The 285,277-nt window shown below is 47.6% G+C and overlaps 5 protein-coding genes, 1 long non-coding RNA gene, 3 other non-coding genes and 1 pseudogene across 21 annotated transcripts in view; 3 read left to right on the plus strand and 7 right to left on the minus strand.

The window, feature by feature from the left end:
* The first annotated feature begins 9,202 nt into the window (after positions 1-9,202).
* Positions 9,203-159,382, plus strand: ARMC9 (armadillo repeat containing 9). 10 transcript variants are annotated; one of them, XM_042950475.1, is made up of 27 exons: positions 11,652-11,808; positions 11,924-12,017; positions 12,458-12,594; positions 16,116-16,206; positions 17,867-17,992; positions 23,139-23,309; positions 24,861-25,016; positions 31,132-31,224; positions 32,918-32,942; positions 40,296-40,453; positions 46,938-47,036; positions 59,746-59,780; positions 63,489-63,603; positions 66,480-66,572; positions 70,007-70,097; positions 71,352-71,475; positions 74,135-74,274; positions 75,810-75,886; positions 78,587-78,661; positions 82,444-82,534; positions 86,144-86,199; positions 126,114-126,218; positions 137,630-137,745; positions 142,172-142,296; positions 146,889-147,003; positions 155,682-155,854; positions 156,962-158,027. In XM_042950475.1, the coding sequence occupies exons 4-27, from the start codon at positions 16,156-16,158 to the stop codon at positions 157,087-157,089; spliced, it is 2,538 nt and encodes an 845-aa protein (XP_042806409.1). In that variant the 5' UTR covers positions 11,652-11,808; positions 11,924-12,017; positions 12,458-12,594; positions 16,116-16,155; the 3' UTR covers positions 157,090-158,027. The 10 variants fall into 10 exon arrangements, 9 of the variants coding, with proteins under 9 accessions (XP_042806408.1, XP_042806414.1, XP_042806413.1 ...); XR_006205754.1 differs by lacking the exons at positions 11,652-11,808; positions 11,924-12,017; positions 12,458-12,594 and adding exons at positions 9,203-9,270; positions 158,098-159,382 and having other exon boundaries at positions 156,962-157,351; XM_042950476.1 differs by lacking the exons at positions 11,652-11,808; positions 11,924-12,017 and adding an exon at positions 9,249-9,270.
* On the minus strand, positions 98,910-103,531 carry LOC122226764. Its single transcript, XR_006205755.1, has 3 exons — positions 102,920-103,531; positions 102,004-102,126; positions 98,910-99,068 (listed from the first exon to the last, which is right to left on the minus strand). It is a non-coding gene; the product is annotated as an uncharacterized LOC122226764 (long non-coding RNA).
* A 21,819-nt stretch (positions 159,383-181,201) lies between the features above and the next one.
* On the plus strand, positions 181,202-185,301 carry B3GNT7 (UDP-GlcNAc:betaGal beta-1,3-N-acetylglucosaminyltransferase 7). Its single transcript, XM_042953358.1, has 2 exons — positions 181,202-181,266; positions 183,349-185,301. Exons 1-2 carry the CDS (start codon positions 181,256-181,258, stop codon positions 184,541-184,543), a joined length of 1,206 nt encoding a protein of 401 aa, XP_042809292.1. The 5' UTR covers positions 181,202-181,255; the 3' UTR covers positions 184,544-185,301.
* A 21,298-nt stretch (positions 185,302-206,599) lies between these two features.
* On the plus strand, positions 206,600-209,816 carry LOC122226093 (annotated as a pseudogene).
* A 5,684-nt stretch (positions 209,817-215,500) lies between these two features.
* NCL (nucleolin) lies at positions 215,501-225,071 on the minus strand. The gene is given in 15 exon segments (XM_042950495.1): positions 215,501-215,981; positions 216,160-216,383; positions 216,752-216,878; positions 217,430-217,563; positions 217,741-217,864; positions 218,337-218,494; positions 219,240-219,363; positions 219,968-220,092; positions 220,800-220,941; positions 221,135-221,221; positions 221,343-221,549; positions 221,931-222,212; positions 222,215-222,413; positions 223,709-223,825; positions 224,877-225,071. Coding segments are annotated over 15 exon segments (2,145 nt in total). The 5' UTR covers positions 224,895-225,071; the 3' UTR covers positions 215,501-215,904.
* LOC122229030 lies at positions 216,565-216,699 on the minus strand. The gene has a single exon (XR_006206894.1). It is a non-coding gene; the product is annotated as a small nucleolar RNA SNORA75 (small nucleolar RNA).
* On the minus strand, positions 217,246-217,326 carry LOC122229050. Its single transcript, XR_006206912.1, has one exon. It is a non-coding gene; the product is annotated as a small nucleolar RNA SNORD20 (small nucleolar RNA).
* On the minus strand, positions 221,022-221,090 carry LOC122229042. The gene has a single exon (XR_006206904.1). It is a non-coding gene; the product is annotated as a small nucleolar RNA SNORD82 (small nucleolar RNA).
* A 25,418-nt stretch (positions 225,072-250,489) lies between the features above and the next one.
* Positions 250,490-272,781, minus strand: LOC122226770 (general transcription factor II-I repeat domain-containing protein 2-like). Of its 4 annotated transcripts, XM_042950496.1 has the most exons (7): positions 269,998-270,044; positions 267,141-267,366; positions 265,711-265,797; positions 262,619-262,743; positions 261,399-261,522; positions 253,995-254,152; positions 250,490-253,033 (listed from the first exon to the last, which is right to left on the minus strand). In XM_042950496.1, exons 5-7 carry the CDS (start codon positions 261,407-261,409, stop codon positions 251,286-251,288), a joined length of 1,917 nt encoding a protein of 638 aa, XP_042806430.1. In that variant the 5' UTR covers positions 261,410-261,522; positions 262,619-262,743; positions 265,711-265,797; positions 267,141-267,366; positions 269,998-270,044; the 3' UTR covers positions 250,490-251,285. The 4 variants fall into 4 exon arrangements, 2 of the variants coding, with proteins under 2 accessions (XP_042806430.1, XP_042806431.1); XR_006205756.1 differs by lacking the exons at positions 250,490-253,033; positions 261,399-261,522; positions 269,998-270,044 and adding an exon at positions 272,519-272,781 and having other exon boundaries at positions 254,073-254,152; XR_006205757.1 differs by lacking the exons at positions 250,490-253,033; positions 261,399-261,522; positions 262,619-262,743; positions 265,711-265,797; positions 269,998-270,044 and adding an exon at positions 272,519-272,781 and having other exon boundaries at positions 254,067-254,152.
* Positions 272,782-281,624: 8,843 nt separating this feature from the next.
* Positions 281,625-285,277, minus strand: part of NMUR1 (neuromedin U receptor 1) — a 3,871-nt gene continuing 218 nt past the window's right edge. The window contains 2 exon segments of the mRNA XM_042953362.1: positions 281,625-282,309; positions 284,546-285,277. The exon segment at positions 284,546-285,277 is cut by the window's right edge and continues 184 nt beyond it. Coding sequence (XP_042809296.1) covers positions 281,927-282,309; positions 284,546-285,277 — 1,115 coding nt within the window. The 3' untranslated portion in view covers positions 281,625-281,926.

The following is a 285,277-nucleotide window of genomic DNA, read 5'->3' on the forward strand; positions in this document are numbered from 1 at the left end:
ACAATATTGCTCATGCTACTCCCTCCATTAGATGTTTCTGGCCCCCAAACCCCCTGCTGACGGATCTAGCCCCACCGTGGTTTCCCAGAGTGGCACCCCACCGGCTCTCTCCCCCCCCAACCCCCCTCCCACCCCCAGCTCCAATCCCCTTCTTTGTCAGGGCACTTCAGGTCAGTGCCAGCTCCCCCTCGTCTGGCACAGCCCACAGCCACCTCAGCGCTCAGAGGCAAAGGCCCTGGGGCCAGCACCCGGACTCCTGGGAAGGCGGAACACTAAGACCCCGGACTCCCGTCTGCTCCTCACCCCACCCTCAGCCCGAAGGACTTAGCCAAGTATTTCTTCCAAACAAGTCCAGGGCGCAGCCTATCAGAATATCTGGAGAAAGAAATTTCCTGCATCTCCATACAAACGAGACTGTGTCATCTTTCCAGCCTGGCCGTGGTTGGTCGGAAGTCACCACTTCACGGCCCAGCAAGGGAAGCGTCCAGACTCAGAGCAGGCCCCCCCCCCCCCCCGCCCCACCCCATCACCAGCCAGTAGGCCGCGGGGAAGGAAGCAGCTGCGTCCAAGGGGCGCAGGCTTCCCCAGCCCAGCCGGGTGTTCAAAGGCGATGGATTGCAGGGTCCCTTGGCAGCAGGAGGTCCCCCCCCCCCCCCACCATGGACTTCTTTCACTCTCTGTGTGTTTTTCATGTGGTCCTGTTGACTCCAGAGCCCCTGTTCAGCAGTCCCAGAGAGCTCTGGGACTCTGCTTTAACAGCACCTGTCGGAGCTGGGGCCCACCGTATCCTGCAGCTGGTGGAACTGGAGGGCGGCCGCCAAGTGTCACAAAGCGGGGAGCACAGTCTTGACGTGTTAGTGTCGACGGCTGGGACGCCGAGGGGCCCAGAGAGCGGCCGTCCAGGCCTCAGGCTGTTGCAGTATTTGACGACGACGCCCCTTCTGTTTGCACCAGTGTCCCTGGAGCTTCCCCTGTTGGCTCTGCCCAGGCCCTCAGTTGGGCCATATTTGCCTGAGCCCGAAGGGATGGACACGGTTCCTATCACTTTTCCTGGACAGCTTTTTCGCCCCTAGAGGCTGCAAATACTCAGAGCAAGGGTGACTTAACTCTATTTGGCAGAAACCTCTGAGCCCAGACAAGATGCTGCTACCAAGCTCGTTACTCCAAATCTCTGCCGACTTTGGCACCTCCCCCCAGGATCTTGGCAGGCCCTCCCGGGACCTGGTCCAGCCTGGAGTCAGAGAACCGGGCCGCTGCCCTGACTTACAGTAAGAGGGGGGAGGGGGTCCCAGAGCTGGAGGCCGGGGCATGTGTCTGTGCCCCCCACCCCCACCTCTCCTCCTTGATGGGGAGTTCCAAGGCCCCGGGGTGGAGCCACCACTGCCCAGCCCGTGTGAGCCTGTGTGAGCCCGGAGTCGTCCTTGCAAGTCAAGCGATCAGCGTGAACACGCTCAGCAAAGGAGCCCTTACCCCATACACACAGAGATGTTTTAGAAAGCCAAGGGCCGCGCATAGCCACCCCGGAAGGACTGGAATCAGACACTCAGGGCCCCCAGACTCCAGGGAGAGCCCTGCCCTGGGGCTTAGCTCTGTGCAGGCCACCCATTTGGGGCCTAGCCATAGACAGAACTGACTTCCAGTCACTCCCACACAGAGCCAAAGGCAGAGCCCAGAGAAGAGCGTCAAGCGCAGAGCTAAAGGCGGGAGGGAGTCCTCCTTCCAGCTTTGAGGGAGGGGAACTCCTCCTCCGACTTGCCGCTGACGGGAGCCAGCAAAGATCCTTTGGCTTAAGCTGGGTTTATACATATATATATTTTTTTTCTTTTTTTTTTAAACTTATTTTTTAAAGTAAGGCCACCCAACATGGGGCTCAAACTCACGACCCCAAGAAGTGTCGCATTGCTCTACCAACTGCGCCAGCCTGGCGCCGCTGGCTTAAGCCGTTTTGAGAGGGGTTCCTGTCCCTGGACTTGAAGGAGTTGAGGCAGGAGGGAAAGCGAGGCGGTCCCGCCAAAGGGGGAGAGCTTGCAGCGAGCGGGGAGCCCGCATGGGGGCCCGGGGCCGGGGGCGGCGACGGGAGGGCGGCCCGGGCGACCGATGGGAGGAAAGCAGCGATGCCCGGGCGGCCCGGTCCCCACTCCAGAGCGCGTGCGATTTCTGGGAACCTCTGCGCGCCCGACCGCTGCGCTGGCACAGCCGGAGTCCGGGTTCCTGGAAGTGTCCGCCCGAGGGTGGGGCGGAGGGGGTGCGCCTGGGGCCTGGCAGGAGCCAGATTTCCGCCCCGCCCAGGCCCAGGTCCGGGTGGACGGCCGCTCCCCTGCTGCTCTACCCCAGGGCCCCGGCTGACCCCACCCTTCCCTGAGCTGACCGTCGGCTGGGGGTCTACCCCCCGCAGTCCGGGCTCCCGCACCCCCCCCCCCCCCCCCGCAGCCCGCTCTGTCCGCGGGGCCGGCCTCGCGCGCTCTCCCCGCTGCCCCTGCGCTCCAGCGCCGTCCCAGCCCCTTCGCGGCGCCCAGCGCCCGCAGCTCCGCAGTCAGCAGGTGTGGGTGGGGCCAGAGAAGGTGCACGTCCAACAGGTTCCCAGGTGACGCTGCCGAGGCCACTCTGGGGACCGCACTTCGAAAGCCAGCGGCCAGTCCATACACATTCTCCCCTCACCGCCCGTAGTTTCACTTTTGGCTTCGTATGTCTGTCAGCAGCGAAAGGCTTTTGGTCCCAGGGCCAGACAGAAGTTCTACCTCCTGCCCTTGACCTCAGGTTCAGCTGAGCTCATGGATCATTTGCTAATGATGAGGAGAAGGGTAAAAAGGGAGATTTAATGTGACTGTGTGCACTTTCCATCATCAGGAATTATTCCTTTTATGAAGATGAATCAACTATTTTATCTTGTGGCTCAGTTATCGCCGTCTCACACTCCTTTCTGGTCTGTATGGAGGTCTCACCAGGAGAGCAACGGTCACAAGGGAAAGCACTGGTGTTTAGGCTAAGGCAAGAGGAGGTCAGGGCGTGCTTAGTGGCTCACAAGAACTCCTTCTGCAGCATCCCACCCAAACGCCAGGGACAGCCACAAGACTAAAGACATTCCGTGTGCCTTGTCTTGCTGGTTCTCGAGATGTGTCAACAGCCGGGAAACCACCCAGATGCGGTCACTTTAGCATTTATACTCTGTGCTCACATCACATGCCGTGCAGTGTGCATTTTTAAGCTTGCTTAGAAGCTGGCGATACCCCTAAGCACCTTAAGCGTCTGTATCTATGAACACCAGCTGCTGTGAGTCCCACCAGTCTCTTGCAGATGTACACTTGCTTGGAAAAGATCTTGCTTCCATGGGGCACCTGACTGGCTCAGTTGGTAGAGCATATGACTCTTGATCTCGGGGTTGTGAGTTCAAGACCCGTGTTGGGTATAGAGTCTACTCAAAAAAAAAAAAAAAAAAAAAAAAAAAAAAAGATCTTGTCCCAGATTTGCTCTTCTGCAAGTCCATTAAAAAAAATTTTTTTTATGTTTATTTCTGAGAAAGAGAGACAGAGTGTGAGTGGGCAAGGGGTAGAGAGAGAGGGAGACATAGAATCCAAAGCAGGCCCCAGGCTCCAAGCCGTCAGCACAGAGCCCGATGCGGGGCTCGAACCCACGAACCATGACGTCGTGACCTGAGCCAAAGTGGGACGCTTCACCAACAGAGCCACCCAGATGCCCCTCTGGAAGTCCAAATAGCCCGCGTCTTTTTGCCAGCTTCATCAAGTCCACATGACAGTTGGGGACTATGATGTAAGTCACACCTCTGGGATAGGGCAAGGAAACCTGGCACTCGAAGCCAAGATGGACTCCAAGACTCCGGCCTCACCCACTGTCAGGACTCCCCTGCTTTCCTGCTCACTGATAACTCCCTTAGGGGATGGGGATGTGTATTCCCACTTGGGTATGCTCTCTTTCCACGAAATCAAGCGACCCTTGCGGACCAAAATCCAGTTCCGCCACCTCTGCATGGACTCTGAGCTGGGAAGACAGATGTATCCGAATCCCCCATACATCATGAGTTTTGGACAGTGACAAAACCCAACTTTCCTGGAAGGACTTTTTTTTTTTTTTTTTTTTTTTTGCCCAGGCAGTGGGTTGGCAGTAGTTCATCTTTTGATTTGCGCTCGGTATTTCAGTACGTTCCTCCTCCAACCTGCTGATTAGATCCAGGCCCTGTGCTTTCTCAGAAACATGCTCTTGGTCTGAACTCCCCCTGTTGGAGCTCCGAGATAAAGTCAATCCAGCTGATTGCCAGGTTTGTCTGAGTGGGTCAGCCTTAAGGGCTTAATTTAGGTGGCTTCACCCTCTCATCCGATTCATTCTCTTCGGGGGTTTTGACACAGTTCCTCTGTGTGTGGTTTCAGCTATTTGCCCTTCAGTAGAGAGAGAGGCCAGGCAGTTGCCTGCGACAGCTGCAAAGATGACTTCATTTTAGAGCTGTGTCACTTTTGGATCTGCTTTCTCAAGCAACGGCAACAAAAGAAAAAGAAAATAAACAAATGGGACTACATCAAGCTAAAAAGCTTTTGCACAGCAAAGGAAAATATTAATAAAACCAAAAAGCAACTTACTGAATGGGAGAAGATACTTACAAACTTGATAAGGGGTGGATATCCAAGATATGTAAAGGACTCAGACAACTGAATAACAAAAAGGCAAACCCTATTAAAAAATGGGCAGAGGACCTGAAGAGGCATTTTTCCAAAGACATACAAGATGGTCAACAGGCACAGGAAAAGATGCTCCACATCACTAACCATCAGGGAAATGCGAATCAAAACCGCAATGAGATACCACCTCACACCTGTCAGAATGGTTATTATCAAAGAGATAAGAACAAGTGTTGGCAAGGAAAAAAGAGAACCCAAGTGCACTGTTGGTGGGAATGTACATTCGTGCAGCCATCATGGAAAACCATATGTTGGAGGTTCCCGCAAAAATTGGAAACAGAACTATCATGTGATTCAGCAATTCTACGTCTGGGTATCTATCTGAAGAAATGAAAACACTAATTCAAAAAGATATATGTACCCGTATGTAATTGCCAAGATATGGGAGCAACCTAAGTGTTCACAGACAAATGAATGGATAAGATGTGGTATATATATATTCAATGGACTATTACTCAGCCATAAAAAGAAATGAAATCTTGACATTTGTGACAACATGGATGGACCTGGAGGGTATTCTGCAAAATAAAATAAGTCAGACAAAGGAAGACAAATACCACATGATTTCACTTATATGTGAAATCTAAAAAGCAAAAACAAATGAAGAAACAGAACAAAACAGAAACAAACTCAGAGATACAGAGAACAAACTGGTGGTTTCCAGAGGGGAGGGAAGTGGGGGGATGGGCCAAATAAATGAAGGGAATTAAGAGGTGCAAACTTCCAGTTATAAAATAACAGGGATGCAATGTACATCATAGAGAATATAACCAATAATATTGTAATAATTTGGCGGCTCTTGGCTGGTTCAGTTGGTAGAGCATGCAACTGTTTATCTCAGTGTCGTGAGTTCAAGCCCCATGTTGGATATAGAGAGTACTTAAAAAATTTTTTTTAAATAGTGTGATAACTTTGTATAATGACAGATGGTAACTAGACCTATTGTGATGAGCATTTTGTAATGTATAAAAATATCGAATCACTCTCTTGTACACTGAAACTAATATAATATTGTATGCCAATTATAATTCAATAAAAAATTAAAATGTTTGAAACTGGAAAAAAAAAGAACTGTGTAGCATGGCACAGAGATGTGTGGCCTCCCACCCCCAAGGTGTTCAAGGGCTAAGGTCCATAGAAGGGCTGCAGATGGCTCAGATTTGTCCCTCGAATGCAGAACTCAGCCAGTCCCTTTTATTTTCAGGGAAAGCTTGGTTAGCTCCCCTGAAGTATTGTGCATATTCCAAGAATTGAATTTGGGGTTGAGTTTTTCCCAGCAGCAACATTTTGATAATCCTACAATTGGAGTGATGGGTTTATACAGATTCATTTCATTTCATTTCATTTCATTTCATTTATTTTGAAAAAGAGCATGAGCAGGGGAGAGGCAGAGAGATAGGGAGAGAGAGAATCCCAAGCAGGCTCCACACTGTCAGCAGAGCCCAACGTAGGGCTCAGTCCTACGAACTGTGAGATCATAACTGGAGCCAAGATCAAGAGTCAGACACTTAGTCAACTGAGCCATCCAGGCACCAGAAAGTCATTGTGGGTGCACTGGCACTTTGGGAAAACTGGAGTTGTCAAGAAAAAAACCAGTGGGATGTTTTGGTAGGCCTAAGAACTGGGAAGGGGAGGCACTGGTTTACCGTACTGCTCTGAACTCATGGATATACAGAGCAGACTCAACATGGGCACTGCCCAGATGGCACTTCAGAGGGAAGCAGTTTGCCTTTGTGACAAAAATATTCTTTGTACTCATACCAGGACATATCACATTGACATTTTTTTTTCCAATTTAGTGCTTGTATCACACAAGTGTTCAAGGAATTGAAGAAATTCTTAAAGTATAAAGAATGATAGCAATTTATCTACTGTTTCAAGTCATATCTGCTTGTTCCAGTATCACCCACAATCACAAAGGTACAAGTCAGAAACCAACCTAGATCCTTGACAACTTGAGGTAATGGTAAGAAGCTACCTCTGGGTTTATTGTAAGAAAATTAGCCTGACATTTTTAATTAATAACAAATCCCCTTGTTGAAGGCACTTTGAGTTGATATGACATATACAGAAATTATGTCTACAACAGGATTCTTTGGGTTGCAAGTGACAGAAACCCAATTTGAATCCATCTGAATAGAAAACTATTTGGTTGATTGGAGGGCTGCTGGAGCTTCTGTAGGAACGAGAAGAGCTCTATGGAGCTCAGAGTCTGGACCCAGGGATTTGACGACCCTAGCATCTTCTCTTTGCATCTCTCTGGGTGACAGCTTCATTTTCTCAGGCTTTTTTATGTGACAAAGGACATGGTTATAAGGCTACCCTGGAATCTCATTTTACAATAACCTGAACACAATTCAACAGAAGAATGCCTCGGAAAGACTCTCATTGGCTTAGCTTGAATCACATGCCCATCCTGGGCCAATCACCATGGTCAGAGATGCAGGGTAAGATTAGTCCATTCCCAGCTGTGTGCCCAACCCCGTGGTCAGGTGTATTACCAGGAGGGACAGAGGTGATGGGCAGACAAAGATAATAGCCACCACAATGACCATAATCCTGGAAGTCAGGCAAACGCACCCAGAAGGCAAATGCAAAACAGGAGTGGTATTTATTGTAGCCTAGAGCCCAGGGTTCAAAGGCACGAGGACCTAGATTTGGTCCGGTTCCACCACTCCCCTGCTGTGCAAACTCTGAGTTCTTAACCTCTCTGTACCTCCTGTTATTTATCTTGTCAAAGACAAAACTTGGACAAAGAGACTGATATGATTTAGCTTACTGCAATAGAAAGCACCCCAGATCAGACATCAGCATGTACATTACCTCAGGTAAAGTACAACATTAATCTATACAATTCTGAAAATATTATCCATCTCATGGATGTGGTGTGAATTAAATAATTTATGTAATTCACTTAGCACAATGCTGGGCACACATGGGGTTGTCATATTTAGCAAATAAAAATACAGGCCAATATAATGTCCTGTATATACATTAAAATAAACCAATAGCTGGGATATACTTATATTAAAAACTTATCTGAAATCCAAATTTAAAATGTAAGTGTTCTAGGGGCACCTGGGTGGCTCGGTCGGTTGAGTGTCCAACTTTGGCTCAGGTCATGATCTCACAGTTCCTGAGTTCGAGCCCTGCGTCGGGCTCTGTTCTGACAGCTCAGAGCCTGGAGCCTGCCTCAGATTCTGTCTCCCTCTCTCTCTGCCCCTCCCCTGCTCATGCTCTGTCTCTCTCTGTCTCAAAAATTAAAATTAAAATTAAAAAAACGTTTAAAAAAATTTAAGTGTTCTATATTTTGTCTGACGACCTTTGGCACACAGTGAACTGACAAATGTTAACTTATTGTGAACGGGAGATTTATTTTTTTATTAAAAAAATTTTTTTTAATGTTTATTGAGAGAGAGACAGAGACAGAGCATAAGCAAGGGAGAGGCAGAGAGAGAGGGAGACAGAATCCAAAGCAAACTCCAGGCTCTGAGCTGTCAGCACAGCCCAACTCAGCTGGAACTTACAAACCGTGAGATCATGACCTGAGCTGATGTCAGAAGCTTAACCCACTGAGCCACCCAGGCATCCTGACATTTATTTTCAATACATATTACATGGACAGGATTGCTCTTCCTGCCAAATATAGCTTTTCTTTGAAGGCAATCTCAGGTCCCAGAAGGGCAGTGGCAGGGCTGGAGGCCAGGGAGATGGTGGCCACAGACCATCTTAGGGCTTCTTTAAAATAAAGTTCACCTACCTTCTCCATGACTCTTCCCTGACTCTGGCCTTGGCCGTCTTTTTGGAAGCATGAGGTGGAAACACGAAGACTCCCACTACAGAGCCTCAGTGCCTGGAAGGTCATGTCTCCAGCCACCTCCCCACCCTCCAGCTGAGCTGGAGACTGGCAGGTGCTCTTTCAGTGCTGTTTAACTTGAGCCCGGAAGCACCACGTGCAAGGAGAGGGAAGATTTGCGCTGTTCTATTTTTGAAAACCAAAATTTCACGTGGGGCGGGGGAAGTTTCTTAAAATTCCCAGAAAGTGCTGCAGCGGGGTGGAAGGGTGAAGCGTAGGCAGATTTGGGGCGACATTTTTGGTTCCAAGGTAACTCTGAGTCGCTCCTGCGAACGGGAGTAACACCTGTTTTTCCACGAACACCACTCTGTATTGTATTCTCTGGCCGGTTTTGTTTTTCCCGGGATACAACGAGCTCCTTGAAGTTAGGTATTGAGCCCAGTCGGCTCATCCCCAGAGCCGGGCAGAGCGCCAAGCACCGCGTGTGTGGAAATGAACGAACGGGAAGTCGTGGAGAGGAGGACAGGGGACGCCACCCCACAGCGAGCCTCACACAGCGGCCGCCGCGCCGCGAAATCCCGCTTCACTTCCGCCGCCGGGAGGCCTCGGAGCCCCAGTTCCCGAATCGCCCGCCTTTCCTCCCAGGATGCTCCGCGCCGGCTGCGTCCCGTGATTGGCTGCGCCGCCCCCACGTGACGTCGAACTGGCGGCGCCGGTTGCCTGGGCGACAGCTGGAGAAGAGGCGGCGGAGCGGGTTTGGCGCGGGCGCCCGCGGCCGTGCAGCAGGTAAGCGCCTCCTCCGATGCGATCGGGCCGCCCTGGAGCCTGCCATCCCCGGGCGGAAAGGAGCAGTGGTGGGGCCCGAGGGCCGAAGCTCTGCGGAGCCCTCGCCCCAGAGGAAAGTCAGCTTGGCAGCCGCTGCCGAACGCCCCCACTTCTGGTCGGCCGTCCTGGGCTCTTACTCTGGCGTGGGCCCGAGGCGGCCTCCTGGACAAACCGAGGACGGGCCCAGCCGCTTCCCGCAAGTAGTCTCTGATCTGTGCTGCAGTGGACCGAACTTGGAAGGGGCCGCCGGTCGTCCAGCTGGGTAGTGGCGGCACGAGCGGGTAGCCTGGGGCTTTTAGATCCATCCGCTCTGTTATCTGCATCAGCTAACCTCCTCTCCAGACTTCATCCAGTCTAAGCCAAACTAGGATGCTAACACTGCAATTTCGTCTTCCAGACAAATCCCATAGCCTTCCCCTTATTCGATCAGCTTGTAGGTCCTAGAGCCCTATTCTGTGGAAATTAAGAAGCAATCCTCAAGAATGGCTGAAGAAGTTTTGTCTAGTTTCTGCATAAAGTAGAGCAGTGGTTCTTAAACTTGAGTGTGCATAAAAGTCATCCGGGGAGTTTGTTTAAATCAGTTTCTGGGCATCGTGCTGCCATGGTGTCCAGTTAAGATCAGGGTGGCGCTAGGAATTTTCATTTGCAGAAGCATCCCAGGCGATCCTGATTGAGGTGGTCCCAGCGTTTTGGGTAGTACTTGTGTAGTGGTTAATATCGGTCTGGACTTAAATTCGTACTTTTGTCACTTACTGGCTGGATTGTTGGGAGCATCTCAACCTGTTTGAGCCTCAGTTACCTCATCTGTAAAATAATATAATATAAATTATATTCATCTCTCAGTTTTGTTGTGACAATTAAATGTGAAGCATCTTGCATGTTGCCTGGCATACAGTAAACCCTTAAAGTGAACTTTTTTAAAATTTTTTTTAACGTTTATTTATTTTTGAGACAGAGAGAGACAGAGCATGAACGAGGGAGGGTCAAAAAGAGGGAGACACAGAATCTGAAACAGGCTTCAGGCTCTGAGCTGTCAGCACAGAGCCCGACGCGGGGCTCGAACTCGATCTGTGAGATCATGACCTGAGCCGAAGTCGGCCACCCAACCGACTGAGCCACCCAGGCGCCCCTAAAGTGAACTTTTTATGATATAAAGGTTTAGATGAAATTCTCATTTCCAAGATGTCAGAGTAATAGAATACCCAACAGTGGCTCACATTCACTGAGAGATCATCACAGCAGAATCTCATTCAAATAGTGGTCTTGAAGAACTTCTCTGAGTAAGTGATGTTTATAAGCACAGGGATTAGCCAGGTGAAGAAAGAGGAGGAAAGTGTTGTAAGCAGCGAGAAGAGGATGTGCAAAGGCCCTGAGGTAGGAAGAGCTTGCGTTCTCAAAAACAACAACGTTCTCTTGTTCTCTGGTCTTCAAAATTCTGTTCTCTCTGCTTGGACATCATTTGTTTGTAAATATCTTGGGTGTCTGTGATGCCTACCGGGCTCCGTTAGGTTCTGGAGACATCAAATTTAAATCCACCTGCCTGCCTTTATAGACAGGGTGATAAGTATAGCAGTAGAGGTAAATGTAGAGTTCAGAGGAGAGAGTATTTCCTTGATAGGGAAGGAAGGGGAGGGGTTCATGGCCGACCTCCTGAAAGAGGTCATTTCTGGGTTAAGTTACCCTGATGAGCCAAGTTTGTGGTGGGGCGAGTGCATCAGACAGACGGTTTGGAGTTGTGGAAGAGCATGTGGTGTGGGGGATATCGGAGGTTTGCCGCTGGTGGGCCTGCTGTGGGGCAGAGGTGGCGGGGGTCCAGAGAAGGGCTGAGGAGGTGGTGGTCCTCAAACCGTAGCAGTCTTTCCTCAGGTCCCTGGCAGGCCTGCAGGTGCCAGGAAGGATAGGTGCACTCCCTGCTACATCCACGTCACTGTCTCCCTTCGTCAAAACCCCCAGCTCCTTTGAAGCACGTGCCCCGGCCTTTCCTCCCTGCCACCAACCTACTGGGGGCACAGCTTCCCCTCAAAGGCTGTAGCGCCTGGCTCACTGTCTGCCCCTCCACCTCCTCTCCTTCTGTTTTGGAGATTTCCCCATTCTGGCCACTCACTCCACTTTCTCCATCTTTTTTTTTCTTTTTAATGTTTATTTATTTGTTTTGAGAGAGAGAGAGAGAGAGAGAGAGAGAGACTCCCAAGCAGGCTCTGCACTGTCAGTGCAGAGCCCGACTCGGGCTCGATCTCACAGTGAGATCGTGACCTGAGCCGAATTCAAGAGTCAAATGCTTAACTGATTGAGCCAGCCAAGTGCCCCTCTGCTTTCTTCATCTTTCAGGCGTCTTCTTCCTCCATTCCTTCTCTCCACTCCCTGCTGTGGCCACGAATGTCCTAATATGGCATCGCCTCCCAGATCAAGCACCTGTTCATTCTGATCACACTTTTTCTCTTTCAAGCTCACGTGAATGTGTCTCTGCCACTGATCTCAGGCCCCGGGCCTCTTAAGCAGGTGTTTGACCCTGTTACTTTCTCACTGCTCTACGATCCCCTGTGCACCTCCCCCCTCCTCCAGCCTCAGTGCTCCATCACTGTTACACTGGCTTTCTCTTTTCCCTCTCTTCCAGAAAAAACCTCACCCTGGCTCACCTAACTCAGACGGCTGAAAGTGGCTGAAAAAACTGCAAAATTGTGCAGACTGGTTCCGGGTTTCGGATTCAAGTCCATGTGTCTTTTTTTTTTTTTTTTTAAATATTTATTTTTGAGAGAAAGAGCCCTTGTGCGTGAGAGTGTGAGTGGGGAGGGGAAGAGAGAGAGGGGGACAGAAGATCCGAAGCAGGCTCCGTGCTGACAGCAGAGAGCCTGACGTGGGGCTGGAACCCATGAACCTCGAGATCGTGACCTGAGCTAAAGTCAGACACTCAACTGACTGAGCCACCAGGCGCCCCTCGAGTCCATGTGTCTTAAGCAGATTCTCAGCACTGGAAATCCTGCCACGTTTCCATAGTCTGCTCGGTTCCCACCTTCTCTTCCAGCCGTCAATGAGTTTCTTTACCTCAAAACACCTCCCATCTCTTTGAGACACCACTCCCTCCCTCCTTGTTGTGACAGATCTCCCTGTCCCTCCTTTGTGACTTCTCTCTTTAACCCTTTCCTTTCAGGCACCTGTCCTCACTGTTCTTGTCCACATCGCTGTCAAACCCGTGTTGTCAAATCCAAGGATTGAGTCTTCTCCCCACGTGTTCCTCGACCGTGCAGAGTGGCAGTTGGCGTGGGGAACACCTTCCCTGGCTCCCAGGTGCCACAGTCTCCCGCTCGTGTCCCACCAACAAGTCACTGCTTTGGCCGCTTCTGTATCCCTGAGCCCCTGGTACCCGAGTGCTCCAGGGTTCAGGCACGGGCCCGAGCTCTTCTCCGCTACGCCTCCTCCCTAGGAGTCCCATCCGTGTAGGTGCCTTGTCTCCTGAGATGCCATCTTTATGCTGACAGTTTCCAGATGCTGATCTCCAGCTCCCACCTTCCCCTTTACTCGGGCTCCCACGCACCCACCTTCTCCACACCCTGCCGGGATGCCTCGTGGGCCTGCGAGACTATGGCCGGAACAGAGCTCTTGATGACCTGTCAGATGGCCCCTGTCCCCTTCCTCCCCACTTCAGCAGATGGCGTCTGCTCAGGCCCGCGTTACCCTCCTTACCCTCACCCCCGACCTCCAGTCCATCAGCAGGTTGTGCACCTCTCCCTTTCACGTCTGGAACCCGAACACTTCACGAGGTTCCCCTCGGCTCGTCCAGACTCCCCTCGTCACTAGCTCGGGCTCGGCCGTGACCCCCTTTCCGCCCACGGTCCGCTCAGCCTCTCCCCACGCAGCAGACGCTGCTGTTGGGAAACGTAAATCGGGGTTGGCAGTCCCTCCTCAGGGCCCTCTCGGGGCTTCCCACCACGCTCAGGCCGCTCGCCCACACAAGGCCTGTCTGACCTGACCCGCGCCTCCAGGCCTCCTGTGTCTGCCTCGCTTCTCCCCACCCCGGTCCTCAGCGCTCTGTGGCCTCCACGCTTGCAGACCCCTCTCCCCGGATCCGGGAGTGCTCACGTCCTCGCGTCTCCACCCAGACGTTCCCAGGGAGGCCTTCTCTGCCCACACTGTCTAAAAGAGCCCCACACCCCTCTTCTCCAGGCTCTGTCCCCTTCTTGCTGTCTTTTCCTCACATCTGAAATTACTTCCGTTCGTTGTTTTTGAGCAACTACAGTGTGCCAGGCACTGGCCTGGGCCCCGGACACGCCGGGGGATGCAGCTCCTGAATCCACAGCGAGCGGTACTTAAGCAGATGGGTGTTCGAGTCAGATGGTGGTTAGTGCTGTTGAGAAAAATAAAGCAGGACGGAAGACTTAGAAGTGATGGGGCTCACCCCTTAGAAAGGGTAGTCAGGGCAAGCTCTCTGAGGAGGTGACATTTAGAAGAGACCTGAATGAGATGGGAGTCCCTGGAGGGTGTCTGCAGGAAGTGCAGAGAGAAGGCAGGCGTGGGCTGTGGGCGTCCGGTGGGTGCGGCCACTCTGTGGCCCTTGTACCTCAAGTTCACAGAGCAAAGGAGAGTGTGGGAGGCCAAGCTGTGTAGCCTTTGAGAGGTGGGCGTAAGGAGCGTGGCCTTGGTCCGGAGGGTGGTGGTACCCGAGGAGGGTCCTAAGCAGGAGAGGAAAGATCACTTGTCAATAGGCTAGCAACTGAAGTAGGGAGAGAGGGAACGGGAGATTGCGTCCCCATACATTGGGAAAGATGGGGCCACAAGATGATGGTGAGACAGAGAATGAAAACGGGGCAAGTTACTAAATTTAATCTGCCCGACTTACGCTCAAATAATTCAAATCAAAGGCACTGTAATGGGCAGATGTAATGTTAACAGAATCGTGTGTTCTTAGTAATAGAAGAGATCTGGTCAATTCTCCACTTTATTTCACAGATGAAAGAGACTCCGAGTTTCGGTGATTGCCCCAGATCAGGTGCCAGTGAGTGGGTAGTTAGTATTAGCGCACAGGCTTTTTCATTCCCCTGGTTATGGGCACCCAGTGTGGGTGAAGAGCCTGGGGCTGCGGCTCAGGGAGTGGCTGCTTTGGGCACACCTGGGGACAGAAAAAGGAGAAAGCACTTCTTCAAAACGTTTGCAGCGTTTTGTTTATTTAAACATTTGGACATGTACATAGGCGTTGTGCATCCTTACATGTAACTAAAAGAAAACAAAAAACAAAGACAAACTGACCTAATAAATTCTCTAGCGCGTGAACCTTAACACTTGTGAAAATATGTATCACTTCCTCCTCCATTACTGTGAGGCTAAATGATTATGGTCTTCCAGAAACATTACGGATTTCTTTCTTTTTTTCTTTCTTTCTTTCTTTCTTTCTTTCTTTCTTTCTTTCTTTCTTTCTAAGAGAATGGGTGTGCATGTGCAGTGGTGGGGGCAGAGGGAGAGGGAGAGAAAAGGAGAGGGAGAATCTTGAGCAGGCTTCTTCAACCCAGCATGGAGCCCAATGCAAGGCTCGATCGATCTCACAACTGCGAGCTCATGACTTGAGCCGAAATCAAGAATTGGACACCTAGGGGCGCCTGGGTGGCTCAGTCGGTTGAGCGTCCGACTTCGGCTCAGGTCATGATCTCACAGTCTATGAGTTCGAGCCCCGCGTCAGGCTCTGTGCTGACAGCTCGGAGCCTGGAGCCTGCTTCGGATTCTGTGTCTCCCTCTCTTTCTCTGCCTCTCCCCTACTCATGCTCTGTCTCTCTGTCTCAAAAATAAATAAAAACATTAAAAAAAATTAAAAAAAAAAAAAAAGAATTGGACACCTAAACAACTGAGCCACCCAGGTGCCCCCGGTTACTATTTTTTACTTGGAGGCTGTGTGAGGAATTGGTGACTCTGTGTTTATTTATATCAGATTAATTTTAATGCATGTCCTTCTTAAGTGAATGAATCTTATCAAATTTTGTTTTGTTCTAAAATGTACTTTGTGGTCTTGATCGTTTGAATTACATATACCACACTATGGCACATTAGAAAAATAATCGTCCCCAATCCATTAGCAAGCCTTGATTCTCATTTACACCGCCTTCTAGCCCATGTTCACACTCATTTTAAGTAGTTGTCATAGAAGAAGGAATCACGTCAGACTTTAGCCTCTGTATTTCCTAGTGCTGCTGTAATAAGTTACCATAAAATTAGTGACCTGGAGGTCAGAAGCCCAAAATGGGTCTCCCTGGGCTAGAATCCAGGTGTTCGCAGGGCTTGTTCATTTTTTTTTTTTTAAATGTTTATTTTTGAGAGAGGGAGACAGAGGATCTGAAGCGGGTTCCGTGCTAACAGCACAGAGCCCGATGTGGGGCTTGAACTTGCAAACCGGGAGTTCGTGATCGGAGCCCAAGTCGGACGCTCGACTGACTGAGCCCCCTGGTGGCCCAGGGCTTGTTCATTTCTGAAGGCTCCGGAGGAGAGTCTGTTCCTTGCCTTTTCGAGCTTCTAGAGGCTGCCTGCACTCATTCCTTGGTGTGGGGTCCCTTCTCCATCTTCAGGGCCAGCAGTGCATCACTCTGACATTGACCCTCTTGTCTCCTTATAAGGATCATGGTGATTACACTGGGCCCACCAGGTAATCATAGATACTCTCCTTATTTTAAGGTCAGCTGATTAGCAACCTTAATTCCATGTGCAACTCGACATAGGGGCTCTGGGGGTTAGAATGGGGGGCCATTATTCTGCCCACCACAGCCATCTTTTTATGACTTCACAGATGATTGTAGTGAAAGCTTTTATCTTCTGCTTTTGCCTTGTAGAGGTTTTTGCTGCCGTGAGAATTAACAGTAACCGTTCAATATGGGGGACGTTCTGGCTCACGAATCAGAATTACTTGCACTAGTGAAAGAGGTATGTTTTGCCACACACAGGTCACAGAAAAAAAGATCTTGAAAACTCATGTTTTATAATGCAGCACATTTTATAGTGTCTTATAATAAATGTGTTTTCTATCCTTACATTAGAGTTCTCTGTTTTCCATTATATATGTATTTTTGGTTTTCATAACTAAATTGAAATCTTAAAGTCACTTGAAAAGATTTCTTTAAAGAAAATTATAATAGTAACATGTGCTCACGGTAAAGATGCAAACAATGTGGAAATGTAAAAAGTTCATTACCCTGTTCCACTCCTGCAGCGACCACTGGTAATGGGTTAGTGTATTTTTCCAGACTTTTTTTCAGAATATGCAAAATACATGTACATGTCTATAGTTTGCTTTACAAAATGGAATATGCTGTCGTACATGTTGTTCTGAAGCTTGGCTTTTCTGCACCCACAGTAGTATAGTGTGACTGCCTTCCTGTGATCTGCCTCATACTTTTTAATGCTGTCGAATATTTCAAATCTAGTGGCCGTGTCTACTTAACTTGTTACCTATGAATGGACATTTAGGTTTCCTACAATGAAAGCTTTTGAAGGACAGGACCCACACCCTGTGCTTTTATATATTCTCTACTGCTTTTAGCACGGGGCTAGCACGTCGATGGTGCTTAAGAAACCGCAGCTGCTGTTTTATTCTGTGATTAACCATCCAGTAGGCACCGCGAGCCACGGCAGTGGAACAAGGCATCTATCCCGGAAATGAAGCTTAGTCATTTTTTGGTGTGCTCGTGAATAAATTATTTTTTCAAAAAATTTTTTACTATTAAAAAAAATTTTTTTAACATTTATTTGTGAGACAGAGACCGAGTATGAGTGGGGGAAGGGGCAGAGAGAGAGGGAGACACAGGATCCGAAGCAGGCTCCAGGCTCTGAGCTGTCAGCACAGAGCCCGACGCGGGGCTCGAACCCATGAATCGTGAGATCATGACCTGAGCCGAAGTCGGACGCTCAACTGACTGAGCCATCCAGGAGCCCCATCTCATGAATAAATTCTTAAAGCCATCACAGCAATGGGTTGTGGACAGGGCCTGGGGAAGTAGCCTACCCCGAGGAGGTGGCAGGAGGCGACTGCCACAAACTGAGAAGGAGGGCAGAGGAGTGTGGAGGACGACGGTTGAGTACATGGTGGGGAAGGCAAAGGAGAGGGGCGTCTCGAGACAGGCAGTGAGCTTTAGTGCCGTGCTCCAAGGTCACTGCCGACATTGCCCATCTTTTATCTTCTGTTCTTAAGGGCAGGCATTTCTAGTGCCTGTTTCAAGTAGCAGATTCCCAGAGACCTACTGGACCCAAAGCCATCAGGCCTTCTGAAGATCACTTTTGCCTTTTTCAGACTGCTGCACACATCATTTTGTTTCTATTAATAATGGTAATGAATCGTGCAGCTCACTTTTTTTTTCCTGAAAACAAATTTATTTTCTGTAAATAAGCATGTTCTATGATACTGTCTTTCTAGGCTCTTGGCATGTGTGTCAACCAAGTAAATTGTAAGCTGGATCCCAAATTCTCCCAAAGATTAACCCCGTTATGAATTGGTGATAACACGGAGCTGGTATAGTTACTTCAAAGGCAGTTACTTTGTTGATGTTAAAATAGAGAAATGTATATACACTTATGTTCTTTTTTATAGTATTTAGATTTTGCTGAATTTGAAGACACCTTGAAAACATTTTCAAAAGAATGCAAAATAAAAGGAAAGCCGTTATCTAAAACAGCAGGTGGCTCTTTAAGGGATTCCAAATCATTGGTCATCCAGGTAACATTTTGCTTTTCTTTGATCTCTGTCAATAATCAAGATGCTCCCTACTTGTAAAACATGCCATTATTAGAGAATATTGGCATTGTTCTGGGAACTTGGTCTGAGTGACTTTTCGTTTATTTGTTGATTGATTGATTGATTGTTTGGAGTAAGCTCTATGCCCAACGTGGGGCTTGAATTCACAACTTGGAGATCAAGAGTTGCATGCTTTAGGGGTGCCTGGGTGGTTCAGTTGGTTAAGTGTCCAACTCTCGATTTTGGCTCGGATCATGATCTCATGTGTCATGGGATTGAGCCCTGTGTTGGACTCTGTGCTGATAGTGCAAAACCTGCTTGGGATTCTCTCTCTGTCTCTCTGTCTCTCTCTGTCTCTCTCTGTCTCTCTCTCTCTCTCTTTCTCTCCCCCCCCCCCCAATAAATAAAAATAAACTTTATTTTAAAAAAAGAGTTGCATGCTCTACTGACTGAGCCAGCCAGGTGCCCCCAAGCGACCCCAGAATGACTTTTAGATGCATAGGTGTTTTCATATGAATTAGTAATGTCATCTTTAAATCTGTATACCTTCTCTAGGAAGTGGGTTGTGATGTAATATCTTTCACATAAGTACATTTCTTGGGAAGAAGAGAAAGAAGAAACCATGCAATGCTTAGGAACAGAAACAAATGTGATCTCCATCCTGAGCAGCATAGGTTGTGAATTTTAGGCTCTGGGGACACGGTGGTGAACCAGACCAAAACAAACCTCAGCCCTCCAGGTGCTCTCATTCTCTCTTGGGGAGATTGGAGGGGGCAGGGAGCGAGAGTCATACTGAAAGGCAGTGTCCCGAAAGGAAGGCCGAGCAGTTCTGTGAATGCCAGGGGCTGCGGAGGACAGACGTTATACAGGCTTCAGCTCTCAGGATTAGAAGGGACCTTAAAGGTCCTGGTTCGATCTGTTATTCGATGCCTCCATCTCGTGTTTCAGCTTTGCATGATTTTATTATTTTAATAACTTTATTTGTTCTGATACGCCTACTTCCAGGAAAAAAATTGACACTTAATTTGAGAGTCCTATCGACGAGCTGGAAGTAAGGCTGCAGCCACGATCCCTTTGTTCCTGATCCCCAACTCCCTTGGATGGGGCACTGTTGAAGTGGCCCTTGGGGCTGTGCCCTCTGCCCAGTGTCCCTCCAGACCTCAGGCACCTGGACACTGAGCTGCCGCCATGTCAAACACAGACTCTTCTGTCGATGCTGCCACAGTGGGCAGCCTGGCGGGGCACCTCCCATCCCCAGAGCACATTTTTCAGAACATGAAACCAGAATCGAGCCATTGTTAGACTTGGACACAGAGGCTGTTCTTAACCAGAGTGGAGCTTCTTCCTCAGAATCTCAGCCTCAGTCCTGGGCGCTCAGCACCTAGTTTCCCCACGTTCCTTCAGAAGGAAGAAGGGCCACCCACCGTTACCCCGCAAGTTGGAAAACTATGTGCGCATCTCTTAATTGAAGGTACCGTTGAGAGGAATCTAACAAATCCTTGATAGCTAACTAGCAAAATGGTCAGAATCTTCTGTGAAACTCACACATAACCAGGATAAGCTCTGTGTCTGGAAACTTCTCTGTGTAGCTGGTATCTCCAGAAATGGCTGCCGTGCACTTTTTGCAACTGGTTTGACATCACACGCAGCGCCAGCCGCACACACTTCAGTGTTTCCGGGGCCTTTTTTTAAAATTGTGATTTAAAAAGCACATGACATAAATTTACCGTCTTACCTATTTTTAAGTATACAGTTCAGTAGTGTTAAATATATTTATGTTGTGATGAAACAGATGTCGAGAACTTTTTCATCTCGCAAATCTGAAACTCTGTCCGTTGAACAATACTACCCACATTCCCTCCCCCCAGCCCCTAATAACCATCATTCTACTTCTGTTTCTATGACTTTCACTACTTAAAGATACCTCATATAAGTAGAATCATACTGTATTTTTCTTTTTGCGGCTGGCTTATTTCACTTAACATAATGTCCTCAAGGTTCACCCATGTTGTAGCATGTGACAGTATTTCCTTCCTTTTTAAAGCCGAAGGATATTCTGTTACGTGTCTGTACCACATTTTGTGTACCCATTCATACGTCCACGGGCGCTTGAGTTGCTTCCTCCTCTTGGCTATTGTGAATAGCGCTGCTACGAGCATAGGTGTGCTTCCAGTTATTTTGGGTTTATACCCGAAGTAGGTTACTGATCATATGGTAGTTCGTTTTTTAATTTTTCGAGGAAACTTCATACTGTTTTGCATTGTAATTGCATCATACATTCCCATCAACAGTACATAGGGGTTATAATTTCTCCACATCCTCACCAACACCTGTTTTATTTTTTGTTTTGTTTTGTTTTTGATAGTAGTCATCCTGATGGATGTGAAGTGATACCTTGTGGTTTTGGTTTGTATCTCTCAGATGCATTCAGGTCCATTTTTCTGTAACTTGAAAAACCTTCAAACTTTCTGATTGCCACAAGCATATCTTTTCTGCTCCTCCAATAGACAGCCATACCCACCATGATGGCTATCCCAAACAAAAGTAAACAGCAAAGATATTGCACAATTTCAGTGACACTCAATAAATGGAGAATTTCCCTAAGCACTGTTCTTTAAGCAGTGTGCGCGTGTGCATGTGCGTGTGTGTGTGTGTGTGTGTGTGTGTGTTGTGTTTATAAGTTACTATTGCTGGTGTGTAAATATTCTGATCTTGGTGGTTCTGGCTGGGATCATGGTTTATATAAGAGAAGGTCATTAATATTTGTGACTCTATGAGTTATAACACTGGATTGCTTTGTATGTAGATATTATTTTAAATGCAGGGACTGTTTCCAGGTACAGATCTATAAATCTGGTCACAGGTCTACAAATGTAGAATTAAAAATTTTTTTTAATGTTTATTTTTAAGAGAGAGATAGAGTATGAGCAGGGGAGGGGCAGAGAGAGAAGGGGAGACACAGAATCCAAAGCAGTCTGCAGGCTCTGAGCGGTCAGCACAGAGCCCAACGTGGGGCTCGAACTCATGAACTGTGAGATCATGATCTGAGCCGAAGTCGGACGTTTAACTAACGGGCCCACCCAGGCGCCCCTACAAATGTAGAATTTAGAACAGACTATACATGGCCCGTTTGACATGTGGACTCTGCCAAGGCACCTGACAAAATACCTTGACTCAAAGCCTTAAAATACTCCCAAATCTACAGTAAACTCATTCACACGAAGAGCTCTCGGTCACTAGACCTGTCATGGGAGAATGCTTCCTCCAGAGCAGCTCGCAGGGATGGCAGCGTTTGCTTAGAGCTCAACAGAGGCGAGCCCGGCGTGGGGTCGGGCCCCAACAGCACTGCCACTTGGGGAGATCCCCTCCACCCCTGCGGCGGCCAGTAACGGGCTTCCTCGTTCTTTCAGAGGAGGCAGAGCTCAGCTGCTCACATTTTGTTGGGCACCGCTCTTCCTCTGGTTGCTGACAGGCTGTCCTTCGCTGTTACCAAGGCTGAGTAACAGCAAAAGGATGGTTCTGAGGAGGCAGACATTTCTTATAGGACTTACTTTGAAAAATTCTGAGTTTCATTCAAATATATGCCAAGACCTTCCAGAGTAAGGTAATATTCAGATGTTCTTTTTTTTTTAAACAGCATTTCTCTGATTTTTTTTTTTAAGTTTATTTTTGAGAGAGAGAGAGTGAGAAAGAGAGAGAGAGACAGTGCGAGCAAGGGAGGGGCAGAGAGCAAGAGGGAGACACAGAATCCCAAGCAGGCTCTGCTCTGTCAGCGCAGAGCTACTATGCGGGGCTGAAACCCACGAACCGTGAGATCATGATCTCAGCCAAAATCGAGAGTCAGACGCTAAACCGACTGAGCAACCCAGGCGCCCCAATATTCAGATGTTCTTGATCACATGACATAGAGAACATTTCTGTACCAATTGTAGTTGAAGATTCCTTACTAATGAATATCTTCAAGTATAACCAGACACTGCAACATTGTTCAGTCTATTTCCATTTTATGATATTAACAAGCTCATTTATAAACAACCTTAACCAAAGAGGCAGTTATAGAGGAATACTATAAAGCCATTTTTCAAAAGTGTAAAAGAAAAAACAAAGTGTAAAAATACAATGACCAAATAATAGTGATGAATAATGGTGTTGGGTGGGGGGACCTGGAGGTTCCACAGAAAATCCAATCCAAGAAAAACTTTTGTAAATGAGCGCAAAATGTAGGTCTGAGTATCTTGGGCATTTGATATCATAAGGAAAATAATATGAATCACATTGCTTTGGACTGTTAGGAAGTTCTTTCCATTCTGCCTTATACTTAAATCCACAAAATTATGCAGCAGGTATTTGCGATGGGACGCTTAACATTCTTCTAGTGAGGCAGGCGGCGTGATAATCGCCACCTCCTTTCTCCAGAATTCTCTATCTCAGCTATTGCACAGTAAGTCCAGAAACCGTCTGCCCTGCATAGTCAGACTCGCACAGCCCCGAGGTCGGAATGGTACCAGGCCTGTGCCCCCTCCTCTAGCTGTAGCCTGTGCTTCCCTGCTTCCGTAACCGGTGGACACTGTATGGATGTGTTGGGATCCGTAGTCACTTCCCGAGTGCCATCTCAGCGGGACATGCGTCAGCATCCCAGGCCTGGGATTGAACGGGTCAGCGTAGATGAGCTCCGGTTCATAGCTGTGCTGTTGGCAAGCTGCTTTGTGGGCGGGGTGAGCTCCGCTGAGGCCTGACTGGGCTCTGGGTCTGGCCTGGTTTTTATCGATTGCGCGCTGCGGGTCAGCGAGTCCACAGGGTATGTGTGTGCCTGTGAGTTTTCTGGCCTCGAGTCCTTGGCCTGGGAGTGGTTCCTCCCCCTTCAGGGACTTCACTGTTCCAACTGATCCTTTCAAAGCCCAGACTTGACATCGCAACCAGGGTTGGTTTGCAGAAATCTCAGCCTCAGATGCTTGAAGCCTTCTAGCTCTCTTTCTGTCCTTTATCTTGGAAAGGAGACTGAGTTTTATCACATTGAAACCCCGGAGCGTGTGAGTATCCGGGGTATTGGGTGGGTTGGGATAATCTGGGGTGTTGGGAGAATGGCCATCCCTTGTGACTGGGGTTCGGTCTCCTGTCTTCTCCACAGAAGGACCTCATTGCTGCATTTGACAGCGGAGACCAGAAGGTGTTCTTCGATCTGTGGGAGGAGCACGTTCCCAGTTCCATCCGTGATGGTGACCCCGTTGCCCAGAAGTTGGAATTCTATCTTCACATCCATTTTGCCATCTATCTTCTGAAACACTCCGTGGGGAGACCTGTAGGTTCCTCTTGTGACTTGCGTGGGTCTGAGTGCTGTGTTCAAGGAGGATGTGTGCTGTTTGTTTTGCAGTTGAGCATTAATTTAGTTGTTGTAGCCGTTTTATCGTATTGCTTCCAAGGAGTAGGTGTCTTGTGTCCTGTGAATGATTTTCTATCTGATTCCCAGCAGTTTATTTTCTAGTTTATGTGGAGAGTTAATAATTTCTGTCTTACAAGCTGCACGGTTTTCCCCAATGCCTCAAATTTTTGACAACTCAGCAAAATAAAGTTTCCTTATTTGGCAATTTGAAATATATACACATATGTCTAAGAAAACAGCTACTGAGACCACATATTAGACTGTCATAAGAGAAGTTTAAGTTTAAGCCGCGGAAAGATGCCAGTTGGCGAAGGTCCATTTGAGCACTGGCTGAATGGCCGCCGCAGGCCGTGCGCAGGTATGCGGAGGGCAGGGCCCGAGTGTCTCCGAGTGTAGAATGCGTGACACAAGGGAGCAGGGCCACGCTGACATTTGACCGCGTGCATTTCTTTAGTGGCTTCTCCTTGTATTAGCTACTGCCCCAGCACCTGTGTTCACTCATTAAAAAGTCAGGGGGGCCAGAGGAGGGGTGAGTGGTGGAGGGAGCAGCTCCACGGTACATCGTGGTAGCTTTAGAGTACATCAGGACAGTGCTCACGGGGGGTGAGATCATGGGAGATTTTCACTTTCTTTATACCTATTCCTGTTCTATAAAGAAAATCAATCAACGCTGCATCTTATTTTAAGCCCGGTGGCCAGAAGAGGGCTTACAGTGGAGCTGCTACACTTGATCTTAGCCAAAAGGCCGAGAAGCGATTCACGGTGTAGACGGAATGAGATGCATTGATTGGAAACAGACACGCACAGGGCACACGTAACTGGGGCGGCCAGGTGGTCAGGGAAGGAGAGCACCCCGTTCCAGGCTGAGCGGCTCAAAGAGGCGCAGGAGGAAATCGAAGCCTGAGGGGGACTGAGTTGCCTTGGATCGCACAGAACCGGCGAAGCCCTCAGGATCAGTCCTTAGCTTCAAAAGGAAAGGAGGAATGCTGTGGAAGCTTCTGTTTCAAAAAACTGTAAAGGTCCACCTGTTCACCTTTAGACGTCTCACCTGAGGGAATCCTGGGGATGCAGACAAATGTTTATGATAATCTGACGAGGGAAAACAGTGCAGATACCTAATAATGGGGGACTTGGTTAAGGAAGTTGTAATAGACCCACAAAGTGAGGTTTTGTCCTGCCAGTAGAAATGATGTCTAGAATTTTAAGGACATGAGAAAATAGCAATAATAAAGTAAAAGGGCCGCATATTGAACTAGATACCTAGTTCTCTTTAACCCCTGACAAAGTTTGATCAAGGAGTGAGATTGGGGGTGGTGTTAGAATGGCTGGAGAGAGCCCGCTTCCTGGGCCACGTGGGGAGGATGCCACCAACGTGGCTGGAACTGAAGGAGCCTCGGAGAGAGGGTGGGATGGACGGGGGGCTGGACGTCCAGCAGGAGACCCCGGGCGAGCATCTTCCCTTCTTTGCAGGACAAAGAGGACCTGGATGAGAGGATTTCTTATTTCAAAACCTACCTGGAGACCAAAGGGGCGGCGTTGAGCCAGACCACAGAGTTTCTCCCTTTCTACGCTCTGCCTTTTGTTCCCAACCCCATGGTACACCCCTCGTTTAAAGAGCTCTTCCAGGTGAGTGACAGCCTCTGAATCTCGAATCGGATCCCAGGCCACATTGTGGTTTCATCTTGTATGCGCTAGTGGTTTCTGAATGATGCTGTAAAAACACCCTAAAACTTGCTTGTTTTCAGATCATTTCTTTGACAAACTTTCCTTATGCCATAGAGTGTGCTTTTTGGTTGTACTGAGACTTGTTAACCCAGCCTGACATAAATATTCTTAAGTGTACGCACTTCCTAAATCATTCTGTGCATCCTTTTTTTGTATTGAAAGGATAGGTCTTCCAGTTACATTGAAAAATAGTAGCGTGAAAAGAACTAGGTTATTTTACATAACTGCCGGCCACGTATGTTTTAATTGGTATTCAGAGTCTCACTTGCTTGGCGTGTGTCCGATTACCTGGCTGTTACTATTATTTCCTTCCGACTACTTGCCTGTAGCTGTTTTAGTTGTTATATTTCACATTAGTTGACATTTCAGCATACTACTTACTATCAGTGTTTGTTTATCCATTGTAGTAATTTTTATTGACCTAATAAAATTAAGATGTCCCCTGAGAGGCTTATTAAAGTGTGTTTAAGAGACAGAAACAATAGTGATGCAGTTTGCTTTTTCTAAAGAAAGATCTCACAGTGTTTCCAAGAATCTCTTTGGAGAGTCCTCTGTGCCACTGAACAACAGATACGCTTCTCTTTCCAAAGCCAGCATATCTCCGTTTCCTATCCTGTTATAATTTAGTCGCACGACTTCCATCACTCCTAAAAAGTAGCTGCTAAATTTAGAAGGCCAGGTAGCTGACAGATTCCATCAAAGCCGGCTCGTTGTAGAGTAGCCGAAGTTGAATTCTGTGTTTGTGTTTCTTTGTCCAAATTTAGTTTTACCCCCTTCCTCTCCCAGGAGGTTGAAGATATAAAATGGTTAGGAAGGTGATGGAACTTGAAAAGAAATGTTAGATTTTCTCAGAGTGAAGGCTTCGGTTTATGAAAATGATGGCGCGGTAATGTGGCCCCAGCTTAGGTCCGGGCAGGGGTGCAGCTGGCAGTCAGGGACGGGTCCAGCTGAGGCTGCTGTGGGCACCTGGCCCGCTCTGGCCTGGCATTCTGAGGCAGAGTTCGGTATTCACGGGGAGTCATTTTATTCCATTGTTTTTACTTTTGTTACTCTCTACATGTTCTTTCAATGGCCATCCTACATGCTTTAGTATGTTTCTGTAATAAAATCTAAAGCTAATATCTGCGTCCTCTTCCTGCAAGGACCTTGGGATGCATTAACCTCATTCACCCCTTTCCCAGTTTACTTGCTCTTGTTGTCCAGTATTTGAGTTATATATTTTAACCCCACAAGTTACAGATATTACTATTTTATTCCATCTGTGTGTGTATAGATTTGCCCTTATATTTGCCAGCATTTGTTCCGTCTTGCATGAAGGACCTTCCATCAGAAATCATTTTCTCGTCTGCCTTATGTACATTCCTTTAGAATCAACTGTACTTAAAGATCTCTTTCAGTTCTCGTTTGTCTGAAATGTCTTGGTCGCTTTCTCAGATGGGGTGCAGACTGGTAGGTTTACAGCTGGTTTCCTTCATTACAGTGAGGGTATGATTGTCCCCTCTCCTCGCCCCATTGCTGCTGTTGGAAGTTGGCCATCAGTCTACTTGCTGCTCCTGTGTGGGCGATCTGTCTCGCTTCTCTGGCCGTTAAGATTGTGTAATTTCACTATGATTGTCTGGGGATAAATTTCTGTTTTTACTTGGGCTTTGTTGGGCTTCTTGGATGTGATGTTTTGTGTCTTTCAACAACTCTGGAAAATCGTTTTCTCTTCATACATTGCCTCTTCCCCGTTCTCTTTATGATCTTCTTCTGGGTATCTGATTAATCTACATTTAATCTACAGATCTGATGAAATCTGCATTGGACTTGCTCATTCTGTCTTCTGTGTCTATTTTTTCCTCATTAAAAAAATTGTGACAGAATACACATAAAATTTGTCATCTCTGCCATCGTGAAGTGTACAGTTCAGTAAGTGTCAAGTATGTTCACAATGTTTGCCCTCCTTGTCCCTTAACATCTCATATGTCCCATCTTGTGATCTCCGTCTGGGCTGTATTCTGGGTGATTTATTCACACCTATTTTCTCGTTCCCAGATTTACCCATCAAACTGTGTCCAATCTGTTCTTTAATCTCTTCATTGAATTTGTAATTTCAATTATTTTTAGAGTCTTTTATTCTTTGCTCATATTTTCAAGTCTCTCTCATTTCTTTACCATATTAAACATTTGTTTTATATTCTTTATCTGTTAATTTTAATATCAGGAGCCTTTGTAGATTTGATCCTGCTGTGTTTTGTGTCTTCTGCTTCTCATTCATGGTTCTTATTTCTTTAAAAAAAAAATTTTTTTTTAAGTTTATTTATTCTTAGTGAGAAAGAGAGCATGAGCAGGGGAGGGGCAGAGAGAGAGAGAGAGAGAGAGAGAGAGAATCCCAAGCAGGCCCTGCACTGTCAGCATGGAGCCCGATGTAGGACTTGATCTCAGGAACCACGAGATCATGACCCAACCAAAATCAAGAGTCGGGTGCTTAACCGACCAAACCACCCAGGTGCCCATCCTTGTTTAAAAAAAAAAAATCAGTTATTTTGAGTTTTGATAATGAGTTTATTTTATGTGGGACTGGTAGGGATTTTTTTTGAGGCCTGCGTGCAGTTTGATTCTTTCAGAGAAGATCTGTGTTTGCATCTCAATCATCTAGGGCATTACCAACCCAGGATCATTTTAAATTAAATTCTTTGTTCAAGGCTTTGGGAACCACCCAGACAGTGTCAGTTTAGGCTGCAATTTTTTTTTTTTTAATTTTTTTTTTTTCAACGTTTTTTATTTATTTTTGGGACAGAGAGAGACAGAGCATGAACGGGGGAGGGGCAGAGAGAGAGGGAGACACAGAATTGGAAACAGGCTCCAGGCTCCGAGCCATCAGCCCAGAGCCTGACGCGGGGCTCGAACTCACGGACCGCGAGATCGTGACCTGGCTGAAGTCGGACGCCTAACCGACTGCGCCACCCAGGCGCCCCTAGGCTGCAATTTTTAATGGGACTGGTTTGGGTTATGAACTTTCACATGAAGTTTTTCCTCCCTTCTACCTAATGTCAAGGTCAAGACAGGTAGACTTCCTTGCTGTCCCCTTCTAGGAAGTGGATTGATTCGTCCTTGAATTTTTCCTGATGGTATAGCCCTTTGGGATCCCAATTAAAAAAATGTTTTTAACATTTATTTATTTTTGAGAGACAGAGACAGAGCACAAGTGGGGGGGGGGGCAGAGAAAGAGAGACACACACACAGAATCCGAAGTAGGCTGCAGGCTCCGAGCTGTCAGCACAGAGCCCAACGCGGGGCTTGATCTCACGAACTGTAAGATCATGAACTGCGCTGAAGTTGGACGCTTAACCAGCTGAGCCATCCAGGTGCCCTGGGATCCCAATTTTATGCAAGGGTCTTCTTTTAGATTGTTTACTATGAGCATCTGAATCCTAGTGTCTTCCGTCTTGTGACAGCTCTTAGAACTCAAGTTGAAGGTCTTCAAGACTCTGGGTTATCCTTAGAGTGAAAACTCACTTTTAGCCTCTGCCTTTCCTTTCATGCCACTCAGGGATGCATTTTATAAGATGCTTTATTTATCCAACTTTTTTAGTTGTTTTCATTGCTTTTTCAGGTTATCATTTCTGCTGAGCTGCCAGAAAAGGAAATTCCTTTGTAGCGATTGTAGTGAGCTCTTTTCAGCAAACTCAGTTTGTCAGTGAGCATCTCCGTGCAGAAATACTTGGGTATTCCTCTAATGATTACTTCCAGAAAAACTTTTGGGCACTTATGTAGCAAGAGCCAAGTTAAGCGTAATTAGCGAAGACCAAAAGAAATGGAAGGAATTCTTGTGCGCCCTGCGAGGGGGAGAGAAGGCAGCGGGTAGGCAGTGAGCTCTGCCCCCTGCCCCCCAGGAATAGCCCCACTCTTACTCATTTCATATATTAGGGTTCTGGGCAAGATTTTGAGTGATCAGAGGGCTTTGCTGTTGGGAAAAAACAAGTCAGACAATCACTCTAGTGTAAAGTCCACATTCTACAAGTGAAGAAACTATGACACGAAGAGGGTGAGTGGCTTTGTGCAGGCGGTACAGCAGAACCAGCCCCGTGCTTCCCTCGTCCCATGGGAGCTGGGGAGGCAGGTGCCCATTGGACTTGAGAAACGTCCTTGTTCTCAAACAGAAGAATAAGAGCAGTCAAGAAAAAAAAAAAAAAAATAAGGGATTTATCGCCCAAAGAGGTTCTATCGCAATGTTATTTATCCCTGTCATTAGCAGAGCATCATAAGGTCAGTAGTTAAGTTGGAAAGACAGATTTGTTGGTTATGCAAAATAGTAGTCAGCAACAGAGCAATTTAGCTGCAAGTCTACATGTCCCAAAGGTTTTGTTTTGTTTTGTTTTTTAAGATGTCTTGATTTATGTTGACCAACATAGCAGTCCTTTCCCGCGATTCTCTCCTGTGCGTTGAACACAGAAGCCTCGAGCTGCGGCACGCTCTGTCAGCTTCCCGCGGCTGCCGTGACAAAGGGCCACTGAGTGGGGACTTAAATGGCAGAAACTTCCTGTCACAGGTCGGGAGGCCAGAGGTCTGAAATCACAGGGTCGCGTTCCCTGTGAAGCCTCTAGGGGGAGGCGCCTTCCTTGGCTCTTCTGGCTTCTGGTAGCTTCGAGTAGTTTCAGGTGTCCCTTGGCTCATGGCAGCATATACTCCAGTCCCCAGTCTTTGCAGGCCCATCTTCTCTCTGTGTCTGTGTCTAAATTTCCTTCTTGTAAGGACACTGGTTATGTTGGATGAAGGACCACCCTAGTCCAGTACAACTCATCTTAGCTAATTACATCTACAGCAGCCCTGTCAGTGACCTCACATTCTGAGGAGGTTGGGACTTCAGCGTATCTTTTTAAGGGGATGCAATTCAACCCATAACACACATTATAAATAAAGAGATCGTGCCATGTCAGGGATTTACACAACCTTAATTTTTAATTTTTATTTATTTATTTTTAATGTTTATTTGTTTTTGAGAGAGAGAGAGAGACAGAGCATAACAGGGGAGGGACAGAGAGAGAGGGAGACACAGAACTCGAAGTGGGCTCCACGCTCCGTGCTGTCAGCACAAAGCCTGATTCGGGGCTTGAACTCAAGAACTGTGATTATGACCTGAGCCGAAGTCAGATGCTCAACCTACTGAACCACCCAGGTGCCCCTACACAATCTTTTTAAAATATAAGAGTATTTTTTCAAAAAGCCAGATGATGCCCCGGGTAGAATGGGTGGGGTGGGGGGTGTGGATAAGGACGATGAGCTGGGGGTGGGGCAGGACCTAAGAGGTAAGTAGATACGAAGTTTTAAAGATATTGCTTCTTTTCTGTGGAGCTTCTTGGTTTGGGTGGTAGATATTCTTGCATAAAGGTTGTAAGGAAAATTGTCCTGAGAAAGATAATTGCTTGTCACACTTTTACTACTTAAGTCCTTTCCTTCTCAGTGAGCATTATTTGAGATAAATAATTATTAAGGGACAAGTCAAACTAAAAGTATGTCATAATTCTTGACGTGATGTGGTATTTAAGGCAGATAACAGCTTCTGTCTTTTTTTTTTTTTCTTATCTAGATGAAATTTATGGAAATGAGTCTTTTTCTTTGGGAAACTTTTAGTAACTTAGTGATAACTGGGTGTGCCTGCCAGCGCCTTATACACTTAAACTATACTGAATTCTTCTTGGCATTCAACCTAATAAGGTTATTTGTCATGCCTGTGTTTAAATCACATGAAATATTCAAATCATGTACAGGGTTCTTTTTTCCTTGTTTATGAAAGAACTCTGTTCTTTCTTCCTGCTGTGGGTATTTGAATCTTTTATAAAGAATTGGTCAGATGTCCTAAAACCTATTTTTTGCAGCATCACACAACAGCCAAGGCATCTGCTTTTGATTTCAGTAACTGTGTTGGATAGGGTTATTTAAACCAAAGGCCACACACAATTTGACAACGCTGTTGGCATTTAATGATGTAGTGCTTTATTATTTTTCTTTGTGTGTGTGTGTTTTTTTTCTTCAGGATTCTTGGACTCCAGAATTAAAGTTGAAGTTGGAAAAGTTTCTGGCTTTAATTTTTAAAGCCAGTAACACGCCAAAGCTTTTAACATTATACGTATCCTTTTGAAGCAGATGGAGACCCTTCCCCCCCACCCCCCACCCCCTACCCAGGGCCCTGGAGTAGCGCACTGGCTTAGGTTGCCTCATGAATAGGGATAATTGATACTGTTGCTTTCATATTTATGAGTTGTGTGAAGCATTAATGGGAGAGTGTGTCAAGGCACATAAAGGGAATTCCAGGTAGAGGGAACAGCACATGCAAAAGGACTGAGAGTATATTTGGGAAACGACACAGAATTCAGTATTGCTGGAACGGGAGAGAGAAAGACACTAGGCAGGGCCGGCACAGAGATTTGCGTGAGGTCTTGCAAGTAATGAGGAGCCTTTGAAGCATTTTAAGCAGGAGGATACCATGCTCATATTTACATTAAAAAAAAAAATCAATCCTTGTATTCCTGATTATAAAATTGACCATAATTTTTATAGAAAATTTGGAAAGCACAGAAATGCATTTGTATACATACATATACCCAGAAGTACGTAATGTTTAAGCATACATACCTGTCACGTGTGTATTCTTAAATATTTTTATCAAACGAAGAGAGCATTTCCGCATTTCATTAAATGTCCTTCGAAAACAGGTTGTTTCCTCAAAAGTTTAAACACAGAGTTACTGTATGACCCAGCAATTCCACTCCTAGCTGTGTACCCCGGGGAGCTGAAAACATGTCTACGCGGCACCTTGTATACTAATGTTCACAGCAGCGTTACTCAGAACAGCCAAGAAGTGAAGACAACCCAAGTGTCCATCAAGGGAGGAATGTATAAATAAGATGCATAGATAGTATTCAGGCTTGTAACAGAATAAAGTACTGACGCGCTGCAACGTGGACAGACCTCGTAAACATTCTGCTGAATGAGAGAAGCCACACATGACATGTTGCATGTTATATGATTCTATCTGTATGAAGGGTCCAGAAAGGGCAAAGCAATAGAGACAGCAGATGAGTGGTTGCCTGGGGCCAGGGAGGGTAGGTAAACTGGGGAGGACTCCTAATGGGTACAGGGTTTCTTTTGGGGGGTGATGAGAATTTTCTAGAATTGATTGCGGTGATGGTCGCACAACTCTATGAATAGACTGAAAACCGTTGAAATATATACTTGAAATGAGTGAGTTATACATGGATTATGTCTCAGTGAAGCTGTTACCAAAAAAATTAAGAAAACCCAAACCAAACAAATACTTTGCCCTCAGTCATGTGGCCGGGTGTGTGCGAGCTGAGATTTGAACTCAGGCAGTCTGGCTTCAGAATCTGTGATCTCAGCTACTGTGCTCCGTGGCTGTCTTCCCAGTCTCAGTGTCCTTAGGGTAAAGCTTTAGAATGAAGGGGCAGAGTTGAAGGGTACGAGTTCAGTTTCCTTTTTAGTAGAATGTTCAGTAGCAGTGGGGAACGTCTTTTGAAGGGGGTCAGGAGGCCGCTTAGGGGGCTACCGAACAGGGTAAGACTTGCATGCATGCAGCAGTAATTGAGCTAGAGAAAAGATGATTCACTTGAGAGTGAGCCTCCAAATATGAGAAGTTAGTACCTGTCTCAGCTATATATATAGCAACATTAGGAAACGGCCTTTACTCTCCTGAGAATTGCTTTTCACCTTGCTAAGGTTTTCTCAGCTTGGCCACACAACGTGAAATACCGTGAGTACTTTATCTTCATTGCCTGTTTTCCTCAACTTCTTTCTCATCCCAGAAGGAGAATGGACAGAGTAACAAAGGTAAATCATGTAGATTAACATTTTTTTAATATTAACATTTTTAATGTTTATTTTTAAGAGAAAGGCAGAGACAGCATGAGCTGGGCAGGGGCAGAGAGAGGGAGACACAGAATCCGAAGCAGGCTCCAGGCTCTGAGCTGTCAGCACAGAGCCCAACACAGGGCTCGAACTCACAGGCTGCAAGATCATGACCTGAGTCGAAGTCGGACGCTCAACCGACTGAGCCACCCAGGCGCCCCTAGATTAACATTTTTTAAAGAACAACTTGGCCAACTCAAGTTTTGAGCAGTAGGCTAGGGACAGAGATGGTGAGAATTTGTGCATTTGGCAAACATGGGCTTTAAAAGTCTACATTATTTTTTAATTTAAAAGATGAAAGTCTAAATATCTACGAGGTATTTTGTGATCAAGTTTGTGATTCCTTGAGGCCCACTTTGCAGGACGGCTGGCCTTAGCTACGTCTTGTGTATCAGGTGACTAAGACCCAGAGAGATGAAGAGAAGAGAACCCAAGCAATGTCCTGAAGGGATGGGGCTGCAGCCCAGCCAGAGACACAGAGCAGCATGGGTGCTGGAAGTATCATTTTAGGAACTTCCACTTTTACCTTGAACTAGTCTAGTGGGGTCTTATTTACGTAGCAATGGAACACCCATCTTAGAAGCATTTCCATTTTTTTGCATTCAGTTTAGGAATTCCAGCCTTAAGGTTTTAGCATAAAAAGATGGTTTTCCATTGTTAGTCTTTTTTTTTTTTTTTTTTTTTTTTTTTTTTTTGCTAGAACTATCCCATTTTTCAGTAAGGCAAGAAAAATTCAGTTAATATGAAGTCAGTGGCCACAATTGTGGTGCTTTGCCTAAGTTTTGTCTTTGATCCTACGTTACAAAAAGTGCTTAAATTAACATTGGAAAGGGTGGATGATGATGTGTTTCATGCCTTTGTGAGTTTTGGTGGCATAGTCCTCAGTCCCCAGCAGGTGGAGTGTTACCACAGGAAACAGCACATTTGCCCTTCTCACAGCAGGGCAATGTTAGAGAGGATCTCAGAACTTCCTGTCTTTGTTTTTCCACGGTCTTTTTTAGAGTTAAAGTTTTGTAAGACAAAAAAAGCTGGGGGGTGGGGTGGGGTGGGGTGTAGGGTTAGTGAATTATTTATCTCTTTGCTTTCCAACACAAGGAAGGCGGGTTCACCTTCAGATGAGGAAAGTCTGAGTGCTTCCTTTTGCCTTGTACAGCCTTGCCTCTCCCCCACCCAGCAGTCCTGCTCAGGTGAATGGTCCTGCCAGCTGCCCCCCCCCCCACTCCTCCCACCCCCCCGTAGCTCAGAGGGACAAGCCCCACGATCCTTCACTGGGAAGCATCAGTCCGTGCCTGAGCACAGAAGAGCTGGGCCACAGATGTGGCCTCATGGGGTCAACATGGAATCCTCTAAGGGTCACCAGGCTGTGGCCTTGGAGCTCGCTGAGGCTGCTCTGTCCCCAGTAAAGTTGTGCCTGAGTCTGAGTTCCAGCGGCTCTCTTCAGGCCCTCAGGCCTGCTCCCTGAAGAGTTAGTATGGTTCCCAGACCAGTTTTCTCATGTTCAGAACAGTGGGTATTCTTCTTTTTTTTTTTTTTTTTTAATGTTTATTTATTTTGAGAGGGAGCAGGGGAAGGGCCAAGAGAGAGAGAATCCCAAGCAGGGTCCACATGGAGCCCGACATTGGACTCTTTCCCATGAGCTGTGAGGTCATGACCTGAGCTGAAACCGAGAGTCAGACACTCGACCGACTGAGCCACTCAGGCAGGTGCCCCAGAACAGTGGGAATTCTTAAATTGTGCCAGGTGTTGGGTCCCGCCCTGCAACTCCTGGAAATGCACCCTTGCCCCCCCTATTTCTGTTTCTGTTGCGACCTAGCAAACCATCTCAGGCTTAGTGGCATAAAACAACAATGTCCACTTATTATCAGCATCACCTTGCCTGGCCTGGAACCGTGTGCTTAGGCATTTCTCCCTGGCTGTCTCGTGGGTTCAGGGAAGCCATCCCCAAGGCTTCCTCACCCATGTGCACCTGGTGGCCAGTGCTGAGGCGCCCGACTGGAACGCCTCTGTGACCTGGGCTTTCTTGTGGCATGGTGGCTGGGTTCCCAGGATGAATGTCCCCAGAGAGAGCCCGTGGAAGCTGTGTCACCTTTTCTAAACCAGCCTCTCGAGGAACTCTGTGTCATTTCTGCTGCAGTCTCTTCATCAGAAACAAATTCCTAAAGCCAACTCACATTCAAAGGAAGGAGAATGACGTTCCACCTCTTGATGGGAAGGAGTGTCAAAGATGTGGCCGTCATATTTTAAAACCACTACCCCACCGGCATCCTTTGAGTTTCAGAAAATCGCCCTAGTTCTCCAGTAATCCTCGTTCAGACTCGGTCTTTGGACCCCTAGGCACTGGCGGAGGGAAAGTGGTGGGAAAACCTCCCTCATTCCTGAGTCTCAGCCAGCCCTTGTCACCCCAACATACCCCGCAGCTTTTGAGGACAACTTTCTGCCAGGAACCAGTCCTGTCTCTCAGAAGTGGCCCAGTTTTATGGATAAAATAAACCTGGGAGGGAGGGGTAGTGTAAAGGGAAGAGCCTGTGTTTTTCTACAGATCTTCCCTTCGGATTTCAGCAAGGAGACCAGGGTGTGTGAGCCCTCTTTAGGTTTGATTTTAATTGAGTTTTCTGAGGCTAGCCAAGCAGAATGTCGGTGGAATTGAGCCTGGCAGGCGCAGCGTGTGTCCGTGGCTGAATAAGCCCCATGATGCAGTATTGCCATGGAGATCAGAGGTGAGCTCCACAGGGCACTGGTACCAGGGGCTCAGGCCCAGGCCCCATGTCGTGACAGCCCCTTGTCACCAGTTTGTCCCCTCCTCCCACAGTTACTGCTGCAGTGACCACAAGGCGCAGACATGCTCCCAGTTTTTTTGAATTCTAGACTTAGGTGTTGTTTTTTACATTGAATGGTTGGGCAATATCATTATTCTGCGTATCTTGAGAGGAAGGTTTCATGAGTAAGATTTCCACAAGCTTTTGAAGAAGGCAAGAAGAGTGCTTGGAGTGGAAAATTCTCTCAAAAGGAATTACATTTTAAAATGGTACTTAGAATAAAAACTCAGGTTGGAAATACAGCATATTGTCTTACTATTTTACCTAGCCATCCAAAAAAAGGTACAGAGGGGTGCCTGGGTGGCTCAGTCAGTTAAGCATCTGACTCCTGGTTTCAGCTCAGGTCGTGATCACCAGGTCCATGGGTTTGAGTCCCTCGGTGGGCTCTATGCTGATGGCACAGAGCCTGCTTGGGATTCTCTTTCCCTCTCTCTCTGCCCTTCCCCTGCTCGCATGCGCTCTCTCTCAAAAAATAAATAAATAAATAAATAAATAAATAAATAAATAAATAAATAAAATAAAAAAATAATAAAAAGGTATAGAAATGGTATCTTTTAGTATTTCTGCCATCCATTGATCTGACCTCTTCAGAAAATGAGCAACTGACTGTTTTTCTAGAGTTTAGAGCCCTAAATGGTATTTTTAAAATGATGATCTATATTCATACATCTACATCATAATTTTCTTTATTCGGTACTCATGGATTAGCAAAATAGCAAAGCTGATTTATATCTGAATACAAAGAAGAAAGAGTATGTCATATTATAAAGTTAGAGTGATTGGTTTCAGATTTTTAGATGTTAGAAAAATAGTTCCATGTATTTAAAATATATCATTTTGTCTTGAGCAACAAAGGGGTCTCTAAAGTTAAATCTCATCCACTCTTTAAAAGAAAAAAAAAAATGCAACATATTTAAAGTAGAAGTGTTGAGAGACAACTTGATGGCTTGGCCATGGAAGGAGAACTTCACTTTTGTTAGTGTTTCACTGGATGCTGGAATTACCGGAAAACTTTCTGTGACCTTAACTGACATTCTTTTAATTGTATATATCTCTTTGTTTAAAACTAGGGAAGTACTTCTTTGGACTTTTGTACAAATTATGTAAGTAGTTGTGAAATATGAAATAACTCAGTTTCATTAATATAACCTGGGATTTCTAGTAACACCTCTCCACTCAAAGTTGAGCTGTTGCACGGCAAGGGATCTTGGCTTAGTGGTCCTTGTCTCATGAAACTTTTGAGAAGGCAAAAAGAGTCAAAGTTCCTTTTACTCTCAGAAATAAAGTTGAGATTCGGCTTGGAGCTGGAGCCGAATCGCTTAACAGTAATGGCCAGGTCCTGTTTGTAGCCAGTTAAGGTGTCCTCTGGGTGACATCTTTGTACCACAGGCTGTTCTGTCCAATGGTGTATTTGAACTGGTCACAGATATTTCAGCCCAACTGCCCACTTCTCTCCTTTCTGTGGCTTCTGGCAGTTAGGTATTTTTCCTCAGGTGTGCCATACTTTGATACTGTCATAAATTCCAATTCTGAGTTCCTAAGGCAAAAGTGCCACAAGTAGTCCCTTACGTTTAGTTAATTGCACAGTGACTTTCTGAGAATTCCTTTGTGCAGTCCTCTTTCGAGGGGACAACTTTGGACACTTTTTTTTGTTCTTTCTTTTTCTTTTCCTTTCTTTCTTTCTCTCTCTCTTTCTTTCTCTCTCTCTTTCTTTCTTTCTTTCTTTCTTTCTTTCTTTCTTTCTTTCTTTCGAGAGCACAGCAGGGGAGAGTGGGAGGAGGCAGAAGGGGGAGAGACAGAATTTTGAGCAGGCTCCATGCTTAGTGCCGAGCCTGACGTGGGGCTCGATCCCACGACCCTGGGATCACAACCCAAGCCAAAATCAAGAGTTGGATGCCCAGCTGACTGCACCACCCAGGTGCCCCAATTTGGGGACTTTTATATTGATGATTTGTGAGGTTATTTGCCCCGGTTAATGGGTTTTGGGACTTCATCATCTGCTACTTGGCACATGTTAAGAAAGTTTGCACAGGTACTCTAATAGTCATTGCCATGAAGTAGAATTATGACTATCCTGTAGAATTTTTATAGTTGGATGTTCTGGTTTATGTAATTTGGAATTTTGTACATATGAAAAAGCCTTAATACTATTTAGCATAGGAAGGTGGTAGTGACTCCTTCCTTCTCCCTAATAATATTTAAGAAAAAACTTGACAAATGATTTCCATAGATGTTTTCCAAAGTTTCAAGTGCTAGATGTAAATTCATGCCAGATGACTTTTTTTTTTTTTTTTTTTTTTTTTGAGAGAGCAGACGGGGTGGGGGGGCCATGATTGGGTAAGGGGCAGAGTGAGAAGGAGACAGAGATTCCCACACAGGCTCCGTACTGTCAGCACGGAGCCCGAAGTGGGGTTCGAGCTCACCCAGTGTGGGGCTTGAACTCATGAACCAAAGTCAGATGCTTAACCAACTGAGCCACCTAGGCACCCCATGGCCTGAGAACTTTTTAAAGTTATCTTTTAATACTGAGATTTGAAGGATGCTAAATAATAATAGTAATATTAGTTCATTATTATGTGATATTTGAGGTTTTAATAGTTAAAATATTTGACTTCTACACATAATTGTAATTGAGATACAGTTCACGCGTGATCCTCATAGCTATTTAGAACACAAATTAAGAGGAATAGATAATTTAGGACAGTGGGGCTCAAACTTGTGATATGCATCAGAGCCATTTGGAGAGTTTGTTGACAATATAGTTTCTCAGTCCCCACCCCGTATCCATAAAATCAGTCTCTGAAGGTGAGGCTTGATTATCTTTACTTTTGGATGATTCTGACGTTTCAAATTTTGCATACTGCGCCTTTAGGGTTTAATCCCTGGTTTTTTCAAGTTGTCTACTTGTATGGAAATATATTTAGGAAATCTTTGACCCCTTTCCATAATAGCTATTACTTATTGATTGCCTCTTGTGGGCCAGAATTGTGCTAGGCACTTTGAGTATATCTGTTCATTTAATTCTCATACTAACTTGTTTTTTGTATGTGTGCTTTTTTTTTTTTTTTTTTTTTAGGTTGAAGTATAGTTGAAATACAGTGTTGTATTAGTTTCAGGTATACAACATAGTGATTCGACAGTTCTGTACATTACTCAGTGCTCGTCAGGATAAGTGTAGTCCCCATCTGTCACCATACAATGTTATTACAGTATTATTGATTGTTTCCCCTATGCTGTACAATCCTCACAATAACTCTTCAGGGTCATTATCATCATCCCCATTTTATAGGTTAAGAAATGAGATCAGAGAAGTTAGGCGTCTTGCCCAAGATTATCCAGCAGAAAGTGGTAGAGTAGCCGCTTGAGCCCAGGTCTTTAGGGTTTTCAAATCTCTCAGTGCATGGATGAAATGTGTTCTAAAATGATGACAGTGCCCAATTAGGGCAAGAGTAGTTAACTTGGGTTTGGGGGCATCGTCATTTCCTTCCGTCCAAACTTAGCGTTCTGGGAGGGGGAAAAGGAAGATGGGCCAAAGGAGTGCTGACACTGGATAAGATTCGCTATTCCGGCTGTGTCCAGGGTGGCTTGGCCATCAAGTGCTGTCCCTGGTGCAGCGTCCCAGAAGAGAACCCTGGAACCTTCCAAGGCTGCCTGCTCTAGGGCCCAGTGGGGTGGTTTGTGCTTTATCAAGCTGGCAGACCGAGCACCTTGAATCTTGCCTAATTCTGGATTCTAGCTTCCTCAGCATTAGGCAAGTAGCCTAACCTTTACCGAAAATGAAGAGCTGGCCTGCAGATACGGATTACCTCCAGACAACCTCACGGGGCAAACACAGAGGAAAAGCTGTAGGTTTGCTTCACCCAGTGTGTGAGCTGGAAGAAATACTGAGTTTGTGTCTTTTACACGGAGAGAGCAACTACAAGAAATTGCATGGGGCTCAGTCAAGGAAATAGCTTGTGTGAGGAAAACCAGTGACGATTCAGTTGAACTACCAGAGACCAGAAATTGAAAATCAGTGGTCACAAAGCACTTTGTAATTAAATGTGTCAGGAAATAGAAGTAAAGTGTTTTGTTTTTTTTTTTAATATTTATTTATTTTTGAAGGAGAGAGGGACAGAGAGTGAGCAGGAGAGGGGCAGAGAGAGAGGGAGACACAGAATCCGAAGCAGGCTCCAGGCTCTGAGCTGCCAGCACAGAGCCCGATGTGGGGCTCGAACTCACAGCCGTGAGATCATGACCTGGGCCGAAGTCAGATACCCAACTGATGGAGCCACCCAAGTGCCCCAGAAGTAAAGTGTTAAACACGAATAATATCAAGTTCATTGTGACTGCAGAACATTCTGAAAGCAGGCACAATACTGCCTTGAGAAGAGTATATTTTTTATCTTGTGGGGTTTTTTTTGTTTTGTTTTTACTGTTGTTTTGTTTTGTTTTGCTTTAATGTAAATCGTCTTCCTAGAAATGTCGCAGCAGCTCCACCAGCAGCTGATAGAAGCCGAGCGTAGGTCAATGACGTACCTGAAGCGGTACAATAAGATCCAGGCAGACTACCACAATCTCATCGGGGTCACGGCAGAGCTGGTGGATTCCCTGGAGGCCACGGTCAGTGGCAAGATGGTAAGGAAGATCCGCATCTGCTTGCGTGTCTGTTTGGAGCTAAAGCAGTGTTGAGGGCCTGGGCTGTGTTAATGGGATTCCTGGCCTCTCCCGGCCAGTGACACCTGCCCCCGTGCTTCACAAAGCCAGACGTACAAAGGAGACCACGCCAACGTTCCATGCCCATGATTGTGCTGCCCACAGTATTTTGTCCGTCTTTCCTGACATCTTTATTTCTCTACCTTACTCTTCACGTTGGCAAACGGTAAATTGTCTGGCAACAGAAAAAAATAATACGGAGTGGCATAAAAACGAGGGGGAAATATAGTGCTGCTATAAAAGAAAGTTACAGATTTTCACATATTGATTTTATATCTAGCCACCTTTCTGAACTCCGTTAATCTGATAGATTCTGTTGATTGATACCTCTGTATTCTAGACTGGCAGTCATATCATCTTCAGATACTGATTGTTTTGTTTTATATTATGTTTTCATTATTTGTAATGACTTTTTTTCCTTCGCATAGTGGCATTGTTGACTATGGGACATTATCGAATAATGGGCCTCCTTGTCTTATTCCTGACTTTAAGAGGAATGACTCTAGTGTTTCACTTACTAAAAAATTAGAAGTATAATAAAATCCCTTTGTAGAAGTGTACATTTTCTTTAAAAGTGGAATAATTAGCACATGCAATTTTAAGAAATAATGCAGAGAGGCTTGGCACGCTTTGCCCAGTTTCCCCCAAGAGTAACATTTTGCATAACTAGGTTGCAGTACCACAGCCGGAACATTGACATTGATCCAGTCTATTGATCTTATTCTGATTTCTCCAGTTTTGTGCTCTTGTGTGTATGTTAAGTTCTGTATAATTTTATTGCCGGTGTAAGGTCGTGTATTAAAAGGACACCTGGCTGGCTCAGTTGGTAGAGCATGTGACTCTCGATCTCAGGGTCATGAGTTCAAGCCCCAGGTTCAGTGTAGACATTACTAAAAAATAAAATAAAAATTTTTTAGTGACTTAAAACTATGACTATAAAATAATATGTATTATAGAAAATTTTAAAAATAGAGAACTGTGCAAAAATACGATTAAAATCACCTGCAATCGTGTCACTTAGTAACAACACTTGTTAACATTCCACATTTGTCGCAGTGCTTGGCTGCACTAGACGGACTCTGGTTCAGGCGAAGTTTTCTATTTTCCTTAATACCGCATCGTGCATTCTTGAAGACATGAGGTGTTCGACGAGCCTCACCGTTAGCGGCTCAAGTCCGTCGTGTAGCAGTGCTGCGCTTCGTATTAATGTCCAGGTTGGACATCGAGGTTGTTTCCAGCTTTTGACTTTCATAAATTATAAGTATAGTGGGAGGAGATGAGCCTCTGTTACGTTTTAAATTTTTAAATTTTTAAATTTTACTTATTTTTAAGATTTCATTTTAAGTAATCTCTACACCCAACATGGGGCTGAAACTCACAACTCCAGGATCAAGAGTCGTATGCTCCACTGACTGAGCCAGCCAGGTGCCCCTGTTACATTTTTTTAAAGTTGATTTTCGAGGTTGCAATCTGTGCTAAGGTGCTCCAGGAAGGTTTTGCTGGTCTGGTTCCACTGGGAGTCCTTATCTTTATATCCTTGCCAGTCCTGTCTTCATGTATTAAAAGGACACCTGTATTTGTTGCAACATTTGTATTTGTATTTGTAAATTTGATCATTGAGAAGTAGTCTCGGGATTGAAATGTACCTCACATTGTTTCCACATGACAGTGAACATTTTTTATATGCTTCTCATTCATTGAATGCAGATTTATTGCAAGCTTACTATGTGCCAGGCCTTCCCTGTTCTAGGCCTGTGGGATACATCAGACAACAAAACAAAGATCCCTGACCTCAGGGAGCATACATTCCAGTAGGGGCGAGAATAATAAATAGTAAATATAAGCAGTAGATAATAAATGACATCGTCGTGTGTTAGAAAATGACAAGCGTTGTGAGGAAAAAAAGGAACAGGGTGGAGGGGATCAGAGTACGTGTGTCTATGGGCAGGGGACAATTTTAACTAGGCAGGCAGGGGGAGCTTCACTGGAAGAGGTAAGGGAATTCGTTTCGCAGCCCTCTGGGATTCTCCCAGAATTCTAGGCCAAAGGAAGAGGATGCAAAGGACCAAAAGGAGAAGTGTGCCTCTCCCAGTGAAGGACAGAGAGCAGCACCCAGCAGGTCAGGGCCCCGAGGGCCATCGTTAGGATGTCTCTACTATGAGTAAACTGGGGAGCGGAATAGGGGGGTGGCGTGGTCTGGCATGCTGTGGAAGGATTACCTGCCTTTGTTTTACAACAGTCCTTGGAGGGCTGGAGGAACCAGGGAGACCGGCAGGAGGGGCTTGCGGTCACGAGGGAAGACCTGGTGGTGGTGGTGGTGATGGCAGCCAGAGCCAGGGAGGTGCCCCTCTGGGTGTGTTATGAGATAGAGCCGATAGTGTTTCGTGCTGGATTGGACCTGGGCAGGGGTTTGGGGGTCAAGCATGACGCCAGGTTTTTGGCCTAAGCTGTGGGAGGGCAGTGGTGCCTCCGGCCGCGATGGGGAAGGCCTGGGGTGGAGCAGGTTTGGGGGAAATCAGGACTACAGCTGTGGGCATCCCTGTTGAGACACAGGCCATTCAGAATTCATCTTTTGTAAATGTTTTCCTTAGTTTGATTTTTGGTTTTTAAATTAGTGTTTCTTAAGTTAGTAAAATTGACATGTTTATATAGTCAAATCATTTTATCAGTTTTTCCCTTCATTCATCCTGCCTTTTCAAAGTGTTAATAAAGGAGCTTTTCCCACTAAAGGAGCCGGAATATTCACATTAATTTTTTTCTGTTGGTCGTTTGGTTTTGTTTTGTTTTAATTTTACTTTTAAATCTTTAATCCACAAGGAATTTGTTTTGATAGATGATATAAGAAAGAAATTTATCCCCCCACCAGAAAAAAAGATAACCATTTGAGCCAGAACTATTTACTTCTTTCCTCACTAATTTGAATGGCTACCTTTATCATGTAGTGGGATTTTAATTTTTTCCATTGATCTGGCTATTCTTAAGCTACAAATGCATTGTGTTTTTTACTATAGTAGCTTTTTAATACGTTTTAGTATCCTGCACTGAAAACCTCTCTGTTCGTGTGAAATCATAGCCCGCACACTGCTGAAAGTTGCCTGGTACGGCCATTAGCTGGGGTGGTGGCCACATGCTGAAAGAGGATGCAGAGAGGATGGGCCAGTAAAGATCATGGGGAGGTTTATAGATCATGCTTAGGAGCCCCTGATTTGTCCTGTAGTTAGTGAGGGTCTTTTGAAATATATACCTTAAAAAATGGACTTTTTAAATTAACTGGGTTTTTTTTTCAGTTTTAATAATAGCATGCGTTGACTTTAATACAGAAAAGTATCAGAAAGAAAACAAACATGGCTTCTATAACCTCTGTTGACAAAGACATGCCCGTGATTAGGAGGTTCAAACAATACAGAAATAAATAAAAAGAAAAGTATTTGCCTTCCTGTGCCTTCTCTCCTTTTAAAACATAGCTACCAGAATCCTGGTGTGCCTCTTACAGCCAGAGTCGATGAGACATCAGGGGTGGCATGGTGACCAGAGATGGGCACATGAGCTCCTGCTGGAGTGCGCAAGAGGCCCACAGACCACCAGGCAGGGAGAGATGGGGCGGGGCAGCAGGGGCAGGGACTAGACTTGTAACTGGCTTGTTTTTGTTTGTTTGTTTTTAATGTTTATTTATTTTTGAGAGAGAAAAAGAGAGACAGAACGTGAGAAGGGGAGGGGCAGAGAGGGAGGGAGACACAGAATCGGAAGCAGGAAGCAGGCTCCAGGCTCCCAGCTGTCAGCACAGAGCCTGATGCGGGTCTCGAACCCATGAACCGCAAGATCATGACCTGAGCGGAAGTCAGATGCATAACCAACTGAGCCACCCAGGCGCCCCTGTAACTGGCTTGTTTTTAATGTAAAAAAAATACACGTTTGTGGTAACAAATTGGAACAAGTCAGAGTAGTCTATAGTAAGGAGCAAAAGCCCCCTCCCACACGGTTTCTTAGTGTCACTTCTTTATTGGTATTCAAGATTAACATTTGCTTGCGTCTTATTTTAGAACATTTCTAGGCATAGGCGTGTGTGTGTGCATGTCTGCACGCGGCCTACGTATACGTGGGATCATATGACCCATTATTCTTCTGAAACTCGCTATTTTACTTTCGGTATATATCTTGGAGATCTTTCCACATGGCCACATAGCCCTCATTCCTTTCTAGGCTTGTACATTATGCCATTGTAAGAGCGAATTATAATCCGTCAGATCTCTGATGGTGAACGTTTAGATTTTATGTTTGCTATAACAAAAAAATGTGCCAATGAACATTCTTCTATATACTGTATACCTTTGAAAACAGGTAAGGTAAGATCCTAAGTGTGGAATAGTTAGGTCAAAGGTTATGGGCATTAACATTTTGATACATGTTGCCAAATGATTTCTCCTGAGATTTCAGCGACGTCTACCCAAATCCCTGGGGGTTTATCTGTATCTGTGTTTATTTCTCCACACACTTGCCAACACTAGACACGATTATACTTTGAACTCTTTCCCAGTTTGGGAAGTAAAACTTGGTGTTCTGAATGTTTCAATTTACATTTCTTTAATTATGCATGAGGCTGAATATATTTTCATATATTTGTTGGCCATTTATACTTAGTCTACTGTCTATTTGTGTCCTTTCCTCATTCACCTGTTTTAAGCAAGAAAGTGACATAGTCAAATTTGCTTGTTAAAGAATTGGTTCTGGTAGCAGTTCCAGAAGTCAAAGGAGAAAACAGTTTCAGGAGTAAAGGGTTTATGCAAAGTCTCGGAAGCCACCGAATACTTTAGAAGACTAGAACTGAAAAGTGCCCAATGATTTTGACATAATAGAAGGTCAGCGGTGACGGCCTTTGCCACATAAGTTTCCACAGAATGATGCGTCTAGAAGCCTAATTGCAGCGTTTTGGGAGGTCCAGGGGAAGTGAGACAGGAAATGTGGGCTGTTCTCTCGAGCACCTTGGCTGTGAAGGAAGAATACTGGGAGGGTGGTTGATAGATGGAGACCTAAGGTGGAGGAAGGGGAAGGTACTTTTTAAATATGAAATATATTTGGATGTGTTTTTAGGCTGTAGATAATGAAAAGTCGTAAAAGGAAAGGTTAAAAATACAGGATGAAAAAGGAACCTTTACTTTTCGATACTGTGGACATTCAGAGGAAATGGACGCGGGCTGATGTGGGAAGTGCCCCCTGGAGATGGGGTGCTGCTTTGTCTGAGTCGCTTCACACAGAGCTGAGTGTCAAGGGATGAGCACAGACATCTGCCATGGATGGACAGGGCCTTTGATGTGTCTGAAGCAGACCAGAAGTTTCCAGTAGGTAGACGGAGTCCCCCAAGGAGAGGAGAGGATGCGGTCCACATTCCCGGTGCTTTCTAACCCATGAATGGGTGGAGGGGGCCTCACGTGGGGACAGCTGAGTAAGGGTGGGGTAGCGGCCAGTCACGTGACCGTGTGGGGGGTCACCACTCGGCATCAGGAGGCTGAGGAAAGGGAGGTTTCCCTCCCACTGTCAGGCATAGAAAAAAACCTGGAAGAGAGCAAAACGGTTAATAGTTACCTCCACAGATTGGTTTGTAGGGAAGGATGGGACTGGGGGGAGGTTGGGACACTTGCGCATTTGGAAGGTGCATTCTTTTTATAAAAAGAAAAGATGTAAAATGAAAAAGAACAAATCCTGAGATTACTACCTGAGAGGCTGTAAGCCAGTCCTGAGTCACAGTAGCTAGTGAGCCGGTGAGAGAAGCAGCCAGAAAGGCCAGAATAGAGTGGCATTGACGGGACGGCAGCAGACTCCCGCCCACAGGCACTCGATACAAATGCCTCCGTCATTCATTCAGTAAGCACGTACCCAGCCACCTGGCATGTGCCAGGCATACGTGTCATTCTCGTTCACCCTGTCACCATGACCCACAGAGGCAGACATAGTTCATTTCACTCGACAGGTCACAAGGCAAGGGGCGGAGCTGCTGGTTTTCCCAAGTCCGGGACTTGAGCCCAGATCTTTAGATTTGAAGGCTAGCATTCTTTCTACCACACTGTTGGCCCCCTGATTGACTTGATTGCTTGAATTCATACACGCCCGCACAAACGGTTTAAAGTCCGTTCCTTTTGCGTGACAGTGGGAGTACATCTACTGGAATTAGGTAATTTAAAATATGACAGGCCGTGATCATACCTGTAGCACATTAGCAGTTTTTTTCTGTCAGGCTCAGGGCTTTAGTGCCCAAGAACCCCTGGGTTAATGCAAAATTCCATCTCTGTACCTTCCAGAAAGCCCAGCAAGGGACAGCTCTGATCATTGCTGGGTCCCCTGCTGTCCCTGGGGGGGGCGGGGGGGGGGTGGTTCGTGCCTCTCACCAGCCGCCCTCCTGTCCTCTTTGCAGATCACGCCGGAGTACCTGCAGAGCGTATGCGTCCGCCTCTTCAGTAACCAGATGCGACAGAGCCTGGCCCACAGCGTGGACTTCACGCGGCCTGGGACGGTAAGGCTCTGTGCCCCGGGTCTGCGCCCCGAATTTAAAACTAGCCTAGGGGGGCGCCTGGGTGGCGCAGTCGGTTAAGCCTCCGACTTCAGCCAGGTCACGATCTCGCGGTCCGTGAGTTCGAGCCCCGCGTCAGGCTCTGGGCCGATGGCTCGGAGCCTGGAGCCTGTTTCAGATTCTGTGTCTCCCTCTCTCTCTGCCCCTCCCCCGTTCATGCTCTGTCTCTCTCTGTCCCAAAAATAAATAAAAAAACGTTGAAAAAAAAAATTAAAAAAAATAAATAAATAAAAATAAAACTAGCCTAGGCGCGCCTGGGTGGCTCAGTCATTGGGCATCCAACTTCAGCTCAGATCATGATCTAATAGACTTTAGCCTAACAAAAACAACAACAAAAAATGAAAGGGCGAGGGAAAATAACATTCAGGAATCTGCATTTCAGCTGGCTTCAGGGATCCGTAAACTCCCAGAAGGAAAAGAAGGCTGTGTTTGAAGAGGGAGCAGCTGGGAGCTGGCCTCCTAGGCGTGGTGGGAGAGAGGCACGGTCTGCTCTTCCATTTGGAGCCCTTTGGTGCCAAGGGCTGGTAACAGTTATCAAATCAATAGGAAAGGAAGGAAACTTCTTTCCTTTTTTAAGAAATTACTGCCATATTGGAAGCTATACAGTCGAAGCAGGCACTCTCTTCTTTTTCTCATTTAACTTTTTCCTTGGAATAACTACAAACTTAGAGAAAATCGCAAAAATAGCACAAAGGATGCTTGTATACCCTTTACCCAGATTCGGTGACTGTTGGCATTTTACCCATTTACTTTGTCTACACACACACGGACACACACAGGCGCACGCGCACACACACACACACACACACACACACACACACAGTCTGCTTTCTGAGCCATTTGAGAATAAATTACATATACCATGGCCTTTTACTCCTAAATACTTCAGTGTAGAGTTAATTTCTTACTAGAAGTATTCTCATGTACAAGGATCAACTTCAGTAAGTTTAATATTTTATGATACTCTTACCTAATCTGTGCATTTTCCAATTTTGTCAGTTTCCCTGTTTAAAAAAACAGGACATTTCTCTTTTTGTGTTTCATATTTTCTCACGATTCGATTCAGGGTTTGCATCCCAAGGCAAAATATTACATAGGTGATATCGTGTCCTTCTTAAGATATAGCTCATCTGGAGGCAGATGGTGTTGAGTTGGGGTTCTTAACCATGAGTATACCCATGTCTCCTCAGGATGTTTTCAAAGGTCTCGAACCCGTGTTCCTGGGGCTCACCCCAACCTATTGCCTGGGCCCCAGGCTGAATGGTAGAGCCAGATCTGTACAATTGGGAAGAAAGCACCAGGAGATCCCGAGCCGCACACCCCCCTCCCCCCGCCCCCCTGCCACCATGGGTCAGAGCCACAGCTTTTTTTTTTTTTTTTCCCCAATATATGAAATTTATTGTCAAATTGGTTTCCATACAACACCCAGTGCTCATCCCAAAAGGTGACCTCCTCAATACCCATCACCCACCCTCCCCGCCCTCCCACCCCCCATCAACCCTCAGTTCTCAGTTTTTAAGAGTCTCTTACGCTTTGGCTCTCTCCCACTCTAACCTCTTTTTTTTTTTTTTCCTTCCCCTCCCCCATGGGTTTCTGTTAAGTTTCTCAGGATCCACATAAGAGTGAAACCATATGGTATCTGTCTTTCTCTATATGGCTTATTTCACTTAGCATCACACTCTCCAGTTCCATCCACGTTGCTACAAAGGGCCATATTTCATTCTTCCTCATTGCCACGTAGTACTCCATTGTGTATATAAACCACAATTTCTTTATCCATTCATCAGTTGATGGACATTTAGGCTCTTTCCATAACTTGGCTATTGTTGAGAGTGCTGCTATAAACATTGGGGTACAAGTGCCCCTATGCATCAGTACTCCTGTATCCCTTGGGTAAATTCCTAGCAGTGCTATTGCTGGGTCATAGGGTAGGTCTATTTTTAATTTTCTGAGGAACCTCCACACTGCTTTCCAGAGTGGCTGCACCAATTTGCATTCCCACCAACAGTGCAAGAGGGTTCCCGTTTCTCCACATCCTCTCCAGCATCTATAGTCTCCTGATTTGTTCATTTTGGCCACTCTGACTGGCGTGAGGTGATATCTGAGTGTGGTTTTGATTTGTATTTCCCTGATAAGGAGCGACGTTGAACATCTTTTCATGTGCCTGTTGGCCATCCGGATGTCTTCTTTAGAGAAGTGTCTATTCATGTTTTCTGCCCATTTCTTCACTGGGTTTTTTGTTTTTCGGGTGTGGAGTTTGGTGAGCTCTTTATAGATTTTGGATACTAGCCCTTTGTCCGATATGTCATTTGCAAATATCTTTTCCCATTCCGTTGGTTGCCTTTTAGTTTTGTTGGTTGTTTCCTTTGCTGTGCAGAAGCTTGTTATCTTCACAAGGTCCCAGTAATTCATTTTTGCTTTTAATTCCCTTGCCTTTGGGGATGTGTCGAGTAAGAGATTGCTATGGCTGAGGTCAGAGAGGTCTTTTCCTGCTTTCTCCTCTAGGGTTTTGATGGTTTCCTGTCTCACATTCAGGTCCTTTATCCATTTTGAGTTTATTTTTGTGAATGGTGTGAGAAAGTGGTCTAGTTTCAACCTTCTGCATGTTGCTGTCCAGTTCTCCCAGCACCATTTGTTAAAGAGACTGTCTTTTTTTCCATTGGATGTTCTTTCCTGCTTTGTCAAAGATGAGTTGGCCATACGTTTGTGGGTCTAGTTCTGGGGTTTCTATTCTATTCCATTGGTCTGTGTGTCTGTTTTTGTGCCAAGAGCCACAGCTTTTAATTAAGGGGAAGAAGGGTCTGCACATTAATATTAGGGTCTTCATAAACAGAGACATTTTTTAGTATTAAGAAAAAATTTCTAAGCTACCTCATTCTCAAGTCGGTTTGAAGCAGCGTATTGAGAAAACACAAATAGGAGAAATTGGAAAGAAATAAATTGTGGTTAGAACTCACAGAAACAGAAAGTAAAGTAGTGGTTGCCAGGGGGTGGGGGAGGTGGGAGATGTTGGTCAAAGGGTGTAACTTTTGGTTATGAGATGAGTAAGTTCTGGGGATGTAATGGATAGCATGGTGGCTATAGTTAACAGTGTTATATACTAGAAAGTTACTAAGAAAGTAGATCTTAAACGTTCTCACCACACACAAAAAAGTATGTGAAATGATGGATGTGTTAACTAACCTTGTTGTGGAGATCATTTCACAATATATACATGTATCAATTCATCACTTTGTACACCTTAAAAGTACACAGTATTATATGTCAACTACATCTCAGTAATGCTGGGGTCGGGGTGGCAGGGAGGGGGCAGAAATTGTGGTTAAGAGAAAATGAGGGGGGCGCCTGGGTGGCTTGGTCGGTTGAGCGTCCGACTTCGGCTCAGGTCATGATCTCACGGCCCGTGAGTTCGAGCCCCGCGTCAGGCTCTGTGCTGACCGCTCAGAGCCCGGAGCCTGTTTCAGATTCTGTGTCTCCCTCTCTCTCTGACCCTCCCCCATTCATGCTCTGTCTCTCTCTGTCTCAAAAATAAGTAAAAACGTTAAAAATATATATATAAAAAAAAAAAGAGAGAGAAAATGAGGGTAGGACAACACAAGTAAGCCGTGGCTATGGCTAGTACAAAACAGAAGCTGCTGTATGGCCGCAGAAGCAGGCACACACCCAGCTCTGAGCTTCCTAGCGGCCCGTGCAACAGGGGCACGTGAGCAGTTACATGATATACTTAGCAGGAAAGAGAGATGCTTGTGTAATGTTTATTGCATATATTTGTGTATTTCACTGCATCTAAGACAACATACGGCCTGCACACACAACCTAGGAAGCCCAGCAGCGAAGTGAGTCCCCGCGAGTCACGTTCCCCAAACAGACCATTCCAGTGCCACTGATGCGCTCTCTGTGCCCTTTAGACTGTCAGCTTTGTTGTGGATCTTCACAGAAAGGACACAGTAACATGGTGGAGAGCAAGTGTCCTTGACCCCATCGCCCGGCTGCTCACAGAAGTCTCGTAGAGCCGTTGGTTGTGGTGGCTGCACCACACATGGGCACGTGGTTATGGAAGCTGCACAGTCTGTGCTTTAGGATGCGGCCCCGGGGATTGTAGCCTGCAGAGAACTTCGGGAACCAGCCATTTGTGCGTGGGGAATCCGCCATTTTTAAATGTCAGTAAAGCACGCAGAGACATCGGAGTTTCAGAAAATTAACTGCCCCGGGCGCCTGGGTGGCTCCGCTGGTTAAAGGTCCAACTTTAGCTCAGGTCATGATCTCACGGTTCATGAGTTCGAGCCCCGCGTAGAGCTGTCTGCTCTCGGCACAGAGCCCACTTCAGATCCTCTGTCCCCCCTCTCTCTCTACCCCTCCCCCACTCACACACACATACACACAGTCTCTCTCTCTCTCTCTCTCTCAAAAATAAATAACCATTTAAAAAATTTTACTTCCCTTAGGGCCCTCCAGGATGAGGAGCTTCAAGCCACATCCCTGAGGACTGGCTGAGTTGACCCTGTGTGTACCCTGTATGCTTAGCTGTAAGTCAGCTAAGAGCAGAGCTTACCAAAAATGATGGCTTTCTGGCAGTAATTAGCACAGCAGGATCTGTGTCTAATAGAGCCATTCCTTTCCTCCCTGCCTTACACTTATTAGTTCAGCAAATACTTTGTGTTTTTCAGGTCTGTGTTGTAAAATCCCATCCTATCTACACATACAGGTATCCTTATATTTTCATTTTCTGTTGTCAGAGTGATGCATCCGGCTTATTTAAAATGGATATCATGTTAATAAGGAGCAGTTTAAAAGAGGGAGGGAGGCACAACATAGCTGATACTTTGTCCCATGAGACATTAATTCTTTGTCAACAGACTACTGCTACCGTCCTTCCTGCTTATAGTTGTATTAAGGTAGAGGTTCCAGGCCTTAGAAACCAGGGGAGAGATCATGAGCTCTGCTTGTCTTACTTCCTAACCATTTTTGTCCTCTGAGTCACTGACTTAGGAACAGACAATAAAAGCTACAAACAGTCTTTTATTATTCCCATAGATTTCTCTAGACGATAAAGAGTGGATATGAGTCATTGCAAAAGGAGAACATTGTTGTAAAAGTATAACAGTGGTGGACTAAGATGTCTGCAGTCCATATATAATATCAGATTTATAAGGGATGGAGAGGAAATGAGGGTGCAGTTTAGAGGGGGTGCCTCGTGGTCGAACAGTAGGATTGAGAAGAGAAGCGTCGCTTTCTTACTTGCCAGGATATGCTAGGTCCGAACAGAATGACATCAGTTTCAAGATAAAGAGGCAGGCATGAATCAGCTTCCTTTTTAGCGTGATCCTCGATCGGCTCCTCCTCAGTGTCGGTCGACCTTGAGTGTTTGAATTCACTGTCCCCTGTAAAGGAGCTGGGCCGGGCCCATCAGAACACTGCTGGTATCCATAAAGTTTAGTACATTTGATACTGGTTTTTAAATCTGGCTGTTAAGAATCTGGCCTTCTGCAACCTCTCTCGCTGTTGAAAGTTCAGGACTCAGTAAATAACACTCTTCTGACCCCTGAGTTCTGAACCACTGGAAAAGTGGGACAAAAGAACAAAGGAAAGAGGAGCTGACAGTATTGCCGTCAACTCTGATGAAGCTTATACGGGAGAATGTGGATTTTATTTGTAGACAGATGGGCGTCCTGCGTTTAAATCCTGGAATTCAAGAAATGTGACTACCCAGTCACGTCCAGCTCTGGCCAAGCCCCTCTCCTCCACCAGCACCACAGGCGGCGGGGACCTGCAGGACTGACCTCTGCTCCCGGGGCGGGGGGTGGGGGAGGCTTATTCCCTCTGGGGAAGCAGGGAGCTGGGCGGTGCATGCCCAGTCCACTCCTAAACCCACCAATCCAGGAAGTCAGCCCTGCAGCAGGGGGATTATGCTGGTGCAGGACCCTGCAGAGGAGATGCCGAGAGTGGCCCTAGTTCATGCCCAGAGAACTGTGTCTGAACCTCCACTCACATTAGCGGAGCTGGCGGTCAAATCCAGATGTTCCCAGGACTGATAATGACGGGATTGATTTTTTGGAAAGAGAACTCTCCCAGGTGACCTCTTCTAGCTTGATTGCCTGGCGCCACCCCAACCCCAGGTGCGTCATTCTTCAGTCCTCACCAACTCACGCTCCAAACTATGGGGCTGAGTATCCGCCGGGATACAAGATAAATCTGATTCTGTATTCTCAGCCATCTGATAATCGCGAGAAGAGAAGCTTCTCCCTCAGGGCACAAGTGGTAGGGATTTTTTGTTTTCTTTTTTTCTTTTTTAGTGTATTTATTTTTTGAGAGAGAGAAAGAGAGCAGGGGAGGGGCAGAGAGAGAGAGAGAGAGAGAGAGAGAGAGCGAACCTCAAGCAGGCTCTGCACTGTTAGCACAGAGCCAACGCGGGGCTCGAACTCAAACCACGAGATCATGACCTGAGCTGAAATCAAGAGTCGGATGCTTAACCGACTTAGCCACCCAGGTGCCCCTGTTTTCTAAGACTGCACAACCGATACACAAATGTGTTCACTGGAAAATACATAACAATCTAATAGTAAAGTAAACATAAACCCCACGTCTGCCTCACACTCACCCCATCTCCTCTCCCTCCATAGGTAACCCTGTTGACTGCTTCCTCTTCTTCCTTCCAGACCTTTAAAAGTTCTGTAGAATTAAGGTGTTTATTATACAGTTCACTCTGCAACTGTCTCTTTGAACTTGGTACATTTTAAAGAATTTTCTGCGTCTTTCTGGGTTTACTCATCTTTTCCTTATCTTTTAGAGTTTTAACGATACATTTGACCGTTCCTCTACTAAACCTCAAAGGGGCTTTTCCGTTTTTCGCTGCTTCCAGTAGTGAGGCAGCACACACCTTTGTATGGCACAGAACAGCCTGGGAAAGCGCCGTGGTTTGTCTCTGTCCTTAACTCCTCTGTGTGTGCCGGGCAGGCACGAATGCAGAGACGCCCCAGGAAAGGAGCACCGGGCTGATGCGGGAGAGGCAGCGTCCAGCCCCGGGCAAGAGTGGGGCTGGGGATGAGCTGACCGTGATACAGAGTCCGGGGCGTAGCCCCGTGAGCGAATCCCAAGCCCCTCCTAGTGGTACCTGTGCGTTTTGGGGTTCGTTGGCTGGGGAGGTTTCCCTTTGAATGCGTCCTTATTTGGAAAAACGGCCCACTTGGGAATGAACCCTTTTTTCAAAACTCCCAAGGAAACCGCATTGGGAGAATAAGTTGAAATACCACCAGGTGTGATTGCATTCTATCTATTCAAGACCCCACACACGTGAATCTTAGAAAGCATTTACTTCAAAATCAGCCATCTTTCTTCGCACTAAAACCCTGCAAGGCGCCGGGACGTGGCGGCGACCCTTTCTCGGGGTGGCCTCGTGCAGTTGCTCAGGAAACGTTGCCGTGGCATGCTTCTGCTGAGGAGGGTACTTCCTACAGCTTCCTGTCGTGTGGACCATGGCTCTGGCTTGAAGTTTGGCACCTTCAGCCCTTACGTTCTCCATTCCATAGCTTTCTGAAGTCTTGGCCAGATGCCTGCCCTTTGTCGGCGTCGCCACTGCGTCTCGAGGCAGGCTTTCCGGGTCCAGTGCTCACTGTCTTGAGGAGGAGTTGCCGTCCTCGCTCACCTCTCCCTGCCACGCCTCGTGCCCAGTGCCCATCATGTACCTGAACTGACCCTGGATGTGAGGATGGACCACCTTTGATCTCAGCCACTTGCTGGGACCGTGATTGGCAGAGAATGTACCGTTAGCTCAGATTTTTCTTCTGACTTCCAGACCCGGACTCACGAGCCTTTTCTCTGTGAATGTGTGACCAGCACATCATTTCCGTGTCCAAAAGCAGGCTCGTCCTTTCCTCCAAACAGGTGGTCTCCCCTCCTGTGCTTCCTGTCTCGGTGAATGACACTCCAGAGAACACCTGGGAATCATCGAAACCTCTTCCCTCTCTTTTGCCCCATGTTCAGGCTGTCCTTGGGATCTGAGTGGCTTCCTCCCTCCTGCCCCACCTCTTTGTTGATTTGGGTTTGTTGAGGCTCTTCCTCTTTCTGTCCTGGCTAAAGCAACATTTCCTAACTGGTCTCAGTCTCTGAGCTCTCGCCTGGCTGATACTCCACACAAGTGCAGGGGTGACCTTTCTGGTTGTGTTTTATTTATTTATGCCCTCAAGTTTCAGGAAGGATTTAGGTACATCCAGTCATCGATCATGTTACTGTCTTGCTTAATACCTGTCATTGACCCAGGTCCCAAGTGCTCAGCGTGGGGTGCACAGCCTTCTGTGGCCTAAGGCCCATCCCTCTCCATGCTCAGCTCTGCTCACAGAAAGCCCAAGAGGCCCCAGCACCGTCCCCGGCACCTCCCCACGGGGGCATGTTGCCGTGCACCTTGCCTAGCCACCCCCCCCCCCCCCCATCTCAGATGCCCACAGGCCACAGGGTGCTGAGGCAGGGCCAAGTATGAGGCCCTCAGTGGCCCGGAGAGGCTCCTGCCCGAGAAGTTTTGGAGGACGTGACTGGCACTTTCAGGAACTGGGGCACTCCCACTCCACTTACATACCTAGCGCCATTCCCAAATGGGCACTGTGTTCCAGCTCAGCCTCCCCTCTTGCGTTTCCCCCTGCAGTCCCGTGTTGTGCAAGCACCCCTTCCTGTTCCACAGCTGGTTGTGGCGGCCTCCCGCCTCCTGTGGCCTCTTCTGTCCCGTGGCTAAGGCGTTTCCTCATGCCTCCCACTGTGGTTGTTTGACCTCTTCCAGGTCACCTCTCCCTGAGGCCGCTCGCCAGAGGGGCCCGCCTTCACCGTTCAGCTGTCCAGCTGTCCGGCTGTTGTCCCGGGGCCCGGGAGGGAGGCTGGGGGCAAGTGGGCCTGGCCTTAGGTTTCCAGCCCCGAACGGTGCCTTCCACGAAGTCAGGGCTCGGCGGCTGCTGTGGGCTTCAAGCCACGGCCCCTTCTCTCCCACCCTCCGGGGCTGCACGCGCCTGCCTGTGGAACAGCCTTTTCCAGAGCAAGTGCCTAGAAGCACTAATTCCACAGCCTTTCCCCGTCCCCAGAGCCAACCGCTGATGTATTAAGTTTGAGACGTGCTGTGTTCTGAGACGCTGAAGACCCTTGAAGAGTCCGGCCGGCACGTCTGCAGACGCTTTTGACCAAGGGACGCTTTGTCACGTTACACCTCATACCGCGTTCTCGAAACACTGTCTGACGTCACATGTCCTGGCAGAGCTCCTCATCCTGCTGTTGTACGTCCTCGCCCCCACCCCGTGACCCCTGGCTTCGAGAGCAGTCACAGCTGAGAGGCCCGGGCGCAGGTGCTTCACCTGCAGCGGAGCAGCGATGGAGGCATGATGCTGCCGTGTTATCTCTGCGTGGGCAGAAATTCCTTTCTCGCATATTCAGGGGGTCCCGAGAGCCTTGCCCTGAGCCTGGCACAATGTAGGTGCCCAGTGAAGAATTGACGGGTCAGGATATTCGTTCTGCGGGCTTACACCTGCACTTTGAAGGGTTCATACTGTGCTTCCTCAGATGGGAGACCACCCCCTGTCCATTCACCTGTCTGCCATGGAGCACATGGCTTCCCTCTGGTGCCCCCCCCCGCCCACAGAGGCCTTTCCGGAAGCTCCCAACAGAAGGTCTGGAAATCACACAGTGCCCAGTGGGGCCGCATCAGGGCCTCTTTGGCAACTCCTCGGCAAGGGGATCCATTCTGGCACTTGTCCATCGATGTCCACAATCCATTGTTAGCTCGTGAGGGAAATTATTATTATTCCGACTGCGACTGATGACCCTGGAGCTTCTCCCGTCTTTCTCCTCCTGAGTTATTCTTTGCCGTCCACACTGGCTACACACAGAGCGGCACCCACGGTTGGTGGCAATGACTTTTAGAAATCTAGTCCAAAGTAAAGTTTGGTCAGAAGATTGGAGCACAGCCCCTTTGGTGCTTGAGTGTTACTATTAATGCCTCCGTACAGCGGGTAGGAAGCAGCAGCTATATATAGATAGATCTATATAGGTAGATATATATATCTATATAGAGATAGATATATCCTATTGTGAGTTCTCCATTCGCTGGGCAAGTTTATCCTCAGGCATCACTGTTAAGGTCAATACCAACCTCCTAACTTAAAACGGAGCTCAGTACTTCCCAGCTCTGCCAGCCTTGTGTGTGTGGGGGGAGGGGGGGGAGGGTCTGCATGGATAGGCAGAAAGGAAGGGGGAGCGGTGCTCTTTCTGTGTGCTCTCCTGGGGGTCCACATCCAATGGGGCCGTTACTGCCACCACTTGCCAATAAGGCACTGAGAATTATTGATCATTGACTCTCCCCGTTGGATTGTAAGCTCTCTGAGAAGGGGGCTTTGCTTTTTTCACTGGGGTATCTCTGTGCCTCACCAAGCCCAGCAGGTGGGAGGGAATCAGTAAGGACTCGCTGAGTGAATGAAATAGCACAAAGTCCTCTCTCATTAAGAGCATGCAGGGCCTTTCTTCCCCCAGCTCATCTTTTCGGGGTTTTTTTTGTTTTTTGTTTTTACTTGATTGGATAATAAAATCTCAGTAATGTTTGACACACTGCCTTTTTAGTTATTAGTGTTTTTCAATTAATTTCTTCGCAGGCCAAATAGAATGCTACAGAGTTTAGCAAAAGAGAAGCGCTGTTTTAAAAGATAGAAAGGGGGTGTCTAGCTGGCTCAGTCAGAAAAGCATGTGACGCTTGATCTCAGGGTTGTTTGTTTGAGTCCCATGTGGGGTGTAGAGATTACTTAAAATCTTTTTAAAATAAATGATAGAAAACATTTTCTTAACTGAAGAAAGGCGTGGTGTTCATGAATTTTATTTGTGGATATATGATTAGTCGACAACATTAATTTAAAAATATCTTTATTTTGTGTATACATTAGCCTGATATTTTAACATGGTTATGCCCTTATTTGACTCATTATTTTGGCTTCTTAGTCTTCTTAATGTGTTAGATGAGTAATTTAGATGACATTTCAAACTTATTTTCTGAGCTACTTGCTATTTAAGCCAATAACAGAAATAGGCATTTCCGTTAATTACCAAAAAAAGTCAAGGGTTAAAAAATATAAAACATGGTCATGAGCCATTTAAAAATGAGGTTTGCTGTCTCCAAGATGGGAATCCGTGTGGCCTGTAAATACTACACAGTAGAAGCAGTAGAGACTGGAGTCCTCAGCCAGGGCCAGTTTATTAAATTTATTAAATTAGTCAGGGTTTCTGGAGAGCCCATTTGGGGATATCAGTCTTCATTCATTCATTCATTCAACAAATTTGATCACGTGCCTCTGTATGTCCAGGCACTGTAGCAGGTGCTGGGTACATATATTGAGGGTTACAGAACTCCATGTCTACTGAAGGAGAAAGGCACAGAAATAGTTGTAAAATTGTCACAGTTCAGCGTGCTAAGTGTGGATAATGACCATTTGAGAGCTGTTATGACACAGAGGATTGAGTACCACCACCTGCCCCTTCGAGAATGGCTCTATGGAGGGCTGAGATTTCTTGTCTTCTCCTCTACTTAACTTTTTTTCCTGGAGTTCCTTAAAACCTAGTCCAGGGGTGCCTGGGTGGCTCAGTTGGTTGAGCGTCCGACTTTGGTTCAGGTCATGATCTCACGGTTCATAGGTTCAAGCCCCTCATTGGGCTCTGTGCTTTGAGCCTGCTTCAGATTTTGTGTCTGTCTTTCGGCCACTCCCCGGCTCACGCTCTGACTCACTCTCACTCTCTCTCTCTCTCTCTCTCTCTCAAAAATAAACACTAAAAAAACAAAACAAAAAAAACCTAGTCCAAACGTTATGTCACTTTACCTGCAAATAATTCAATGTATATATCCAACGGCTAAGGGCTTCACAAAACAAAAACCAAACATAATTATGATGCCAAATACAATTGGCACTAATTCTTCAGTATCACACAGTACCAGTGAGTCCATATTCATATTTCCCTTATTTGCTCAAAATGTTTTTTTACAGTTGGTTTGAGTTGGTCCAAGTAAACGCCACACACAGCATTTGGTTTTTTGTTTCTCAAGTCTGTTTCAGTACATGTTTAATACAGCATTGTTTGTAGTGGCAAAAACAAAACAAAACAAGCAATGAATGGAACAATGTTGAATGTCCATAAAGTAGGCAGTGATCTGGCCTATAAGTAAGACGAAAGGGGAATGGAGTGGGAGGGGGATTTTTCTATAAACACCTCTATAGTGTTTGACTTGGTACAAAGTGCATGTTATTTTTATACTCAAAGAGAAAACCTTAGTAAAGAAAAAATCAGGATAATAAAATGACTTTCATTGCTTTTGTTCTCTATGATATCTGACTAGGCAGCTTTAAGTGCCTCTTGAATTTGGTCCGGGGGGACCCACTCATGTTTTTATGGAGTATTCCTTGGAGCAGAGCCACAATGAACCAAGGGTTGTAGGCGGCTTGGGAAATACATCAGTAGTGTGTTGCTTAACTTCGGTTTGGGCTAATTTTTAAATCATGTATGATTATGGCCGGAGAATCCTGAGGGATCAAAAACTTTGCAAATCTGTTGATTTTATGTGAGTAAAGCGATTTAGGATTAATGCATTGCTCTCCCTGTTTAACACAGCCTCTCTTCTTTTGTTTCCACACCCCACCCCCAGGCTTCAACCATGTTAAGAGCCTCCTTGGCACCAGGGTAAGTCATTGCCCTTAGGAGCTGTTATTATGGAGAACAGCCCTGGGTAAAACTAGAATTCAAAGTCACTTTAGTAAACATTCATCTTAACAGCCTAGCTTAGAGGAGTGCCTTTGATTAGCTAGACCTCCAGTCTAGCTGGATATTAAAGGAAGTGCCAGTAATTATAAGCAAGATTATTAAACTAGAGGTATTTTTTAGTATTAATTCTACTTATTTTGGAGAGGTAGCATCAAATGGAAAAATTCATTGAATTGTTCCCATGATATTGTATAGAATCTTCTGTCATAGGGCAGTCAGCAGAGTGGTGCAATGTCTGAATTTCACGATCTCTGCTGGCTCACACTATGACCAGAGCCACAGGATAGCTTTGTCTAGGCCTGAGCATTCCTACCCACATCAGTTAGGTTGTCACCCGTGTGGGGGTCGGATGCAAGGGAGCTTCACCGGGCATGTATGTCGCAGTAACAAGGAAGTTGAGAACCTTTAGCAAAGGCGCGAGGAGTAGAGTGGCTTCTGTTGGCCCCCTGAGCCCCCCTCGTTATGGGAGTTCGGGGGATACAGTCAGATGACTCAGACACCTGAGAGAGACACAGCCTGCCTCCTCCCTCAGTCCTGCCTGAGTCTGACACTGACCCTGCACTTTGTTCCCTTCAGGTGGTGGTTGTATAATGTCATGCTTATGAGCACAGACTGCCGGGGCTAAAATCCCACCTCTGCTACTGGCTCTGTGACCTTGGACCACTTATGTAACTTCCCCGTGCCTCAGTCTCCTCACTTGTAAAATGACACTAATAATAACTTTCTTTTTTTAAAAAAATTTTTTTTTAATGTTTATTTATTTTTGAGACAGAGAGAGACAGAGCATGAACAGGGGAAGGGCAGAGAGAGAGGGAGACACAGAATCTGAAACAGGCTCCAGGCTCTGAGCTGTCAGCACAGAGCCCGACGCGGGGCTCGAACTCACGGACTGTGAGATCATGACCTGAGCCGAAGTCAGACGCTTAACCGACCAAGCCACCCAGGCGCCCCAAAAGTAACTTTATTATAGGATTATTGTGAGGATAAAAATGAGTTAATATGTATAAAGCACTTAGTACAATGCTGGGGATTTAATAAACTCCTTGGGTGTTTGTTAATGTTATTCCCAACGGTATGAGAAGCAAGGTCACCTGCAGAGAGTAAAGGGGGGTAGTTGGTGGAGGGGCTTAAGAGGACAAAGGAGAAGGTAGGACACAGTTTTCTTGGACAGTGGGAGAGTGGCTGGACTGCAGAAATGTGGGGTTTCTCAGCAACTTGGTTGGCAACAAATTCAGCCGGTAATATTGACGTGATGGGCGAGTAACTGTGGCCCGCGTGTGACAGGGAAGTGCTATTTCCAGCCATAGGAAGTACCCCAGCTATAGGACAATTTCAGACTTGGCTTGACAGATGGGACTTTTTTGTCTAGAACAAGTCCTGGTTTAAACTTCAAATTAAAAAATCTTTTTTTCATTTTGAAATAATTTCAAGAGCTACAGATATTGTACAAAGAATTCTCCTATACCCTTCACCCGGATTCCCCATGTTAATATTTGACACAAGCCCAGGGCAGTTATCAAAATCAGAAAATTAACGCTGGTACCATACCATCTAATCTGCAGGCTTCGCTCACGTTTTACCCGTTGTTCCGTTACGTCCTCTGTCTGGTCCAGCATTCAGTCCAGGATCATATGTTGATGTGGTTGTCGTGTCTGATTCCTTTACTGGAAATCATTCCTTAGTCTCTGTCTTTCGTGGCCTTGACACTTTTGAAGAATACTGGCCAGTCATTTGTCATCGAAATTTTTAAAGTAGTCTGTGTTCATTTTCAAACACAGTAGTATCTGCCTCAGGAAAATAAGTGTCAAAATAGTGTGAACATGTGCGTGGCTCAACTGTTTGATGTACAAAATAGGACACGCTCCTCCCAGGGGTGTTTACTGAGATCTCATTTGTGGCCCTGTTTTCTGGCCTTTTTCCCTGGGCCCTTGAAGAGGATTTCATTTTGGCTTTTAAAATTTTACATTAAAAAAAACTAGCACGGGGCCACCTGGGTGGCTCAGTCGGTTAAGTGTCCGACTTCGGCTCAGGTCATCATCTCGCGGTTTGTGAGTTTGAACCCCGCATCAGGGTCTGTGCTGACAGCTTGGAGCCCGCTTTGGATTCTGTGTCTCCTCCTCTCTCTGCCCCTCCCCTGCTCATGCTCTGTCTCTCAATAATAAATAAACATTAAAAAAAAAAGTTTTTTTTTTTTTAAACTAGCAGGTAGGGGTGCCCGACTGGCTCAGTCGGTAGAGCATGAAGAAAACTGACAGGATCCTGAACACTGCCTCCCAGAGGTATTCCCTCAGTTTCTGTCCCACCCTTCCAAACTAAGGAAACGAGTGAAATAGGTGAAGGAGACTGAGAGGTACAGACTTCCACTTACAAAATAAAAAGTCCTGGGATGTAATGGACGGCACGGGAACTATAGTCAATAATATTGTATTGCCAATTTACAAGTTGCTAAGAAAGTAACTTCAAAGTTCTCATCACAAGAAAAGGCGTGGGAACTTGGTATGGTGACAGAGGGCAGAGAGACTCAGTGCGGTGACCATTTCGCACTGTGCGCGAGTCATCATGCTGTTTGCCTGCAAGTAATATAACGTGTCCCCGTTACACTTCAGTGAAAAGCAAAAAGAACTCTTCATTTTTGCGTCTTTTCACCCAAGTCCTCCTGAGCCCCCCGTCAGTGTTGTGCAGTTAGTGTTGATAATAGTATTAATGTTCCGTGCGCAGGATCGGGAGAACCATATTTTTGTTTCGCTTTTGGTTTTTACTTGTTTTACGATGAACTAATTACGAATCCCCAGGGAGTTGAATCCCCAGGCCCCCAGTGGTGGCCTCTATGACGAGTGTGACATAAAAGCGAGGAGGTGAACGTTGCTCCAGTCCCGTAAACCAGACCATAGGCCTCGCTGCCTTGTCACTCGTTCTCCCTTCTGTCCGGTCCCCTCCTGTTCAGCCAGGCAGACTGGCAAGACCCTGGGAAACCTGGCTTCCCCCCGGGGCTTGCCTGGAGTCCTCTCGGCCAGGGTCTGCCAACTGTCCTGCTTGCTGCCCGTCTCACAGGCGGGAACCCGCGCTACCTCCTGGCACACCCCTGCGCCTGCTCAGGGGTCAACCATGAGTCTTCACGGGTGTTTCTGAACCCGGTCTGTCCTTCCCCCGGTTAGGTTCCTCGGGTTCGAGAGGCACAGTGACCTCGGGTTTTTAGGAAGAACGCTCGGCCCTGCTGACGCTAATAGTTTTTGGGCTTTGCTCCAGGTTCTAAGGAGGACGTTGAGCGCTGCAGCAAGTGCTGGGGCCTCCGAGGAGATTTCATCCCTGTCGGATGGAGCCCGGGCCTAACGGGAATGCAGTGGTTTCTAAACCTGGTTAGGCAGGGACTCCTCGTTTTGGGGAAGATGTTAAACAAAACCCCAGTACGTACCACAGGAGAGACAGAGCCGGGCTAGTTGACGCCGGGGGTGGTGGGGAGCCTAGAACCAGCCCTCTCTGTGGAAGCCTGGACCTAGTTCCGGGAGCACAGAAAACAGCCGGGCCGCCGCTAGCCTGTGCAGCTCGAGACGGGGGTCCCGGTACTCAGGAGGTATAATGAACATGCCCTTTTGCCCTTTTCTTTCTCTTTGAACTTGTGTTGCCCAGTGGGAAGCTGAAGGATGTCCCATTGCTGCCCTCCTTGGATTATGAGAAACTGAAGAAGGATTTGATTTGGGGGAGTGACCGCTTGAAAGCCTTCTTGTTGCAGGCTCTGCGCTGGGTACGTACCTTAAGGGAGAAAAAGGCCATGCTGGTTTTCTTGGCTGGCTAGCTCAGGTGTATCTTGTAACCCAGCTACTAAAAATCTGTCTTCACGCTGCCTGCTGGCACCAGCAACCTCTCAGGATCGCCTTGCCTCTTTGTAAAACCCCCGTGTTGACATCACAGTTGCCATTGCCTTCCCTCGGTCATTTCACATAGGCAGTTTCTTTCTTTCTTTCTTTCTTTCTTTCTTTCTTTCTTTCTTTCTTTCTTTCTTTCTTTCTTCCTTTCTTTATCTTCCTTCCTTCCTTTCTTTCTTTCTAATGTTTATTTATTTATTTTGAGAGAGAGAGAGAGCCCCCAAAATATGCAGTTTCAAGACTGCCCCTGTCGCCTGGTCTGGAGCCACACTCCTGGCCAGCGTGGTCGGCGTGTGAGTGCCCAGAGTCATTCTGACGTGACAGCTTCACCAAGACTTCTGCGTTCAGGCGTTGCCGCGTGGCCATTGGAGCAGACAGCAAGGGTGGACGCTGATGAACCAGTCTTTAAGGGAAGCAAAGCCCAGTCTTCACACTGGTCCCAGTTAAGCCAGTGGTTCGGGCTTTTTGGTCTCAGACCTCTTTACACTCTCAGAAATTACTGAGGACCTGAAAGCCTTCAGTTTATGTGAAATTTATCTACAAACGTTTGTAATATTAGAAATGAAACTGAGAAAATGTTAAATATTAATCCATTTAAGATGAACAATGAACCCAGAACATAACATAAATGACACTTTTTTTTTATAAAAAACGATTTTCCGAGCAAAAAAATTAATAGGAAAAGCAGCATCCTTATACATTTTTGCAAATTTCTTTAACGTCCGGTCTGATGGAGGACAGCTGGATTCTTACATCTGCTCCCCCATTCGATTTGTCACAGTGTCACCCTTCATACAGCCTCTGAGACATTTACTATGAAAAAGATAAACCGTATGTTAGTGTTATGAAAACAATCATGACCTTGTAGGCTCCCTGAAAGGGCTTTGAGGACCCGTAGGGTTCCCAAGATGACACTTTGAGAACTACAGGTCTAGGCCAGTGCTGGTTGGCTCTTTAAATGATCCGTTCTAACTTATCCTGTAATCGTGTCAGACTCCTCATGGATCCCTGAATCTCAGGTTATGTTGCCATCAAAATGCCTTTGAGCAATTTCCCTGTCTCTGGGTGGAAAAAGGCCGCCTCACTTGCTCTTCTGATGGTTGGTGGTGCTTCCTGGAATGTGGTCTCGAGGCATGCTCTGAGGATGACTCTAGCCTCAGCGGGAAGAGTCCTGCGATCGGTGGTGATGCCTGCCTCAGCGGACGAGGTGGGCAGCGGGAGTGATCTCGGGGGGCCATCCCTGCCCCAGATGTCGCCTCTCTCTGCTCAAGTCAGCAAGCCCTTTCCTTGGTGCTAGATTGTCTGCCCGGCACGTCCTCACAGTTCGTGCTGCTGGGCTCTTGGTGAGACAGGGTAGTCCTTGGCTGAATGAATGACATTGTCACAGAATAGTCAGGAAAAGTAAACCTGTGTCTTATGATTTTGTCTGTGTCCCACTCCAGCCCAGCAGCCCCGCATGTGACACTCTTGGCACACCCTCCTTTAACAGAGTGCCCTCTCCCCTCAGGGCCTCCTGCTTGGCCACAGTGGGTCCAGCCTGTCAGCGACACCTGCCTCCGGAGGCCTCCACCTTTCGGTTCTGGGGGGATCTGCCACTCTTGTCTTCTCACCATGTGGTCCTTTACACACCCAGTGCCTCCTTGGCCAGAAGTAAGGCCTGCAGTCTCAGGGATTGTTAGGAGGATTTTCCTGGAAAAGCAAGGACATTTGCTCACTTTAGTTATGTGATGTTCTCGTGTTGTAATCCATACCTGTACACACCCATATGTGCACACGCACACACATTGCACACATGACATTTTCTTTCCTTCTTTCTTTCTTTCTTTTTAATGTTTATTTATTTTTGAGAGAGAGAGAGAGAGAGAGAGAGAGAGAGAGACGCAGTGTGAGCGGGGGAGGGGCAGAGAGAGAGAGACGCAGTGTGAGCGGGGGAGGGGCAGAGAGAGAGGGAGACACAGAATCCGAAGCAGGCTCCAGGCTCTGAGCTGTCAGCCCAGAGCCCGACGCAGGGGCTCGAACTCACAAACCGCAAAATCATGACCCGAGTCGAAGTCAGAGGCTTAACTGACTGAGCCACCCAGGTGCCCCACAACATTTTTTTTTCTAGCCCTATGGACATGAAGTAAATTCCTCCTTAACCCGAGACTTATGGCTCTCAAGATATACAAAATTCTACGCATCTACACCCTACGCACACGCGCACGCACACAATATTGCTGCAGCGGTCTGTATAGTAGAAAGTCTAATTTGTTGGCAACACATTTGCTCCAAGCCCTCTTCCACCTGCCCTTTGTCCACCCCCATCACTGAGCTCCACTCACCTGCACCCTGCGTTTTCACGCCTCCCTGACCTTTACCACACTTCCTCCCCCATCCACCATGCTCACATTCCCGTGTGGTGGCTAATGGTCTGCTCATCCTTTATGGGCCAGCTCTTGAGGCCCTTCCTGGCAAAACCCTCTCTAGATATTGGTGAGCTCTCCTTATCTGTACACTTGCAGTCCGGTCATTTTACCACTTCACTTCTCTGGAGATTCCACGTGTGCAGGTTGATGCCTACGTCACCCATGAGGAAATACGACATTGTAACTCGTTAGTTGACTGGTTGGCTGGGTAACTAACCCTCCCCACCCGGATATTATTTACTTTGGTTAAATGTGTGGTTACCGGTACTGCCATTTAAAAGATGCCCGCTATGGGAACATTTTCTCCATATTAAGACTTAGATCGTTACTTTTCTTTTTCTTTATTCTAGCGCTTGACCACATCCCATCCTGGAGAGCAGAGGGAGACCGTTCTGGAAGCCTACATTGGCAACGACCTCCTGGACTGTCACGGCCACGGCCAGGTCTGCAAGAGGAGGGCCAGAGCCCAGCCAGGGCCTTTATTTCGAGGGGATGATCTTAGCAAAAGGAGGAGGCTTTACTTTTTATGAGATTTTCAGTCTAGTGACTGTATGTCAGCCTTGAGCTCCTGTTAGCTGGTGAGATCTGCTATTCACCCCACACATTGGCCCACTTTTCACCTCTGATAGAGTCCTAAACAGGTTGAACTGCCTGATTCAACTCTGGAGCTCTTGCCTGTCGTTTTTCCTTTTCCCCAAATCCCAACTCTTTTCCTGACCCTGCCGAGTAACCGTGAGTCCCGCAAGCCCAGCATGATTTACGGCCGGCAAGGCGGGTAAGCCAACCCAGTTGTTTTCATCTGGGCCCGACTTGAAATGTGTTAACACTATGTTTGTATATAGCTTCGGACCAGATAGGTCTGACGATGCGGTGGGGAAAGTATGGGATTCAGAATGAGATTAACTGGTTTCAAACTTCTGCCCTGCTGCCTCTGAGCCAGATTAGCTTAAGTACATTACTCTTAACCACCTCTGAGAAGGAGCCTCACCTGCCTTGTGAGGTTGGGAGGATGATTGCGTTTGGTCACGTGTGGGAAGTACTTGACCCGGTGCCCAGCACAGAGTAGCCAAGGCATGGCGGTTCCCCTCCCCACTCCTCACCCCCTTACCTGTTGCCAGCACCAGGCTTCGCTGGACAGGAGGAGGAACGAGCTCTTGAACATGGCATATGTAAAGACGCCGCATTTCATTGTCCCACTGAATGTTTATCCAAAATGACGTAAATACTTTATCTTCCTATTGTTAAGCTCACAGCGTGTGCGCTGAGTGGAATATCGATACCCCTTAGGCTCGCCGATGAGACGGCACCCTGCAGAAACTAATCATGTTAGTTGTGCCTGTTATGCACACAGGCGGTAGGTAGCGTTTGAGAATTCTGAGTTGCCAGTTTATTCTTTGAATGTAGTTTTCTTACTGCTCCCATGAAAGAGTTATGTTAAGTTTAAAAATCGTCTCTCAGATTCGTGACTTATTTTCTTTTATTTTTATTTCTTTAAAAAAATTTTTTTTAATGTTTATTTACTCCCTTTTGAGAGAGGGAGCGTGCATGCCAGTGGGGGAGGGGCAGAGAGAGAGAGAGACACAGAATCCAAAGCAGGCTCCAGGCTCCGAGCTGCCACTGCAGAGCCCAGAGCGGGGCTCGAACTCACAAACCGCGAGATCATGACCTGCGCTCAAGTCCGACACTGGACGCTTAACTGATTGAGCCACCCACGTGCCCCTTTTTACTTCTGCTTATATTTATAATGGCATTGCAACCAACTTATCAGACATGAAGCAGTTGAAAAATACATTGTTGTGACTTTATAAACTCAAATACAAAGAGTAAATTCAGTTGGATCTTTCTGAAACTATCTTATTTCATTGAATCTGGGATGCATTTTCCCCCCATGTTAGCATCTGGGAAATTGGAATGTATCTAATACTTGATGGCCTGTTGTAGTTTAATTGGCTGCTTTTCTTTCTTGGTTGTATATATAAAAAAATAATGTATCCTCTAATGAAAGATGCCTTAGGTTTTCCTCTCTCTGTTTTCTCTGTTCTTTTTCTGAATGTGGCACCTCTTGAACTGCTTCTCTAATTTTCTCTTGTGTCTCATGTTTTCCATATTTTTCTTTTTGCTTTACTTTCCGGGAGATCTCCTCATCTTTATTTTCTAACCTTTTAGTTGAGTTTTTCATTCTCCCTTTTTATGACATTCTGTTTCTTCATGGACATAATACAACTTCTTGTATCTCTGAGGGCATTAGTGACACATTTGCGCTTTTTTCTAGTTTTCTTCTCCCTTCACCGTCTCATTTCCTTCAGGTTGTTCCCCCATTTGTTTTGACCTTATCTATCGCCCATATTGGAAACTTATCTTGAGTTTCTAATAGACCTTGTTTAACTCATAATGTTTTGAGTGGGGGGAGTGAAAGCCGATTGGAAGTTGTGAATGCGAGGGTAGGACCTGTAGACGCAGTGCTCCACTGGAGGGTGAGCCAGGTGGGCTCTCTATTAGGAACCTCTGATTTTAGGATCTCTGGTTCTTTTCTCTTGGGCTGGTCATTTTCTTCTAGGAAGAGTCTTCTGTTCTACCTAGAGGGTGAGGATCTGGGTGCAGTGTTCCGGGACTCAGGTAGGAGAAGAGGACAGGGTGCTCCCTGTTCAGCATTCTTTCTGCATTTAGGCACTGCCCCTTACCCCCTTCTGGTGTAGAAGTCCTGCTTACCTGGGCCAGGTGCCCCCCCCCCCCCCAAGACCCTTTGTGCTACCCTTACAAGAGACCAATGGGGGGGAAGTATGCAGTAGGACAGTAGTGTGGGAGCAACAAAGTGGGATCTAGCTCCTGCTCTAACAGCTTTCATTCATTCTTCTTTATTTTTTTCCCTTTTGAGGGTTAAGTGCTGTAAATTGGGTAATTCCTCATTGTCCATTGCTGCCTTTGAGACTTGACATTCTTGGGTCTGCTAAGTCTGTTACTGCCCTGCATTCCTGATTCCGAAATTGTGTTACATTTCTTGTGCTGTCTCTCTGTCCTTCAGAATTCACGTATTTAAAAAAATTAAAAAAAAAATCCTGGGGCGCCTGGGTGGCTCAGTCGGTTAAGCGTCCGACTTCAGCTCAGGTCACGATCTCACGGTCCGTGAGTTCGAGCCCCGCGTCGGGCTCTGGGCTGATGGCTCAGAGCCTGGAGCCTGCTTCCGATTCTGTGTCTCCCTCTCTTTCTGCCCGTCCCCCGTTCATGCTCTCTGTCTGTCTCAAAAATAAATAAACATTAAAAAAAAAAATTTTTTTTTTTAAAAATCCGTTCACTGTAGTTTTACTGTGGTTTGCAGGGAGCAAAATTAGATGTGTGCGTTGGAGCTCTCATTAACCTGGAAAAACATTAGCAACAGCAATAGCCAACAGTATTGCCTCCCTTGTGCCAGTCACTGTCTAAGTGCTCTGTATAACTCGTTCTTTTTTTTTTTTTTTTTTTAATGTTTATTTTTTTTTGAGAAGGGTGAGGAGAGGGGCAGAGAGAGAAGGAGACACAATCCGAAGCAGGCTCCAGGCCCTGAGCCGTCAGCACAGAGCCCAACACGGGGCTCGAACCCACGAACTGCGAGATCGTGATCTGAGCTGAAGTGGACAGTTAACCGACTGAGCCACCCAGGCGCCCGTATAATTCGTTCTTTTAATTTAGAAGGCTGAATAACTTATTTTTTGTCAACTCTCATAAAAAATCAGTTGGAAATGGAGATTTCCAGATGAAGCATTGGCTTCAGTCCCTTTATTTCACCTCTAATAAATTGACATGGAGGAAGGGAAGAGCAGACCCAGAGAAGGGACGTGTGTTTACCTGTCACTTTTCCTTAACCTCATCATTTTCCTCTTTTGCTGTGTTTCCCCCACAGAGGAGTGTGCTTCAGCTGCTGCACTCCAAGAGCGAGGTGGTGCGACAGTACATGGCCCGGCTCATCAATGCCTTCGCGTCCCTGGCGGAAGGTAGAGCGTCAACTTTTCCTCCCAGAGAGCAGCTAGGTCTTATTAATGCTTTTTATTCCTTTGAAAATTGACGTTCTTCTTCACGTTTCTTAAAGATGCTCTACGTCCCCTCCATTTATTCCCGTTTAGTGCATCTAAGGTGTTTTGTGCAAATTGGCTGTTGTCCTTTTGCTTAGTTTATGTCAGAGCAAATTTTTATGGTTTTAGAGTTTATTTTATAAGCCTTCTGGTTTTATTTTGTGAGCTTTCTGGTTTCGTAACCATAGTATTTCACTGGCTTTCAAGTATATAACAGGTAATGCATTTTCTATAGTTTTCTGCAAAATAAGGTTAGTGAAATAATCAAAGCTGATTCCAATAAGCACTGCACCATTTCCTTCAAAGGAGTGTAACCTCTAGGGGCTCCGGCCTGGCTCAGTCGGTGGAGCGTGTAACTCTTGATCTTGGGGTTGTGAGTCTGAGCCCTATGTTGGGTGTAGAGATTACTTAAAAATAAACTCTTTTTTTTTTTTAAAGCCTATAATCTCTTAAACCAAGAGGATTTGAAAATTCCAAAGATAATACATACCAAAGCTGAATTCAAGATGATTTTACAGGGTGCCATTATCTTCCATTAAGTTCTACTTTGTTTCAGCTTTTTAAAATGTGAATAAAGGGAGTTTTCAAATGATGACTAGATGATACTCCAAAAGCCGGGTCAGTCATTCATTTGCTTGTTCTTCCGTCTGTTCTTACAAGGGAGGGTACATGCATTAATGTCATCTGTATCAAGACACAAGTCACAACAGGCTAGCGGTAGCTCAAGGCTTATTGTAGGGTTCCAGGTATGGTTCCCAACTCCTTCCCCAGGCCACGGGTGTGTCTCAAAGGAGCAAGGAATGTGCCAGAAATCATTACTGCTTGGTTGCCTCTGTTATAAAGACTAAGGTACCCATAACATACAGATTCCTTACCCTCTTTCTCCTTGTAGATCTGACTTTTGGGTTCAAGATTTCAGGTAAATAAAAGAGCTCCCCACAAAAACATAGTGATGAATTAATTATGTTTAGATTACAAAAGGAGTCGTTTTTTCTTCATTAGTTGATTAGATAAAACCAACTTTGCAGAAAAAATATGTTTTAAGTTTTTTAGAACCTAAAATTACCCAAACTCTACATAACGTTACGTGCGAAGTGTTCATCGAAAGTGGTTTTGGAGCATGAACTTAGCACAAGATCAATTCTTCTGCTTGTGCGTCTCTGGTTATATCACTAGGTCGTCTCTACCTGGCCCAGACCACAAGGGTGCTGCGGATGCTGGAGGAAAGGCTGAAGGAGGAAGACGAGGACGTCGTCACCCGGGAGAACATTCTCGGGGCCTTGCAGAAGTTCAGCCTCAGGTGCTGACCGCGCAGTAGGTCATGGTAGCTCCTAACAGTAAGGTTTAGCCACTGTTAGGTCCCAGTAGCAGCCCAAGGGGCACGTGATATTTTCAGTTAACATTTAGGAGAGGTTGGGTGACTTTCCAAGATAGGGCTGGAAAGCCTATCTCTAATCCTCGAAACCATCCACTCAGGAAGTGCCGTTGTGGTGTCCTCGCGAGCACCACGGCGGGGGCCGGCCAGGGGCTGGATTGTGTCTCAGGCCACGTCAGGGGTAGAGATGCACACGTGAGTAAAACCTGGTGGAGCTCAGCTCAGCAAGTCGCTCGCAGCCTCTGTGGGAGATGTGCACGTGGATGAGGAGTCACAGGGGGTGTGGTGGGATTTCCATGGAAGGTGGGCGGAGCCTCCCGCTCCCCAGTCCCTATGTCCCAGCGGCCCACCCTGACGTCTCCATCTGGACCCTGTTATGACTTGGATCTCGTAGCCACCTAGAGCTTTTGTTTGTTTTTCGTTGACAGCTTTATTAAGGTATGCTTTCATAGCACAAAATTCACCCCTTTTAAATGCGCCATTCAGTGAGTCTTAGTAGATTTACAGAGTTGTACAGCCACCGCCACAAGCTAACTTTAGAACACTTCCATCACCACGCAAAGAAACCTCATGCCCACCTCCAAGCCTCATTCTTACCCCCGGCCCCCGGTAACCACAAATTTGCTTTCTGTAGAGTTACCCATGCTGGACATTTTAGATAAATGGAATCCTATAATGTGTGTTCTGTCGTGACCGGCTTCATTCACTCAGCATCGTGCTTTTAAGTTCATCAGTGGTGTAACATGTCAGGAGTTGGTTCCTTCGTCATGCTGAGTAACGTGCCATTTTATGGACAGAACACATTTTGCTTATCTATTCAGCGGTTGACAGATACCTGGATTGTTTCTACTATTTGTCTATTATGCACAAGCCTCTTAGGAACATCTGCATACAAGTCTTTGTGTGGACACATGTCTTCCTGTCTCCTGACTCGGTGTCTAAGAGTGGAATCGCTGAGTCGTTCAGAATTCTTGCAGCATGGCGTTCCCTCCTGACCACCTCACTTTCTCTCGGCCTTAGTAAGAAATCTCAGCTCTTTCTGACCATCAGCCCCCTTCTGGACATACTTTCTTCCTGTCAGATGTGGTTAACTTTTTGTTGTTGTTGTTAGAAAGAGTGGGGGGGGAGGGGCGGAGGGAGAGAGAGAGAGAAATGTGGTTAACATTTGATTGATACGCTCTCGCTAGTAGCCCAAAGCCTGCAAAGTGACTTATTCTTCTTTTTTTTCTTTTTTTCCCCCAAGGTGACTCGTTCTAAGTGTGTATGTTTCATGAGGGAAAGCGATAGGTAGTTAGCTCCTACTATTTGCCAGGTCCCTGCCAATGCTTCTTGTTCTAACTATGTGAATTGAGAAGATCTGTAAGTAGTAATATCCAGTTATTATATTCCTCAGATCATATGAACACTTTGTTTGTTTATAAAGATAATTTAGCCTGGTGTCGACTGCATTTGGAAAATTTTTAGAAATTCAGTGACTATAGTTAAGTAACAGAGATGAGATACAAGGAAGAAATACTTCTTTCTGGGAGTACAGATATTTATTGCCAGTTTTTTCTTGCCCTGCAAACAGTAATTTAAGCTTCTCTGTTCTGGAAATATGCTTCATGTTTTTGCAGTTTTCTGGGGTCTGTACAGTGAATGTAGAGAGTTAGGATTACCAAAAGAATGTAGCCTTCATTGTATTCCAGTAAATTTCACCGAGGTGGTGAGTGTGGTGTTTAAGACTAGCACAGATGGGCACCCGGCTGGCTCAGTCGGTAGAGCGTGTGAATCTTGTTCTTGAGGTTGTGAGTTCGAGCCTTACATTGGGTGTAGGCTTCACTTAAAAATAAAATCTTGAAGAATAGCGCAAGTAGATACTGTCCAGGTAGGAGTTTTACCATAACCTGTTCATTAGGAGATGTGCAGTGGTGGTTCCTCTGTGGTGTTTTGATTTTCAAAGAATTTACACGACTTCATAGTGATACCGTTATGCCTGATCTCATCAGTTCTTAAGGCCGGCATGAAGACATTCACCATAACACATTTTGATGAGGTGTTGGATTTTGTAAGGTTTTATACCTAGACTCTGGGTGGAAAACAATTCTGTATCGATTATACGACCCACATCATTCAACTACCCTTAGTTTCTAGAGACCTGACTCAAAAAGGGATTGGGCTGGTTGTTTGCTTTTCTTGTTTTTCACACAGCTCAAGTGCCTAGCTGGACTAGAGTTTACTAAAAACCCATTTATTGGTGATGAACTATTCCTATGGCTATCTCCCGGGTCAAGTAGGCCAAAAGCTGTCAATAAATATTTATGAAATATTGGAAGTAATACTCTGCTAATTGTAAATGTTGAAAAAGAAACTTTCAAAGTAGGAGGCCTCCTGACTGCCTTCTCTCTGTCTGAACCCTTAGTAGTACCCTCGAAAGGTAAAGGCATCTGTTGTTTCAGCTGTGCAGGTCTAACAACAAAATATCCTTCAGAGTCTGTATGTCCTGCACAGTTTGCCTATTCTGACAGGTGTGCACATCACCCCGTAGTCTTGCAGGGAAGGTTTCTCGACAGCTGTAGTTGACCTGTAGGCTTTTGCATCCTAGGCGCCCGCTGCAGACAGCGATGATTCGAGACGGCCTCATCTTCTGGCTGATTGATATTCTGAAGGACCCCGACTGCCTGTCTGACTACACGCTGGAGTACTCGGTGGCTTTGCTCATGAACCTCTGCCTCCGGAGCGCAGGTCTGATAGTACCCCTCCCCCACCCTGTCCCTTAGCCCTCTGGCTCCCCCCCCCCCCGACCCTGTCCTCCATCCCCCCCCCCCGCCTCCCAGCCCCTAACTACCCCCCCACACCATCCCCCAGCCCTCCGGCTCCCCCCACAACCTGTCCCCCGTCCCCCGATCCCCCAGCCCTCTGGCTCCCCCCACAACCTATCCCCCATCCCCCCCATTCCCCAGCCCTCTGGCTCCCCCAACAACCTGTCCCCCATCCCCCCTATCCCCCAGCCCTCTGGCTCCCCCTCTACCCTGTCCCCCATCCCCTCCAGCCCCCAGCCCTCTGGCTCCCCCCCCTACCCTGCCCCCCATCCCCCCCATCCCCCAGCCCTCTGGCTCGGGTGTGAACCCGGACCACCACCCAGCCTGCTGTGGTTTGCCTTTAGTCTCCCTCATAGAGAACTGAAACAGAAGTAGGGTGTAAAACATTTCCAGCTAGTTATACAGTTGGTGAATCCCTGAAGCCAAATACCTTGCTGCCCTTGGAAATACCATTTTATGTGTTTACAGCACCTGCAGTAAGAGGAAATTAAAATACTTTATATTTTTCTTCATCTTCATTGCACTATTCAAAGGCAGGAAGTTAAGAATTCTGATCCATTCTGTCCCAAGACAGAGAACTATGTTTCCAGGATTCTACAGGGTTAAGTCGGTGGCAGAGCAAGGACGCCCGACCAGGCTCCCTGCTCCTCACCACAGCAGGCTCCCCACTTCACACACCGCCCCCCGGAGAGGGGGTTTTCACGCGCACATCTCAGCTCATCTGATCAGTAAAGGCAGCGATCGCAGCTTTTCTGCAGGTTCCACCCATGAAATGACCCGTTACGGGGATAGAAGAAGCTTCTTTAGAAGAAGTGCCAAGTCCGGCCTGTGGCCGCCCGCCCTCAGTCTGAGCAGCCCCAGTTTGTGGAGAAGAAGTTACGGCTAAATAGCTCCGGGGTATTCGTTAGAAGCTTCTTTGACCTCGGATGCTTTGTAATCTGCACAGCCTGTGTATTGTTGACTGACTAAATGACTGTTACTTCAGTCTTCTCTTAAAAAACAACATATGCAGATATCCCAGCTTTAAAGCATCCGTCAGATTCTAATCAGCTTCTCTTACTATCATCAGTTTATTTGCAGTGATTGTTACAATGCTATTTGGACTTGCTAAAGCACCTGTGTGAGTGTTGTGACGCTGGCGTGCGCACTTGGGAGGTAGAACGTTGCCCCGTAATGTATCGTGTGTTCACTGACACGACTAGCTCTGTGCCACCGTCTCCACTCGGAGTGCACGGCCTATACCGAGTTCCTTCATTCTGCATCACCCTTCGGTAGATGTTAATAATCGCTAGGGAACCCCAGGAGGAAGAAACCGAGGCCCGGATTGCTTAAGTGACTCACCCAGGGTCACACAGTTCATTAGCAGAGGGCCCAAGATTTGTGCTCAAGTTTGCCTGACTTGAAACTGTACTTCTGAGTTTAGACACGTCATGTTTTGTTCCGTTGTCTTTTCTGAAGGGAAGAACATGTGTGCCAAGGTGGCAGGCCTGGTGCTGAAAGTTCTTTCGGATCTGCTCGGCCATGAGAACCGCGAGGTACGGGGCGGCGCCGCTAGCCTGGGCTTGGGGGAGGGCTGGCCGGGTTAGTGCGTGCGCTCTGCCCCCCCCACATTCTGCAACCGGGAAGCCGGAAATCGATCCCCCACTCCTCATTTCCTGTCGCCCTGCCATCACTGGTCCTTGCCAGGTCCCCCTCGGGACTTAATCTCCTCCTTGTCACCCGCCCTGCTTCATTCCACCCCACGCCGATTCTCCCCGGGGTGTGTTTGTTTAACGTACATCTGTGGACACGTACGTGGCCTGAAAATGTAGTTAAGGTTATGTGTTGCGTGCGTCATCGTGTAAATCGTATTGTGCTCTAGATCTCACTCTTTTCAGACTTTTTCACTGTGTTTTGAGGACTTTACTGTGTGCTTTGTATACATCTCATTCCTTAACTCCTGCTACTGCAAAACAGCCCCTGTTTGCAGTGCCCCCATCCAGTCCCCCGGGCTTGTCGGCCTCCATTACCTCCAGTTCTCAGCCGCCACAGGGTCCTCAGTGCCATGGCCACACTGACCCCCCCCCGAGGCCCCTGGGGTGCAGACACTTCGTCACTGCTGGCTCGCCCCACATGGCGGTCTCAGGTCAGAGTCCCGCCACGCTGTCCCGCAGAATGGCCTTACCAGCTCCTGCTCTCCCCCGTGGCCTCCCCAACACTGGGGTGATTTTCTGTCATCTAACCTGTGTGCCGCAAGCCCTTTTTAAATAAAGTGGAGGTCTCGATAAACTAATTAACAGAAACTTATAAACAGTATGAGGATTCTCTCTCCTGCTTTCTACAGATGCCTGTGCAGAAACCACGACATCACTCTGCCCCTGAGGCCAAAGCCGCAACAAAAACCTGGCCTCTTTAGCCAGATCAAGTACAGGGGTGTCTTAGCAGGACAGGACAGAGTACCGCTGGGTCAGAGTGAGGCACTTGGTTTCCCTGTATCCATTCCCGTTGCAGACAGCTCCCCTTCTGTTCATTTCTCTCCTACCCTAGGTCCCCTGGCCCACCAGCTGAGTGACCCCGGCTGCGTCAGCTGGCGAGGGTTCCGTGGTTGTGACAGTGCTTGATGAGCTTTTTATATTTTCAGATCAGGAGCCCTCAACTCCTTCTAGACTCTGTTCTCCATTTTATTCAACTACGGCGGTTGAAGCCTGTGGCAAATTTGTCTCTGATAGTAAATGTTGGTTTCAGGTGTTGGCACCAGTATGCTTGCTACCTCTGAGAACAGAATAGACCAACAGATGTAAATCTTGTAATTGTCACAAATGCATTTGCCCTGAAGATGAACTGGAAAGTCTCCCTGTACACATGTTAGAGCCTAGAAATGTGTTTGCCACACAAATAAATGCTCCGTGCATGGGTCCTATGTGAGGTAGTCATAGTCTTGAAAGACAAAACCCAAAAGCCATGAAGAAAAAGATACGCATATTTGACTTTGTAAATAGTAGACTTTTTGGATATGGAAAAAGATGCCATGATAAGAGTCAAAGGACAGATGATACCCTGAGGAAAAATTGGCCTCACATAGGACAAAAGTTCCCTTATATATGAAGATCTCCTATAAATTGATAAATACAAGTCAGAAGAAGAAGATACAGTACACACGGGGGCAAGTTACAGAACAGGAAATCTTGATGACCAGTTTGGCCAGTGGTCAGGAAAATGAAAGAACAGCCATAGGACGCCTTTTATTATTTTTTTTACCCATTAGGTTGGCAAAGATTAAGGGACAATAAAGTCCAGCGCCAGAAAAGACGGGTGGGACATGAGCCCTTCACTGCTGTGGAGAGTGTAGCACAAAATCTACTCAGAAGGGAGCTGCCATTTATCAAGCACCTGCCATGTACCATGTCCTGTGTGGCTTGATGTTGGGGTTACCTGTGTGAGTAAAACATGAGTCCTGTCCTCGAAGAGCTCACAATAGGGGAGACAGAAGTATAAATATGAACCCAGTATGGTAGTGGGGGGATGTGCAGGAAACAGAGCTGAGTGTGTGTGGGGGGGGGGGGGGGGGGGGGGGGGGAGGGGCCCGTAAGTAACGTGGGATGTGTGCAGGAAGGGAGGGGCAGGGGGACATGATATTGAGGCCACACCTCGAAGGCTCCTGTGTGCCGTACTGAGGAGTGAGGACTTTCCAGGTAGGCTCTAGGGAAGGTTTACGAGGTAGGAAGAGGGACGATTTGGCCCACGTTGTAGAATTTTGGCAATGATGGGATTATTGGGCTAACGTGTGAACATCAAAGGCAGAGACCTTTTGGGAGGATCGATGTCGCCTAGGTCATGGAGGATGTCCGAACAAGGACCGTGGTAGTGTGTGTGGAAAAGAAGGGTCCCTAGCAAAGGCAGCTTGGAGACTCAACACTGGAGAGCAGAAGCGAGAGCATTCGATGATGACTCCAGCGGTACTAGCCTGAATGAGCAGGCCGACAGTTAAGCAGTGGCATATGGCAGGAGTGAGCTTTGGGAGCCAGTAATGAACTTGGGTTTGAACTCTTCGTTGTAGCTGTCACTGGGACATGCACATATGGGGATATCTCCATATTTGGACATGGAGATATCTGTCCTTTGGAAACATGCGTCCTGGAGCTGAAGAAGGTGGTAGTGCTCTCTCTCCTCGTGAGCCACACTGTTCACAAGCGGGGTGTTTGATCACTGAGTTGTATGTGACAACTTGTAAATGGCTGTTTTCTCTCCCCTTAAAGATACAGCCGTATGTGAACGGAGCTCTGTACAGCATCCTTTCTATTCCGTCCATTCGCGAGGAAGCAAGGGCAATGGTAAGACAATGTGCTTGAGGGACACCTGGGTGGCTCAGTTGGTTAAGCGTCTGACTCTTGACTACGACCCGGGTCATGATCTCATAGGTTTGTGAGTTTGAGCCCCACATCGGGCTCTGCGCTGACAGCACGGAGCCTGCTTAGGATTCTCTGCCTCACTCTCTCTCTGTCCCTCCCCTGCTCGTGCTGTCTCTGTCTCTCTCAAAAATAAATAAACATTTACAAAAAAAAAAAAAAAGAAAGAAAGCAAATATGCTTGAGAAATTTGTAAGCTTCAATCAGTGCCACGGTTCAGAAGCTGTTAGAGCAAGGAGATCTGAGACTGGGCCCCGTGGCTTGCACGTAGCTTATGAACTCCCTGGAATTGTATGCCAGATATGTATTTGCAGTTTTCTGGAGAGAGAATCTGGAGCTTTTATCATATTCTCGAGGGATCCCTAACTCCTAAGAACTACCATGTTAGAAAGTTCCCAACAGGCTTAGTTTTGGAAAGTTAATAGACTTTTTTTTTTAATGATTCATTTTAATTTGGGGCGTTGGGAATGCCTATGGATTTCATAGTAGAAGCTTAGCAGGAAAACAGTGAAATGGAGAAAGTATCACTGAAATTCACCTGCAGGAGTCCTAGGGGACTTGCGGCAGGAGTGAGCAGTGGTGTGGTCCAAACGCTCGGAGGCTGCAGACGTTCTCACAGCAACCAAGTGGGACAGACACTCTGGTAAAGACAATAAAGCTGTCTGGTTCCTGGTGTGGTTGGTAAATGGTGGATTCAATACTTGATGTGTTTACATTAGTGCTTCTGTTGGATTAAGTATAAAACAAGCTTCAGGTGATTAGCATCGTATGCGATGACAAGTGTTTCTGGATCTAATCAGCAAAACCACTGGAGTTTTGTCCTTTTTCTCATAACGTGCGGAACCAGCTCAACTGTGTGCATATTGAATGCTATGATGAAGGGATTAAATATATTTCCACAGTCAAAAGACAGGCCAATTCAGTTTGAGACCAGTGAAACATGTTCTTCCACTTGATTTTGCTTACTTAGAAGAATTGCTAAATCTCCTAATTAGTCATCTAAAATTACATCAACAGTTATGCCAGAGATAAAAACTCAATTAGGAACCATTCGGTGTGGTCACACTGAACAATGGAACTTAATTGCCTATCGCTTTGGGGGAGAGGGGAATCATTTCAGTACGGAACAAGGGAAAATGAACTTGGTTAAATTCTGCATTATGGTCCTTCTGGTGAGAGGAATTCTCAACCAAAGGAGAGACCAAGGAAGAAAACACGTAGGCTAAGAAAAAAAGAAGGGAGGTGATATGGATCAGGCAGCAGGAAAGACAGCCTGGAGGAAGGACGTCCAGGGCAAGGGGCAGGGAAGGCAGGACAAAACGGAAGTAAAGGGACAGGGACCAAGTGGGGAGGAGAGATTCGTGTTATAGGACATTAGAGCGTGACCCTTAGAGATCAGCCAGGCCAGAGAGAAAAAGTGTGGAGGAAAGGGACAGTGTCTCAGAGACCTGGGGCACAATACCCAGAGGTCTCACACATGTGTAACTGGACTCCCAAAAGGAGAGGAGAATATGACATCATAAGAACTCTGTTTTTGCAACCAGGTAAAACATTTGTATGCTTGTGGAAAACGACAAAGAAAACATAGAAATTATATCGGTACCAAATGCTATGATGGTGGTCTTAAAATAATACCACCACCCCACCCCCCCACCCCCTGCCAAACAGAGAAGAAGATAAATGAGTGCACTGAGGCCATTTGAACTCTAAGAGACTGCCAAGGTCTGGGACGGGAGAGCGGTTCAGATCAATAGGGCTGCGCCGATGCCTGCTCCAAAGCCTCCCGCCCCCGGCGCCGGTGCAGTTGTCGGCCATGAAGCTCTTCCCCAGGATTGAAATCCCAGCCAGACAGTCTGGCCTGGGCTGGAGCAGACTCCTGCCCGCTTGATACCCTCTTCCCTTGACTCAAAGACTATCCAGAGTTGTTCCTCCCTTCCAGACCACTCCTTCATGCTCTCCTCTGTGCGCTTGCCTGTCTCTGCCTGCCTCTCTGTTAAACGTTTCCTTTCTCAAAGGTGCTGTCCTAAGCCTCTCACTCTGCTGTCACCCGGAACCTTGTTTATTCCCTTGGCCTCGGCTACCAGATCTCTCTTCTGAGCCACAAATCCCTTCCAAACACAGCAGGAACAATCTTAACCATTTCAGTAGGCTTTATACCCAGCATGGAACCCCACTCAGGGCTTGAACTCACAACCCTGAGATCAAGACCTGAGCTGAGATCAAGAGTTGGACCCTTAACCAACTGAGCCACCCAGACTCCCCTTAACCATTTATTGAGCATCTATTATGTACCAGCACTGGGACTGGATGCTGTTTTTTTAGGTATAATTTATATAGTTCAATGCAATGGACAAACATATGTATCTACCTAACCAACACCCAATTACATTCTTTACCTTTGAAAGATCTCATGTTAACCAGCGTTGCCATCCTTATTTTACAGTTGAGGACACAGGTTGGGAGGAACTAAGTAATTTGATCAAGGTCACACTGTTAATTCATGAGGGAACTCAGATTCTAATCCAGACTTAGCCTTCTGGAAGGTAATGCTCTTCTCTACACGATGGGAATTCACCATGTTCAAAACCGCCCTTGACATTTCTTTGATTCACTTACAGCCATTGACTCCAAACAGGCCTGCATTAAAAGAGGGAAATATTGGCTCATTTAACTGAAAAGTCCAGGCGTAAGCATCAGGCAGACCTTGATCAGGGTTCATGTGTTACTGGATCCATTTCTCTCCTGGGACCTCTGGAGTCTGCTTCCTCTATTTTGGGGTCATTGTTGGATACACTTTCCTCTTGTGGCAAGAAGGTCTCATCAGCTCCAGCCACACGTGCTCATTCAGATCCCTCAAGGAAAGAGGAAGGCGGGGAAACATACCTGTGGTTAAGTCGGTATCTTACATTTCCCTGCAATTCTGTTAGCTAGTATTGAGAGTTCTGATGTCAATGTTTTGTAACAAAGTAAATATTACACAATATGGTGCCTTTATAATTCTTTTGATAGAAGAACAATAGCTGTTTAAAAAGAGGTTCTGTTTGTTCATTTATTTCTCTAAACATATGGCTTTACTCTTCATTTTGTTTCTAAAATCCAGAAGGAAGTGTATAAACGTAAAGAAATCACAGGACAGAAATTACCTCCCAAAACAACATATTGCCCAAACTAAAGGGAATACTTATGCAGTTAAATTTTACAATAGTTTTTTTTTCACTTTTTATGAGAATATAGTTGATATACAGTGTTCTTTGAGTTTCAGATGTACATCCATTGCTCATCAAGACAAACACAGTCACCATCTGTCACCATACATTATTACAGCATTATTGACTGTATTCCTGATGTACTTTTTATCTCTGTGATGACTTATTGACTTTATAACAGGAAGTTTGTGTCTCTTAATCCCCTTCACCTATTTCACCTATCACCCCACCTCCCTCTGGCAACCCCTAGTTCTCTGTACAATAGGTTTTTGTTGTTGTTTGCCAAACGTTTTATAATTAGGTCAGATAGCCAACCAAGAAGAAAGCAGTTTCACTGTGAGTTGTGAAAAATAACAAGAATGTTTAGTACTGAGCAGAGGTATCTTTATTGTGTATATCCCTTCTCTCCTGCCAAAGGTTTTTTTTTTTTTTAATTGGGAAAAGCTGTTCTCCCCCACAAAACAACTAAAATACTAACTCTTACTCTGTCTACTGCCCCAGGGAATGGAGTACGTCCTCCGCTGCTTCATCAAAGAAGGCAATGCTGAAATGGTTCGCCAGATCGAATTCATCATCAAGCAGCTTAATTCAGGTCCGTTCAAAGCAGGAAGCTATAATCTGTCTGTGCATCTCTCATGTGTGCTGGAAGGATACACGGGCTTTCTTAGGAAGGCTTGTCATATCTTGGAATCCATTCAGGGGCTTTAAGGGAGGTGGGGAGACCCAACTGAACCCACCAACAAGGCGGTCCAGATTGTCCCAGGATCAACGAGCTTTCACCACACTTTAGGCTTAGAGTCAACAAAAAGAATTCAAAAGCAACTGCAGAAACCCTGCTCTACCCTTACGTTCTCTTTATGTGGACCTCCCCCTCCTCGTTCTCTCCCCCATTCACAGGGCTTCTCTGGGGGTCCCAGGGCCAGATAAGGAAAACAATGCCGACCTCCGTGGCACCACCACAGAAAATGTCACTCTCCCGCGTGCATTCACGCTTTCAAAACAAACTTATGTTGCCCGCTGGTGCCATGGAGGAGATGATCCTCGTTCTCTCGGGCTTTCTCCGTTACCATGACAATCGACATCCCGTAGTAAGCAGGAAAGGAAGGTGCAGGAAGCCTTGGATGGGACCAGGATGGAGGGGAAGCTCTAGCTCTTTCTGTGGACTCCTGACATCTTGATCCTGACTCGTACCCGTGCCAGAGGCACCCAGCAGCCCACATCACTCAAAGTCCAAGTGCACAGATCCTACTTAGCACGTGAGCAAGGTGAAAAAATGAATCTCCTGATCTCTACTCCTGAGTCAAGGAGCTTGCTTGACCAAGGCCAAGAAACAGTTGCCTGAAGCCATTCAGTGGAGGAAGCCCATAGGTGGCTCATGGTTCGTGGCCTGAGCTGCACACGGCAGTCACCTGAGGAGATTTGAAAGTCCCCAAAGCAGCACCCCATGCTAGTCAAGTCGGACATTTCCGACTTGAGGAAATGTGAGGGATCCGTGAGGGATGTGCTTTGTCAGGAAGTTATCGTGGGTGGAGTTCTGGTATATTCAGAAGGGGCTTGACATACACCTGCTTTGCTCAGTAAGTTCTAGTTTCAATAATGAATGTCAAAAGTATTTCTTTTTTTTAGCAAGCACTTCAGTTATTCTGTATCCATGGGACAGTGGCAGGTCCCCAGAGACCCTATTACTTAGGAGTCTGATCCTCTGAAACAAAATGAGGAAGTCATCGAACGTTTGAATGGAGGACGAGGCACACACACACAGCTGCCTTAGGATATGTGTCGTGAGCATGGTGTCAGAATGAATGGGTGTACCAGCATCACTGTGAAAGCCACAGAGGGGAGAGCTGGAGTTTCCACCCCGTTCGGGCTTCATCCTCAAGTGGACATTAACAGTAGAGTATGAATTAGTAGTAGCTTACTAGTTTAAGATAAGTCGGATGGCATTGCCACAATCTCTATTTAGCGTATTGGCTTTATTGTTCTATTTTAGTAAACATGTGAAACGTGCGTATGGGTTTTCATACATTCGGGCCCATCTCAGTTCTCTAGTCCTGTTTTTCCTATAAAGTTTTAAGGTTTCCAAGTACAGAAATTCCAGAGTATTTTAGGAACCTAACCCCACAGGTGGGGAAGGACTGCCCTGGGAAGCTTAAGGGACGTGGCAGACAGAGGTGACCGCCACCAGCAGCAGCAGGGAGGTTCATCTATGACTCCAGCCCTCAAGGGGGGGGCCTGGCAGGTACTGGCCAGTCCCTGAGGAGAGGACGGGAGCAGGGCAGAGCCAGCATCGCCAGCTGGGCCGCAGGAAAGGAAGGACACTGATGGCTGCGAGCACCACTCACTGTTAGTTACTGGAGTGAGGGCAGCTGGCCGTGCCACAACCCAGGAGACAGTGCGGGAAGCAGGGCCGATGTCCCCGTCACCCCCAAGAGGAGGAACTGACATTTATAAGGTACTTAATTAAGTTCACAGGACTGGATTGTTCTGGGGAATAGGATGAGTCTGAGCCAACAGGCTCAGGGGAGGGGTTGTGGCTGCACCAGCCTGTGGCTTCACGAAACGCCTAAGATTCTTTTTTAAAAAGTGGGAGGGGGCATTTGCATATTGGAAAAAGAAATGTCCACAGCTGATGAATACAGCAGCACCCCCGTTTCGAAAGCCACCTGCTTGATAGGCATTTACCTGCAGGTAAATGCACGGAGCAGAGCTCTACGTGCACTGGGACGGCACAGAAGTTAGGTGAGGGAGCTTCAGCTCAAGTGCAGAATGGCGTAATTTCCCCATCTGCAAGGTAGTTTTCTTGACTTAAACAGCATTCCGTGACAGGGGTGGGGCCGTGATGGGCGTGGAGGTGTGCAAGCCCCCTGAGGTGGGGACAGAAGTTGGTGTCCTGCAGGCCTTGGTCTAGCCAAGTCAGTGAGAGTCCTTCCCTTTAGAATGAGGGTTGTGTCAAGGACAGTGGGTGTCCTGGGGCTTCTACATATTCCTTCTATGAATGGTTTTGGGGTTTAAGTTTAATCTGCCCCCTTTCTAAGTATGCTGAGCAGTCTCTTCAAGAATAGCCTTTGGCTCCTTGCCTCCTACTTCCTACTTGACTTCCTCTCCTCTTCTCTCAGGCTCTCTTTACTTTCATGTCATCTGTTCAAGAAACAAATGATCGTTAAGGAAGATGCATTAGGGATAGAGGGACGAGTAAGCCCGGTGCTCTGTTCTCAGGGACTCACAATTCAGTACAATGGGTGAGGAAGATGCCCAGACAAGTCCATAGCCATTCGTACATGAGTAAACTGATCATCCCAAAGTGGCAAGCACTATCAGACTGCTGTTCAGTATGGCACTGTCTAGTACTACTCTCCAGAACAATGCTGTCTAGAGAAAATGCTCAGTGTTCAGCAGACAGAGGGGTAACTGCCCAGTGAGGGGTCAGGGAAGGCTTCGTGGAGGAGAAAGTAAGCAAACTTCTCTAACAGCCACTGCGTACCTGGCCCTGGGCCAGGTGGCTTAGTTTGGTATACTGTGAAGTTCCCCCCCCCCCCCCCCACCCAACAACCCTAGGAAGTAAGTGGTCTGATCCCCATTTCACAGATGAGAACACAGAGGCTCGTCCTTTCTCAGATTCCATTTTGCTATTATCCCCCCTTTATATATAAACTCTTAAGATCTAGCAGTGAAGCACGGGAGCCTTCAGGAACCCTACCTGCCACGGCTGCTACCCCAGCCCCTGTGGGAAAATCACAGGATTTAAAAAACAGGCTTGAGTTGAATCTCAGTTCTGTCACTTACGGGAGTGTGAACATAAACAAATCTCTTATCCTCTGTATGCCTCCTTTTGCTGTTTGCTATAAAATGGGGAGAAGAGTCAACCAAATCTTTGTACGGAGGAAATAACACGTGTACAGCATCTAGCTCGATGCCTAGCAACACTAGTTTAATTTCTTTTTTTCTAAATTCCTCTCAAATTGTATGCTGGCTTTTAACTTTGCTCGCGCCACTACCAATGCATTCTGGCCAAACTGGGGGAGAGATTTAATTTGCTGAGGATGATCGCAACCTGTGGCCGCAATGGCCCCAGAAACCAAATTGTTCCGAGGTGACCCGATTCTCATTAGCGCATTTACGTGCCTCTACAGCAGCTGAAGGATTTTGTTGGCCAAGACTCCCAACTGTGTTTGCAGTTATTCATTTATTTTTTTCTTTATAGAGGAGCTACAGGATGGTGTTCTTGAATCTGATGATGATGAAGAGGAAGATGATGAAGTAAGTTGGTGGCCCCTGACACCACCTAGAAAACTCGTGCCAAATTATTGAGTCTCTTCCTTGCCTCGAAGAGTTAGTCCAGAAATGGAGGTTTTGATCCCTGCAGCATTATTCCTCACAGTGCTGGAGCTTGGCTAAGCTCAGCTGCGGGGGGTCCTGCCCGTCTCAGTTGAGGTGTCGTGTGGCTGCTTTCCGCGTCCAAGCTGGCCTCCCACCCTCCCCAGCCCCTCCGCGTGGCCTCCGATCGCCCAGCGGTCAGGCTTACGGTTCCTCACCGGTTGGTGGCTGGGCTCCAAGAGGGAGGAAGTGAAAGCTTCCAGTCCTCTTCCGGGCTCAGCGGTCTCAGAACATCCCTTCTGCTGTGTTCTGCTCGGGGCACATCACAAGAGTGGCCCAGACTGGGGGACAGGAGGGTTCGAGGCGGGAGGATTGGGGGTGGCCGTGTCTGAAGGACACCTGCCGCCCCTGGGGTGGGTTTTCCGCAGCCACAACACATAGGTGTCGCGCTCCACAGCACTCGGGGCTTATGGGAGGTTGAAAGGCAGCACTTCTGCGACATGAGTCTTGCTTTGAAGGGGCCCGAGCCTGCCCTGGTCTTCCTCATGTTTGGAAGCGTTGGGCCCGGAGGCTGCCGTGAGACTCTCTAGGCTGAGAGGCTGGGTTCAGAGCGGGCGGAACCAACCACCTTGCTCTTTTATTTGCGCTGTTTCGATATGGGTTTCCTCGGCTCTGCAAAATCTGCTTACCTGGTTTTTTAAAACCAGAAGGTTCGGAACTAACGTCGGTGAGTCTCATGAAGCGCAGATAGAAAATGGCGACTCGTGGGCGGGAGATGGGTTTTTCAGACGACCAGCTTTTTCCTCGTTCTTCCTCCAGGCCTAGAAAACCCATACACGTTACTCTCTCCACTTCTCGGTACTAATTCCTGGTTTGCATTCCTTCTATTTTGTGGGGAGCAAGTACTCCTGAAGTGAATGCTGGAGGAGAGGTTTCCCCTTGGAGTTGTGGTCTCTCGGCTTAAAAGGTCTGTAAAGTCAGGGTTTTGTCCACTGATGGCATCAGCTGGGGGAGATCTTCCAGCGCGTTCATTTAAGAGCCTTCATTTAAGAGCCTTCCAGAGAAGAAGGCTGTGCTGAGGTCGCCCGGTGATTGTCCTTCCCACAGGCCGCCTCCCGCCTGCCGTTTTCTTCCTGAGCTGTAGGTGGCACTAGCGGGTGAAGACCGCTCGGCCTTGTCCGACAAGCGCAGTTCTGGACCTCCGCTGGGGATCCTGGCCCCTTCCTTTGCAAAGGTGGATCCAGAGAGGGGAGGAGACCAGCCTAAGGTCACACAAAGTCGATGGCAGTAAAATCTGGTTTAGAACAGGAATTGGCAGGCTTTTTCTGTAAAGAGAAAAGTAAATATTTTAGGCTTTGGAGGTAATGTGGTCTCTGTTTCAACTACTCAAATCTGCCGTTGTGATGCAAAGTAGCTATCAGCGATACATAAAAGGATGAACGCGGCTCTGTTCCCATAAAATTGTATTTATGGACACTAAAATTTGGATTTCATTTGATTTTTGTGGGTCACTAAACTTTTTTTTTTTCTTTCAAATATTTAAAGATGTAAAATCATTCTCAGCTTGCTGGCCTTTCAAAAGCGGGCATCTTGTCCTGTAGGCTATTGTTGGCCAGCCACAGGAGAGAACCCAGCTCCCTGACCCAGTCTTCTCAGGACTGTGATAAGAGACCATCTTTGTTCCTTGTCCCATCAGTATTGTTTTAAATTATATTTTGAGTTAATATCTTAATTAATTCCATTGAGTTTTTGTCATTATATCCAGAAGTTCTCCTCAGGAACTATTTGTCCTCTTCCTGAGTTATCTCTTTGGAATTTTTTTGTTTGCTTTGGATTTTTTGTTTTGTTTTGTTGCTCTCAACCCCTGTGTCTTTGAATTGCAAGGGAAAATTCATTTGGCTCAACTGTTCTGTTAATGGTGGGAATTCAACTTTGGAAAATATCCCTATGGAAGCAATTACAGTCTACTAAAAATTAAGGAATATACAGATCTTTTATTTTATTTTTTTTTAAGATTTTATTTTTAAGTAATCTCTATACCCAAAGTGGAGCTCATCCACAACCCGAGATCAAGAGTCACATGCTCCACCGACTGAGCCAGCCAGGCGCCCCTATAGAGATCTTTTAATTTTCTGGACTTTTGGCTACCCTGATTTTTATTTTAAGAGGGTAGGGTTTGAAAATATTTGTTGTGATAACTAGAATTTTCAGAAGACTCCTAGAAGGTGTTTAGTTGGGAAATTGTAAGGAAAGGATCTGGCCTTTGGGGCCGGAACATGGCTCTGCGATGCACTCCAGTCAACAGGTCCTGGACTTTCGCTGTCTCTTCACCCCTGCAACACACCGCAGAGTGTTAGCAAGGGCGACCCGGGGAGGGCCCCAGCTATCTGTGTTTTACTCAGCTGGTAAACCGAGAGTGGGTGTTACTTCTTAAATTCGAAAGAAAAAGGAAAGTGATAGGTGCTTAGACCCAAGGAAAATTTCCACAGAGCATTTGAGCACGTGGCACTGTCTTTGGAACATGGCTACTACCTCCCAAGGTGACAGCTTTGAAGGAGACAGCACAAGTGTTTCCAGGACCTTTGAGTCAAATGGCATCTTGCTTAGCATTGTAAAAAAATTTTTTAATTTCCCATTGAAACCCAAAACACAGATAATGGAGCCCGTGTTTTCACGGAGCTCCTCAACGCTTCTAAAGATAACATGGCTCTATCGGGGTGGGGCTGGAAGCCGAGGGGAATTAGGCTCCGTTTACCTTACATCCAGTTAAAATCTGTGCACTTGCAACTGTGGCCGCTGGTCCTGCCGCCCAGGAAACTCAAGAGACCCCCCCCCAGGTGCACAATCTGATCTAATGTCTAAGAATGTAATGACTTGTGCTAAAAGTTGTGTCTGATATACACACATTTGTATGCCAAAATAAGAAGATGTAAAGGTAGCGTTAGGGATGTTTTTTTCTGACTTACAGGCTGTCTAGTGTATAACGTCAAATAGGAGAAGGAAATCACAAAGCGATGTGAACACTATGATTCAATTTCAGAAAGAAAACAAACATAAACACACAGCCTGATGAATGATGTATGTACTTCTGTGTACGCGCGGCAGAAAGGCGTGGCAAGTTACGCCCTCTTTGTTGACACTGGAAACTACCTGGAGACCAGGAGGAGGAAATGGGGGGAGGCAGCGAGGTCCTGGTCAGCGGGGAGGGCCGCAGAGTCACCTGTGAAGTGAGAAGTGAGAGAGAGGGTGCACCAGATTCAGTGGGCGGAGGGCGGGCGCTGAGCACCTTGAAGACTAATGGGGCAAAAAGTCAAACCGAGTTGGGGAGCAGGCGGGAAGTAAGAGAATGGAGCCGGTAAGATATGCGGCTCTTCCCACGAACCTGGCTGTGAGCGAGAGAGCAAGTGCGAGAGCCCGCAAGCAGGGCAGTTGTGTTCGGTTCTAATTTGGGAGACACCGAAGCTTATTAAAATGCTGCTGGGAAGGATCCAGCTGAGAGGGAGAGGTGGAGCATTCAGGGCAGGAGGAGAGAGGAAGGATGGCCTCGGAAGGACAGGTGTTTTCATCATTTTCTAAATTGCTTCTGATGCTCTCTTGGCCCACAAGCCCCCAGACCCATTTAAACCTCCAGAGAAATAAAACCTTCATTAGATGGGCTTGGCCAGCGCACACACAGGAACAGGCAGGTAACGGCTACAGTTCGTAAGGGCGCGAACGCACCTCACCAGGTGGTTCAAAGAAATGTATCATCTAATACAATTTAGTCTTATTTCTAACATTTATTCATTTTTGAGAGACAGAGCGTGAGCGGAGGAGGGGCAGAGAGAGAGAGAGGGAGACACAGAATCCAAAGCAGGTTCCAGGCTCCGAGCTGTCAGCACAGGGCCTGACGTGGGGCTGGAACTCACTAGCCATGAGATCATGATCTGACCCAAAGTCGGTCGCTTAACCAACCGAGCCACCCAGGTGCCCCTAGTGCAATTTAGTTTTATGTTAAACACTTGTCTTATGTTCCCAAAAAGCTGATGGTAAATCACAGGGCTCAGGAACCCTGATTCCAGTGTTCCCACCACAAATGGCTCATTTCCTGATTACAGTTTAAGGTGAGGTGTCTAGCTCATAAGTGGAGAAGAAAAGCCTTCTTGTGCTATTTGAGAAGACTGATTTTAAGACAAATATTCTCCCCTCTTAAAACAGGCTTAAGTGCCAGGTGAGATCAGCATGGACATTGACTTGCTGGTTGCCATGGAAGTGACAGTCCTATGCTCAGCAATCTCCTCTAGAGATTTCTCGAGGCTAAGAGTCATTTATTTATTCAACAAATATTTGAGCGCCTTCACATAACATCATTCTAGGAAATAATGAGGAAGGGATACAAAACAAATCTGAAAGAGTATCTGGGCTTAAAATACCTCCAAGTAAGATTTGGATAAGTGAGATAATAATGATGCTGATCATCGCCACTCACGGTTGTGGCATCACCAGGTGCCGGGCGCTGTTCAGGCACCGTGTGTGCATTCGCTCATCTCCTCACAACAACCCTGCGATGGGTGCCATCGTTGTGCCCGTTTCACAGATGAGAAAACAGAAAATACGGCACTTACCGAGTTCACACAACCACAGTGACGGAGCTTGGAATCAAACCCAGGGGGTCTGACTCGCAAGTCCACGCCGTTAACCGCTACACGATTTTGTCTCTTGTGAGACGTGTGAACACGTGTAGACAAAAAATAATAGAAAATAAATATATAAGTATAGGTTCATGAATGGGATAGAAACAAGTGCTGTAGAAATTCCAAAGGCTGCAAAAGTACTGGAACATGGCCGTCCCGACAGGACTTCCCTAGCCTAGGTTGACAGGTAAGAGGAATGGATTGAGGACGAGAAAAATGTGGTCAGGAAAGCAGGAGAGGCATCTTCCACGGGAGACAGCGTAAGCTTATCCCTTGCTGCCCCTGTGACCCACATCAGTATGTGTTTGTGCTTTCATAGTGTTCTTGTAAGATACACACATACAGTATTATACATATACATACACATATCCACGTATGTTTTCATCAATACTGGTTTTACAAAATGAGATGGCATAGATTATAGATGCAAGCACACACATACACTGTGTTGTCTTTGCTCTTGTTAATATTTCCTGGCAGTCCCTCTAGATCAGCCATCAGGGCAAATTGATTCTGTTTAATGCCATAGATGTACAGTTTTCCGGATCTTTGCTTTGTCAAACAATGCCGCAGTAAATATATGCTTTGTAAATATATGCTTATTTACTGGTACTTTTATTTACGTGGGCTTTTGTTGCTGGGATGAAGTGTATGTGTGTTTTTAATTGTTAACAGACTTCTCCAGATTGTTTTTCAAAAAGGCGGTAGCAATTCGGATTTCACTGGCAGAGCAGGAGAGACTTCCCTCCATCTCCACCAGCGTTAGGTGCAATCATTATTTTTGCCAATCTCCTATTGATAAAGTGCTATCTCGTTGTTATCTTAATTTGCATCCCCATTGTATAGTGTGAGCGTCTTTTATGTTTCTTTTATTGGATATTTGGGTTTGCCATGCTGTAATTTCCTATTCGTGTCCTTTCCTCATTTTTAACATTGTTTGTCTTTCCGTGTCACTTCATTTGAATTCTCAGTATGTTACAGATATTGCCCCTTTTTCACCTTCAGTGCACAACATTCAAAGATACATCTTTTATTCATTGACTTATTTTTATAAATTTGCCACAACTCTTAAAATTTTTAAGAAGATACATATATTGACTTTTCTTTTACACCTTCTGTGTTTCTGTCCCAATTAAGGTCCCCTGAACCATAAATTTTACATTAGTCTCCTAGATTTTCTCTTCAGACTTTATTTTTTTCATTTAAATTTTAATTATTAAATATATATATTTTTAAGAGTGAGCAAGAGAGCATGTGCACACATGGGGGAGGGGCAGAGAGAAGGGGAGAGAGAATATCCCAAGAAGTCTCCACACAGAGCATGAGGCTCAATCTCACAAACCACAAGATCATGACCTGAGCTGAAATCAAGAGCTGGATAGGCGCTTAACTGACTGAGCCACTCAGGTGCCCTTGTTTTGTTTTTTAAGTAAACTAACTTGACCTCCAACGTGGGGCTCGAGCTCTTGACCCTGAGATCAAGAATGGCATGTTCCTCCGACTGAGCCAGCCAGGTGCCCCAATTCTTACACATACATAGAAAAATACATATCATATTTATGTAAGGTTTGAAGTAACTTCTCAGATTTTTGGTTTCAGGACATTTTTTCACTCCTAAAAATTATTGAAGATTCCAAAGAGCTTTTGTTTATGTGTATTTTGCCTATCAATATTTGCTAAATTAGGAAGAATTTAAAACTGATAGAATGTGTTTATTACTTTTTGTTTTTATTCTTTTTAAGTTTATTTCTTTTGAGAAAGAGAGAGAGAGAGAGAGAGAATCCCAAGCAGGTTCTGTGCCATCAGCACAGAGCCAGAAGCAGGGCTGACCTGAGCAAAAATCAAGACTCAGATGCTTAACCAACTGAACCACCCAGGTGTCCCAAGCGTCCAACTCTTGATTTTGGCTCAGGTCATGATCCCAAGGTTGTGGCATTGAGGCCTGCATTGGGTTCCACACTGAGTGCGGAGCCTGCTTAAGATTCTCTCTCTCTCTCTCTCTCTCTCTCTCTCTCTCCCCCCCCCCCGACCCCCCACTCATGTTCTCTCTCCTTAAATAAACAAAACAAAACAAAACATTAAAAGCAAAACAAAAAAAGGTTAGTTGCAATGTAAAGTCAAACACCATACCAACAAATCTTTTTTATTCTGTTAAAATCTGCTAGTCTCTTTTGCATTCTGTTAATCTTACTTTCTGATCATTCATTGCTAGTGTATAGAAATACAATTGTTTTTAGTGTATTGATCTTGTGTCCTGAAACCTTACTGAACTCGTTTATTAGCTGTAAGAGTTTTTGTTTCTTTGTTTTGTTTTGTGATGGGTTCCTTAGGATTTTCTGTACACAATGCCATATCCTCTGTAAATATAGATAATTTTTCCTCTCTAGTTTAGATGTCTTTTATATTCTTTTCTTGCCTAAATTGCCCTGGCTACAACTTCCAGTACAACATTGAATAGAAGTGGCTAGCTGGACATGTTTGTCATTTTCCTGATCTTAGGGGGAAAGATTTCTGTCTTTTACTGTCCGTTGTGATGTTGGCTGTGGGTTCCTTATAAAGGCTCATTATCAGGTTGAACTTCCCTTCTTTTCAGAGTTTGTTAAGTATTGGATTTTGCTGAATGCTTTTTCCACATTAATGAAGATGATCATGTGAAATTTTTTCCCTTCATTCTGTTCATAGTGTATTACATTGATTGATGTATGTTAAACCACCCAATAACCACCCAATAACATATAAAAGGGATTACAAATCCCTTTTATAATTTGTAATTATAAATTACAAATAAATTTATAATTTATTTATATATAAATTTATTTATAAATTATCTATATTTTATATATATTTTATATATATATAAATTATATTATAATATAAAATTATATATAAATTATATAAATTTATATATAAATTTATAATTTACAAATTATAAATAAATCCCTTTTATTATTTGTAATCCCTTTTATATGTTACTGGATTTGGTTTGCTGGTATTTTGTTGAAGATTTTTGTATGTATATTTATAATAGATATCACAGTGTAGTTTGACTTCTCTTATGATGTCTTTTTCTAGTTTTTCAAAAATTTTCACTTCAAGTCTGGTTGACATACAAGATTATATTAGTTTCAGGTGTATAACATAGTGATCAACAATTATATACACCTCTTTTTCTGGTTTCGTACCAGGGTGAGCTGGAATATGTTCCCCCTTCTGTTTTTGGGAGAGTTTGTGAAGAGTTGATGTTGTTAATTCTTCTGTAAATGTTTGTTGGCCTTCGCCAGTGCAGCCTTATGGACCTGCGTTTTTCTTTACAGGAAGTTTTTATTTATTTTTTTTTAAATTTCTGGTTTGATCTCTTTACTTGTTATAGGTCTATCTGTTCAGAGTTTTGCTTTCTTCTTGAGCCAGTTTCTATGATTTGTGTCTTTCTGAGAATTTGTCCATTCTATCCAAGACATCTAATGTGTTGATTTGTGTGCAGTTTTTTGTAGTATTGCCTTATGATCTTTCCTTCTATAAGGTCAGTAGTGTCCCACCTTTCATTCCTGATTTTAGTAACTTGAGTCTTATCTCTTTTTCTTGGACAGTGCTATGGACTGAATTGTGCCCTCTCACATTCATATGTTGAAGCCCTGACACCCCCCCCCCCCCCCCCCCCCCCCCGTGTGTGTGTATTTGGAGACAGGGTGTCTAAGGAAGTAATTAAGATTAAAGGAAGTCATAGGGGTGGGGCCCTGATCTGGTGGGATTAGTACCCTTAAGAAAAGAGACAGTACAAGATACTCTCACCACCATGGGGGAGGGCACAGAGAAGGTGGCTGTCTGCATCCAGAGAGCTCTCATCAGGAAGTGAAACAGCCCACACGTCTTGGCCTTGGACTTCCCAGCCTCCAGAACTGTGAGAAATACATTTCTGTTGGTTAAGCCCCCTGGTCTGTGGTATTTTACTACAGCAGCCCGAGCTGACTAAGACAGTCAATCTAGCTAAAGATTCATCAATTCTGTTGATCTTTCCAAAACCAACTTTTCATTTTATTGATTTTCTCTATTGTTTTTCTGTTCTCTATTTCACTTATCTCTGCTCTAATCTTTATTATTCCCTTCCTTCTGCTTTTCTGTTTCTGTTTCTTTAAGGTGTAAACTTAGGTTACTGATTTGAAAGCCTTTTTTCTAATGTAGGCATTAAATGCATACATTAAATATATATCACTATAGTCTGCAAGGATATGGTGGATTTGCCCTGTTGGTGGAAAATAGTATGGAGTTCCCTCAAAAAATTAAAAATAGGGGCGCCTGGGTGGCTCAGTCGGTTGAGCGGCCGACTTCGGCTCGGGTCATGATCTCGCGGTCCGTGAGTTCAAGCCCCACGTCGGGCTCTGTGCTGACAGCTCAGAGCCTGAAGCCTGTTTCAGATTCTGTGTCTCCCTCTTTCTGACCCTCCCCCGTTCATGCTCTGTCTCTCTCTGTCTCAAAAATAAATAAATGTTAAAAAAAAATTAAAAAAAAAAAAAAATTAAAAATAGAACTACCCTACAATCCAGCAATCACAGTACTGGGTATTTACCCAAAGAATACAAAAACACTCATTCAGAGGAATACATGTACCCCTGTTTATGTTTATTGCAGCGTTATTTACTATAGCCAAACTATGGAAGCAGCCCAAGTGTCCATCAATGGATGAATGGATAAAGAAGATGTGGAACACACACACACACACACACACACACACACACACACACACACAGGAATATTATACAGCCATAAAAAGAGTGAAATCTTGGGGTGTCTGGGTGGCCCCGTTGGTTAAGCATCTGACTCTTGGTTTTGGCTCAGGTCCTGATCTCACGGTTTGTGGGTTCGAGCCCCATGTTGGGTTCCATGCTGATAGTGTGGAGCCTGCTTGAGATTCTCTCTTTGCCCCTCCCCCTCTCACTTTCTCTGTCTCTCAAAAATAAATAAACTTAAAAAAACTTATAAAAAAAGTGATATCTTGCCATTTGCAATGACATGGATGGAGCTAGAGAGTATTATGCTAAGCGAAATAAGTCAGAGAATTCAAGAAACAAACAAGCAAAGGGGGAAAGGAGAGAGAGGCAAACCAAGAAACAGACTTGGGTCACCTGGCTGGCTCAGTTGGTAGAGCATGTGACTCTTGATCTTAGGGTTGTGAGTTTAAGCCCCATATTGGGTGTATAGATTACTTACAAATAAAATATTTTTAAAAAATAAAGTAAAATCTTAAAAAACTAAAAACAAAACAAAACAAAACAAAACAGACTCCGGTATAGAGAACAAACTAACGGTACTAGAAGGGAAGGGTGGGGGATGGGTGAAATAGCTGATGGGAATTTAGGAGGGCACTTGTGATGAGCACCAGGTGAAGTGTTGAATGGAAGTGTTGAATCACTATATTGTACACCTGAAACTAATATTACACTGTATATTCACTGACTAGAATTTAAATTAAAACCGAGAGAGAGAGAGAGAGAGAGAGAGAGAGAGAGAGAGAGAGACAGACATCTGACAGAGGTCCATCACCTAGCATGGGATGTCTGTCACACCCTCAACCAATGTAAAGTGTATATGTATATACATTTGTGTGTGTGTGTATGTGTGTGTGTGTGTGTGTGTGTGTGTGTGTGTGTGTGTGTTCCCACTATAAATTTCCCTCAGAGTACTGATTTTGCTATATCCCATAAGTTTTGGAAAGTTCTGTTTCCATTTCCACTTACCTCGAAATATTTTCTACTTTTCCTTGTGATTTCTTCTTTGGCCCATTGGCCATTTATGAGTGTGTTTTCAACGAGCCCTTGAGACAAGGCTGTTGACACTGAACAGGCTCTCAGATCAAATAAAGATAAGCCCTGGGAGGTGTTCCCAAGGACTTGTCTGACAGGTCAGATAATGATGGTTCTCTTGGAACGGGGCTTTTGGGCACCTGCTCCTTCCAGTGACCGCTTGGTTGCTGGTTTTCACTTTGATTGCAGGGCTGGGGGTTTTCAAGGAGCTGGGGAGAGAGAGGAATGCCACAACATTTGCTATTCTTACTGACAATTAGCCCTTTTTTTTTTTTTTCTTGAATAAGCACTCCTCAGATGGTCATAAGCCATTGGTTAATTTCCAGAGTTCTGAAAATTTTGGTTTGGACAGTTTTTGCCAGTGTTTTCCTTGCTTTTGTGGAGGAGTGGATTTTTGGAAGTTCTTACATCACAATTCCTGCTGGCATCCTGCCTAGTTTATACCCATGCATGATTTTGTATTTTCATGCATTGATCATTTGGGAAATAACGCTTTCTCATTTTTGCAGTTTTTCCAAATGTGGCCGTACTTCATTACAAAACATCCAGAAACTGCATTAGTTAATATTGCCTCTGATCTCATCAGAAAAGTCTTTAGAGGGGCGCCTGGGTGGCTCAGTCGGTTAAGTGTCTGACTTCGGCTCAGGTCATGATCTCACGGTTTGTGAGTTTGAGCCCCGCGTCGGGCTCTGTGCTGATAGCTCAGAGCGTGGATCCTGCTTCAGATTCTGTGTCTGCCTTTCTCTCTGCCCCTCCCCTGCTTGTGCTCTGTCCCTCTCTGAAAAATAAATAAATTTAAAAAACAAAAGATTAAAGAAAAGAAAGGTCCTTAGGTATTGGGAAGCTATCAAGCTTGCGGTGGCAGGAGCAAGTGTTTTCAAATGTTTGTTTTCTCTGGAGAGTTCAAATTTCATCATTGATAATAGATCCTACCAGTTGTTTTCCTTGATGTGAAGGGCTCACCTCATTAATCTCTGAGAAAATGTCTGCCCGACACCTAAGTCTGAAACAACATAGTTTGTCTATCATTCTTTCAAGTAAAAACGGTGTTCCTTAAAAAAAAAACAAAACAAAAAACAAAAACAAAAAACTGGCTAGTTAGGCTCGCAGCTCAGATAATCTCACAAATGTTTTTCAAGATAACCATCACGTACATCCCATTTTGTTACACAGAATGTTAGAAAGACAGTCCACTGGAGTTGAGACTCAGTCAAATTCCTGCTGCTTCATCAAGGACATTCTTCAGTGAAACTCTAACAGCTTTCTGTCACTGATCTATAATTTTTCTGTCTGTCCATGTGTTCATCCATCTATCTGTCCGTCTGTCCATCTGTCTATTAACCTGTGGTGGCCGTGGCGACGGCTACTCGAGTTTGGTGGCCCCGCCTGATGAAGGCACCGGTGGTTTTACCCTCTGTTGCGTCTGTTCCATCAGTGCAAATGTCAGCACAGTTGTCCGGGGATAAACCATGCAAGTCAATACATTAAATATTTCTTCTGGCAACACTTGTGTTTGTTGTCAAGCAACAAAAAAGATCTCTATGCAAAAGTCTTTGGTGGCTAGTTACTGTTGATACTGGATGAGTATAAGCAAAATAGCAAGTCCAGACATACTTCTGCAGCTGAGATATAAATTAACACAGCGTTCGTGTTTGCAGCTTAATCTTTGATTCGACGAGCTACTGTTTCATCGGAAAGTAGCATACTGTAATTTCTTTTGTTAACTGCCCATTCAGCAGTGTAAGCTCTACAAGGCTTTTGGGTATGTTTCTTCAACAAAGACAATAATTACCCTTCATTGCTCTTCAGTGGTTTTGTTGTTTCTTTTTGAAACTAATTGGGGGGGGGGGGGGGTGTGGTTTTAGATGCACAGAAGAAAACAATACAGAGTGCCCGTATACCCATCACACAGCTTCGGTGGCTTTTTAATTTCTAGTTTGAAAAAAAATGAAAACAAATTTTCAATTATTGACTTTTAAAGAAGTCATCACATCTATGTTTAAAATATTCAAATCCATTTTCTTTAAACTCTCAATGATTTGTCTCAAAATGATACCTCAATTATACTTATCTGTCATTATAATATTATCCAAATACGTTTTGTTACATAAGACACAATAAGGCATCTGTTGACATCTACAAAATTGAGGGAAAGATAGCTTCCGTGTAATTCCGTTTTTTATTTGAAGTCTGTCCAGCTTCTTTGGAGTACATCCTTCCCTTCCATGAGTCAGAGAACTTCCTGATAAGTATTTTTCTCGGCATCTTTTAATATAAATGGTGCAGCTGTGGGTTGAGAAAGTGGGGCCTCCGGTCTCCCTTTTTAAGCCAATGATCCATCCTTAAATATAAGAAAATATAAGAAAAAATACTGTATAAATAAGTTTTATTTTAATTTTTTTTCAACGTTTTTTATTTATTTTTGGGACAGAGAGAGACAGAGCATGAACGGGGGAGGGGCAGAGAGAGAGGGAGACACAGAATCGGAAACAGGCTCCAGGCTCCGAGCCATCAGCCCAGAGCCCGACGCGGGGCTCGAACTCACGGACCGCGAGATCGTGACCTGGCTGAAGTCGGACGCTCAACCGACTGAGCCACCCAGGCACCCCAAGTTTTCTTTTATTTTAGAATAAATGATTCTTAAATTTTAAAATAACAGTTTTAGTGAAAATCTTAAAAATTAGAAAATTTCTTGAAAAAATTATAAAAATACTATTCCAAAAGAAAACAATAAGTCTACTTATAGTCTGTTTCCACATAAGAGCAAGGAAAGATTTGATTTTGAAATAATGACATATCGAATGATAATGAAGTTGGATCAGTTATAGTAGATGTGACCAAGATAGCTAGTGAAAACACAAGGGAAGAACTGAGCACATGTTTATATCCCGAACCTTAGAAGCTTGTAGAAAGTACAAGAATACTCAAACATTCTGTTAGCTATCAGAGTGATATCATCACATGTCATGTAGCTCTAGAAAACTTCAGTGTATCATAAGAGAATGAAAGTAAAAAAGGCAAGTGTTATTACTATTAAAATAATTATATATTATTTTATAAATTATAATATAGAAGTGTATTGTAGCTGTGAACATAGTTTAGACTTCATGGACCCCCTGAGATCTTAAGGTCTCCAAAGTTTCCCCAGACCACACTTTGAGAACCACTGATTTACCGTTTTGTTTTGTACAATCTTTATGAGTTTGAGTATTACAATTTAATGAAAAGGGGCGTCTGGGTGGCTCAGTCAGTTAAGAGTCTGACTTTGGCTCAGGTCATGATCTCACGGTTCGTGGGTTCGAGTCCCGTGTCAGGCTCTGTGCTGACAGCTTGGAGCCTGGAGCCTGCTTCCAATTCTGTGTCTCCCTCTCTCTGCCCCTCCCCTGCTGACACTCTGTCTATCTCTCTCAAAAATAAATAAACATTAAAAAAAAAATTTACAGTTTACACTGACTTTGTAAAGTGGATAATAGGGTTTCTTCATCTTTTCCTAAGGACTGGAATTAGTTTTGTTTTGTTTTATTTTGCCTTCTCAGTTCTTCTGCCCCCACCCCATCCACCTGGCCCAGTGATACCTGCACGGTCTCTCCTGAGGAAATGAATCTGGTCAGGTACAAGTAGGAAGATGGCAGGTGGGTGGGTCTGCGGCTGACCTCCCCAGGTGGCTGCAGTGAACTCAGACCCAGTGACCATTTCCTGTGGTTGACTGTGACACAGAAGGGCTAGATTTTTTTTTTTTTTTTAAATCTTATTCCCTACAGCATCAGTGCACAAAGCAGAAAACTGGGTCTTATTCCTTTAAAATACAAATTCGTGTCATTTTCAACATACGACTCAGTATGATACTCTCTTTAGATGTATTTCACCAAAACAAGGCCCTGCGTAGAAAGGCGGCAGGTAGGAGAGCCGCATCGGTAGCTTTTATAACATCCCTGTGGGTTCTGGCATCGCTAAGGGATAATTAGCATCAAATCGCTTTTTGCAGTTTCCGGGACATTGTCAGCCCTTGCTGAATGTTAGCTCTCATTACTATTGGCGTGACGATGATGATTGTCATTATCATCAATCTCCCCTCCGGCGTCAGCTCCAGGCCCACCGCGCCCGGCTTTGGAGAACCACGTAAGCTGGTGTTTCCACACTTGGCATTCCGTCGCTGGCTCTGGTGGCAGCGTGGGTGCCACCGAGGAGCCCTCGATAAGAATGTGGCCTCAGGTGTTTTAAAATACAGTGTATTTATAGAAAATTTGAGGTTCAGTAAGGCTAAGAGATCAGAAGACAAGTGCCTTTGAAAAGATAGTTTGTTACAGTTCCCAAAAATCAGGGGCATGCTGCATCCTAGGGGGGGGAGGGGTGGGCGGGGGCGACGCCGGGAAGCCCCAGGGTCAGTCACGAGGCAGAGGGAGAGAAGGGACATGTAGCCAAGAGCTTCGATTGTGGTTTGTGCAGGAAGGAGTGAGGGAGGCAAGTGAAGCAGGTTCAGGATCCGCTAGTTTGAATAGTTTCAGTGGGCTCTGGCCTGAGGGGCTGCCCCTGGTTGTCTCGCACGTGGCCCTGGGGTCATTAGGGCAGGTGGATAATGGCCAAGAGTGTGAGAGCCTGATAACAGGAGGTAGTTGGGGTGCGGGCCCTGGATTGGTCGGCTTGCCTTTGAAAGGTGCGCTCCCGACTGAGTTTTCCACCGTCTCTGGGAACTGGCTTCTAGCCTCATCTCCCTCGAGAAGAAATGGACTCTCCCAAGTGTGAAGGAGCTCCAGGGACCTTACGTGGTCTCGAACCTTCCCTCCAGGTTAACCACTTCCTTCAGCCCACCATTGCTGCCACCCGCACTCCAGGGCCGGGATAATTACCGCCATCATCCTGCCCGGTTGTAAGATTCACACGGACCCCCTTGGTATTAACGAACGGATAAAGGCCAGAGCCTTTTGAAAGGAGCTTTTGTTTAAAAACCAGAGGAAGAAACTTAGCAAATGAGAGAGCTGCTAGAGCCGTTCGGGTCCAGAGCTGCGTCGCAGAGAGATGGGCCTCAGGCCGAGGAGCGGCATGAGCCCAGAGCACAGGCCCGACCCAGCCAGGGATGCTTCACTGTGGCCTGGGCATGGGCTGTGCAAAGCGGGAGGCGGGACACAGCTGCAGCAGTGCCGGAGCCAGACTGCAGAGAACAGAGAGCCACTGAACTGTTGTGTGCCCGGGAGGGGTGTGAACAGAGCTGGGTCCTAGGAAGATTACTCTGGCACGAGCGTTCACGTTAACTGGAGATCCATAACGCTTAGAATTACCTGACTGGCAGTATTTTCTGAGCAGTTACTACGTGGGGGACTGGGCCAAGAGCTCTACAAGCTGTTTTCCGTTTATTCTTCGTACGCCTGCTGTCAAGAAGGTTCTGTTACCAGCACTACGTACTGGACGAGAAAACCGAAGTTTAGAGAGATTCAGGAACGTGCTCACGGTTACACGGGCAGTAACTAGCTGAAGCGAGGTTTGAACCCAAGCCCACGGACCGCCCCACGCCCCACCTACCCGCGGCTGTGCACTTTGAGCTTGGGTGGGGAGTGACGCTAAGCTGGCCAACGGCAGGGAGACGTTGCGCAGGGAGTCCCCGTGGACAGAACCCTCGGGAGTGCCGGCTACCGGGGTGTGCCATTAGGAACCAAAGGCTGGGGTGACCTTGGGAGGATGATGGTACCTTGAACAAAAGTGGGGCACACAGGCGGGAGGTGCATATCACGTGCAGGGTAAAGCTGGATTTTAAACGGGGAGGTCCAGGGGCGCCTGGGTGCCTCAGTCCGTTAAATGTCCGACTCGATATCTGCTCAGGTTGTGATCTTGTGGTCATGAGATCAAGCCCCACGTCAGGCCCTATGCCGAGCGTGGAGCCTGGTTCGAATTCTCTCTCTCCCTCTCTCTCTCTCTCCCCTGCCCCTCCCCTGCTTGTGCGCGTGCTCTCTCTCTCTCTCTCTCTCTCTCTCTCTCTCTCTGAAAATAAATAAACATTTTTTTAATAGATAAATGGGGAAGTGCCTACCATGATCTAGCCAGAACAGAAAGCAGAGGGGCGTAGAACCAGTCAGTTTCTACCCAGGCTTCCCTCATGACCTTGCATTCCACAGACAAAGACATACCGTGGAGTGCTTGGTCCATGACCTCCTTTTCTTCTGCCACCCTCGTCTATAACCTGTAAGACGGCTGACCCACCTGAAGCTGTACATGTCCAAAGAGCCAACGGCAAGCTGCTCTCCATGAATCATTCTGATGGGTCGCCCGCTGTGGTCGGCATGGTTGGCATGGTGCAGATAGGCTTGTGATTCCCTGTTACCTAATTAGCAAAGAAATGTCTGTCTGTGTCTGTATTACTTGCAGGACCTTTCCATTATTTCACCGAGTCAATAAAGAAACTAGTGTTTCCCAATTAAGGCTTTTGCTTTTTTCTGGTTCTAAATCCGTTTATTTCTATAACGGCCCCTGTGCTCCCAGACCTTGGCTGGGATGAACCACCCGTCAGGCTGACTCACGGCTGCTGCCCTCATTTCCACTCTGGTTTCTATGGAAATAGACATCAGAAGGCTCAAAACAAGGTGAGGGCTCTGAGACACCTCATGATTCTGAGGCTTTTGCAAACCCTATTTGTCCGACATCTGTTTCCATGGAAACAGATGCAGAAAAGGTCAACCAGTGCTCTACAAGAAGCTTCTCTTTCTCTTATCTAGTTTTGGTCTTTTACAAATAATGAAACAGTGCATGTCTTTTTCACATTATCACAGAGGTTTTTAAGTTTATTTTTATTTATCTTGAGAGAGATAGAGACATCAAGGTAGGGAGGGGCAGAGAGAGAGAGAGAGAGAGAGGGAGAGACAGAATAGCAAGCAGGCTCCGCACTATCAGCACAGAGCCTAATGCAGGGCTCAGTCTCACAGTTCATGAGATCATGACCTGAGTGGAAATCGAAGGCCCCTAGAAATAGTGCCTTAGGGATGCCTGGCTGGTTCAGTTGGTAGAACATGTGACTCTTGAACTCAGGGTTGTGAGTTCAAGCCCCACATTGGGTGTGGAGCCCACTTTAAAAAAGACCAAAAAAAAAAAAAAAAACGCTTAGTGTCTTAGGTCTGGGAGTATGACTGGAGAAAAATTGGTACATGACCCGCCATTGCTTCCAGCTTCAGAATTCAATTCAGGTGGTGACTGAGCCCCCCTCACGTGCATCACTGTGGCTTGTCTGTAAGGGCCCAGGGTCTGTTTGATTCCAGTTTGAGCCCATTTGTATCTAAATTCTATCCACCACCTATGGTATATAAAGTACCAAACTGTCAACTAACTAGAACTTAAATAAAAACTTGGAATCAAAAAAAGTAGTGAATACATCTGCTCTGTAAAACATAGAAACAGAAGCAGTTTTCTGTTCTGGTGAGCAAACTGAGCCAAGGCACCACACTCAATTTTGTAAAATGACGAGAACCATGGAACTGATGGTCATGAAGCACTTGCTGGGCATGGAGCAAGGACAGTCAAATCTCTAGCGGGAAAAGCTGAGCAAGCTTACTGGAAATAGAAAAAAGCGAAGAATAGTGAAAGTCATCATTGTTCTGTGGGAGCCACACTACAGAGCATTAGTTACGCAATTCACTTAGCAGCTTTTTTTTTTTTTTTAAGACTTTATTTTTAGGTAATTTCTACACCCAGTGTGGGGCTCGAACTCACCTGAGATCAAGAGTCACAGGCTCTACTGACTGGCCAGCCAGGCACCCCAGTGTTCTACTTTGTGGCATTTATTTTGATGCTATCTTTCATGATTGATTCATCTTTTTTTTTTTTTAAGTTTATTTATTTTGAGACAGAGAGCGCGAGAGAGACAAGCACACAAGCCAGGGAGGAGCAAAGAGGGAGAGAATCCCAAGCAGCCTCTGCACTGTCAGCACAGATCCCAACGCAGGGCTGGAACTCACAAACCATGAGATCATGACCTGAGCTGAGACCAAGAGTCAGACCCTTAACCAACTGAGCCACCCAGGTGCCCTTTTTTTTTTTTTTTTTCCTTTGATTCATCTTTTTTTAGCTGCTGTTTATTCGCACTGCCTTTTATCTCCCAGTAATGAATTAACTGTAAGTGCCACCAGGGCAGGGACAGTGTTAGCTTAGCTTTGTTCTCCAGGGCACCCCCACCACCTAGCACAACACATGGCCCACACAGGTCGGTGGACAGGGATCCACTGGGGGAGTAAGTGCTCACAGCAGACAGTTGTGCACGAATGCTGGTGGTTTTCTCTCTGCAGGGAGGTCCTCCAGGGCAGGCAGAGGCTTCTGCTTCAGGCCTTGGAGAATTTTCACGAAGTGCATATGCCTCTTAGAACCACCCAGCTCATTAGAACCCACATCTTAGCAGCCCTCCCTTCCCTCTGCTTCTGACTCTGGTTTTGAAATATATCTCAATGGAATCACACAGTATGATATACTCTGAGTCTGGCCCATTTACTCAATGTTACGTTTGTGGGTGCAGAAGTTAGGCTTTGCTGACTGATACAAAGCACCCCAAATCTTAGTGGCTTAAGAAAGCAGCAGCCTTTCGTTCCCGATCCTGTGTCGGCTGGGCAGGTCCTGGGCTGCTTTCACTGGGCTCACTCCCCATGGCTGTTTCTGGCCGGAGGTCAGCTGGGCGGGAAGGTCCTCGGTGGTCTCACAGTCTGGCAGTCGGTGCTGGCAGAAGGGCGTGTCCTCCGCGTGGCCTCCCCTCCCATGAGCTCGCTGGGCACGTTCACAGCACAGTGTCGCCAACTTCCAAGAGGCTGAAGGCAAAGCCGCCAGGCCTCATGAGTCCTTGGAACTGTCTGGGCCTCACTTTGGCCACACCCTTCTGGTTAGAGTCACAGCCAGCCCCACCTGGAGGGGTTGGGATGCACACCCACCTCCGCCACGGAGGGCTTGCAAGGCACTGTTGCAAAGGGGAGCTTGCTGGAGTTGGGGGGTGCTGTGTGCTCAACAGTCCACCTCGGTGAGAGTCACCTCAGAAGACAGCAGTAGCCTCTGTATACTAAGCAAAATAACCTTCTATAACGAAAGGAAAAAAGACACAATAAACCAAGGAGTTCTGTCCAATTGAAGTTAAGAGTTTTAGCCACCTAAATTCACGTGTATTACCATCTAAACCCTACCCAAATGGGAACATCCAACTGCTCGTTGCAATCTGAATCTCCTACTCTGAGTTTTTAATTTCAGAAACTGAAGTTTTTCCTAACAACCAGAGAGCAGTGTTGCAAGGACTAAATGGGTACCTGTGTGTCTGAGCAGCGTGCTTGGCCCATATCGTCAGCGGTAGCCCTCTGTTTTCTCCTGCGTCGTCCAAGTTGATCATGCTCTGGGAACCGCACAGAAACAGACTTAGCGAGAATTCATCCGCTTAACACATGTTTGTCGAGTGCTTTTGTATGCCTGGGCCTGTTCTAGATCCTTACTGATTTTTCTGTCCGTCCTAACAGAGAGAGAGGAATATAGAAATCTCGGATGATAATTCTAGATTTGCCTATGTGTCCTTTCAATTCCATCATTTTTGTGTCATCTGTTTTAGAGTTCTTATGTTTTAGGCATATATGTTCGTGATTATTATGTCATCCCACAGGGTTCACCCCTTTATCGTTGTGAAATATCTTCTTTGTCTCTCTGAATGTCCCTAGACTGTCTTGTCTGTCTGATATTAATATAGCCACACCAGTTCTCTCCTGCTCACTGCTTGCATGGTGTCTAGCTTTTTCCATTCTTCGGCCTCCAGCTGTGTCTTTGAATTTAAAGCACTTCTCATAAGTCATAGGAATGAAAAGTACAGCATAGGGATATTGTCCATAATACTGTAATGCGGTTATCATGGCGGGCATTTCATAATGTGCATAATTGTTGATTACTGTGCTGCACACCTAAAACGAATTTAATATTAATACGTCAATTAAAAATCTTTAGGGGTGCCTGGAGCATGTGGCTCTTGATCTCAGGGTCGTGAGTTCAAGCCCCACATTTAGGGGCGCCTGGGTGGCTCAGTCAGTTAAGCATCCAGCTCTTGGTTTTGGCTCAGGTCATGAGCTCATGGTTCGTGGGTTTGAGCTCCACCTTGGGCTCCACACTGACAGTATAGAGCCTGCTTGGATTCTCTCTCTCTCCCCTCTCTGCCCCTCCCCCCCTCTCAGAATGGATGAATAAACTTAAAAAAAATTGTTTTAATGTTTATTTAAGAGCATGAGGGAGGGAGGGGCAGAGAGAGAGGGAGGTACAGAATCTGAAGCAGGCTCCAGGCTCTAAGCTTGTCAGCAAAGAGCCTGACGTGGGGCTCAAACTCACAAACTGTGAGATCGGGAAGGACCTGAGCCAAAGTCAGATGCTTAACCAGCTGAACCACCCAGGTGCCCTTAAACTTTAAAAAACGTTTACTAAAAATTTTTTTCTTTAATAATAAAGTGCTTCCCTGTAGACAGGATATAGCTGGATTCTGCTTCTTTATCCAGTCTGACAATCTGCTTTGGATTGGATTGTTTATTTAGTGCATCCGTGAACACTTAAAACAGTTTTATTGAGGTATAATTTACGTACTATAAAATTCATCTTGGGGCGCCTGGGTGGCACAGTCAGTTGAGCTCAGTCAGTTGACTCTTGATTTTGTCAAGAGATCAGGTCATGATCTCACGTTTTCTGAGTTTGAGCCCCACATCAGGCTCTGCACTGACAGCACAGTGCCTGCTTAGGATTCTCTCTCTCCTTCTCTCTCTGCCCCTCCCCTGCTCATGCATGCACGTGCCCCCCCCCCCCGCCGTCTCTGTCTCTCTCTCTCAAAATAAATAAACTTTAAAAAATCCATCTCTTCTAAGTGTACAACTGAATGATTTTTAGTAAATTTACAGAGTTGCACTACTGTCCCCACAATTCAATTCTAGAACGTTTCCATCACCCCCAAAGGAATTCCTGTCCACCTTCCCCTTTCCCCCAAGCCCCAAGTGACTACTGATCTGCTTTCTGTCTGTATAGATTTGCCTTTTCTTTTCCTTTATTTTATTTTATTTTTTTTTTTTTGAGAGAGAGAGAGAGAGAGGGAGTGCGAACTGGGGAGGGGCAGAAGGAGAGGAGAGGAGAATCTTAAGCAGGCTTCACGCCCAGCATAGAGCCCGATATGGGGCTCAATCCCATGACCCTGGTATCATGACCTGACCCAAAGTCAAGAGTTAGACACTCAACCAACTGAGCCCCCCAGACACCCCTAGATTTGCCTTTTCTGGACATTTCAATAGCAGGTCATCTTTTGCATCTGGTCGCCTTCATGGAGAATGCTTTTGAGGTTTAACCCTGGTATAGAACACAGCAGCACCTCACTCCTTTCTGTGGCTAACTAGAATTCCATCAGATGGAGACACCACCTTTGTTGTTTGTCCATTCACTGGTTGATAGACATTTGCATTGTTTCCACTTTTTTAGCTCTGGTAAGTAACGTCGCAACGGACATTCATGTACCAGTCTTCGTGTGGGCTGATGTTTTCACTTCTCGTGGGTAACCACTCAGGTGTGGAATCCCTGGGTCATATGGCAAATTTATGTTCACCCTTTGAGGCAATGGACAGACCGGCTTTCCAAAGTGGCTGTACCCACTGTTAGGTTCCCCCCCACCCCCGCCGCCCAGCGGTGTTCAGGGTTCCAGTCTCTCCGCATCCTGCCCGATAGCATTGTCTGTTGTTTTAGTCATGGCCATCCTAGTGGCTGCGAACTGATATTACAGCGTGTTTTTAATGTGTGTTTCTAACAACGAATGACGTTGAGCATCTTTGCGTGTCCTTGCCAGCTGCATTAGTTGGCTAGGGCTACTGTAACAAAGTACCACTAACTAGGTGATATGTATTGTCTCATAGTTCTGGAGCCTGGGAGTCCCGAGCTAAGGTGTCAGCAGGGCTGTGCTCCCTCAGGGCTCTAGGGGGAGATTCTGTTCCGTGCCTTTGTCTCGGCTCCTGGTGCTTCTAGAAGTCCTGGGAGGTCCTCGGCTTGAAGCTGCACACCTCCAATCACTGCTCCCCTTGTCGTGCGGCCTTCGTATCTACTTTGTCTCTTAGTATCTACTGTGTCTCCGCATCATCATATAGGATTAAGGGCCCATCCTACTCCAGTATGACGTCATCTCGACTAACTACATCTGCAGCCACCCTATTTCGAATTAAGATCACCTTCCGAGTGTCTTGAGAAGCTGGAACTGGTGTACTGAATGAAGGAGCTACAGACTGGCCTTCTGAATGAGGGGACATGAGCCACGCACAGGCAGCTCCCTCAGCATCCGAGCTCCCACTTTGGGGAGGTGAGACCACAGGGTTGTTTTGCTTGAAGGCACAGTTTTAATACACCCACACCAAGGAAGTAGAGTGACAAGATTTATTACTTAACAGGGGCGCCTGGGTGGCTCAGTCGGTTAAGCGGCCGACTTCGGCTCAGGTCACGATCTCCCGGTCCGTGAGTTCGAGCCCCGCGTCGGGCTCTGTGCTGACGGCTCAGAGCCTGGAGCCTGTTTCGGATTCTGTGTCTCCCTCTCTCTCTCTCTGACCCTCCCCCATTCATGCTCTGTCTCTCTCTGTCTCAAAAATAAATAAACTTAAATTAAAAAAAAAAAAGATTTATTACTTACAGATCCCAGAAATTGAGGGGGTTGGACAGTGAGCTAGGGGAACAGCTCCCCTTCCCAGGTTGCAAGCAGACGGGATAGAGAGCAGGCTGGCCAGCACCTGCTACTTGCAAGGTGGTTGGAGCAGAGGTCACTAACTTTCCTCACACTTCACTCTAAGTGGTTGAGTGGTAATTTTAAAAGGTGCCTGGGAGGGGTGCCTGGGTGGTTCAGTAGGTTAAGTGTCTGACTTAGGCTCAGGTCATGATCTCACAGCTCACGGACCCGAGCCCCGTGTCAGGCTCTGTGCTGACAGCTCAATCTGCTTCAGATTCTGTCTCCCTCTCTCTCTGCCCCTTCCCCGCTCACGCACTTTCTCTCTCTCTCTCTCTCTCTCTCTTTCTTTCTCAAATATAAATAAACATTTAAAAAAAATTTTTAAAGTACCTAGTAAAAGCAAAGCAGGAATTTATGGCAAGAATCCTAAACTCGAGTCCTTAACTAAATGTCCAGACTCTGGGTGTGAGTAAGGTTATTATACTATAAGGTGTGCAGGCAACAGCTCAGTAAAACAAACGTTTTTCTCATCACACTGAGGTAGTGGGGGTTAAGGCTTCCACATCTTTTGGGGATACACAGTTCAACCCGTAATAGTAGACGTGTGTATGTTATCATAAGTGAGGTATCTATTCAAATATTTTGCCCATTTTTAAAAACTGGGTTGTTTGTCTTATTGAGCTGTGAGAATTCTTTATATATTCTAGATACAAGTCCTTTTTCTGATACATGATTTACAAATATTTTCTCCCAACACGTGGCTTGTCTTTTCATTTTATTTTATTAAGTTTTTTATTTTAATTCCAGTATTGTTAACATACAGTGTTCTGTCAAGACTGGTGTCCTGTCTTTTCTTTTTATCTTAATGAAGTTGAATTTATGTTTTTTTGGGTTTTTTTTTTTTTTTTATGGTCTGTGCTTTTATGGTTGCATCTAGGGCCTCTGCCCCACCCAGAGTTTATCAACCTTGGTACTATTGACATAGGGAGAGGTAGCTTTGTTGTGGAGACCGTCCTGTGTTATATGGGACATTTCACAGCATCCCTGGCCTCCACCCCTCGGATGCCAGTGTTAACGACCCCACTCCAGAGTTATGACAACCAAGAATGTTTCCAGACATTGCTAAATGTCCCCTGGGAGGGAACAAGATCACACCTAGGTGAAAACCATTGGCCTAAACCAACACTGCAAAGATTTTCTCCTGTGTTTCCCTCTAAGAGTTTTGTAACTTTAGCTCGTACATTTAGACCCAGGACCGTTCTTGGTTCATTGTTATGTTTGGTGTGAGGTAAAGATCTAAATTTCTCTTTTTGCCCATGAATACTCAGTTGGCCCAGTACCATTTGTTGAAAAGACTATGCTTTGACCCATTGAATTACTTTGTCAAAATTGTACCTCTGTAAAAAAGAATTGATTGGCATAAATGTAAGCATTTATTTCTGGACTCCCGTTTCTGTTGGCTTGATGTTTATGTCTGTCTCTGTTGCTGGTACCACATGATTTTAGTTGCTGGGGCTTTATAGTAGGTTTTGAAATATGAGTTCTCCAACTTTGTTCATTTTCAAAAAAAACTTTTAAATAAATTGTTTTGTTTAGTGTTCATTCATATTTCATGTAATTATCTAATTGGGTTTAATCCTGCTATCTGCAGTTTTCTATTTATGTCACCCTTTTATTCCTCTGTTCTCACTTACTTTACATGCATTGCCTTTTTTTTTTTAATTTTTTTTAATGTTTTTATTTATTTTTGAGACAGAGAGAGACAGAGCATGAGCGGGGAAGGGGCAGAGAGAGAGGGAGACACAGAATCTGAAGCAGGCTCCAGGCTCTGAGCCGTCAGCACAGAGCCCGACGCGGGGCTTGAACTCACAGACTATGAGATCATGACCTGAGATGAAGTCGGCCACTTAACCAACTGAGCCACCCAGGCGCCCCTGCATTGCCTTTTATACTAAACAAATATTTGGGGGGCACCTGGGTGGCTCTGTTGAGCGTCTGACTTTGGCTCAGGTCATGATCTCATGGTTCGTGGGTTCCAGCCCCGCGTCAGACTCTGTGCTGACGGCTCAGAGCCTCGAGCCTGCTTCGGATTCCGGGTCTCCCCTCTCTCTGCCCCTCCCCTGGTCATGCTCTGTCTCTCTCACTCTCAAGAATAAATAAACATTAAAAAAAATGTTTTTAAACAGGTATTTCTTAGTATACCATTTTAATGACTCTCTTGCTTTTTGGCTGTATTTGCCTTTTTCCTTTTAAGTTGGTTCTAGGAATTGCGGTGTGCCTATGTTACTTACCACAGTTGACTTCTGGTCAATACCGATCTGTTTCTGGTAAAAGAGGAGAATTTCGCACTAGTATGGCCCCATTTCTGTTCCTCTTTTGTGCTCTGTGGCCATATATACTACATCTATATTTATTATTGGCCCTGTGTTGTAACTGTTCGCTTTAAATAGTCACACGTCTTTGAAAGAAATACGGGGAAGGAATGTATCTGTGTCTCCACCCGCATGTTTACCATTTCCAGAGCTCTTCATTTCTTCCTGTGTGAAGTGACCATCTCACGTTAGCTCCCTTTCGCCGGAAGCCCTGCCTTTAGCGTTTCTGGTAATTCAGGCCTGTGGACGACAAGTTCTCTGTTTTTTAATATCTGGAATTGTCTTTCTGCCACCTTCATCTTTGAAGGCCCATTTCCCCGGATATAGATCTCTTGGCCAACAGGCTTTTCTCCGTCACTTGGAATATGCCAGCGCTTTGTCTTCCGACTTCCAGTGTCGCTGAGGAAAAGCCAGCTGCTTTTTCATCTTGTCACTTTTCATCGTTTCCCGCCACCTGATGAGTTCTTTTTTCCCCTGTTCCTTGAGATTTTGTTTCTAGTTTTGGCTCCCAGCAATTTGATTGTGCCTCCGTCCCCACTCTGGAGGGCTCCCTGCGTAGTCTGTCGGCCAGGCAGAGATGATGTTTATGCGCCTGAAGTCAGGAGGATTTCCGCCTGCTGCCACTTGAACTATGTATAGGTTGAGGGACACATTTAAAAGCGCAGAGAATTTGTAAGTTCACCCAAGCTTTTAATTTTCACTGCCCCCCTGCCCCTGGGGCTTTCTGCCTGTATTTGTAGTTTAGCAGTGAGTCAGAGATGCACAGAGATTTTATTATCTCAGTCTTTCTGCAGCTTCCTTGCTTCGAGATATCCCCCCTTAGCTTCTTGGCTGCTCTGTTACTTGTTACCGAGTCCACACCTTCAGCTGGTAAAGTTGTGGGTTTTCACTGCCTGAAATAGATGGGAACTCCCCAGGCCAGTGGACCATAGATGCGCCTTTCTCGCCGGGCTGCAGGAGTGCCTCCCCGGGGAGCAAACACTTCTCGGGTTGCTGCCTGCCACTGGTCATCTTCCAGAGTTCTGAAATGAGGCCTTTTAATAAATCTGTCACATTTTGCACTTGGTTTCTGTAGAGGGGAGTTGCCTGGCCTACTCGCTCCTATTACCAGATGCCGTCAGGCACTGTTGTGGGCCCTGGGGATACAGCAGTAAGCAAAATAGATACTCTGTCGGGAGAAAGCAGACCTTCAACAGATGAGCAGCCAGAACTATAATATGTCGCATGACAGTGCCTTGAAGAACAGTCAAGTGGAAGGGCACCAGGGAGCAAGCCCCGTGACCGTAGGGACAGCAGAGGTCAAGGTCCTGAGAGAGAAGCGTACTTGGGTGTTCTAGGAACCAGGAGAAACGGAGAGGGAATAAGCTTTGGAGCAGAGAAGATAGCAGTGGTCCGATCACCACAGGCTTTGAGAAGGACATAAGCTTAATTTATTCTGAGAGGAAGGAAGCTGTTAGAAGATATTTTGTGAGAAGTCCCATTATCACTCCTCTTGCATTAAGTGCAAAGAGTGCCCATTTACTGCTTCAAAGTGAGAAATAAAACTGCCGAGTGAATTCAGTAAGTCATTGATGGGGCTCGACTTTCGTGCACCTGGACTCAGCTTGGAGGCACTGAGTTCTGGGCCGAGGAGGCATTCTGGCTTAAAAAATCATCACCCGTCTTGGAACCGGGGACCCTTGTTGGGTCCTGACTCCGCCACGTACGAGAGTCGGCTTCTCTAAGTGGGCCAGTTGCTGGCTGTCCTAAACAAGAGCTGCGCTCAAGCCAGGGTCTAACCCGTGTGACACATAGTCGGTAAGACGGTCTCCGTCGTACGTGAGCGCTGACAAACCGTGAGGGTAGCAAACCACCTGCTTGTCCAGGCACCCAGACTCTTCGAACTGCGAGGTGACCTGTGATTGCTCCTTTTCACTCATACTCTGTCATCATCTTCCAGAAACTGTAGCTCATCGTTCTGAAAGTCACTTTCATCTTCCTGTTCATTTCCTCTTCTCCACATCCTTGCTTAAACCTCATCCCTGTGCCCTGCTGATTGCTCAGCCCCGTCTCTTTGCTTCCCAGCCTGCATGTGGCCGCCAGACCATCTTCCTACAGCAGGGCTTGGGGCATGCAGGGACACGAGCACTTGATTTCAAATCGGGGAACGTTTTAATCTTTCCAGAAAGTACAGAAAATAATATAACAGACAGCTGTGGCTCTATCCCTTCATCCGGCCCCACCCCCACCCCGCCCTCCCTTTCTCCCAAGAATCAACCACTGGCCTGAAGTTGGCGTATACAATTCCACGGAGGATTCTGTGCTTTTATAATATTGTTCTGGTTCCGTAAACAAATACGCCGTTGTTTCACGGGTTTTAATTTCACGTAAATGGCTTGGTACTCTATGAATCATTTACCAACTTGCTTTTTCCACGTAATGTTGTGTGTTAAGAGATTTATCCGTCCCAATACGTGCTGCCCTGGCTCATCGATTTAACTGCTGCGTGGCATTCCATTGGATGCTTTTATCCATTCTTTTCTGAGAGACAGCACGTTGTTCCTGTGTTTTCCACAGTGCAGCGAGGAGCTTCTTCACACATGCCAATGCTTCTCTGAAGCACGCACCTGGGCCTCGGCTTGCTGCGTCACAGGGTGTAAGAGTCTCACCTTCACCAGACCCCACCACACTGCTCTCCAGAATGGCTGAACCCATTTACACGTTTACATGCTCCCTTTTAAAAAATACTTCTGGGGGCGCCTGGCCGGCTTGGTCAGTGGAGCATGTGACTCTTGATCTCTGGGTTGTAAGTTTGAGCCCCATGTTGAGTATAAAGATGATCTTAAAAAAATAAAATCTTGGGGCACCTGGGTGGCCCAGTTGATTAAGTGTCTGACTCTTAATATTGGCTCAGGTCATGATCTCATGGTTCGTGGGTTCAAGCCCTGCTGTCAGCGTGGAACCTGCTTGGGATTGTCTGTCTCCCCCCTCTCTCTGTGCCTCTCCCACACATGCACACTGTGCTGTCTCTCTCTCTCTCTCTCTCTCTCTCTCTATCTATCTCTCTCCCTCTCTCTCTCAATAAATAAACTTAAAAAAATTAATAAAATCTTAAAAAAAGAAAACCATTTCTATGTTCCCCATTACCTAATAAAATGCTAACAGTGGCATTCAAAGCCCTCCTCAATGAGACCCCAGTCTGCCTTTATCTTTTCTTTCACTACTAGGTTTATTTCTTCACCTATAAAAATAAGGATAAATCATCATTATGGAACTGTTGTGAGATTAATGAGTTAATCTGTGGCACATAATGGACACACACGAAACTGATAGTGTCCTTTTCTTCTTTTCTGTCCAGACAAAATTCTCGTGTTCCTCCTTCTGGAGCTATGCAGAGTAAATCTAATCCAGAAAAGCCGGGGGGGCGGAAGGTGGGGGGGGGGGTTGTTAAAGCCAAGGCTAGGACACCATCTTGCTCCCTGATAGATAGCTCTTGGCAGGTCACTTTATTGTTGCAGCTCACTGGGGTCTTGGGTCAGATTCTTGTCTCGTGTCATTGTGCTACCCATATTCCTCATTGCAAGTCCAAGGTGACAGGGAACTGGCAGGGCCAGGCACAGAAGCCTCTCCGTACTCCCCCAGACACCCTAGGAAATGACAGATGCTTACTGACTATGGGACAGCGACTGGCTAAATCTGAATAAGAAGGAAGTGGTTCAAGAATCAGACTGCCTGGGTTTGAGTCCTGCCCCACCACTTACCAGCTGTGTGGCCTTGGGCAAGTTGGTTAACCTCTCTAGGCTTGGGGCACCTGGGTGTCTCAGTCGGGTTATGATCTCTCTCTCAGCTTATCTCACAGCTCATTGTCCTTATCTATAAAGTAGGAATATAAATGCCCACTTCATCAGGTGGTTGCAAGGATCCAATGACATAATCCCAGCAAGACGCTAGCACAGACTCGATGCGTGTTAGCTGGTTTTAACATTAACATCGTAATCCAGAGGCAGGCTGGATTGGAGCGGTCCGGAATCTTCCAGGGCAGGGGCTCCTCACATGTAGCCCGGCCAGAGCTAGGACTGAGGCCACTGAACGGGTGGCCCCAGGTGGAGCTGGGGGTGGAGAGCAAGGAGGAGAGAAGTTGGGCACCCTCGGTGGGTAGACAGGGGAAGGTGCCTGTTGCCAGTGCAGACTTCCAGTAACAGCGGGCCTGGGAGGTTTTTCCTGAAAAACGGAATGAGTTCAGATTCCTACCTTGCCCTCTGTTCCCACCCCACCCTGGGCACTTGAGAAACACTGACGGAGTCTTACTTTTCAGATCTCCTTCGTCTAGATTCTACGAGGACTTTGAGGTTCATCTAAATGTTCAGAACATGTGTGGTTTCTTGAATAATAGTTTTTCCTTACGACATTCTTGCTGACACATGAGAAAATATCTTCATTATGTCAGGGGCGTGGTTTTCACTTCTGGGGTGGGGGTTTCTTGTTGCCGAGCCCTACCCCTGCTCACTCCCATTCGGGGGCACACCCAGGCTTGGTCCCAGGGTCTGTTGCTCCCCTGAGCCCCCCACCTCCTGAGCATACTCATGGAACCCCTGTTCAGAAGGAACTACGATTCGGGTTGCCCGAGTCCACTTGTCTGTATAAGGCATGGTCTCTGGACCCTGCTGTGCTGTCGGCTCCTGTCTTTGACTTCCAGGCCTGCGAAGCCTCCAAGTCTCTTCCGATGCTGTGTGCTACGTATTGTAATAAGCTCCCTTTTCACAGAGCAGCTATGCCCCCTTCTCCGTATATCTTGCTATTTTCACTTAGACTTCAGAGGAAGTTTAAGCAAGCAACTTGAGCAGCTAAAGCCATGGATTAAAAGAATCAGGGAGGGGCACCTGGTGGCTCAGTGGGTTGAGCATCCGATTCTTGGTTTCGGCTCAGGTCATGATCTCGCTGTTTGGGAGATCAAGCTCCACATTGGGCTCTGTGCTAACAATGCAGAGCCTGCTTGGGATTCTTTCTGTCTGTTCCCCCCCTCCCTCTCTCAAAATAAATAAACTTTAAACTTCAAAATATATATATATATATATATATATATATATATATATATATATATATATATATATATGTATATGTATATATATGAATCAGGAAAGTAAAAGGTATTGGGTTTTCTCTGGTTTCTATCATGTGGTTATTTGTGAACTGAGCTGGTGGTTAGACCAGCTGTCAGCACCCCGGGATGCCTTCGTTCTGTGAATGAGGAAGTTGCTTCTCGAACAACTTCTCAACATCACGATGAGTCCTCCAGGATCCAAGGCCCACCTGCATCCGCAGTCCCGGGCACACACTCAGAGCTGCAGAAATGGGAAGGATCCATGGCGCTGGGGAAAATATGTTCATTATACTGCCCGCCAGCTCACCTCGATCCACCCTTTCTCTCCCACGTGGAGTGATTTTCCCTTATTTTCACAAAGAATGAGATTTGCAATTCAGTGTTCTGAGAAGGTGTCTCAAATTTAAACTGCTGGTAGAAGTCTTGTAATTATTTCAAGTGGAAAACACACTTGATACTTTCACTTGTCATACGTGAAACCACTTGAATACATTCTGCTCTCCGCATTATATCTGGAAGAATCTGAGTTTTCAAATGCGTTTAGTGGTCCACCTTAGTTTTGTTTTCAGGCCAGTTGCTCAGAATCTGGTTTGTCTGGAGTATTATGTATCTAAAGCCTCCAGTTAAGAATCTGGTAGTGTCATAAGATCACCAAGCTGCTACGGGGAAGCTTCGTATTAGAACATCTAAATTCATCTCAGCTCAAGTGCCTTTTTTATGAGGCATTCTTCATTTCTGGAAGTAATCAGTTATCCCTGATCTGCACCTTGAGTAATCTGATGCATTCCGCTCAGGTACATAAAGACCAGTAATTTTAGTAAAATTCCTCCCAACAATGGTATTTAAAACCCATCCCAATGAGGCATCTATTCTTGAAGCATTTCCTTATCCATCAGCTCCTTGCTTCACAAGGTAGATTTCAAAATCTGTTTAATTTGGAATTCACAAGCAGCTGGGAAAAGTTAGCAGTGTGGCTGGTGCTGTTTTCACAGGGTGCCTTCCGGCCCCGGGGCGCCGCCACGCTCAGCCCCTCGCACCGGATGGCGGAGAATAAAATTCTTCCCATCTACACTGGGGGAAGCTAATGGAAAGGAGTCGCTTCCCTCCCCGGTAGACCACATACGCTCTAATTATCACGGAACGTCTCCCGGGTTTGTCCGTTGCAGAAAGTGCTTAGACATCCTCAGTGGTTTCAATCTGCTTGGCACCCACTGAGAAAGTAGAGCAAGGGCCCCGCTATCAGCAAAGCATCGTTTCTGGTAGGCTCTCTGCTTACATTTCCCACCGCATCTAGCGCTTTCTTTCCTCTGCCTCCCCAAATCTCCCTCTGCACATAGTTTCCCAAGTGCTGCCACAAACGGATTGAATAGCACTGAATTAAGCTCTTGCTTCTCTTTGTTAACTTGCATTTTCCAACCCAACTGGTGCAGCTCATTTTACGTGCGCTCTTTACATTTCAGAAGTCCTAACGTGCCTCTGCTTCCTTTTCACTGATGGTAGTGTTTCTTAGGAAAACCACGGCTGTTACTTGTCTCTATCTGTACAGTACATGGCTTTTCAAAACCGGAGAACTTAAGAAATGTCCTCAGTCTGTAAGTCGTGATTTTCAAGGAGGCGGCCAGATGATCTCATCTGACGAATGGAGAAACTTGAGACACGCCGACAAGAATCATGTCTTTACGAATTCACAGCCTCAGTACCCTTTCTTAACCAAGAACTATCAATTTAGTCATGACTCCCATGTCCGTTTTCCTGCCTTTGTGCATTTTACCCTAACCTGATATTCTTGGTGCTTCCCTACCACGTGCACCAGAGGAAGCAAATTCTCCAGGCCGACTCTGGAGCCCAGGTTCTCTCTCTGGCCCCGCACTCACGTATCACACTGCGGTTCGAGTTAACTTCCATTGAACGGTTTTATATATTAGAGACTAAATGCAGAAATTGCCCTGTGTTTCTAGAGATTGGGGAGGGCCTATCAATTGTCAATGAATTTAACTATAAAGTAGTTGTGATGAAAAAAAAATAATAACCCAGCTTCAACTTGTTTTAACTAAAAAAAGAAAATTGAATACATATTTCAATGACTCTCTTTTTTTTTTTTAAGTTTTTAAAATTTATTTTTGACAGAGACAGTGTGCGAGCATGAGCTGAGGAGGGGCAGAGAGAGAGGGAGACACAGAATCTGAAGCAGGCTCCAGACTCCAGGCTCCATGCTGTCAGCACAGAGCCTGACGCAGGGCTCGAACTCATGAACTGTGAGATCATGACCTGGGCCGAAGTCGGACGCTCCACCGACTGAGCCACCCAGGCGCCCTTCAGTGACTCTCTTACTAGCAAGTTTAACTTGTGCTGAGAGTGTGTGTGCTTGTGTGTGTGTGTGTGTGCGCGCGCGCGCGCACAGGTTGATTTGCAAGGGAGTGTCTTACATAGGTACTTGTCCAGGGGAAAAAAACACCCTTGCTTGCACGGGCTGAGGTTAGCCATCGACCACTGATTTTTCATCGAAATGGAATGTGGACGTTTGTGTTGTTTCCTAACGTTTCATATTCCGCCCTGGCAGGGGAGCGGTGTATCACCCGTACCTCCATGAAACTGTGATTCATATGACCTCTTCCAGCCAGTGCCTGCAAGGCTTCGGTCCCTGGAAACGGGATGAAATACTACTCCACTGCCCGGAGCTCCCTGCCACTCGACCCTGACCACAGGGCCATTTTCCTGAAATAATCCTGTAATGTACACACTGTTCGATCGCTAAGATGTTGGCATTTTAGTAAACCAAACTCTAAGCCACGGCGGCACTGTAACTCTCACCTCGCTGTCCCAGAGCTGACCTCGGGCAGGGCCTCACAGATAACATTTCCTTTAAGGACGCCGAGTGAAATTTCAGGATAGTGGGTGTACTAGCGCTGGGCCGAGGTGCCGACTCAGGCAAGGCAGCGGGAGGAGAAGGCAGTTGCCCCGTGGAGAGGAGTCGGGACTGGGGGTGAGGTTGCTCTCGAAGGTGGTGGTTCTAGGGAGGACAGGAGTGCACTTTCTGTTTGGGATTAGACGGGACAGGAAGGAGAAGGATGGGACCGAGGGCTCCGGAATGCCGCTGCGCCCTGCCCTTCGCTCTCTGCCCCGTTGAGCTCCCTTTCAGCCGGGCGTGGGGACCCTCGGGCCTCAGAAGACCCGGGCAATCCAGCCTCAGCTTCCTCAGAAACAGGCTTCTCTGCAGGGCCCCAGGGGGCGGAGTCCCAAAGATCTGGGCAGAAAGGGGCTTCCCCCAGCTTAAAGTCGAGACTCCTGGCCTCCAGGCCAGCCTGTCACTGCGGACTGGTCACTTCTCTCAGGCTCAGGGTCCACACTAGACAAAATAGGTGTAGTAAAAGTAATCCAGACGGAGTCACTGTGAGAGCTTCAGATGTAAAGTGCCATGGAAATAAATGCAAGGTGGGTTCTTCAATGGTGCTGCAGTACGAGGGCATCACAGAGATGCTGTCGTATGTAAGCTGGTGGGGGAGTGTCTGCTCAGCTGCCCAGGCCACGAGTAAGACAATGCTGATTGTTAGAGAAGGCTCTGTGCCTTTGGGGACCACCTAGAATAAGTCAAACCCCCTTTTCTTAAGACAGCCTGCCCTAGGTGATGTTATCTAGTGATGGCAGATGGCCCTGTCCATCTGTGTGCTAAAGAGAACTGAGAGATGGCCTGTCCCCCCAGCAACAGCCCTGCCTGGAGGCTGCCCTCACGGGAAGGTGAGCCCTTAGATCCCTTGACACCTGACTCAGATAAATCAAATTCACAAGAGACCAGGGCACCCAGAATGACCAGATACTGGTCTGAAAATAAGGACCGGGCCACACATGTTTGCAGAATGGAGCTCTTCCTTCTTGTTGGCAAGTTCAGAGGAGCCAAATTACAGGTTGTTGAGTGGGCAAGGAATCAGGGGAAGGATTGATTAGAGATGATCTCAGGGACTGTTGTCACCAGGCCTGGGGCATCCCTATGCCCCAAGGCTGGACCAGCACTCGACTGCCAGCTTCCTCAGGGTCCCAACCTCCCTTTTCTCACTTCCATGGCCACCCAGCCCCCTTCATAGACACATTCCTTCCTTAGTCCCTGCCAGGTGAAGGTCTGGTCTGTTTTGGGTTGATCTCATTGCTGGTCCCCCCACTACCCAGTTCCATCCAGTGGTAACATCTGGCAAAACCATAGTATATCACCACAGCCAGGATTTTACCACTGAGACACTCAAGAGCCAGAGGATCTCCATGACCACCAAAGTCCCTTTTACAGCCACCCCTACTTCCCTCCCACCCCCTGTCCTCCATGCCCCCTGGCAACCAGTAATCTGTTCTCCAGTTCCACAGTTTTGTCATTTCAAGAATGTCACATAGACGGAATCATATAGTTTATAACCACGAGGACTGGTTTGTTTCACACGACGCAGCTCACTGGAGAGTCATCCAGGTTTGTGTGTGTCAGTAATTCCTGGTGTGGGTGTGCTGCGGTTTGTCTCATCGTCCTCCTATGGGGACATCTGTCATTCTCTGTTTTGAGTTATTACAAGAAAGCTGTTACACGCATTCATGTAGAGTATTGTATGACCATGAGTTTCCCTTTCTCTGGGATAAATGCCCGAGAGTATAGTTGCTTGGTCGCATGTAGTTGTGTGTTTAGCTTTTAAAGAGACTGCCAAATCTTCCCAGAGTGGCTGGACAAGTTTGTGTTCCCACCAGCAGTTTATGAGGGATCCAGTTTCTCTGCATCCTCTCCAGCATTTCTTTTTTTTTTTTTTTTTTTTAATACATTTATTTATTTCGAGAGAGAAAGAGAGCAGGGGAGGGGCGGAGAGAGGGAGAGAGAATCCCAAGCAGGCTCCACGCTCTTAGTGCAGAGCCAGAAGTGGAGATCCAACCCATAAACCATGAGATCATGACCTGAGCCGAAATTAAGAGTCAGAAGCTTAACCGACTGAGCCGCCCAGGCGCCCCCTCACCGGCATTTCTCATGTTAGCCATTCTGACAGATGAAGAGTGCCATCTCATTGCAGTTTTAATTTACGTTTTCCTGATGCCTAACGATGTTGAATATTTGTAGGTGCTTATCTGCCACCCATAGATCCTCTTTGGTCTCTTCATGTCTTTTGCCCATTTTCTAATTGGATTGTTTGGGTTTTTTCTGTTGAGTGTTGGGAGTTTCTGGTATGTTCTATAATCAGATACTAGTCCTTTATCAGATATGTGGTTTCCAAATCTCTTCTCCCAGTCTGTAGCTTTTTATTCTCTTCGCAGGGTCTTGCAGCAAAAGATTTTTAATTTTCAATTAAACCCGGTTGATCAAATGTTTCCTTTTATGGAATGTGCTTTTTGTTGTCAGGTACCAGAACTCTTTGCCTCATGGATCTTTAAGCTTCCTTCTATTTTTTTTCTAACAGTTGGATAGTATTACATTTAAGTCCATGATCCATTTTAAAATAATTTTTAGATAAGTCACGAGAGTTCGATTGAGGTCCATTTTTTTCCTATGCGTGTCTAGTTGTTCCAGCGCTATTTATTGGAAAGGCAGTCCTTCCTCCATTGAACTGCTTTTACACCTTTGTCAAAAACCAGTTGGGCAGGGGTGCCCGGGTGGCTCAGTCAGTTAAGCGCCTGACTCTTGATTTTTGGCTCAGGCTGTGATCTCATGGTTCGTGAGTTTGAGCCCTGCCTCCGGCTCTGCGGAGCCTGCTGGAGATTCTCTGTCTCCCTCTCTCCCTGCCCCTCTCCTGTTCGCGCTCTCTCTCTCAAAAATAAATAAATAAATATTTTTTAAAAATCGGTTGAACATGTTTGTGTACATCTGTTTTGAGGTTCTGTATTCTGCTCTGTTGATCTCTATGTCTGTCCCTCTACCGCATAGTCTTGAAACCTGTACCTATAGAAGTCTTGACACTGGGTATACTGATTCTTCCCACCTTATTCTTATTTTTCAAAATTTTCTTAGCTGTTCTAGTCCCTTTGCCCTTTCCATATAAATTTTAGAATAATTTTGCATATATCTGCAGAAAAATCCTTCTGGGATTTTGATAGAAATTACAGTAAATTTATGTACCAATTTGGACAGAACTAACAACTATGTTGAGTCTTTCAGTTCGTGAACAAGGTAGGTCTTTCCATTTATTTAGATCTTCAGTTTCTTTCATTAGCACTTTATAATTCTCAGCCTACAAGTCCTATACATGTTTTGCTGGATTTACACCTAAGAATTTTTATTTTTTGTGAATTATAAATGATACTGTATCTTTAATTTCAGTGTTTTAAGTTCATCACTAGTATATAGAAATTGATTTTCATATATTTATCTTGTATTCTGTGACCTTGCTGAACTCACTTATTAGTTCTAGGATTTTTGAGGGGTTGATTCCTTGGGATTTTCTACATAGACAATCATGGCATCTCCAAATAGAGATAGTTCTTTTTTTTTTTTTTTTTAATGTTCATTTATTTATTTTGAGAGAGAGTGAGTGAGCAGGGGAGGGGCAAATAGAGGCAGTTCTGTTTCTTCCTCTCTGATCTATATGCTTTTTATTTCCTTTTTTTTTTTTCTTGCCTTATTGCTCTGGCTAGAACTTCTAGCACTAGGAATGAATAAGAATGAATAGAAGCAGAAATCTTTGCCTTGTCCCCAGTCTTAAGGGGGAAAGCCTCCAGTCTTTGATCATTAAGTGTAATGTCAGCTCTACGTTATTTATCGAGTACTCCTCTTTTCCTATTTTTCTAAGAATTTTTGTCATGTTGAGTTTTTTCATGCCTTTTTTCCATCCATTACTATGACCATATGATTTTTTTCTTCACAAACCCCTCAATATTATGGATTACAATGTTTAAATTTTAAATACTGAACCGGACTCTCACTGCTGGAACAAACTGCACTTGGTCATGGTGTATAATTCTTTTAACATAATTGATCTGTTGCTCCATTCTGTTTGTTAAGATTTTGCTGAGGATTTTTTTTACCTTTCTCTTAGCTTGGTTGTTAAGGATTTTTGCATTTTTATTCATGAAGGACTTTCGTTTGTACTTTTCTTTTTATGGTACTGTCTTTCTCTGGCTTTGGTAACACAAAACCTTCATGAAATGAAATAAGAAGTATTCCTTCCTGTTTTGTTTTCTTGAAAACATATAGAATTGGTGGTATTTTTTTAAAAGTTTGATAGATTTCTCCAGTGAGACCACGTAGGCCTAGAGATTTCTTTCAGGGGAATTTTTAAACTATGAAGGAATTTCCTTAGTAGTAATAGGACTTTTCAAGTTATCTTAAAATTATATCAAAATTTCATATTGAGAGGCTTGTGATAGTTTGTGTTTTTATCTGCGTTGTCAACCCCATGTGTGCAGAATTACTCATAGTGATCCCTCATCCTTTTGATATCTCCCGGATCTGTAGTAATATCTTCTGTTTCATTCCTGACATTGGTCAGGATAATTTTATTAATCTTTTCCAAGAACCAGCTTTTTTCTTTGACTCATTTTCTCCCTTGTTATTCTCTCTTCCTTTTCACTGATATCTGTTCTTTATATTATTTTCTTCCTTGTGCTTGCTTTGGGTTTATTTTATTCTTTTTCTATGTTCTTGAGACTTCCTAATTTTTCATTTGTCTCAAGAACGTAATTGCTCATTGAAGCACTTTTGTGACAACTGCTTTAAAATCTATGTCAGATCATTCTAGTCGCATCTCCGTTACCTTGATGTTGGCATCGATTGATCGTCTCTTTTTGTTCAGTTTGAGAGAGCTTCCTGGTTCCCGGTATGATGAGTGATTTTTTATTTAAGCCCAGATATTTTGAGGATTATAAGACTTTTGATCTAATTGAAACCTTCTGTTTTAGCTGGCTGCTTCTGATACTGCTCTGGCGGTGGGTTGGGGGGGGGGGGGGTGCGGGGGGGGTGGCGGTGAGTCTCCTCCTCATTGCCGCCAGGTGTGAATAGAAGACCAGGATTTACACTCAGCCTCTGTTGACACCCAGGGGTGGTAGGGGATGGGAGGAGACTCCTTGTTACTGCAAGACAGGGGTGGGAGTTCCGGATCCCTACTCAGCCTCGACTAGTATCTCTCTAACTGGAACAGGAAGGAGTGCCTCATTAGTGCTGCCCACAGAGCCTCCCCTGGCACCACAGAAACATGTGGGCCGTGGTAAAAGCATGAATCTCCACCGGGCCTCCTCCGACGGCATCAGAGCAGGGAGAGGGGATATCTCGTCACTGTCGGCTGGAAGGCTGGGCCCTCCACGTGGTCTCCACTCTCTCCTGGGGATGGGGGAACCTCATTACTGCCCAGGAGGGATGAAATTCCCCCTCCCTACTCGTCTCACCCCAGCTGAGGATGTGGGGGTGCCCGATGACAGCCCAGTGAGGGTAGAAGCCTGGACTCCCGAAGGCCCTGGCAGGTGTGGTTGGGACGGGGCCACAATATTTTCTGCGGTGTTTGGTTATTTTCTAAAACTTCTGTCATTGCTAGGCCCTCCCTTTCCCGGTCCTTCAGCTAGAGGATCAGGCTCTGGGGAGACTTTTTTTGTCTTCGCCACTCAAACGTTGCTGGGCTGCTGGCTTCTTCAGCTCCCGAGTGTGGAATCTATAAGGAACCAAGGAACCCCAGGGAACTCAGCACCTTTCACTCCTTGTGTCTTTGGGGACCCAACCAGTCTGCCTCCTTCTCTCTGTCTTTCAGGGTCTCTTGTGTTTATTTTATATTTAACGTCCAGTGTTTTGAGGCCGTACTTGGTGGGAGGAATAGGGAAAAGTATATCCACTCCATCTTCCCAAAAGCAAAACAGCTCTTCTCTTTTTGATGAGTCTTCTTACTTATTGACTGTAAACTGCTTGAGAACAACAAGCCTATAACGTACAGTTGCTGAAGGCCTGTGCATGTGAAGGTGCTTCATAGTTCTTGGTGGACTGGCCTGGCTATTTGTATGGCCCCTTGACCTCCCAGAGAAATTCTGAGAGCTGTGACTGAGGGAGACTATTAAGTGTCTCATTGAACCTCTTCACACCTGTGGCCGTGGAGGTGTCCATAGGTGCCCAGCTTCCGAAAGAGGCGGGCTGGTATTTTCCCTTTTGGCTTCATGGTTCAGGTTATGAGCAGAGGACAGACTGCCCCTGAAGCCGTTTGAAATGCAAACCCACCAGTTGCTGTGGTTGGGCAGATGCCTTCTCATTCCGTTGACAGGTGCCCACTTGGGGACCCAGCTGTCTGGGAATGTGCAGCAGGGGGATCCAGAGCACTGACCCCCGTGTGTCCTTTGAAACAGGAGGACCATGACACTATGGAAGCTGATCTGGACAAAGACGAGCTGATCCAGCCCCAGCTTGGAGAGCTCTCAGGCGAGAAGCTTCTGACCACGGAGTACTTGGGAGTAAGTACCACATGAGGGGGTGGGGGAGAAGTAGAAAGGAGAGATGGGCCATTGATGCGTTTAGCCTTTGCAATGACACATGACTGCGTGGTTTGGTCGATACTACGATACTACGATACTATGTTTATGAGAGTGTTGGCCAATCTGCTTCCAGCAGCCCTGAAGAGCACTGTGGCCCTAGCTACCTGTCACAGATAGAGCTGTCGGTGAACAGAAAAGAGATCAGGATATAACACGAGGGCACATGTCAGGAGCCTTCCTAACATCCAAAGGTGTGCCCGCCTCAGTAGTAATCACCCACCTGTCCAGCTTCTTAATTTTCATGTGCCTTATCTAGTAGAAGGGAAGACTGGCGGGTTTGCAAGTCATCGGCACACCGGTGATGGCTGAAACCATCAGAGCGGGCGAAGAGATGCCTAACGAAGCAAAGGGTGGAGAGAGAGAGAGAGAAAGTGAGGGGCTGAGGACAGAGGGGCAGACCAGCAGGTCAGGAGTGGGAGCAAGAAGCGGGGCCTCTGAGAAGGACAGAAAGTGACCGGAGAGGCTTGAGGAGAACCAGGATAATGTAGCGCCACGGGAATCGGAACGGAGGAGTGTTTCAGGATGGATTGAGTGGCCAGTCCGGGCATCCAAGAGGCCTGTGGAGTCACACATCTGAGATGGGGCCATCATCTGAGCTCAGAGAGCTCCCCGCTGACTCCGATGCCCATCCAGCTCTAGGAGCCCCTGGTTACCACCCGCCAGCTAAACAGGGGAGGGCGTGAGGAGGGAGCTGCCGATTGGCCAGGAGAGGATGGCAGTGTCGGGGGCCCGCCCGCAGGTGTCTCACGAAACCTTGATCAGAAAGCACATCAATGAACAGGTGGAATGTTGGAGTGTGAGGTTTCTGAAGGGAGGAACAAGAGATGGGGGCCTGTCCGCTCTCCTGGGACAGACAGGAGAGCACACAGGAGTGAAGGCCATTGGCATTAAAAGGAGCTCCTGGAATTTTGAAGCTGGTGTTTGACTGGGTCAGTCCTGTGGACTCTGACATCTCGCATTGCTGGAGCAGAAGGCCAGGAGCCAGTCTTTCAACAATCCTTGAACAACTTGCTCAACAAACAAGTCAGGGACAGTGACTTGAGAAGGAAAAGAATGTGCGTGCAGGTGGCATGACCTTGTAGGAGTAGACAGAAGCAGAAAGTGCCTTCCCATCACTGCCCCCATCCTGGCCCTCCTCATCTCACCCTGGGTACTGTTCTCCCTGGACACCTGCCCCAGTTTTCCTCACCTGTCAAGGAATTTCCGGGGCCCCAGGCTGGAGTACAGAATCTGCTGGTGGAACTCGACGTTAGAGGACAGCCAGAAGCCCATCTGTGGGAGCTTTGTAGGCAAGGGTTTTGGATTTTCTCCCAGCCTGAGCTGGGAGAGTACTGGAGCAGGGGAGTGACTCAGTTTGACTTGTTTTAATGTATGAACTTGTATTTTCATTCTGGTTGCATGATGGAAAATGGACTATAGGGGGCAGGAGTGAAGGGAGATGACCCAAAGAGGCTCTGCCGGGGTTCCACCCTTACCCCCCGTACCACCACCACCCACCACCTTGCCTCTGGTCATGGTCAAGGCCTATAGCCCATCACAGCCTTTTGAACGTCTCAAGGATCAAAGGAATCTGACTGTGGAGGCTCTGTTTACTTTCAGTCAAGTAGGGAGGTGCTCCAGAAACGTTGGAAATGAGGCAGTTGGGTTCCAAGTTGTTGATGGAAGTCTGAAGCCCTAACTAGGCTTTGTTTCCCTTTGGAAGAGCACTGACTTTGGCAGGGAGGGACTGGGCTCCATTTGATAAGGTGTGCGTTTTTGAAAGCAAGGCTCTCCTGGGGCACCTGGGTGGCTCAGTCGGTTAAGGGTCTGACTTTGGCTCAGGTCATGATCTCATGGTTCCTGGGTTCGAGCCCCACATCAGGCCCTGTGCTGACAGCTGGGAGCTTGGAACCTGCTTTGGATTCTGTGTCTCCTCTTTCTGCCCCTCCCCTGCTCACGCACTCGCCCTGTCTGTCTGTCTGTCTCTCTCTCTCTCTCTCTCAAAAATAAAATATTGAATGAACGAATGCAAGACTCTTTTGCTACATAGGCAGGAGATGAGAATGGAACAGGCAAGTGGGTGGGGCATCTTCAGAGGGTGGAAGCCACCACCGGGAACCCAGCCCTGCAGTGTTGGGACTTTCCCACAGACACAACCACGCAGGCATGTGATGGTCAGCAAGGACATTCACAGAACTTGGCGAACCGAAACCAAGTGTGAATGCAGAGCGATTTACAGCCCCTCTCCCAGGTGAAGTAAATGCTTATGCGATCTTAGGTTGAGGATGGTGAAGGTTTTTCAACAGCAACAAAAACCAAGGCACAGAACGTCTGGGACTCCCAGCTTAACCGTGCCGCTTGGTGGGGCACAGTTGCAGAGCTTTCAGACCAACCAGTAACCCGGTAACCCAGGGTAATGGCATCTGGAAATGGCGTCATTTTACCCTAGCGTGCAGTTCTAAATCTCCCTCACGTATCTTCACTATCCTTTTACCAGGAGGACATCTTTGAATCCAGCAGAAAATTTCCCTGCACGTTTGTCAGTTACTTTTTGGTGGAAATATGAGTAACACGAGTACAAAGTACAGAAAGATTCATTATATAAACGAGAAGACCCAGTGTCTTAGCTTCCTGGTGCCAGAGGGACAAATTAGTATAAAACACCGGAAGTTTATCCTCTCACAGTTCTGGAGGCCAGAAGTCCAAAATCAAGAGGCCCACACAGCCACGCCCCCTCTGAAGGCCCTGGGGGAGAGGCTCCCATGCTCCTCCAGCTTCCGGTGGCTCCAGGGGTTCCCTGGCTGGTGGCTGCACCCCTCCAGACTCCGCCTCTATCTCCACAGGGCCTTCTCCCCTTCTCTCTTTTGTGTCTCATAGGGACACTTGTCGTGAATCTAGGATAATCTGGGATGATGGCTTCATCTCGAGATCACTAACTTAATTACATCTGCAGAGACCGCTTTGCCAAATGTCACATTCACCACATCCATAAGTTCGTGGGGTTAGAACATGAGCGTATCTACTTGGGGCCACTTTTCAACCCTCCACACCAGGTCACTGTAGGATCTCGTCATGGAAGCAATTCTAAAGTTAGAAAACAATGTGGGGCAGCCACTGCGTTACTGGACACTCCCAGTTTTGCCGTCTCTGCCCATCAGTCTTGCTAAGCTGCCCTCAGTCCCCCGATCTTGATTTGAAATCGACAGCCCGCCAGCCTCTGTGTGGGGCTCATTGATTTCAAAGAGCCGTGCCTTTGGCTCCGGTACCCACAAGGCTTTGAGTTCGTATCTCCGTAACTGCTCGTGCCCAACGAGGGAACCCGCTAAAAACAGAAGACATTTCACCAGGGACTGTGTGCCCAAAAGCACTCACGCCTCGTCTTCTGATGTACGAGGTAGATTGTAGATTTTTCAAGATCACTTGAAAGATACTGACTTTTTGAAACATTGTATCAGAATATTATATTCAAAAAGTTTTCACCGAATTCGTGCCATTTGCCTAACACATAGCAGAATGCCAAAAAGTTTAAGACCTAGCTGTCACCTTTGAGAAGTTTATGAAAGACACAGAGCAGACGAAACTGTGCCCTTGGTAGGGATGCAGGTAACAGCAAGGAGTGGCAAGTGGGGCAGCAGATACTGTCCTGCAGGACAGAACTAGCCCAGGCTCTCTCAAAGCCCCAGACCCTCAATGGGGCTTAACGATAGAGCCTAGGACCCTCCTCAGGCCTCCTTACCATAATCCCAGGAACTGGGTATGGTACACACCAATGATTTAGAAACTACTGGCTTGGGGGTGAGGGTGGAGGTATGGCAGGGGCAGCCCATCGGTATTGGGGGATGGAAGGAAACCATTCCCAGGATTCCTGGACCCAGTGGCTCACCCCCTGCTAGGCATTTGGAGCCACGCCCTTCCCAGAAGGGCCCCGCTGCCATCCTGACCCTCCCGAGTGCAAGCAAACCGCTCCTGTGCACAGCAGAGCCCAGGCCACAAACAGTGCCGCCAACCACTGAGAACTCAGAAAGCTGGGACGAGAGAACAAGTCACTTCCTAAGCTTGCCTGAGCACGGCCATGGTCACGAGAAATGTGCTGCTTACTCGTAATTCTGGTAGAAAGCAGCACGCCTTGTTTCTTCTTTAGGCCGTGACTGTCAGCAGGTCAAGACTGATGATTTGCCAACTTCTCCTTGCTTATTTCTGAATTTTTTTTTTTTTTTTTTTTTTGTATCATCCATACTATGCTGAACAATCATTTAATCCTTCCTGAAAAGAATGCCCTGATCTAAATAGCTTTGTCGCCTCGGTTAAAAGGGGCGTGGATACGTATCACAGAATCTCAGCTTTTTGTTTTTATTTCACAGTCTAAACCTATTATTAATTACCTTTAACAACAGTAATGGGCACGTCTTAAATCAGTTCAGCACACGTCATGGGCCAAGCCCTGTGCAGACCACTTCGTACATCTGACTCCATTTAATTTGGTCCCTCCCAACAAACTACGGGGGAAATCCTGCTAGTGTCGCATTTTCTAGACAGGAGAGCTGAGGCTGAGAAAGGGTAAGGGACACTCTCAGGTTTATTTGAAGCTGCTTGCCCTTGCCCTGTCCCACTAAGCTGTGCCACCTTCTGGAAGAGCTGTCGATTTTCCAGTGAATTGCCTGCTGCGTCTGAAAATTCAGAGAACTCCAGCTGTGGCATATTCACAGTTTCTGTCTGGTCTAAGTTTCCTGCATAAACTCATTTTGAGGGGGATGCCTGCTGTAAAAGCTCATCACTCCCTTCCCACCGTTTCCTCCCTCTGTCGAATGAAGACCCAAATTCGTTTAGTTTTCCAGAGATTGCCTGAAGGACGGGTTAGCCCTGCCTCCAAAGAATATGTGTATGGAGGCGGGCCTGGGAATCTGAATCTTTATTACCGCCACCCCCCACCCCGCCCCAGTGATCCTGAAGCCCGAGTCTGGGCCACGGAAACTTTGCCACTTGGGCGGCGGGCGCAGCTGGCCAGGGTGCAGGGCCGAGCCCGTCGGAGACAGGGCAGGGCTCCGGGCCCCTGCCATCCCACTGCCCGCCGTGGAAACACACGGAAGGGCCTCGGTTTGCAGTTTTTGCTTTCAGATTTCTTTTTTCAAATGTGTCTCCACTTTGGAGCTTATTCTGATCACTTTTCAGTTATTCTTGCCCTGCCTGACTGATAGTTGAAGTCTCAGTGCTCTCTACATATTGGGAGATGAGTTGGAACCAAAAGTCCATATTCTTGTGTGTGAAAACACAACCAAACAAGCAGGTGAAAAAAATCCCAAGCCGCAAATATTCCAAATCCATTTCTTTGTCAGTTTGTTTCTTGTATTTTTTTTTAAGTTTGTTTGTTTTTAACTAATCCCTATACCAAATGTGGGGCCTGAACTCACAACCCCAAGATTAAGAGTCGCCTGCTCCTGCTACTGAGCCAGCCAGGTGCCCTGTGTATGCTTCCTTCTAATTATAAAAGAAATAGGGGCGCCTGGATGGCTCAGCTGAGGCTCCGACTTCAGCTCAGGTCACGATCTCGCGGTTCGTGAGTTCAAGCCCCACATCGGGCTCGCTGCTGTCGGCACACAGCCTGCTTCGGATCCTCTGTCCCTCTCTCTTCCCCTTCCCTGCTTGTACTCTCTCAGAAATAAATAACACGTTAAAAAGAAAAAATTAAAAACATTAAAAAAAAAAGATGAGGGGTGGGAGGGAGGGGAGGATGGGTGATGGGCATTGAGAAGGGCACCTGTTGGGATGAGCACTGGGTGTTATATGGAAACCAATTTGACAATAAATTTCATATTAAAAAAAAAGTCCCTCTAAAGCCTTTTCCAAAATAAAAAATAAATAAAATAAAACAATAAAAAAGAAAGAAATACATGCTTATTATGGGAAAGTCCAAATAAACAGTCTAAACAACCATAATAAAACTCCACCCACCCAGAGGCAATACCACTGTTCCTTCTGTTATTCTTCCATTTCTCTCTGCACCTTCTCTTTCCTTTATTAGTTAGGACTGGCCCAGCTGCAAAACGCGGAGAATCTGTCCATCCCGCTGCTAATACTGAAGGATGTGGACTCCAGGCTCTTTGCATGTCTTTCGACACTCTGCCTGTCAGTATGAAGGGAAGACCCAGGTTTTGTGGGACCTCTGGTTTACAGGGCTTGGGAAGGCTTTCTTTCAATAAAGGAATACAGAGTTACTTATGAAGTGGATACTTAATCCGAATGAGAAAATAAATCACAGTAAAATTCACATTTTAAGAATTGACAGAAAAGTGATGTTTTTATTAATTAGCTGCCTTGCATACCTTATAGGGGTTTTTGTTGGTTGGTTTTTGTTTTATGCCTTTTAATTGCCTCTACCTATATAATAATGAGTCTGTAATGTTTTCCACGGAGAGAAAAGGAAATTTGTCCTTCCTGTAACATATATGATCAAATTTTGTTTCTCATTATTGATAGACTGGAAAAATCTTTTGGCCTCACATTTAGTTTTTGGTAATGCTGTTGTATACATTTTTAGGATTGTCGCTAAATTTGAGAACTCCCTCCTCGAGTGTCTTCCACAAATAAGCTGTAAGATTTGGGGATATTTCAAGTTTTCTTGCACACTGATTATTCATAAATACTCTGACAACGCAGGGAATTTCTAGAAGCCATTCCTACCCCAGGACAGCTAGCGAAGGTTTGTCTGTGCACCATGATTGGGAATCATATGAATCTATTCGAAACCTGAATTAAATGTCATCGAGACTCAGCGCCCCCTTAGCTAAGTCCCAAATTGTCCCCCGTTAGCTAAATCCCAACACCACGCCACCAACGTGAAGGGAAGTATGACAAGGGAAGTCAGAGGAGGAAGAAACAGCAGAAGGGAAGTCAGAGTAGAAAGAAACAGCAGTATTAAGTGCTTGCAGTTAAAATATCCTACTTTTGCAAATGTTACAAAAACATTGGACCATGTGAACACATTGCTAGGGCTTCTTCTGGGTCTTGAAGCTTCAGTTTCATCCACTCCATGGTAGTTCTGCCTCAGTGAGGGAGCCCCTCATTCACACGCTTGTGGCCTCTTGGTCACGAGACGGCAGAGGGAGCTCCCGGCACAAACCCATGATAAAGTCAGGAAGAAGGCCCAACAGGCAGACCAGCCAAATCTACCCCTTCTATGGTGCTCCTTCCCAGGGTTCCAGCTGGCGACCTCCACTGGATTCTTACTGGTCAGAACTGGGTCACGTGACCCCTAGCTGCAAGGGAGTCTGCAAAAGGGAGTATGTTTTTATTTAAAAAAAATTTTTTTTGATGTCCATTTAGTTTTGAGAGAAAGAGTGTGAACGAAGGGAGAGTCAGAGAGAGAGGGAGACACAGAATCGGAAGCAGGCTCCAGGCTCTGAGCTGTCAGCACAGAGCCCGACGCGGGGCTCAAACTCACGGACCGCGAGATCGTGACCTGAGCCGGAGTCGGGCACTCGACCGACTGAGCCACCCAGGCGCCCCAGGGGGGAGTATTTTTAAGTAGAAGCATTTGCGTGCCAATAGAATCAGAGTACTGTTGGTCAGGAGAGAATGAATATTGGGTCGACCGCAAAGAGTGTCTGCTTCAGCCTCCATGTCATCTTTTGCGTGGTGGGTGGATTGATGGGTGGAGAGAGAGAGAGAGAGAGAGAGAGAACTTGTGTTTCCTTACAAAAATTCGTCCTACTTTATTAACATGTCACAACTTATGTGATTCACCAATTCTCAAAAATTAGTCAATGGGAAATAACATTTTTTACCTCGATTGACATGTGTTGACCATCTTTTGCTATTAAATAAATTACATTCGGCTAAATCATATGCGGCATTTTTTTATTGTGGTTCAATAAGCTGCATTTTTTTAGGAGCAGAACCTGCTTTCAAGTAAAATCTCCATCTGTCACACAGATGAAGGCTGAGTCCTCTGGACGAATAAGGTGGCTGCCAGGGACCCGTTCCATTCTCTCTCCCAACGGCCGCCACAGCATTTCTGCAGAACTCGGTATCGTCCACAGGTTGTTGGACTAGGTATCGTTTCAGATCTTCCTGGCCTAAAAGGGCCGCACTGAAAGTGAGGGGCCCAGAGAGGGGCCTGGGGACCTGTGGGCTACCGTGTGGCTCACGCTACAAGCACAGCACGTTGTCGGGTGAGAAGGAAACAGACCCTTCTGCAAGGCAGCTGCTCTGACACGCCGGGTCCTGCACACTTAACCCTCTTCCCCAAGGGCCTTTCCTCAGGCGTTTGAGTAACAGCCCAGACAGTTCTGGCCCACAGGCCAGACTCCGTTTCTTCATCCCCTGGAAAAGACACATACCATCCACCTCAAGTTATTTCGTAGGCCTGTGTGGCTTTAAAGAGACGGTACGGCTGGGGAGCCTGGCGGGCGCAGTCCGTAGAGCGAGCGACTCTTGATCTCAGGGTTGTGAGTTTGAGGCCCCATGCTGGGTGTAGAGATTACTTGAAAATAAGATCTTAAAACAAAAGGGTGGGGGGAGGTGGTACGGCCGACGGTTTTCCAAAGGCTGAAACACTCTCCAGTGTACGTGATACGTTCCCTCTCCTCTAGGAAGGAGTTGGGAGGGTGAGCTCAGAAGGACCGTGGAGTGGAGGGGCAGGGGGAGGGTGGGGCTGGAAGGCACCTATTCACCGTCTCCCCTTTTCCAGTAGCTAAGGACTTCACCTTCTGAGCCTTCTTTGGAAAGACCCAGGCGTTCTGTCGGGAAGTATGGAGAGGGAAAGAGAAACACGAGTGTTCCTGGGGTGCCTTTGAGAATCGGACCTGAGGGGCCTGCTTCCCTGATGGGTCGTGCAGCCTGTAAAGTTACCCCGCATACTAGATGGGGCAGCACGACCGTGACCCGAAGGGAAGTCCGAGTAAAAGCAGCCGGCGGAGTGAAGTGATTGCGGTTAAAATAGCCTCTTTTTGCAGATCACACAGGAGATACAAAGGGTACTGCCTGCTAGTTCTTATTTGGAAAGCTTAATTACGTTCCGTTTCCGGGGTGCCTGGTGGCTCAGGTGGCTAAGCATCCAACTCCGGCTCAGGTCATGATCTCGCGGTTTGTGAGTTCGAGCCCCACATCAGGCTGTGTGCTGACAGCTCAGAGCCTGGAGCCTGCTTCCGATTCTGTGTCTCCCTCTCTGCCCCTCCCCCACTTACCCTTGCTCGCTCTCTCTCTCTCTCTCTCTCTGTCTCTGTCTCTCAAAATAAACATTAAAAAAAAACTAATTATGTTCCATTTCCTCCCCAGAAGCTCACACTTTCTCTTTCCTCTTGTCCTGCTCCCCTTCACACTCCCACCTGTCCGCCCCTATCTTCACCAGCCCAGGTGCGGCCCACCCTGCCCAGCCTCCCTCGCTGGTGCTGGCCCCACAGCACAGTGAGGCCCTTTGTTCTCCCTACCTCGAACACTAGATAGACCCTAATAACTTCTCAGCAAAAATCAAGAAATCAAAGATGTAATTCCAATTTTTACAAAAGTGTCTGCTTTGTTGTTGTTGTTTTTACTTTTTATTTTCAAATAATTCTAGGTTCACAGGAATCTGAAAAAGTGTCCCGTGTACCCTTCCCTCCAGTTTTCCCAGGGATCCCATCTTGTAGGACTGTAGCGCCGTATCATGCGGGCAATCCACACTGGCACAATCCACAGACCTTATTCAGATTTCACTAGTTTTACAGTAATTTCTCTTTTAAACAAATTTTCTGAAGTGTTAATATAATCGTATTAGAGAACACTTGGAAAAGAAAGAGGAGAAAAATTCCTCTTGGTTCTACTATCCTATCTATCACTGTATTCATTTTAGTGTATATTTCCTTCCAGCCTTTTGTGTAATTTTAGCATAATTGAAGGCATCATTTATGTACAGCTTTATAATCTTTTAGTAAATGTTTTAAATAAGCATATTTTTCATAACCTAGTCTTTATCATTGTAAAAGGCCACTTACTATTTCGGATGAATATGTTGTGTTTCACTTAATTCTTCCCCTATTACTGGACACCTAGATTATTCCAGTTTTACTCTATAACAGTTTTGTAGCAAACAACTTTGTTTATTTGATGTTTCCCGTATTTGGGGTTCTTCCACTAGGGTTTACACCCAAAGATGTGAACATCGTTACGACTACTGAAAACACCAAATTACTTCCCAAAGTAATTGAACATTACTCAGCTTTCCCTGCCACTAAGGCTTTTGATTCCTGCCAGCAGCGGGTGGGATCCTTTCTTTAACTGTCACTCATTTAATAGTTGAAAAATGATACTTTCTTGTGTGAAATTGTATTTCTAATTACTTGTAAAGTTGATCATTTTTTTCCTTCATTTACTGGCGATCTATTCTATTTTGTGACTTGACTATTTGAAATCTTTGATCACTAATGGACTGTTTCACCTACTGATTTGTACGAGCTACTTACCTAATGAAAGTCTTAACCTTTCATCTGTTAAATATGTGCAAATATTTCTTCCCAGTGTGTTGTTTACCCGTTCATTTGGCTTATCTCTAATATATAGGTGGAAAGGTTACTTTTTTTTAATTAAAAAAAAATTTTTTTAAGGGCACCTGGGTGGCTCAGTCAGTTAAGCGTCCAACTTCGGCTCAGGTCAGGATCTCACGGTTTGTGGGTTCGAACCCCACGTCAGGCTCTGTGCTGACAGCTCAGAGCCTGGAACCTGCTTTGGATTCTGTGTCCCCCTCTCTCACTACCCCTCCCCCACTTGTGTGCTCTATCTCTCTATTGCTCTCTATCTCTCTCAAAAATAAAACACTAAAAAAATATTTTTTAATTGTTTTAAAGCTTTTTCATTTCTTGAGAGAGAGAGTGTGAGCAGGGGAGGGGCAGAGAGAGAGGGGGGACAGAATCCCAAGCCGGCTCCACACTATGAGCGCAAAGCCCAACACGAACCATGAGGTCATGACCTGAGCCAGGATCAAGAATTGGACATTTAATGGACTGAGCCACTCAGGCACCACTGGAAAGGTTACCTTTTTATGAAACCAAATCTGCCCATCTTTTTTTTCTTCTCACTTTCAAAACTCAGTCTTCCCAGAGATGTAATTGTTACTGTATTCAACTGTTTTCTTCTCTTTTCCATGGTCTGGTTTTTTGTTTTTTTTTTTTTTAATTTATACTGCTAAATGGCATAATACGCAAACCTAAAGGAATTTTTCCCCAAATTTCTGTGTATCTGAATACTGTGTGATCCTCCTTCACTTGTTTGCAAAGCCTCTTACTCCTATAGGTTACTTTATTGCGTGTAGCATCTGCTACCTCTAGGTCAGCTTTCAAGTAGGTGATTTCTCCAGCCCATCTCCCCTTTCCTTCCACCAGATCATGACCAACACGGGGAAGATGAGGCGGAAGGGCCTGGCCGGTGTGCAGCGCAGCGCCGACGAGCCCCTGTGCCGGCCCGTCACCCCTGGCGGCCACAGGACGGGGTACCCAGTGTAAGTCCGGGCTAAAGGAGGCGGGGATTTCTTAAGCTTTGTTTTACCTGCAGCGTAAGATGCGTGTATTGAAAACTCCGAAATAAAACGTTCACGTTGGAAAGCATTTATCTCTTCATTATTTATCTCTTGGGAATTTTTGAGGGGAAAGATGTTGTCTCCTTCACTTGAGGTTTCTTCTTCCAGAAAATGAAGTGGTAGGATTGCAGGATCTCCAGGCACTTTGCCCTGAAGAAGCCAAGTGTTGGCCAAATGTAATTTCAAAGGAAAGGACCAGAAGGAGCAGTGGGTCCACCCAGACGCGACTCTAGTCCTTCTTTTCTCAGCCGCCACCCCAGGCCTTTTGTTCTTCTGTTCGGGTGGAGTATCACAGGTTCAGACACCAAATCAACTTGGCTTAAGTAAACACACTCACTTTTTAAAGCAACCCTATGTGTGTTTAGTGGCCCAGGTTTCTTCATTCTTCAGAGCCTTGCTCCTACCGTTTATGTCAACAAAACTACAGTGTGGTTACCCAAGAGCCTCTGATCTCCCTGGGAACCCTGTGGGCTCTGGGGGAACCCCAGCCCAAGCAGTCCAGCTGTCTAGAGAAACAGGTGCGGAGAAACAGGTACAAACCAGGGGGTCACAGAGAGCAGGCAGAAAACTGGCATTTCTTGATTCCTTCAACAAATACCGGCCATAAAATAGTTCAAGGGAACGTGACACATTTTACTCACTTATTCCCTGTAGCTGGGCAGTTTGGCTGTTTCCAGTTTTACTCTGTAGTAATTTGTAACTAACAACCAGGCCCTGGGGATGCAGCCACAAGCACAATGCGGAAAGGCCTGCCCTTTCGGAGCTCCGTGGGTGGATGCTGGCATGCCCGAGCCCCGCAGCCAGACCCCGCTCGTGTGGGACTCAGCCTAGAATTTCCAGGCCCACCCTGTGGATCGGTGATCCGTGTGATTTGGTCTCAAAACTAGCTGCCATGCGCTTCACATTTCAGGGTTATTTTAAGTTACTAGCACCATGCTTTTTTTCTCTTAAACTTACTATCAGTATTTTTCAACTCAGCTTCCAACTATTAACGTATCGCCACCTTGACATCTTCCCTCGGGCTCCTTCCGTGTGCATAGTATATAACTTACACACGCATACTCGCTTGGCTGAACTGTTTGAAAGAAGGCTGCAGACTTGCAACACGTCCCCTAAGAATAAGAGCATCCTGTGCTTAACCACATTATCTATCACACCTAAGAAAGCCCACATTCGCATAATATCGTGTAGTGTATCAGTATTCCCTGATTGTCCCAAGAATGTCATTGATATCTAAGAGCTTTGGTGTTTGCTTTTTGGATCCGGAATACAGCCAAGAGTCAGCTCCTAGTAAATCTGGCTTATAATATATTTTTGAACGGAAGTGATAGTGGGAACTAAGAAAATTTCATCGTGCTTTTAACGTGGGAGAGAGGACACCAAATGATCATCTTTAAAATTTTTAAGATTATCTTTGGGGCACCTGGGTGGCTCCGTCGGTTGAGCATCCGACTCTTGATTTCAGCTCAAGGTCGTGATCCCGGGGTCCCAATGTACATAATCCCGATGTGCTGGGTCAGTCGGTGGTGGCAGAGGCAAGGTGCTCCCTCCGGTCAACTCTCAGGATCTTTCGTCAAAGATTACGTGACTCCGTTCAGCCAGTCGGCTCTGATAACCTAGTATGGCCAAGAGCATATATCGAGAATCTCAGTGATCTTGGGGACCCCTGACAATATGTACTGCACACATTGGGGATACAACTCCCTCTGGAGTCAGTAATCGCACTGCTAGGATTTTATGCTGAGAAGTAATCAGCTATTCACAGCTCTGTGTACCAGGTATTTATTGCAGTGTTATTCATGAGGAAAAATCTAAATGCCCAAAGCGGAAGGCTGTTTACGTAAATTACATATCCACACAAAATGGTATTGAAAATAATGTTTTAGAAGAATATTTCATACATGGGGAGAGCCTCACAATATATTGCTAAGTGAAAAAGCAAATCATAAAACTGGGTGGATCCAGCCTGCCAGCCTCTTACAGTGATCACAGGTTGTATTTTTTAAAGTATATATTTGCAATTTGTTTGTTTTTATTCATTTTGAGAGAGAGAGTGTGTGTGCGTGCACACACACACACACACACACGCACGCACGCACAAGTGGGGCTGAGGTGGAGAGAGAGAAAAAATCCCAAGCGACACAGAGCTCAATCTCACGAACCGTGAGATCATGACCTGAGCCAAAATCAAGAGTTGGCCCCGACTGAGCCATCCAGGCGCCCCTATATTTGAATTTAAGATATCAAATGTTAATAGTGGTTGTGTCTAGGTACTGGGAGGGCAAACCATGATTAACTGGTTTTTTAATCAAGAAAAGAAAGACTGAAAACAAAAAGACAGTCACTCTGCACAATTCAAGACCCTCTGTCACCCCAGCGTCAGATGTGTGCCCCCCAGCCCTCCCTCAGCACCCCCGCCCCCAGCCTCACCCCTCCATGGATTATGGATCCCTCTCCTCCTGTCACTGTCCAAACTCAGCCATCATTTAACACCTCCTTTGCTCCACCTTCAACCTCCCTTCCTGCTGCTTTCCTTCCCCCAGGCCTTTCTGGTCCCCAAGTGCCCTCCCCAGGTCCTCTCTGGCTGCCTCCCTGCCCCCTCCCCCCCTTTCATAGTCCGCAGCGTCTGGCAGTGACTTCAGGTTACTGCTGCCACGGCCACCGGTGACCTTGCAGTTTCCAGCCTCAGGGGACGCTCAGCATCTCTCGAGGTTGCCGCTGCTGACCACATTCCTGGTCACTCACCCACCCCCACATCCCACTGCCTTGTCGGCTTGGTCCCCAAATCACCCCTCTTCCTCCTAAAATGCCCCGTTTCCGGTCCCCACCCATCCTGCTTGTGCTGGGGTCTCCATTACATCCTGCAGACACAAAATCCCATTCCATTGTAGACTTGCCCCAGGTGCTAGGTATGTCCCGCAGCACCCTGAGTCTGCGCTTCCTAGGGGAACACCACCGTCCCCTCAGCCCCCTGCTTCAGGGAATGGCGTTAACACCCCCAAACACCTGAGCCAGCCTTCCCTCTCCCAGCCCTGGCCCTTCCCCTCTGCCCTCCTGAGCCATCTCTTCTCCCCCAGTGGTTCTCCCTGCCACGGTCCACCGTCCGTCACCCCAGAATGAGGTTTCTAGCACGTCATCATGGGATGTCATTTCTGTGACTCCTGTGTCCCTTAGGGATCAAATCTAATCAAACCCTGGCTGACAGGGTCCTTCTCAGTTGACCCCCCACCTTGACCCTGGGCCTTGAAGCTCTTCCCCAGGACACCCTGTCCCCTCCAGCCTGCATTTTTTTTTCCCTTTGGTGGTGCCTTAAATATTTCTGTAACAATGCAGCATAAGTATATACTTTTTTTTTCTTTTTCTTTTTTTTTGCCTCTCCATCTGCCTCCTGGTGTTACTTCCCCGGTGGAAAAATTTCTCCCCTTTGGCCCCAGGCAGTCCTGACTCAGAGTTCAGGACTGGCTGAATGCCACACACACACACACACACACAGCCTTTCCTGCCCCTCCGGGCAACTTAACGTCTACTTGTCTTTGCTACTGGAACTGACATTCGAGAACAGCCATCTCACAGGGCCCACCCTTAGGAAAAACACCCTGTACTTGCCATGGTGTGCCTCCCACCAAGCCCTTGCTGGGCAGGTGGCTAGCAGCTCCTTGTTGAGGACCGTGCCCACCTGGAGAGCCTCCCCTGGGATCTGTTGTCAAGTCTGAACGGAGAGCCGGCCTACTTCCCACCACCTCTCTGGCGGGGGGATCCCTGGCTCCCACGCCTGGCTGGGGGTCCCGACAGGTGTCTGCCGGGTGAATGCGTCTGCCTGGGCCGGCTCCACCGCCCCGGGTGCCGTCAGGCGATGTAGGCACACTTAGGTGTTGACATAGAGCGAGCTCTCCCTGGTCCCGGGCCTGTCCAGCTCTTGTCATGGCTGACGTGACACATCATGTCTCTTCTGATGGCATTCGTCCGTTTGCAAATCTGCTTCATCCTCTGAGGAAAAACCAGAAGCTGGGTGCCTTCAACGGTTTGGTTGAAATGCCCTGCTCCCACGTCCCCCAAAGCCAAAAGATGCAACTGTGTGTCGGACAGATACTATATATCAGTGTGCATTTATAGGAGCTAAGAGGGTACATTCTAGTTTCCGCCAATACCTTTAAAAAAAAAACCTCATATCTGCTTAACTATGTGTTAAGCATATCATATCTGATAGCTATCATATGTATTAGATATCCATTTAACAAAGGAACTTCGGGGGCTCCCGCTCCCTGTCTTTGTTTCTGGCGTCTCACGGTTGGCAGCAAATTCCTCCTGGCTACCTGTATTTACTGCTGTGTTTCATTCTTCCCTCCAGGCCGGAAGACCATCCCGTTCCTCCCCAGATGGCCCAACGTGCGGGAAATGGCAGCCTCCCGTCCCTGACAAGCGCCCCCCGTCCAGAGCACCAGGGGGGTGAGGCTGGTGCTTCGGGGCCTTCACGTAAGAACAGAACGCCGGTGGCGTGGGGACCGGGCAGCAGCAGCCACACACCGGGAGAGGCCTCGTGCTCACACCCTGGTCTCGGCCTGGTCCCGAGGCCCGCTGACCCTCAGCCACGCGGCCACACCTGCCCGTGGCCTGTTCCTCCAGACCCCCTTCTGTCGCAGCATAGTGAGCACTGCCGACGTCTGCAAGCGAGTAGCGCGACACTTGTGCTGGGGAAAGCTGCGTTCGACGTGAGCTTTCCGAGTAGTCACGTCTCAGAAGGCGATGTCGATTCATGACCGAGGCTTTGGCACCTCAGACTTTGCGTGAGGCGCGCGGCCGCGTGTTCGAAGGCTGGCCTGAGACAGAAATGTGTGAGCAGGGGCACACGCGTGGATAAAAAGTATTTTTTTTTTTAGATGCCAGAAAAAATATATATGCTTTGAATCGGATATGTACGAAAGGTTTTATTTTGTTTTGTTTTTTTAATTTTCAAGAGGAAATTAAAAGGATATGAGCAGGCCAGATAAGACTGTAATCTCCATTCAAACGGGAAAAACAACAGAGGAGCAGGTCAGATTCCAGTATGAGAAACATCTGAGAACTTTTATAATCTGCTCACAATTGGATTCGAACGCTGCTAAGCCCCGGTTCAGAGCGGTAGGCTGGTCACAGAGCCGGAGGAAAGCCAGGTTGTTGGAGAGTCTGGGGGAGGGTCTCCTGGTTAGGGACAGTTTTAGAGGTTTTGCCACCTTAGATCATGTGTTATTTTACATGTTTTGTTAGAGCTGTAAACGTTAATGTGCCCTCGCTGAAAGCTGACTAGCTCCACCATTTGTCCAGAGATTTCTGCTGCCAGGGTGGAGGTTTTAGGTGGTCTAACCACTTTTGCCAGTTTCACCTAAGGCCCTTTGAGTTAAAAACGATTTCAAGTTCAGCCTGGACTTCTGAAAAGTTGCATTTAGGGCCGTTTATTTATCAGGTACGTCCTTGTTTTACCAAAGTGACCACCAGGGTGGCCCTCTGTCTTGCACTGATTATCAGTATGGTCCTGGATTTTGGAAGGATTTAGCATGTGTTCCATGTAGGATGGAGGCGTTCGAGGCCCCCGTGGATGGAGTAGCTGCGTGGCCGCTGACGATACTGCTGGAGATGTTGATGTCATTGTGATTTTCAAACACAATTCCTTTAGCCCTGACAAAGTCGAGGCCCTGGCAAATCCCGGTTCCTCACATGAAAACAGTGGGCAGCCACCAGGGGACCCAGCCTGGGTGATCAGCACGGTCCCCAGTGCCTCCCCCTGGGGAGGCAGCAGCCCCTCCACATGGGCCACCTGGAGCCAGGACAGCCGCTTGGCCGGAGTTAGCTCTGATCGCTGAGACCATGTCTCCCATGTTCCACGTGCCCCCTTCTCCTACCTGCTCCTCTCTGCTTAGGCCTGGCTGGGACCCAGGACCCCCACCCTACTCATCAACTCCCCTCCTGCCTCAGTGGGTTCCAGAACTAACCACCCTCACTCCATGGGCCAGAAACCGGCCACAGGAACCATTCTCCCCTGCCCTGCACGGCCTGCTGTCAGCCTCAGGGCAGCACCCCTAAATCTCTCTTAACAATCCTTTTCCTTGACCGAGGGTCTCCCGTGGGAAGCCAAGCCTCCGCCGGGTTAGTGGCTCTCCCTGGGTCATTTAGGGAGCCTTTAGGGAGCATTTGTGGTGTAGATTCTGTTCTTCCTTCTGCCGTCTTCCGGGCTTGCCCAGCTGCAGCCACCCCAGGACCGATGTCCCGGGACCACTGGTCCGCTCCCTCGGTTGGTCTTGTCGCCACCGTCCCTCCCTCTTCTCACCCAGCCTCTGTGTGAGGACGACTGGCAAGCAGCCTTGGGTTTATGTGCTTAGAATGCACATAACCAGGGGCCCCTGGGTGGCTCAGTCAGATAAGCATCTGACTCTGATCTCAGTGCAGGTCTTGATCTCAGGGTTGTGAGTTCAAGCCCCATGTTGGGCTCCACACTGAGCATGAAGCCTGCTTAAGTAAAAACAAAAACAAAAGCCAAAAACAAGAACACACATGAGCAGTGTTGAGACTGGTTCTGAGGCTGCATCTGGGTCAGCAGATCAGAGGGCTAGAGAGGGAGACCACACTGGTGGGCTGGGTGGCCACCCTGGCCCTCGTTGTCTTCTGTGTAACTCCTTTCCTGTCAGAAGCCTGATTTGACTTCCTCTGGACCCCTCCGTCCATATAGTCCTGCTTCTCCGGCCCTTTCTCCTGCTTCCGTGCTCTGGCTCACTTTGTCCACCCCCCCCCCCCACACGCCCCCAGCCCGATCTGGCCTCGCCCAGCTACTCCTCAGAGGCCCCTCACACATGACTTGCTGCTAAGCCTGGCCTCCTGGCCTTCACTCATACTGGGAATTGATGCCACACCTCCGACCCAGCGGGAACCCGCCACGGTGGCCTCCAGCGCGTTAGCCCAGGAAGCCCCTTCAAACCTCTGCATTCAGTCGATGCTAAAGGTGAAAACTCATGATGGGGAACCTGTGGAATCCTCCAACCGCTCGATCAGCTGACCGCAGGGCCAGAAAGTACATTTCTTTTTAGGCAAAGGGACTGGCTCCACAGAGCCAACAGGAAATAGTTCCCAAAGGAAAAAGCCAAGAATGTGACTTAGAATTTTGTTATGACATTGGCCTGGGGGGAATTTATTCTCATTCCCCCTCAACCAAGGCTATCTCAGATATCAAAGTCGCATACCTTGTCAGTGGCCTCAAGTGAAAATGCCCAGCCTGGTCTGAAATGGATCCACAGGCGGGAAAACAGTACTTCATCCCAGGAAGCCTCTGGTGCACGCACACAGCTGCTGGTGTCCCCCAGTCCCCAGCTTTCAGTGGATCTGTCCTTCTGTGGTGGGAGTTCTGAACGCCTACGTGGTGACATTCAGTGGAGGGAGTGGGAAGGGGTGTAGGGGATGACTATTATTTGGTGACAGGACCAAAAAGACCTCAGAGGGTCTCAGGACAGCTCAGCTTAGTTCCTCCTCCCTCCTGCCAGGGGGCTTTCCCACCCCCCCCCAACCTGTCCCTCCACCCACTCCCACCTGGGAAAGCTCCTGATCCTGGGGGACTACCCACCCTTGGGCGCCATCTTGGTGGCACCATTAACTGGGATGGGATTTTCTGTGTAGCCCAGCACACAGCTGTATGTGGTTCCACTCAATTATTTCTTCATACACCTAAAGTCTGTGTCCCGGGCTATATTATAAGCTTGTAGAGCAGAGAGCACAGCAGGCCAGTTGTCCACTGGAGAACAGATCAGAGAAGGCTGAATTTCCGGGTCCAGTCCCAGCTTTAAGTGGAGACTGTCCTGGCGGGCTGTAAATAATGCCACCCATTGGGCTCCACACCAGAAACAGATTCCCTGTTTGGGTCAAAAGATAGTTACCTGGAAGTCAAAGCTGTGTCCCTTGCTATGCGTTTGAGGAAACCTGCAAAGAAGATTGTTTATATTGAAGATAAAGTAGAGGCCACGTTGCAAAGGTACCAGGGACATTTTTAAATGAAAGGGCTCGGGGCTCCTGGGTGGCTCAGTCGGTTAAGCATCCAGCTGTTGATCTCGGCTCAGGTCATGATCTCACAGTTCGTGAGTTCGGCCTCCCCCTGGGGCTCCGTGCTGATGATGCAGAGGCTGCTTGGGATTGTTTTTCCTTCTCTCTGCCCCTCCCCCACTTGTGTGTGCTCACTTTCGCTCGCTCTCTCTGTGTCTCTCTCAAAATGGATAAAACTTTAAATGGAAGGGCCGGAAGGAGCTTGGACTAAGGACATAGCAAATCTGGACTCTGTCACAGAATTGCTTTCACGGTGGTGTGAAGCCCTTTGGCCGTAGAACAAGAAGAAAAGTGGGGCCGGAGAAGAAGGGGTTCATATCATTTGAAACACAGAATAGGTCCCTCCCCGGGCCCTCAGGAGAGCTCCCCGGCAGTGTCGTCTGGGACTTCTCGGTCATTTCCCTGTGAAGGTCTCCAGGGTGACCCAGGCAGCCTGCTCCTTGTCCATGATGTCAGCACAAACACTGCTGGCTGGGAATTAGGGCAGTGCCTGCCCCTGTGGGTGGACTGGGGGATTCGGGCCTGAAGGGTCCTGGGGTAGCTCAGGGGGAAGAGGGCCCCACCTCTGGGGTTGCCGAATCCGGCAAATAAAAGTACAGGACACCCAGCTGAATTGGAATTTCAGACAAACAACAAATACTTTTTTACCGTGCCTCCATGCTCCTCTGCATTGGCACCAAGCAGCGACCGAGGGAGACAGTTCCACGTTTGTCGGCTTTTCCCTGAGAGACAGAGGGGGGGCCAGGAGAAGCAACGGGGCCAAAGGTCTGTGGTTCCCTGTGCTGCGTGTGTATCCAGCCAGAGCGCTCGCGCTGCGCCCCCAGGTTGTAAGCACGCCGAGCGGCCGCCTGGAGACTTCTCGGGCTGCACACAAGCGAACAAGTCCTCCCCGGTGGGCTCCAGGGAGCTGTCAGGGGCTCGCGTGGGCATGTGCTGTTCTTGGCTTTGGGGCCCAGCCCAGTAAGGAGCATCCTCAAAGAGTCCACTGAACTCTCTCTCCTCCCCAGCCTCCACGGTGGACATCAAACCGGGAGAATGGTTGCCAGCGGGACATCAGGGAGAGGTTCGTCTGCCCTCGGCGGGGGACCCCAGCCAGGCCCTAGGCGGTGGAGACACCACCAGGTAGGGACGGGGAGGTGTCCTGGGAGGGCTCCTCTGTGGTCCAGGCTCTGACTCTGACAGCGCAGGAGCGTTTCACTGGGGCCCGAAGCACCCTACGGAGATACCCAGGGGCTTGTGGCCACCACACCTGTTAACCTCAGAGCCCACGGGGAGGCACCTGCCACCTGAGAATTATCGCTTGTCAGACCGGAAGGAAAGGAGACTCATAAACCTACCCAAGGGACTAGTTTTAAGAACTGCAAGCTGAACGTGTTTGTGAGGATGTGTGATTTGGGGTAACTTGTGAACAGTGTCCTATCTTAGCGGTTTGCTTTTGGAGAAGATAGGATGGATGGGAGAAAGATGGAGAACGAGGTTAGTGAAATGGTTTCGCTCAGATGTCACCTTCCTATAAAGTTTTTTTTTTAATGTTTATTTTTGAGAGACAGAGAGAGAGAACACAAGCAGGGGAGGGGCAGAGAGGGAGTGAGACACAGAATCCAAAGCAGGCTTCAGGCTCCGAGCTGTCAGCACAGAGCCTGACGCGGGGCTCGAACCCACGAACCGTGAGATCATGACCTGAGCCAAAGTCGGACGCTTAACCGACTGAGCCTCCCAGGTGCCCTCCGGACCTTCCTAAAATAGACACAGGATCCCACACAGAATACAAAGGTGTTTTCTCTTCCTCTGCACCAAATGAGTACAGACTGGCCTTTGATGCGTCACTTGGGGTTCTTTAGAATGGAGAAAGTCTGGGGCTCTAAGCCTCTTCTTTCAGATCTCAGGGAGCTTGCTCAGGGAGAGGGGCCTAGCCCTGGTCTCAGCCTATCCGCCCGGCACCCCGGCTGCCCCCACCGCGTGGCCGGGTGGACGCGGTGTAATTTCAGGATGGAGAAGCCAGCCTTCTGCACTAAAACACTGGCCTAGAACCGTGTTTAACATGACTACACCCTTGGAGTCTCTGATTTAGAGGAACTTTGCCATGGTGACCGGTCAGGCCTTCTGTGCCCCCACCTTTCTATAGAATTGGGAAGTATTTCCACGACTGCGTCAGCAGCGAGCAGGCCCGCACCCCAGCTGTGGTCACGGCTGACCTTGGCCCGGTCTGGAGTTCCTTGAGCGGCAGAGCCTTGCGGAGCCACAGACTCCAGACCCCTGAGGCGCGAAGCCTCCCCCACGCCCTGCAGACGCTTCCCCCTGGCAGTGTAGAGGGTCAGAGGAACCAGCCTGCTGGCTGCCCTCCCCGTACCCAGGCCCCCGCTGCCCTTCCTGCAGGCTCCCGCAGATGGAAGTCACACACACAGGAGTCCCCGCTGAGCTCTGGAGGCTGCAGGGACACCTGGAGCGGCCTCTGCCCCCAGAGCAGGCAGACGGCCTAGCAGAGCCACGCACACGGTCTGAGAAGGCAGGCAGCGAGAGGGTGCTGCGGCCCATCCCCCTTTCTGGGTGGGCGGCACCCCAGCACCTTCCGTTCCCACCACTGCGGGCAGAGATTGCGGCCAGGCACGGGGTAGAAGGGAAGTCAGGGTTTCCAGAGGCAGCAGGGCTGCTTGGGGTGGAGCCAGAGGAGTTTGGGGGCTGCACTGGGGTGGGGGCCAGTCCCGTCAAAGGCTGTAAAAGATGGCAGAGGCTGGGGGCCGTGGGGGGCCTTGGGGGCCAAGCATCTGGTCTCCTCCGGCTCAGCCCCTGACCAGCCGGGGACCCAGGGACCCACCTCCCCGATCTGGGGCTCCTCCCCTCTCTCAGAGTGGCCGAAGGCGTGCTCCCGCAGGCTGGTCCACAGCTCAGGGATTCTCTGACTCTTGGCACCTCCGCGAGGTGGGGGCCCCAGAATGAGAAAGCTCAGAGGGGTAAGCCAGAGGCTGGCGGGGCCCCCTGCCATGCCAGCCCCCTGCTCTCAGGCCCGGACCAGATCCCACATCTCGGCCAGACCAAACCTGCTGTCCTGGGGCTAGAGCCGTTTCTTCTCTCTTCCTGTAAAGGCAGAATTCATTGCTGAGACTTACCAGTGGGGATAATCCTCTCTCTCCAGAATAAGTGTTTTCTTGTTTTCTTTTTAATGTTTATTTATTTATTTTGAGAGAGAGAGAGCGCGCGCACAAGTGGGGGGAGGGGGAGAGAGAGAATCCCAAGCAGGCTCCATGCTGTCAGCGCAGAGCCCAACATGGGGCTCGAACCCATGCACCCTGAGATCAGGACCTGAGCTGAAATCAAGAGTCTGACGTTTAACCGACTGAGCCACCCAGGCACGCCCAGAATAAGTGTTTTCATAGTTGGCAGGGGACCCCACAGGCTCTCCTAAGAAACCTTCCCCCTGGTTACACTAAGTGGGCTGACCCAGTTGGCCCTCCAAGCTCCTCTTGGGCACAAATGCCCCGTTGGGGTTAAATCCATGGGTGCTCCCACCTTAACGTGAATCCTGCTCTTACTTTAAGCCCGGGGAAAGGGAGTATTCTGTCTGAGGAAGAGGAGGAAGGAAAGAGGGAGAAGGATACAGTTGGGCCACCCACCTCCCTCTCCACTGGCTATGTGACCCCTGCCAGCAACATTCTCCCCCCACCCCTGGCCTCCACTTCACCGGCTGCCCCAGGTCTCAGCTAAGCACCCCATCCTCCTTCCTGACCCCAAAGGCCAGTCACGCAGCCATGTTCCCTTGCACAGGGGCACAGAGCACTGCGGTCACTTGGTCCATGGCTCTAGGGGGTCTGCCCCTGTGTTTGCACCTGGCCCGGAGCAGGCTCTCAAAATATTTGTTGGATGAATCAGCTAAAAGAGAGAGTGAGTGGCTCTCTGCATGGCTTGATGGGGGACATTTGTCCCTCTGCTTCCCCCAGCCCCTCTCTCTTAGTCCTTAGAGTGAGGACAGCCTCTTGCCCAGAAGACAGGCCACGGGGTGGGCCCCGCTTGGCTGCTGGTATCCCTGGAAAGCTCTGGAGCTGTGGTTTGGGGCAAACGGTAGATTAAACCATACTCTCATGGCTTAGCCCCAGATTGGAGGCGGTTTAAAGATCACTGAGGCTCCAGTTCCATTCTAGTGGCTTCCAGCCACTAGTCTGACCATGAAACTGGCTTCCTGGAAGCCAGGGAGTCAACGGTTCAGACCTTGTGATCCTACTGTCTCCCTCCCCCTCCCCCATGCCAAGGGGTTCCTGTTCTGTTTTCTGTCTGCTTCATAGAATCCCTAGTATTGAGTAGTTGGGGAAGATACTGTTAACCAAGCCGGCACATGGTCCATGCAGAGAGGAGCCCAGCTGGACCGACCGGGAGGCATTTGCCTGGACGGTGCCTCCCTGTGGCCCAATGATGGGCGGAGGGAACAGGCTCCTCAGGTCGGAGCGCTCGCTCCTGCACAGATGCCCCCTACCCCCTGCCCAGGCCAAGATCCAAAGACAACGGTGTCAAAGTTCCTGTCCCGCCACAGACAGGAAACGACTCTTCTGCAAGTATTATGGCTTTTAGAAAATAAAGAAGAAAGAAATTCTGCATGTGTTTACATACATGCTTTATCCCCCTCACGTGTGTCCCCAAATGTGGCATATGGGGTAGCTCATGACAGCACTATGATGCATCCAGCTAAAAGAAACTAGAAACTAGGAACCAGGAAGTCAGGGGAATGAGGACAGGAGCCCCGCGTGTCCATGTGCAGACATGGTGGGCGACCTTCTGGATCTGCCTTCATCTGCTGTGTCCTCCCCCCGCACCCCTCTCTGGGTTCTGTTAGTGGATAGATGAAATATCTTGAATCCTGATGGGCAGAGTCCACTAAGGGGACCCCCAAGCACTGTCGTTTGTGCCTTAATGGCCTCTTGAATAATTGCCTGTCTTGCAGGACACCTGCAATTTACATATGTAGTGAGGTTTTCCTTTTCCCTCTACTACCCAGCACCATTATCCCTGCGGCAACTTAGTTTTCCTAAGTCATAGGTGACTGCCATCCTGAATTTCCTTTCCGCGTGCTTTTCCTGCTCTACCCTAATCCTGCCTCATCTCCTACCAAACCATCACCATTTCCTGGCTCTGGCTCCTTGCTGCTCAGAGCTCAGGTCACCGTTCAGAGGTGCTGGGGGCCTGGAGGCCAAGCTGACCTCTACCTCTGCCTCCCTCGGTGTCCTTCCCAGAGGGCCTTGATGCCATCCCCCATGCCGAGGTCGGGGACGGTGGCCAGCATCCTCAGTCAACACCACCACCCCCTGCAGCAGCCCGCATTGTGGTTTGGGCTCTGCTGAGGGCCACCTTCTCCAATGCTGGAGAAGGAGCCAGAAGGAGCCCCTTGTCTGCGGGTGCTCTTTTCCCAAACAACACTACCGTGGCCAAACAAAGGTTGTGTCCTAGGGCAGAGAGGAGGCTGGCTTTGACGGTGTATTAGTCAGGGTTTTCCAGAGAAAGAGAACCAACAGGATGTGTGTGTGGGGTGGGGGGTCAGTTATTTTAAGGAGTTGGCTTGCATGATTGCAGAGGCTTGGCAAATCCAAAATCCACAGGGTAGGCCAGCAGGCTGGAGACCCAGGGAAGAGTTGCAGTTGGAGTGCAAAGGCAGTCTGCCGGCACAGTTCCTTCCCGCTCAGGGGAGCTCAGACTTTGTCTATTTGTGCCTTCAACTGATTGGATGAGGCCCACTCCCCACTAGGGAGAGCAATCTGCTCAAAGTCGGCCTATTTAAGTGTTAATCTCATCCAAAAAAAACACCCGCACAGAAATATCCAGAATAATGTTTGGCCAAATATTTAGGCACCATGGCCCAGCAAAGTTGGCACATAAAGTCAACCGATACATAAGAGTTTTTTCATACACATTGCCAAATTGTTCTCCAAAGGGACAGGACCCTTTTCTGGTTGCTCTGGGGTTGGGAGGTTATATACAGACTTCTAGCTCTGTTACCCAGACCTTTCTCTCCCTTCACTTCTTGCCAACTCATCTCAGCGTCCCCCCTTCCCTGCCACCTGACCTTGCCGCCCATTGGCTCTGAGGCCCCATGCAGTGAAGCTGGCCAGCCCTCCTGGGCTTGCACAGCTCGCTCCTTCAAATCTGGCCTCCCTGTCCCATGACATCCCCAGGTAACCCACAGCTAACCCTGTGCCAGGAAGAGCTGCCAGTGTTCGCCGAGTCACTTTTTTTAGTTTCTCTTAGTCGCTCCTTCTTAAAATGTAGTAGGGCTACAGTTTTAAATGGTCAAGATGGTCATTTTTATGTTATGTACGTGTTATCACAATTTAAAAATAATTAACCGCTATAACAGTACCGAAGATATCAAAATTAGAATAGCAAAATAGGAAAAAAAATCATTTGAACCAAATAATATTTTCAAAAAACAACAAACACACACCTCAGGGTACCAGGGTAGCTTAGTCAGTAGAGCGCGCGACTCGTGATCTCGGAGTCACGGGTTCGAGCCCCACGTTGGGCATAGAGCTCACTTAAAAAAAAAAAAACAAAAAGTAAACCACCTCACTAAACCACATAAAAATCGTCTTTATATGTGCAAGAAAAGCATCATCAGTGTGACTCATTTCATTATTTTATCTTTGTGCTCTGGTCAAACTGCCCTACTTCTCTGTGAACTTCCTAAGAGCAGAAATTTGGTCTCGTTGACCTTTGATCTCCAGGGCCTGGAACAGTTTTTTGCACACGTGTGCATTATCAATGAATGAAAGAAAAGCAAAATGTTAGGGAAAGGCATGATATATTCCAGTAGATCCATCGGATGAAATATATATATATATTATAAACATATAATATTTATATAAAAATCCTCCATTATAAATAATAGTGGAGGCTACTCAGAAGTCTAGAGAGCAGGTGGAATGAGGGTCATAAGAACAGGGAAGTATCGGGGCCCTGGGTGTCGGTAAACTTCCATCTCTTAATTTCAGCTCAGATCATGATCTCGTAGTTTATGAGATCGAGCTTCACATCGGGCTCCGTGCCGACAGCTGGGAGCCTGGAGCCTGCTTGGGATTCTCTCCCTCCCTCTCTCTGCCCCTCCCCCACTCATGCATGTTCTCTCCCCCAAAATAAATAAAAATAAACATTTTTAAAAATTAGAAGAATAGGGGCGCCTGGGTGGCTCAGTCAGTTAAGCGTCCGACTTCAGCTCAGGTCACGATCTTGAGGTCCGTGAGTCCGAGCCCTGCGTCGGGCTCTGGGCTGATAGCTCAGAGCCTGGAGCCTGCTTCCGATTCTGTGTCTCCCTCTCTCTCTGCCCCTCCCCCATTCATGCTCTGTCTCTCTCTGTCTCAAAAATAAATAAACGTTAGAAAAAAAAATTAGAAGAATATAGAGCAGCATGTAAATATGAATACAAGTATGTGAAAACGCAAATGCGTGTAAAAGGTACAACGTGGAAAATATTCAGGGAAATACTATTATAAATGATATAAAAAGATAATTTCTTCTTAAAGAAAAAAAAGTCATGGGGGCACAGGGCTGGCTCAGTCAGTAGAACACGTGACTCTTTGTCTCAGGGTCGGGAGTTCCAGCCCCGTGCTGGGGCATGGAGCTTACTTCACGGACGTATGTACACACATACGTATACATACATTTTTTTAAACAAAGAAAAAATCATTTTAAACTTTAATAAAATACTGTAGGGCTAAACCTCCCTATCCTTTCCAATCTGGTATCAAAGATGTATTGCCCAAAGTATGGGCAGTTTTTATGCCAGACTTGTCCTAAATTTGAATTTGGAAATTTTCCAGATGTTTAAGTTTTATTTTTCTAATGATTAGAGTAAAATAGTCTCGATGTAGAAAAAAAAAAAAAAAGGAAAGAAAAAAGAAAGAAAAAAAAGAGGGGCATATAGAAATATAGAAGTGAACCCAAAAATTCCAGTTTCCTCCCAAGGCCCACTCCCCAAGAGCCAGAACCCCAAGTTATGGGGCCCACGATGGGGCTCAGGACACAACCTCCCTTGCAGAATCATCACAGCTGCCCTCCATTTTACAGGTGGGGAAACTGAGGCTCCCCAGATGTCAGCAAACTTGCTTGCATTGCAATGCACAGCAAACCGTGCACCAACTCTGTGAAGCCCGTAGACTAAGGCACCCACTTAGGGAAGGAACACGGACCTGCCATTTACGGGGCATGCGCCAGGCTGGCAGCTGGGCTGATGCTTACATTAGCTCGTTCAGTGGCTATGACAACCCTGGGTGACAGCCTGGGACTCCGGTCTTCAGAGTTATAGTCAGGAAAATGGGCACATAGGCAGCAAGGGCCCCAGAAGTCAAGGAGGGAGCAGCGTGGATCCAGCTCAGTGACAGCCAGACAGCAAAGCACTGGGCGGGGGAGTCCCCAACTCCAGCTGGGTGACTGGGAGGTCACAGAGCCACGATCTCACTCCCAGGATTTCTCGTCCAACAGCACCGAGTTTCAGTGGCTGCAGGTGCTGGAGGAAAGGAAGGCCCTGGTTCCAAGTCAGGTCCACTGTCTCTGTGAGGCTGCTCCCCGGGGCTGGGAGGCAGATAGCATCTGGACAACAGCTGGCTGTAAGATCCCACTGGGCTCAAATCTTGGCCTCGCAACCTGCTTGTTATGTGTGTGACCTTGGAAAGTTCACAAACTTGGGGCCTCAGTTTCTACATCTGAAAACCGGGGCAGTACTGCCTGCCCCACAGGATCATTTGGGGGCTCAATGTCACCTTCCCAGCACGGCCTTCCCTGGCCACCACGTCTAAAATTAGTTTCCTATTGCTGCTGTAACAGGTGACCACAGAGTTAGTGACCTGAACACCACAAATGTACCACCTTACAGTTCAGTGGGTTAGAAGTCCGACAGGGCTCTCACTGGGCTGGAATCGAGGCATACACAGGATACACTGTTTCCCCGAGTTCTATGGGAGAATCTCTTTTCTGCCTTTTCTGGCTTCTAGAGCCCTCCTGCCCTCCTTGGCTGGCGGCCCCTTCCGCCATCTTCAAAGCCGGCAGCCTTGCATCTCTGTCTTTCTTCCGTGGTCATACCTATTTCTCTGTGTTCTTCTGCCTCCCTCTCCCACTTTTAAGGACGCTGCGGTTTCCCGGGGCTCGCCCTGATAATCTAGGATAATCTCCCTAGTTTAAAGTCAGCAGATTAGCAACCTCGATTCCACTGCAGCCTTAATTCCCCTTTGTCAGAAAAGGCTCCAGGGAGGAGGACATGGACAGAATGGGGGGCCATTACCCTGCTGGCCACACCTTCCCTGGCCACCCTCTCACTTCAACACTCTCAAGCTCCCTGTCCCCCTTCTCTGCTTCATCCCCTCCTTGGCGTTTATTCCTTTTTTAAAAAAAATTTTTTTTAATGTTTATTTATTTTTGAGAGTGAGAGAGAGACAAAGTGTGAGAGGGGGAGGGGCAGAAAGAGAGGGAGACACAGAATCGGAAGCAGGCTCCAGGCTCTGATCGGTCAGCACAGAGCCCGACGCGGGGCTCGAACTCACGGATCGTGAGATCATGACCTGAGCTGAAGACGGATGACCAACCGACTGAGCCACCCAGGCGCCCCAGCATTTATTCCTTTTTTTTATTATCTCCCTCCTCCCCTAGAATATGAGCTCCATGGGGGCAGGGATGTATGCCTCCGGGTGCCCGGCTCTACCCCACCCCTACCCCATGCCCAGGACAGTGCCTGCCTGGCATCTTTGTGCTCACAACGGCAAGTCCTTCCTTCCTCCTGTGACTCCTAGCCATGCAGTGGCTGTGACTCTAGACTACACGTTTTGTTCCAGGGAATTTACATCGGCCTTCACCTGCAAGCCCCGGACCCCCCGGACCCCTGAGATCCTGGACCTGAACCCACCCAAGGCCAAGGCATCCGCTCTGGCCCCTCAGTTCTCCTCGTGTGGCCCCCAGCAGGCCAGCCGCCCCAGCTCCATGACCTCCTCCACGAGAGGACCACAGAGTAAGTCAGACTGGAGGGAAGGGCACTGAGCTCCTCTGTGCCCAGCAGGCACAGGACCAGGACCCCAGGCAGTGGCTTCTTGTGCCCTAGGGACAGATCCGTTCTTCACCAGCCTTTCTATTTATGAAATTGCCATTGGCCCTGGTGCCTCATACACAAGCTGGTAAACTGAGACTGTCCAGGCAGTGCCTCTCGGAGTTAACATTCCCCCACCCCCACCCCCGCCTGTGGGACTTGTGTGATTGGCCCTGAAAACCTGGACCTCCTTCCTGGCGGGAAGCAGGCAGCCTCAAAATCCAACAGAAGCAGGTGCCTTGGAGGGAGGGCCACCAGAGGGACTGAGAGTGCGGTGGGCCCAAGGGGCCTCCTTCCTGCCCTGTTGCCCACTGTGAAGACCACTTCCTCTCTCCCCTCCCCTCCTAGCCTCAGCCGGTTGACCACACCAGAGCCTGGACCTTTCCAAAGAGTCTAAAGATAAGGGAAGGTCGCCTGGCTGGAGTGTGTGACTCTCGATCTCAGGGCTGTAGCCTTGAGCCCATGTTGGTTGTAGAGGTCGCGTCGAAATAAAAAAAAAAAAAAAAAAATGATAATAATTTTTTAAGTACATAAATAAATTAAATAAAAATAAAGGAAAACAAAAGAGAAGCCAGACAAGAATGTCAATCAGCAGAAGGTCTGTCACACTCAGGATATATGCATTTTGCCGCTGTGCTGTCCCCTGCTGCCCCAATCGCTTCCTGCCAGAGCCCCGGGCGCCCCGGCCAACGGGGACCCGCTGGGCTGGCCGTGTGGCTAATGGGCCGTGGCTGGAAAGCAGGGCCGCCCTCCCTCTTCTCGAACAGCGCCCATCTGCTGGGAAACACACGGTGAAGCCCCCAGCCCCGTGTCCCCTCCAGCGGTGCAGGCCAAGCTGTTTCCTCACACGGGCCCAAAGGAAGCACCGGCAAATACCAGGAACACTGGCCCTAGAGAAGCAGACAGACCCATTTGACCCCTGCCGGGCTCCAGGCCACACCGGGCAGCACCGGGCCGGAGCCCCCAAGGGTCATAATCGAGGCAGCAATGGCCAGTACCCGACGGGCTCCACGGGGCTCTGCCTGCACGTAGATTGCTCAGCTAGCAGCAGATTTATGTCCTGTGGCCTCGACAAACAGCAAAACTATTGCCAGCAAAATTCACTGGGAGCCCCACGCCAAGCAGCCTGCTTCCTGAGAGGAAAGAGCGTGGCCACGTGAGTCACGCCCCGGCCGCGGAGCAGGTGACCTGGGGGAAGGGAAGGTTTCAGTATTCGGTTTGCACAGAGCCGGTTGAAAGAAGGCTTGTATGGGACAGAGGGGACTCTGTGCAGTTACCGCCTTGGTGCTGGCAGCTTGCTCTCGCCTTTCTTCTCCAGGCGGCCAATCTTCCAGGAAGTGAGGATGGTCTCTTCGCCGGTGTCACCGTCCCGTTGCCCGAGGACCAGCCAGCTTCCCTTCCTCAGCCGGCCAGCAGCTGCAGGTGACAGATGTGGAGGAGACCGTTGTCTGCCAGCGGCCAGGCGAGGCCAGCTCTCCGGGCAGCGTAGGAGCAGGCCCCCCACAGCCCCCGGGACACCGGGTCCTGTCCCTGCCCGTCCCCGGCCGCCCCTCACACACAGGAACAGACCTGGGTAGACGGTGCGAGCTGCTCACGTCAGGAGCCTGTGGGGGGGAGCAGGGACTGGAGACTCGGCCCGAGACGGGGCCTTGGCCTCAATGGAAACCGTCGCTCCTCTCGGTCCAGCCGGAAGGAGACTGAAGGGATTTAGAATAAGGGAGACGCATCCCGAAGCCATATTCCTGAGCAGCAGATTTGATATTCTTCCTTTTTTAAAATCTGAGACGAATATGATACATTCCCGTACGTAGCTTGGACTATATCGCTGTTTCCGATCTTCTGCACGCGTGTTTTAAAGGCCTCGTAGGGTTGACGCCATTTCCCCCTCCCCTGCCTCCTTTAAGACCGTAAACACAAACAGCTCCCTGGCAAAATGATGGGGGAGGCTTGCCCCTTGCAGTGGGTGACGTCAGAGCTCACGCCTTAGGATAAAGGAAAGAACTTTGCCCGCCGAGCCGGCGAGGTCCCCCAAACTAGTGGCAGAATCTGACCTCTCCTCAAATATAAATACTGAAATAAACTGAATATTGAGACGGTCCTTGCGTGTGGTAGGGCGTGTGTGTGCGTGTGCGTGCGTGTGTGTGTGAAGTTACGTACTCTCCCCTCAGCACTCCATCTGCCATGGCCATGCCCTTTAGAGAAGACATCCCTGTGGTCCCGCTGGATGTAAATAGAGAAGATTTCATTTTTCGACGGCCTCCTCTCTCCTCAAGAGAGCAAGCAGAGGAGGGAAGCGGAAGAATTGTAGAGCAGGCCAGTCACCAGGTTGTCCCCACGACAAACTTGTCACGGGCCAGGATCCTGGGTTAATCTTGTTTTTGGCAGTGGCACAAGGCCGGGCACGGTAGAACTCTGTGGTCACATGACTGGCCCGGAAGCCGCATCTGGATTCTCTGGAAACGTGGGAGCCCCTCTTTGTTCCTGGAGAAGAAAGCTGTGGAGAACAAGGCCCTACCTTCTTCTTGGGAAGGCACTCCAGGCGCTCTGCGACTCCTGACTTGGAGGTATGAAGAGAAAACACCCACACTTATCACAGGTACTATCGATGTGGACAGAGACCGGGTCCCTGAAATGGGATCACTCCACGGTGACACTTTGAAAAGTGGTTGCGGAGGAACGTGATGGAAAAGTCTCTCCTGTTCTCCCCAGTAAATCCACTCCCTTCAGATTCCTCGGATGCCGCTGACTGGCGCGGCCTTTCCCCTGCCTTCGTGTGGGAGCAGCCCCGTCTCCAGAAATCCAGAGGGAATGGAAGAGTCCTCAGTTTCCCCCCTTCTCCACGGTGAAAAGGCAACTGCTGTTTTTCCCTCAAACCTGCAGATGAGCTAAAGTCTGGTTTGTGAACGTCTAGTGACTTTAAGGGGGAAAAAAAAGACAATCTTTTAGCGATTCAGGGAGTATCCAGTTCTGGATCAAACTACACTGAAGTCATCAGGTGTGGTTGGGGTGGTTCTTTGGGGAAAGTAAATACTGTCCAGCCTCTGCACCATGCCCTGGGAGACTCCTCTCTCTGCAACACATGTCCACATGCCACGGCTGATGGCTAGCAAGAGGCTTGGTAAAATACCAGCAACTTCTTCCCAAATATCCCAGCTATCTGCGAGCCTCACTGAGTTTGCCGGGGTCAGACACGAACGCGACCGACCTATGGGGGAAAGAATCGAGTAGGTGAATGAACCCAAATGGTTTCAAAGGTCATCTGGACATTTAGTCATAGAGCCACTAGGACTGGCCCATGACACCTACCCAGGGAGCCATGGTGGAGAGCCTGTGGAAATTTTGAGAATGGTAGGCCCGCAGAAAGATCACTTCTTCCCCTGGAAGCTGACCCCACCTCTCCAGTTACCTGGCCTCCTAATTTCTCCTGAGCAGAAATTAAAATTTTTTTTAATGTTGACTTATTTTTGAGAGAAACAGAGACAGAATATGAATGGGTTGGGGCAGAGAGAGAGGGAGACCCAGAATCCAAAGCAGGCTCCAGGCTCTGAGCTGTCAGCACAGAGCCCGACGCGGGTCTCGAACCCATGGACCGAGAGACCACGACCTGAGCCGAAGTCGGACGCTCAACTGACTGAGCCACCCAGGCGCCCCATCTCCTGAGCAGAACTTGATCTCATTTTGCTTCATTCACAGTAAGGTGCAACTATCTGACAACAGCTTAAATTTTGACCTTGGGTGGGAATATAATAAGACAGGTAGAAGTTTGAGATCCAATCAGATACCAGCAGTCAGTAGGTTGGGAAGGATTTAGCCCAAATCTAAAGAACTAAATAAAAAACAAATACACAAATAAGACTAATGCAAAAATTCCATGACCAAAAAAGCCAAACTTTGTAAGAAAAACAAGATCTGACCCTGTGTTTACTAAATCCTAATCCCGGCCCCAATTCCAATAAAGCTTTTTTTAGCGGAAAGGGCAGCCAGCTCATGAGCCAGGGTTTGCTGATTTGATTTTTTTAAATACTGCATTAAAAATATTATTTGCCTTGATTCCTAAGTTTTGGGCTACCGCCTTACATTTCGTGTGTGAAGCGAATGCCTCACTGCCTCCCCCTTGTCCTGGCCCGAGATCTGGGGGATCCTCCTGGGCCCTCCCTGTGTGCCAGCGAAGCACAGCTTCATAGCCGGCCGGCCGGCCTTCCTGCCTGCCTGCCTGTCTTCCTCTCTCCAGACGCTGTTTGTGATACCTTGTGCTAAGGAGTGGTTCCCTTTGCTTTGCGCATAACAAACTACCCCCCCCACCACCACCCCGAAGTGACTTAAAACCAACAGTTTGTCAACTTTACAATTCTGTGGTTCATTGACGGGGGCTGGGCCGCAACTGGGCAGTTCTGTTGCACTTGGCTGGACCCAGGTGTGTGTGTCCGTGGCCAGAGGGCAGTCAAGGGCCTCACTCGTGTCCGACAGCTGGCCGTCGGCTGGATCCTGGGTTCTCCTCCATGAGGCCTGTCCTCCCGCAGCAAGCTAGCCCTGGGCTCGTTCACGGGCGGTCTCAGGGCTCGAACTGCCGTAAGATGAGGCCCACGTGCTGCTCAGGTTTCTACCTGCCTCGTGCTTCCTCTTCGCCCGTTGGCCAAAGCAGGCCGCACAGCCATGGCCAGAAGGTCGCGTGGACAGATGGGGATACGGGGAAAGTGAACAGACCCAGGGCATGGCCCGAACAATCGGCCACATTGAAGGCGTTCGGAACTTACCTCCCTCCTCAGGGCCAAATCTTTCAAGGTTGTTTTTCCGCTGGGGAGTAACATTTAGATTCAGCGCAACAAACATCCTGGGGCGCTACTCTGTGTCCGGACGTGGAATGTGGTGATTTTGTTAAGTTAACATTTGTTGGGGCGCCTGGGTGGCTCAGCCTGGCGTCTGACTCTTGATTTCGGCTCAGGTCATGATCCCAGGGTCGTGGGATCCAGCCCCACTTGGGCTCTGCACTGAGCATAGAGCCTGCTGAAGATTCTGTCTCTCTGTCTCTGTCTGTCTCTCTCTCTCTCCCTCTGTCCCTTCCCCCCGTCTCACACTCTCTCCCTTTCTCTAAAATAAAATTTTTAAAAAGTTTTTAAAAAACTGTTAAATGGGGCAACAGCAAGAGAAAGTGAAATAGAGAAGGTTGTTACTCACAGGTCCTGACCCTGGGGAGGTCAGGCAGGGAGGTCGTGGTGGGGTGCCAGCGGAACGAGAGAGCAAGCCCGGGACGTGTGCCTTTCCTACGGTTGGGCGGGCGGAGTGTCTCTAGGGTTCCTGGATTAAGGCCCGGCTGGTCAATCCAAACAAGAGGAGCAGGGGTTCTAGTAAGCACTGCAGGGGTCTTGTCTAAGGGGCACATGGGGGAAGGAGCTGAGAGGCAGGAGAGACAGTCACCAGGGGCCGCGGGGAGGTCCTGTCTTACTTCTGCCTCTGCCGGCTATGACCTCAGGTGTGCACTCGAGGAAGGCCTAGTGTCAGCCCCAGGCCCCGCAGGCCGCATGGAGACCGCGGGGGCAACACTGTGGAGACCCGGCTCCACTGCCCCCCGAGTCGCTGCCCATCTTCTACGGAGAATTCCCAACCTTTGCCACAGTCCAGGGCGGAGCACCAGCGCCGCAGGGAAGCGAGGGGCAGACTTTCTGGAGGAGGCTGTGGGACTGAGAGAAAGTGCCCCCTCGAGCGACCTACACAGAGTCCCCAGTCTAAGGGGACAGTTGAAGACCCGGAGCGGACGGGCTTTCAGAGGAGGGGACTAGAGAAATAAGAAACTGAGGGCAGAAGGGGGGTTGAGAGAAAGAAGAGGGGCGGGTGCAGGAGATGCCCTCGGGGGAGGAGGACAGGGACCCCGGAAGAAAGCAGGGCACGCTGGGCAGTTGTCGCTGGCAGGACAGGGCTGCTGAGACCACCCTCCGGGGAACAGGAGCCCCAGGGCGATGGGCCGGAGGAGGTCGCCCTGGCACCAAGAAAGGCTGCCGAAGGCACTGAGGTCAGCGGGGGACATCCTGGAGAGGGAAGAGGGGGCAGGGCGCAGCCTGAGCTCAGAGAGGGGAGACGGAGCGAAGGCCTCGGGGCAGTGATCTTGAGGGGCGCCGGGATGGGGGGGGGGAGGGCAGGGGGTCCACCAGGCCCTCCTCTGGCACCCGGGCCCGCGGCAGCCTGTGTCAGCTCACAGGGGCCGCTCCCTAAATTTTCATGGGTTCTATGAGCTGCTGTCAAACATAACGGCTAACAAAAAATTTTAAATTATCTAAACTTACAACTCAATAAATTCTATTTGATAGACAGTAATAAGGGGCACCTGGGTGGCTCGGTCGGTTAAGCGCCCAACTCTTGATTTCAGCTCAGGTCATGATCCCAGACTCTTGGGATCCAGCCCTGAGTCAGGCTCCGCATTGAACATGGAGACTGTTTGAGATTCTCTCTCTCTCTCTCTCTCTCTCTCTCTCTCTCTCTGTCCCCCTCCCTCCGTCTCCCTCTCTCTCTCTTTCTCTGCCCCTCTCCCTGGCTGACGCTTGCTTTCTCTCTCTCAAATCAAATAAAGTAACAAATACTCAAAACTCATCCCTTCCTAATTGTTTTACTGTATTTACCATCGTCTATGTCCTGGCGGTTACTTACATCTGTTGTACCCGTTTGGGGGAAATAGGACATGACAGCCGCTATGCGTCTCTCCCTGACTGTTCGCGGATATCATTTCCACAGCCTGGAATTGGCCATGTTGGGAACAAACACACCGGAGAAGCTGGGAAACCCTACAGACCGGGGCTTCTCCCCTCCCCACCCCGCCCCCCTGCTTGTGAAAGATGGCCGGCAGGGGTGTGCAAAGAAGGGCAGTCGGAGGCAGAGTGTCAGGTGCAGGGCGGGTGCCCCCGACAACGGCAAGCCCGAATGGCGGCATGCGTGCTGGACGAGCAGCCGCCGCTCGGAAAGCCTCTGTCCACACCTCTGTCTACACCACCTCAGGTCTCTGGCATCGGCCCAAAGTGCTAACATCACCTCACACCCAGGCCTTCGCCTTACGGGAGCCAGCCCGGAGCCTTTGCTCCTGGATTACGTGCTGAGTGAGGGACGACACCGGGTTACCCTGGGTGGCCTTGCCTGGACCTTGCCGCTTGGCACACTCCTGCCGCTCACACTTCCGATACCTACGCTGCCCAGAGACGCACCTGCCCCACCTGTTTAACGACAGGGCGCTGCTCTGCCTGCCAGTGACGGGTAGCAGTCACCACTCCCCGGGAGTGAGAACTCACTAGATACACAGTCGGACTCCTAGGACTTGGTGTTGTGGTCAGGGCGGGGGCGCCGACAGGTCTGAGAAGAGATAAGGGGGCCCTCGTCACACTGGCAGGTCCCTGGGTGCTGCCCAGGCCAGGCTTGAACTCGGGCAGCAGCATCTTCTAGGGAGAAGCCAGGCAGAGGGCCTCGGGGACTTTATAGGTCCAGAGGGGCCGCGCCCAGGGTTTCCTGGGGACACTGGGCTTATGGGCAGAAGGCAGGGCATAGAGCCTAGATTCAGGCTGGGGTGTGAGGTGAGGAACACTAGCACCATTCCCAAGGCCAGTCTTCAACGGCCCACCCAGGGAGCAGCGTGATCAGAGGGCTTGCAGGGCCTCAGGGGAGCCCCCTGGCCCTGCGGCTTGAGGGTCCATTAATGACCTGGTGTGGGGACCCAGCTGGAGCCGACATTGAGAGTCTCCTGCTGGGCCACTTTGGGGGACACCTGTTTCTGTGCCCAGAGCATCACAGACAGGACGCCAGGGGGCCCAAGGCAGTGGGACCAGGGGACAGTGGGGAGCAAACCCTGGACAAGGAAGGCATCAGTGGCCAGAAACCCCCTTCTACTAAAGGCGTGGAGCGGCCGGCAGGCGGAAAAACACAAAAACCAGGCAAAAGAGGAGGAGATTTCTGAGATTTTGTGGGATCTCCAAAGGAGCACATGGAAACAGCGAGGGAAAGGAGGCTGAGCCGGGCTGGGCCAGCCCCTCCTCTGAGCGGCAGAGTGAGGCAACACCCAGGCAAATGGATGATGTTCAGGCGGCTGTGAAGAGCACCCCCTGACCCCCCCACCCGCCCCCCCAGAAGAAATGGTGGGAGTGGCATTTTCATCACAAGGCTTCAGGGAAAATCAACTACTAAGAATGTGCAGGGCTGCAGCTGGTCCGAGGGCACGACCCAGGGGCTCTGGGGGCTGCATGGCGGGACACCCGACACCCACACCCGGAGATGGGCTTGAAGGCACCGCGGCACCCTGCAGGCCCCGTCTGTGGGGGCCTCTGATTCCAGGCAATCCCTGGGGTGCTGCCCTGGGAGGCCTGGGATGACTCCCTCCCAGCGGGAGGCGGGTCCCCCCGCCACATGGTCCGAAGGGCAACTCCCATTCACTGCCCGGACCCGCCTCTCCAGGTTCTTGCAGGGTGGGAGATGGACTGACGCGCCACTCAGAGACCCGAACCCCTATCTGGTGAGGCCGCAAAGCTGATGCCAGTGGCCATGTCCCCATCTGCAGGACGAGAGAAGGAGGCACCACAGGAAGGGGCGGAGGTGACGCTGGCCAGGCGGGCTCCCTGGTAGCAGTTGTCTCCAGCCACACCCTGACCTTTTCCGCTTATCTGGCCCAATAAATCCTGCCTTTTCTTTTCCCCCTAATGACTCTCAAGGTTGAGGGTGTCACTAGCAACCAAAAGATCTGAGAGTGAAACAGTGGCCCTCGTCGCTTCCACTTTGGCTGGTCTGCCACACGGTCCCCAGTATTCCTTCCAAACCCACTTTCGGTTAGTGGCTGAGCAACTCTGAGAGCGTGTGTGGTGCAGTCACCCCCCCACACACACGCACACATGCTGCTGACCCCGGCTGCCGGCAGGAAGTGTCTCAACGCCAGCGGCTCTGCCTCTGGTCCTTCTAGGGAAACGTCACGTAGCTGGGTCCCTTCTGATTCTTTAGCAGCAAAGCTCCAGACCCTTCCATCCGTCACTCTTGTGAGAACAAGTTTCCACCTTCATTGTTACTTCAACATGGTGAGAGTCCCCCTCTGTGATATGTGTAACTACAAGCCTCAGAAGGGACAAGTGAGGTGACCTTGAGGCCAGGTGGAGGGGAAATCAGCAATGGGAGTAAAGGCGGGACAAGACGGCGACGTCACAGTGCCAAACTGGTGGTCAGATCAGCCCTGGGCTCTGCTGGGGGACTAGACTCACCCCACAGCCTCTGTCATGAGGGTCAGGGTTCCCGCCAGGATTCTGAGGTCACCTGAAGGCAGGAGTACCTGCAGACCAAACCGGACCAAAAAGTTCAAGGTCATAGTTAACCGTTAAATGCAACTCCTCAGACGTTGGCCCGGGCATGGAACATACCTCCATCTTTTTCCTGCACGATGGTGTGGCTGATAAAAAAGTTTACCGCCAGGATGTGAGGTTCTGTGACTGCTGGCTAGGGTGGGGACAGGCAGGCACTGAAATATGCCCCGCCTGGAACAACCCTGGCCTCTCCCCTCTGTGCCCTGGAGCAGGTGGCTCGGGGCTCACTCTGCCCTCACTCAAGCTCCATTTGGTCGACTTCTGCAGCATCAAACCCAGGACTGGGTTTTCTTTTCTCCGTTGTTGGTTCTCTGACGTCAGAACCAGTGACTCCTCGCACCTGACATGGAGGTCCCACGTTAAAGATCCCGGGTCCCAGCCTCCAGGATCATGGGTCCCCTGGCTCTGAAAATGCCCTTTTCTGTTCCTGCCTCTCATCCCATCCACTCACTGACCCGCTTCCTTCTGGGCCTTCCTCTCTCATCACCCAGGGTTCCGCTCCAGTCTGGTGACAGTTCGGGAAAGGAGGGCACCGGGGACTCCACACCGAGACGGGAGGATCCAAGTAGAGGGGAGGGGTGGGCGCCTCCTGGCCTGTACTCTTCCTTCTCCCCGGGTGTCTCTGGCTCCATGAAGTCTTGGAAGACAGATGTCATCCTGTGTCTAAACCCAGCCTGAGACCAAGCTGAGATTCAGAACTATAGTCCACGACTGGGCGAAAAGTGGCTTGAGCCACAGATCCAGAGAGAAGCTCCCGGTCAAAGGAAAAATGATTCCATCAGGGTATCCTTTCCTCGTTTTGATGGGGAGGGCAGGAGGGGATAGGAGGACCCCTGAAGATGAGGCCTCCCTGGGCCCTGGAGTAGACCAGCTCAGTCTCCTGCAGGGAACCCAAGGCTGTTCAGAGGGAGGTCCACCCGTGAGGATGGGGTGAAAAGCCCTCCCTACCCTGCTGAAAGCGCCCTGGGTCAAGCAGGTCTGGATGTGGGGTGTCACCTTCCCAAGCAGGCTTACGTCAGAGGGGTCCAGGGAAGTCAGCACCACACTCTCGGTGGCCTGTTCCACAGAGGCTGCCCTTACGGCCTCGTCCCTTCCAATGTCCGAAGCTTGCACCCCGAGGACAGCCAAGGGGCCCCACAGGAAGGCAGTTGCCCAGAGCCCAGACGCCTTTCTGGCGTGTGGCACTCCTGTGTCTGCACCCAGCTCTCTTGGCGACGCCAGAGTGGTGGAGAGGCCCCCCAGGGTCCATCTCGCCCACTCTTTCCTCACTGCCTGTCACCTGGTGCCGTTCAACCGTCCACACTTCTCACCTCCCGGCCGCGGACAGGATCATACCAGTCCCTTGTCCCTGGCTGAGGGATGGCTTTCCAAGGTGACCAGAGCGGCCTGGGGCCTCTGGTGAGGCAGGGGCACAGCCCTCGAGATGTGCATCCCACCTCATCTGCGTTACCACTTTCGGGGCAGAGCCCTGGGTTCTGAGACCCCGCCCTGACGGGGGCGGGGTGAAGTGAGACCGGCAGCCGGGCACTGGAGGGGGTGGGGGCCGCGCAGGCTGCGCAGACCCCAGGCTGAGATCGAGGAGGGCCCACGCCTTCAAGGAAGGAAGACTCTGCAGGCCCCTGGGGAGAAGGTCACCCCCAGGGGACACGGGGTCAGGTTTCTGCCTGACCTTTCTGCTCCAGCCTCCGCCTCCCTTACCTGCCTAGGCCCCAGGAGGACTTTCCTGACCCCTCTCTGTCCCTGCTTCCCAAGATCCTTTGACGCCCCATCATCTCACAGGCACACTGTGGGGTCCCTGCCCGTGAACTCCGCGGGGGTAGGGAGGGCCCGGGCTGCTCCCCGCAGCGTCCTGTCTGGGCCAGGTGGCGGTCAAACCTGAATTGCGGGAGTCTCCTGGGTACCAGGGCTGTAGGTCTCAATTCAGGGCCCCGTCCTGAGCTCCCCACACTCTGAGGTTACTCCCGGCTGTGGCCGCCCCTGGGTGTCCACTGCCTGCCTTCCCCACAAACTACAGGTTCCCTCAGGGACAGCCTGTGCGTAGCTGGTCTCTGGTTCCTTTTAACAGCTCTACTGAGGAATCGCTCAGGGTTCCTGGCTGGTTCAGTCGGTAGAGCATGCGACTCTTGATCTCGGGGTCATGAGTTCAAGCCCCACATTGGGCATGGAGCCTACTTAAAAATAAATAAATAAACAGGGGTGCCTGGGTGGCTCAGTCGGTGAAGGGTCCAACTCTTGATTTCGGCTCTGGTGTTGAGTTCGAGCCCCTCGTCAGGCTTGGTGCTGCACAAAGCCTACTTGGAATTCTCTCTCTCCTTCGCTCTCTGCCCCTCCCCCACTCTCATTCTCTCTCTCTCTCTCTCTCTCTCTCTCGTTCTCTTTCGCGCACGCTCTCTGCCTCTCCCCTGCTGGCACTCTCTCTCTAAAATAAAATAAAATAATTTTTTAATTAAAGAAATAAATAGCAGCTTTACTGAGGTATCACTGACGTACAATCAACTGTATGTGTCTAAAGCGTACACGGTGATAAACTCTGATAGATGGGAGCATCCGTGAAACCATCACCATGAGCAAGAGAGTGAGAAACCATCACCTTCAACAATTTCCTCGTGCTCTCTTGTAATCTCTCCCCCCAACCTCTCCCCCATCATTAGGCAGATTTGTTTGTATTTTCTAGAATTTTTTACTTATAATCATACAGTATGTACTCTTTTTTGTCTGGCTTCTTTCAGCCGGCATAATTAGTTTGAAATTATCCCTGCTCTGGCATGTGCTGGTAATTCAGTTCTTTTTATTATGGAGAATTGCATTGTCCAGATATATCACCTTTGGTATATTTAGCTACTAAAAATAAAGCTGCTGTGAGCATTCATGTACAAGTCTTGGTATGGACATGTTTCTCTTTGGTAAATACTTAGGAGTGGAATGGCCGGGTTATGGGTAGGTGTGTTTAACTGGTTAAGAAACTGTCCAACTGTTGTCCAAAGTTGACACACCAATGTACATTCCCACCACGATCGCACGAGAGTTCTAGGTGCTCCGTGTCCTCATCAACACTTGACATGGTCAGTCTTGCTAACTAACACATTCTGATAGATCTGTCTCTCATTGTGATCTTAATTCACACTCCCCTAATGACCAATGGTGTTGAACGTCTTTCATGTGATTCCTTGCCCTCTGTAGATCTCCTCTGGTGAGAAGTCCATTCAAATCTTTCATTTTTTTTTCATAGAGTTGTTTGTTTTCTAATTTTCCATTTGAGAGTACTTTCTGTACTCACCACGCAAGTTCTTTATCAGAAACTTGCTTTGCAAATAATTTCTCCGAGTCTCTGTCTTGTCTGCTGATTCTTTTCCAAATGTCTTTCAAAGAGCAGAAATTAGGTTGATGAAGTATGGTTTATCAACTTTTTTTTCTTTTATGAATCATGCTTTTGGTGTTGTATCTAAGAAATGTTCATTCCCGGTCCAGCACCTGGCAGCCTGTGTGCCCTCATTGCTCAATCAATGTTTGTGGGGGGGTGGGGGGGGGGTGGGTGCAGGTCAGGGCAAGGTGAACAGCACATTGAGGAACTTTGGCCCTAGATGTAGGTTCTGGAAAACATGGCTCCAGAGAGCTGCTTAAAGACCCACTGGGAACAACAAAAAATGCTGATGGTGCCTTGAGATTTTCCAGAAGAAACTGAGGGGGACCAGGTTACAGTTGCAGGAGGGCAGTCTGGGATGGGGAGGTGGGCAACTTAGGAGCTCAGATGCCATTATCTCCAGGCATTTTCAGGAGAAAATGGCATTTCTCTTCCTTCCTTCCTTCCTTCTTTCCTTCCTTCCTTCCTCCCTCCTTACTTCCTTTCTTCCTTCTCTCTTTCCCTCCCTCTTTCCTTCCTTCCCACCTTCCCTCCTTCCCTCCTTTCTTCTCTCCTTTCTTCTCTCCTTCCTTCCTCCCTCCCTCCTTCCTTACTTCCTTTCTTCCTTCCCTCTTTCCCTCCCTCTTTCCCTCCTTCCCACCTTCCCTCCTTCCCTCCTTTCTTCTCTCCTTCCTTCCTTCCTTCCTTCCTCCCTTCCTCTCTTCCTTCCTCCCTTCCGTCCTTCCTTCCCTCCTTCTCTCCTTCTTTTCTTCTTTTCCTCCTTCCTCCCTTCTTTCCTTCTACCTCCTCTTTATTTCTTTCCCATCTGTCTGTGAGTTAGCTTTATACTCCTTTGAGAATGGCTTCCTCATTCCCTTTGCATCATTTCTTTCCTTGGGCCTTCCTGTCTTTTCTATCTGGGTGATCTCTGCATATAGTAAAACACCAGCCTTTCCTGTCCTGTTGCTACAAATCTTCCTCTGAATCATGATTTCCCATGTTTTTTTTTTTCAGCTTTATTAAGGTATAATTGACAATATAAAATTGTAAGATATTTAAAGTATACATCACGGCGATTTCATATAGTAGACATTGTGAAAGGCTTCCCTCCGTCTAGTTAATTAGCATATCCATCACCTCACATATTTATTTATTTATTTTTTTTTTTGGTGAGAACATTTAAGTTCTACTGTCTTGGTAAATTTCAACTATACAATACAGTGTTGTCTACTATCCTCGCCATTAGATCCTCAGAACTTACTCATCTTATAGCTGCAAGTTTGTACCCTTTCACCAACCCCTCCCTACTTCCTCTGCTCCATGGAGCCCCTGGCTCTGTTTTCTATCTGTTTCTGAGTTTGACTTTTTCTTTTTTTAAGAATCCACATATAAGTGGGGCGCCTGGGTGGCTCAGTCAGTTAAGCGTCTGACATTGGCTCAGGTCATGATCTCACGGTTCGTGGGTTTGAGCCCCACGTCGGTCTCTGTGCTGACGGCTCAGAGCCTGGAGCCTGCTTCGGGTTCTGTGTCTCCCTCTCTCTCTGTCCCTCCCCCACTCATGCTCTCTCTCTCTCTCTTTCTCAAAAACAAACATTTTTAAAAATTTTTAAAAAGAATCCACATATGAAAGATACCATGTAGTATTTGTCTTTCTCTGTCTGGCTTATTTCACTTAGTGTAATGCCCTCAAGTTCCATCCATGCTGTCACAATGGCACAATTTCTTTCTCATGTCTGAATAATATTCCTGTGTGTGTGTGTGTATACACATATATGTGTGTGTATATATATGTATATATAGACCATATTTCTTGTCCACCTATCCATTGATGGACACTTAGGTTGTTTCCATAACTTGGCTATTGTGAACAATGCTGCAAAGAACATGGGCGTGCATCTGTCTCTTTGGTATCCTGTTTTCATTTCCTCTGAATATATAATCAGAAGTGGGAATGCTAAATCATATGGTAGTTTCACGTTTTATTTAAAAAAAAAAAAAAACCCTCCATTTTCTTTTCTCTCTCTCTCTTTCTTTCTTTCTTTCTTTCGTAACCTCTGTGCCCTATGTGGGGCTCAAACTCACAGCCCCTAGATCAAGAGTCACATCCTCTACCAAATGAGCCAGCCAGGTGTCCCGTATTATTTTTATAGCAGCTACGTCAATTTACATTCCTGCCAAACATGCACAAGGAAAGGTTCCCTTCTCTCCAAATCTTCACCAATACTTGTTATCTCTTGTCTTTTGTGGCTTTGCTTTTCCCTTCCCTGATGATTAGTAATGTTGACCACCCTTTCACATACCTGTTGGCCATTTGGATGTCTTCTTTGAGAATATGTCTATTCAGTTCCTTTGCCTGCTTTCTAATCAGATTTTTTGCTGTTGAGTTGTATGAGTTCTTTGTATATTTTGGGTGTTAACCTCTCATCAGATGCATGATTTGCAAGTATTTTCTCCAATTCTGTAGGTTGCCTTTTCAATTTTTGATGGTTTCCTTTGCTCTGCAGAAGCTTTTTGGTTTGATGTAGCCCGACTTTGTTTAATTTTTTGTTGTTGCCTTTCCTTTGGTGTTAAATTCAAAAAAATTCCAAAAAATTGCCAAGACTAACATTGAGGAACTTACTTCCGATGTTTTCTTCTAGAAGTTTTATGGTTTCAGGTTACACTTCATTCAAGCCTTTAATCCATTTTGAGTTGACTTTGGGTGTAGTGTAAGATGAGGGTCAAGTTTCATTCTTTTGCATGTGGATATTCAGTTTCCCCAGCACCATTTATTGACAAGATTATCCTTTCCCCATTGTATATTCTTGGTTCTTTTATTGTAAGTTAATTCACCATACATATGTGGGTTTATTTCTGGGCTCTCTGTTCTGTTCCACTGATGTAGGTGTCGGTCTTTATGCCAATACCACAATGTTTTGATTACTATCACTTTGTAGTATAGTTTGAGATCAAGAAGGGTGATGCCTCCATCTTTGTTCTTTCTCGAGATTACTTTGACATTTCAGGGTCTTTTATAGTTCCATACAAATTTTGGTGTTGTTTTTTCCTATTTCTTTGAAAAATGCCACTGGAATTTTGATAGTAGAGCCCTTGGGGGGGGGGGATGGGTAGCCAGTTAAGAACTCTTTCTTTGTTTGCTCTAGTCTGGTCGGTCTCAGGGACACAAGCCCTGTAGGCTTTCAGAGCTAGGTGTCTGGGGGGCCCATCCTTTAGGTGGAAGTCTTAAAAGTCAGGGTGCTGGATGTTGGATCAACACTTGGCTCCTTGGGGAAAAGGTGGAGTTGTGAATCCCTTCGCAATTGTGTGTCACTGTGCCTGGGGTGATGTACGTAATGAGAGTGTATCTCAGACTTTTCAATGTAGATATTTTGTCGTTCTCCTGATGTGTATTTGTTGCCCAGCTAGTTTCTGAACTTCCTTCAGAGGCAATTGCTCGTGTGTAGCTGTAGAGTCAGGGTGTCCGTGGGAGAAGGTGAGTTCAGGAGTGCCTTCGTTGCCATCTTGGACTGGAACCTCTATGTCTTTTGACCCTGCCAGCCTTTACAAGCTTGGACCAGGCCACCATAGAAAGTTTTCACAAGTCATTCCTCCCTGGCTCGCACGCACTGGCTTTCTCCCCATTGACCTCAGCCTTGCTGTGGGGAAGGGAAGGATCCAGCTCGGTGAGGAAGGGGCAGAGCCAGGCCACCTGCGCCTTCTGGAAGAACTGCCTCAAGCCTGTAAAGACTGTGAGATCTGAGAGGACCTGTCCCTCCCACACTCTTGGCTCTCCTCAAGCTTGTGCGTTCGTCTCAAGTTCTAGGTGTCCTGTCTCCTACATGCCTGTGATGGCGGGCCGTGGGGGGGAGCTTTGAAGGAGATAACAATAATGGCATGAGTTAAAAGTCTTTAGTTGGGGGTGACAAAAAAACAGCAACAAAAAATTATTGGCACCTGTAACCACATCAGGGAAGGCAGTGTCACACCAGTATTATATATAATATATTAATAATAATATAACATGATATGATATGATATGATATAATATAATATAATATAATATAATATAATGTAATATAATACTCACTTAGGGTGTATATTATCTTCCTAATGCTGCTGTAACAAAGTACCACAAACTTAGTGACTTAAAACAACTCGAATTTATTCTCTCACACTCTGTAGATCAGAAGTGTGGATTGGCTCAGCTAGTTTCTCTGCTCAGCATCTTACAAGGTCAAAACCAAGGTGTTGGCCAGCTGGGCTCTTATTCAGAGGCTCTGGGGCAGTCTGCTTCTAAACTCATTCAGACCGTGGGCAGAACGCAGTTCCTTGTGGTTGCAGGACGGAGGTCCTCGTATCCTCCTGGCTCAGCTGGGGCTCACAGAGACCTCTCTCCGGTCTCGGGACGGCAGGCGGCTCCCTATATTTCAGAACCAGTAAAGGCACACCAAATCCCCCTCACTCCTGGAATCTTCCTGATTTTCCTTTCTGCTGCATTCGGACAGGGAAGGTTCTCTACTTCCACGGGCTCTTGTGATTAGATTGGGCCCCCCTGGGTAACACAGGCTAGCCACCGTATTTCGAGGTCTGTAACCTTAGTTACATTTGCATCCTTTTTGCCTATAACCCAACATAGGCACGGGTTCTGGGGACTAGGGCATAGATATCTTTGAGGGAGGGACTCTGTTTTGCTGACCACAAGGTCTCTAGAACCGCCATTCTGGCCCCATGCAGACTCTGCTTCTGTTTTGCTCTGTGTTGTTCTGTTCTCTCCCACTGCTGAGTGAAGGGGGCGTGGGGTGCATGTGACATACTTTCTCCCCCAATATGTTGAGTCACACCCTCAAAACCCCCATGATCAGAGAGAAAAGGGGAGTCCCTCTCCTAGTTTACTTTGAAACTCCCGAGGGCAGAGCCCTAACTGGCCCAGTGCAGGTCACAGGCCTCTCCCCTGGACTGAGAACACTCTTGAGGCAAGAGGAGGTGTAAGGGACTGTGACTGGCCCGCCCTGGTTGAGAACCCAGCCACAAACCAGAGGGGGAGGTCTGTTATCAAAAAAAGGAAGGGGTGCTGGACATAAAACCTACAACTGCTTTCGTGACTCTCATAATGCGGTGGCAATTTGAGGAACCCCCAGGGTGCCCGGCCTGGCCACCTCATCACGTTCAGCGCCATCCCGCGACGTGCATTGTGTTATTAACCCCTCTGTACCAGGACTGGGTCCCAGCTCCACCACTCACCAGCAGGTTGACCTTTCTCTGGGCCTCAGTTGTTCCCTTAGTAAAACGGGAATGATAATAATAATCTGTGCCTGGCCAGACTATTTAGGCCTGGTGAGGAGACAGATGGGAAGGTGTGTGTGAAGCATCTGTAGGCGTGAGGAGGCCTTTGACCAGAGCCTGGGAGGGATCTCCGAAGCTGAGTCTCACCGGCCCCTCTGGCTCTCGCGCCTCAGTGGTAGCAGCACCAGGGCCGACAGCTTCCTGGCAGACGCTGGCGGGAGCAGGGCTGCCCAGAATGCACCTGGCCAGGCTCTGAGCCATGAAAAGGCAGCCATTCAAGGCTGGCTTGGACAGAAGCCGGGTGACGAGAGACAGGGAGCCCTGTGCTCTGGAGAGGAAGGAGGCCTCTGCATGGCCTCCCCGTGGGGCTCAGCTGCCAGGCTGGGAGGGCAGGCCGGCTCTGGGGAAGGAGAGGCGCCGGGGAGGGAAGAGTAAGCTAGTGTTTGAGGCTGAGGGGCTGAAAGGAGGCTGTGTGTGCCCAAGCAGACCGTGGCGGGTGGGGACGTGAGTCATTGGTGGCCTGGGGGGAGGGGCAGCCCAGCTGCCCAGGACGAGGGGGCACAATGCCCACCCGCGTGTGAATGCGCGTCAGTGTGAATTTGAACGTGTGTGCTGGGGTGGGACCGGGCTCTGCAAAACTGTCTGGGCCGCCCAAGCCTCCCCAGGCTAGGCACACCCCGTCATGCTCTGAATGTGCCCAAGGCAAGACGGCGCTTCTCCCTGCCAGGGTGTCCTCCGGGTGGCCGGTGCTGGCAATCCATTCCCTGGCTATTCAACCGATAGGCGTCCGTGCCTCCCCTCCGCTCCCCGGTACTCCCCTGTGTCCAGTGTGGTGCGATCGATGGAGGAGGGACAGACAGACGTGATGCCGGCCAAGGGAGCAAGCATCCACCCCAAGGGAGGGGACATTTGAGCTGGGGTTTGAAAGATGAACAGGAATTCACTTGTTTCAGAAGTGGGGAGTGCATTTGAGCAGAAGAAAGCTGGGATCTTGGTAAATGGGAGAAGGCCAGGGTGGCTGGAAGAGGGGCTGGGGGTAGATGTGGGTGGTATTAAGGGCCCGTGGGCAGTGCCCAGAGGTTCCTGGAGGCAGGGACGGGCACAGACTCGAGGACCTGGGGGCGGATCAAAAGAGACCATTACTCGTGGATACAGTAGGGACCTGCCTCATCCTGAGGTGGCGCCCCTGGGCCTGCCAGGTGGGGTTTCACCGGTAGCAGGTGAGGTGGCGAGGGGAGGCCCCTCCCTCCCGGGAAAAACCTCGGGTGTGTGAGTGTACGTGTGTGAAGGTACGTGTCTCTCTAGGCGTGTCCCTGTGTGATGAGTATCTGTGTATGTGTGTCTGCCGTTATGTCCAGGTGTGTGTGTGTGTGTGTGTGTGTGTGTGTGTGCATCTCTCCAGAAATGTGCATCCCCGTGTAGGGGGTGTCTATGTGCCTTTCTCACTAGGTGCACACGCGTCTCCTGTGTGTACGAATACGAGCGTTATGCGTGCGTCTCTCCAAATGCGCGTGCTTGTGTGTGAACGTGTCCGTGCGTCTGTCTGGCCGCGTGTAGGAGCGCTTCCTCCGTTCCTGTGCAGCCGCTCCACCCCACTTCTCCCAAGCCTGCCCAGATGCCGGTTCCCGAGCCTTTGTGAACCCTGGCTTCTCTTTCAGCTGCCCAGCCCCGCCCTCAACTGACTGGCTCCCACACCCCCCCCACCCCCGAGCCCCGGGTGGCCTTGGCTGACCCCCAGACCAGCCAGTGGGGGCGCAGGCAAGGGAAAAGGGCCAGAGAGCGGCCAGCCCTCCAAGGAGCTGCGTCCACCCTCCACCGACCAGCCTGGGAGCCTCCACCGGCCAGCCTGGGAGCTCCTCCCTCCCAGGAGAGAAGGATTTGTCAGGAAACCACGTGGGAACATTGCCCACACAGCCACCCACCCCTCTCGTCTTCCTCCTGGGGCCCCCAGTCTTACAGGTGTGTTTGAGAGGGCGATTTGAGAGTCCAAGGGGATTCGGCACGAGTGAGGAGACTGGCCGGCACCCCTGCCCCTGCTTTCTTGATAACAGCAGCTTCCTTTGAGGGACCTGCCCCTCTAGGTTGTTCCTGTGGGGCTGCTGGTCCCAAGGCCCTGCCCCAACCACCACAGGGGACGCATGAGCCAGGTCTAGCCGGTGACAGTATCCAGGCCCCCAGACACGATCACTGACCCAGGTTTGGGCGTGTGACTGAGGCAAAACCAACGAGAGTCCTTCCCTGGAATTTTATACATGGAGGTTGGGAGGGGAAAAAAACAAAAAACAAAAAACAAAAAAAACACCTCTTTCCTCTGGGATCATCAAGATAGAGCGATAAAGGCCTGAGGCCATCTGCACACCTACCTCTCTCCTACTCTTCATGGAAGGAGCCTGCGGATGTAGAAGAGCCAGGAGATGGGCGGACTATCCAGGGGTGTGGGTTGTAAGGAGACAAGAGAGAGCAAGAGAGAGTGGTTTCCCCCCATAGGAGTAAATACATTCCTTTTGCTTGAGCTAGTTTGAGTTGGGCTTCTGTCTCTCACACCCAGAGGAGCCCTAAATGGCACTGAACACTCCTTGCTGTCTCTCCCTGCCTCCCGCAGACCCCACACAGAGGCCGCGGCCACCCTTTCCCACTCTCCTCCAGCTCTTCCTTAACTGCCACCTGCTGGGCTGGGAAAAGTGAATTCCTCAGCTCTCCCCACCTCTACCCCCACTTTCCTCAACAGCTGCCTCCCCATCCTGGCCTCCTTCTATTCAGGGTCACAGGAGACAGTGTCCCTCCTCTGCCCCTGCTCACACCTAAGAGAGCTGGAACTGGAGGGCTCAATGCCAGTGGATCCCAAACCTGCCTGTACCTCAGAATCATCTGGGAAACTGAAAAAAAAAAAAAAAAAAATACAATTTCCCAGGTTCCACCAGATTCTCTGCAGGCAGGCCCTGAAATTATAATTTAAAAACATCTTCACTGGTCATGGCCATGTTAGCTTCTTGGTTGTTCATTCAGTCTTGGCTTGAGCAGCATTTGGCCATCAAAGGACATCTGGGGGTCCCCAGGAACAGGATGTTGTTCATTGTGTTGCTCAGGTGGAGCCCCTTTTAACTCTCCCACCCATCTTCTCTGGAGGCCTTGTGATCTGAGCTTCTCTCTGGCCCGATCTTCCTTTGGGTGCGGGGACTTCCCAGACTCCAGACCTGATCCCCCATGCTTTGAAAACCTTGTCCTCCCTGCCCCCCTGAACTCTTCCTCCCTTCCTCCACCTCCCCACCTCTCTGCCAGCTTCTTCTCGGTCTCTCTTTCTCTTCCTCCTCTGTGCTATGTCCTCCTGACTGAGCAGTTCTTCCCAGGATGCCCTGCAGGGTGGTCATCCTCTACAGTAGATGTGGGTGGCCACCAGGGACAGAGGCAGTGAAGATGGTAAGCCTCACCCCACACCTCCTCACAGGACGGTAAGTTACAATGAAATCAGTGCCACCCCATCCCTGCCTGGGAGCCTGGGGGATCCCCACTCTCCATCCTGTGCAGGAAAGCTTCTCTCTGGGTAGATTCAAGGACGTGATGGCCGAAGGTTGGCTAACACTCCAGTGAGATCATTGTGTGGGGCACCCAGGACCAATTAGAGAAAGTTCTGGACGCAGGGCACTGCTCTGCTGGGCTGCTGAACTCGTTCAGTCATGGGGAGCGGGGTCTGTGCTGTCTTTCTTGCCGAGCACACGTCTTCAGGGACACTCTTTTCACTACAGAGGGATGGCTTCTAATTCTGATACACCACTGCTAATCAGCAGGCCCTCTGCAAGTGTAGACGGCCACACTCGAAGCACTGGCCATGGCTGCCAGGGTAGGGTAGCTCCTCAGAGTCTTTGACCATGAAAATGAATTCCATCACACACTCACACACACCCCACGGCCGCACTGATGTGATTAAAGCCAGGGCAACGCGGCCTCTGTTCACGGCAGTCTATGTAAGGAGCCCAGGGCTCCCTACACCCGGCATTCAGGTTCTCTGGGGCCCAAGTCAGCCCCACTTTGTCCAGTCAAAGGCTGACCCAGGACAACCTCTGGCCTTTCAGATGTCTCCCCACACCAGAATGTCTGCGGGTCCTTGGCCTCCCCTCCACCCCCCACCCCTTCCCCCGTCAACGGCCACGATGCTCTTGCGTCAAACCAGCAGGATCTGGTTTCCAACCAATTCTAGAGTGTTCGTGGAGCAGATACAACAGAAAGTGGGAATAGGGGTGGAGAAAGGGAAATGGCAGAGGAAAAAGGAGCAGGGATGGGGAGGAAAGGAGAGGGAAGGTACAAAGGAGGTGCGGGGAAAGAAGAGGGACTGAGGGAAGGGGAGTTTCTCCCACATCAGGGGCTCTCTGAGCTCCCTCTTCCAGGGCAGCGCCTCAGCCTGAAAGAGGGGACAGTGACAGGGACATCTAACGCACCGCCGCTGCATGGGACTCCCTCTGCCTACCCAACTACCTTTCCCATTCCCCCACCATCCCTCCAGGCTACAGACAGACCACCTCCCCATGCCCAGCCCCACCCCACCTCCTGGGACCTGGGTTCTGCAGCTTCCATAGCCTTTAGCCAGGGCTGTGGGCCCCGGAGAAGATTCCATCTGCAGACTGACCTCCCCCTCCTCAGGGCCTTGCTCAACCACCTCAACTGTGGTTTGAGATAATCAGCAGGAATCCGCTGGGGTTCTGCCCACAGGGGCTGGGACAGGTGGAATGAGCCAGACTGGGTGAGCCTCCGAGCGCTTCCTGATAGGGACAGGCCCAAGCAGCCTGCAGGGTGAGAACTGACCAGGGGCTGGCCCGGCTCCCACATCCCCATCCCCCCACCCCACCCCGGGCAGTCAGGGACTGAGTATTTAACTTTCATCCGTTTCCCCCCATCCTAGTTCCACGTAGGTACGCACAGATCAAATGAATCCACGATGACAAACCGTTCCTCTCAATGAACCAAATTCCACTGGCAAACACTCAGTTGGCCTTTAGCGGCTCCAGCCATCACCACCCCCTTGAGCCCCGGTGGGTTCTGGGGCCTTTGGGTCAGGCCAAATATTAACAATACTATCAACAGCAGCCAACCTGTCATAATGCCACCATGTAGGAGACACTAATCTACGCACTTCGCATGCGTCATCTCGCGTAACCCTGTGCTGGCAGGAAATTGAGGTCTCAAGGGGATAAGCCACCTGCCCCTACTGACAGCCCGGAAGTGTAGAGCCCTGACCCCACCCCCACCCCTCCAGTCTCAGAACCTGGGCTCCAAGCCCCTTCCCAGGGGCGGCTGTGTCTGCCCCTCCCAGGCACCTGAGGAAACCCCATAGCTTCTGGGTGAGAGGTCAGTGCTGACCCTGGATGGGATGTCCTTGGCCAGGCTGCCCTGGCCCTCCCTCCAGGCCACACTTGCAAGGTGAAGGGGCAGAACCCAGAAGCCTGGGCAGTGGAGTGCAGCGCTGGGTGACCTGTGGGACAGGTGGCCAGTGGGGCAGGGGCCGGCAGCCAAGCCAAGGAGGGGCTCTGGGCTGCAGGTCAGACCCTCCTCTGCTCCTTCCCTACTTGGGAGGGGCCATTAGAAACAGCACTGGCCCCAGGGTTCTTGACTGGAATTCTGCCTGGAAGGCCCTTCACATTCCCTGATTGGAACTTGCAACATGCCGGCAAATTCTATCAAATCTTGGGTTTTTCCTCCTCCTCCAAGGGCCTCTGGAGCCTTAAAGAAAGAGCTGGGGGCTCCTGGCTGGTTCTGTCAGTAGAGCATGTGATTCTGGATCTCAGGGTTGTGAGTTTGAGCCCCATGTTGAGTGTAGCGATTACTTAAAAATAAAATCTTAAAAAATAAATAAAGAGGCTCCTCACGCCAGGCTCAGGGTCCTAGGTTTAGGGCCCAGCTTGGCAGGCATGGCCTTATCAGAGTTCCTACCTCCAGCCTCTATACTCAGGGACCTCCCGGCCTCCCTAGGGAACCCCTTGGCAGGAAAATAACTCCCTGCCACTGCTGTCCCCTGGAGAAGGGCTCAGGGGCCTGCTTCTCGAGCCAGCCAAGCCTTCTGGCTTTGTTTACTATAAGACCTGACCCCCTGGGTTTTCCTCCTCTGGGCACCTCTATTTCCTCCTTTGTAACTGGGAATAAAATAGTACATGCCTCTAGGATTAAGTGATTCATGTGTGAGCCTAGAATCATGCTTGGCGTATTGTAACTGCTTGATGAATGTTAGCTATTCTTTATTGCACTGTTAAATGCTTCCATTTCAATTCTATGGGCATTTTCTGAGGTCCTGCTGTCAGCTCAGCCATGGGACCTCATCATGGAGCAAGACTAGAACAGACCTGTGGGCAACGGCCAAACCAGCAGAGGTTTTTACCTGCTAGACGATTCTGGAAGTCACCCGGATGGAAACACCCATCTCCCCAGACCCTGCTGAGCCAAGAATTCCCTTCTGTGTCTTCTGTCACTTGAGCCCACTCCCTAGGAAACGCTGGGTCTGGCACACACACAGGCAGATTAATAAAGGCTGGGGACAAAAAAGGGGTTTGAGTGAAATATTTGTTGATGGATGAAAAGAGAGATGGTTGGGGCCAGGCAAGCAGGCCTTCCCTTGGTAGTGAGGGGAGCCCTCTGAGGCAGGAGGGACCCCAGAGGGGGAGAGGGCCTCCACTTTGGGGCACAGAAAAAGGCTTCCGGAGCTGTGGCCCCTAACACGGGCAGCCTAGCCTCCTGGGGCGTCTTATCTCACAGACATTGCGCCCCCCTGCAGCCCCTCTCCCCTGCAGACAAGCCCTAGATGGCTGGCCCAGGGGCCCCAACAGCAGGGTGCAGGGAGGCCTCCCTGGGAAGGGGGAATGGGGAGAAAGCAGAGGGAATCGGAGGGGGAAAAGGAAGCTTTGTCTTCCTCTGCCTCCCCTACCACGGAAAAAAAAGTCCTAATAGGGCCAGAGGGAGCCGGTGGGGACCGCGGGGCGCCAGGAAGGTTGCAGGTGGGTGGTGTCCTGGTTCACAGTCTTCCAGAAGGGCCGACGACCCCATGGAAGCTCCGCGGGGGAAACCGAGTACCCGGGGGCAGGGGTGACGGGAGCGATCCTCGTGGGCTCCGAGGTCCCCACTCCCGGTCGGGCCTCGGGTTCCGCCTCTAGGAAATGGGCCACCCGCGCTCGCCGCAGTGCGGAGCGATGGCCCGGCGGCCGAGGGGCTGGAGGGCCGGGGGCGCCGAAGGGGTTAACGCACCTGGGCCGCCGCCGCCCCTCCCGGTCCCTCCTCCGGCCGCGGGGAAGTGGAAAGTCGCGGCGGGGGCGCGGCCCGGCCTTCGCTCCCGCCCGCCCCGTCCTCGTCCCCGCCCGCCGTCCCCGAGCCGCGGCGCCCAGAGCTGCGACCCGCGCGCCCCGCTCCGCCGCCGCCCCGGCCCGGGCCGCCATGTCTCTGTGGTGAGTGGGGGACCCGGCCGGGCCGTCGGGCGGGGGGCCGGGCCGGGGGGCGCGGGGACCCTGGGCTCCCTCCCCCGAGGTCCGGGATGCACGGGGGTGGGGGGGGGAGCCGGGCGGCTCTCGGGGATGGGAGGATGCCGCGCCGGGTGCCCCGGGGCTGGCCTCAGTTTCCCGGGACGGACGGGCTCGGCGGCGGCGGCGGCGGCGGCGGCCGGGATGCCCGGGGGTGCGCGGCGCCGGCACCAGCCGGACGCGGCCGGGCTCCGCGGAGCCCGTGCGCGCTGCCCTCGCCGGCGGCCCCTCGGCTCTGCCCGGCCCGGGCCCCGCGGCACCCTGAGCCCACCTCGGGACCCCGGGCTTTGGGGACTCAAGGGCTCTCCGGCAGCCCGGTCGCGTCCCCCGTTCTGAGGGCCTCCTGCGTCCTGAGCGACCGCCGTCCTCTCCCCGCTTCCCGCCCCCCCCCCCCCCGCCCCGAGGGGCTTTCCTTCCTCCAGGGGAGCTCGGGCCTCCAGCCCCACTCCCCCTGTCCCCTTCTCTTTACTCCCCTGAGGGACTTCAGTCCTACAAATGGAGTGGGGTGGTGCAGGTGGATAGGCCTGGGCAGAGGGGCCTCGCCCGCATCCCCTTCCCCTGGGGTGACCCCCGCCGGACTTCCTCCAGTCCCGACCTCCCCGACTCAGGGGAAGGGGTGTTTCGCTGAAACGCCTGGGGCAAGAGACCCTGACCCAGAACATTCTGCTGTCCCCCTTGGGAGGGTCGAGTCTTGGGTCACACCCCCACTCCAGCACCTGGGGTGACCCAGTCTTCCTCCTACCCCATAAACCGGAACCCTGGGAATCCATGGGAAAACATCGCTCCAGGGGGCTCAGCATTTACCAGCCCTGGGTGCCTGAACCTTCAACTAGTCAGGCATGAGGGCCACCCCCAACTTCTCCAGCATCCCTGTAATGCCACATCGCAGTCTATTTCTTCCATTTGCCCTGCGGCTCCCCCTCTGGAGGTTGGGGCTGTCTCCCTCTTGGCCTGGCCCTGTGACGCCACACTTCTGGACTGCCTGTGTCCCCAAAGCCCCCAGCCCCTGTGTCTCCACAAGAGAGACCAGGCCAGGAGGCCTAGCCACCTCCAGAGTGTGAGCTGAGGAGAGAGGGTCCTGGGGCCCCAGGGCTCAGGCCCCCTGCCTTGGGCCTGCCAGCACCTCTAGCAAAAAGCTCTAATTTTTGCTTCCGAAATGGGTGTGGTAGGAGCTCTGTGGACAAAGAGGGTCCCTGGAGAGTGGAGGTCTGAATGTGTTCCCTTCCCCGGGGAGGCAGAGCTGGGGGAACGCCATCTCTCCTAGGGGGAGAGTGGGGCCCAAGCTGAGCAGAGCCGGTAAGACGGCAGGAGACCCCTGTCCCATTCTCGGGCCTCGCTCGGCCATGAGGGCAGCTATTGTGCCCACTTCTATTGTGCCCTTCTTCAGGTCCCACGTTAGAGACTGTCCCTGGTGTCCCCCCAGAGGTTCCTGAGCTCCCAAGCTGTAGAGCGGGTGCTGTCTCTGCCCCCCCAGGATGGTTCACCCCAATGGGTCATGAAGTTTGCACAGAGAAATGAAAGCAAACCGGGTGCCTTGCCGGGGTCGGGGAACAGGCAGAAAGTCTCCACCAGAGGTCGTCCTTGTAGACGCACAGCATCCCCGGACTGCATACCCACTGTGTGCCAGGCACATTAGACAGCACTCCAATTCCTTGTTGTTATCCTCATGCCGGGGAAAAAGAAATGACAGTTTGGAGAGGTTAAGGGGACCCACTCAGAGTCACTCAGCTTATAAGTGGCAGAGCCAAGATTTAAACCCCTGCAGCCTGACTCCACAGTGCTTGTACTTAAACTTCGTGCATCGAGGTTGCCCTGGTCCTGGAAGAGGGAAGTCAGGGTGGGGGAGAAGGCAGGACCCTCCTCTGACCACTCGGGCCGCAGGACCTGAGTCTGTGTCCAGGCTCCACATGCCCATCTGGGACTGCAGCTCCGAACAAGGCTGCTGGAGAGTCACAGGGGACTCACCCCTTCCTCTCTCCTCTGAACCACCCTCCATCCCCTCACCCCTAGGAAGAAAACCGTCTACAAGAGTGTGTGCCTGTCCCTGGCCCTGCTGGTGGCCGTAACGGTATTCCAGCGCAGTCTGACTCCCAACCAGTTTCTGCAGGCACCCCCGCCCCCCACTCTAGAGCCACCAAAGGCTCAGAAACCAAGTGGACACCTGGTGAACCCCAACAGTTTCTGGAAGAACCCGAAGGATGCGGTTGCCCCCACGCCCATGGCCTCACGAGGGCCCCAGACTTGGGACATCAACATCACTAACTGCTCGGTCAATGTCAACCTGACCCACCAGCCCTGGTTCCAGGGCCTGGAACCACACTTCCGGCAGTTTCTGTCCTATCGCCACTGCCGATACTTCCCCATGCTGCTGAACCACCCGGAGAAGTGCCACGGTGACGTCTACCTGCTGGTGGTGGTCAAGTCGGTCATCACGCAGCACGACCGCCGCGAGGCCATCCGCCAGACCTGGGGCCGTGAGCAGGAGACGGTGGGCAGGGGCCGCGGCGCCGTGCGCACCCTCTTCCTGCTGGGAACGGCCTCCAAGCAGGAGGAGCGGGCCCACTACCAGCAGCTGCTGGCCTACGAAGACCGCCTCTACGGCGACATCCTGCAGTGGGACTTTCTCGACAGCTTCTTCAACCTGACCCTCAAGGAGATCCACTTCCTCAAGTGGTTTGACATCTACTGCCCCAAAGTTCACTTCATCTTCAAGGGCGACGACGATGTCTTCGTCAATCCCCCCAACCTGCTCGAATTTCTGGCGGACCGGCAGCCACAGGAAGACCTGTTTGTGGGCGACGTCCTGCAGCACGCCAGGCCGATCCGCAAGAAGGACAACAAATACTACATCCCGGGGGTTCTGTACAGCAAGGCCAGCTACCCGCCGTACGCGGGCGGAGGGGGCTTCCTCATGGCCGGCAGCCTGGCCCGGCGCCTGCATCACGCCTGCGACACCCTGGATCTGTACCCCATCGACGACGTCTTCCTGGGCATGTGTCTGGAGGTGCTGGGCGTGCAGCCCACGGCCCACGAGGGCTTCAAGACTTTCGGCATCTCTCGGAACCGCAACAGCCGCATGAACAAGGAACCCTGCTTTTTCCGCTCCATGCTTGTGGTGCACAAGTTGCTGCCCGCCGAGCTGCTGGCTATGTGGGGGCTGGTGCACGGCAACCTCACCTGCTCCCGCAAGCTGCAGGTGCTCTGACCCCGGCCCGACCACCGGGCCAGGCGAGGGCAGGTGTTCCTGAGCCCCAGAAATCATGGGGCCGGAGCCGCAAAGCCAGGACGTGGTCTGTGGTCCCCTGCAGGGAGCTGGAGGGTTTGGGCCGTGTGCGCCCCTGGGTGTGATGGGGTGCAGTTGGCCGGAAGGAGGCCTCCCTGCGCGGACACTCCCCAGAAAGTGGAGCTGAGGCCCAGGACTGTCGGGAACTGCCCGGACCGCGGGGGGATCATCTCGGGCACCAGGCCACCAGCCACCGGTCGCCCTCCTAACCTGGGTGCCCTGCGTGGCTCCCCGTGACCTGGTGGAGGCCCTGGCGGTCTCTGAAGGAAGCCGGTGCTCAGGTACCCGGGTCAGGCCTGACCCCGGACGGGTCTGTGGCGGCCCTCTCGTCTTCACAGAGAAGATCCTCGTTCTCCCATGAAATGCCTCAGTCTCCCCCCGCTGGGCCCAAGCAGCCCTTTCAGGAGAGGCTCAGCCCTGTGCAGGCTCACAGGCCCCCCCCTTCCCCCACGGTCCCTGCCCCTGGGTCTCCAGGAGACGGAACCTCAGAAGGCCCTCAGCGCCACTCCCGCCCCCCAGACCCGCCTGGAGTTGCTGCTCAGTGTCTGCTCCCAGGTGGCCTGACTCCTGGCCGTGGCCTGTCATGCTCCATCTGCCCCTGTCTGGACGCGCGGCTGGCCGCTCCGACTACCTCAGCCATCCTCAGAACCTCCGGGCGGGCCGCAGCACCCCCCCCCCCCCCCCGCCCCCCCCCCGCCCCTGACACAGGGCCAGAGAGCAGTGCTCCAGCCCTCCGCGGTCACGGTGCTGCCCCACCGGCCCAGGGCCCTCGTGCGGTCCCACTGAGGCCTGGCTCCCCGGCCGGAAACCAGCTGGTTTGGCCCTGGAGATAGACGTTCCTCTATTACTGTGAAGTTTTATTTATGAAGAATCTGGAAGGAAAGAGTGCCGGGCCTCGGGAGATGGTGGTATTCTTCCCTCCCCTTCCCTCATTCCAGCAAAAGTCCACCTCCCTCGGCCACTCGCCTCCCCCCAGAGCACCCCCATGCCCGTCACAGCGCCCCCCCCCCCCAGAACCCTGCCCTCCCTGCACGCCTACTTCTCCAGGGCCTGAGCAGGCCAGCGTGTGCCCCTGGGAGGGGATGGAGGGACCCTTGTGTTCCGCCTCGCCCGGGGCCGGGGGTCCTTGTGGATGGGTGCAGAAGGATGCCACTTCATTTCTCAGGGTGGAGTCACCTGGGAAGCGACTGCGGGATCAACTCTGTTTTCTCAATAAAAGGAGGTGGTTGTTTTCCGGTGTGAAACTTCCTGTCACCATTGCCATCAGAGAGTGTCCGGGGCCCAGGTTGCCAGAGATTTCTGAAGACACGGCTTGTTCCTCCCTCTTGCTGGTGGGTACACAGGACCGCTTGAAGGGCTTTAGAGGGATGCGGGTGCCAGGATTAAAGCAGAGACCACAGAGAGACGCCCCCTGGACGGGGCGCTGGAGGGGAGAAGCATGCTGGCTAATGGTGCATTCCCGTGGAGCCTGATGCGCCCGTGAGCGGGGTCGGGTGGGGGTGTGCACGAGCTCGCGGGCTCCCTGATGTCCCTTGGGTCAACCTGGAAGCATTGATACGGTTGACGAGAAGCACTGAAACAGTGGCTCCGTGGGGTCGGGGGTTGGTGGTTCAGGGGACTGCAGGGTATGGGGAACCTTGGCCTAAGTTGCTTACCTCTAGGTTGGGGAAAGCAGCTGTCCCCAGAAGAGTCGCTGGGGCCCTAGTGAGCAAACCAGCTGCTCCCTGCCTGGGCCCAGCTCCAGGCATCACGGAGTAGGTCAGGTGCCCCCGGCTGTCTACAATGGGCCTCTCCTCCAGGGAAGTGGAAGGAATGGCTGGGTCCTAACGTCACACAACATCTAGGAGTGCAGAAGGGGGCACGGGACTAAACGGCTGTCCCTCGCGGCCCTGGCTGCCTGGGTCCAAGCCCCCAGAGGGAAAAGGGACACGGCAGCTCTTCCTCCTCAGCCCAGATTTTCCCATGTCTCAGACGACCAGCTGCATAATTTGAAGGGCCCAGTGCAAAATGAAAATGCAGGGCCCCTGGTTTTAAAAGTTAAGAATTTCCAGCTTGCCACAACAGAGGGTTAAACCAAGCACACAGCCTGCTGAGCACAGGTCACACCCCCAAGTTGTCAGCGCCCTGTGTCCCTCATACCCTGTGAAGCCAGGGGCTCCAGAAAGCAGAGGGGGGCAGTAGGTCCTCTGTCTAACCCGAGCTCAGTCCACAGAGGACAGGGGCATCAGGGAGGGACACCCAGGAGACTGGGAGGTGGAAGGTGGAAGCGACGAGCCCTGGGCGGGGTTCCAGGGACAGCACTGTGTTCGGCTAGGACCTGAAGAATGAAGTTTAGAGCTAGAGGAGGCCGTTGTACCTGAAGCAGAAAAGAGCTCCTCTCCGGGGGTGCTAGGGTGGGGTGTGAGAAGGGACAGGAGGGGCGCCTGGCTGGCTCAGTCAGTTTAAGTGTCCAGACTCTTGGTTTTGGCTCAGGTCATGATCTCACAGTTCGTGGGTTCGAGCCCCAAGTCAGGCTTCGCCCTGACAGCCCAGAACCTGCTTGGGATTCTTTCTCTCCTTATCTTTCTGCCCCTCCCCCACTCACACTTTCTCTCAAAATAAATAAACTTTAAAAAAGAAAGAAAAGAAAAACGGACAGGAGCCTGCGAGGAAGGTAGGGCCTAGTCTCAGGCCTGCATTGCAGGAAGATGTTCAGACTTGATCTTGAGAGCAAAGGGACAAGGTGCAGGGGCCCTGGGTGTGCACCCCCTTCCTGTGGGCCCCGTGGACCTGAGGCTTTAAGCGGAGACTGCACTTCCCAGCATGGGAATTTGCTCAGCCGTGGGCCCCCAGGGATGCCTTGCTGCTGACCCCATTTCAGACTTCAGGGGCCCAGGCCTGAGCTGGCAGAACTGGCAAAGGAGTGGGGCTTCTGTGCTGCATGGCAGGAGGAAGGGAAGAAGGTCAGGTTGCCCACCAAAGGGGGCCAGTATGTCAGGACCCCGCCCGACACAGGATGGGGAGCAGCCTTCAGCCCTGGGGGTGACAGTGCCTCTGCGTCCTGAAGGAGGGGTGGCATTCCTGCGCAAGAAGGGGAAGGAGGTCAGTCCTGGCTGGGAACATGCAGGGCATCAGGGACAGCGGCCAGCGGCCTGGCGGACAGGGCTGGAGATGGGAGAGACGGGGGTGGCAGTGTCCTGGTGAGAAAGGCGCATCTGCTGGGGGTGAGGTTGTTTTCCGCAGGCATGGAGGTTCCGCAGGCACCTTCCAGAGCCGGGAACAAACAAGATCGGGTGGAACCCTCGAGACATGTCCATGACCCCGGTCCCGTTTGGGACATGGAGAGGCAGCCAGTCCCAGGTCCCAAGAACATCAGGCTGACACAGCCCCAAGGCCGCCCCACCACTGTCCCTGGCTCCTCTGTCCCCTCAGCAGGAACAGAACTCCAGGAAAGAAGGAGTTGGTGACTGGGGACATCGCTGAGACCATGCCCACCCTACGCCGGCTGCCCAGAAGCATGGCTCCAGCCCAGAGGGCACCCCAGCTGACCAGCCCTCAGCCAGCTCCTGGCCTGGCTCTGCCCCTTCCACTCAGCTGGCCCTGGTTTCCTCAGTCTGCCTGGGAGTGTGACCTTGGTCTGATGCCGATCACTCGGGGAAACAGGCACAAAGGCCACTCGGGGAAGCTTTGCAGGTAACAGTGACGACAACTGCCATTTTATGGGGCTTAGTCAATATGCCTGGCATTTCACATGTATAATGGGTATGACCTTAACTCAGGGTACAAATACGGATACATTTCAGCGTTTCTCGTTGAGTGATGGAGCGCCAGCTCCTCCTGTGCCCCCACTGGCAGAAAACTGAAGCAGAGGAGGACATTCCAAAATACGCCCCTTTGGCGTGAGAATTATCTGGAGCTGGTTATTCTTCAGAAACAGCAGACACAGGAGCAGCTCTGAAGAATGAGTGGATGTTACTCTTTTGCAAGGGGACGTTTCATCTTGTGAAAGAAATCTGCGCTTCGGTCTCCCTCTCTGTACCAGGGAGAGGAAGGTGGCTGGAAAGGGCTATAGCATTCCCAGTGCAGAGGGCGGGGGCTTAAATCTGCCTGACAACCTGCCCCTTGTTTGCTGTGCTTTTCCGGGTAACTTCTCACAACTCACCACTCCCCCCACCCCCCACCACCCCCACACACCACCTGTCCCGACATCTTTCTCTAATCTTGGGCTGAAGGTGGTATTTCGAGTGGCGGCTTCGGCCATTTCGTAGAGTTTTAACTCAGTTTTCCTAGGTTATCTCCCATGCATACAGGAGGCACCCATGTTGCTCAACTTCTGTTTATCTGTCTTTTATTACCGGAAGTCTAAGAAAAATTATTTTTGGGGGCGCCTGGGTGGCTCAGTTGGTTAGGCCTCTGACTTCGGCTCAGGTCATGATCCCACAGTTTGTGAGTTCGAGCCCCATGTGGGGCTCTGTGCTGACAGCTCAGAGCCTGGAGCCTGCTTCGGATTCTGTGTCTCCCTCTCTCTCTGCCCCTCCCCTACTCGTGCTCGCTCTCTCTCTCTCTCTCTCTCAAAAATAAATAAATAAACATTAAAAATTAAAAAAAAAAAAAAGAAAAATTATTTTTTCTCCCTCTCGGAGCCCACTTACTCCCAAATTGCATAGAACTCCAAAGTCTTCCTCAGTGGAAAGTCCAAAGACTTTGGAAAGTCTGTTGCCTGCCCCTCCACACGGTTGGTCATGCTGTGGGGCGCAGCCGGCCCCGGGGCACAAGCTGTAGCAAGGCCCATGCTTCACACAAAGTGATCCTCCTCTCTTTTTTTAGAAAATTTTTATTTACTTTCGAGAGAGACAGACAGAGTACAAGCAGGGGGAGGGGCAGAGAGAGAGGGAAACACAGATTCTGAGGCAGGCTCCAGGCTCTTGAGCTGTCAGCACAGAGCCCGACGCGGGGGCTCGAACTCACAAACCACGAGATCATGACCTGAGCCAAAGTCGGACGCTTAATCGACTGAGCCACCCAGGCGCCCCAAAGTGATCCTTCTCTTAATCACCCTCACTAGTGCAGCCCTCCTTCCCCAAAGAGCAGTAGCAAGTTAGGGGTACTGAGTCCTGTGGCTCTCAGTCCCTTACACAATCTGCTCTCAGGCTCTCTGTCCCTGGCAAGCAAATTTCCAGGCCTCTCCTGACAATAGATTTTAGTCCTCAACCTGATCCTGGAGCAGGCTGACTGGGGGATGGGTCTCAAATTCTTCCTCCCCAAAGGCCCTGGGCTTGAATACAACCTGCTTCCTTCCCTCCCATGCTGTCAGCTTCAAGGCCGCTTGAAAAGGGGTCCCCACGGCCACTCAGCCATGTTTACAGAACTATAGGAGATCACTGAAAGAACCCCAGCCTTAACAAAGAAAGCCTGTTCCCACAAGACTTACGCTGTCCACTTAGACTGAGAAGGAGTGGGGAGGGAAGCTTCTGGAGCCCCATTACACACCACAGTCAAGTGAAGAAACCACTCCCAGGAGAAGGGGCCCAGAGCTACTGTGTGACAGGACACAACTTGAATTTAGGTCTGTGCCCCTAAAGCCCTCAACCTGCTGTCTCCCAAGACCTTCATTCAACCCTTCCTTTTTCCCTTAGTGGTAACTTCCAGGTGTATTTGTGGATTTTTGCCCCAAAGCCCAGAGAGTAGAAAAATGTTATAGCCAATGAGTAGTTTGAAATCTGATATTTTGATGTGTGGAGGAGGCCAGGAGTATTAGCACTATAAGAAAAAAAAATCCAGATAGTTACTTAAAATACTGTGAAGAAAAGCTTGTTTCAAAAATACATTATGCTTGGGGCACCTGGGTGGTTCAGTCGGGTAAGCCTTCAACTCTTGATTTTTGGCTCAGGTCATGATGTCACGGGGCGTGGGTTCGAGCCCTGAGTCCGTGCGCTGTAAGTGCGGAGCCTGCTGGGGATTCTCTCTCTCCCTCTCCATCTGCCCTTCCCCTGCTCTCACCCTCCCTCTCTCTCTTTCTCAAGATAAACAAATAAACTTAAAAATATATATATATATGCTTTAAAGCACAACCCCAAGCTATCTCCTTCTAGCCCAGTTCATTGTCCTTGAGCTATCTTGCACCTTTTTAAAAATTGCAGGTACTGATGGCTATGGAAACACTTGTCCAGAAGAGCTTCCATTGACTTCTATCCCCCCTGTGGAAAAACCAGTTTTGCCTCCGTTTGCAATTCAATTCTGTCACTCCATATAAATTTGTGCTTGTCAATGTCTCCTGTGTGCCGGCTGTATCATCTGATTGTTCTCATGTGAATAAAATAAAACTTTACCTCGGGGGTCATTTTTAGATCTGTACGAATTATAAATTTATCTTTCTCAGAAAATTCTCTTAACAAGTTTTTATATTAAAACGAACACAAACTCGGGGCCCCTGGGTGGCTCAGGTCACCATCTCTTGGTTCATGAGTTGGAGGCGGTGACCAGCCCTGTGCTGACAGTTCAGAGCCTGAAGCCTGCTTCAGATTCTGTGACTCCCTCCCTCTCTCTCTCTCTCTCTCTCTCTCTGCCCCTCTCCCCCTCACTGTCTCTTGAAAACAAACACTGAAAAACGATTTTTTTAATAAAAAAATAAAACGACACATATTATGGAGCGGAATGCAATTTTTGCATGTACTTCTAGTACAAAATTTACATCTTGGAACAAATTTTACACCACCTAGGTGAACCCAGGCACACAGCTCAATCCTTTTGGACAGGACTCAAGCCCCAGGCTTGTCTGAAAAGCTCCCCAGGGAGCTTTGAAAAATGCTGGCGTCCAGGCCCCAACCCAAGCGGTTCCTTGCGAAACTCGAGAGTGGACGAGAGTCTAGGTGTGTTAAACAGTTGCCCAGGTCACTCGGACAAGCACCCCAGGGGGAACTAGTGGCCGGACGAGCATTTACTGACCCTGCAGTGCAGCAGGTGACCTGTTAGGAATTTATTTTAATCCGGTGCGGCCGAATCTACCAGGAATGCCCAGAATTCTTGCCCCCGCCCCTAGGCTGGGCAGCCGTCCCCCCCCCCACCCCGCCCCCACCCCGCCCCGGGACTTGTAATCGCGGTGCAGAAAAGCGGTGCTGGAGGGCGCGGGCGTCCCAGGGCGGTCAGGCCAGTCGGCGACCCAGAGGCCATCCCAGAACCGCCCCGGGCTTTAGTGGGGACAATCGCGCTTTGCCATCGGGCTGGGGGCGGAGAGGAGGGCGGTGAATGGTGGCGGAAGCCGCAGAATCCCGGGGGTCCGGGCAGAGGACGGAGAGCGCGGCGCTCCGCTCCCCCAGAGAGGCGTGTCCGGGCGGGACGCACCTGCCGGCCCGCGGCTCCGCGGTGGGGGCGGCGCACTTACCCCCGGAGCCGGCTCGGCGGCGGCGGACCGGGCGCGGGGCCCCGCGAGGACCGAGGGCGCGGTGCGGCGGGAGGACGGCGGAGTCCTCGGCTCCCGGGCAATCCCAGGAGAGGGCGGGGAGCGCCCCCAACTGCCCACGTAGGGTATCGTGACCACGGGACGGGAGGGACGATTTGCGCCGGTTTTGTGAAATCTGTAATTTGCGTTATTTGTACCCCAAATCCCCGGCGTCACCTGAGGGCATGTGTGCCCCACAAACGCTGGAAAGCCCCACACCAAACTGTGTAACAGGAATTGTTTCGAGGTTTTATCCTTTTCCTTTGGCTTCTCTGTGTGAGGCTTTCTAGCACGTAGCCCTGAGTTGAGAGGTAAAGTTTAGGAGGTAGAAACGTGCCAACATCCGGACGGACATGGTGGCTTTGGAGGGAGTGAGATGGCTGTGAGGTCTTCTGGGCCACCTTAGGGTCGCTATTTCAGGGGAAGGAGGCCTCATTATTTTACCCACCAACGAGATGAATTGCAGCCCCTTACAGTTGACAGAAATCACAGGCCAGGGCGCCTGGCTGGCTCCGTGAGTAGCAGGCCACTCTTGACCTCTGGGTTGTGAGTTTCAGCCCCACATTGGGGGTAGAGCCTACTTTAAAAAATAAGATGGTGGCTCAGTGGGTTAAGCATCTGACTTCAGCTCAGGTCATGATCTCTCAGTTCGTGAGTTCCAGCCCCACGTCCGGCTCTGTGCTGACAGCTCAGAGCCCGGAGACCGCTTCGGATTCTGTGTCTCCTCTCTCTCTGTTCCTCTCCTGCTCACTCTCTGTCTCTCTCTCTCTCTCAAAAATAAATAAACATTAAAAAATTTTTTTAATAAAAAATTAAGATGAAATTGGGTGCCTGGGTGGTTCAGTCGGTTGAGCATCTATCTGGCTCAGATGGTCTCTGGGATGGAGACCCGAGTAGGGCTCCCTTTTGAGCATGGAGCTTGCTTAGAATCCCCTCTCTCTCTCTCTCTCTCTCTCTCTCAATCAGCCCCTCTACCCAACTTGCCCTCTCTCTCCAGCCTGCCGGGTGAAAGCCCGCCTGCCCTCCCAGGCCTTCTGACGTCAGAATGAAGGCCTTAGATATCAGGGAATAGTTTGCTATCACCGTAATTGTTTAGTGTCTGAGCTCTCAGACACATGATGCAATACTCTAATTTTTATATAAAGCTAACATTGGATATAGCCAACATTGGTTAGGATATGTTTGGTTGCAAGTGACATAAAACTCAGCTCAAGTAAAAGACCAAGGGCCACCTGCAGCATGATTGGTCTGAGTCCACTAATCATCCAGGAGAGACAGGTCAGTGGTCCCACCTGCTGAAGCAGGCTGCCCTAAGCGATGGAGTGAGATCTGTGCTCAGGCAGCTGGGGCGCGGAAGCTGAAAATTACCCACCACGCTGAAGCCATGCACGTGGTCTGGAAGGCTTCGAGAAGGAGCGGAGCATCCCCCAGAGCTGCCTGCAGTTAGCTAAAACCAGCTGCCAGTGGAAAGGTGGGACTCACATCAGCTCAGCTCATCCAGATCCCATCAAACGTTTCTTGCTAGATTTGTTTTATGTGATTTACAGCTGTGCTGTTTGGCACTTTAAAAAACAGAAAGTTCCCGGGGTGCCTGGGTGGCTTAATCAGTTAAGCATCCAACCTCAGGTCATGATCTCACAGTTTGTGAGTTCGAGCCCCGCATTGGGCTCTGTGCTGACAGCTCGGAGCCTGGAGCCTGCTTCAGAATCTGTGTCTCCCTCTCTCTCTGCCCCTCCCCCGCTCATGCTCTGTCTCTGTCTCTCAAAAATGAATAAATGTTAAAAAAAATTGTTTTAATAAACAAACATTTTTTTAAAAGTTTTTTAAATAGAAAGTTCCTTGGCACACTTGGGTGGCTCAGTCAGTTAAGTGTCTGATTCTTGCTTTCGGCTCAGGTCATGATCCCACAGTTTGTGAGTTCGAGCCCTGCATTAGGTGGCTCGGTTGGTGTCCACTTTGGCTCAGGTCATGACCTCGTGGTTCATGAGTTTGAGCCCTGCATCGGGCTCTGTGTTGACAGATCAGAGCCTGGAGCTGTTTTGGATTCTGTGTCTCCCTCTCTCTCTGACCCTCCCCTGCTCATGCTGTCTCTCTCTTAAAAATAAAATTCAAAACACATTAAATTATAAAAAAAAAAAAATCCATGTCAAAATCTGTACCACACACAGCTTATACTTCCTTTTGCACATGAAACGTTTACCACATGTGTGTATTAAGAAGAAAGAAAACATCAAGTATCCTCCAAAACAGAAATCTGACAGGCCAAACACTATGTCCAGGATACAATAAACCAGAGATTAGTCACAAAAGTAAAGCAAACAACAATCCTAGCCTCCTTCTTAAGTAACTTTCGAGTCAAAGAGAAAATAGAAACTATAATGGTTGATTGTTTTGAATTAGGAATACCACATAATTACGAGATAATGCCAATTTACGTCATTATGACTTCAAAGGTATTATATGTCAGGCCTTAGCCCTGAAGTCGTGACTATTTGAACATTGTAAAATTTACCAACTTTAAATGCATTCATTTTTTGTAAGAAAAAATACTATAAATAACTGACCTAATATTTCAACTCAAAATTTCAGGGAAAGAACTTTAAAACAAAGCCAGAAAAAAGAAATAAGAAATAAGAAAGAGGAAAGTTAACTTTAATAAATGTGAAAGCAGTAGAATTGATAAAGAAATTCAAAAGTCGATTTTTTTAAAGATTTTTTTAATATCTTAAAAAAAATTTTTTTTGTATGTTTCCATTTGAGAGAGAAAGAGAGAGACAGTGCACGAGCAGGGGAGGGGCAGAGAGAGAGACTGAGACAGAATCTGAAGCAGGCTCCAGGCTCTGGGCTGTCAGCACAGAGCCCAACGTGGGGCTCGAACTCATGAGCCATGAGATGATGACCTGAGCCAAAGTCGGACGCTCAACTGACTGAGCCAGTCAGGTACTCCTTAAGATTTTATTTGTATGTAATCTCTACACTCAACATGGAGCTTGAACCCACAGTTCTGAGATCAAGTCACATGCTCCACCAACTGAGCCAGCCAGGCGCCCCCAAAAGTAGAGTCTTAAACAAAAAAATTAAGCACTTCAATAGTTATAGTTTCTGCCAAATTGAATAAAAGGAGAGAAAAGACAAATGCAATTAGCAAGTTGATGTAATTAACACAGTTTATAATGTAAAATTATAAGAATTACAATTCCCACATGAACATGTGAATAGGTTTTTAAATCTTATTGGAAAGTATGGTTCAAATTAATACAAGAAACAGACTCACAAAGAAAAGAAAATCCTTATGTTCCCCTAAGTGAGGAAGAACCTCAAAGCATTATCAGAGGATCATCTTCCCAGGGGCGCCTTTGTGGCTCAGTTGGTGGAGCAGCCAACTCTTGATTTTGGCTCAGGTCATGATCTCATCGTTTGTGGGATCAATCCCTGTGTCGAGCTCCCTCCCTCTCTCTCTCTCTCTCTCTCTCTCTCTCAAGATAAATAAATAAGCTTAAAAAAAAATCACCTTCCCAGAGTCCCTGTAGATCATTTGGTCAGTAAGTTCTTTCAGATTCCAAAGAAACAACTCACTCCAGCCTATGTAAGCCACTGCTGATGTGGAAAAGGACAAACTGTCCAACCCCTTGTATGAAGTCAGTACAACCCGGATGCGAAACCCAGCAGAGCGAGCCCAGCTGCACGATGCCAGACTCCTGACACACATCCAGAACCCCCTTCCATTTCCTGGTCTTGAGCTCCCGGGTTCTTGCCCTCCCATTTGTCCCTAAATCCTTTTGATCAATAGTCCCCCTTTTCCAGGGCAGACCCAGCCTTCACTTTAATCCCCCCAAGGGGCTTGTGTGCTGGATCATTCTCACCAAAGCTGGGTTTTGCTCGCTGCCTTCCTCAACACACTTAGTGACTTAGACCCGGTTAACCTACTCACCCAACACCCTGTGCCCACACTGCCGCTGAGTGCCTCTGACCCTCTAGCAACCCATGGGCATTGCTGACCAGCTACGGAGCAGAAGGCCCCCTTGGGGGCCTTTTGCATGCCAAGGCTGCCTCTGTTAGGTCTCTGCTAGAGACAGCAGACTAGACAGTGACCATCCTCCCCTCCTGGACATTGCCGATGCCCTCCCCACCCCCCACCTCTGTATTCACCCCACAGCTGTCTCACCAGCACCTCTGCATCTGCACCTCCCTGAGACACATCTCCCCTTCTCATGCCTTGTTCTCTTACAAGGGATGTGGATCCCACAGTGAAATGGCTCAAGTCCCTGGGGGAAATATGGTTCTTTCAGTTTTGCCACAAAGCTTTCCCCTATTCTGGTTGCAGTCACTGGTAACTGACAGAAACCCAACTCCAAACTTGGTCAAGAAAAAAAGAACTTTTAAGTGGATGTAACAAATCTCTAGGGCTTCGGGTATGGCTGGATCCAGGTGCCTAAATGATTGCCTTTCATCTGTTAGCTCTTTTTTTCTCTGAGTTGACTTGATTCTCTAGCAGGCAGCTTCAGACTTAGGTGGCCTTTACAGATCACGCTCCCAAAAGAAAAAAAAAAAAGTAAGCAGAGTTAGAAGAAGAAAAAAAAAGGAGATACAGCTTTTGTGATACCAGAGAAGTCATTTCAGACCTCCAGCTATTTATGCCCTACTGTGATTTATGCCATACTTGCCCATGCCCATTGCCCTACTTGCCCATGCACACTTCTTGCAGAACTTTCTACGAGGTGTCAGAACGGGGGAAAAATGCAAAGACCTCGATAGTTAAGGATTTAAAGGGAATGCAAAGATGAATAGTCTCTACCAGGCCAGGAAATAGTCTAACCATAACAGAGACAATAAATGAGTGGTCAAACTCCCAGTGCTGTTTCAAAGGTAAGCAAGGCCCTGCATTCCTTACCCAGGATAAGGATCCCGAGACCTCATCCAGTTTATTCCAGCTCTAGGCTCTTGGAGCATCCCCATGACCCTTCTCCTTGTCCAGTTATCTCTGCCTCTTTATAATTTAAAACCTCTACCCAAGAAGGAGCACAAACCTCATTAACATAACATACAATGTGTAGCATGTTTCCTTAAGACACAGGCATGACCTTATGCCCGTCTCTACGTATGATGGCAAAGATCTCCTTTCTGAATGTTCATCCTAAGCCTAAAGAAAAGAAACCCACTCACCCCTGCTCAGGGAGCCACATGGCTTTGGAATTTATTCCCCCCTCATCTCCTTATTTGCCGCAAATAAATTTTCCTGTCTGTGTGACAGCTCCGCCCAATGTTATCTCTATCTGTACGTCACCAAGGAGCAAACTCGCATTCATTCAGTTCTGAAATGAGTATCTTTCCGATATTTCTGGCAAACACTCAAGGAGAGATTCTCCTTAGGCCGGCGTGTATCATATATCCAAGCCGGACCAGTGTTTATGGCGAGGAGAACGGAGTCCACTAACCAGGATATCACTGAGGCCCGGGACAGGGTTAGGCCCATCCAATCCACATGGCCCAAGCAGGATTACAATGAAAGGGGGCTGTCAAGGAAGGATGGATTCCCCAAGGAAGGGGTTAAGAGCAAACAAAAATGACAAACTCAGCCTGCAGCGCCCCAGGCTGGGACAGATTACAGTTGACCCTCACACTCTGCTCAGGATCTGATGCTTCACACCCTTGGCCCCCAGATGAGCCTGGACCCTCCACCAAACCCTTTTCTCAAGAGATTGTTTTCCTCTTGGGAACTTTTTTTTTAAAAGTAATCTCTGTGCCCAAGGTGGGGCTTGAAATGATCCCGAGATCAAGAGTCGCGTGCTCCACAGACTGAGCAATCTGGCTTCCATTCTCTGCCCACCAAAGCCCATCAGGATTGTTCATTCGTGACTGACCTCCAATTTAAACAGGTTCATGGATCTCCCCATGGGGCTTTCAGGTCTATGCAAATCTGGAATTGCAGCTTGGACATCAGATTCTGAGTGAAGGAAAGAGGAACCCAGAGCAGAAAGAACAGGAATTTCCATTCTCTTTGCGCAAGAAGGGGGCCTGCTTTCCAGAACTGAACCTGGGTAGTGAGCTATTGGTACCTAACAAACTATACCAAACTTTAACAACCCAAAACAACAAAAAACATCTCTGGAACTTGGGAGCAAATTAAGTGGATTCACCAAACACAAAAGTTCTAAATGAAAGATTATACAATACAGTTTAGTAGCATATTAAAAGTTCAATAGGGCAAAGGATCTGAATAGATATTTCTCAAAGAAGATAAACAGCCAATAAGCACACGAAAAGATATTTAACATCACTAGTCATTAGGGAAGCAAATCAAACCCACAATGAGGTATCACTTAGGCATCTCATTAGGATGGCTCTTATCCATGAGGATGGCTAATAAAAAAAGAAAGGGGGGTGGGCCTGGCTGGCTCAGTTGGTAGAACATGTGACTCTTGATCTCAGGGTCATGAGTTCAAGCCCCGCATTGGTCATGGAGCCCACTTGTGGGGGAAAAAAGGGAGGGGGAGGGAAGAACAAGTGTCGGCAAGGATACGGAGCACTTGGAACCCTCGTGCGTTGATTGGTGGGAATGTAAAACGATGTAGCCACTATGGAAAACAGTTTGGTGGTTCCTCAGAAACCACTTGATGCAACAATTTTAATTCCAGGTATATACCCAAAAGAACTGAAAGCAGGGACTCAAACAGATACTTGTACATCGGTGCTCATGCAGCATTATTCACAATAACCCAAAGGTGGAAGCAGGCCCCAAAGTCCATCAGTAGATGAATTGATAAAGAAAACGTGGTCTATCCATACAGTGGGATAACTGAATGAAATTGCCACAACGTGGTACATACACGCTGCAACACGGATGAAAACCTCACGCTAAGTGAAATAGAACAGACACAAAAAGACAGCTACCGTCTGATTCCACTTACATGAGGTACCTAGAGTAGCCAAATTCATAGAGACAGAGAGTGGAGTCGAGGTTACCAAGGGAAGTGAGGAGAGGAGGGAGTGTTTAAAGGGCACAGAATTTATGTTGGGGATGATGAAAAAGTTCTGAAGTTGGATGCTGGTGATGGTTGCACAGCTCTGTAAATGTATTTAATGCCACTGAACTGTACGCTTTAAAAAGATTAAAATGACAAATTTTGTGTAATGTATATTTTACCACAATAGTAGATAGATGATAGATAATTAAAAAAAAAATTTTTTTTTATGTTTATTTATTTTTGAGGGACAGAGACAGAGCGTGAGCCGGGGAGGGGCAGAGAGAGAGGGAGACACAGAATCCCAAGCAGGCTCCAGGCTCTGAACTGTCAGCACAGAGCCCAGTGCTGGGTCCCTTCCTGGAGGCTGGCCACAGGTTGTACTCCCGCCACCCCAGAGACAGGCCAATGAGAGGGTACAAAAGCCCTACCCCTGCCTCCATCCAGAACAATCTGAGGGATAGTCCCAGCTCCAGAGCTCCCATGGGAACTGAGACCTCCATTTCAGCTGCATCCCAGCCCAGCTGTTCCTGTCCCCCATCTCCCTCTCTCCCCCCTCCTCCCCCCTCTCCCCTCCTCCTCCCACCCTTCCTCCCCCCACCCCCAGGCGCTGAGCCTGAGAGCCCTGCCCAGTAAACCTCCTTTTGCAAATTTCCCTCTCAGAGTCTGGGTCCCGGAGACCTGCCCAGTGACTCCACCTATACTTGGTCCAAAAAACTGAACCTCAATCTGATCTATTGTCTAGAAATACGAGGGGGCAGAGAACATGGTAAACACCACCCACAGGGATGTAATCAGCAAAACCAAGAGGAGGCCCATTCTGCAGGCAAATTACTTGATGTCATCGATGAACAAACAGCAAGAAAAATGAAAAGAGGGAAGGAAAATTCACAGACTGAAAGAGCCTCCAGGGGCTCCTGGGTGGCTCAGTCAGTTGAGCGTCCGATTCTTGATTTCAGCTCAGATCATGGTCTCACAGTTCATGGGATCGAGCCCCAAGATGGGCTCTGAGCTGACAACACAGAGTCTGCTTGGGATTCTCTCTCTCCCTCTCTCTGCCCCTCCTCCGTTCTCTCTCTCTCTCTCTCAAAACAAATAAACTCAAAAAGAAAGAAAGAAAGAAAGAAAGAAAGAAAGAAAGAAAGAAAGAAAGAAACTCCAAAGCCATGTGTGCCTCCTTTGAATGCAGGTTTGATAAGGGAAGTGAAAAAAAAAAAAAAATGATGAGCTAATCAAGGAAATCTGAACACTGAATATTTGATGACAGCAAGGAATTAATGTTTAACTTGTAAGATGTGATAATGGAATTATTGTTTTATTAAAAGAATCATTAACCTTTAAAGATACATATTGAAATATCTTAAACAAATTAATATAATGTTGGAAATATGTGGACAAAATATTGGGAAAATTGGAAATACGGATGAAATTATATAATATAGAAAATATATTTCAAAAATTTCTGAGGGTTGTGGGAAGGATGAGGGACAAATGAAACAAATTTGGACAAAGCTGGGGGCCGTGGGGTAGCAGGTTCTTTTTTCTGGTCTTTCTACTTTAATATGTGCTTGACAATGTCTCTAATAAATTTATTTTTATTTTTATTTTTTGAATTTTTTGAGAGAGATCATGCAGGTAAGCAAGCAGGGGAGAGGCAGGAGAGAGAGAGAGATTGAGAGAGAGAATCTCAAGCAGACTCCATGCCTGGCTTTTGGCCCAACTCAGGGCTGGATCTCATGACAGTGAGATCATGACCTGAGCAAAATCAAGATTTGCACACTTAACCGACTGAGCCACCCAGGCGCCCCAAAAGATTTTTTTAAAACATCAATTTGAACATAAAAGGTGGCATCCTATGTAATGGTAAAACACTTGGGTGGTTCTCAGCATGATCAAACGTATTCCCTCGAGGCCACAATCATGAGCTAACTAGGTCTGGAAGTCACAAAGCAAAAAGATGTGAAACAAGAAAACGGACACGAGAAATAGGACTAGTGAAAAGGAAGTTATGTGATTTGCAGATGACACAGTTGACTACTACAGAAAAACCAAATCAAGTGAAATACGTCACACTTATGACAGTGTAGCAAAGAGACTAAATGCGAGAAGAATAGACATTTGGTTTTTTTGTTCTTTTTAAATGTTTATTTTTGAGAGAGCACAAGCGGGGAGGGACAAAGGGAGAGGGAGACACAGAATCCGAAGCAGGCTCCAGGCTCTCAGCTGTCAGCACAGAGCCCAACGCGGGGCTCGAACCCACCAACTTCAAGACCATGACCTGAGTGGAAACCAAGAGTCACACACTTAACCACTGAGCCACCCAGGTGCCCTAAGACATGTTTTCTGATATGTTAATAACATTCAATTAGATTACATAATGGTGGGAAAGACTCTATCAAAATAACCAGGAAAAAACATTACTAGGGGGCGCCTGGGTGGCTCAGTTGGTTAAGCGTCGATTGATTTCGGCTCAGATCATGATCTCATGGTTTGAGTTCGAGCCCCGAGTTGAGCTCTGTGCTGACAGTGCAGAACCTGCCTGGGATTTTCTCTCTCTCCCTCTCTCTTTGCCCTCCCCCGCTATCTCACACACTCTCTCTCTCTCAAAATAAATAAACTTAAAAAAATTTTTTTAGGGGCGCCTGGGTGGCGCAGTCGGTTAAGCGTCCGACTTCAGCCAGGTCACGATCTCGCGGTCCGTGAGTTCGAGCCCCGCGTCGGGCTCTGGGCTGATGGCTCGGAGCCTGGAGCCTGTTTCCGATTCTGTGTCTCCCTCTCTCTCTGCCCCTCCCCCGTTCATGCTCTGTCTCTCTCTGTCCCAAAAATAAATAAAAAATGTTGAAAAAAAAATTTTTTTTAATAAAATAAGAGAAGAAACATGCAATTCTCCTTTAAAAAATTATTAGGATAAAAAAAAAAACATTATTTGGAGTAGCCTTAATAATAAATGTAAGAGATGTGTGAAGAAAGGTAAATTTTTTTCTTAGTGATATAAGTCACCTGTTCCAGGATGGAAAACTGACGGTTGTAAGAATGTCGGTCTTTCCAAATTAATGTTAGTGTTTTAATACAATTCTAACCAAAATGTGGGGAGTCTTTTATGCCGTTATTGAAACATACGGACATACAATAATTTCACGTACTGAAAGTGGATAACGTAATAAGTCTGACATGCATACTCATGTCAAACCATGACCACAGTCAAGAGAGCGGACCACCCATCACTTGTGCCCCTAGGCACTCTCTCCCTTCTTTCCTTCTTTGCCTCCCCCTCTCCCTTCCCTGGTCTTCAGCAACCACTGATCTGCTTCCTACCATCATGGATCAGTTTGCATTTTCTGGAATTTTATAGCTGTGCAATCATCTATATAGCACCTACTCTTTTTCATCTAACTGCTTTTACCTAGCATAATTATTTACAAATCCACCCACCCTGTTGTGCATATCAATAGCTCCTTTTCAGTCTTGTTTTTTTTTTTTTTGTTTTTTTTTTTTTCTAAGTACGCTCTACATTGAATGTGGGGCTTGAACTCACAACCAAGATATCAAGAGTCGTATGCTGTATGGACTGAGCCAGCCAGGCGCCCCTCAACAGCTCCTTTTCATTGTTGAGTGGTATTTCATTGTATGGATATACTAAATTTTATATCTTTTTTATTTTTTATTAATCTTTGAGAGAGAGAGAAAGAGGACAAGTGGGGAGGGGTAGAGAGAGAGGGAGACACAGAATCTGAAGCAGGCTCCAGGCTCTGAGCTGTCAGCACAGAGCCCGACCCGGGGCCCGAACCCGCGAACCATGAGATCATGACCGGAGCCAAAGTCGGATGCTTTAACCGACTGAGCCACCCAGGCGCCCCATGGATATACTAAATTGTAATCAGTAGTTGAACTTGCAAATATGAAATCTAAGAATAATGAAGGTCAGCTGTATATACTGAAATGTATTACAAGGAACTGCCTCTCACGACTGTGGGGGCTGCCAGAGGGGGCTGGCAAGCCCAGAATCCACAAGGGCAACCCGTCAGGAAGGGCTGACTAGAACTCCACGCCCACAAGAGTTGAACTACACAGGCAGAATTTCTTCTTTCGGGAATCTTCCACCCTGCTCTTTAAAGCCTTTCAACTGTTTGAATTAGGCCCCCTTAGATTATGTAGGATAATCTCTCTTAACATCAATTGCCTATAAACTTTCATCACCTCACCAAACACCTTCCTGGCAACACCTAGGCTAGTTCTGACTCCAGAACTGGGGGCTGTAGCCTAGCCAGGTTGAGACATCAAAAGGCCATCACAGTCACTGGACGAAACCACGCTGTAGCTGCAATACTGAAGACAGAGGACTATGATAAAAGCTACGTATTATCCCGCTTCACGTTTAATAACGAACATGACAGAACACAAGAGCCAGTGTTCTTGTGCTGGAAAAATCTCGCGAATGAATGGGAGAATAAAACCGGCGACACTGAAAGGGCATGGCACGTCTGGCCCTCCCAAAAAAAATGCATTTAAAGATGCAGGGGGTTTTGTTTAAGGAGAGCTCAATTCGGGAAAAGTTGGAACACTCCCGACACTGGATGGGCTCACAATAAGCTTTTACTGCCGCGGGCTCTGAAACTGCTCAGCCGAAGACAAATCTCCCACACTGTTCGAGAGACGTGTGGAAGGCAAGGGCGTGCGCGAGGAAATTAACGAGCTACTTTTTGGGTTGGATCAGAGGACAGCAGTGGAAGCAGTTCCTTGTCGAACAGTGTGATATGTTCTAGAATAGATGACCTTTCTTTTACCAGTGGAAGCAGGTCGTTGAGGAAACAGCCTCGCTTTCCCCTCCAGCAGGCAAATGGACGAAACCGCAGACCCCTCTCAGCGAGGGGGCATCTCCTTGCTTTTGGTTACGAGGGACGCGCTGCCGCTTTCTTACTTTGTGAGTCGCCCCGTGCAAACTACAAAGGCTGTCGACGTTTTGGAAGCGCTAAACACGTTTTTTGCCAAATCGGTTGTGCCTGGAAAGAAACGCTTCATTCTCTGGCCAGATGGACCTCCCGCAAAGCTTATTTTGCAAACTCGAGTGATAAAGAGAGCTCTGCACGTCGTCATCGCTCGATGCTTTTTACGCAGACCGGCACAGGCAGTAGAGACTTGCCCAATATCTCTGAGAGATGTGTTGTCAACATTCATCAAAGTCATCAACTCTGTCGGAAGCAGGTCCCTCCATCACTGCATTTGAAAAAGTTCACGAGGAAATGGGAAAACAGTTTATAGAGGGCTTCTCACTGGCTTTTAAAGAACAAGTTCTTTTTTATTTTTTAATGTCTTTAAATATTTATTTTTGAGAGAGAGAGAGAGAGAGAGACAGAGAGAGAGAGACAGAGAGACAGAGAGACAGAGTGAGCAGGAGAGGGGCAGAGAGAGAGAGAACAGAATCCCAAGCAGGCTTCAGGCTCTGAGCTGTCGGCACAGAGCCCGATGTAGGGCTCAAACCCATGAACTATGAGATCAGGACCTGAGCTGAAGTCAGGGGCTTAACCGACTGAGCCACCCAGGCACCCCAGAATGTTACTATTCTTTGAGAAAACCCTGTCTTCACCTAGTGAAGCAAGCCTTGGACGCTTAGATATATATCTATCCAAATCAAGATTTTCTGGACTTATACCAGAAAAAAAGAAAGCTGTTACAAACATTTTCATACAATTTTTGTGTGTGTGGACACATTTTAATTTCTCCTGAGTAAATACTTAGAAACAGAACTGGAGTCATAGCGTAGGTATATGTTTAACTTTACAGTATTATAAACTGTCGGTGTAGCTGTATGTTGAATTTTATAATAAACGGCCACTTTCCAAAATGGCCGTACCATTTGACATTTTACTGGCAATGAGTAAGAGATTTGGCTCCATAGCCTTGACAGCATTTGCCCTGCCAGTAGTCTTAACTTTAGCCATGCTGGTGGGTAGACAGTGGTATCTCTTTGTGGTTTTGATTTGTATTTCTCTGATGGCTAATGATGTTGAGCACTTTTTCATGTGCTTTTTTTTTTTTTTTTTTGCAAATTCAGATGTCTTCTTTTATAAAGTGTCTGTTTAAGACTAGTCTTTTTATTGGGTTATCTTTTTCTTGAGGACTTATAATCCTTTATAGTTTATGGGTACAAATCCTTTATCGGGAATTCATTTGTGAATATTTTCTCCCAACTTATGGTTGTCTTTTCATTTTCTTAACAGTGTCTCCTGATGAGGGGCACCTGGCTGACTCAGTCAGTGGAGCGTGCGACTCTTGATCTCTGGGTTGTGAGTTAGAATCCCACGATGGGTGTAGAGATTGCTTTAAAAAATAAAATCTTAAAAATAAATAAATAGGGGCGCCTGGGTGGCTCAGTCGGTTAAGCGGCCGACTTCGGCTCAGGTCATGATCTCGCGGTCCATGAGTTCGAGCCCCGCGTCCGGCTCTGTGCTGACAGCTCGGAGCCTGGAGCCTGTTTCAGATTCTGTGTCTCCCTCTCTCTGACCCTCCCCCATTCATGCTCTGTCTCTCTCTGTCTCAAAAATAAATAAACGTTAAAAAAAAATTAAAAAAAAAAAGAAAATCTTTAAAAAATAAATAAATAAATAAAACACAAAACAAACAAAAAGTGCCTTCCGATGAGCAGACATTTTAATTTTTTTTTTTAATGTTTATTTAGTTTTGAGACAGAGAGAGACAGAGCATGAACGGGAGAGGGCCAGACAGAGAGGGAGATACAGAATCCGAAGCAGGCTCCAGGCTCTGAGCTGTCAGCCCAGAGCCCGACGCGGGGCTCGAACTCACTGACAGTGAGATCATGACCTGAGCCAAGTCGGACGCTTAACTGACTGAGCCACCCAGGCGCCCCCCGATGAGCAGACATTTTAATTTTGATGAAGTCCCATTTAACATTTTTCCCCATTTATAGTTAATGCCTTTTGTATCCTAAGAAATCTTTCCCTACCCTAAGCCATAAAGATATTCTCCTTTGTTTTCTTCTAGAGGTTTCGTAGTTCTATGTTCTGTATTCAGGTCTGTGATCCACCGTGCATTAATTCTTATATATAGGGTGGAGTAAAAGTTGAGGTTCATTTTTTTTAAATATAAATAACCTAGTTTTCTAAACACTATTTGTTGAGAAGACTGTCTTTTCCCCCCATTGAATGCCTTAATACCATTTTAAAAAATCAATCAAATCAATATATGAGGAATTACTCCCAGAATACCTTCTCTATTTCATTGATATATTTATCCTCACAACAGTAAGCACTGCCTTGGTTTCTGCAGCTTTCTAATAAATCTTGAATTCATTTAGTGTGAGTCCTCCAGCTTTGTTTCTTTTATTTTTCAAGGCCATTTTAGCTATTCTAGTCCTTTGCATTTCCATACTTTTAAGTCATCTTGTCAACGTCCACTAAAAACGTTGCCGAGACTATGATGATTGGATTGAATCTATAAATAAATTTGGAGAGGATGACGTCTTAACAATATTGTGTCTTCTCATCCACAAACGGGGTATATCTCTCCAGTTCCCTAGTTATTTCAGTTCTCGCAATGTCTTCTCATCTTTTGCTGCAGTTATTTTGGCGGTGAGGAAGATGCATGGGAGGAGGCTCCCGCCAGGACAGCAGCCGCGCGTGTGGCGAGGGAGGGAGCGGCGAGTAGCGGCCGCCAGGGCGGCGCCCGAGAGCGGGGTGGTGCGCGGACTGGAGAGCCGAGTGGGCCCCCCTCTGCCTGCCCTTCTCTTCCGGTCCGCACGAGACCCTGAGCAGCACCTTGGGCCAAAATCCATGAAAGGGCGCCCGACGCTAACCACAAGGGGGCGCACGAGCCCTCAGAAAAAGAACAGCAAGAAGCAACTGAACATATGGATGAAGTACAAAATGCAATAGTCAGACTTAATGGCCAAGCCAGTAAGGACACTTTGCAAAGACAACAGAAACATAACAAACCCCGCCAACCATTTTTTCAGGAGGGGTCGGAGCTGGTGGCCCAAATTCCACATCTGGGGGAACGACATTTGTCAGCCATCCTCAAGTATCTGCACCGCTTAGGGAGGAGGATGAAGATGTGAGCATTGTTCGCCAAGAGTGGAAGCGACAGAACTTCAAGGTATTAAATCAGGTGACAGAATAGATTTTTATCTTGGTGAAAACCTCACTTCGAAAACAAAGTGCTTTCCAAAGAAGTTCATCGGAGTGTTGATCCACCCCCAGGGCTCACGGAAGTCAAGTGGAAATCTGGAAAGGATTTGGCAAAACGTTCAAGTCCGACTCAGAATCAAGCCAGCAGGAGGAGAGAGCGTGGGAGCCAGAGGGTGTCCTCCTCTGGTTTACTGACCAGTCTGCGCAGGTGCGGGTGAGTGGGGCGGGGCAATCAGAGAGGACATGTGGCAAATCCATGGCAGCACTCCTTGGCTCCCGACATGGATGATGAAGAAGAGGAAGGAGAAGATGATGACGGAGGAGGAATGGAAGATATTGACAAAGTGAGGATGAAGATGATGTTGAGCGGGAGGAAGGGGAAGGACGAGGAGGGAGAAGCCGACTCATGGAACAGGGATGGATTCCAGCCTTCCTTCCTAAATCGTCTCCAGTTCCTGGGAGCAAATTGCAGCCTTTCCCCCCCCCCCCCCCCTCTTGTGCTCTGTCGCCCTGTTTTTTGAGGTCCCGTTTCTCTCTTTTACACCAGCAAAGGCTCTCAACTATCTGGGGAGGAAAAAACCTTGAGCAGAATACATTGGCGGGAAAAATCTCTACTCCTTTCTGTTCCAAATTCATTTTCATCCCTTCCTGTCTCAACAAAAACTTTATGGAATCAACACCGCCGGGGAGCGGGGAACAAAACCAAACCACCTTCTGCTCCCTTAATTCGCTGGCCGCTGAAGGGCGCTAGGCCCCTGTGTAGAAGGGCATAGAAGTCTAGCTTCTCCCCTCCTATCTCCGTCTGTGGGCTAAGTAAGAGATTACACTGCGTCTCCATGTGCGTATAGACGGTTGGCATTTACCAACGTGTATCAGTCCACCTTCTCTTGTGTAAGAAAAAAAATTTTTAGGGGCACCCTGGTGGCTCGGTTAGTTAAGAGCGTCTGACTCAATTTCAGCTCAGGTCACGATCTCACAGCTCGTGAGATTGAGCCCCGCATTGGGCCCTGCACCGACAGCACGGAGCCCGCTTGGGATTCTCTCTCTCCCTCTGTGCCCCTCCCGCCCCCTCAAAATAAATAAAATAAACATGAAAGTTTTTTTTAACTTTAAAAAATGGGGTTATGAAAGGTCAGCAAAGGGTGGATTTGAGATGTTTGGGTGGATTAAAGGAGGCATTTTGACATTTGGCTTCTCCTTTGGCACGTTTAATTGTGATGTGTTTTACTTTTACAGGTTTTGACTTTAAATTTGTTAGTTCACATACAGTATCAAATTAGTTTCAGGTGTAGAATTTAGTGATTCAAAATGCACGTACAACAGCCAGTGGCCGTCACAAGTGCACTTTTTAATCCCCATCACTTATTTAACCCATCTCCCCCCCCCCCCCCCGCCCCCCACCTCCTCCCTGGTATGATCGTGATGTTTAATAGACATCTCTGCATGTAAAATGACACTTTAGAAATAAAATTTTCTCCTAATAATGACTTGAGCCCTGCCTCTTGGTGAGACAATCAGCAGAACCTGTAGGATTTTATCTGGAATTGACCTGCTTCCATTGTGGAGTGTTTATTTAAAATTTGTATTTTGTGTCCCTGGAAAGCTGATGCTCAGTTTTAAAAGTAAAAATTGCACAGGGGCGCCTGGGTGGCTTAGTTGGTTAAGTGTCCAACTTCAGCTCAGGTCATGATCTCACCGTTTGTGAGTTCAAGCCCCGCATCCGGCTCTGTGCTGATGGTGCAGAGCCTGCTTGGGATTCTCTCTCTCCTTCTCTCTGTCCCTCCCATGTTTGTGCACTCTCTCTCTCTCTCTCTCTCTCAAAATAAATAAACTTAAAAAAAAAGTTTTTAAAGATATCATCCACTGTCTTATATTTTTCTGATAAGAATGTAGCCATTATTCTTACCCGTGTTCCTTTGCAGGTAATAGGTCTTTATTGAGTGGCTGTTTTAGTCTTTGTTTTTGAACAATTCGGTTATGATGTGCAGAGGTGTGGCTTTCTTCTTGGCTCTGGGGGTTGTTTCTCATCAAATTTAGAAAATTCCAATCATTATTTTTCAAAGAGATATTTTTCAGCTCCATTCATTCTCTCCTGTCCTCCGTGGACTCAATTACACGTACATGAGGCAATTTGATATGGTCACTGAGGCTCTCTTCAGTTTTTTCCCCAATCTTTTTTCTCTTTGAGCTTCAGTTTGGATAGTGTAGGGGAAGTTCTGGGCTTGGAGCCCCTGTAACAACAGATAAGTTAACAAGAGAAAAATCACACAAATTTCTTTAATGTAAGTTTTACGTGCCACGGGAGCCTTCACAAGGAAATGAAGACCTAAGCAGTGAAGCCTAACTGTTGTTAAGTTTGACAGAGTGGAGAGCTGTGGGCACGCCTGGTATCCGACTCTTGCTTTCTGCTGGGGTCATGATCTCACGGTTCGTGGGTTCGAGCCCCACATCGGGCTCTGTGCTGACACGGCAGAGCCTGCTTGGAATTCTCTCTGTCCCTCTCTGTCTGCCCCTCCCCTGCTCATTCTCTCTCAAAAAATAAAAAAAAAGAAAGAGTGGAGGGTCGTGGGAACATGTGACAGGACCAAAGAAAGAGAAGGTATGACCTGAGTTCATGCAACGGGGGCAAATCCCATTCCTTCATCTCCTCTTGGTGTCCCTGTCTTCAGAGATAAGGGTGCTCCTTTCACTGAAGGGCCTATGACCCGCCTCAGGGAAGGTCACAGAGTCCTTCCGGAATCTGCTCTCACATTCCTTCCGCTTGAAATACTCAATATGCCAAGCTGCTGCTGTATTTTGGGATAGCGTGTGCCAAACTCTGTCAATAATTTCTATTGAACTGTCCTCTGGTTAACTGATCCTTTCTTCTGCTGTTAAGCCCTTCTAGTGAATTTTTTGAGATATTTTGTTTTTCGGTTCTAGGCTTTCCATTTGGTTCCCTTCTTAGAGTTTTCATAGCTCTCCAGAAACACCTCCATTTCTTTATTATATATACTCCTCTTCTGCAAATTGTTTAACATATTTATGATTGAAGTCTTTGCCTTCATATTTCAATATGTGAGTTATGTGTTTATCGACTTTATGATCGCGGACTACATTTTCATACTTCATTGCATGTCTAGTAATTTTTAATTTTTTTTTAATGTTTGAGAGAGAGAGAGACAGAGAGTGGGTGAGGGGCAGAGAGAGAGAGGGAGACACAGAATCCGAAGCAGGCTCCAGACTCGGAGCCATCAGCACAGAGCCCAACGCGGGGCTCGAACTCATGAGCTGAGATCATGACCCGGGCTGAAGTCGGACGCTTAACTGACGGAGCCACCCAGGCGCCCCTGTAGTAATTTTTTTTTAAAAGTCAGCTCTATGCCCAAGGTGGGGCTCAACCTCATGACTCCAAGATGAAGAGTCACATGCCCTACAGACTGAGCCAGCCAGGTGCCCCTAGCAATTTTTTGCTTACTGGACATTGTGGATGATGCACTGTAGACAGTCTGATTTCTATTATCCTTCTCTGAACACTGTTGAGTTTTGTAGGCAATTAAATTCCTAACACATCATCTTGAGCATGAGGAGGGGCTCAGTTTCAGGCTTGAGGCTTTGTTAGGGTGAGCCTATTTTGGTTTTGCGTTTTGCCCGGCATCCTAGGCTCAGTCCTTAGGTGTGTGATGTGACTGTTACTTCTGAATTGTGACCTTTCTAAGTCTCAGAGAAAAGCTTGAAGTGCTTATTAAAAGCCTCTATCTAACTGGGCAGAATTTGAACTCCAAACTCTGCCTCCCCAGCACTCGGCAGCTGCTGGCATCTATAGCCAGCTCTGTTAACTTTCCAGTTGTTTTCCCCTGGGCTCGTTAGAATCTTGGCCTGTGCATACACAATGTAGGACTTGGCTGAGAATTTGAAGGCAGTTAAGTGTGCAGGTCTTATGGCTCAGTGTCTCTTTTATTTTCAGGAAAATTTCCAGACTTAAACTCCAAACGGACTCCTCAGCGCAATAAGACAGGCCCCCTTTCTGATTAAACTCTGTGTCTGGGGATCCATGCTAACTCATGGGTACCCAACAGGAGAAAACTGGCTAAACGTGGATCTCACTCAGTACCCTTGTCTTCTAAGGGTGATAGACATCTGCTTCAGTTTCTATCTGGTATTATCTGTCCAACAACTTTAAAAGCTGATTTATATTTTGTACAGTTTATAATTGTTAACAGAACGGTCTGTTTTCAGACACTCCATCATTACCAGAATCAAACCCTAACTTAACTGTATTTTAAATGCAAATACATCTTATCTAATGCATTAGTGAACACATATAATTCTATCACAAAAGTTGTGCATAAATACTTTAATAAATTTACGTCAATATAATTGGTTTCCCTTGTAATCCTTTCTTTTAAAGCAAATAATCTTGAGAACGTTATTCTGAGAGGTTCAAAGTCTTTACCAGGACCCCCTACATGCAAATGTTAAGAACTCCTGGCCTAGGTTCTCTCCTGCTGCTATCACAGCTTTCCCTGCATTTGGGGGAAGGACTTTCTCCCGGGTTCCTTCGTTTATCACTTACTGAGTACCTACTGCATGTCAGGCACTGTCCTAGGCCCCTGGGACAGAACAATGACATCAAGCCCCTCTACTCAGAGGTTGGCAGGGATACATGTGTGCTTTTCATGTTTCCACGTGGAGGGCCCAGCAGTAGAGGAACTCTCCAGGCCTTTTCCCGCCGTTGCTGGGTTACCTGAACTGCGGGGGATAGCCACTGGCTCCTATCTAGAAATTGGAGAGAATGAGCCTGTTGAAAGGCTCTAAGCCGAGGGCTGCTTGCTCCTCCCCTCTCCACCTCAGCCAAGGGTCACAGAGGGTCACAGCGCACACCGCTCTACTGTCTGCCCAGGTTTTCTAAGGGTGGGGAAGGGAGTTTCAGGCAGGAAGGAGGGCTCATCTGTCAAATGCTGCAAGGAAGCAAGGGGACATAAGTCACAATGCTAGGGACAAGGAGTGGGACGCAGGAGTGTGGTCCTTCTCAAAGTTTGGCAATGAAGGCAAGTGGCAACAGCTGGGTGGGGAGGTCGGGTCAGGGGACAATTCTTTTGACGAGAAAACTTTTGGCACTTTTTTAGGCTGAGGGGAAACAGATTGAGATACAAAGAGACCGTGAACCAAGCCTACAAAAATGGGATACCTCTGGGAAAGGGCACAGGCCAACCATTCCATGAAATTGAGTTCTCTGTGCATTCCACAGCATCTCTTAGTGTGCTGAGTGGACTTCCTGCAGACTCCCAAGCCCCATCACTTAATCCAAGTGTAAATTTGAAGTTAAAGACACATTGGCCTGGGAGCACCTGGGTGGCTCAGTTAAGTGTCCAACTCTTGATGTCGGCTCAGGTCATGATCTTCCAGCTCGTGGGCACAGACAGCACAGCACAGACCCTGCTTGGGATTTTTTTCTCTCTGCCCTTCCCTCGCTTGTGCGCGCTCTTTAATGTGTTAAATAAACATTGAAAAAAAAAAAAAAACACCACGGGGCACCTGGGAGGCTCCATCGACTTTGGCTCAGGTCATGATCTCACTGCTGGTGAGTCCGAGCCCCACTTCAGGCTCTGCATTGACAGCTCGGAGCCTGGAGTGTGCTTCAGAGTCTCTAATATAAAATGAAACAGAAGAAAAAAAAAAAGTAAAAGAAAAAAAAACACATTGCCCTGAAACGCAGCCTTAGGTTTCCACATCCTTGTGGATGTGCTGCCACCTACTGGAAGAATGACAGAAGTGGCGACAACCATTTGCCAACGGGCGCTACTTTTCTAAAATGGCTGCAAAACCTTCACCCAGCCCACCAACCTGGAGACCAGACCAGTGTCTGGGAGGGAAGAATTAAGACATTTGCAGGATTCTAGTCCCTAAAGGTAAGCATTAATGCTCCTCCTTCGCCCTCCAGGGTGACGGACTACCCTCCAACCTCCTCTCCATTCCACATAAGTCAGCACACCACCCCCTGGAACAACCAGTAATAACAGGACTGGACTGTCCCCGATTTAATGGTGAGGAACCGAACAGCAGAAAGGGAGAACGAACCTTACTTTTCCGCCCACATCAGGTGTATGGAGGGGCTGAGGGAAGGGCCTGAGGGAAGGCACACCATCAGCAGCATTCGCTTATTAAAGTAGATGTGTACAGTGATTCTAGATTTTTATGTTTATTTTTGAGACAGGGAAGGAGGGGCAGAGAGGGGAACAGAAGATCCGAAGTGGGCTCAGGACTGACAACAGAGCCCGATTTGGGGCTTGAACTCACAAACCAGATCATGACCTGAGCCAAAGTCAGATGCTTAACTGACTGCACCAGCCAGACACCCCAAGAGCAATTCTAATGGTGGAATACGTTTCCCTTCCCTTCAGCAAGGGAACCCACAGACACCCCACACCTCTAGGGCTGTGAAGTCCTATTTAGTAACAGGTACTTAAGCACTGGCTGTGCTGGGCCTGGACTCATAGCAACCCTGGTCTCTGTTCCTAATGGCCAAATAACTTTTCAGGTTTATTTAAACCTCTAGGCCTGCCAGGTAGAGTAGCCAACCAAGGCAAGCACCTACACGAGAGAAGGCTGTAGGGTCACGACAGCCCTAGAATCCTCCTTTGCTAGGTCTCAGGAGACGCAAACACCAACCTCACAGGCCTTGCTAGCCCAGTTTTGGGACACTGTTTTGCCCAGATGCAAATTTTGACATTAGGCAGTCTGAACTCCACTGAGTGAACAGCAACTTTTGAATCCAGAGAAACACAGGCTGCCAAGCTTTTTTTTAAGTTTATCCAAGAACATCTGCTTGCTGGCTTGACCTTCATAGCAGCAACAAGCTTCCACTGGTGCGCTCACCCTCAAAGCAGGCCATCATAGCTATCCCCCATATCCACAAGACTAGCTTAAGCTGCAAAAAATATGCATACAGCTGAGATTTCCTTAACCCACAGTGAAACTCAACCAGGCCTAAAACGAACATTTACTTACAAAAACACTTTTTTGATGTTTATTTTTAAGAGAGAACGTGAGCAAGGGAGGGGCAGAAAGAGAGCTCCAGGCTCTGAGCTGTCAGCAGAGCCTGACGTGGGGCTTGAACTCATGAACCGTGATCATGACCGGAGCAGAAGTCAAATACTTAACTGAACCACCCTGGAGCCCCTTTTCTTTGTACACTCACATTAAAAATGTATTGTAAGAGACACCTGGGTGACTCCATTGGTTACGCGTCACAAGCGGTCCGCAGAGGCCACTTCCATCCTGTCCTCCTCTCTCTGCCCCTCCCCTGCTCTCAAAAATAAAGATTTTATTTGGCTAAAATGCAAGAGTTGGTTTTTTAAATGTTTGAGAGCAAGCACAAGCAGGGGACAGAGAGGACCGAGAACCCCAAGCAGGCAATCCCACAAACCCCAGAGATCATGACCTGAGCCAAATCAAGATTTTTTTTTTTTTTTTTTTTTAATGGTTTGTAATGGGGCACCTGGGTGGCTCTCTCAGTTGAGCATCCCACTCAATTTCAGTTCAGGTCATGATCTCACGGTTTGTGGGATCAAGTCCCAGGTCAGGCTCTGCGCTGACAGCTCAGAGCCTGCTTGGGGTTCTTGCACTCTCAAAGTAAGTGTTGAAACTAAAAAGTCACATGCTCTACCAGCCAGACACCCACCTACATTTTGATTTGGCACTTTGACTAGTCTAAAACAGGTGGTTAGAGTCCATGGGCTTTTTGGATGGCTGTTTTAACATCTCTGCTCCGCAGCATCTAGGGCATCATTCAGTAATCCTGTTAATCTGCTGGCACAGACCTTGGGGCCCTTGATTATTAGTAGTGCTAGAGGGAATAAGGAGTAAATTAGTGAATACTGAGTATCGTGTAATACCAAAGCCCTTACTTGGTTGGTTGAGCCAGAGGTTGTTGGAAGATTTACAAAACACAAGGGCCCACCTACTGGACTTGGTTTTCTTCCCCAGGCTCACCATAATCCCCAAGCCCCCACCGTTCCATCCGTCTAGCACAAATTCTATTGAATTGTCGCCAATTCCAGAATCCATGCTCTCAGCTGCAGGTTTCAGGAGGCCTGACCGATGTGCTCCTAGCCCCTCTCCAGAGTACTTCTTCAGAACACCTGATCCTCAGGCCTGCAACAAACAGGATAAGCCACAGCAGATTTCCAACAAGTCTTTCAAGTCACTTTACCAACCACCTCACCAAAACTTGTAGCCGGGATACTTGAACCCAATGTAACGAGCATTTCCAGGGCAGGGGGTGGGGTGGGGTGATCTGGAGCCACAGAGCTGGCTCCGCCACGCTCCACCTGCAGCGGTATTCCGGGAGACACTCTAGGAAGTACAAGTCTGGCACCAGAGTTTAGGACTTTTAATTTGTCCCAAAGTTGCTGAAGCAAAAATCATGATAAAACATTCTGCTTTCCTTTACACCCCCCCAACGCAAAAAAACAAAAACAAAACTATTCGTAGGAAAAAAATGGTTTTGTACATGGGAAGAAACAATATAAATTCAAAACTTACAGATAAGGATTAGCTCTATCACTCATCTCTTTAAAAAGTTTATATGAATATCCAGTCAAAACCAACAGGGTATCTCCCTTGAAATGTTATCTATACCAACTTCCAAGTAGACCACAGGACCGTATACTGTCTTGGAATGTCCTCAGAAGGCTCTGTCATTGATCAGGTAACAGAGTAAAAACCCCAGAGTCCTTTTCTTTCAAACCGAAGAGGGTAAAGACAGAGGGATGGAAGAAACTATTCAAACTTCGTCTTCTTTCCTTGTGGCTTGTGGTCTCCCCCTCCTCCTCTGCCTCCTCGGAAGCCTCCTCGCCCTATAGGAAGCCAAGACATTGAAGAATGAGTACAAAGCACCCAGGAGTCCTCCCCTCCCCACAGTGATCGGTGACAACCTGGAGGTTGATGCAGGAACCCTGCCCTGGGCTCTGGACACATTGTGAAGGACACGTGCCAGTGTCCAGCGCACACATCGAGGAAGCCCAGCCTCCTTACCTCCAAAGCCTCCCCGGCCTCTGCCACCAAATCCACCTCGGCCTCCTCTGCCACCACCTCGGCCTCCAAAGCCACCTCTGCCTCCACCGCGACCTCCAAAGCCACCTTCACCCTTCGGTTTGGCCCAGTCCAAAGTAACTTTGTTTCCATCAATTTCACCATCTTCCATGGCCTCCTTGGCGGCTTTGGCATCTTCCTCACTGTTGAAGTCTACAAAACCAAACCTGAAATGCCAAATGAGATTACTCGTTATAGAAAGAACACATACTGCCAAGTGCCAAGATTAACCTCACATGTTGGGACAGTGATTCCACAGAAGTAGATTTGCTCAGTGGAGGAAAGACCCAAGTGACAGAGTGAAAGGCTTCCTTGTGGAAGGCTGGAACTCATTTTATCGACCCCCAGAAATGTCTCACAGATCAGCAGAATATACCTCTGTGAAGACAGAGGGCAAAATAATGCTAACTGTGAATTGTCTCTTCTTCTCGTGCGAATCCATAAACTGCCACCAATCGACAGAAAGGAGCTCAGTGAGAAGGTATACTACAAAGGAGGTCTCCGCTACGTGGACAAGTATTTCCTTTCATCTTACCCTTTGGAGGACCCAGTCTCCCGGTCAGTGACTATCCTTGCCCGAACAGAGCCGTCGAACGATTCCTTTAATGTTTCTTCTGTGGTATCCTCAGACAGACCTTTGACAAACAAGGTTTTGGACGGCTCTATGGAAGAAAAATCGCACATTTTACCTAAAGCCACAATAACCAGATGGTAGCTTTTAATAACGTCCAGTATGGGACTACTGGCCAAGAACACTCGGCTTAGCAGAAGCTAGCCTTTCACTTAAAAATCTCTGGAAAAAAGGCACATAAAAGCAACTTAGCAAACTAGTGCTCAATTAAAGCAAAAGGCATAGATCAATCATCTCAAGTTTATACCGATCACCAGAGCAGCTGAGGTCCTGTCTCAGATCCTTTATGGGAAGAAGGAGAAGCAATGCAAAGACCGCAATCCCTAAACAAGCGGGCAGCTGTTGCAATCACCACATAGGGCAGTAACTGTGGGTGAATGTGCTGCTAGAAGACCTCACTGGATCAGAACTTGACTATCTAGAGGAATTTTCTTGGGATTTCATCAGTTATGTTCTCAGATAATCAATCATCATATCCAGTATCTTTCACTCAGCAGCAACAGGAAACACAAACGTTAATGATGAAGCATAGCACCGAGGAGGGCCGACCCTCAACGTAACACCATGTCAAACGTAACTCACGGCTTCTTGCATTAGGTGATCCCCTGGGTCCTTGCAACTCCAGCCTGATTGCTCTGCCCTCAATTTCCCTTTTATTACAGGAATTTAAAGCTTCTTTAGCATCTTCAAATGAAGCAAATTCTATAAATGCATACCTGAGAATAATAATCAATACTTAGAGTTAGTTACCAAGCACATAGTTGCTGGGCTGCAGACATCTAATGCCACCAAAGAGATACTTAAATGATGCTCTTTATACCCAATTTGTGAGCTAAAATGATTCAGCCTCTTAAAGCCCATAATTAATATCCTAACCATACTAATTATTTTACCCTTTAGATTTGCCATTTTGGTTCTGGGGCACTTTAATAAAAGTCGCCTTCTCAAATACTTCTTGAAGAGTTTCTTCTGTTGCATTGTAGGAGAGATTGCTTAAAACCAGAGTTTTTGATTCACCTACAAAGAAAAAAAAAGTCAAATGAAGACTCTGAAACAATAGTTCCTAAGTTCAGTCACAGCTATACCTTATTCGAGAACTTCTATGACTGGGAAGAATTAACATGTCAATGGACATGCAGGTGGACTTCCACTTGTTACTCATACTGAGTACTTACCATGCACTATTATATTCCTATTACCTAAATATGTAAAAGCTATTTGTTTATACGTTCCTAGAACAAATATTCTAATTTAAAGACGCATATCATCGAAGTCCTTTAAAGGGTCAAACACACAGGGAGATCTATGTTCCAATGCAAAACGACTTCATACACCTCACTCAAGACACTGAATTACTATCATAGAGATACAGAACTTGACCGATCTAGAGCTATATCTAATTTACTAGTGAACTTAAAAAAAAAAAAAAAACAGCAGTAAAAATGCAAAGATGTCCCTCCATCAATCCTGGAATTCTGTAAATTCTTACCACTCCAAGTGCTATTCTTTCCACCTCTGTAGTCTTGATTTTGACCCTTCTCTCCAGTATAGTACAGGGAAATAGATCGCCCATCTATCTCCGTTCCCTGCTTTTCTTCCAAGGTTTTTTCTGCATCAGCTTCTGTCTTAAATTCAATATAAGCAATCCTGCAACAGTAGAAAAAAAATAAAAAGACATTAAGAACTTAAAAAACACTGATTTTTTTAAAAAAAAAACCATGTAGGGGCGCCTGGGTGGCTCAGTCAGTTAAGCGGCCGACTTCGGCTCAGGTCATGATCTCATGGTCCGTGAGTTCGAGCCCCGTGTCGGGCTCTGTGCTGACAGCTCAGAGCCTGGACCCTGTTTCGAATTCTGTGTCTCCCTCTCCCTGACCCTCCCCCGTTGATGCTCTCTGTCTCAAAAATAAATAAACGTTAAAAAAAAAATTAAAAAAAAAAAAAAACAAAAAACAAAAAAAAAACCATGTTAACACAAATGTTCTAATCTCACCAACAGAACCTTGTTTCAAATGAGTACAATAAAAATGTTCTTGAAGAACTGAAATGTTCTGGTTTCCTGCCATGTTTCACTTGTCCATTAAAATTTTCCTTCCACTACAGAAGGTTGCCAAGCACACCTAGAAAACTTGTTCATGGTAACCCCATCTCACTGCACAACTGCTATTACTTACAAAGCTAGGTACATTTCACAATACTTTGTATATATTTGAAGTCTTTTACAATGACCCTAAAGTATGTTTTCCCACTGCACAGGTAGAAAGTTAAGGCACTGGTTAAAGATTAGTTTGCACCAATCACACACCTAGGAAAGTGAGATCAAAATTTCTTTTATAAAATCAGAGAAGTACATTAATTTTAATAGAAGTCGACATTCCTTACACACAAAACATACCCTTTACTCTTTCCATCCTTGCTGACTAATCTGATTTCCACAGCATCTTCAAATACTTCTTTTAATTCATCCTGAGTAACTTTGTAAGGCAGATTTTTAGCCAAAAGTGTTCTTGCGTCTCGATCTAGATTAAAAAAAAAACAAACAAATGAAGCGTTTTGCTTGAAAGACATACCCTCCCCTCCCCGAAGAACTAACGGAAAAGTTCTGTTCAACAAATAATTCGAGATCCTACGATATACAAGGCATGTACATATACGTACACACACTTATACATGGCACGGAAGTATAGAGATGCAGCAAATGGCAAAAACACAAGCTGCTGTCACCAGTGAAATCAAATTGCGTGTTGGATACTCAGAGCAGTGCTCAAACTAAAACAGGTGCTAAATGCTTTTTGAATTAAAAAAGATTACGATCATACATTTTGAAACGTGACAAACAAAGAGAGAAAAGATAAAGAATACAAAAAGAGTAGTTAGGATCTAATCTAGTTCTATTGAGAAAAGACCTCTATTAACCAATTCTTTTTTAAAGAAGTCTATTCTTGCTCGGGAATTTAGAAAACCGGCAAGCAGTACATTTATCACTTGAACTCATTTAAACCCTCACATTATAAGGAAACCAATAAAAGTTAAGCTATTTACCCTGGCCAACTAGCTCCCAACTAGATATATAACCATTAAGAAGTTAGAGGTCAGTTATCACAATTACCCAGTCTTACATACCTTTCTTACTGTCTTTTCCCTTTGGTTTTTCTAGTTTAATTTCATTGCCAAAGACTTTTAAACCAGTGAGTTCCAAAGCTTTTTCCAGATCTTCAGCAGATTCAAAATCCACATAGCCAAACTTCCTTTAAGACAGTAAGATGAAAAATACAAAATTACGAATGGGGGGAAAAAAAAACCCATGAAAACATGACTACACAATCCCTTCCGGGCAGGCAAAATGTGACGATGTGATGATGCAAACAAGAATTAAGCAAAGAAAAACCTATGGTCTTAACAGAAGTCAAGGCTCTATTAAACTGCTGCCATAGAGCAAGGTATCAGGGAACTGATGCAAGCTCACCTTTGAGGTCTGTATTAGCCATACTGCTCCTAACAACTGATACTAACAGCAATCAAAAGAACCCGGTTTAGGGGCTCCTGGGTGGCTCAGTTGGTTAAGCGTCTGACTCTTGGTTTCGGCTCAGGCCATGATCTCACAGTTTCCTGTGCTCGAACCCCACACTGGGCTCTGTGCTGGCAGCTCGGAGCCTGCTTGGGATGCTCTCTCTCCCTCTTGCTGCCCCTCCCCCACTTGTGCTCTCTCTCAAAATAAATGGAAGTTAGAACCATTACATCTCTTCAAATCCAGTAGTTTCAGATCTTTCTAGAAACCTAAGATTCAAATCTTGTAACTTACTAAAAATTAACGCTGTAACAAAATGTAAGGGAGATTTTAGGAACTTCAATTTGGGATTTTACGTTTTGATAATCTAGTAACTTAACTCATTAATGTCTAATATTTGAAAACTTGCAAATCCAGGAGTAATGTGCAGAATTCCTCCATACTCACCTAGACACACCAATTCTGACATCCACAACAGCAAGATCATTTTTAGCAAAAATATCACTAATGCCTGTTTTTAATTCAGGAGCAGATTTGCTGAAATTCAGGTTTCCAACAAAAAGATTGAATGATGTAGTTGGTTCTGTACCTGTACAAAACAGGAATTCAAATTAGTCTATTTATAAAGTATGGCATGAACTTAAATTTCCAGCGTGAAATTTCTACAGAGCACATCAGACATCACAATATCACATCAGGCTTCAGTATTAAGTCCCTCTGCTGTTCATCACTTGTGCGATCAGGTGCCACACCCTTCCCCTACCCTCCATTCTGCAAGTTACCTTCTACTTTCTGTTTCTTGGCTTCAGGAGCCGCTTTCTGTTTGGCCATTTCCTTCTTTCGCTTTCCAGGTGCTTCTTTAATAGGCTCTGTACACAAGATTTTCAACACTGTTACCAGTGAGTAGTCACACATATTGAAGTGCCTTTTCTTCCCCCCAAGTAACCTCTATAATTTTTATCACTGTACTTCAGAATCTAACTTGATTACCTTCTTCTTCTTCTTCTTCCTCCTCCTCCTCCTCTTCTTCCTCATCATCATCCTCCTCTTCCTCATCCTCCTCCTCCTCATCTTCATCCTCATCATCCTCCTCCTCATCTTCATCTTCAGCTGCACTCTTGGCCTTCACAGGAACGGCTTTTGCAGGGATTTTCTTTCCTTTGGCTGGTGTGGTCTCCATAGCTTCTTCTTCAGAGTCTGAAAGAGATGCAACTTACTCAAAAACTCAAAAGAATTCTCCCCAAACCAACTTTAGTTCTTGGAAAATCTAAAGGAAAAGAAATGCAATCCTACCAACGCCACCGTGCTTAGCAGTTACAGAAAGGAGTAAACAGATCTGTTGGGAGCAAATCCCACCTTATGAAAAATACTCACAAAATAGGCCATTTTAAACATTTTCTCAGGGGCAGGCAATCATTTTGGGTGACTTAAGACTTCTGTACCACAGACACCCCAGAAAATCCCTGGGAGGATTTTCATCTAACTCCTAGACCGTCCTGGAATGTGTAGCATTACTGCCAAAACCTCACCTCTAATGCACCTTCTAAAAACTAGTCCGGAAACAAAAGAACTCCTTACCATCGTCATCCTCATCCTCATCCTCTTCCTCATCCTCATCATCTTCCTCCTCGTCGTCGTCGTCCTCATCATCTGAGGCAGGGGCAGCAGCGGCGGCTTTCATCACTGCCGGCTCGAATTCATCCTCCTCTTCATCCTCCTCTTCCTCGTCCTCCTCTTCACTGTCCTCGTCATCTTCCTCATCACTGTCTTCCTTCTTGGCATTCTTCCCATTCTTTGCTCCCTTGGCTGGGGTGGCTGCTCCTTTCTTACCAGGAGTTGCTACCAATGCCTTGCCCGGGTGGCTCCCTTCTTGCCAGGTGTTGCTACTGCTTTGGCTGGTGCAACGGTTTTTTTGGCTGGTGTGGCTGCTGCCTTTTTGCCAGGGGTGACAACTGCTTTCTTGGCTGGTGTGGCGACTGCAACCTTTTTTGTTGGGGAAACCATCACCTTCTTTGCTGGAGTTGCGGCAGCCTTCTTGCCTTTTTTCTGAGGAATGATAACCTGAAGAATAAATAAAACCAAACATAAATCTGTTTCCAATCCCGAAGAGTGCCTTGGTCCCATGAGCAAGTACTAAATTCTCACACTGGTTCTGGCTCAAGACCACACACATTAGATGTATGTTAGTGTGTTAAACTACAGGGCCATGACATTGGGTCCTCCCATGTGCCTGAAGTCACAGCCTTCTTCTTCAGATAAAATACAATACTGAAGCATAAAAAACTGCTCTTAACAGTTAAAATACCTCTGAATTCCTGTACTTCATACATTCTAACTGCATTTAAAGTGGCACAGCTTAATATGGACTCTGACAACAGTCAGTTTGGATCCTACCTGCCACTTTAGCAGCCTTAGGAAAAGCTTAAAATAACTTTTAAGCCTCAACTTTTTTTCCTCATCTGTAAAGGATAATAACATCAACCTCTCATACTGTTAGAGAGATTATGAGTTGGCATATCTATTAGAAGTCTTGCACACAGAAAGCTCTACTTGTTAAGTACTACTTAATCATTTAGGATTCTTACAGTGGGTGCTGGTATAAAAAGCTCATTCTTAGAACTAGAAAATAAAATGAGTAACAAATAGACTGGACAATCAACCGTTGCAAAATTAATAAAGAGTGAGCATCTTAAGCTTGATAAAAACTTCCATTCGTCTACCTTAATTTTACACTCAAAGCCACTTTTTGCTCCTAGTTTCATCAGGTAATGAATTAACAGTAAAACCTTTATCAAATCCTCAACAAATCTAGGCAAAAATATAGGGATTAGTGGTCTTTACCGTGAGCAAACAGTAGCCAGGCATGTTATCAGTTAATACAGAGAGGTGGCCACCGTCAACCCACACCAAGAGGTTAACAGTAACTAGTATCACACAGCTCATAATCAATCCTCCTTGGAGGCTAGGAAAGGATCTGGTAAGGCTAACCGAGACCTGAAAACAATGCTCAGCAATGCCACTTACTAGACACTTAACAGTCCAGGCTGTTTATTCATCTAGTGTGTTGGCCTAACATACTAAAACTAGAAAAATGTCACGATTTAATACAACATATGGCACCAAGCCCTACAGAGAGCACAGGAAAAGGAGACTCTAAATCTTTTCTGTCAAATTCATTCAAATACTTACCCTGTATCTCAACATGCCAATGAAGAGCTTGGGAAACAATCTCCACAGACCATGGATGAATGAATATAATCTTATTTTTGCCAGTATTTTCAGACATCTGATACCACCTGTTTTAACTCTCCATTTCGTAGTTTAACACAACTCGGCATGAAGCTATATAGAATTACCTCTTCTCCACTGCTATCATCATCTTCATCTTCTGACATTTCCTCATCTTCACTGTCTTCTTCTACCTCCTTAGGAGGAGGAGCCATTTTCTTGGGGTCACTTTGATTTTTACCAGCCTAAAACAAACAATTAGCACATCACACCTCCAACATCTCAGATCATTCATATTTTCCCATCATTCCTAAGCGTAGTAAGCCACCTGCTTTTTTTAAATCCGCTTTTCAGACTGCTGGATAAAAATACTGACACATGAACTACTAGGTAAACTAGTACTGAGGTCAACGGTAAAGCGGTAAGACTCTTGAGCCCCGCTCCCCCATTTTTCCTGTGATTTACAAACATCACGAATGCTTTTAACACTACAGACAACTGGCCCATTTTAACGGCCAACAACCCACAGCTCTTTACCGCGTGGGGGGAACTACCTTAAAAAAGCCTTTCGTTAATTCTGGCACCACGACCGACACTCTCGCCTGAATCCAAATTCGGGGTGGTGAGGGTCTTTAAGACAAGTTTTCAAAAAACCACGCTAGCCCTTACAACCTTCGCTCTTCCTAAGTTCTTTCCCGTGGAAACCCCGCCCCTTCCAGACCCCGCGGAGCCACGTGAAGATACCGCGCAGGTCACCATGTGCGCGCAGCACAGCATAAAAAGCACGAGGCAGGGCCTCCTCCTGGAGCCCACCTCGTGCCCGCCCGTCTGGCCGGAGCCGACATCCCGTAGGCCGCAGGCCCTCCGTTTAAAGCAGTCCCGCCTCTGCCCAACTCAAGGCCAGGTCCCCTCCGCAGACGCCGGGACACACGCGGCGCGGCCCACGTGGCGGGCCGCGCGCTGGGGCACGTGCGTCAGGAGGCGGGGCCCCGCTTCGGCCCGTCGCAGGAGTTTGGCATCATCCCTCCACCCCAAGGCCCGGCGCCCCCTCCCCACTCAGTCTCGAAGTCTTTCCGCCCCACCACAACCACCCGCGGAACCTGCCGAAGCCCTTCACCTCGCCACCGATTAGCCAAAAAACGCGAGACCTCCCCGCTAACCGCGCGAGATTTCCCGCAGCATGGCGCCCTCGAACGCGCCCGGGACGGCGCGCAGGCCCTCCTCCTCGCGGCGCCGCGCGCGCCCTCCTCAGAAAGCAGGCCTCGACGTCCATGCTTGCGCAAGCAGGCTTCTTACTTTTGCGAGCTTCACCATGATGGCGGCGTATGCCGGCGGAGTGTGTGGCGGGCGAGTGGCGCAGACGAGTCCAGAGGAACCCAAGCGACGGCGATGGCGGCCGCTGGTACAGAATATCCCGGAGCACGTATGCTTGGCTGCCAGCTAGAGCTCGAGACTGAGGCGAAAGACTGAGCCTGCCCAGTAATCGCCTCTGGAAAGGCGACGACGGCGTCCTCGTGACTCCGTCTCGGCCAACCAGAGGTTGCGTCCATCCTATGGACCAATCGCGAGCCTCTACCCAAGAACGGCGCGAGGCGGGGCGCAGGCAGGAGTGGGCGGGCCGAGGCGGGCACGGGAGGGGGAGGGGATTCGGTGGCGGCGCCCTGGGGGCGGGATTCGCTTTGTGCAAGGCCGGCTCTGATTGGGTGGTAGGCGCGCGGTTCCTGAAGAGCCTCTTCGCTGCCCGCGCTCGCGGCGCTTGCGCCGTGGGACTGACGCTTTTGGCGCCGCTAGTTCCCGAGACGCGGGCGGCTGCATATGGGTAGTCTCAGGTACCTGACCGTGTCGGTGTCCTGTCTACTCGGGGGAGGGAGGGGTGCGTGGAGATCTTGGGCGGCCCCACGAGCGGCTGCAGCCCGCTCTCCACGCTGAGCCGCCCGGCGGCCGTGGAGAGAGTAGTTCGTCCCCATTTCCCTGCTGATGAGCCCGAGACCTCCCGAAATAAAGGGACCACCAGGTTCACAGCGCCCGCGTAGGAGGCGCACTTCAGCCTGGCCCGCCAATGAGCCCGAGCCAGAAAATCCCCGTCTGCAGGTGATTCTCTCCCAGGCCACGTGCCTGAAGCTGCCCCCTAAGAGCTGTTAATAAAGACAGTCGCCTATGTCTGTGAACAGTGCACAAACATTACATTTAGTGTCAAGTAGCCTCATGAGCTGGGTATTTCTCCCAACGAGGAACAAGACCGGAGAGATAACTTCCTGGTGGCCACCGGGCATTATAACTGCGGTGGGGAGAGGAACTTGGTGAGGCCAACCACAGGCCAACCCTTTGACCACTCACAAGTTACCCTTTTTGTTATCTGGGACTAAAACATAAATTAAAATGTGGCTTAGAAGTCAGTCTCACCAAATGGTCCAGGAGTTAGTCAAGAGGCAAGGAAAGGTTTCCTCAATGGCAGAGGCACAGGAGATTCTTTGGGTGGTGCTTTTGCCAGTTCTGATGGGTCACTGCGGGCAAATTTAGTTGGTGCCAAACTTGACCCAGAGCACTTCCTTCAGTATAGAGCCTGCCTAGGATATATCCTGGGCATCTGGTATCTAAATGTCTCTGCAGGGTTGCCTGGGTGGCTCATTCGGTTAAGCTTCCAACTTCTCAGGCTCAGGTCATGATCTCACGGTTCATGGGTTCTAGCCCCACATTGGGTTCTGTGCTGACACCTCCGAGCCTGGATCCTGCTTCAGATTCTGTCTCTCCATCTCTCTCTCTCTCTCCGCCCTTCCCCCCTCAAATAAATAAACACTAAAAAATATTTTTTTAATAAGAATAAACGTTTCTGCAAAACCAGGATACCTTCAGCTATGATGATATTTCCACAATTGAACTGATGTCCAGAGTTGCCTCTGGAGATTCTAATTAAAGAGGTTTGAATTGGGGACCAGGATTTTGTATTTTAACAAGGGCCCATGGGGATTCTTAGGGAGCAATCAAGTTATTTTGCAATGCTTAACTAGCATACTCCTGGGACTGAGTGTGTAGGAAACCCACAGCTAGCCACTGGGGCTCTGATTAGGGAGGAGGTTGGGGCCAGTTCTGGGGTCAGCACCCTGCTTTTCTGACCTATGGAGACCCCCTGAGGAAGTTCATATTTTGAACTCTGGGAGGGGGACCAAGGGGACACTTACTGGGTTATGGGGGACAAAAAGAACAGCATGGGCCCAGACATGGTGGAATAAGAAGACTCTGGTGTTTTCAAGCAGTTTGGCACAGAGCAAGATTAGGGTACTCATAGGAAGAGCCTGGAGAGATGAGAGATGAGAGGTGGGCATGATCAAGTGACAATATTCTACAACTTATTGGTGTGGCTGGCTTCTTGTCATTCAGATCTCAGTTTATATCACCTCTTAAGAGGTGATCATCCTTGACCCTCCAATGAAAGGTATCACTTGGGGACTCCCTATCACATCCCCCTAATTGAGTCATCTGCAAGTACTTATTACTGGCATTTTTCTTGGCCGTTAATTGTCTGTTTGCTCCCTCTCTGGCCTTGAGAACAGACTTTGTTGTCTGCTGTATTCCTGGCACCTAAAGCATTGCCAGACACCGTAGAGGTGAAAATTATTTGCTAAGTGAATGAGTGAATGATTCAGGTAAAAGAAGTAATGGGACGATTCAGTGTTGTTTAGTGTTCAAGTGCCTTGCTTTGGAATCAGTCTGGGATAGAAAAATAGTAATGCTTAGTATTTATATAATGTTCCCCGAGCTCCAAACACTATTCCAGTTCTTTGTATATTGATTCATTTACTTTTATAAGAAAGGTATCTCTGTTTTACAGAACTAGGGCGTAGAGAGGTAAATTAACTTGTCCAGGGTCACACAGCTAGTAAGTAGAGCAGCTAGGACCCTACTCTGTCATCCCAGGTGCTTTATCTATGAAATGGGGATAATAATAGTACCAGCCTCTTGGGTCATAATGTGTATTAAGTGAGATGCTGCGTGTACTTTTCGAGAGCACATACTAAGCCCTCAGCCCTCAACTAATATTAGTTATTGTCATTATGGACAGATTTGGTGACCCAAATAGAGGAAGAGAGGATAATTTACCCATTATCTGTTGAGTGTGTGTGTGTGTAAGTGGAGTGATACAAACAGGGCCATAGGTTTTGGAGGAAGCTAATGAGTTCAGTGTGGGACATGTTGCGTGCATGAGGGATCCCCGTTGTTTCAGGAATGGTCACACAGCCACAGACACAGGTGGTATGAGGAACATGCCCAGAATAGCAGCTAGAACAAGGAGAGGAGAAGGCTGGGCAGCCCAGGCCCGGTGATGAGAGACGTCTCGGAGTGGGAGAAGGCCCAGAGGCAGAAGCAGAGCTAAGACGGGAGTTTTAGAAGCCAAGGGATCCGCGGGTTTCAAGAAGAAAGAAAGAACAGTGCCCAGTGCCATAAAAGGGTCAAATGAGGTGAGGTCTGAAGGAGTCTGCTGGATTTGGGACTGAGAAATGATGGAGATCTTGGCAAGACTTGTTTCAGTGTGCTGGGGGAGAAGCCACACCGCCCTGGACAGAGAACTGGCAGCGCTAAGTGCAGGGTGCCTGTGTAGGAAACACCCCCCGGGGGAGAGGAAGTGTTCCCTCTACTGATGCTGCTGGAAGAGGAAAATGAACGTATCTGTACAGCCTGTGGGGAAGAGCCGGTAGAGGGAGAGATGAGAGGTCAGAAAGGAAATGAGAGGACAAGATTCAGTGAGGAAGAATTCTTGAATAAAGGGGCTGGTCACCCCTTGATATAGACCAGTTTGAGAGTAAAGGTAAGAGCACCTACGTAGCTACCCAGTGAGTGTAAACCAAAATGTAGGCTGAGGGGCGGGGGCAGCAAGGCTTAACCGTCCGTCTGGTGCAGTGAGTGCCTCCTGAGTGCCCAGACAGTGCCTGGTGCATAAAAGGTGCTTAGTAAAGGGGCATCTGGGTGGCTCAGTCGGTTAAGCATCCACCTTCCGGCTCAGGTCATAATCTTGCAGTTTGTGAGTTTGGGCCCCCTGTCGGGCTCTGTGCTGACAGCTCGGAGCCTGGAGCCTGCTTCCGATTCTGTGTCTCTCTTTCTCTCTGTCCCTCCCCTGCTCGCACTCTGTCTCTCTCTTTCTCAAAAATAAACAAATGCTAACAAAAATATTTTTTTTTAAAAAAAAAGGTGCTTAGTAAATATCCACTCAATGAATGGAGTGTGGATGTGAGAATCATGGTAGCTCGTGTCTGTTGTCTTCTAAAGGAGAGGGAGGGGGTGGGATGGGAGTTTATAGAGCAGAGAGTAGTAGGAGAAAAGGAGCCACCCAGGTGCCCCAAAAATAAAATCTTTAAAAACAAAAGATATGCAAGGGAATGTAAATTGGTGCAGCCACTATGGAAAACAATATAGAGGCTTCTCAAAAAATTAAAAAGTAGAACTACTGGGGTGTCCGGGTGGCTCAGTTCAACGTCCGACTCTTGATTTTCACTCAGGTTGTGATCTCACAGTTTGTGAGATCAAGCCCTGCGTGGGCTCTACGCAGACAGTGTGGAGCCTGCCTGGGATTCTGTCTCCACGCCCCCTCTCAAAATAAATAAATAAACATTAAAAAAAATAGAACCATCATATGATCTAGCAATCCCATTTCCGGGTATATTTCCAAAGGAAATGAAAACAGGATCTCAAAGAAATGTCTGCACACCCATGTTCATTGCAGCATTATTCACAATAGCCAAGATATGGAAACAACCGAAGTGTCTGTCAATGGATGAATGGATAAAGAAGATGCGAGATATATATATATATATATATATATATATATATATATATATATATATATATTAGGACAACATGGATGGACCCCGAGGTCATTATGCTAAGTAAAGTAAACCAGACAAAAACAAATAATGCATGTTATCATTTGTATGTGGAATCTACAAAAAACAAACAAAAACAAAAACAAAAAAACCCTCCTAGAAACAGAGTAGAAAAGTGGTTGCCAGGGGGTGGGGGTTTGAGGAAATAGGGAGAGGTTGGTAAAAGGGTGTACACTTTCAGCTAGAAGATGAAGGTCTGAGGATCTAATGTAAAACACAGTGACTATAGTTGGTAATACTGTATTGATAATATTGTACTGTATAACTGAAATTTGCTAAGAACAGAACTTTCATGTTCTCACCAGAACAGGAAAGACAAGTATGTGAGATGATGCATGTCGTCAATTAACCAATTGGGGGAATCCTTCACAACGTCTATGTACATGGAATCACCATAATGCATACACTTTAAATATCTTACAATTTTAAATGTCAACACTGAAATTAAAAAGAAACACAGAGCATCTGAAAATAAATTAAAAAATAAAAGGTGAGTAAACGCCATGTGAAATAAATTGCTTATAGCCAGCACGAGACAGAGCAGACCATTGCTTTGAACACAGGATGATGCCCTTCAGGGTGGACCTTCTTAGCAAGGCCCAAATACATTGGACCTTGGATGAGGGGAAACTGTAGTCTGAACCTGCAACCTGAACCTGGTGGCAGATATGAAATATGAAATATTGCCTCTTCACTCTGATCTTCTGCCTCTGTGTTTTTCATCTATTAAATGAAGGCAGGGATTATTTTTCCCTTTTCCAAGGATACGGCTAAGTATGTTTTTAATGTTTATTTATTTTTGAGAGCGAGAGAGCACGCGCGAGCATGAGCGGGGGTGCGGCAGAGAGGAAGTCACAGAATCTGAAGCAGGCTCCAGGTTCTGGCTATTAGCACAGAGCCCGATGTGGGGCTCGAACTCACAAACCACGAAATGGTGACCTGAGCCTAAGTCGGACGCTTAACCGACTGAGTCACCCACGCACCCCAATATGGCTAATTATTAAAAGTAAAGCAAAGGCAGCTCAGATCCACGTCCTTGGGGGTTCTAAATCTGAAATTCTGGAAAGGAAACCTTAGCTACCCAAATACCCAGAAACTTAAGTAAGGCTAACTCCAGTTTTATTCTCTTGCTGCTAGAATCCCAATGCTCCCTAACCTCTCCATCTATCCCTAACCTGTAACTGAGACCACAGGACCTACCCAGAGTAGAGTAACCGCAGCACAGGAGTTTTGTTTTGTTTCCAAATGCTGCCTTTTTTTTTTTTTTTCAGTTTTCTAAAAATGACTTCTTTATTTGTTGTATTGCAAAGCACACACATGGTATAAAGTTCAAAAAGATACACAGTAAATGGTCTCCTTCCTCCCTGTCCCCCGGCCACCCTGTTCCAACACAAGTGCCAGCAGTAGCCTCTTGCATATCCTTCCAGATTCGACCAATGCATTTACAAATAGACATGTATTTATTATATTTCACACAAATGCTATATGCATACTATACACTCATCTGAACTTGGCCTTCTTTTTTATTAACTAGCCCTCTCTTGTAACTCGCATCAGTGCACGCAGAGCGGCCTCATTCTTTTCAAGAGCTACAGAGTGTGCCTCCTGTAGGAGGATCCTTTATTTAACCATTTGTCCTTATTGCTGGACATTTGGGGTTGTTTGCTGTATGTTTCCACAACAAGGCCGCCACAGTAAATAAACTTTTTACATACTTTATTTTGCACATATACAGTTTGTATCTGTAGAATAATTAAATGTAGAACAGTGGGGTCAAAGAGGACAGCCTTTCACATTTTGGTAGGTGCTCTCCCAAGTGTGGCCTTCGGTTGGAGTTCTTGGAGGCAGCTCCAGCCAGGGGTGATCCCCCCTGTCTGGCTGGCTGGGGTTATCTGCTGCCCCCGGAGCTCCAGGGCTGAGACAGCACTGTACATTTTTGCAGAGGAGGGATGAGATGGGAGAGAGGTGTGAGGTCACCACTTCCACCGGGGTATCACTCTAATTCTTTACCTTGAATTTTCTTTTTTTAAATATTTTCTTTTTTTTAATGTTGATTTATTATTGAGGGGGAGTGGGATAGAGGATCCGAAGCTGGCTCCGCGGTGAGAGCTCGCTCCAACAGAGAGCTGGATGCGGGGCTCGAACTCACAAACTTTGAGATCATGACCTAAGCAGAAGTTGGAACGCTTAACTGACTGAGACGCCCAGGCACCCCTCCTTGAATTTTAATACTAGGCATCCGACCAACTTCTGACAACAGCCTAGGGCCTGGGGTACTGCCTTGAACAGCCAGTGGCCACCTCTTCTACCCACTGCCTGGCACAGCCCCGTTACCAACCCCCACTCCCACTGCACCTGTCTGCACTGAGGTGCCCACTCTGAGCATCCACGGGCACTTCTGCACCCCGAGGCCCAGTCGGCCACAGTGAGCCTCACATCAGCACAGGGGTCCCACAGCGCAGCGGAGGAAGTCTGTGCATCTTCAGAAGGAGAAACTCCAATTCCCAGATGTGGCCTTCAGGAACCCAATGCCTCAGTCAGGCTCCAACCAGCAAAGAAAAATTGCCTCAGATATTTAAAACAGAGGGAGGTGTGTGTGTGTGTGTGTGTGTGTGTGTGTGTGTGTGGTGTGTTTTAAAACAGAGTTTAAAGCAGGGAACTGGTTGACTGAATTGCCGAGAAGGCAAATGGGGGTGTGAGGCACAAGCAGGAAACTGCTGCCACCCTCAGCCCAGGGGCCCGTGGACGGCTAGTCCACTGAAGGGAAGGCCAGTCCACCGAAGGGAAGGCCACGGTGGAGTGATCAGGGCAGATGCCCAAACCAGAGGGTCAGCGCTCTGAGTAGGGGGAGGGGAGGGAAGGGTGCAAGGCAGCAGAGGGCGCCCTACTGGCCTTGAGAGGAATTCGCAGCCTCAAGTCCAGGGCTCCGAGCTTGCTGTGAAGAGGTGAAGACGGGCAGAGCCAACTTCCCTTTACCAACCCGAACCCTGCTTCTGCCTTTTTCTGTTTCGTGGGGCCTTCAGATGCTGTCCAGAACTCTTCCTTCCCTGCTAGGCCTTGCATGGTGTTTAGGCCAGTGTCCCCATGTGTGAGGCGACCTGTGCACGGAAGCCACCTAGCCTTTGTCTTCTCTCGCAGCCCGGAGCCAGCCCTCAGCTCCCACCTCAGCTCCCAGCCCGCCCCCAGGAGGGATCCTGTATGACAACCATCCTGTTCCCAGCAGGGCCCAGAAAGTCTTCCTGGAGCTCCCAGGGCTCATGGGCTCTCATTCCCACCTCCCTAGCACCTACCCGTGCCTCTCTCCGGGGCCCCCCACCTCCCTCCTCTCACTCTGGACTGTTACCCTACCCTCCACTTCACAGAGAAAAACAGACCTCCCCAGGGCACTCCCACAGCCTGATTTACATCCAGCCAAGTCCTTAGCTCCCCTCCAAGGCTCCAGGGCCCGGAATCTTTTCTAAAACAACATCCTTTCTCCCAAGTCCCTCCCCGCCTTCCTCCTGGGGGCCACTGCGGTGATCTCCTCAGCCACACCTTCCATTTCAACACCTCCTCTCCTCTGCGCTGCTGTCCTTCACTGGAGCAAGCCTCCGGAATCATTGAGAAAAGATGCTGCCAGGCCCTTTCAGACTCCGCAGGGGCCTCCAGCCCCGTGCTCTGGGGGGACCCCACACACCCTCTTGCTTGCTAGCCCAAAGGACACTTTAGACCTTAACTTTCTGAACCTTTCTGTGGCTTCTTTCTCTTGCCCACAAGTTCTCCTGGCCTCCTGCCTCCATTCCATTCTCTCCCGGGATCACCTCCATGTCCGCATGTGTAGAGCCCCCGCCTCCGGCCCCTCTGCTTGGGGCACCTTCTCTGGTGGCAGCAGCCGCCTCCCAGCGGAGGACTGTCACCCACCGTGTGCAAATGGGGGGAGGGTGCTCTTCAGAAGCAACTTCCTCCTGGGCTCCAGGCTCGTTAACCCTTTGCCTGCCAGACGTCTCCCTTTGGTGTCCTATAAATCTCAAAAAGCAGAGCACCACAAACTGAACTCAGCTTCTTCCTCCATGCTGAACTGCCATCTTTCAAACCTCAGTAAATGAAACACAGCCAGCAGCCCTCCTAACCCTCCCAGCCAAGAGCCAGATGTGTGGTAGATCCTACTCTCTCCCTCAGCTCCAGCAGCCAAGGCTTCCCAAGGCCTGGCCTTCCAGTGACTTAGGAATCGTCCATACCCTTCCCACAGCCTCTCTCTCTTCAAGTCTTCATCATTTCCTGCCTGGATTAACACCTCCCCGACACCAGTCTTGCCCTGTATCTTGATCTACCCATACAGTAGCCACCTTGGTTTTAAAAACAATTTTTTTCGGGGCACCTGGGTGGCTCAGTCGGTTAAGCGTCCAACTTCAGCTCAGGTCATGATCTCATGGTTTATGAATTCGAGCCCCGCATCAGGCTCTGTGCTGACAGCTCAGAGCCTGGAGCCTGCTTCAGATTCTGTGTCTCCTCTCTCTCTCTGCCCCTCCCCTGCTTGTGCTCTGTCTCTCAAAAATAAATAAACGTAAATTTTTTTTCTAACGTTTATTTATTTTTGAGAGACAGAGAACATGCACATGCAAGCTGAGAAGGGGCAGAGAGAGAGTGAGAGAGAATCCTAAGCAGGCTCCACGCTGACAGTGCAGAGCCCAAGTGAGGCTCGATCTCACAAACCGTGAGCTTATGACCTCAGCTGAAATCAAGAGTTGGACGCTTAACTTACTGAGCCACCCAGGAGCACCGCACCTCGGTTTTTAAATCAACAGTTACAAACAATGACTTCTGGGGCACCTGGGTGGCTCAGTTGGTTAAGCATCTGACCCTTGATTTCAGCTCAGGTCATGATCTCATGGTTCCTGAGACTGAGCCCAGAGTCAGGCTTGCACTGACAGCACAGAGCCTGCCTGGGATTCTCTCTTTCCCTCTCCCTCTCTGACCTCCCCCCTCAAATAATAAATAAATAAGCTTAAAAAAAAAAAAAAAGATTCCAATGACTTCTCATATCGAGTGGGCAGGATAAAATCGAGTGCCTTAGCCCACGACTGAAAACACAGGATCAGTAATACTGGGGTTACTTTTGCCTCAGGCTCCACTGTGACTGGTGTAACCACTGTTACTGATCCCGTCTTTACTTAAAATTTAACGTTTTGTTCATCATGTATTTTCTTGCATTAATTTTGGTTTTTATTTTTATTTTTTAAAAGCGTTTATTTATTTATTTTTGAGAAAGAGAGAGCGCAAGCAGGGGAGGGCAGCGAGAGAGGGAGACAGAGGACCACAAGCAGGCTCTGCACTGTTAGCACAGAGCTGGACACAGGGCTCAAACACATGACCCTGTGAGACATGACCTGAGCCAAAATCAAGAGTGGGACTCTCAACTGACTGAGCCACCCAGGCGCCCCTAATTTTGGTTCTTATTTATTTACTTATTTATTTATTTATATAAAACTTTTAAATGTTTTATTTAGGGTTTTTTTTTTGAGAGAGAGAGAGAGAGCGCGCGCGCGCGCGCGCACGCGCGCGAGTGGGGAAGGGGCAGGGAAGGGGACAGCGGATCTGAAGCGGGCTGTGCTGCTGACAGGGTGACAGCAGCGAGCCCAATGCGGGGGCTCAAACTCACCAACTGTGAGATCATGACCTGAGCCAAAGTCGGATGCTGAACTGACTGACCACCCAGGCACCCCTAATTTTGGTTTTTATTTTATTTATTTTTATTTTATTATTAGTTTTTTAAATGTTTATTTATTTTTGAGAGAAAATGAGACACTGCATGAGCGGGAGAGGGACAGAGAGTGAGGGAGACACAGAATCTAAAACAGGCTCCAGGCTCTGAGCTGTCAGCACAGAGCCCGACTCGGGGCTGAAACCCATGGACTATGAGATCATGACCTGAACCGAAGTCGGATGCTTAACCGACTGAGACACCCGGGTGCCCCTAATTTTGGTTTTTAAGTCTTGCATTACAATATCATATTGGAGGTGCCTGGGTGGCTCAGTCAGTTAAGCGTCCAACTCTTTTTTTTTGTTTGTTTTTAAGCATCCAACTCTTGATTTCGGCTCACATCATGTTCCCAGGGTTGTGGGATCGAGCCCCGCATCCAGCTCTTCACTGAGCATGGAGCCTGCTTAAGATTCTCTCTCTCTCCCTCTGCCCCCTCCCCTGCTCACATTCTCTCTCTCTTTAAAATACAAAATAAAAATATCATATTGATTACTGAGGTTTCGGCCTTAAATTTTGCACCCAACTCCCTCACTTGTTTCAACCTAGTCCTGGTCCTGTGCCTTGCTATGGCCTCCAGGATTCAGCCAACTGGACTACTGTCCTTTTCTTAGTGGGCCCTCTGGTCTCTGTCCCATTGGCACCTTCTCCTGTGCCCCTCCCCCACCTGAAATGACCTGCCCCATGTCCAGCCTCCTGGTCAGCTCTCAGGATTCGACCATTTCTTCCAAGAGTCCTCCTGTTACCCCTAGACTGAGATGAGGGCACCTCTTTGCCCCCAAAACCCCAGCTGTCACAACACATATGGGTGAGTATGCTTGCATTTCTGTCCCTCCACTCAGCAATGAGTTTTTGAGGCTACGTAGAATTCATCCTAAAAGGATTCATCCTTTTTTTTTTAATTTTTTTTTTTAACGTTTATTTATTTTTGAGACAGAGAGAGACAGAGCATGAACGGGGAGGGGCAGAGAGAGAGGGAGACACAGAATCGGAAGCAGGCTCCAGGCTCTGAGCCATCAGCCCAGAGCCCGACGCGGGGCTCGAACTCACTGACCGTGAGATCGTGACCTGAGCTGAAGTCGGACACTCAACCGACTGAGCCACCCAGGCGCCCCAGGATTCATCCTTTTATTGGTGCTCAATAACTGCTGATTCCATGGACGATGCCCATGTGCCTTAGAGCCACCGGAGGAACTTCAGGATTATTGATGAAGATCCCCAGAATTCCAACAGGTATTCCAGGAGACTGTGGAGATCCCAGGAACTCCAGAGAATAAGGCAGCTGCCTCCAGGTCCCACAGCCTAACCCCAGCCCACGGCCACCTCATCGGACCTGGGGCACCCTTCCCAAACAGGTACTGTCTTTCCCGAATCTCCAGCCCCCACCTGGCCTCAGCCTCTGTTCCCGCCCAGTCCTCCGGTTGTCCTCCCAGGTCTAGGGCACTGTGCCCTGTGCAAAGGACTGAAAGAAGGTGAGCTTGAAAATAGACGAGGGTCTGGACCTTAGCTTTGTAGGTTCAGAAACCTGAACTTTAAAAAGATAATTTATCCCTCACACTTAAAAAACAAAAGGTGCTAGTGAGGATGTGGCGAAGGTGGACCCCTTGTACACTGTGGGTGGAAATGTGAAATGCTGCCGCTGCTATGGACACCAGCGTGAGACTCCTCAAAAACTTGAAGATGGAATTACCATTTGAGCCGGCGATCCCACTTCTGTGTATATATCCAAAAGAATTGAAAGCAGGGCCTCGGAGACATTTGCACACTCATATTCAATAGCCACGTCTGGCTATTATTCACAACAGCCAAAAGGTCACAAATGTGCATCAGTAAGTGAATAGATAAATAAAATGTGGGTAAACAAACAAAAGACAAAAATATATATACATGCGCCACATTTTGTAGACGTGTACATACCCATTCACACGATGGAAAATTACTGAGGCTTGAAGAAGAAAGGAAATTCTGACACATGCTACACCATGATGAGCCTCGGAGACATTATGGTAAGTGAAATACGAGAGTCACAAAGAGAGTATGCTTTCACTTACACGAGCCAGCCAGAGTAAAATCACAGAAACAGAAAACAGGATGGTAGTTTCCAGAGGCTGGGGGGCAGAGGGAATGAAGGGTTATTGTTTAATGAGTGTGGAGTTTCAGTGTTGCAAGATAAAAAGAGTTCCAGGGGGGCCTGGCTGGCTCGGTCAGTGGAGCATGTGACTCTCAATCTCAGGGTTTTAAGTCCAAGCCCCATGTTGGGTGTAGAGATTACTAAAAAATAAAATCTCTGATGGGGCGCCTGGGTGGCTCGGTTGGTTAAGCACTCAACTTCGGCTCAGGTCATGATCTCACGGATCGTGAGCTCGAGCCCTGCGTCGGGCTCTGTGCTAACAGCTCAGAGCCTGGAGACTGCTTCAGATTCTGTCTCCCTCTCTCTCTCTCCGCCCCTCACCTGCTCATGCTCTGTCTCTCTCCCAAAAATAAATAAACATCAGAAAAAAATAAAAATAAATAAAAAATAAAATAAAATAAAATCTTTGGAAAAAAACAGAAAAAAAAGAAAAAGTTCTGGAGCTTGGTTGTACAACGATGTGAATATACTTAACGCAGCTGAACTTTTTTTTAAGACTTTGCTTTTTTTTTAAGCGTTTATTCATTTTTGAGAGAGAGAAAGAGAGAGGATCCAAGCGGGCTCAGCTGCTGAAGGCACAGACCCCGATGTGGGGCTCAGACTCACAGACCAGGAGATCATGGCCTGAGTGGAAGTCGGACGCTCAATGGACTGATCCCCCAGGCGCCCCTGAACTGTAACTTAATGTTAAAATGGTAAATTCTATTTTATGTTTATTTTACCATGATTTTTAAAAAGATAATTTAAGTTTTTGATAAGAAATACATTCAAGAAACCAGACAATATAAAAGGATAGACAGTAGAAAGTGTCTCTTGCCCTCCCGTCTCCCATTTTCCTTGTTCCTATTCCTCTACCCTGCACAGGCAACTGCTTTTTAAAAAGTGTCAACCATAAAGAACAAAAACCATATACGCATCTCAACAGATGCAGAAAATGCATTTTACAAAATCCAACACTCTTTCATGATAAAAGCACTCAACAAAGAAATAGAAGGGTACTTCCCCAATCTGCTAAAGGGCATCGACAAAATGGCTAACACACTTGATGGTGAACGACTGAAAGCTTTTCCCCTTAAGATCAGAAACGAGACAAAGATGTCTACTCTTACCACTTCTGTTCAACATTGGATTGGAGGTTCTATCCAGGGTAATGGGGGTGGGGGAGGCATCTGGTTTGAAAAGGAAGAAGTAAAACTATCTCTACTTACAGATGAGATTATCTTATATGTAGGAAATCCACCAGGATTCCCCCCCACCCCCCCACCCCGGCAAAAAAAAAAACCTGTTAGAGATAATGAAAAGTTCAGCAAGACTGTATAAGATCAGTGGGCAAAAATCAATTTTATTTCTATAAAATAGCAATAAACAATCAAAAATGGGATTAGGGGTGCCTGGGTGGCTCAGTGGGTTAAGTGTCTGACTTCGGCTCAGGTCACAGTCTCACAGTTCGTGAGTTCAAGACCCGTGTTGGGCTCTGTGCTGACGGCTCAGAGCCTGGAGCCTGCTTCGGATTCTGTGTCTCCCTTTCTCTTTGCCCCTCCCCCTCTTGTGCTCTGTCTCCCTCTCTCTCTCTCTCTCTCTCTCTCTCTCTCTCTGTCTCAAAAATAAATAAACATTGAAAAAAACGTTTAAAAAAATGGGATTAAGAAATCAATTCTGTTTACGCTGGAATCAAAGAAAATAAAACACTTAGGAGTAAGTTTAACAAAAGATTGTACACTGAAAACCACAAAGCACCATTAAAGGAAATCCTGGGTTCATGGATTAGAAGACTTAATTTCATTAAGATGGCAATACTTCCCAAATTGATATACAGATTCAATACAATCCCAGTAAAAATTCCAACAATTTTTGCAGAAATTGATAAGCTGATCCCAAAACCCATGTGAACATGCAAGAGACCCAGAATAGCCACAAAAGTTTTGGAAAAGAACAAAGTTGGAGGACACACTCTTTGACCTCAAAACTTACCCCAAAGCTGTGGTAACCAAGGCTGTGTGGTACTGACATCAAGATCAACATATAGATCAGGGGCGCCTGGGTGGCTCAGTCGGTTGAGTGTCTGACTTTTGCTCAGGTCATGATCTTGTGGTCTGTTGAGTTTGAGCCCCGTGTCGGGCTCTGTGCTGGCAGCTCAGAGCCTGGAGCCTGCTTCGGATTCTGGGTCTCCCTCTCTCTCTGCTCCTCCCCCACTCATGCTCTCTCTCTCTCTCTCAAAAATAAATAAACATTAAAAAACATTTTTAAAGATAGACATATAGATCAACGGAATAGATTGGAAAGTCCAGAAATAAACCCATACATTTATGGTCAATTGATCTTGACAAAGGTGCCAAGACAACTCAGCAGAGAAATAATCTCTTCGACAAATGGTGCAGGGACGGCTGGATAACCACATGCAAAAGAGTGAGACTGGACCCCTGTCTCACACCGTTTATAAAAATTAACTCAGAATGGATCAATGACCTAAATGAGCTAAAATGCCAAACTTTTAGAAGAAAACATAGGTGTGTGTCTTCCTGATCTTAGAGGAAGCGATGGTTTCCTAGATAGAACACCAAAAGCATAAGCAACGAAAGAAGAAGTGGATACACTGGACTTCAGGGGAAGAAAAAAAAAAAAAGAATACAAACCACTGCCACACAACTCTTGTGTTGCAAAGGACATGATCAAGAAAGTTGAAGACAATCCACACAATGGGAGAAAATATTTGCTAATCATGTATCTGATCAGGGTTAATATCCAGAATACATAAAGAATTCCTGCAATTTAATGATAACAACAAAAATGGCAAAGGCAGAGTGCTTGGGTGACTCAGGCAGTTAAGCATCTGACTCTTGATTTCGGCTCAGGTCATGATCTCATGGTTCGTGAGATCAAGCCCCAAGTCAGGTTCTGTGAGTTCTACACTGACAGGATGGAGTCTGCTTGGGATTCTCTCTCTCTCTCTCTCTCTCTCTCTCTCTCTCTCTCTCTGTCCCTCCCTCACTTGCACTCTGTCTCTGCCTCTCTCAAAAATAAATAAACATTTTTTAAAAATTAAAAAAATGAAATAAAATCTTTAAAAAAATGGCAAAGGATGGGGGGGGGGGTGCAGAAGGTAAAGGATTTGAATAGACATTTCTCCAAAGATATACAAATAGTGAATGAGCACATGAAAAGATGCTCAACATCATTAACCACCAGGGAAACACAAATTGAAACCACGATGAGATACATCTTCATACCCACTAGGACAGCTACAATCAAAAAGTCAGATCCTGCGGCGCCTGGGTGGCTCAGTCGGTTGGGCGTCTGACTTCGGCTCAGGTCATGATCTCACGGTTTGTGAGTTCGACCCCCACGTCGGGCTCTGTGCCGACAGCTCAGAGCCTGGAGCCTGCTTCGGATTCTGTGTCTCCCCCTCTCTCTGCCCCTCCCCTGCTCATGTTCTGTCTCTATCTCTCAATACTGAATAAACATTAAAAAAAAAAATTTAAAAAATGTCAGATCCTAACAAGTGTTGATGAGGATACGGAGAAACTGGAGCCCTCAAACACTGCTGAGGGGAATGTCAAATAGTGCAGTTGCTTTGGAAAATATTCTGGCGGCTCCTCAAGTGGCTAAACATAGAGTTACCATATAACACAGCAAATCCACTTCTAGGTATATATGGCCAAGAGAAATGCAAACTATGTCCATGCAAAAACTTGTACATGAACATTCACAGGAGCATTATTTATCACAGACAAAAAGTAAAATAACCTAAATGTCTAACAACTAATGAACGGATACACAAAATATCCATATAACAGAATATTTTTCAGTGATAAAAAGAAATGAAGTGGGGCGCCTGGCTGGCTCAGTCAGAAGAGCATGTGACTCTTGATCTCTGGGTCATGAGTTCAAGCTCCATGCTGGAAATAGAGATTACTGAAAAAAAAAAAAAAAGTACTATGCTACAATATGGGTGACCTTTGAAAACATTATGGTAAGTCAAAGAACCCTGATGCAAAATACCACACATATTTCATGATTCCATTTATATGAAATATCCAAAATCAGCAAATCTTTAGAGACAGAAAGGGGATTAGTGGTTTCCAAGGACTAGGGGAAGGAGGAAATGGGGCATAACTGAGTATGGAGTCTCTTTTTGAGGTCATGAAAATGTCCTACAATTGGATAGCTGTGCTGTGAATATACAAAAAACAAACAGTGAATTGTATACTATAAAAGGGGGAATATTATGGTATGTGAATTATATCATGATGAAAAAATTCCTTCGGGGCGCCTTTGGGTGGCTCAGTTGGTTGAGTGCCCAGCTTCAGCTCAGGTCAGGTTCTCACAGTTCATGGGTTGGAGCCCCGCATTGGGCTCTGTGCCGACAGCTCAGAGGCTGGAGCCCGTTTGGGGATTCTGTGTCTCCTTCTCCCTCTGCCCCTCCCCTGCTTGCACTCTGTCTCTCTCTGTCTCTCAAAAATAAATAAATGTTAAAAAATTAGGGGCGCCTGGGTGGTTCAGTCGGTTAAGCGTCCGACTCCGGCTCAGGTCATGATCTCACGGTCCGTGAGTTCGAGCCCCGCGTCGGGCTCTGTGCTGACAGCTCAGAGCCTGGAGCCTGTTTCGGATTCTGTGTCTCCCTCTCTCTCTGACCCTCCCCCGTTCATGCTCTGTCTCTCCCTGTCTCAAAAATAAATAAACGTTAAAAAAAATTTTTTTTAAAAATTAAAAATGTATGTATATGAACCTTCAAGGAGAAATACAGCCCTCACTGTACCAGGACTGTATTATTCATAAATTGACAACGGAAGCTAAATCGGAAGGTAGCTTGGCAGACATGGAAGGCCAGCTGACCGCTTTCACAATAGATCTAGAATCCTAACCCTCCTCACCATGTCGGCACTCCCGTGAGAGTAAGATCTATTCCCAGCTCCCTGACTCTGCTTTCCAGCCCTGCCGGTTTTCTCTGAAATCTCCAGATTCACCCAGCCACGTTCTGCTGTCTGAGGACATGAGTGTGAGTCTTTGACTCAGGTTGCCTCCCCTGAGATCACCGGCATCTCCAGAGCCCCCATGGGGTGTGGGGCCCTAGCCTGCTGTCTGGCAGAGCAGGAGCTCAGCAAATGTTTCTGGAGGGAACTGCAGTCAGGAAGAGCCTCGATGAGGAGATGTCATCTAGGCTGAGACCATAAGGGTCTGTGGGATCTGTCAGCCTGGTGGGCAAGGGGAGAGTGCCCTGGGCAGGCACAACGGAATGTGCAAAAGCCTGGAGAGAGAGGGCTGGTGCCATGCTGAGGACTCAAGGGAGACTGAGGGGCTTGAAGACTCACGATCAAGAGGATGGGAAGAAAAGCTAGAGCAGATGGGGCTAGAGATGCAGATGAAAGATTAGATACCTTTCATTGTAAGCAGCTGCTCAAACTGTTTAAATACCCAAGGGGTTCATTGGCTCTCAGCACCACAAGGTTCTGGGTGCCCCGTCTCATAGCACTTCAGGGCTGGCTTGATCCGGCAGCTCAAAGATGTCCTGTACCAGTTTTTTTTCATCTTTCTTTCCCCACTGTTCTGTGTCAGCTTCATGCTTAGACTAGCTTTCATCACGGTGTCAGTGTCTTTTGCTGCGGTCAAAAAAAGAACCTCATGTCTATACATCCTAGAGTCTAGAGGGAGCTAAAAAACATTTTTTCCAGCAGCCCCAGCTAAAAAAAAGTCGTCTCCACTGGCCTTGGGTTAGAGGCCCACCCTGTGGCCCAGTAATGGGATTATGCTGGTCAGTGTGGGCCTGGGCCACCTGCCCGAGCCCCAGGCCCAAGTGAGTCAGCACTTAGGCCAGTGGGTACCCTCAAAAATTATTAGGGACTAAGACAACAGAGAAGGGTTATGGGAGGCAAACACAGTAGTCAAAAACTCGAATTCTTCCTTTCATTTACTCATCTGTGCAGGGTATCATCTCTCTTTTGTGGGGTTGTAAGAACAGAGAAGTTTAAACGTGACAGTGAGGTGCTGCCATCATCATTGGGGTGCTGTGGCTGGTGTGACATCAGCAGAATGCCCCAGGGGACTGTTTCTCTTCAGTGAAGGAGGGGCAGCCTTGGTCACTTGGTCCTACGGAGCTGAGTTTCTCACTCTATCCAAGGTCCTGTTCTCGGAAGGGAGGTGCAGTGGCATGACATGGCCAGCAGGTGGCAGCGCCAAAGCAATTTCTGCTTCCCGCCAAGCCTGTGAGCCTGTTCTCCATAGAGACCCTGCTGGCTTCTCCAGACAGATCCTGAAGCAGCTGCGACTTCTTCGGGGCCCTGACTTTCAGGTGGCAGCAGGGCCAGCTTCATGGGTGTGTGATACATACTTTGGAGCGGCCTGGGACTGGTTTAGTGCTTCACTGTCACTATCTTGAAATCTTAACAATTGTTAAGGGGGAAGATGGAGACCTTACGTGGGGAGAATGGGGACCCTACAGGGGAAGGATGGCGATCCTACATGGGGAGAACGGGGACCCTACAGGGGAAAGACAGGGACCCTACATTGGGGGAAAAATAAATCTTTCCAGTGAGGTCATCAGTGGCCTCCTGGTTGTTACATCTGCTGGAAACCTGGGTCTTACCTTAACTTGACCCCTTTGGTATCTGACACTCAAGGTCTCTATTCTAAAGTCTCAGGACTCCCCTCATTCTCCTCTGGGCTCTCTCCTCACGGCTTCACAGCCATCAGTGTCCCCTGGGCTTCCTTCTATTTTTAATTTTTTTTTATTGTTTGAGAGAGGACACGTACAAACAGGAGAGGGATGGAGGGACAGAGAGGGAGAGAATCTTAAGCAGGCTCTGCTCTGAGCTGTGAGATCATGAACCTGAGCTGATATCAACAGCCGGACCCTTAACTGACTGAGCCACCCAGGTTACCCTCCTTCCATTTTTTTTTTTTTTAAAGAAATTAATTTTTTTTTAACGTTTATTTACTTTTGAGACAGAGAGAGAGCATGAACAGGGGAGGGTCAGAGAGAGGGAGACACAGAATCTGAAACAGGCTCCAGGCTCTGAGCTGTCAGCACAGAGCCCGACGCGGGGCTCGAACTCACGGACCGCGAGATCACGACCTGAGCCGAAGTCGGCCGCTTAACCGACTGAGCCACCCAGGCGCCCCCCTCCTTCCATTTTTTAAGAAGTCACCTACTAAGGTGTAATTTACATACAGTAAAACTCAACCTTTTTGGGTGACAGTTCAATGAGTTTTAGTAAACATGTACAGTCATGGTATAATGGAGAAAGAATGCTGCCAGCCCCCCTTAAGTTTCCCTCATGCCCTCTTGTAGTCGGTCCCAGCCCCCACAACCCCTGATCCACTTGCTGTCTCTATGGTTTTGCCTTTTCAGGAAGGTAATGGAAATGAAATCATACAGCAGGTAGCCTTTGGGGCCTGGCTTCTTTCACTTACCATCAGGCCACTCCCACTTTTGAATCTTATTTTTTGGTGTTCCAGGCACAGCCACAGACAGCTTAAAGCACCACTCCCTGCTGAGGACACCCACGGCCTACCACTGCAGACCCTCAGCTTCCCTCAAACCAGCTCCTCTGCCTTCGTTCTCTCTGTTGGTCACCAAGCAAGAAGCCTGGGAGGCATCATTGACACTTTCTGGTGTCCCTCCATATCCAGATGTCACCCTCCCGACAGTCCCCTCTGGCACTGCCTCTGTTCAGCCATGCCCACACCTTTGCTGATCTCCCTGCCTTCTCACCCTGGCCCTGTCCCAGTCCGGTCTGCGGGTATCAGCTCCCAAGTGTAGCAAGCCAGGGCCTTCGCCCTCATCTGGCCTCTGCCTGTCTCTCCATTCTCTCCTGTCTTCTCTGTTCCTTTCAGCCCCACAACAGAGAGATGATACCCTGCACAGATGAGTAAATGAATGGAAGAATTCGAGTTTTCGACTACTGTGGTTGCCTCCCATAACCCTTCTCTGCTGTCTTAGTCCCTAATAATTTTTGAGGGTACCCACTGGCCTAAGTGCTGACCCACCTGGGCCTAGGGCTCGGGCAGGTGGCCCAGGCCCACACTGATGAGCATAATCCCATCACCTCCCCTCCTCAGAGCCTTGTATTGGCCAGATGTCCACCTCTCACTTCCCCCAAATAGTCCATGCTGTTTTTCATGCACAAGAGGCAAGACTATTCAACAACTTCACAAATGCTGATGGTGAACTTGATGAAACGGAACTGTAGGTGAGTAAGCAGCACCATAACATAATAGCTCACAAGGTCTCCTAGCAATTTCCAAGAAACTGTTAAGTATAAAAAGCCAAGTGCAAAAGCAATCTATAGTAGGCTTCCTGTCATGTAAAGAAGGGAAACGTGTGAAAAGAAATACAGTAGGGATAGAGCAGAAACTAACTGAGGTTGGTTACCTGGCTGGTCACGGGGTGTGAAGGTGGGAGAGTGGGACGGGTGGAAGGCACGGGGAAGTGACGCTTCTAGGGACATGGCTGTATGGTTCTGACTTTTAGAATCATTACTATTGAAAACATTTTTTAATCAACAAGCAATTGGGGAAGAGGAGGGGTGGAGATGACCCGAAGTGAAATATAAACAGGAACAAATGACCCCAAGTGTACTACAAATGAATAATAACCCTGAGGACACGGGGACAACTCAAATAAGCAACTTTAGAAAAGAGTATTTAGACCAAATACCCTGAGACTAAAGAAAAAACTTGTACAATATTGTACCCTAAGTAGTTGGCTTATTTTTCGTATCTGCACTAAGCAGATAAGAAAATTATACTGACTGGGGCACCTGGGTGGCTCAGTTGGTTAAGCATCGACTGTTGGTTTCAGCACAGGTCGTGATCTCATGGCTCATGAGTTCAAACCCTGCATCAGGCTCTGGGCTGACAGTACGGAGCCTGCTTGGGATCTCTCTCTCCCTTTCTCTCTGCTTCCCGCACTCATGCTCTCTCTCTCTCTCTCTCTCTCAAAAATAAATAAATTTAAAAAATTATTTAAAAAAAGGAAAAAAAGAAAATTATACTAATAAAAGCCAGATTTCTGTCATAAAAATGAGTTAAAAATATGGAAAGGGGGTCAGCTAGAATAAACACTGTGGTGTTGGGCTGGAAGTAGAGCCATCATTGTGAACTCATAGTTTTCAAAATTACAGACAGATTTGTCAAAATAGCTTTTGGTATCTATGTGTATGTACATACATTTCCTGACCATCCACTGAGAGGGCCTGAAGGTCCTAATGCCCAACATCAATGACCTCACCCAGCACCCAGGTCTTGGTGTCTACTGCCATTCTGTAATGAAAGTCCCCAAGACTTCTTGGGGAACAGCCATATCTTCACGGCTGTGGCAAGGAAATTACAAGATGAGCCTCTAACACCTTGTGGTGCCAGAAGGTAAGGAAGGGTTCAAATAATAATGGGGACATGTAGACCCATATCAGTAGACACAGGAGGCAACTTGAATGGGCTCCCATGCCAAATCTGGGACAATCTGATAGACAAAATAAATAACGATCATAAAGGATTATAACCCTTAGAATAAGAAGCTATAGGATAAAATAAGAAGCTATAGGATTAAATAAGAATCTGTGAGTCCATATGGATATAAATACTTGAATGAATGAAGAAAAAAATTAATGAGGGTGAAGGGAAAGGACTTCCTCATGGAATTCCAACCAATAAATATAGAATGAGCAAAATTGAAAACTACCATTTGGCAAATACCCCAGTGGTAACTGTTTCAGGCAAGAATCAGCAATAGACGTTAAAATTAATAGGAGAAAGTAGGATAAGAAACAGACTATTTAGAGAGTCTCTTAGTATCTGTCCATGAGATACTTATAAACAAGTAATATTATAGTGAAGGAACCTGACAGGAACCATCTTAAGCAAATGATCAAAGATAACATCACCGGGAATGGGGCAAATGGACTCCATATGCCTCCTGATATGACACAGAGGATACAACATTTTGGGGTAAGGATATCACATAAGTGGAAACAAAAAAGGAGAGGGAGGGGTGGCCTGGGGGGGGGCGGTCATTCTAAGGTGGGTCAGGAGAGGCTTCTCTGAGGAGGCAACACTGAAGCTCTGACCTGGGTGGTCAGGAGACCCGGAGAGGAATATTCCAGGAACAGCTATGCAAAGGACTCAAGGCACAGGAAGAAGGCAAGTATCAGGTGTGCAGCCAAGAGCAAAGTGGAGAAGAAAACAGGGAGACAGGAGAGCCCCTATTACATATGGCTTTGTAGACCCATCGTAGGTGAGGAGTTTGGGGTTTTTTTCCTCTTTATTTTAAATTTTTTAATGTTTATTTATCTTTGAGAGAGACAGAGACGGAGAGAGAGAGAGAGAGAGAGAGAGAGAGAGACAGACAGAATCCAAAGCAGGTTCCAGGCTCTGAGCTGTCAGCACAGAGCCTGACGCGAGGCTCAAACTGACAAACCTCAAGATCATGACCTGAGCCAAAGTCGGATGCTCAACTGACTGACCCACTCAGGCGCCCCCTCCTTTTTTTTTTTACCGGGTAAAGTACAAATAACATGTCATCTTAATTATCTTTAAGTGTACAGTTCAATGGTATTAAATGTATTTGTAATATTGTGCAATTACTACCACCATCCATCTCCAGAACTCTTTTCATCTTGCAAAGCTAAAACTCTATACCCACTAAACACGAAGCCCCTCCCCTCCATTCCCCCCGCACTAGGATCCTGACTGACGACTCTAAGCTCCTAAGTGGAATCATCCTATATTTGTTTGTTTCGTGATTGGCTTATTTTACTCAGCATGATGTTCTTAAGGTTCACCCATGTTGGAACATGTGTCAGAACTTCCTTCTTTTTTAAGGCCAAATGATATTCCAATTTTATGTATATACCACATGTTGCGTATGCATTCATCCGTTGGGAGACCCTTGGGTTGCGTCCATGTTCTAGCTGTTGTGAACATGGGTATACAAATATCTCTTCAAGACCCTGCTTTCAGGTCTTCTGGGTATACACCCAACAGTGGAATCGCTGGATCAGATGCCAATTCTATTTTTAAATTTTGAGGAATCACCATATTGTTTTCCACAGTGGTTGCACTATTTCCCATTCTCACCGACAGAGTACAAGGGTTCCAATTACCCTACAGCCTCTCCAACACTTGTTTTCTGTTTGCTGTTGTTTGTGTTATAGTAGCCACCTAATGAACGTGAGGTGGTATCTCATTGTAGTTTCAATCTGCATATCCCTATTGATCAGTGATGCTGAGCATCTTTTCATGTGCTTACTGGCCATTTGTACATCTTCTTTGAAGAGATGTCTGTACAAGTCCTTTGACCACTTAATTGGGTTGTTTTTTTTGTTGAGTTAGAGGAGTTTGACTTTTATTATAAATGATGTAGGGAAGCATCAGAGAATGTTAAGCAGGGGAGTAATGTGACTTAATATGATTTTGTTTTGACTTATTTTTTGGTAACTCTATGAAGAATATTTTGGAAGCCGAGAATTGTAGATGGGGAAACCAGAAGCAGGGAGACCAGGTAGGGGCTTTTGCAGGAGTTCAAGCAAGAGATGACAATGGTCCTAACTAGGGTAGTGTTCACTACTAATGGGATTGTAGAGAAGTGGGAAGATTGGAAACCTTGGTTAAGTAGTATAATCAAGATTTGGCAACTAAATAGAAATGGGAAGTAAGTTAAGGAGGAGTCCAAGATGACTGCCAGGTTTCTGCCTTGAGCCAGAACTGGTGGATGATGGCACCATTCGCTAAAATAAAGAAAACTAGAAAAGAATTGGCTTAAGGGTTTGGGGAGAGATATGATGAATTAAATCATCAACACCATGCATTGAAAGGGCCTGTGGGACATCCCAGTGGAGAGGTCCAGCGGCTTCCAGGCTGGCATTTAGAAAGAAGTGCAGGGCTGGAGATTCTATGCTGAAAGCTCGCACATAACTGAAGCCATGGGACTAGATGGTCCCAAGCTGGGCTTCTAGGGTCTGGAGACTTCCTGAAAGTGTGATAAAAACACACATGTAGGTACATGTGTGCATAGTTCTTGGAAAAGGGTTTGTATCTCTTGAAGTTTATTTATTTTTTTGTGGGGGAGGGGCAGAGAGAGAGAGAGAGAGAGAGAGAGAGAGAGAATCCCAAACAGACTCCATGCTATCTGCGAGTGGGTGGAGCTGACCCAGGGCTCCATCTCAGGAACCATGAGATCATGACCTGAACCAAAACCAAGAGTCGGACACTTAACAGACTGAGCCACCTAGGCGTCTTAGGTTGGTATCTTTTAAGTGTTGCTTTAAGAGAGCCCTGACTGACCTCCCCTGTCCCCTGCCCACCCCCGCCCCCATGCTAAAAGCCACCGGTAAATTGTAGGGAAGAAAAGTCACTGGACAAAAATCATCACTTAAAGGACAGAGGAAGGAGAGGGCCTGAGAAGAAGCATTCCGAGAGGAAGGAGGAAAATGAGAGTGAGATTTCAAGGAGAGGGAAGGGAGGAGAGTGGTGGCAAATGGTGCAGAGATTAAGGTCAGATCTAGAAAGCTGAGCTTCTTCATGCTCCTTAATGGTCCCAGAACCTCTGCCCAAAGGCTGTCCTGAGTGTCATCAGACGTAATCTCCCATTCCTTCCCCAGAAAACAGGGTGTTTCTCTGGCCTTCTCAGAGCCTGGCAGAACAGAAAAATCAATCCTATGGCTTATGCGACGCCAAGAGAACTCACCCTGGCTGCCAAAGGCCCGTCAGTACACATCTGACGCAATCAGATAAACTCAACTTTGAGCTTGGAAGACTGATAGATGCTTAGGATTTCACTGTTAAGAGGGGAGGGGGGAAGGAGAACAGAACACAAAATGATTCAGACATAACGGACTCAACCATATAAAATAATTCATAGGAAGTGAAAGGAAACAAACATATTTAAATATTTATAGGGGTTACCTTTGGTTGTTGACATTATAGACTTTTCCCTCTATTTCTTTATAGTTTCCAAATGTTCTACAATAAGTACATTTCACTTTCATAATTGGACTATTTAAATTTTTTTTTTTTTTTGAGAGAGAGAGAGAGAGCGAGCGAGCACAAGCAGGGGAAGGGCAGAGGGAGAGGGAGACATAGAATCCTAAACAGGCTCCAGGCTCTGAGCTGTCAGCACAGAGCCCGACATGGGCCTCGAACCCACAGACCGTGAGATCGTGACCTGAGCCGATGTTGGACGCTTAACCAACTGAGCTGCCCGGGCGCCCCATAATTGGACTATTTAAAATACAGTGTCTGTAACAGTGAGCAGTCATGTCCCAATTTCACAGTGGAAAAACACATTTTGGGTCACAGACCTTTGTAAGGGGCTGCTGGTACCTATGGGCCTTCTCCCCAGAATGATGCTCATAAGCTCTTCCGCACACGGACACCTCATTCTGCATCCCCTTGGGGGCGGCCCTGATGGGGAGGAAATGCCTATCCGTGCCTGTGAGAGGCAGAATGGCTGTGGGCCCAGCCACAACTTCTTCTAATGCTGACCAACAACATTGAAATTTCAAAGAAATGTGTAAATGCAAAATGGAAGCACCAAAAGAGAAGCCGAGGGGCCAGTATTGGCTATGCGGTCCCAGCTCTCTCCAGGGAGGGGGCTGAGTCTGTCATCCTTGGGGACAGAGCTGCTCTAGGCATCTAAACACCCCATTCATCCAGCGGACTCCCTGGTTCACATCCCCGGTTCACAAGTGCCTTTGGGAAAAATGCGATTGCTTCTAGGGCAGAGGTTTACCAACGTGAATCACTCTTCAGGGCCAGAAAGGTACGGCAGGGGAAAAATAAACGGCCAAGGTATAATCAAACGTTATTTTATACGTGATAAGATACAAACGTAGGATGCCAGAGATTGTGGTTTAAATTCGACAGTGAACAAATACAATTTGGAAATAGAAATAATCAAAGTCTCATAATGTATTACTCCTTAGATTTGAAATCCAAAACGTGACACTCCTATCTTAAGCCCCGAGGTGTCATTCGACGCCAGGGTGTGTATCTGGTGCAGCAACGCGCCGCAGGGAAGTCACCCCTGAATCTTTTAACTGGGGGCAATACTTAGTAGTTTTCTGTTGTCTCATAACTGAAAATAGCTGCTCACAAACGTAGGTACTTCCAAACATGGACAGAATCTTTGCACAATGGTTTTTATATTTAGGGTAACCATTCCCAAGGTGTTTGTAGAATTCTGGGATTCCGACACAGTCGTATTTCGTTTTCAGTATCGTGTTGCACTGTAGTTCAATAACCTCCATCTGTAGCTCCTCGCTCACGTTGTTAATATTAACTGAGAAAGGTGAACTGAACAATGTCAGCTCGTTTTCATAAAGTTTGAAATCAGAGAACCGTTTTTGGAACTCAGTCTTCAACTCTTTAATTCTGGGAATATAGTTCAGGCCATCTCTTTCATTTTCGGAAACTAATTTCAGCGTGGGGAAGTGGGCCAGATTGTTCCTTGCCAAATGAGTCTCCCAAAGACACAGTTTCATTAAAAACGAGTGAATTGAGTCATACATCTGCGTAACCACTTGTGAACGCCTTTGCAGGGAGATATCCAACATGTTTAGGTAAGTCATAATGTCAACCAGAAAAGCTAAGTCTTTGACCCAATCTTTGCTAGTAAGCTGGGGAACAGGTTTTCCTTTAGAAGACATGAAAAAATCAATTTCTTCCAACAGTTCGAAAAACCGCCTTAACACCATGCCACGACTCAGCCACTTAAGTCCCACGGAGAACAAGCTTCCATACTGTGCATCTAACTCACTGAACAAAGCACTGAACTCTCTGTGGTCTGAGCCATGGGAACGTATCCAGGTTATGGTGTGAATTACTATGTCCATGACATGATCCATTTTTAACTTTTTAGTGCAAAGTGACTCCTGGAGAATGAGGCCGTGCACAGACTTAAGCTCTGTGTCTTTGCAAAGCCCTGACACCTTAGATTTAAGTTCTGTAACAAGTTGTTCAACACCAACCAGTGCAGAATTGCCATCGGTGCTAACACTGACTAATTTCGACCAGTCTACATTAAATTTTTTAAGACTTTCCTCAACACATACAAATAATTCGTTTCCTGATGAGGTGCCTGTCATGGGTACCATGTCCAAAAGCTCTTCGGTCACATCAAAAGTTTCGTCAACACCACGAATAAATACAGCCAGTTGGGGGGCATTATCTACATCAGCCCCTTCATGAGCTGCAATGGAGAAAGCCACAAATGATTTACCTTTTCCTCGCAACTTGTCCTGTAAGTTCCCAGCCACATCGCCAACGTGCCGCGGAACAATATTAGCACTTAGTCTTATGTTCGCAAATGCGTGTCTCTGTTCAGGGCACATAATCTCCGCGGCACTCAATAGACATTCCTTTATAAACTCGCCATCTGTAAAAGGTTTGGATGCCCGGGCAATTTTCTCACTTAATACATAACTGCATTTCATAGCAGCATCACTTATTTTATTCACATTCAAAAGGACATCGTGTTGAAATTTCAGTCTTTTTTTCAGCTCATTTAGTTTTTTATCACGCATCTTTTCTGTATATCCCTCATGGTTCCTGCTGTGGTTTGTTTCATAATGGTGTCTGAGGTGATACTCCTTCGACACAGACACGCTTTGTTTGCATATTAAACACGTAGGGACATTCTTTACCTCCACAAAGAAATAGGCTCGCTCCCATTTTTCTTGAAATGTGTGGCTTTCTTGTTCTAGCTTCCGTTTTCCCACTTTTGAAAGAGACAAATGCATAAGAAATATTAACATGTCACCTTCGCTAATGCTTTGCAAGAAAAAAGTACTGACTCTATTTTTGCAAAGTGTAAGTGTGCTGTTCGCTCCTTCAGTTAGGGAAGAACTTAGTGAATGGTGGGGGTTGTAGTCAACAGCTAAGAGGAAGCCTCTGATTTTCCTGTGCAGACGACTGCAGACATGTAGGAATGCAGCCCCAGGGACACCAGATTTTCTGATGCAGCAGCAAAAGAAGCTGGAAATCCAGATTTCTATGTGAAATTTCTTGATTTTTAAAAATATTCATAATAAATTGTGGGGTTTTTTCTCCCTGTAAATACTGTAGCAGCCATTATGACTACTCACTAGATTAGGCAGATTAGGGACTCGTTTGGGGTCTCTGGTTTAAACCTGACAAAAACTCTACTTGAAGAGAATTAAATATCTAATTTCTGAAACCACAGCTTTACGAACCTGTCCAAACACAATCCTAGAGAGCCCCCAAGAAGGGGAGCTAAGCTGATGTATCTCAAAGTGCTGTGTTTTTGCAGACTTCAAGGTTACAGTTAACTAGGACAATACTCATTAACTTGATCTGAGGAGGACTTACCCATTTTTAATACAGGGAGAAATTGTATTTAAGTGTCCCTATCCTGAGGGGCGCTGGGGGGGCTCAGTCAGTTAAGCATCGGCTCTTAGTTTCAGCTCAAGCCACGATCTCACAGTTCGTGAGTTTGAGCCCCGCGTCGGGCTCTGTGCTGGCAGCGTGGAACTTGCTTGGAATCCTCTCTTCCCCTCTCTCTTTGCCCCTCCCTTGCTCTCTCTCTCTCTCTCTCTCAAAATAAATAAACTTAAAAAACAAAAAAGTGTCCCTATCCTGATTCCAGCCCCTCTCTGGGGAACCCGGCTGACAACCCGACCCTGGCAAGTTTCAGTCTACGGAGCTTTAGCGTCCCTTACTTCTCCGCGTGCTGTTCTTCCAGCCTCTCTCTTCTTGGCCTTGACTTTTCTCTCCAACAGGGTCCAGAGCTATGGCAAGCCCTCCAATCTTTGTTCCTTGCTTGTCTTCCAAGGCCCTCTCTGCATCAGCCTGTGATCTGAAGTCAGCATAGGCGATCCTGCAATTGTGGGGACCGGGTGGAGGGGAGAAGAAAGCATAGTCAGCATTCAGTACTTTTGGCTTCTGAATTAGTAATACACATACAAGATTCAAAAGGCAAAAGGTAGAAAAGGATATGGTGCAGTGTGCCTTCTGCCCAATTTCTATCCTCAGAGGCAACATGCTGTACATATAAAAGCAAATGTACACATATACACACTCTATTTTTGTTAATGTTTTTATTTATTTTTGAGACAGAGAGAGACAGAGTGCGAGCAGGGGAGGGGCAGAGAGAGGGGGATACAGAATCCGAAGCAGGCTCCAGGCTCTGAGCTGTCAGCACAGAGCCCGACGCAGGGCTCAAACTCATGAACCGTGAGATCATGACCTGAGCCAAAGTTGGACGCTCAACCGGCTGAGCCACCCAGGTGCCCCACACTCTATTTTTTAAAGCTTTACTGAGATATAATTCATGTATCATAAAACTCATCCATTTAAAGTGCACAGTGAGGGGGCGCCTCGGTGCCTCAGTCGTTGAGCGTCAGACCTCGGCTCAGGTCATGATCTCACGGTCTGTGAGTTCGAGCCCCGCGTCGGGCTCTGTGCTGACAGCTCAGAGCCTGGAGCCTGTTTCGGATTCTGTGTCTCCCTCTCTCTCTGGCCCTCCCCTGTTCATGCTCTGTCTCTCTCTGTCTCAAAAATAAATAAACATTAAAAAAAAATTTTTTTTAAATAAATAAAATAAAATAAAATAAAATAAAATAAAATAAATAAATAAAGTGCACAGTGAGGGGCACCTGGCTGGCTCCATCAGTGAAGCATGTGACTCGTGATCTCCAGGTTGTAAGTTCAAGCCCCATGTTGGGTGCAGGGATGACTTAAAAATAAAATAGCGTACAACGACTTCTAATGTAGGTATAGAATTCTATAACCATCATGATAATCTGATTTCGGCAGATTTTTATCATCTCCCAAAATGCCCGTCAGTGGTTACTCCTCGTTCTCCCAAGTCATTCCCAACCCTTGGCCCAACCACTATGCTATTTGCCTATTCTGGACATCTCCTACAAGTGGGATCACAGGACCGTGCAATCTTTTGTGAGTGGCTTCTTTCACGTAGCCGAATGTTTTTCAGATTCTCCATGTTGTAGCATGTGTTACTATTTCATTCCTTTTTATGACAGAACGGTATTACGTTGCATGGAAGAACCACGTTTTGTTTATCCGTTCATTTGCTGGTGGACATTTGGGGTTGTTTCCACTTTGGGGCTAGTAAGGATGAAGCCGATATGAACATTTGTCGAAACGTGTGGATATACGCGTTCATTCCTTTTGGGTGCGCACCTAGTGGCAGAATTGCTGCACCATATGGCAACTCTATGTTTAACGTTTTCGGAAACCGCCAAACCGTTTTCCAAAGCAACGGCACTAGTTTACGTTCCCGCCAGCAACGAACGAAGGTTCCAAGTTCCCCATATCCTTGCCAACACTTGTTACGGCCTGCCATTTTTTATAGCCACTCTACTGGTTGTGAAGTAGCATCACACCATGGTTTTGATTTGCATCTCCCTAACGACTCATGTCGAACATCTTTTCATGTTCTTATTGGGCACTTTTACACCTTGTTTGGAGAAATGTCCATTCAAGCGCTTTGTCCATTTTTTTTAAAAATGTTTATTTGTAAAAAATGATAAAAATAAAGATGTTTACTTATTTTTGAGAGAAAGAGCGATCGCAAGCAGGGAGGGGTAGAATGAGAGGGAGAGAGAGCATCCCAAGCAGGCTCCACATTCAGTGCAGAGCCCGACGTGGGGCTCGATCCCACACCTTGTGATTATGACCTATGCTGAAATCAAGAGTCACACTCTTAACCGAGTGAGTCATCAGGCACCCCAAGCCCTTTGCCCATTCTTTAATTGGGTTGTCTTATTATTGAGTTCTAAGAGTTCTTCACATATTCTGAAGATAAGTCCCTTAACAGACACATGATGTGCAATATTTTCTCCCAGTCTGTGGAGTTTTTTTGTATAGTGTCCTTTGAAGTACAAATGTTTTTAATTTTAATAAAGCCCAACCTGTCAATCTTCCATCACCTGTGCAACACCCTAACCTAAGATCACAATGATTTACTCCTGTGTTTCTGCCACAGTCTTGTTTTAGCTCTTCTGTTTTAGGTCTTTGATCTGTTTTTAACATTTGTGTTTTGTACACAAAACACAACTTCCATTATATTTTTACATAAAAAGTAGAACATCACACACACTGTTCTATATTTTGCCTTTATATTGGAGATTATTTCCCATCAGTACACAAAATGCTGTTTCACTTCTTTTTACAACTGTATACTAGAATATCTTTTGGATCTACCAGAAAATTTTAGTCAGTTTTCTATTGACAGATATTCAGGTCAATTCTAATTTTGCACAACCAATTTTGTAACACATTATGTCACACTTGTCTGACTCTATCTACAGGATAAAACAGCACGTGCGACTATAACAGATACTAACTCATCTCTATAGAGACTTCACCAATATATCCCTTCTACCAACGAAGTCCGAGCATGCCAGTTTCTCCAACCCTCTAGCACTGTGGTGATACATTTTTTGATCTGTGAACATCTAACAGGTAGGAAGTTGCATCTACATTAAATTAATTAAAATTACATTTTTTTTTAAAGAGTAGACTTTTTAAAAAAAAATTTTTTTTAATGTTTATTTATTTTTGAGAGAGAGAGAGACAGAGCATGAATGCGGGAGGGTCACAGAGAGGGAGACACAGAGTCAGAAGCAGGCTCCAGGCTCCAAGCTGTCAGCACAGAGCCCGACGCGGGGCCCGAACTCAAGGACCGTGAGATCATGACCTGAGCCGAAGTCAGACGCCCAATTGACTGAGCCACCCAGGCGCCCCTTAAAATTACATTTTAATTAACAATTATTTTAGTATGAATGAGGATGGGTGTCTTATGTTCAAAATTCCTTTTGGAATGCAATCTGGTGCAGCCATCTGGAAAACAGTATGGAAGTTCCTCAAAAAACTAAAAACAGAACTACCCTACGACCCAGCAATTGCACTACTAGGCATTTATCCAAGGGATACAGGTGCGCTGTTTTGAAGGGACACATGCACCCCCATGTTTATAGCAGCACTATCAACAATAGTCAAAGTATGGAAAGAGCCCAAATGTCCATCGATGGATGAACGGATAAAGAAGATGTGGTATATATATACAATGGAGTATTACTCGGCAATCAGAAAGAATGAAATCTTGCCATTTGCAACTACGTGGATGGAACTGGAGGGTATTATGCTAAGTGAAATTAGTCAGAGAAAGACAAAAATCATATGACTTCACTCACATGAGGAGTTTAAGAGACAAAACAGGTGAACATAAGGGAAGGGAAGCAAAGACAATATAAAAACAGGGAGGGGGACAAACCAGAAGAGACTCTTAAATACAGAGAACTGAGGGTTAGGGAGGGATTGTGGGAGGGGGGATGGGCTAAATGGGTAAGGGGCACTAAGGAATCTACTCCTGAAGTCATTGTTGTACTATATGCTAATTTGGATGTAAATTAAAAAAAATAAAAAATAAAACAAGTTAATAAAAATAAATAAAATTTAAAAATAAAGGAAAAAGATACACATAAAAAAAAAATTCCTTTTCTGTGACCTACCTGTTCATACTTTGCCAATATTTTTACTGGATTGTTGGTCTTTTTCTCATTGATTTGTAAGATGTACTTTATCAACAAAATTAGCCCTCAGTTGTTTTTTTTTCATTTCTTTAATGTTTATTTTTTTTTGAGAGAGAAAGACACAGTGTGCGTGGGGGAGGGGCAGAGAGAGAGGAAGACACAGAATCCAAAGCGGGTTCCAGGCTCTGAGCTGTCAGCAAGAGCCTGACGCAGAGCTTGAACTCATGGACTGAGAGATCATGACGAAGAGCCAAAGTCGGAAGGTTAATCGACTGAGCCACCCAGGCACCCCTATTAGCCCTCAGTTTTGATAGAAATTACAATTTTTTTTTCCTGGTTTGTCACTTGTCTTTTGACTTTGCTTAAGGGATTTTTTCCCCCACACAGAAATACTTTATATTTATGCAGTCAAACTTATCTATTCTTTTAGGGCTTCCAGGATTTGTGTCACACTCAACGGGTCTTCCCCTGCTGAAGATTAAAAACAAACAAACAGCAGAGTCCAGCTGGTTCAGTTGGAAGAACATGTGACTCTTGATCTTGGGATTGTGAGTTCCAGCCCCCCATTGGATGTAGAGATTACTTAAAAATAAAGTCTTTAAAAACAAATAAAACAAAAACATTCTCCATGTCTTCCTCTAGTACTTTATGATTCCATACTTTCAACGTAAACCTTCATGAACCTGTACCTTACTTCGGTGAAAGATAAGTAGAAAGGATCTGCTGAGTAAGAATATGCTTGAAGAATGTACCACACTCGCTTCTGACATAGGTATTAGGCTTTATTTAATACGGCCATGGATTCCTTGGCTTCCGCTATCTCCCCTTTATAATAATTCTTCATGTAAAGGAATGATTCTGAAGACTTAAGTATATGTAATCAAAACTTATTTAAATATCATTAGAGAAATTCTATGGTTTTTGGCAGCAACTTTTTGTTGTTTTCCAGTGTTTCTGACTGTAAGCATGGCAGAGTCCCCAATCTCCTCACAGAAAACACTGACAATAGCTAATTGCTAACAATATGGGATTCATCCTTTCAGACTTGTTTTCTGAATTGGTAGGATTCTTTTCTAGAGATGTTATTCAGAATATACTGGTATAGACTATTTTAGAGTTTACCTACTCCAACAATTTTCACTCAAATGTATCTGTAACTCTGATACGCCAGCTGCACCTCATTAAGAATTCCTCCAAAATAGGCGCCTCTGAGTGGCTCAGTTGGTGGAGCATGGGACTCTTGATCTAGGGGTTGTAAGTTCGAGCCTCACAGTGGGTAGAGATTACTTAAAAATAAAGTCTTAAGGGCTGCCTTAAAATAGGGGTACCTGGGTGGCTCAGTAGGTTAAGCGTCCAACTTTGGCTCAGGTCATGATCTCATGGTTCATGGGTTCAAGCCCCACATCAGGCTCTGTGCTGACAGCTTGGAGCCTGGAGCCTGCTTCAGATTCTGTGTCTCCCTCTCTCTCTGCTCTTCCCCCACTCAACGTTCTGTCTCCCTCCCTCAAAAATAAACATTAAAATTTTTTATTAATAAAATTTTAATGGGCACCTGGATGGCTCAATTAAGCGTCCAACTCTTGATGTTGCCTCAGGTCATGATTTCACGGTTCATGAGTTCAAGTCCCACATAGGGCTCTGTGCAGATGATACAGAGCCTGCTTGGGATCCTCTCTCTCCCTCTCTCTCTGCCCCTTCCCCACTCATTCTTTTTCTTTCAAAATAAAAAAACTTAAAAAAAATTATCAAAATCTTAAAAAAAAAAAAAAAAAGAGGGTTGTGTGGGTGGCTCAGTCAGTTAAGCATCTCACTCTTGATCTCAGCTCAGGTCTTGATCTTAGGGTTCTAACTTCAAGCCTTACATGAGGCAGTTTTGAGCTTACTTTAAAAAAAAGGGGGAGGTGGTGATGGTGCCGGGGTGGCGCAGTCAGTTAAGCGTCTGACTTCCACTCAGGTCATGATCTCACAGTTTGTGAGTTTGAGCCCCACATCGGACTCTGCGCTGACGGCTCAGAGCCTGGAGCCTGCTTCGGATTCTGTGTCTCCCTCTCTCTCTGCCCCTCCCCCACTCATACTCTATCTCTCTATCAAAAATAAACATTAAAAAGGTTTTTAAAAAAGAGAATTCCAGGGGAGCCTGGGTGGCTCAGTCGGTTAAGTGTCCGACTTCAGCTCGGGTCATGATCTCACGGTCCATGAGTTCGAGCCCCGCGTCGGGCTCTGTGCTGACAGCTCAGAGCCTGGAGCCTGCTCTGGATTTTGTGTCTTCCTCTCTCTCTGCCCCTCCCCTGCTCATGCTCTGTCTTTCTCTGTCTCAAAAATAAGTAAAAACATTAAAAAAAATAAAAATTAAAAAATTAAAAAAAAAAAAGAGAATTCCTTTCAAAATACATCCTACTCCATCCTTTCTGATTTCACCACATTCACCCTCTTACTCTACCAAAGCCTAGATACGTAGTGCTAGTGTTTCATTAATTATTACAACACAGTTCTTTTTAAAAAAAAATTTTTTTTAAATGTTTATTTTGGAAGGGACAGCACAAGCAGGATAGGAGCAGAGAGAAAGACACAGAATCTGAAGCAGGTTCCAGGTTCTGAGATGTCAGCACAGAGCCCAGTGTGGGGCTCGAACTCAAGAACAGTGAGATCATGTCCTGAGCCAAAGTTGGAGGCTTAACCAACTGAGCCACCCAGGGGCGCCCCCCCACTTGTTTGTTTTTTTTTTTACCGATGATGGCTTTAAGGTTGTTGTTGTCTTTTTAATATTTATTTATTTTTGAGAGAGAGACAGAATGTGAGCAGGGGAGAGGCAGAAAGCTAGGGAGACAGAATCTGAAGGAGGCTCCAAGCTCCGAGCTATATTAATAGAGGCTAATGCGGGGCTCAAACTCACAAACTGTGAGATCATGACCTGAGCTGAAGTCGAATATTTAACTGAGCCCCCCAGGCGCCCCTGTTACAACATAGTTCTAACGGGCCAATTCAATGCTTGTTTGGCCACCTGTCCAGGCAATTCACCAAGTGTGCTGTTTTACTGGAGTCAGCCCTGGAGAGAGAAGAATGGAGATGATCTATGACTGAATTCTTCCAATCTTCAGTCTCGAACTTGGTAGCATAAGCCTTCATTTCTCAATGACACCACTACAGTTTTCTAGAAACTTCTGACTGTCCATTTATGATGCCCCCTTCAGTTTTTTTTATTCTCTTTTTTCCTTTTTAAAAAATTTTTTTAATGTTTATTTATTTTTGAGAGAGAGACAGAGAGAGAGTGCAAGCAGGGGAGAGGCAGAGAGAGAGAGAGGGAGACACAGAATCTGAAGCAGGCTCTAGGCTCTGTGCTGCAGAGCCTGATGCGAGGCTTGAACTCACAAACCGCAAGATCATGACCTGAGCCACCCAGGCGCCCCTGCCCCCTTCAGTTTTTTATGCCTACTGGTAGAAAGGTTGGATAACTACTCTTTTGTTTTCTAAAATCAGGCCTAAGTGACTTGGGAGAATGTAGTGAAATTCTGTTATGTCTGAACCCAGTAGAAATACATTGTTTTTCAACACCGGTACAAAACACACCTTTTATTCATCCCATCCTTGCTCACCAATCTGATTTGAAAGGCATCCTTAAACACTTCTTTTAACTCATGCTGAGTGACTTTATCAGGCAAGTCCTTGATCAAAAGTGTTTTGGTATTTCGAGCTATATAACACAAAAGCATATTTTCAGTCTGAGTTCAGATCTAATAAGCATCAAAAGTTCTACAAGGGAGGAAAAATACTTCTCCAAGAGTTAGGGAGTGTTAATAGCAATACATAGTCCTTCATTTAACAAATGTTTGAACACACATCTGGGTGAGGGCCTATGCTACATGGTACATGAAAATACAGGTTTCTACTCTCGGGAATGTGGCTTTAGAGGAAAAGGCTAGCAAACATACAGTCACATAATTACAAACTCTGATAAGTGCTAAGAAGGAAAAGTAAAAGGGAAATGAGAACATCTAGTAAAGACTTAACCTAGGGGCGCGTGGCTGGCTCAATCAGAAAAGCATGCAACTCTTGACCTCTGGGTCGTGAGTTTAAGCCTCACATTGAGTGGAGAGATTACAGGAAAGGAAAGGAAAGGAAAGGAAAGGAAAGGAAAGGAAAGGAAAGGAAAGGAAAGGAAAGGAAAGGAAAGGAAATCCCCCATACTCCCCCTCCCCCTCCCCAAAAAAAAGACTTAATCTAGTCTGGAAGGGAAATTTTTTCTGATCTGAGGAAGTGACCTTTAAACTGAGATTCTGTGGATGGGCTGCAGGTGGTCAGGGACTGAGTCCTGCAGAGAACATTATGGCAGAGAAGGAAAGATACATAATGACAGAGAGCACTGTAGACAAAGGATGCAATGACAGGGAAGGTGAGCCAGGCAGCTAGAGCACACAGGGTGAGAGCAATGCAGATAAAGTTTGTGCTGTGGAAGCAGGTGACCTGGTGGTAACTAAGTACTTGTACACAATAAGAAAGAATCTAATACTACTAGTTCCTGACCCAGAGTCTTCTAGATACACAGTTATCTATAATGTTTACTTATTTTTGAGAGAGAGAGACAGAGTGTGAGTGGGGAAGGAGCAGAGAGAGGGAGACACAGAATCCAAAGCAGGCTCCTGGCTCTGAGCTGTCGGCACAGAGCCCGACGCGGGGCTCGAACTCACGAACCGTGAGATCATGACCTGAGCCGAAGTCGGCCGCTTAACCAACTGAGCCACCCAGGCGCCCCCACAATTATCTATAAATAAATTACCTTGTTTACATACCTTTCTTTACTTCCTTTCCTTTTGGTTTTCTCAATTTAATTTCATTCCCAAGGACCTTTGTCTCACTAAGTTTCAAGGCTTTTCCCTGATCATTAGCAGATTTAAAATTCACATAACCAAATTTCCTACAGAGATGTAAAAGGGGAAAAAAGCACCAAGTAAGATCAAGAGGCACATGACTTCTGGTTGGCTAGTCACACTGGATGTGAAAGTGGAAATCAGCACTGAGTCATTTACAATTTAAAACTAAGGCTCCACCAACCAGCAATAAGAATGCCAATAAAGTAACCAAAGGAGTGGTTCTCACCTATAGGCAAGTTTGACAATGTCTAGAGACATTCTGGCTGTCACAACTGGGGGAGTGCTTCTACTACTCAGTGGGGAGAATCCAGGCACACTGCTACAGAGCCTGCAATGAACTGGACAGTCCCCCACAAATTATCCGGCCCAAAATGTCAATAGTGCCAAAATGGAGAAAGCCTGTTCTGGATCAAGGGATGAAGTCAGTGCAAATTCACCTGCTGAAATCTTTATTAGTTTTCTGTTTAGCAACTGACCAAATTTAACCAAAACCTATAGAAAATGAAGTTTAAAAGTAAGGTTTTGAATTTTTGTTTTAAGAAAAATCCATGTGCATTCGTAAATTAGAACAAAAATATCACTCCTAATGAGGAATGTATTAGCAAACCCAAGGGCTATTACAGAAAGATTTTTTTTTTTTTAACGCAAAAAGGGTTCTTATTTATTGCAAATTACAAACAAACAGTTAACAAAAACCGTAAGAGCGATGTGACAAAAGTTGTGGCGTAGGCTCTGGAGCCAGAGTGCTGGGTTCAACTCCGAGCTCTGCCACTTTCTAACTGTGTGATGTTGGGCACATTACTTAACTTCTCTGTGCCTAAATTTTCTTTGTGAAATGGGAAGAACAGCAGTAATTACCACTGAGGATTGTCTTAACAGGTTCAATGAGTTAATAGAAATAAGGAACGAAGAACAGTGCCTGGAACAGTGAGTGCTCAATGAATGTTTACTATTATTATTATTATTTTTTTTTAATGTTTATTTATTTTTGAGAGAGAAAGAGACAGAGTGCAAGCGGGGAAGGTGCAGAGAGGGAGACACAGAATCCGAAGCAGGCTCCAGGCTCTGAGCTGTCAGCACAGAGCCCGACACGGGGCTCAAACTCACAAACTGCCAGATCATGACCTGAGCAGAAGTCGGATGCTCAACCGACTGAGCCACCCAGGTGCCCCTGTTACTATTATTATTTTTTGTTTGTTTTTACCTAAGACAGTCTGAGTACTATAAAATATGCTCACACCCAGGGAATATGCTTCTGATGAAAAAGAAGTGAGAAAGATGAAATTCAACTTGGCAAAAAAAGCAGAAGTGATACAGAACCTGTATTTGCCACCAAAGCGAGGGGGCTACGATTAAATGTGCAGCTTAGTTTAAAATAATTCTGGGCAGGGGCACTTGGGTGGCCTAGTCCATTAAGTGCTGGACTTGGTTTTGGCTCAGGACGTGATCTCACAGTTCATGAGTTTGAGCCCCCTTCGGGCTCCAAGTTGACCGTGCAGAGCCTGTTGGGATTCTCTCTTTCTCCCTCTCTCTCTGCCCCTCCCTTGCTTGTGCTCTCTCAAAATAAATATATTTAAGAAATAATAAAGTAAAATAAAATAATCGTGGGCAAATAACATCACTCACTGTAGAAAATCATGGAAATATGTTTCTGTAAAGACAAGGAGAATCTCGGGATTATTTTAACATTTCAATCGGAAAAATGGGATAGCAATTTAATATGATGGATTTTTTTAAATAAATTTTTTAAAATTTATATTTATGAGAGAGAGAGTGCATGCATGTGAGTGGGGGAGGGGCAGAGAAAGAGGCGGGCAGAGGATCTGAAGCGGGCTCTGTGCTAACAGCAGAGAGCCCAACATGGGAACTGAACTCATGAACCATGAGATCTTGACCTGAATCCAAGTCAGATGCTTAACTGACTGAGCCACCCAGATGCCCCAATACAATGGATTTTCTAAGAGCCACTGAAAGATTTTAAATATAGTAGTCCCTCTTATTCGTGGTTGCAGTTATCCACAGTCAATTGTGTGGTCTGGAAGCAGACAATCCTCCTTCTGACCTAGCTTCAAAATGTCAACAGCACTCTAAAGCGAGGTCACAATGCCTATACCACGCACCTCACCCCATCTCATCACGGAGGCATTTTGTCATTTCACAGCATCACAAGAAAGAGGGTGTGCATAGCAGAGTAAAAATATTTTGAGAGAGACAAACCACATTCATGTAACTTTCATTATAGTATACTGTTACGTTTGTTCTATTTTGTTGTATTGTTGTTCATCCCTTAGTGTGGTTAAGTTATAAATTCAACTTTATCACAGGTATGTTGTAAAAGAAAAAACATAGTATACGCAGGGTTCAGTACTATCTGTGGTGTCAGGCATCCACTGGGGATCTTAGAATGTTTGCCCCGCGGGGCAACGGGGGCCAGAGACTGCCAGAGACTGATGTGAAACCCCACTAAAGGGTGAACAGCAGGTAACAGAAGGATCCGATGAGACAGAAGTCTGGTAACCCACAATGAAACAGAAAAACACGGGAACTCGTAATTTCTCCAGGGATAATAATGCTGGGCTGATCGACTCAACATTCTTCATCTATCAGTATTTACCTGGACATGCCAACTCTGACATCAACCACTGTGAGATCATTTTTAGCAAAAAACTCACTGAGACCAGTTTTTAGTTCAGCAGCGGTTTTTTTGAAATTCAGGTTCCCAACAAACAGTCTGAAAGTTACAGGTGGTTCAACTGCCATACAAAAAGGTTAAGAAAGAAAGAAAGGAAGGAAGGAAGGAAGAAAAGAACTCAAATAAACAGTTCAGTAACAATGATGCTAAAAGAAAACTCCGTTAAAGTTTCTGGCATATTGTAACGCCAAACTGCAAAAAAAATCCCCTTGTTTATCACTTGGGCTTTCGCCTTGTCCACAAACATCAAATCTACACTTAACCAGTATGCAAGTCTCCATGTTTTGTCTTGTGCTTTAAAACACAACAAACAAGTTACCTTCCAATCTCTGTTTTTTGATTTCAGGGAAAGCCTTCTGTTTAGCCATCTCCTTCTTCCATTTATCAGGTGTTTTTTTGATAGGCTCTGTGGGCAAAAGCCAGAATACTATATTTTTAATGATCTGTCTGTACCACTAATGAGTAAACCGGAAGCTTTTACTCTAATCACAAATATCATACCTATGGTATGTCTACTCTTCACAAAACACATAGGTTAGATCTGGTCAGAGTACTTGTGAAAGCATTTATAAACTAATCAGAAAGTTCTTCAAGTTCCTAAAAGAAATCCAACAGCCTCTGCCCAAGGGCTTCCCTTACAACCTGAATTCCTTGATACGGGCCACCCCTCTACTGAACTGATTTAGGTCATTCTGACCTTCCTCTTCCTCTTCTTCCTCACAGCCCTTTTCCTCAGTCACTGTCCCCAACCCCTACAGGAAGAGCTTTCTCCCTCTGACCCATGTAGAATACACATCTTCTTTTTCAGATTCTAAATGAAAACCTACCTAATCAATTAGACAGACTTATTAAGAATGAGAATAACAGGGGCGCCTGGGTGGCTCAGTTGGTTAAGCGGCCGACTTCAGCTCAGGTCACGATCTCGCGGTCCGTGAGTTCAAGCCCCACGTCGGGCTCTGGCCTGATGGCTCGGAGCCTGGAGCCTGCTTCTGATTCTGTGTCTCCCTCTCTCTCTGCCCCTCCCCCGTTCATGCTCTGTCTCTCTCTGTCTCAAAAATAAATAAAAGGTTAAAAAAAAAAAAAAGTTTAAAAAAAAAAAAGAATGAGAATAACAAATTGTTCTTTCAGAAAAACTTCCCATAAATCTGGCTATAATGCACAAACCAAAAAAAAAAAAAAAAAAAATTCACTGCCACTTTAACCTCTTATTTTGAAATAACTTTAAATGCATTGCCATTGTATTTTAATAAAAATATAATAATTACTTATTTGGAAGCAGTATCTTTTTTTTTAATTTTTAAGTAATCTCTACACCCAACATGGGGCTCAAACTCACAACCCTGAGATTCAGAGTCATATGTTCCACTGACTGAGCCAGCCAGGCACTCCTGGAAGCAATACAATTTAAAATGTTACATAGATTCCATCAAGACAAAAACAAAGTCACTGAGAATTAAGTTTGGGGGACTATTAACGCACGTGGCTCACGGCACCACGACAGAAACAATCAATGTATAATGTTCAGTGAAAACTGATTCTGGTCATGGGGACAGCAGAGGTCAAATGTCCACTGAGATTTCCTCCTCAATGAAGCCAGGCCTGAAAAATCAGCCAGGGATTGCCACGGCAACTTTCTGAAGGGGGGTATCTTCGCAGAACGCCTCTAACAGCAATGTGGAAGGACACAGGGCTGACCCTTGCTATCTTGTAGCCACTAGCCAGGAACGCCTCTGGAAGAGGACTCGTTACCTTTCTCATCTTGGCCCAACTCCGTGTTCTTATCTTCTTCCTCCTCATCGTTCCCACTTCTCTTCTTGGCACTCCTCCTGTCTTTTGGCAATTTGGCCCATGTGGCTGTCTTCCTGTGTGGTGATGTTAGTTTCTCAGCAACCACGGGAGCCAGAGACGTTTTCCCCCCGACTTTATTTTCTGGAGCGGTAGTAACCTTCCCACCATTTTTCTGAGGGACGACAGCCTGGAGGAGAAGTAGCAACAATGAAAGCAGGTCCTCCCCCTGCCCAAGAGGTTACAGCCACATATACAGTCAGCAAGGGCAAGATTTGGTCAGGCACATTTGTCAATGTCTATGTTGATCTGAGATGAACTTCTCAATGTGCAGTAAGAGAGCTCCCAGCGCCACCTGACGTGCTCGTCTTAAGAAAAAGGAAAAGAAAAACAAATTCCTAGACTTCACTTAGAGTTATCCAATCAGAATCTTTACAGGGAAGGAACTAGTTTCTAGGAGTATCCAAGCTACTGCCCTAGGAAAATATGCCAAGTCAACTACTGTTTAGATGGCTCCACATGCCTTTAGAGTGCCAAATCTTTGCATACAAATATACATCAGAGTGAAGAGCCTCCCACAACAGACGACTAGAACATACACGGGAATGAGAGCCAAGCCCCAAACATTGAGTCTCATGTTTTCTAATTATACCATCAATTCCCACCCCACGGCTACTAATAACTGGGCATGGTATTATAAAATTAGATACCTAAAGATGACAATTTTAGTAAAGCACTGAATGCAGTTTCACCATACACAAAAGAACAAGATGGGCAATTAAGAGAAGCACTGTCTTTATCTTGCCAGTGCTACCTAGAACCGTGTCATAATACAGGGAAGGCATTACTGGTGTTACGGGCTGAACTATATCCCACTAAAATTCATATGTCAAAGTCCTAATCCCCAGCATCTAAACATATTACTGGGGGCGCCTGGGTGGCTCAGTCGGTTAAGCATCCGACTTTGGCTCAGGTCATGATCTCACCGTCTGTGGGTTCGAGTCCTGTGTTGGGCTCTGTGCTGACAGCTCAGAGCCTGGAGCCTGTTTCGGATTCTGTGTCTCCCTCTCTCTCTGCCCCACCCCCACTCATGCTCTGTCTCTCAAAAATAAATGTTAAAAAATTAAAAAAAAAAAAAGAATATTACTGTATCTGGAGACAGGCCTTTAAAGAAGTAATTAAGTTAAAATGGGGTTGTTACACTGGCCCTAATCCAATATGACTGCTGTCCTTATAAGAGATTAGGCCACAGATGACAGACGAATGACTACATGAATAAACACCGAGAAAGCAGACATTTACAAGCCAAGGAGAGAGGCTTCAGAAGACCAAACCTGCCAACAGCTTGATCTTCAACTTCCAGTTTTCAGAACTGTGAGCAAATAAACTTCTGCTGTTCAGCCACCCAGTCTGTGATATTTTGTTAAGGCAACCCCAGCAAACTGGTGTGTATATATATATATATATAACCCTCAATCCACATCATAGGAAGAGATAAGTACATGTGATTAGCATTACTGATTATGAACACAATTTATAGGCAAGCAGATGAGGGGGACCAGTGCATCTGGCATGGTAATGATGTGGGATCAGGGAAGTTAGGTGAAAGAGATTAGGGTTTTATTTTATTTATTTTTTAAATCTATTCGTTTTTAGTAATCTCTATACCCAACGTGGAGCTCGAACTTACAACCCAGAGATCAAGAGTCACATGCTCTACTGAGCCAGCCAGGTGTCCCAAAAGATGAGAGTTTTAATGAAATAATTTCAATGAGCCAGCTTTAGGTTCTGGTTACCTTAAAAGTTCATCTAATTGCAACAGTATTACTACATGCTGCACTAATCAAGGATTATAAGAACCACACTTTAATGACCAAGGGTGACCAGTGTGAACAGTCGAGAACCACATTACATGCTTACCAGCCTAAGAAAAATATTATGTGACTACTCCTGTTTTCCTCTAAGCTACCAGAGTCTGAGTTCCAAAGCAAAAGTTGCATTCACCAATGGGAATGCAAGCTGGTGCAGCCACTCTGGAAAACAGGATGGAGGTTCCTCAAAAAACTAAAAACAGAACTACCCTACAACCCAGCAATTGCACTACTAGGCATTTATCCACGGGATACAGGTGTGCTGTTTCGAAGGGACACATGCACCCCATGTGTATAGCAGCCCTATCAACAATAGCCAAAGTATGGAAAGAACCCAAATGTCCATCGATGGATGAATGGATAAAGAAGATGTGGTATATAGATACAATGGAGTGTTACTCGGCAATCAAAAAGAATGAAATCTTGCCATTAGCAACCACGTGTATGGAACTAGAGGGTATTCTGCTAAGCGAAATTAGTCAGAGAAAGACAAAAATCATATGACTTCACTCACATGAGGACTTTAAGAGACAAAACAGATGAATATAAGGGAAGGGAAACAAAGATAATATAAAAACAGGGAGGGGGACAAACCAGAAGAGACTCATAAATATGGAGAACAAACTGAGGGTTACGGGAGGGGTTGAGGGAGGGAGGATAGGCTAAATGGGTAAGGGGCACTAAGGAATCTACTCCTGAAGTCATTGTTGCACTATATGCTAACTAAGTTGAATGTAAATTTTAAAAAACAAAAAATAAAATTAAAAAAATAATAAAATAAAATAAAAAGTTGCATTCACCAAGAACCTTCTGGCTGATCGGTATGGAAAGCTAATGCAATGTATAGTGACCATCATAATACATTAGATGTTCTCTTAACTGTGTCTAACCATCATATAACATATCTATGGCTAGATTAAATGACAGTCTCAATTCCAAACAGGACTTACTAACTTGCCATCCATGAAATGCCAAGCATGTGTGGCTAGCAGGTTCCTCTATGGTACTCAAAATACACCCAGGCATTTCTGTTCCATATGGCTAAAGTATATCCTTAAAAAGCATCAATTGCGTTTGTTCCAAACCTGCAAGTGACCATCGTATTTGCAGTTTCAATTACATAACCAAATCATACAAACCAATCATGCAGAAAGTAAGTTACTAAATCTATGAAAACCAAGTTGAATGCTTTGGACATATTAGATAAAGCTTAAAAACCTGTAGTCAGGTTAGGTGTGGGTGAGCAGCCATAAAAGGATGGAAAAAATGGTAAATATGTAGGAGTATTCAAATCGCTTTACTAGTAGTCTTTCTGGTTTTCTTTGCTCTAAAGAAACAAACTTGGGGCACCTGGGTGGCTCAGTCGGTTAAACATCCGACTTTGGCTCAGGTCATTATCTCGAGGTTCGTGAGTTTGAGCCCCGCGTCAGGCTCTGTGCTGACAGCTCAGAGCCTGGAGCCTGCTTCAGATTCTGTGTCTCCCTCTCTCTCTGCCCCTTCCCTGCTCATGCTCTGTCTCTCTCTCTCAAAAATAAAATAAGCATTTAAAAAAAATTTAATAAAAAAAAGAAACAAACTTCAGGGCGTCTGGGTGGCTCAGTCAGTTAAGTGTCTGACTCTTGACTTCAGCTCAGGTCATGATCTCACAGAGTTCAAGCTCCACATCCGGCTCTGTGCTGACAGTGCAGAGGCTGCTTGGGATTCTGTCTCCCTCTCCCTCTCTCTCTGCCCCTCCCCCACTCACGCTGTCTCTCAAAATAAGTAAAAATAAACTTAAAAAAAAAAAACCTTCAAATTACAGAAGATGCACTTATGGGTGTACTTTGTACAGGGAAGACAAATTATTCCAATACTGAACCCAAAGTCAAAGACAAAACCTTAGTCCCACATCAAAGGATTGGTAAATGAATATATATTTAATGTTTTAAATTAAAATCAAACGGTATGTATGGATAATTTACTTTTGATTGATTAAAACAACTACTAGACTGAATAGGGCTGAGGAAAGTTTCTTTTATACAACTGGTTGCTCAAAGTGGACAATAAACGATTGTTGACTGCCTCTTACAACGAATGCTTGGGGGGAAGACAAAAAAAAAAAAAAATGAGCTGGGAAGGGGTAAGGGCTTTGGATTCTGCAGAACCATGGATAATCCTGGCTGTGTCTCTTATTAGTTCTAAAACCATGGGCAAGTTAGTTAATGGCTACATCTGTTTTCCCATCTATAAAATGGGGCTGATGCCGCCTGCCTAATATGGTCACTTAATGCATTAAGCCCGAGCACAGTGGCTGCAGACATGAAACATTCACTATTCATTAGCTGTGTCCTCACTCATCCACCTCAGTTCTTTCAGGACTTAACTTAAACCCGTCCATATTCAAATGCTAATACAGAGGCTCCCAGCCAGAAGCAGAGAATGTAGTAGGGACCTAAACGTTTGTCAAAAGAATAAATATGGAAACAGAGATGTTTGGCGGGCAAACAAACTAAAGACATTTAATGGGGCAGTCTGACAAATCAAGAGATTTCCTTTCAAGCCAGTATTTCCAGGCAACCAATATCACTTTTCAAACAAAAAAAACACTTTTGCATTCCCCCGAAACAAACCTCACTTCTCACAACGTATCATTATTCTTTTTACAGGACGCGGGTAGTTGACTCCATAAGATTCTGTTTGGAATTTCTGCATCCATGCTCATGGGAGTGGTCTGTAATTTTTTTTTCTAAAAGTGACTGTCAGATTTTAGCACTGAGTCTAGAGGGTGGGCTTGTGAAACTAGTCAGAAAGTGTTCAGGATACCACTTTTGGGATTAAACAAGGCAGTTTAACTGTTTTACTCTGGATTCTGACAGTAGGAAGTCATTATGCCATGTGCTGTATATATAATTACCTCATCTCTACTTCCATCGTCTGACATCTCATCTTCCCCATATTCTATGTCCTTTGGAAAAAAACTCATTTTCTTCAGTTCATCTTGCTTTCTTTCCTGCTTACAATGGACAAGATTATTAGGCTCATCACAGGGCCTTTGACATTCCATGCTAGGTACCTTTTGCCTCTAGTATCTGCAATAAGTTTCAATTTGCAATAAATTCTATTTGTAAGAATTCTACTTGTAATAAATTTAGGCCTTATCCTAAAGTTAGTTATATTTGGAATATTTTGCTCACACTGGGGAGTAACAAAATATATCGAAAAAGATAATTTTTGGTAAATGTCTGTAGGTCAGATGTCCCATACCGTGATTTCTGCCAAAACCTAGAAATGGTAACTCCTCAAGGTATTAGGCAAGCTTCCAAGAATTCCTCCCTTTCCCTCTCATCGGCTCCCTTCACCACGCGTTTTCAAATAATTTCGATGTTTTTAAAAATTAATTCCACTACCAACTGCTCAAATGAAAGCACACCGGGCCAAAATAAAGCCCCCATACAGGTAAAAAATCAGTACCTACAGTTCAAATGTCTTTACCTTTCCAGACTGAGAACTCAGTGTTAAGTAGAGCAGCGTCCATCTCTACCTCCGTCCAAATTTACAACACAAATGAGGAGTCTCGCACCAGAACCTAGAGCCGCCACTTCTCAAGTTAACCCGCACAGTCTGGTCCCTCCTTTACAGGCGACTGCGGGGGTGCGGCCCCGCCCACCCAGGGCCCAGCGAGCCACCGCGCACTGCAGAGCCGAGCAGGAAGCCCCTGGCGCCAGCAGACCCGGAGCGCCCTCCCAGCGGCCGCCCAGGACTCTAAACCCGTGCTGAACGCTCTCCGGAAGGAGACGGAGCCCTCGTGCCTCCGCGTCGGCCAATCAGAGCCCGCACAGTCTCTGGGCCAATCCGAGACGCGGGCCCCAGGAGGAGACTGAGAGCGCGAGCCTGGGGGCGGGGTCTCGAGCCAGGGCCACTAATGCCGCGCCTGCGCACAGGGCGGACATCTTGGTTGGTTTTCGTCGGTTTTCGTGGGCGGTTCAGGTTGGCAGAGTAGAAGGTGCAAGTCCTGTTAGGTTTGGGGACCTGGCGGGTGGTCCCACGTCCCGGTACACCCTTGTCGGTGGGTCCGGAGAAAGTGAATGGCAGTCATAAAAGCAGCCACTCGTTGCCCGCTCGTGAGCAAGGGTAGATAGGTTCCAGGCGCTCAGTTAACCCGGTGAGGCCGCCACCTGCTCGTAGCCGAGAGGGAGGCGCAGGGCATCAGAGGCTGCGACCCGACCGGAGGGATTGGCGGACGGTCTCTCGACCCCGGGCACCGCCGCCACGCCGCCAGTGACGTTGGTGATGGTTCTAGCCCAAATCATCAATACCTGTTTTGTGCCCGGCATAGTTGCTTTTCACACATTTTATCACGGACTTCTCGAAACACACTTGTGATTTAGGTGTTGTTAATAAAATACCATATCATTTGAAATAATGCCTATCTGTAAAAGTGAAAGATGTGATGACGCTAAGTAAAAAGCATTCTTATTAAAATCAGGAATAAGAGGGGTGCCTGGGTAGCTCAGTCCGTGCAGCATGAGTCTCTTGATCTTGGGGGTTGTGACTTTCAACACCACATGTGGTAGAGAGTTCACTTAAAATTTTGTTTTAAATCAGTAATAAGAGACATATTAATAAAAGACAAAAATGGACAAAGGATACGAAAAGCAATTTTCAGAAGACGTTTAAGTAGCACAAAAGAGTGTGAAACCGTGCTCGACCATACAACCGTCAGGAAAATACAATTTAATAAGATACCATTTGTATCCGTCAGATTAACAGAATTTAAAACCTCAAACAGTATTTTGGGCAGTATTTTAGGATTGTGGGAAACTGGCAAATTGCTACTGTAGGGAAGAAAATACTTTTTTTTTTTTTTTTTTTTTTTTGCTCTATCCTCCTAAATTCTGGGTTGGGGGACAAAAGAGGTAAACAAGAGAAAAGCATGTAAGTTTCTTCATCATAAGTTTTATGTAACACTGGAGCCTTCAAAAGGAAGACCTGAAGAAGTGGTTAAGCCTGAGTGTTTTATGCTGTTTGATGAAGAGTGGAGACTTGTGGGAACACAGAATGGGACAAAGGAGTATGAGCTCAGTGTGGGAAACCAGAGAAAACAGCAAGGCCTGTTGGTTCATATTCCTCATGGTGTCTTGGAGAAAAGGGTGCTTCTTTCCTCTGCATACAGGGAGGGTACCCTTTGCCTCAGAGTCCTCTCTGCACCTGCTTTGTTCAAATTCATTTAGCTTAAAATATTCAATATGCCAAGGTGCCATACTTCGGGATAGTGTGCCCTGAACCCCCTCATTACAGTCACTCACAGAGAACTTTGTCAATTTCCAATCAAGGTAAAAATTCTCATTCCTTATATTTAATAATTCCACTTATAGGTATCTAAATAATAAAGAAGCAGTCACACTGATAGACGTGAATTTTTTAAAATATTTCTTAATGTTTATTTTTAAGAGAGAGCACAAGAAGGGGAAAAGCAGAGAGGGAGACAGGATCCGAAGCAGGCTCTGTGCTGTGCTGTCAGCAGAGAGCCCGGTGTGTGGCTTGAACTCATGAACTGTGAGATCATGACCTGAGCCGAAGTCGGACACTCAACTGACTGAGCCTCCCAGGTGCCCCCATAATAAAATTCTTTTTAAGTTTGCAATAAAGATTTCACACATTAGGGAACCTGGGTGGCTCAGTCGGTTAAGCGTCCCAACTTTGGCTCATGTCGTGATCTTGAGGTTTGTGAGTTCAAACCCTGCATCGGGCTCTGTGCTGATAGCTCAGAGCCTGGAGCCTGCTTCAGATTCTGTGTCTCCCTCTCTCTCTGCCCCATCCCCACTCATGCTCTGTCTCTCTCTGTCTTAAAAATAAATAAAACATTAAAAAAAATTTTAAATAAACATTAAAGAAAAAAGGATTTTATTATGAACATTTCCAAACATACATTAAGTAGAATAAAAAATGAATCCACTTTTACCCATCACCCAGGTTCAAAATTTCAATATTTTTGCCAAATTTTTTGCAACTATTCCCTGCCTTACTTTCCCCCCTCTTCCCTTCATTTTTTTTTACTTGAGTATTTTAATGTGAATCCTAGGCATCCTATCATTCTACCTATAAACACTTTATTATGTACATTAACATGATATTGGCTTGATACCAGTTAATAGCTAGTCTGTGTTCAACTTTCTGTCTCCAAAATGCCTTCTTACTGTTGGTTTGCTTGAATTAAGATTCAAAAGTTTCTACGCATTCCATTTGGTTGTTATTGTCTCAAATCATTTAAAATCTTTAATAGAAAACCTCTTTTAAATGCTATCTATTTATTGAAGAAACCAAGTCATTTGTCCTATAGAATTTGACCTCATTCTGGATTTGGATGACACCTTTAAGGTATCTTTTTTTTCTTTAATGTTTATTTTTGAGAGCGAGCACTTGAGAAAGTGGGGAAGTGGCAGAGAGAGGGGAACAGAGGATCTGAAGCAGGCTCTGCGTTGTCAGTGCGAAGCCTAATGTGGGACTCAAACTCAATGAACCATGAGATCATGGCCTGAGTCAAAACCGGATGCTCAACCGACTGAGCCACCCAGGCGCCCCTCTTCATGGTATCTTGAACATATTCGTCCAACCTCAGTGTTCTTTTAAACTGGTAGTTAGATCTGGAGGCTCCGTTACATTAAGGCTCAGGGTTTTTTGCAGAAGACTTCATGGTTGGTGGCGTGTAATTCTCTTGCCTTCCTCTAGGAGGCACTTAGGGTCTGGTTGTCCCACTTTAGTGAAGTTAAAATCGATCAGACTGTTCGGGGTGTTGTCAGCTTCATCACCCATTGTAACCATTAATCTTCTACCTGATGGTTCTAGGCAGTTTGTTTTGAAAAGCAAATGATTGAAAACAATCTATTATTCATTATGGGGGGAGGGGATATGTGTGGGGACATGATAGGAATCAAATTGCCAAGAGCCTAACAGTGGTTTATGTAGGTGTTGGGAACAGAAGTATCATTTTCATTCTGTATACTTCATTGTTTAAAATTGACTGAAATAGAAACAAAAGAAATCCTGCCTATGCATGTCTAATGAGGTAAACCAGCCAGGGAAAACGACTGGCAGGAAGATTCCAAATCCAAATTCCAGGAAGGGCAGCCAGGGAAGTGCGCAGAGTGAAAGCCATGAATGTGGAGCGCAGTCTGCTTTGCTGTGTTTTTGCCTCCCGGTGTCCCTTCCTCCTTCTGACAGCCTGCATTCCCTCTAGGGTCCCTCCCTTCCTCCCCTGGATTCAGTTTTGGTGGAATTGTCATAAGAGAAGTTCCGCCTCTCCTGGCCAAAGCTCAGAGGCCAGTCAGTCTCCTTCTCCCCCGCCTTTGAGTCTTGAGCAGCATCACTTCCTCCTGGACGCCTTCCCTCCACTGAGGCAGGTGCCCCCTTCGGTGCCACCCCGAGTTCCAGCTGTCAGAGCACTTCTAGGCCAGTAGGTTTGTATGCCCCGTCCTACCCCCGTACAATGGCTGGCACGTGGTGCTAGCTGAATGACTGATGCCCACATTGCTTTCATGCTGCTGGAGACACTTGAATAATAGATAAAAAGATCCCACTCCTCTTATAGATGTTCCAGAGAATGTGGTAGCAGCTTCCGGGCCTTCCAGTCTAGCCCCAGCCTGTGGCCACTTCTCCTGAGCCAGGGGACTCTTCCCCAGCCAGGTACAGCCTTCCATGAATCCCTCACCTGGGGGCTATCTACTGTCAGCACAGAGCCTGCTTTGGATCCTCGGCGCCCCCCCCCCCCCGCCCCTCCCCAGCTTGTTTTCCTCATGCTAGCTCTCTCTCTCTCTTTCAAAACTAAACATTAAAAAAAAAAAAAAAAAAAGAATTGGTATGAATCCCTCACCTGGGCCTTGGGCCTCTGTTCCTAAACAGCCCCCTAGTTGTCCTTCCCTGCCCTGTGCAGAAGCTTGAAAGAGGGTGAAAGGGGACTGCATTAAAGGAGGTCACACAAAGGGACATTTACCTGAGAGGGTAACTACCATCCTCACACTAAACCTTGTAGATTTAGGAACCTGGACACTGTTTGGAAGGATGCTGTCTTCTTAGCCTGTGAGTTCTCTTATTTGTGTGCAGGCAGGTTGCACATTCTTTGTTCAGAAATATCAATACCTTTCAGTCCAGTCTGACTTTGGCCTAAGGCCATTCTGACTTTTAAGGCTAATTAGCTGCTAAGCCGAGATTCAAACCCAGGGGGCCTGACTCCAGAGGCCTTGCTCACCACCTCTGTACCCTACTGCTTTGTCGCACTCAGGTTCTTTTCTTGTGCTGAAGAGGTTTAGGCTGTTAGAAAAATGTACATATGTTTCTAGGATCAAATGCCTTAAATCTGTCCTCGTCTTTTCTTGCCTTGAAAAAAAAAAAAAAGCTAGTTTTAAAAACAGTGAGAGAGAATGATGATTAAGAAGTATTACTGTAGTTTGGGCTTTTAACAAACAGTGATAGTATCTGCTCATCTTAGAAACGTATAAAGATAACCACTAGTAGAACAAACAGAATGCGTCATCTTCAAACCAGTGAACGGATGCACGTGTTAAGGTTCTTCGTTGCAAAAAACAGCCAACGACTCTGGCCGACTCAAGAAGAAAAGGAATTTATTGAAAAGCTCCCAGTAGCTCACAACAGCAACAGGAAGGCCAGGACAGCTGGCAGAGCAAAAAGGGCAGAAACCAAGGAGCCTGGGTGACGGGAGCTCCAGGAACCAGCCCGGACGGGATGCTGCTGTCGGCACTGTGGGCCTGGACACATCTGCCCCTGTTGTCACGGGTCTTAGGATCACTTGCTCCAGACAGGAGTCCCATGTCAGATCAGCCAAGCTGCCTGAGGGCGAGTCATGGGCCACTTGGTGATGTCAGCGGTAGAGTGTCCGGAACCCTTCCAGTGTCTGCAGTGGGAGCCTGGGTTTGGTCTCTTGACGAGGGTCATACTCTGACGGACTCCTGGCCCACACACACACCAGGAATGCGGTAAATATGCCAGGAAGCTCCCAAAAGGCAGCTCCTCTCTACAAGGAAGTCCTGGGACAAAGAAAACTTGGTGGATCCATTAGAAGGGAACATGGGGAAGGAAGAGTCTGAGAAGTATACAACACGAGGTGGGTCCCCACACGTCAGGACTGATTTGGAAATACCATCTGACTATGTAGCAATAGATGTGAAGTGCCGTGTCCTTCACATTTTCTTTCTTTTTTTTTTTTTCTTAGTTTATTTATTTATTTTGAGAGCGTATGCAGGAGGGGCAGAGAGAGAGTCCCTAGCACTGTGGAGCCTGATGCGGGGCTCAAACTCACCAACCATGAGATCATGGCCTGAACCAAAATCCAGAGTTGAACACTTAACTGACTGAGCCACCAGGCGGCCCCTGTCCTTTACATTTTCTGAATAGATACTTAAAAGAAGGAAGAGTGGGAAAATGCAGCTTTGTTTGTTGAGACTAGTCTTGGGACTGTGAATTCCCAGAGAAAATAAACCTTCTGAGAAGGATGATTCCAGCATGTTCACCTTGGCGCTTAGAGATTCTGGCATAGAAGGTTGTGTGTGACCTGGCAGAGAAGGACCATGGGATGTAGGACACATCCGAAGGGAGGTGAAGATGGGAAGAAGCTGATGAAGTGGAGGAAAGCAGAGCAGTCGAGAACGAGGAAGGCTGGCTGAGGTAGAAGAATAAATCTATCATAGGGGAAGAGCAGGAAGGAGGCTGTCATGGTCAAGAGTTCCCCCTTCCAGAAATGGAAAAACTCCTGGAGGTCCTGGGAGGGAGGAGGTCACCAAGGAACCAAGAGGCGGGGTGGAGGAGAGGTCTCCAGAGCTGAAGGAAAGATCGGGAACTGAAACAGGGCAGCAGTGGAACATCCATGTGGACTTCGATGCCTCCCAGGATAATGGCAAGAGTGGAATAGATGGAGGGGTGCCTGGGTGGCTCGGTCGGTTAAGCGTCCGACTTCGGCTCACGTCATGATCTGAAGATTTGTGAGTTTGAGCCCCGCATCGGGCTCTCTGCTGTCAGCACACAGCCACTTCAGATCCCCTGTCCCCCTCTTTCTCTGGCCTTCCCCCTCACGCATGTGCACTCTCTCTTTTTTAAAAAAGGAGTGGAGTAGATAGGAAGTGGAGAGAGCCCCAGCTCTTGAACACAGAGGAGGAGAGATGTGGGTGACCGTAGCCAGGAGGGGGAGGTGGCTCGAGCCCCAGAAACCCCAGACACTTAAGAAGAGTTGGGGACCCCTGGCCTGGGAGTAGCCCCGGGCACTCCGGGGAACGCTGCCCCACCCTGACCGGTGCAGAAGGGCCTGCCACAGGGGACTCACTGCCGGGGAGTGGGATCCTGCTGGCTGGCCTTTCCACCTCCATCCCTTTTGCTCCAGGGCAGAGCCCAGAGTGGTTTTTTTCCACTTTCCATGGTAACTGGTGACCTGTGACAAATGGGACCCAGCCACTGACACGTTGGGGAGACACTTGAGAGACAGGCATCGAGTTTACACTAAGGGGAGCCATGCCTTCTGATAAGTCACATCTCCACCTTCCCCAGTCAGCCCAGCACTGCTCTGCAGCAAACCTCCCATAACCGCACACTGGCCCAAGCTCCTCGGGACCATAGGTCATCTCTGACAGTCGCTTGAGAGAGGTCCCTGGGAGCCCACGGTTAGTCTTTGGGAACCGCAGGCTCCAGCCTGGAGTCCGGGGCCTGGCTGCTGCCCCCGGCCAGCCCGGAGCCCCGGGAGCTCACTTCAGAGGCGACCTTCTGTGCTGCTTCTTTTCACAAGCCCCTCTCTCTGAAGGCCCCCGTCTGTCTTCCACACAGTGGTTACCTCGGGAGAGTAAAGCTATGGGTGGTCTCTAACTTTCCTCTTTTCCTTTAGACTTAATCCTTCCTCCCTTCCTCCCTTCTCCCTTCCTCCCTTCCTTCCTGTGCTGAGACAGAATGTGAGCAGAGGAGGGGCAGAGGGAGAGGGAGAGGGACAGAGAGAATCCCAAGCAGGCTCTACACCCAGTGTTGAGCCCGACGCAGGGCTCCATCTCATGACTTGACCCAAAATCAAGACTCAGATGATTGACTGAGCCACCCAGGCACCCCTAGCCTTAATCCTTTCTTTAAAAAAAAAAAAATTGTGGCAAAATACACATAACATAAAATTTACCATCTTAACCATTTAAGGGTGCAGTTCAGTATTAAGTACAGTCACACTGTTGGGCAACCAATCTCCAGAACGTTCTCATCTTGCAAAACTGAAACCCTGTACCCGTTAAACAACTCCCCGTTTCCCCCTCCTGCCGGCCCCAGCAAAGATGGTCTTTAATTACTTAAAATTCATTCATTTTTGCTTATTGGTACTTTCCAATTTTTCTACCAAGAGCATTCGAAATTTTTATAATTGAATTTCAAAACCTCCAGAACATTGTGCACAACCCTGTACAATCTCTCCACATCATGGGGAGAACCTGGGCAAACAGACCTGCGTCACGCCGCCCTCTTCACTCTGGGCACCTGCAGCACCCGCCAGGGAGGCTGGGAGTCCTCCCACAGCAGTCCTGTCTCAGGAAGGGGATGGGGTCCACAGACTTGTAACAGGTCAAGTTCCAGAAACCGAGTGGGTCCTGACTGAGCACGGCACCAGCCCCCAAGCATTTGGGATGGGGCTCATTTCAGGACTTACATACTTACCCCTGGTCGCTCTTCCCTCACTGAGCCCCAGGCAAAACTGTCCTCACGGTCACTCCTTGCCCTTGGTTGGCCCATGTGTCTTACCTCCGGAATCCTCTGGTCAGCCAGGCCCGGGTTCTGCCCACCTCAGGCCCCCCAACCAGCCCACGTGGAGGCGAGGACTGAGGCAGTCAGGGGCCTCGCTCACACGCTGGCCCTCAGTTGCTGTCAAGCAAAGAACATGCCTAGGGTGGCTCTCAGTGCAGTGGCAGGGGCGGGGGGTGGAGGGTGGCGCGGACAGGGAGGTCAGGGAGGGAGTAGGAGCTGGAGGGTGGTGAGGAAATACAGAGTAATTTCTGCCTTGTCGATCCTGGGTCTTCCATCAGTTTTGTTACAAGCAGTGACTTAAGCACACGCACCAAAAAACTGCGGCTAAAGTCAAAGTGTGACACTGTACAATGTCAGGACCCCTCTTATTTTGCAAACAAGGGACCAAGGCTTGGAAAGGTGATGTCACGCTGCAAGGTGGTGGCAGCAGGGCTGAGACCAGAACCAGGTCCCCCGGATCCCCGGCACCCCTGCCACCCAGCGACTCCACCAGGGGGAGATCCAGAGCAGAACGAGCTGACCGGGGGCCACGGAGGGCCAGGCTGGAGAGGGCCCTGGGTACAGACCAAGAGCTGAGAGGGCCGGAACGGGCCGGAACCTGCAGAATCTCAACGAGAAGTGGGAAGGAAAGGTGGGACCCAATGAAAACATTTCAGAAAATGGGAGTGAGGGGTGGGAGGGAGGGGAGAGTGGGTGATGGGTACTGAGGAGGGCACCTTTTGGGATGAGCACTGGGTGTTGTATGGAAACCAATTTGACAATAAACTTCATATATTGAAAAAAAATAAACAATTAAAATTAAAATAAAAAAAAAATGGGGGTGAGGTTGGGGGAGAGCCCAGATGGAGCCTGGCTCCGCCAGTTAACCAGCTGCCATGTTTCTGTAGAAGAAGGGCTTTGCCTGTGGGCCTGGGGCTCTGGAGGGCAGATAGCAACGTTATATTCCTTCCAAAACTTGGGTGGGGGTAGGAATCACCGAGGTGCCAGTCAGAGTTGAGAGGCTGAAGTGGGGACGGGCACAAAGGGGGACAGGCCACGAAGACACCCCAGCAGAGGAAGGCGAGTGTGGCTCCCAAAACTGCGTGTGGCACTCTGGTCTCTCTGGGTGTAGCTGCTTCGAGGCTCCGCTCAGAAGGGGTCAGTCTCTTGCTGCCCCTCTCGGCCACCATTCTCAGTCAGAGGGTGGGCCCTGGTGCCCAGGGAGCCCAGGTCACACAGGGTGCTGCCCACGGTCACCCTGCTGAGGCTGTGGGAGTTGTGGCAGGGCCTGTGGTAGCGGCGCCGGGCCCCCAAGCACAGGGCTTCCTGGAAAGTCTCCCTGAAACGGCTCGACATGAGGTTGTAAAGCACAGGGTTAATGGCGGAGCTGAGGTAGAAGAAGACGCCGGAGATAATATGCACGTACTGGAAGGCCAGGTACACGCCCTCGGTCCAGCTGGACACAAAGCTCCACATGAGGCGATCGACGTGGAAAGGGGCCCAGCAGACTCCAAACACCACGACCAGCACGACTGCAGGGACACAGAGGGGAGACTTTGGTGCCTGCCAGAGTCCTCTCAACTAACCGCCTTCCCTGGGCTTCAGTGTAGGCTGCCCACTCTCACCTTCCCACCCCCGCCCGTCGTCCATATGGAAGTTTCTAGAAGTTTGCCCTCCCTGGCCTCATCACCCCTTTCAGAGAGGTTGGTCCCACCGCTGTCACTGACAGGGCAGTGGGCGTGTGCTCTACCCCCCTTCCCCCCGCCCCCCAGCCACAGTCAACTGGACCGGGTGTGGACATCTGAGCCAAACTGGCCCGGTCTGGCTCTCTCACCACAGAGTTTGGAACTAGGTGACTCTAAGAGTTCACCCAGCTTCCCAGAGCTTCCCTCCAGCTGTGGTGTTGACCAGCCACGCCCTTCCTGGGGTCTCTTTCATGGGCTTGCCTCGATTTCTGTTTATTTCTTGTGTTTGCTTCTGTGACTGTCTATCTTTCCCCTGCAGTGCCTTCCCCACCACACCCCAGCACGGTTTTCCCTCCTAATCCAGGATTTCAATCAGGATGCTGCTTACAATATCCCCACCAGGCCCTCAGAAAGTAAAGGTGGGGGAAGGAGCCGGGGAGGTGGGGAAAGGAGAAAGCCAGAGCCCCAGGCCAGCAAGCAAGGCAGGCTTAAGGAAGCACCCCAACTTCCCAGGGGGAGAGCCATCCCAGCTGAGCAGACTTGACCCCCATGGGACAAGGAAGTAAGTAGAAAGCAGAGGCAGAATGGGCAGGGAGCAGGTTGTCTGCAGTGCAGGCCTCACAGAGCTGAGGCGCAAGCATGGAACTCTGGGGTCAGCCTCATTTTAGGGAGCAGCACAAGTGGCCTTGGGCTCTGGGACACTTTCTGGAGGACACGATGAGTGGGTCTCTCCCTGGGAATGGGGCAGTCCCCTATATAATCCCATGGCTTTGACCAGGGTCTCACTAGCTCTGTCTTGCCCTGGCTCACTCCACCTACCCGATTCAGACCCTGCTAGGGTAGGGCAGGATGGGGACGAAATCAGTGATTGGCTTAGTGTCATTTTGTCTGGCTTCCCCAGGGCCACTGTTTTTGAAAAAGAGCCAGATCTAGATGACAGTAACACCCAGAGCCTCAACCCAGCTGGGCTTGCCACGGCCTGCCCCAATCCACACTTCTGCCCTGACCTTCACAAATATGCCCCCTGATGAGACTCTTTTAGACAGCAGTGGCCATTCCTGTGGTCCCCTAGGAACCAGAGATATAGCATGGAGGGAATTTATCATCTTGCCTCTCCAACACCTTGCTCCCCTACTTTGGGGAATTTTGCTCCCCCCAGATCCCACCACGTGAATCCATGGGGACTGCAAACCTCAGCATCCTGCACTCTGGGCCAGGGGCGGGCTGTGACCTAAGCCCACCAATCGGAATCCTTCCCTGGGATTTTTCAACAGCCATTAAGGGAAGAGGGCAGTTCCTCAAGAAAGGGGAGTTCTGTGCCCATGGCCATGCCTCCCAGGCTGCTATAGGGAAGGACAAAGCCAAGACGTGTTTAGGAGCAAAGATGAGAGACCTGGAGATCCAGCTGCCACAAACAGCTCTGCCGTCCTGGAACCCAGCCACATGCCCCGGCCCTGTCTGTGGTTTGATTCCACGAACCAGCACCAGCTTCTGCACAGGCCTCCAAGCTTAGAAGGACCCTAGGCTTCGTGGCTTAGTTTATGCTCGATTATTGCTGTCTGGACAGTCTTTTTTTCTTTTCATGTTTCTTTATTTATTTTGAGAGAGAGAGATTTAGAGCACAAGTGGGGGGCGGGCAGTGAGAGAAGGAGAGAGGAGAGAGAGAATCCCAAGCAGGCTCCACACCTTCAGCGCAGAGCCCAACGCGGGGCTCAAACCCACGAACTGTGAGATCATGACCTGAGCCAAAACCAAAAGTCAGACGCTTAACCGACTGAGCCACCGAGGTGCCCCGCTTGCCTGGACGGTCTTAATGATTTTTGAACAAGGGACCCCAAATTTTCATTTCACACTGGACCCCACAAATTATGTGGCCCATCCTGCCATTTATCTTTGAGTTTCTTACAGAGTAATCACACAGGTGCGTGCACACACACAGGGCGGCATGGGCGGCAGCGGTGACGACCCCAAACTTCACACTCAGCCCCCATCTCAAACCCAGACACTCAGCCCCCAGGTCCTGGAAGCTCTAGCCCCTTACCCAGGGCCTGGCTCAGTCCCTCTTCCCCGCCGCAACACTTACACAGCATCTTGGTCACCTGTGTCCGACCCTGATCCTGCGGCCGCTGAAACCTGCGGCTCTCGCTGGACTTGGCCCTGCCCCCGGCCTCCTGCCTGAGCAGCAGCAGTCTCTCCCGCTGCAGCCGAAGCCCGATGAGCAGATAGAGCACGCTGATGGTGGCCATAGGCAAACAGAAGAAGAACAGAGTGGTGATTTGCACCACCAGGTTGTAGAGGGCCCGCGAGCGGACCAAGGTGCACACAGCTGAGTGGGGCACCGTGCCCCGGCAGGGCACCTCCAGATGCTGGATGCCGTGCAGGCTGGCGTTAGGCAGAGAGCACAGCACGGCGAGGCCCCAGATGGCTCCGAGTACGCGGCGCACGTGGACCCGAGTCATCGTGGATCTGGCCTGCAGCGGGTGCACCACGGCCACGTAGCGCTCCACACTCAGGGCGGTGACATTGAGCACCGAGGCCAGGCAGACCGTCTCGAAGAGCAGCGTGCGGAAGTAGCAGCCACCAGCGCCCAGCAGGAAGGGGTAGTTGTGCCACATCTCATAGAGCTCCAGGGGCAGGCCCACGAGCAGCACCAGCAGGTCCGACACAGCGAGGCTGAGGAGGTAATAGTTGGTGGGCGTGCGCATGGCCTTGTGGCGCAGGATGACCGTGCAGGTCAGCCCGTTGCCCACGGCGCCCACCACGAAGATCAGCAGGTACGTGGCGCAGATGGGCACGAACAGCTCCGTCTGCCGGG

This window comes from Panthera leo, chromosome C1, assembly GCF_018350215.1.
Source record: "Panthera leo isolate Ple1 chromosome C1, P.leo_Ple1_pat1.1, whole genome shotgun sequence".
NCBI lineage: Eukaryota > Metazoa > Chordata > Mammalia > Carnivora > Felidae > Panthera > Panthera leo.

Coding starts and splice junctions, on each gene's coding strand:
- ARMC9 (XM_042950474.1), top strand. CDS start 16,156: ATGGGGGACGTTCTGGCTCACGAATCAGAATTACTTGCACTAGTGAAA. Junction 126,219..137,629: donor TGACCACGGAGTACTTGGGA/GTAAGTACCACA, acceptor TCCTTCCACCAG/ATCATGACCAACACGGGGAA. Junction 155,855..156,961: donor CTCCACGAGAGGACCACAGA/GTAAGTCAGACT, acceptor GCCTGCACGTAG/ATTGCTCAGCTAGCAGCAGA.
- LOC122226770 (XM_042950496.1), bottom strand. Junction 253,034..253,994: donor GAAGAACAGCACGCGGAGAA/GTAAGGGACGCT, acceptor CTCTTTCAAAAG/TGGGAAAACGGAAGCTAGAA.